The following is a 288,358-nucleotide window of genomic DNA, read 5'->3' as shown; positions in this document are numbered from 1 at the left end:
AAAGTCCCGGCACCGGTAAATGAGGGCAGTGCCAGCCACGTGCAAACAGCGGCTGAAATTAAACAGTGGGTACAAAACTGAGATCCCAGCGGGTCTCTGGTCACTGATTCTTGTCCACCTTCATGAAGGCAGCGCCTAGAATCACGTCCAAAGGAATGCACCGCAGACCTTGCTTTGTAGGTTTAAACAAAGGCCTCGGGTTCCCTTGGGGCGTTGCCAGTGGGATTGTTTAATGCGTGTGTTTTGCTCGTTTCTGCTGTTAGAACCCTCTATCCCTGAAATGACCCCCTTTCCACTGCTGTGTTTGCCGTCAAAAGCTCTTTTATTCTCTGCATCGTTTCTACTTAAATGAAAAGTGCATCACCCTGATTTTATAATTTCCCATGTTTCCTGTAAGTGTGTCAGTCACTCAGCGTGTAAGTATTAATGGCTTCTAATTCAGCTTCTGTTTTCGCAGTGGGGGCTGGGGGGTAAAGGGGGGGTCTATTCCCACGATGATCCCAGCTGTGTTATTATAAGTCTAGGGGAGAGAAATGCTCTTTAGTGCTTTTACCAAACGCACAGCCCCAGTGTCAGTGGTATTGTATTACACAGGACAGCGCGTCTGACACGATGTGTGATCTTGGGAAGGCGCCGAGTGCACCTCCATCTACTCACAGTGAAAGCTGTTTTCTGTCCCTTTACGCTGCTCTCCATCTACCTCTCTAGAAGGGAGATAGAAATATCCATCCAGCAGGTGACAGCAAATGACCAGACAGACACTCGGACAAGTCGGTGGAGACCCAGCTAGAGAGAGCGGAGGACTCAATGACAGACAGACAGATGAGAGCCGCAGAGCGCCTAGAAGGACAAATAAACAAAGACTTCTAAACCGCTCCTTATCCATCTGTCTGTCCAGACCTCGAGAGTCTGTGTGTATGTCGCTGTCGAGACACATTGTCTTCTAATCAATGGCTCTATTCACTTGTCTATCAGTTCATATCCTTTTCTCTAACTCTGATGTTCTACTTATGAAACCATGGATTATTCCCTCCACTCATCTGTTTATTTCGTTTGTCAAATAAAAGTCCGTTCCCCTCTCCCTTTCCAGACAGGTGTCCATCTACAAAAGTAATGACCACAAATACCCAACTCACCTTAGATAAATAAATATAATCCTCAGACACAGGTACAACTCAAAAGATTCACTTGTTGAGTCGCCTGTGATTGGACCTGGTCTTGTGGTGCCTCGAGGCCTCTGGGTGTTGTTTGAGCAGCCAAACCCTGGGATGGGCGTCCGTGTCCAATCACAAACTCGCGCTTTTAACACAAGGAATTTACACTGTGGATATTTTTCAAACAAGAATATATCAAATTGCAGGGTCTGTAACAAGCACCATGTTCGGCACTAAAAAGCTGCTTTTTATTATCTTGGCTATGGTACCTCGGAAGAGCTCCCTAACCCCAGGGCTCACCACGTGGTGTACCCATGATATTCACACTGGGGACAGTATGCCTGTGAAGAACAAGATTTACAGACTATCTGACAAGGTGAGAGCTAGCATAAACAAGCATTTGCAATGCAATGGTTCTCGCATTTGCCAGAGTTAGAGCTTTTCGCATTTTAAATCATAACTGGACTTTTCTTGCCACATAAACTGAAAAGTAAAACAGTTTCACATATGCGAGCCAATGGCCGCCCTGAGTGTGAAGCAGACACACAAAAGGAAACAAAAATTTGATTGTAATGAAACATATCTGCAAAAGAGCAATAATCCATGCAACCGGCAAAAGTGCAATTATCCACGTAATATGGTGGATGTCATACAAATCAATCAATTACTGCCCAGCAAGATTGTGCTGCCTACGGAATAAAAAGAAAAAGTAGTCCAGAAACCATACAGAAAACATTGAGCATCGAATGTTTTCAGTAGTTGATCGGTGCGCTTGAGGAGGGCTAAACACCGGAAAAGGCATGAAGTGTGCATGCCTTCCACTAATGAAATCAAGAAAATTTTAAAAGGCAAGCCTACGAACCAACCAAACTGTTGGGTATGACGGGTGTGGTTAAAAGCTCACAGAGAGATTACACCAGGGACAAAGCGATTTGCGCGCTCGACCCTAAAAAGGGTCAAACTTAGCCTTTTTCTACAGCAGGAATACAATGACTTTATGAGAGGTTCCCAAACTGAGCCCAGCTTTAATGAGGCATTAATGATATATCATATTGAACATAAGGAAAATCACCTAGTTTTGAAATTAATTTAATAGGAAATGAGATCCATTGTGCATCCAGATTTACACTCTTTCATCAATGACAGAAATGAAGAGGTGCTTGCAGTTCAAATGTAGGCATTTTTTTCTTCTGCGTGTAAAGGATATATCAATCATAGTTTTTTGTGGGAACGGAGCTAGCGATTGAAGGTCTAATTTTTACGAATTTGGTTATGCTACTAATCGCCTAATTCTTGCCAAAAGGTACCAAACTGAAGAGAAGGAGGAACCTTACAGGAAAGTCATTTAATATTTGTATATACATTTTTTTGAGTATTAGGTGTTGTTAAGATTCTGTTGGAAAAATAGATTTTTGTGACTTATTTTACTGCTCTTCCTAATAGGACATTTTATTACAATGATTGTAAGATTGCCACCATAGGCTCTGTGTTTTCTAATACTTTCATGAAGGATCAGAGTTCATCATCGAACTAGGGCGGAGATATACCTAAAAATGCTGAAATGTAGAGTACAGAAGCGGTAGATTATTAAGAGAATTGCTTATTGATTGTATTTCTTATTTGAGATTGACACCTCTCCTTTTGTGATGGAAACCTGGCACACAGTGTTAATACCCTACTCTCACGACCTTAAACCTACAAAAACCATGTTAAGGAAAGTTTAAAGTGGGAATCAATGGCGAATCATATCTTACAAATGGCCCACACCTAAACTATTCCTCTGGTGCCTGCTATCTTGCCATCAACAGCCTGGCACCCACCAATGGCAGTATACATTTCATCAATGACCCTAGGCCCCGGCGTCCCCAATCAGTCTCCCACTACTCTGAAAGCCCCCCTAACAGACAAACAACCACAAATACATTTCAAATTTCAATTACACCTTTCGTTCATTCTTTGACAAAATGTTCTCATAATAAAATACAAATATTACGATTTGGTGTTTTCCGTGCATGGCTACCACAACTGGAAGACGGTGCATCCCCTCACATTTTAGCAAGACATCTGATGTACAGAGTAGCCCGAGAAACACCTACTTCAGAACAGGAGTCTTTTGGAATGCTTCCAGTACCACCAGAGGCATCTCAGATAATATGATAGACCAGAAGTCTACATCTTGTTAGGGCTGAAAAGAGGCGTGCCCGCCACCCTCTTTTACATTTTACCATGAGAAAATAGCTGGCAGTTTACGCACCATCTCCCCTTAAAAAAGTGTCAATTAAATCAGTGCAAAAATAGGGTTCTGTGTGCACCCGTATTGCTGCCAACTGGACCGACATCACATGTAACATGTAACACCAGCCCTGACATTTTAGCCAACCACTTGCAGGATTCTGGAACTTCCATTACAGCTTGTAAATGCGAGGGCTCAAGCAAGCAAATGCTGTTTGCAGGACAGAACTGGCTGAAGGTGTTGCATGACATACACCCACCTGACAGTTGTGCATCAACAGGATGAAGTAAACATTCCTGAAGCGGTCTATGTGGATGCAGGCTGGCAACATTCACAATAAGTAATACATACATCGCATGCCCTGACCTCACAAAATGTGACCAATGAGAGACCGCCTACCTGCTTCTGACCTGGAAGTCAGAGACACAACACAGGGGTTGAAATGAATAATACAGACTGAGAGGAGGAAGTAGTGGTGAGGACATGACAGGTTACTTCTTTCCATCATACGCTATCAGCCAATCCCATCAAAGTGCCCGAGTGCAGTACTCACCAGCGGACAGAACTCCATCACCAGCAGGTAGGGGTCACTTCGGCACACTGCGCCAGCCACTGCAACAAGTTGGGGTGCTGGAGTGCCCTGCGGAGAGTAAGGGACAGTCAGAATTTGCATTATTCAACAGAATCTCAGTACAAACGGGACTTCCCTTTGGAGTGACTTCAGAGGTGCTATGAACCTTCAATTCAGTGGAAGTGATTTTGGAAACCTTGGAAAGAGGAAGACTAGTTTGACCAGGCCGGTTCTGTAAATTGTATGGGGGTCTCTGCTGCATACTGCACCAGACCAGGTTCAAAACACACACACACACGCTGTTAAGTTGTGGGACAGTGGTCACTTGACAGTTATAGTGAGATGCCGCATCACACAAGGGTGGCAATGTAAGGCATTGTTTAGTGTGCCAAGGTGAACTACCACAGGTGATGGGGAACCGTGTTTATTTTTAAAGGCTAAGAAAATAACACACTGAAGTGTGATAGAGCGTTCCGACCATATACTTTTACCTGTGTTTGGACGCTCTTAGGTCGACGAATCTTTTGACCAAGTGGGGCTCTCCTTACCCGAGAGAGAAAGTCAGTTTGATCCAACCTCTAATCATCAATATCGAACATAAGCAATACCATGGTCAACATAACACTTCACAATTAATCCAGAATACATTTCGGCGAAACCATGACCTTTCGGTCATGAATAACCACACCAAATTATGCAAAGTTAGTGAATTTATTTCCCTATATTAACAAAGCTAGCACAATATAAATGTGTCTCAACACCAAATGATATATGTAAATGAACATTAATAACTGTCCATATCGGCGGTAAAGATGCAATCTATGCAGCATTTGGATAATAATGCCTTCTATAATGGCAACACAAACTACTAAAACAATAATCTGTAACGAACTAATTGCATACATTAGTCAGCATAACAAGGTCTCAAATCGCATCGTGCATCAAATGAATCCTCATCTAACCTCAAATTAGCATCAGCATGTGGGGCTTCATGCAAAACAATTTAGCAACATTAATTTGGAAAACTCCCAACTAGGGCTCTTATCAAAAATCAGCAGTTGGTTACCTAAAAAAGAAAACACAATGCAATTGTACATTTTCCTTTCATATTTACCAAAATCAATCAGCATTCAAGGAAGTCTTCGTCTCGCAGGTACCGGATACGATCAGCATGGGACGGGGCAAAGGGGTAGGGTGGACGGGGCAATTGCCTCACAGCGGCAAGATAAACTACTACTTCATGCAAAGGGGCAAATCAAAGTTAAAGTCTCTAGGGCCAGAATTATTTAAAGTCTCTTTCTCTCGATTAGAGAAAACATCAGAGTCTCGTTCAAAATGGCGTCGCGGCAAGATGGGCCATAATATCTGCTGCAAAATGGCTGAATGTCTGTAATGGCTGTAATGGCTGCTTCCTCTTGGTGCACCTGGGTTTTATAGACAACAGTTCAAATCCAGTAGGGTCTTCCTTTGGAGGGTTCATAGGTTAGCTTCAAATTGTCCAATCAAAAACAACAGTTCTCAAGCTTTTACTTAAGCATACATTATCCTTGGAGTCGGGAACGTAAGTTGCAACATATTTTACCAATTAACTCACTTTCAGAGCGTCCATTGTCTGCACCTGCAGATTGACCTTGGAGCAACGAAAAAGATGCCAGGCTGGCACGAAACCTTAAAGATAAGCATGTGAACCGATCTCACTGGAAAAGTACAGCTTCAAGCAAGAATACACGTTTATTAGCACAGTGGAAAAATACGAGCATCTAGACCGTGAGACAAGCAACTAGGCCGAAGCCTCCACTAAAGTTATGCTAAGCTAAAACATTTTCAAACAAGCAAATCATAGCACACGTTTACGATTATGTCAGATTCATACAATTCTAATACATCACGTTATATAAAGCACGCTTATAAATGTTGGCAAACTACTCTGAGGGCACATTTTGTCCCCGTACAATCTTTATTAGTTCGGTTAAAGTCACACTTGATTATTGCAGTACTACGTTTATGCGCTAATAAATGTAAAACCTTCATTTCTGCGTCATCAATCCCTCCTCTAATGACTATCAGTCATCACACAAAACCATTCCCACAAATTTTATTCCATTAAAATTCTGTCAGTTCTCTCTGCCTTTTAGTTCACCTTGTTTTTGCTTTGTATTCTTCTGCCATTCTTTTCATCATTTTCTCTTCTTTTCTTCTCTTAATTCTTTCCATGATCATTATTATTCCTCTCTTTATTCCCCAAATCCCAAAGATGCAAATTAGCACTATTAGAATTCCCTGTACTATTTTTAGTAATATTCCATTCCAAATTCCCCCTAGCCAACTTCCCACTGACGCAATTCCCTTTCCAACCTTCTCCCAAACTCCTGGTTCTTTCAATTCCTTCAAGTCTGCACTCTCTTTTGTTAGATTTGCAAGCATTGTTTTAATCTTCACACTGTTGTCAGGAATATAAGTGCAACAGTGACGCGCACCTAGCATTTTGCAAACGCCGCCATCCTTTGCTAAAAGAATGTCTAAAGCAAGCCTATTTTGAAGAGTCATAGCTCTTTCCGCTGCAAGTTCAGCATCCATCAGGATTATAGCACCTGAAAACTTTGTCAACATGTTATCCACTATAGTAGACAACTTTCTTATTTTGATGGAATTCAACACAACTCCCAATGAAGGAATCATGGCTCCAAATATATCTCCTACCACAGCAGCTGCGGTCTCTCTTTTCTGGATACGATGAGATCCAGACGTCTTTGGAATCACCGATAGGTCATCCAGTTGATAAACCTTTGGGAATACTATACCCAAATAACATCTCCCCCACCATCCCTTTGGAAGACGATAATAGGCATTATACCCACAAATGTAATATACACCTGGTATGACAGGGTCAAGTCCGTTCAGCATGAATGTCCATTTGGCCTTAAAGATAAACGTGTGTTTACATTCACTCGCACCTACAAAAATATTATCATAATAAGACTCACCACGATATATACAAAATTTCCCTACATGCCAAGCATCTAAAGCTATTTTCCCTTGTGTTCTTATTGCGGCAAAAGCATAATTATCTACTGAAGTCCTCTTATGTAGCTCCTTTTCTAATTTCGCATTCATTTGTGCCCTTCTATCATCTGTGCGATCTAAAAAGCTTATTTCTACTGCAGAGAGCGAGCAAGTAAGATTTTCCCTATGAGCGTGAGCCGTTTCAAAAGGTAGCATTGGCTCGAAAAATTCCCTCATTATTTTAGCATCCCAATCTTTAGCAATCTGGCTTAGCTGCGCTATTATAGGAACATATGCAAAGGTAACATCATAATTTGAATAAAAATACTGTATATTAGTTTGACCATAAAATCTAGAAGTTACTATACTACATGTAATCCCATATGTAAGAGGCATGTGATGATAAGTCACCCCTTCCGTTACCGATGTCGGTATTTGTGTACACACGTAACAATCTTTCGCATCCATAGTCTCCACATATTCTGTTAGCAAGCGATAGAAAACATTATATGAAAGTTCTTTCTTCTCATGCAAGTGTCTCTCATCTAATTCTAGTCTTTTCAATGCAGTTAGTTCAGTGACAGTAACAGGAGCAAAAGTAGAAGCATCAATTTTCTCATTCTCACCCTTACCATGCATTCCAAGCACTATTGCCATTATTATTATTATACATGCAGTTATCAAGCCTATACACGCATATTTACAACATTTCACTCTACTGTTTTGTAAAGCGTACCTAGTCATGATCTGTATAGAATCAGAGAGCTAGAAGCACTTATAAAGGAAACGATGTAGCAATCAGTTACAAAGCTGAACGAGCGCAATGTTCACACAGTTTTCTTCAGGAGGCCAGTCACTTATCGGTTAGCAGCAAAGTCTCAATTCGGTTTTAAGAGTCAATCAGGTTATCAAAGTCTTATCCGGTTAACAAATGTCTCATCCGATTTAGCAATGTCTCAGCAATGTCTCAGCTGGTTGTATCACGTTAGATTATAGCAAGCAATGTCATTTATCAGCTTTTCAATCAACAGTGTCCATAAAACTTTTCTTTTCTATTGGTATCTCTTCTTCTTCGTTCTCGAGGCTAAGAGATACAAATTCGTCAGTCCAATCGTCATTGACTACATATGCCCATTCTGGACCGGAATACCTCCTGTTTGGTATTCTTTTCCTTTTCAATTTTGCATCTCTCTTTAATTCTACCTCACTGGTACTTTCCTCTTTGGTCAAGTCCTTTTCTTCACTTGATGTTGGCACCACGACAGACACTTCCTTTCTTTTCTCTTTTACTTTTGGCCCTTCACTGTCATTCGGCTTCTCTCTAGTTCTCAGTTTTGCTGGTGATATGCTCGGTCTTTTCTTTGCACTGTGTCCACTCGATGGACCTGCGCTCTCTTTTGAAGAAGATTGAACAATTTCTCTTTGTTTTTCCTTGTCCCCCTCTTCTGGGGAATCAGCCACGCTTTCCTTTTCTTTTTCTGTACCGTCTGCTTCTGGGAAAGCCCTCCCCTGATCAGGCTCTCCTGCTTTTTCACCTCTCTCTGTATCGTCTGTTTCTGGGAAAGCCCTCCTCTTATCAGGCTCTCCTGCTTTTTCACCTCTTTCGAGCCCCTTTTCACCGTTACTTTCTTCAGGCTCTGTGTCACTTTCAGCTGCTTCAGGCTCTTTGTTACCTTCAGCTGCTCCGTCGCTGTCCGAGGTTTCTCCTTGGTCCTCCCCAAGTGAGTCGGTGGCTTTGTCCTCAGAGAATGTTTCTCTCTCCTCTGTTTCTGTCTGTTCGCTTCCAGTTTTATTTTGCTCTGTCTCAGCGCTCGGCACTTTGTTATCAGGTACTGGCAGTTTCAGCGCTTCAACTTCCTCATCTGTGGGACACAACACTTTCTTTGTGTGACTGGCGTGAATCCAGTTGGGAACTCCCGCACACTTCACAGCGGTAGTTGTTGTCAGGATCACTTGGAAAGGGCCTTTCCAACGGGGTTCCAGACACGACTTCCTCACGTGCTTCTTTATCACGACCCAGTCACCTGCTTTCAGTGTGTGTCCTGGACCTTGGATCGGTGGCAAGGTGGTTGCTTCCACCTGGTGAGAGAAAGAGCGAACCACGTCAGCCAGACCTTTGCAGTAGTCTAACACCATATCATCTGTAATATTCAAAAGCGCGTTTGCGGGAACTGCAGGAAGTCTCATGGCCCTGCCCATAAGGATCTCGTGCGGGGACAATCCAGTCTTTCTGTCAGGGGTGTTTCTCATTGACATTAACACCAAAGGCAATGCGTCAGGCCATTTCAAATTTGTCGATGCACATATTTTCGCCATTCTCGATTTCAGTGTACCATTCATTTGTTCCACCAGTCCTGAGGCTTCAGGGCGATAGCTGCAATGCAGTTTCTGCTCAATGTCCAGCGCTGCGCAAAGTAACTTTATCACCTCGTTATTGAAGTGACTTCCCCTATCTGATTCTAAAGAGATCGGGAATCCAAAACGTGGTATCAACTCCCTCAACAATAGTTTTGCAACTGTAAGGCTGTCATTCCTACGTGTGGGGTATGCTTCAATCCAGTGACTAAAAATGCACACAATCACCAACACATACTTCAAACCTCCATGCACAGGCATCTCAATGAAGTCCATCTGCATTCGACTGAACGGGCCTGCCGCTCTGCCAATGTGTCCCATGTTCACAACTGTTCCCTTTCCTGGGTTCATCTGCTGACAAGTGACACAACGGTGGCAGACTGCTTCTGCAACTTGTCGGAATCGGGGGTTAAACCAATCAGTTTTGAACAATCTTATCATGGCATCTCTCCCTAGGTGAGCTTGCCCATGATAGAACCGCGCTAGCTGTGATAAGAAACTATTTGGTAAGACAAATTTTCCCTCATTTGAAACCCATAGCTCATCTGGTCTTTTTATACATTGTGCCTTAATCCAGGAAACCCTTTCCTCCTCCTTAACACTATTCTGTAATGCTTTTAGTTCATCCATTGTATCTACAACCTTCAGAGCAAATGCTTCAGCTGGTTCAAGCTCTGGCTCACTTATTGAATTCCATTCATCTTTGAGCAATATACAGTTCAAGGCGCAAAATCTTGCGACTTGATCCGCATATGCATTTCCCAGAGAAACGTAGTCCTGTCCTTTCGTATGAGCACTACACTTTACCACTGCAATTTCTGCTGGCATTTGAATGGCATGTAACAATTCCCTTATTCTCTCCCCGTTTTTCACTGGGGACCCTGAAGAAGTCAGGAAACCTCTCTGTGACCATAGTTGCCCAAAGTCGTGCACAATCCCAAACCCGTACTGACTATCAGTGTAAATGGTAACCTTCATCAATGTGAACAGTTGGCATGCTCTTGTAAGGGCTACAAGCTCTGCTACTTGTGCGGAATAGACTCCTTGAAGCCAAGACGCTTCCAAGACACCTGCTACAGTACATACAGCATATCCTGCTTTCAATACTCCCAATGCATCTCTTAAACATGACCCATCAACAAAAACAATTTGGTCATTTTCATCAAGCTTAGTATTCTTGATGTCAGGTCGAGGTTTTGTGCAAAATTCAGTCACCTGAAGACAGTCGTGCTCGACGTCTTCAGCGTTCTCTATTTCAGCATTTTCACCGGGCAGCAAGGTTGCTGGATTCAACGTAGTGCACCTTTTCAGCTGCACATTCGGTGAGCCCAGAATTATTGTTTCATACCTCGTGAGTCTTGCTCCAGTCATGTGTTGTGTTCGGGAGCGGGTCAAAAGTATCTCAACTGAGTGAGGGACCATGACTGTTACTGGGTGTCCCATCACTATTCCTTCACTCTGAGTGAGGCTGATACCAACTGCTGCTACGGCGCGCAAACACCCTGGCAGTGCTGCTGCGACCGGATCCAAAGTAGCTGAAAAATACGCTACTGGTCTGTTTATGCCACCATGGGCTTGGGTCAAGACAGACAGGGAACATGCATCACGTTCATGACAAAACAATGTGAAAGGCTTCGTGTAGTCAGGCATACCTAAAGCTGGAGCCCTGCACATGCACTCCTTTAATTCAATAAAAGCATCCATCTCATCTCCTTTCAGCTCAATCGCATCCAATGCATCCTTCTGGGTCAGTTTCAGTAAAGGCTTTGCTAGAGCTGAGAAGTTGGGGATCCACTGGCGACAGTAGCTCACCATTCCCAAAAACTTCCTCACCTCCCTCCTCGTCTTAGGTGGACTCATTTGAAGTACACTTGTTATTCTTTCCTTCATTATTCTCCGTGACCCTTTCTCTATTTGATGACCCAAATATTTCACTTTCTTCTGACAGAACTGCAATTTCGAAGGAGACACTTTGTGTCCATTCCTTCCCAAATGGTTCAGTAAAGCAATGGTGTCAGCTGTGCAGTCGCTTTCTGTCCTAGATGCGACCAGTAAGTCATCAATGTACTGTACCAGGGTTGACTCGAATGGCAATTCTAACGCTTCCAAGTCTTTCTTTAGAATCTGATTGAAGATTGACGGTGACTCAGAAAACCCTTGAGGAATTCGACACCAACTGTAAACTCTGTCTAAGAATTTGAAACAGAAAAGAAATTGGCTATCCTCATGAAGAGGCACCGAAAAGAATGCTTGTGACAAATCAATGACTGAGAACCACTCGGCCTCGCAAGGAATTTGAAACATTATCACAGCTGGATTCGGTACTACGGGGCAGCATTTAACTACGATGTCATTTATTTTTCTCAAGTCCTGTACAATTCGGACCTTTCCACTCGGCTTTATTAGTCCCATTATTGGTGAATTACATGGACTGCTCAACACTTCTTTCAGTACTCCCTGTTTTACAAATTTGTCAATTAGTTGGGCGACTTTCATGAGGGTGTCTTGTGCCATGTGGTATGGTGGGGTCTGGGGAAAGGTTGCATTGGGTTTTACGGTCACTTTCACTGGTTCCACTCCTTTCACCAATCCCACCTCCTTTCCTGTCATATCCCACACTTCTTTTCCGACTGTTTCCCGTAACTCAGCTGGAATATCCTCTTCAGTTATCATCGGAAAAAGGTTAATCAGAGGATATTCTTCATTGACAGTTTCCATCTCGTCCCCTTCTACGCTGTCCTCTTCTTCCCCATCACTGCTCGTTTGAATTTTAATTCCATCGTTCGAACACATAATCGAACATCCCAATTTGCACAATAGGTCTCTCCCTAGCAGTGCTATCGGGCTTGTGTCACATACCACAAAACTGTGTAACCCTTGATAGTTACCAATTCTGACTGTTACCGGATCTGTTATTGGGTTCGTCAAGTGCCTGTTTGCTACTCCCACTACTTGAACTGTTCTCCCTGAGAGGGGCAAATTTGGTACTTCAATGCTCCTAACAGTTGAACGTGTGGCTCCTGTATCAACCAAGAATGAGACACAATGACCCATTACTCTTCCCTCCACATACGGACCCTTTTGATCAACTTCCAAGGATGCTGCAAGCACACAATCTCCCTCCTCTTCTGAACCTTCACTCTCCCATACATTGTTTATTCCATTCTCACTGTGTAATGGGAACTGTTGTACTGTGCCATTTGTATTCATCACCTGACCTGAGACCTGTGGAGGAACCATCACTTGCTGCTGATTCATTGGTGCCAAGGGTATTTGCATTGGCTGATTAGGTACCATGGGAAACTGCTGTTGCATTGGCTGCATTTGCGTCATCTGCATACGGGACATCTGCATCTGCTGCGGCTGCATGGGCTGTAATCCTTGCAGCTGATTCACGGTCTGAAAATTTGTGTTTGGACCTCTCATTTTCGGTCCCCTCATTGTCTGAAATGCATTGACATCATTGTTTTGCTGACCAACACCTGCACCTTCCTGCACCACCATTGGACACTCGCGTTTCCAATGTCCGACGATTCCGCACACGTGACACGGCATCACCTTTTTCATTTCCTGCACACCATTCGGAATCACAACAGTGTTCAAATCCGGACCATTATTCCCAAAGCCTCCTCTGCCTCTGCCTCTCGCCTGTGGCTGAAACACCATGTTTCCCTGCGGCTGCGGCTGCGGCTGCTGTATCTGCTGTGAGAAACCTTGCAACCCTTGCAAACCTGTCTGAGCTGCCTTGAGCTGCATCACCATCACTTTCTCTTTCAACTTTTTCTGTTTCACTTCAATTTCGTCGCTACAGTATTTCGCATACGTCAACACCTCATCAATCGGCTTCGACTGCCAACAAATCAAATGCGTCTTTATCATCTGACTTATCTCTGGTCTCAGCCCTTCCACAAATCTAAACACAAAATGAAGCATGTCCTTCGCCTCTATTGTTTCCGTGCCACTGTAGTTCTTGAACGCCTTCAACAACCTCTCATAGTAACCATGAATCGACTCTTTAGCCTCTTGGGCAGTTCGATCAATCTTCTGCCAATCCACATTTTTCGCGGCAACCTTCGTCTTCAAATGCTCAATCACCTTATAGTACAAGCTCATCACCATAGGTGATGGTGCACCCGTATCCCTGTCTCTCTCTGGTTCACTTGTCGGCCAACCTACAGCCCTTTTGCAGTCTTCCCACAAATCTGCCGGAACCACAATCTCAAAGAGGGTGTTCAGGTCTTCCCAAAGACATTTTGCAAGCTTCACGAACCTATCAGTCTGTTGATACCATTCAATCGGTTTCTCTCTCAGTTTGGGAAAATCATCCGTAAAGGACTGAATGTCGCTCCTGTGCCACGGTACATGTATCAATTTTCCCCCTGCTGTTTCCCTCATTGGTAACATAGCTATTGCATCACTACTCTGTGGCCTTTTCTCGTTGTGCTCTGGGACATTGTCTTTCTTCTTTTCCTTTTTCCTCGCCCATCTGCTCTCCCATTTGTCTAAGCACCTCCACACTTGTGCACTCTGCAGTAATTCTCTAAGGTGCGTTTTCATGCCTGCTGACCTCATGTGTTCAAAGTCTGTGGTCCCGAAATCCAATCTATAGCTCCTGCTCAAGTGTTTTGTCTTGTCTATCTCAACCCCGTTTTTGTCAGCTATTTCTTGCAACCTCCTATGTACCTTGTTCACTTCTCTCGTAATCCTGGGACATAAATACCTCAGCTCTTCTTCCGAGTAGGACTCTAACCTATTCAAACCCATAGTCCCTTCCACCAATTCTTCTGCTTCCATGCCCAACCTGACCCTATTCAGATAGCCTTCTCCCTTCCCGCTGGCTGAGCTTTGTGTGGAATTCAGACTGTTGAACCACTGTGTCAGCTGTTGCGCATTCAACCCCATCAGTGTAGCATTCACATCGACTGCCATTGATGGTTGTGGCAACTTCTCAGTGTTCGATGACAGCGGTATCATCAGTGGGGGACTCGACCTCACCACTGTTGACTGAGCACATATGGGACTAAACTCCATCAAGGACCCAGATCCAGTTGGCTGAGCCACTATCGGAGTTGTCTCTGGAGTGTTTTCTATGTACCTTCTTTCCATCCCATTCTGCACCACTGATCCTTGACCGCTCATACCTGATTTAGGCTGAACGTACAAAGGTACCGGTGGACCTACAGTAATAGGTAGGGATATCGCATCTGGGTTCTGCCCATTTCCCAGATTCTGAGGCATGTTCATTCCCACACCATGGGTCATCATTGCCGGCATGCCCGTCTGACTCCCTGTCATCTGAGCATGTGCGATTTCCCCTTGCATCTGCTTTTGAGGCATCAAAAGCTGTGTTGATTCAGCTTGTGCCAATGTTGTGTTGCGACCATCCTGTACTCCCATTACGGTTGGATCTAGAATCATTCCCGTACCGTTGTCACTGCTGTAGTACCTTGGGACCTGCGGCTGATAACTTTCTGCTGGTTTCAACACAGGCACATCTGGATATATTCTCCTAATCTGCGGTATCTGCGGGGTGAACAGTAAACTCGGGTCCTTAGATCCCGATGGCGTTTCTGAATTCGAAGTTTCATTATTCTGTACCGGTGCCGGAGGGGCAGAACTGGTACTTGGACCTTGTTCATTTTCTGCATAAGGTGGTGGACGGTCGTTCAGCAACTGAGTGATGAACTCCTCATCCTCTGATTCGTCTTCTCTATCTTTGGAACACCTCCCGTTTGTCTTACAGGTAGCTTTCTTGCCTGTCTCCTTTTCTTCCTCAACAATTGCTGGAAACATTTTTATCCCCTGCAATACATCTGACCTCCACACCTTCTGTGCATTATCCCACCTAGCGTCCGCTAGTGTCTTTTCTACTTTTCTTATCCTGGTCTCGAACTTCTTTTGCTGTTGCTGTCTAGCCATTAGTTCCCAAATCGCTAGAGCCTCAAACTGTGCTGGCCTTGGAGGTACCTTCATGTCGTACATCGCGAATCTCAAATTCTCTAGGATCCTTATATTGAATGTCCCATGGATCGGGAACGCTACGCTCCCATGTTTCTCTGTCAGTTTGTGCCATTGCTTTAGCCAAAGACACGGAGCTACCCCCTTTTTCTCCATCACAATGTAAGCTGGTGTACCTTCGGGTGGCGTCTCCTCTCCTACGCTCGCTTTAATGTAAGACTCCCCCTTCATCGCACTCTTTAATGCTTTAAAAAATTTCATTTTCTCGTGTTTATTTCACAAAGTTTGTAATCAATAGGTGACTTTAATTCCCGGAATACTCTTCGCTTGCCTTTCCCCTTCCAATCGAGCCCCACGGACTGCGTCCAATCCGTGCGCGACCCTTCTCTGCAACCAACCTATCCCAGCGCGGCTCCTAGTGACGTCACACTCACACACACTGCGGCTGACAAAGCCTCGCGGTTTGTCCTCCTTCACTCAGCTCCTCTCGTAACAACTTGGCATGTATCGCGAGCAACCAAATAATAATAAAACAGATCTGTCGGTTTACTACAGGAAGGGTAACACAATCGCTTCAGGACCTTAGGGATTTTTCACTAGCCTCGGCAGTTATTCCATCTTTCTCGGTCCCCACTTTCGCAAGCAAATCTGACCCGCAGACTCTGCTCTCAACTTGTCAATGATCTATTCTAGTGCACTTAGAATTTGTCAAAGCCCGAAGTCGAAATTTCTTTCACTCCCTTAACACACGTACCGACTTGTTGACCACGCCCGATCAACCTACTAAACCGACCAGACCACAACATAAAACAAGTGTCTCATACACTTTTCAACATACTCTGGAGTCTCTTGACCTCGCAGGGCCCGTCTCAACAACAACAACCACGTGGACCTTTTTCCTGCACAAAGCGCCACACGCACATGAAGTTCGACGACTTCCCTACTCTCACACTCGGAGTCGCACCTCCGCTATTCTCTAAGAAGTTCGACGACTTCCCTACTTCTACACTCGGAGTCGCACCTCCGCTATTCTCTAAAATCCTCGCAACCTTTTCACACAATCTGCGGCAATAAGCTGTGCAAGCGCAAAACCCTAACTTCACTCATACCGTCACTAGTACCACCAACGCCGATTCCACATCTCCCTTCTCTCCATTCGCAAGCTCCGAGATCCCGGGAAAGTCGCGGGGGACTTAGCCCATCATCATTCTCTCAATCTGTTTTACCCAAGAAAAATCTAATTCAACCTCTCAAACGGGGTCCCAAAGGACGAAACCGTTAACTCAACACCATATACTTCTCGAGTAGGGGTCCCAAAGGGCGAAACCGTCCTCTGCTACCATCTACTGATAGAGCGTTCCGACCATATACTTTTACCTGTGTTTGGACGCTCTTAGGTCGACAAATCTTTTGACCAAGTGGGGCTCTCCTTACCCGAGAGAGAAAGTCAGTTTGATCCAACCTCTAATCATCAATATCGAACATAAGCAATACCATGGTCAACATAACACTTCACAATTAATCCAGAATACATTTCGGCGAAACCATGACCTTTCGGTCATGAATAACCACACCAAATTATGCAAAGTTAGTGAATTTATTTCCCTATATTAACAAAGCTAGCACAATATAAATGTGTCTCAACACCAAATGATATATGTAAATGAACATTAATAACTGTCCATATCGGCGGAAAAGATGCAATCTATGCAGCATTTGGATAATAATGCCTTCTATAATGGCAACACAAACTACTAAAACAATAATCTGTAACAAACTAATTGCATACATTAGTCAGCATAACAAGGTCTCAAATCGCATCGTGCATCAAATGAATCCTCATCTAACCTCAAATTAGCATCAGCATGTGGGGCTTCATGCAAAACAATTTAGCAACATTAATTTGGAAAACTCCTAACTAGGGCTCTTATCAAAAATCAGCAGTTGGTTACCTAAAAAAGAAAACACAATGCAATTGTACATTTTCCTTTCATATTTACCAAAATCAATCAGCATTCAAGGAAGTCTTCGTCTCGCAGGTACCGGATACGATCAGCATGGGACGGGGCAAAGGGGTAGGGTGGACGGGGCAATTGCCTCACAGCGGCAAGATAAACTACTACTTCATGCAAAGGGGCAAATCAAAGTTAAAGTCTCTAGGGCCAGAATTATTTAAAGTCTCTTTCTCTCGATTAGAGAAAACATCAGAGTCTCGTTCAAAATGGCGTCGCGGCAAGATGGGCCATAATATCTGCTGCAAAATGGCTGAATGTCTGTAATGGCTGTAATGGCTGCTTCCTCTTGGTGCACCTGGGTTTTATAGACAACAGTTCAAATCCAGTAGGGTCTTCCATTGGAGGGTTCATAGGTTAGCTTCAAATTGTCCAATCAAAAACAACAGTTCTCAAGCTTTTACTTAAGCATACATTATCCTTGGAGTCGGGAACGTAAGTTGCAACATATTTTACCAATTAACTCACTTTCAGAGCGTCCATTGTCTGCACCTGCAGATTGACCTTGGAGCAACGAAAAAGATGCCAGGCTGGCACGAAACCTTAAAGATAAGCATGTGAACCGATCTCACTGGAAAAGTACAGCTTCAAGCAAGAATACACGTTTATTAGCACAGTGGAAAAATACGAGCATCTAGACCGTGAGACAAGCAACTAGGCCGAAGCCTCCACTAAAGTTATGCTAAGCTAAAACATTTTCAAACAAGCAAATCATAGCACACGTTTACGATTATGTCAGATTCATACAATTCTAATACATCACGTTATATAAAGCACGCTTATAAATGTTGGCAAACTACTCTGAGGGCACATTTTGTCCCCGTACAATCTTTATTAGTTCGGTTAAAGTCACACTTGATTATTGCAGTACTACGTTTATGCGCTAATAAATGTAAAACCTTCATTTCTGCGTCATCAAGTGCTAAGGCACTTTGTATTTCCTCTACCTAAAGAACCACATAGCAGTGAGGAGCACAGAGTTGCTTATTGTGCAAGGGCGTACTCAGAAACCCTGGTGAGGGGGCAGAGCAGTGTTGGCAGCGCCAGTGCATAGGGCACATGCGCTCATACGAATGCGCCCTTTGCCTCGCCCTGCCTACCGCTCCTGGAAGGTAAAGCGTTCATGGACAAGGCAGGCATGATATATACTTTTAAGGCAGAATATCTTGGCTGATTGCCCCAGTCTGGGCTCGTTTATACTGGTGAGTGGTGAGACATACCGTGCCAGGACAGGCACACAGATACACTGTTAGGAGATTCAACAGAGCACTGTTCATGGTGCCATGGGCAACCGAGAAGGTAAATAAATACCAAAGATAGGGTGGGACAAGGTGCATTGCGCCAGACCAGGATCAAATAGGCATTGCACATCTAGGGCACTGCTTGGCGTGAAGGGTTGCGCATGCCAGGGCGATGCCTACCTGTATGGCTGCATCTCCTCCAGGAACTGCATCTGCGCTTGGACCTTCAGCTCCTTCACCACCACTTGTGCTGCTGAGCCCAGAGTTCACCTCTCCGAGAAGCACCTAGAAAACAGCAGGCACCTGTGGGCGCACTCGCACAACGCAGAGCTCCCCGAAGCCCCTCGCCCACCTTCGATCCGCATCTTAAGCGATTTAATACAAACATGAACCCAAGCACAGGGACTGCTTAGCAAAACTTGGAGCCGTGAAGCATTCAGTAAGTAGCACACATGTGAGAGGGCAAGGCCCCTGCTTACCCTCACAGAGAAAGGCACATTTCGTGTACAACCTCTGGCCATACTAAGATCAAGCGTGCACAGACACTTTCAGCAAAGCTTCAGGCGATCACCCCAGAGAATGAGGAACCTTGGCACATCTGGCCCAGGGTTAACCTTCCGCGCTGGCATCGGCACTCGGCATCAAGCACACCCGTGTGGAAGAACTTCACTACTGCGTTAACATCAGCACCAAACCTCATCGGTGACGTGTCGATTCCAAGCATTAACTGATTTCTGATGAAACAACTTTTTCGCTCCTCTCCAAGGAATAGCTTCAAAAAGATGTTCTCCCAGCCGTTATTTTTCTTGCTGTCACCAACTCTCTTAGCTAAGGCCCAAGAAGAAACACATAGCATCCCCTCACACCCACGGTGGCTTTTTTAGCAGAATCCCAGAACGCATTTATACTAGAATGCATCACTCATAACTGTAGTAAAGTAATAAACACATTCATCAGGTCCTTCAGCGTGTATACCAGATCTCTGTCTGCCTGGGGGGTGTTACCGGATACCCGTTGCCTGGTACAAGGAGGCACGCACTGGTGAGCAACCATGGAGAGGGGAGACAGAAAAAGAGGGTGGAAGCTGGATATGTGCAAGCATTCATTCAGGATGAGAGTATATACTGTTCTGAATGAAACAATTGAACCCGTTACTGCTGCGTCAGCTATTAATGTAATTCGCCGCGTTACTAAAAGAGGGAAACTGACTTCTGGCATTTATAAATCGTGAACAACTCTACTGAGGATAATTTCTCAAACTCTCCAAAGACCTTGGGCAACCGGTGCTTTTTGGTATGAAATGCTGAGCTGAAATTACAACACTTCAGTTGATTTGGGATTAAACTTCACACAGAAAAATTCTTCCAGAAAACACTGGACTCGGCGACACTTTCAAATGGGGTCTGTCGGTGAGAAGCATCCGGCGCTGGGCTTCCAAGCACCGTGACAGTGACCCGACACATTGCTTTTATGAATGCGAGGGCGTCTTCACGTCACAGGAGTCCATGAGAGAATCCTACTCATTTTGAGAACCAACGTGAATATTTCCCAACAAATAAGTACATCAGCCTATTACGATGGACAAGGCAGTGAAAAGCCCACACTAGCAATGCATTAATGACTCCAAGCCGTAGGGTGACCACCCGTCCGTAAATTTCACGGACTGTCCGTAATTTCGCCCTGCTGTCCGTTGTCCGTGATGAAAGCTTTAACGGACGGCATTTGTCCGTAATTTTAGCCTTTCACCTAAAGTGCAAGGGAGGCAGGGCGAAATTACGGGCAGAGGAGTTTCCCCAGCTGGGCTGGAAGGCAGGGGGTCTCCTGTGCTGGGAGGGAGGGGCAGACAGATAAGAAAAGCCCTTCTTGCCAGGGGGTCTCCTTCCCTAAAGACATGCAAATGTGCCCAACTGGTAAATCTGCAAATACAAAGGGGCTTGAAAACCTGCATTGACTTTACTAAAAGGAGTCACTTGAAGTTTTCTGGTGGCAAAGATATTTCTTTTAGAGAGGTATTGTAATGGTGTTCCAAAGTGAGCTGTGGGGTGTGTGGTTTTAATGGAGTGTTATAATTTTTTTTAGTACTAGGTATAAACTGTATATTATTCAAATCTGTATTTGAGAAGCACTTTTTTTTAATTTAACCGAAATGTATTTGCGCATTTTGTTGCAACCTTTATTATGATGTAATTGTATTTTTCACAGTTCTTTCAGGTACCTCGTTACCTCATAGTAGTAACAAACATTGGCAAAGCCAATAGGTCTCATCTACGAAAGAGTTATTGGCTTTGCTAATGTGTTTTAGCCATTAGCAATGTTGTACACCAGAGTAGCTGCTGTTCAGCATGGCTTAAAGTTAGTGGCATAGTTGTGTGGAGTGGAGTAGAGTGGCATAGGAGCAGTGGTGTAGAGCCCAGTGGTGCAAAGTACAGTGCAGTGGAGTACAGTGCAGTTGTTTAGAGTGTGTTAGCGTAGAGTGCAGTGGTTTAGAGTGCAGTGGCATGGAGTGGCGTGGGACAGAGTAGAGTGGCATAGAGTACAGTGGAGTAGAGTGGCATACAATGGAGTAGCAGAGAGAGCAGTAGTGTAGAGTGGTGCAGTGGCATAGATTGCAGAGTAGACTGACGTTGCAGGGAGTGCAGTGGCATAGTGTTGAGTGGTGCAGAGTAGAGCAAAGTGCTGTAGAGTGGAGTGATGCAGAGTAGAGTGGCATAGAGTGCAGTGGCATAGAATGCAGTAGTACATAGTACATTGGTGTATAGTACAGTGGTGGAGAGTGGAACGCTGCAGAGTAGAGTGTCAGTGCAGTGATGTAGAGTGGAGTAGAGTGGCACAGAGAGCAGTGGTGTAGAGTATAGTGGTACAGAGTAGAGGGCAGTGGCGTACAGTGCAGTTGTTTAGAGTACATTGGCGCAGAGTGCAGTGGCATAGAGTGGCATGGGGTAGAGTTACATAGAGTGCAGTGGAGTAGAGTGGCATACAATAGAGTAGCACAGAGTGCAGTAATGCAGAGTGGTGCAGTGTCAGAGTGCAGAGTAGACTCATGTGGCATAGAGTGCAGTGGTGTAGAGTGGTGCAGAGTGGAGTATTGTAGAGTGGTGTAGAGTAGATTATGGTGCCTAGAGTGCAGTGGCATAGAGTAGAGTGGTGTAGAGTGCAGAGTTGCAGAGTAGAGTGTCAGTGCAGTGGTGCAAGGCAAGAGAAAGCTGTGCATGATAACCCTGAATGGTGAGCCGTAGAATGGTCAGTAGGAAACAATGAGCAGTGCATTAAGCCTTTCTTAAAAGTCTTTACTGGTAAACCCCATCTCATGCAGGGAGGTGGGCAGAAAGCCAGCGAGCCACCCATTGGACCTGTGCAGCTGAATAATAGCATTCTAAGTCCAGAAGACCTAATCCACCCGCAGTCACAGTTAGCTTTAGAGTGGAAAGAGCTCCTGATGGCGCTGCAGTGACCAAATCAGATGTGTGGCCTGTCTGAAGAAGGAATGAAGGACGAGCAGAGGAAGGTTTGCAAAATAATACTATCATTGGGGTAGCACACCATCTTCACTTGTGCCACATGGCCTCTACAGAAAGCAGAAGAGAAGACCAAAAAGCAAACTGGGCTTGGAGAGACTGTTCGCTCTGCCTAGATTTTCTTCCTGGAAATCAGTGTAAGAATGGTAGATATTAATCATTAGGTATCAAAAGGTAACTGGTTCCCAGTTCATTTTGAGATCTAAATGTATATAAAGGCACAAACAGTGCCATATGTCAAAGAAACACTAATTACATTTTAAAATTTGTAAATTGTATTTGTGCAATTTACATCCCAAATATTTTGAAGATTCTATGTGTACTTGACACTTAAGGGGTTATTACAACTTTGGAGGAGGTGTTAATCCGTCCCAAAAGTGACGGTAAAGTGATGGATATACCACCAGCCGTATTACGAGTCCATTATATCCTATGGAACTGGTAATACGGTTGGTGGTATATCCGTCACTTTACTGTCACTTTTGGGACGGATTAACACCTCCTCCAAAGTTGTAATAACCCTCTTAGGGATAACCCAGATCTCTAGTTTGGCTTTTGCTCAATTTCAAAACCATATAAAGACATGGACAAAGCGGGCAATTGGCTTGCACAACCTTGCAAGGGGTCTGGCCCCTGCTCACCCTTCAAAGCACTAACAGCGGACCATTGCACCAGAAGAGTTTGCCAAGGTGGATGGGTGTTGCTTGTTCAATCACTTGACAGTGCCCCTTCTGTTTCGCTCCTGTGTGCAGAGACAACTCCCCAGGTTCCCAATACCTTCGAATAGTCTTGGTGGACCCATCTTGTCTGATTTTAGGAATTGTCCCACCTTGTACTTCTCTTCCTTATTTACCCAGTTCTTGGCAACAACCCTTTGAATTACTTGCCGTGGATCTCCCATTTTCTCTCGATTTTATCCTCCTCTTTTATTATCTTTGATTGGTAGTCCGGGCTCCCATTTCTGAGATAAATGTAGAGTCCCAGACATACTCTCTAGTGCTGTGAGACCACAGACAAGTTATGGGTACATCACATCCTGACATTAGGTGTGAGACTGTCGCCCACACCATCTGCCCTGCCTCGTTAAGTTGAAAGTCCATGGGCGGTTGGGGTAAGCCAGATGTTTTTGTTCAATTTGTTTAAACTAACATAAGGTTAAGTACCTTAATGTTTCCCAAACTGTTTGCCAGGGGTTTTAAAATCTTCAGAAACATAATCAAAATTTTGCTGTTACTTTCTCTTCAGGAAAGATCGGGTAGATTTGGGTAGGGGTGATGGCCTTGCCGCAGTGCTGAAGGGCATTAATTTACTACTGAAGAAGGACGTAATGTGACACCTGAATGTAGCATACCAGGAGGCAATCACAAAAAGACCACAATGAATAAATAGTGCTATGTTAAAAAAGAGTAAATAAATGCACTGACAACATAGTGAGGCATGGCCTCTCTTAGGTGTGTCTGTAAAACTGACATTTGTTCTTGAATTTTTGTCCTGAATTTTGACCCTTTGTCATGAATTTTTGTCCTGAATTTTGACCCTTTGTCCTGAATTTTTTACAGTCCTGTCCAGAATTTGCCTCAATGCCAGGTGGATAACATATGGAAGAGAAACACGCCTTCACACGTGGATGAATGGATTGCTGCCGTGTTTTCAGTCAGCGGCTGAGACTCTGATAAAAAAAAGTTTTGATCACATTTTGTATAGCTTACGACGAGATTTGCTTAAGGTATAAGGTGGGCAATTCCTTAGCTGCTGTATGGAAAGCTCGGGGGCTGACAAAATAGATTTTATAATAGTGGTAACATTCTCAGACACAAGCATTTGCAATGCAACGGGTCTCGCGTTTGCTCATGTTAGAGCTGATCGCGTTGTAAACTCCTAACCCGACTTTTCATCTATCTGCAAAAGTGCTTTTATGTACGTAACCCGAAAAAGTGAAATTAACTGTGTAAAGCGCTCGACTTCTGCCAAGCGAAATCACGCTAGGAAAATAGAGAAAAAGTAGTCCAGGAGCTAGACAGAAAAAAGCGAGCCTCGCATGTTTTCAGTACTTGGTTGCTGCGCTCGAGGAGGGCTCACCACTGGAAAAGGCATGACGTGTGCATGCCTTCGACTAATGAAAGCAAGCAGATTTTATTAGGCAAGCCCATGAACCAATGAAAAACACTGACGTGACGTCGACAGGGCTCCGAGCCCTTTTCTAATAATTAAAGTGTCTCGCTGTGAAACGCATGCGCGAGCGCATGCAACGCAGGCTTGACCCTAAAAAGGAACTCTACAAAATGCTGAAGCTGGGGTAATTGTCATTTCAAGTAGCCGTTGATCAAGCCCAGTGGTGCTGGTCCCCAAGGTTACCATCCAGGTACGATCCCTGAACTCTGATTCTGTGTGGATTACCATGGGCTCAACTCAGTCATTCAGGCTGATGCTCACCCAATCCTCCGAGCTGATGAGCTCCTTGATTGGTTAGGGACTGCTAAATTCCTCATCATGTTTGATTCCACACCTTCGTACTGGCAGATCGCCTTAACTGAGGGAGGCAAAGAGAGGTCTGAGTTTTCTACCACAGAATGCCACTTTCAGTTTCAGGTGATGTCCTTATGGCTGACGAACTCTCCTGATGCCTTCCAGAGGTTGGTCAACCAGGTTCTGGCTGAGTTGGAAAACATGAGTGCTACAAATCTAGACAACATTGCGGTCTTCAGTTCTAACTGGGGTAACTACCTGTGCCACCTTGGAGAAGTGCGTCAGGCTCTGTAGTGAGCATAATACAGGCCTGACTTTAAAGGCCAGTAATTTCCAGATAAGGCAGAGTTCTGTGGGGGCAAGGTACAGCTGCTCCAGGTCATAATTCTATCCATTCTAGCTTTGGGAATCCTCCAAGACCCAACCAGAGGTAACGTCCTTCCTGGGCCTCACCAGATAATACAGGACATTTGTCAAGGGGCAGGCACCATTGTTACTCCCTTGACAGAGCTGACTTCTAGGAAGCAGGCCAGGATAGTGATCTGGACTGTGCCGTGCTGTAACGCTTTTGACACCCAGAAAATGTCATGTACTTGGCACCGGTGCACAAGGTCCCTGACTTTTCCCAAGAATTCACTGTGCATACAGATGCATCAGAGCATGGAATAGGGGTTGTGCTTTCTTCCCAGCTCTATTATTAACTAGTTTGGCCATGCTTTTTGTGACCCACAATATTTTTGTTTCAATATTTTAGTTGCACACCACAGAAACATCATCAATAGTTATAAGTAAACTGAGGACCTGATTTAGATGTTGGTGGTCACGGTCCCGCCGTCGATTTTTCGACTGGAAACCCACCCGCACTGTTTAGATTTCAGCGGGAGCATAGGCATAAGACCACAGACGGTCCGCCGTCACTGCTATGAATCTTCTCCCATGTCGACGGCGCCATAGGCAAAAGCGGCTGGTGGCGGGACTCCAGACCCTTTTAGTGCCAAGTCAATCACTATGTGCAGTCCTGCTGATGCAAATGTGGCGGCTAAACCTCAACACCTGAGTTGACGGATTGGCAGCTATGTAAACACAAAACTCACCTTTTGAACGCTTTCTCCGTATATTGTCGCCATAAACCCACTGCTTTCAGTCCTCCTGTTGCTCCTCAGCCATGTCCAAGATTGAAATCAACTCTGTTGTCACCGGAACAGAAGGTAAGTCACGGGCATTCCTGTTACACTCTGAGGTATAGCGGCATAGTAACACTCTGTAGGAAGTTGGCTCTGTATATAGTATCTCAAAGTGAGAGATAGTGTGCACAGGAGTTCTGCAAGAGGCTTGACAGAGGCAATAATAGATAATACTAATGCTCTGTTTGTGGTAGTATGGTCGAGCAGTTAGGCTTATCAGAGGCTAGTGTTAAGCATTTGTTGTACACACAAAGGCAATAAATGAGAACACACACTCAGTGACAACTCCAGGCCAATAGGTTTTTAGATAGAAAAATATTATTTTCTTAATTTATTTTAGAACCACAAGAGTCAATTGCAGGTAAGTACATTAAATGTAAGGTACTTTGCATAGGTAAAGATATAACTTTGAACTAAAACAGTAATTGTTAGAAATGGGGTCTTTGGTTGACAGTCAGGTTACCCCCTGTTCAAGCAAGGACCCTCACTCTAGTCAGGGTAAAAGAGAATCACCCTCAGCTAACCCCTGCTTTACCCCCTTGGTAGCTTGGCAGAGCAGTAGGCTTAACTTCAGAGCGCTAGGTGTAAAGTATTTGTACCAAGACACACAGTAACTTAATGAAAACACTACAAAATGACACAACACCGGTTTAGAAAAATAGGAAATATTTATCTAAACAAAACAAGACCAAAACGACAAAAATCCGACATACACAAGTCAAGTTATGAATTTTTAGAGATTAAACTCACAAATAGCGCTTAGAAACAAAAATGCTTCGAGGAGATGTTAACACGGCGTTGTGACGGAGTCGTTCCCAACAAGCCGACACCAGCGGCGCCGGACACGGAGTCGTGTAGACCCCCAAGTACAGTACCTTTGGTGAAGAGTGAAAACAAGCCGATGCGCGAAGTCGGGAATCGCGGCGTCTGTGCGAAACGTTGAATCCGTGCACTTCGAGCGGCGTCGGTCACGACGTGGTGCGGCGACTTCCACGGAGTCGCGGACTTCAGCGGGTCTACTGCACCGTCGGGCCTGCGAAGAGCGTTGCGTTCCAGCGAAGGTCACGGCGTCAGGTGCAGGCGGCGTTACCGGATTCAGCAGCGGCGTCGGTCCGGAGTCGTCCGAAGTCGATTTCTTTGGATTCCACCAGCTTTCCTTTCAAGAGCCCAGGGACTGGATAGGGCACCACTTGTCGGGGCAGGAGTCTCTCCAGAGACTCCAGGTGCTGGCAGAGAGAAGTCTTTGCTGTCCCTGAGACTTCAAACAACAGGAGGCAAGCTCTAACTCAAGCCCTTGGAGATTTCTTCACAAGATGGAAGGCACACAAAGTCCAGTCTTTGCCCTCTTACTCTGGCAGAAGCAGCACTGCAGGAAAGCTCCACAAAGCACAGTCACAGGCAGGGCAGACCTTCTTCCTCAGCTATCAGCTCTTCTCCAGGCAGAGGTTCCTCTTGGTTCCAGAAGTGTTTCTAAAGTCTGTAGATTTGGGTGCCCTTCTTATACCCATTTTAGTATTTGAAGTCACCTTTCTTCAAAGGGGACTCACACCTACTTGTGAAATCATGCCTTGCCCAGGCAAGGCATCAGACACACAGCAGGGGGTTGGAGCCGGCATTGTCAGAGGCAGGCACAGTCCTTTCAGATGAGAGTGACCACTCCACCCCTCCCTCCTAGCAGAGATGGCTAATCAGGAAATGCAGGTTACACCCCAGCCCCCTTTGTGTCACTGTCGAGTGCGAGGTGAAAAACAACCCAACTGTCAAACTGACCCAGACAGGGAATCCACAAACAAGGCAGAGTCACAAAATGGTTTAAGCAAGAAAATGCTCACTTTCTAAAAGTGGCATTTTCAAACGCACAATCTCAAAATCAACTTTACTAAAAGATGTATTTTTAAATTGTGAGTTCAGGGACCCCAAACTCCACATGTCCATCTACTCTCTAGGGGAATCTACGCTTTAATCATATTTAAAGGTAGCCCCCATATTATCCTATGAGAGAGACAGTCCTTGCAACAGTGAAAAACGAATTTAACAATATTTCACTGTTAGAACATATAAACCACATTACTATATGTCCTACCTTAACCATACACTGCACCCTGTCCTTGGGGCTACCTAGGGTCTACCTTAGGGGTGCTTAACATGTAAGAAAAGGGAAGGTTTAGGCCTGGCAAGTGGGTACACTTGCCAAGTCGAATTTACAGAGTAAAAATACACACACAGACACTGCAGTGGCAGGTGTGAGACATGATTACAGGGTTACTTGTGTGGGTGGCACAACCAGTGCTGCAGACCCACTAGTAACATTTGATTTACAGGCCCTGGGCACCTCTAGTGCACTTTACTAGGGACTTAACAGTAAAACAAATATGCCAATCATGGAGAACCAATTATGTACACATTTTAAACAGGAGCACTTGCACTTTAGCACTGGTTAGCAGTGGTAAAGTGCCCAGAGTAACAAAAACAATAAAATCAGAGTCCAGCACCCATCAACAACCTGGGGAACAGAGGCAAAAAGTTAAGGGAGACCACGCCAAGGATGAAAAGTCTAACACGTGTCCCCCCCAGCTAAAAGTGGGGAGCAACTACCCAACCTCATGGGAGTTCTCATCACTAAGGCGGAAGAACCTGGACAGACCATCAGCATTGGCGTGCTCTGTACCAGGACGATGTTCCACCGTAAAGTCCATCCCCTGTAGGGAAATGGACCACCTCAACAGTTTTGGATTCTCACCCCTCATCTGCATTAACCATCTGAGGGGCCTGTGGTCGGTCTGAACTCGGAAGTGAGCCCCAAACAAGTAGGGTCTTAGCTTCTTCAGTGCCCAGACCACAGCAAACGCTTTGCGTTCTATGGCACTCCACCTACGTTCCCTGGGTAGTAACCTCCTGCTAATGAAGGCTACGGGTTGATCTAGGCCCTCTTCATTAAGCTGTGAGAGTACTGCTCCAATACCATGCTCTGAGGCGTCTGTTTGCACAACAAACTCCTTGGAGTAGTCAGGTGCCTGCAGCACAGGTGCTGTGCACATGGCAGCGTTCAGGGCATCAAAAGCGTTCTGGCAAGCCTCTGTCCAGATCACTTTCTTGGGTTGCTTCTTAGAAGTCAACTCCGTTAAGGGGGTAACAATGGTACCATATCCCTTAACAAACCTCCTGTAATATCCTGTGAGACCTAAAAAGGCTTTCACTTCAGTCTGGGTCTTGGGAGGCTCCCAAGCCAGAATCGTGTCAATCTTAGGCTGTAGGGGTGCCACCTGGCCACTCCCCACCTGGTGTCCTAAGTACACCACAGAACCCTGCCCTATTTGGCACTTGCTCGCCTTAATAGTGAGGCCTGCCTTCTGCAGGGCCTCTAACACTCTCCACAGCAATGTCATCCAGGTAGGCAGCACTGAACTCATCCACTCCTGTCAACACCTGGTTGACCAACCTCTGAAAGGTGGCAGGGGCATTCTTCATCCCAAAGGGCATCACATTGAAGTGTAAGTGCCCATCTGGGGTAGAGAATGCTGACCTCTCCTTTGCCCCCTCAGTTAAGGCAATCTGCCAGTACCCAGATGTTAAATCAAACGTACTGAGGTACTTGGCAGCTCCTAACCGATCAATGAGCTCATCAGCTCGGGGGATGGGGTGTGCGTCAGTCTTGCTGACCGCATTGAGACCCCGGTAGTCCACACAGAACCTAAGTTCTGGAGTGGCACCAGGAGCAGCAGCCTTTGGGACCAAGACCACTGGGCTGGCCCAAGGACTGCTGGAGTGCTCAATAACCCCTAGGATTAACATTTTGGAGACTTCCTCCTTAATGCAAGCCCTGACCCTGTCAGTCACCCTGTAAACCTTATGTTTAACAGGTGTACTGTCCCCAGTGTCCACATCATGTGTGCACAGGTGTGTGACTCCTGGGATCAGGGAAAACAGCGAGGCGAACTGTCCCAGCACGTGGCGACAGTCCCTCTGCTGTTCCTCAGTCAGGGAGGGGGAGAGGATCACTCCCTCCACAGACCCATCTTTCTCTCCTGCAGACAGGAGGTCAGGAAGAGGCTCACTCTCTTCCTCCACCCCGTCATCTGTCGCGAGGAGCATGGATAGCTCAGTTCGCTCAAAGTGTGGTTTGAGGCGGTTGACATGTAGGACCCTCAAAGGGTTTCTGGGGGATTGCAAGTCTACCAGATAGGTGACCTCGCTCTTTCTTTCCACCACCTCAAAAGGCCCAGTCCACTTATCTTGGAGAGCCCTAGGCTCCACTGGTGCCATGACCCACACTTTTTGTCCAGGCTGAAACTCAACCAGAGTGGCATTCTGGTCGTACCACCGTTTCATATCCTCCTGGCTTGCTTCCAGGTTCTCCTGAGCGAGACTCCTGAAGCGGGCAGTCTGGTTTCTTAGTGCCAGCATGTAGCTAAATACATCCTGGGGTGGTTTACTAGGAGCTTTCTCCAAAGCCTCCTTCACCAGACTGAGCGGTCCCCTCACAGGGTGGCCATAGATGAGCTCAAAGGGGCTAAAGCCAAGTCCCTTTTGAGGCACCTCCCTGTAAGCGAACAGAAGGCATGGCAAGAGAACGTCCCACTTACGCCTCAAGGGCTCTGACAGGCCCTGAATCATGCCTTTCAAGGTGCGGTTGAATCTCTCAACCAGACCATTACTTTGGGGGTGGTAAGGGGTGGTGAACTTGTAGGTTACCCCACACACCTTCCACAAAGACTTCATATAAGTGGATATGAAGTTTGTACCTCTATCAGATACCACCTCCTTGGGGAACCCTATGCGGGTAAAACCCCCCATCAAGGCACGTCCCACCACAGGGGCAGTGACCGTCCTTAGAGGAATGGCTTCTGGGTACCATGTGGCATGGTCCACCAAGACCAGGATGAACCTGTTGCCCATGGCTGTCTTGGGATCCAGAGGCCCCACAATGTCAATTCCTACCCTTTCAAAGGGAGTGCTGACTACAGGTAAAGGTTGGAGGGGAGCTTTGCATTTCCCCCCACTCTTGCCACTTGCCTGACAAGTCTGACAAGACCTACAATAAGCAGCTGACTGCTTGTGCATCAAGGGCCAGTAAAAGTGGGAGACAAGCCTCTTATAGGTCTTGTCCTGCCCTAGATGTCCTGCCAAAGGCACATCATGAGCCAAACCCAGTAGGAAGGCCCTGAAGCACTGGGGTACCACCAGCATACGAGCTGACACAGGCTCAGGAACCTTAGGCTCACTGTACAGGAGGCCATCCTCCCAATAAATCAGGTGAGTACCTGGCGCCTCGCCAGCCGCCTGGGCTGCAGCCTGCTGCCGCAGCCCCTCAAGAGTAGGGCACTCCTTCTGCGCTGTGCAGAATGCTTCCCTGGTGGGTCCCCCTTCCTGCTGCCACTGCGACAGCTCAGGGATCTCCCCCAGTTCAGCCACCTGTTCCCCTGTAGGCTCAGGGGCATCACCCTCAGGCTCTGCCTCCTCCCGGACCGTGGGAACTTCTGGGGCTGGTTTCCCATGCCCCCTGCCCTTCCTCTTCTTGGCGGTCCCCTGGGCCACTGTTTCAGGCTTCAGGGGCTCTTGACTACCCTGATTGGCTGCCATAGACCGGGTGGATACGCATACCCACCCAGGCAGACCCAACATCTCTAAGTGAGACCTGTGTTCCACCTCCTTCCAAGGGGAATCCTCCAGGTCGTTACCTAGCAAACAATCAACAGGCATGGTTGGACGCACAGCTACTTTCCAGTAACCTGAGACCCCCCCCCCCCATTCAAAGGGAACCTGCGCCACTCTGCAGAGGCGCTCAGAGTTGTCTACCGCAACTACTTGGTGAAGTACCCGGGGATCAATCTGCTCTTCAGACACCAGGTGACTCCTCACTGTAGTCACACTGGCTCCTGTGTCTCTCAGAGCCTCCACCCTCTGTCCATTGATGGTCACCCATTGCCTGTACTTCTTAGTGTTATCAGGCACTAGGTTTCTCTGGACCATCTCACTGTCCCCTTGTGAGACAAGGGTCATTTCTGCTGGTTCCCACCCACCTGAAACCAACTCCTCCCCAAGCGCTACACTGGCCAAACCCTGGGACGGTGCACCAGTGGGTGCCGGTGTACTTTTGGGGCATTTGGGGTCCCCCCTCACATGACCCACCCGGTCCCATGCATAGCACTTACGTGGGGGACCACCTGCCACTGGCTTCCCTTTGGACAACCATGGCTTCTTTTCACTGGGGGGTTGGGAATCCTTACCCTGGGAATCAGTTTGGGGCCCTTTAGAGAACTCCCCCTGTTTGCCCTTACCCCCCCTTTCTTCTGAGAGGGACCCTGCCCACCCTTGGCGTGGTCTCCCCCATACTTCTTTTGGACCCTGGTGCTCTCCTAGCGGTCCGCTTCCTGTGCAAGCTTCCTGGGGTCAGTCAGCTTGCTGTCAATGAGGTGCTGGCGCAGCTCTGGAAAACATAAACTGTACAAGTGCTCCCAAGCAATTAAATTGTAAAGCCCCTCATACGTGTTTACCTTACTGCCCTTCACCCAACCATCCAGTGACCTGCAAAAAGAATCAACACATTCCAACCATGTTTGGGATTCCTTTCTCTTGTAGGATCTAAACTTCTCCTTGTACTGCTCAGGGGTGAGACCATACCTGGTGAGTAAGGCCTCCTTCATGACAGGGTAGGTGAGATCCTGAGCATCCCCTAAGGCTGTCAGTGTGTCCCTCCCCTCTGTCTCAAAATGCTTCCACAGGGCTGCCCCCCAATGAGCTTCAGGGACCAGGTTCATGTGGAGAGCTGACTCATAACCCTTGAACCACAAGTAGATATCATCGTCCCTCTTATAATCCCTCACAAGGTCTTTTGGGATGTGTACCCTTCTCTCAGGCTGCACTGTAGGATTGCTGCCACCATCCCTACTGGGCTGACTCCTCTGATCTATCTCTTTTAAACTGAGCTCATGAGCCATTGCTAACTTCCTTTCCTCAATTGCCAGCCTTCTCTGTTCCATCTCTAGACTGAGCTTTTTCAGCTCCAATTGGCACTCCCTCTCTGCCTGTCTGTCCTGTAACTCTCCAGGTGTCAGACCCTTGGAGGATACACTGCTACTTGCCCTAGAGACTCTTTCCCTGGGAATAACAGGTCCCCCCACTATACCATTATGTACTGATTGCTCTCCCTCCTCATTCTCATCCTCCTCCTCATCCTCAGTGTGCCCTCCAGTGCTTCTGGTTGTCACCCAGGCCCTCAGCGCCTTTTTCAGCTCATCTTTCTTGGAAGAGCTCTTAATGGGACAACCAAAATGTTTACAAAACTGCTTTAGCTGAGCCTTGTTATAACTATCCAATTGCTTCAGGTCAAAAACAGCTTCAACTGATGCATCTCCAAGTAGAGACATGATAAAAGGTTAAAAGAGTGCAAAGTTCCAAATGCAGAAAAGCAAGTTCTCAAATGAAGTTCCAGAAAAGTCAAGCACCGGATCAGTGAAAAAAGAAACTGAATGCAGAGCAAAAACAGTCCAAATAGAAAAAAACAAAAATCACAAGACTAGTAATATGTGGTCACGTAGTGGTCTGAACTCAAACAGTAGTGTCCACTTAATTACTGTATGTCAAGCACAAATACAAGTCCAAATCCCAACTGCTGATCACCAATGTTAGAAATGGGGTCTTTGGTTGACAGTCAGGTTACCCCCTGTTCAAGCAAGGACCCTCACTCTAGTCAGGGTAAAAGAGAATCACCCTCAGCTAACCCCTGCTTTACCCCCTTGGTAGCTTGGCAGAGCAGTAGGCTTAACTTCAGAGCGCTAGGTGTAAAGTATTTGTACCAACACACACAGTAACTTAATGAAATCACTACAAAATGACACAACACTGGTTTAGAAAAAAAGGAAATATTTATCTAAACAAAACAAGACCAAAACGACAAAAATCTGACATACACAAGTCAAGTTATGAATTTTTAGAGATTAAACTCACAAATAGCGCTTAGAAACAAAAATGCTTCGAGGAGATGTTAACACAGCGTTGTGACGGAGTCGTTCCCAACAAGCCGACACCAGCGGCGCCGGACACGGAGTCGTGTAGACCCCCAAGTACAATACCTTTGGTGAAGAGTGAAAACAAGCCGATGCGCGAAGTCGGGAATTGCGGCGTCTGTGTGAAACATTGAATCCGTGCACTTCGAGCGGCGTCGGTCACGACGTGGTGCGGCGACTTCCACAGAGTCGCGGACTTCAGCGGGGCTACTGCGCGTAGGGCCTGCGAAGAGCGTCGCGTTCCAGCGAAGGTCACGGCGTCAGGTGCAGGCGGCGTTACCGGATTCAGCAGCGGCGTCGGTCCGGAGTCGTCCGAAGTCGATTTCCTTGGATTCCACCAGCTTTCCTTTCAAGGGCCCAGGGACTGGATAGGGCACCACTTGTCGGGGCAGGAGTCTCTCCAGAGACTCCAGGTGCTGGCAGAGAGAAGTCTTTGCTGTCCCTGAGACTTCAAACAACAGGAGGCAAGCTCTAACTCAAGCCCTTGGAGATTTCTTCACAAGATGGAAGGCACACAAAGTCCAGTCTTTGCCCTCTTACTCTGGCAGAAGCAGCACTGCAGGAAAGCTCCACAAAGCACAGTCACAGGCAGGGCAGACCTTCTTCCTCAGCTATCAGCTCTTCTCCAGGCAGAGGTTCCTCTTGGTTCCAGAAGTGTTTCTAAAGTCTGTAGATTTGGGTGCCCTTCTTATACCCATTTAAGTCTTTGAAGTCACCTTTCTTCAAAGGGGACTCACACCTACTTGTGAAATCCTGCCTTGCCCAGGCAAGGCATCAGACACACAGCAGGGGGTTGGAGCCGGCATTGTCAGAGGCAGGCAAAGTCCTTTCAGATGAGAGTGACCACTCCACCCCTCCCTCCTAGCAGAGATGGCTAATCAGGAAATGCAGGTTACACCCCAGCCCCCTTTGTGTCACTGTCTAGTGCAAGGTGAAAAACAACCCAACTGTCAAACTGACCCAGACAGGGAATCCACAAACAAGGCAGAGTCACAAAATGGTTTAAGCAAGAAAATGCTCACTTTCTAAAAGTGGCATTTTCAAACGCACAATCTCAAAATCAACTTTACTAAAAGATGTATTTTTAAATTGTGAGTTCAGGGACCCCAAACTCCACATGTCCATCTACTCTCTAGTGGAATCTACGCTTTAATCATATTTAAAGGTAGCCCCCATATTATCCTATGAGAGAGACAGTCCTTGCAACAGTGAAAAACAAATTTAACAATATTTCACTGTCAGGACATATAAACCACATTACTATATGTCCTACCTTAACCAGACACTGCACCCTGCCCTTGGGGCTACCTAGGGCCTACCTTAGGGGTGCCTTACATGTAAGAAAAGGGAAGGTTTAGGCCTGGCAAGTGGGTACACTTGCCAAGTCGAATTTACAGAGTAAAAATACACACACAGACACTGCAGTGGCAGGTGTGAGACATGATTACAGGATTACTTGTGTGGGTGGCACAACCAGTGCTGCAGGCCCACTAGTAACATTTGATTTACAGGCCCTGGGCACCTCTAGTGCACTTTACTAGGGACTTAACAGTAAAACAAATATGCCAATCATGGAGAAGCAATTACGTACACATTTTAAACAGGAGCACTTGCACTTTAGCACTGGTTAGCAGTGGTAAAGTGCCCAGAGTAACAAAAACAATAAAATCAGAGTCCAGCACCCATCAACAACCTGGGGAACAGAGGCAAAAAGTTAAGGGAGACCACGCCAAGGATGAAAAGTCTAACAGTAATGTACACAGTTTTGCATAAAATGGCAATAAGCTATTTTAAAAGTGGACACTGCAAAATTCAACAGTTCCTGGGGGAGGTAAGTACTAGTTTGTTTTTGAGGTAAGTAAAGCACTTACAAGTTCAGTCTCCGGGGCATAGGCAGCCCACCGTTGGGGGTTCAGGTTAACCCCAAACACCAGCACCAGCAACACAGGGCCAGTCGGGTGCAGAGGTCAAAGAGGGGCACAAATAACATAGACACCTATGGAGACTACGGGTGCTCGGGTTCCAGTCTGCTGGCAGGTAAGTACCTGCACCCTCGGGGAGCAGACCAGGGGTTTTTGTAGAGCACTGGGGGTCCCAAACAGACACACAAAATACACCTTCAGCGGCACAGGGGCGGCCGGGTACAGTGTGCAAACAAGGTGTTGGGTTTTGTATTGAAATCAATAGAGGGACTCAGGGGTCACTCTGACGATGCAGGCAGGGCACAGGGGGGCTTCTCGGGTCAGCCACCAACTGGGCAAAGGTGAGGGCTGCTTGCTGGTCACTGCTGCACCAGTAGTTGGTTCTTACCGGGCCTGGGGGCTGCAGGTGCAGTGCTTCTTCCAGGCGTCGGGTTTCTTTTTTACTGGGCAGTCGCGTCAGGGGGGTCCTCTGGATTTCCTCTGCAGGCATTGTCGTGGGGGTGCAGGGAGGTTGCCTCAGGGTGGACACATCGTAGTAGTCACCTGGGGGTCCTGTCTGCGGCGTTGGTTTCTCTGGACACAGGCTAGGGGCATTTGGTGCAAAGTGTTGGGGACTCACGCTTCTGGAGTGAGGTGAGAGTCCCTTTAAAGATGGTTTCTTCTTGTTGCTTTAGGCAGGGCCGCTGTCCACAGGAGTTTCTTGGTCCTTTGGAATTGCAGGACAGTCCTCTGAGTCAGCAGAGGTCGCTGGGCCTGCAGGATGAATTGCTGGTGCAGGTTCTTTGAATCAGGAGACAGGCGGGTAGGGCTGGGGCCAAAGCAGTTGTCGTCTTCCTTCTTCTCTGTGGGGTTTTCAGGTCAGCAGTCCTTCTTCTTGTTAGGTCCTCAGGAATCTGATTTCCTGGGTTCAGGGTCGCCCTTTAATACTAAATTTAGGGGTGTGTTAGAGCTGGAGAGCAGTAGCCAATGGCTACTATCCCTGAGGGTGCACCCTCCTTGTGCCTCCTCCCTTTGGGGAGTGGGGCATATCCCTATTTCTATTGAGCTAAATCCTCCAAAACAAGATGGAGGGGGTCACTTCAGCTCTGGTCACCTTAGGGGTGGACCTGGCTGAGGGGTGACTCCTCCTTGTTTTACTCATTATCTTCCCTGGACTTGCCACCAAAAGTAGGGGCTTGTCCGGGAGGCAGGAATCTCCACTAGGTGGTGTGCCCTGGGGCATTGTAACAGGAAGCCTGAGCCTTCGAGGCTGACTGCTAGGTGTTACAGTTCCTGCAGGGGGAGGTGTGAACCACCTACACCCAGTGTAGGCTTTGTTTCTGGCCTCAGAGTTCACAAAGGCTCCCACCCCAGGGGGACAGAAACTCGCCTCTCAGTGGCAGGCTGGCACAGACCAGTCAGTCCTGCACTGAAGGATTGGGTAAAATACAGGGGCCATCTCTAAGATGCCCTCCGTGTGCAATTTTTAATAAATCCAACACTGGCATCAGTGTGGGTTTATTATTCTGAGAAGTTTGACACCAAACTTCCCAGTGTTCAGTGTAGCCATTATGGAACTGTGGAGTTTGTTTTGACAAACTCCCAGACCATATACTTAATATGGCCACACTGTACTTGCAATGTCTAAGTATGGACTTAGCTGCATGAGCAATATGCCCCTACAGTGTCTATGCCCTCACCTGTGGTATAGTGCACCCTGCCTTAGGGCTTTAAGGCCTGCTACAGGGGTGACTTATCTATGCCACAGGCAGTGTTTTGTGGGCATGGCACCCTGAGGGGGATGCCATGTCGACTTTGCCTTTTTCTCCCCACCAACACACACCTGATTTATACTTTTTTAGAGCCGCATATGCGGCATTTTTTTACGCAAAAGCGGCGCAAACTTACAAATTATAATTGAGTTTTGTAAGTTTGCACCGCTTTTGCGTCAAAAAATGGCGCAAATGTGGCACTAAAAAAGTATAAATCAGGCTCACAATCTGCAATGGCAGTGTGAATGTATTAGGTGAGGAGTCCCTTAGGGTGGCATAACACAGGCTGCAGCCCTTAGGGGCCTTCCCTGGTCACAGAGCCCTTGGTACCACCTTTTACAAGGGACTTATCTGGGTACCAGGGGTGTGCCAATTCTGTAAACAATGGTACATTTTTAGTGAAAGAACACTGGTGCTGGGGCCTGGTTAGCAGGGTCCCAGCACACTTCTCAGTCAAGTCAGCATCAATATCAGGCAAAAAGTGGGGGGTAACTATAACAAGAAGCCATTTTCCTACACACTTGACTTGTGCATGGCTCAACAATTTGTGTAAAGATCACCATACTGTTGCACAGTGCTGAAGTGTGTAATGTTGAAGCCTGAAAATGTATCAGAACAGGCCTCGAGATATAAGTAGCACACACAAATTTTGCACGCACTGCCTAAATGGCAAGGGATACCTACACAAAAGGTCTCAACAATCACAAATAGAAATGTGTCCTTAAAGGTGGGTGCAAGAGTGTACCCATTGTTTGAAATGGCCTCTCTGCAAGGTCACCCCCAAACCTTTTGTCTATCTCCTCCTCTTTTTCTGACCTCATTTTTGTTGACTTTAGGACTCTGGACACTTTACCACTGCTAACCAGTGCTAAAGTGCATATGCTCTCACCCTAAAAACAAGGTAACATTGACTCATACTCAATTGGCATATTTAATTTACTTGTAAGTCCCTGGTAAACTGCACTACCTGTGCCTAGGGCATGTAAATTAAATGCTACTAGGGGCTTACAGCACTGATTGTGCCACCCACATAAGTAGCCACTTAACAATGTCTCAGGGCTGCCATTGCAAGGCCTGTATGTGCAGTTTCACTGCCACTTCTACTTGGCATTTAAAAGTACTTGCCAAGCCTTAAACTCCCCCTTTTCTACATATAATTCACCCCAAAGGTAGGCCCTAGGTAACCCATAGGGCAGGGTGCTATGAAGGAAAAGGACATGTACATGTGTGGTTTATATGTCTTGGTAGGGGAAAACTCCTAAATTCGTTTTCCACTACTATGAGGTCTGCTCATTTCATAGGATAGCATTAGGGCTACCCTCATATACTATTTGAGTGGTAGATTCTTATCTGAAAGGGGTAACCAGGTCATATTTAGTATCGCCAGAATGGTAATAGAAAATCCTGCTTATTGGTAAGGTTGGATTTAATATTACTAATCTATAAATACCTTACAGCATGTCTCCAATACACATCTGGGCTGGGCTGGGCTGGTTGACAGCTCCCTTGTGCATTCCCCCCAGGCAACCACAAACACAGGATACTCAGTGACACCTGCACTGCTCTGCATACTGAATGGGGCTTCCTGTGCTGGAAGGGTGGAGAGGCCTGACACGTACATTTTAAAGGCTATTGGCTTGCCCTCACACAATGGACTGCCAAACCCTCTGGGACCCTGGCAGACAGGATTGTACTGAAAGGGGAACTTGTGCACTTCAGAACCACTCTTTGAAGTCTCCCCTACTTCAGAGTCATCTTTGGGTATAACAACTGGGTCTCTGACCCCACCAACTCAGACACTTCTGGACCTGGACCTGCAACCTGTCAAGAAGAACTCCCTGGCTGCCCAAAGGAATCACCTGGACTGTTTTGCTGTGAAGGACTGCTGCCTTGCTGGTCCCTGACTTTGCGGAGAAGTGCTCTCCAAGGGCTTGGATTGAGCTTGCCTCCTGTTTCTGAAGTCTTAGGGCCAAAAAGACTTCACCTCTTCAAGGAAACTACTTGTGCACTGAAAATCGACAAACAGCCTGCTGGAAACGATGCACAGCCTGCCCTGCGATGAAAAAATCACTGCACAGCTGAACCGGAACAATGACGCCCGCTTTCCTGAAAGAAGATCGAAGCAGTGCTTGGGTTGAGACCAGAAATTCGATGCACAGCCCTACTGTATTGATGCACAGCTGAACCGGAATGACAGAGCCCGACTTCCTGAGCGAAGAATCAACGCAGTGCCAGCTGTGCAACAGAAAATTAGATGCATCGCCTGTGACTTCTTCCCACACACCCAGGATTTCCACACATTGTCCCTCACCGTCAAAAGACTCCAGCATCTCAGTGAGGAACCAAGACTGCATGACGGAAATTGTGGAAAGAACCAACGCATCGTATCTGCTGTGCCGGAAAATCCGATGCACGCCTTAATTTTCCATGGATCTCCTCCTCTACGTTCTTCGTGCATGATCATTTTGACACGAACCAGGTACTTTGTGCACACAAGAGACAAGTGTTGATTTCTAAGATTCAAGACTCTTTTTGATCTTGCAAAAGTGATATTTCAATTTGTGCTTATTTAGTCTTCATCGTTTTGACCTTAATTTAACCAGATAAATATCATATATTTTTCTAAACCTGTGTGGTGTATTTTGTGGTGTTTTCATTGTGCTAATGTATGATTTATTGCACAAATACTTTGCACATTGCCTTCTGAGTTAAGCCAGACCCTGACTAGGATTGTGGTCCCTGTTTGGACAAGGGTGTATACCTCTGCCAAATAGAGACCCCATTTATAACAAGTATCAACTGAAACAGTATCCCCAATTCAAACCAAACAATTGCATGATATGGTAGCAATTACACTACATTATGCTACAGGTGAATGTACACAGAACGTAACACAACATTTACTGGTGACCTGCAAACATGTCAGAGATGTATGAAGGTCACATGTCCTCTTGGTGTGTGCAATATATCACAAACATAGGATCACATTCAACTGTAAAGTGTGAGATCATCTGTGTAATACATGTGTGCATATTATTGACACCTCATGTCAAAATAAACAGTGCATTCTCCACTCACCAAAACAGAAACATATAATTTTGGTGTAAGTATCCAGTAACATCAATGCTTGAACCAAAGTTAATATGTCCATCACAAATGTACAACACTAAACATACAAGTGTCACAAATGAGAGTAAGTGCATAGCTCACACATATGCAGAAATAACATCATCAGCCAACAATTAGTAACAGTTGAATAATAAAGCCAGGATAAAGGTACTCTCAAAATAAAAGACTTTATATAATGATGAGTTTACTCACTCAATAATAAATATCATAACTCCATCATAATTAGAACAGTAATGTCTCAGCCCATGTGGGCCACAATGGCTTTCAGGCCCGTCATTTGCCTACTAAATTCACTTCCAGAGTAAATCTTCTCTGGAAGGGGCATCTATGGGGCAGAGAACAGGCACCTCAATGATGTCACTGGGGGGCACGGTCCTTGGTTTTGGGAGGGGTGGCTTTTGTAGGGATTCGTAAGAGGTCAGGGCCATGGCAAAAGTAGGCTTTTCCTATGAAAATGGCTAGGGTGTTCGGTAGAGACTTGGGTTTGGGAGGTAGAGGGAGTGACTGTGTCTGTTGTGCATGTGCCTGTTGAAGGTGTGGGTGATTGAAGGACTGTTATATGTGTTTTTGCATTTTACCGATTTTTGGGTGGGTGAGTGTGGGTGTTTATGTTGAGTATGAGTGTGTAGATGTGTCTGTTATGACAGTTGTGTTTGTTGCTGTGGTGTCTGTGGGTGCACTGGTGCATGCATGTGTGGTGGTGGGTGTGATGACTGATGGTGTGACTGTGGTTGTGGTGAGTGTGGTGTCTGCATGTGTGTTTCTATGCTTATGTTTCTTGATGTTTTGTGTTGGGATGTGCAGCTCATGGTTGTTGTTGTGGGTGAGTGCATATGTTTGTATGTGCTTTGTAACGGGCTGGGTTGAGGGATTTGGGATGGGAAAAGGGGTGGGAGTCTGGGCATGAGGTTGGGTGGGTGGGAGGCTGCGAGCAATGAGGAGGCCAGACCATGGAATGACCACTGTCGGCCAGACAGTGCACCATGGCTGCCATCCCGATAAGCCAGCATCTGGGTGTTCTGTCCAGCCAGCTCCTGAATGGCATTCAATAGAGCAGTCTGGCCTACAGCGATCGTACTTAAACGATCAACTGCCTTCTCAGTGAGCGCAGCCTGGGACACTGGGGCAGGGGCAGAGGTACCTGCAGCAAAGGTGATGCTGCCCCTGTTAGGGGCTGCTACGACCAAGTTGGGGAGGTGGCAGGAGTGACGGTGGGGATTGGAATGCAGTGGGTGTACAAAGACACAGGTGTCACAGACTCCCCAGGGTCCATCCCCACTAGGAACCGGTCTTCATTGGAGGCCTCCGAGGAAGATGCCAGTCCCCTCACCCCGCCCTATGCCACTTGGTCCCTCAGTGTCTGTGGTGTCCACTCCTGATCCCCAGTGGCCAGCCTCATCCCCACTGATGTGGCCACTGTCATCTTTCCCTCGCACAGTTGCTGAAAAAAACGATACAACAGTTGTAGTGTGTCTGTGACATACAATTGGACATCAATGTGCATCACACAACATTTGCAACAAGTTCAGTTACACCCCACCTCAGCTCCTATATCTTGTATGCCTTTGTCGCTTATACACTTATTTTCACTCCATAACAAAGGGTTACAACAGCATGAGTAAACACATTGGCCTGGCTACATCTTTGACCCACTGCAGAACAGAGCTAAAATTGGTTCCCTTCTAAATCTAAGATTTTTGGATGGAAATTGTCTGCCCAACTGGGGCACCATGACATCTATGTGATGTTACCTTCCACCTGCAAATGTCCCTTTCAGTATCACATTGTTCCTCAAACATCAATTTCTACTCTGGGCAGGACTAAGGACACAAAAATGTTGTCTGTATGACACACAACTTTCTCACCAATGTCAACACATTTCTGTCTGTTGCTTACAATACAGTTTGGCATAGAAATTCATGTTAAAAATCACAGACTGGCTTACATTCACATTTGTGAAGGACTAAGGACTCAAGTCCACTAGCTACTGTCCACATAAAATATTGTGTCAGATAAAGAATGATGCCACTGTACAAAGAATATCAAAACGTTCTCACACTATCATAGCACAGACTTAGCAATGTCAAGTCTGGTATATCAGCTGCTTCATAATTGTTTAGTTTGCCACAGTCAGCAGAAATGAAGCCTACATTCACTACACACATTTGTGACATATCATCACATGTAACCCAATCATGACCTGGGGCATGTTTTGGGAAACTGTCGCTCATGTCATTATGAAAATGCTGGCAATCCCATTGTTTGGATACAGCCATGTATCTGCCCACAGCAGTAATTGCCCTGTGAGGAGGAATCTAGTGGCATGCTACAGCACAAAGCAATACACCACGCACAGCATCAGACACAGTCTGATCAACTTACATCTCCAGAGATCATAATGGGTTCAGGATGTGTGTCTTCTTCAAAGTTGATGGCCTACAACATAGCCGGAAAGTAAAGAGGTTAAACCACAACAATATCAACAGACAATGACTTACCCCCATGTTGCTGTTGTTGGGAACTCTACAGCCCATCAAGCTCAGGGAAGCTGCGGCAAGGATGCAAGCCAAGGGGGGGTGGGGTCAGGGTGTGGCACACCCACCTGGATCGATGGGAGGACTGCCTGACTTGGCTCTTGGCTGATTTTCTGGTAGCCTGATGCTCACGCTCCCACCTCTTCCAGCAGTGCAGGCTATTGCTCTTGTGGACCCCCACAGTCCACATCGTCTTGGCGATGGCCTTCCAGATTTCTTGCCTCTGATGGATCGTTGACCTGTATAGATGACATAAAAGAACAGGAAACGACAATTCATCGTCACTGTTGGGCAGTACCACTGTGACATTACATTTTATAAACTCACATGTACATTTACAAAACAGTTACTAAATTTTTTTCTATAAAACTGTCAAAGGCAGAGAAGGAATACAGATTTCAAGGGATCTCATGTGCACCGTCAATCCTTGCTAGCTTATCATGCTACTGAATCAGGTCTATCACATCATCTTGGCCAGAACTATGCAACCAATCCTGTTGTGAGAGCCACCCCTGATCACCCACAATCATTGTGAGCTACTGAAGGCCAAACCATCTCTACAATCCTTGCACATAATCATACACACAACTACAATGGCTTCCTGCCTAAACTCCCAAGAGTCAGAACCCATGGTCTACATACCCCTGGCCTGCATCACGTACAGTGACTGAGGAAAATATATGAGTGCTACTATGTGTCAATGAGAGCAATTTGTAGGTTGTTTGAACAAGTGTGATTTCTTATGGAACAGTCTGGGATGGATGATGGTGAGCCAGTGTCATCTGAACTTACTGCACCTAAAAGGAGTTTAACTATATGTGGCTCCATGACAGGTGTAAACCATACAGAGCAAACTGATACACAATCTGTGCTGGAATCCCATGTGACAGGACAGCATCAGACAACTCTAGACCCTCTACATTTTTCACTCAACATCCCTGTTATTTCAACATTGACTGTATGTTGTCAGTCCTACTACTGGTACACTGTCTACTGGCCACTGGTAGTCAGTGGCCTGCAGTTTATGTGATGAAATGGGATTTATGTGTTTCATGGACACATATTACAGCTTCTACTGTCAAGTGACTTAACATTGCTGTGCACAGACATTTCAGACATTGGTCACAAGAATCTGTCCCAGCTACATCATTCTGTCAACTCCAGACACAACAACACCAACATTATTAAAAAGGAACCAAATAGCCTGTGAATCGTAATGGAAAAGGTTACTCAGTCAGACATTCCCCAATTAGACATGTGCCTCTTCCTCTGGGGTCCCTGGCCAGCTCCTCAGGGGAGAAGGCAGGGGACCTGTCACCTGCGTTGCCCGGCATCCTGGTCTCAGAGGTTGATAACATCAGCAACAAATGAGGAGGTCTTGATGGCTGCAGCGTTAGGAGGCAAGTGAGTTTTTGTTTTCAAAATGCTGCATGAAAGTACACAGTGGACATGATCCGTGATGGAGATGGACACAGACAATGGCTTTCGTGCCTAGCCGCCACACAGGTTAGCCTATGGCAGGGCCCCTCATGGAGTTTACCGCACACTACGCAGTCAACTTCCGCTGACAGCTAATTGGTAGCCAATGTTCTGATGACAAGGTCAGGCAGCCACCATTTAAGGGTATGAAGCTGCAGATTTCACAAATATTTTTGTGTCACTAACACTTAAAATGGAGGGCAGTGCATTTCTAATGACACTTTTCTTGGCAAGATATGACATGATAAAATGTGAACCGTGAGTGTGTTTGACAACGATAGTGCAGCGGGGGAAGTACTACCTCTTTTTGATGTTTTTTGAAAAAAAATGTTTACAAAAAAATAGTTGCAAGTAATACAGTTCAAATGTATTAGTTTCACATGATGACCAAAACATCCTAAATATGTTTTTGTTTAAAGAGCTTAGTGGACCAAATATTTGATGTCAATGACATGTATTACCAAATGACATTTCGACTGTGTAGGAAAGTGCCACTGTTGGCATGGGTACCCCCCACTTTTTGGCTAGTGTTGATGCCAACTGTGACTGAAAGTGTGCTTTGATCCTGCTAACCAGGCCCCATCACTAGTGTTCTTTTAAAAAATCCTTATCTTTGTTTCCACAATTGGCACTCCCTTGGCACAAAGTTAAGTTCCTTGTAAAAGGTGCCCATGGTACCTCCACAAATCATAGTCAGAGAGCCTGGTTCTTCCACAGGGGAGTCCAGCTCCTCTGGGAACATTGAGGGCAGCCTCAATGAAGAGGACATCCTTTTAGCATACATGGCCAAAATTTTAGCTTTGGAGCAGCATTCCTGGCTATAGAAAGGGAGAGAACAGAAATGGGCTTATGTAGGAAAGTACCATCTTGTCTGGCATGTTACCCCCATTTTTACATGTATGTCAGTTTGTTTTTGCCTGTCTCACTGGGATCCTGCTAGCCAGGACCCCAGTGCTCATAATTTGTGGCCTGAGGGTGTAACCCTGTGGAGTGACTAACTGTGTCCCTGAGGCTCTGCTAATCAGAACCTCAGTGCTTATGCTCTCGCTGCCTTTAAATTGGTCACTGTAGGCTAGTGACCACTTTTACCAATTTCAATCGGCACACTGGAACACCCTTATAATTCCCTAGTATATGGTTCCTAGGTGCCCAGGGTATTGGGGTTCCAGGAGATCCCTATGGGCTGCAGCATTTCTTTTGCCACCCATAGGGAGCTCATACAAATCTTTACACAGACTGCCATTGCAACCTGACTTAAATAACGCACGTTATTTCACAGCCATTTTACACTGCACTTAAGTAACTTATAAGTCACCTATATGTCTATATGGTGCAAAGTTACTAAGTGTGAGGGCACCCTGGCACTAGCCAAGGTGCCCCCACATAGTTCAGGGCAATTTCCCCGGACATTGTGAGTGGGGGGACACCATTACACACGTTCACTACATATAGGTCAATACCTATATGTAGCTTCACAATGGTAACTCCGAATATGGCCATGTAACATGTCTAAGATCATGGCATTGTCCCCTCATGCCAAATCTAGTATTTGGGGTGCCAATCCTATGCATCCCCGGGTCTCCACTATGGTATGGTAGGCAGGTAACACTGCTGCCAACCCACAGACAGGGTTCTGCCCTCCTGGGGTCTAGACAGCCCAGTCCCAGGAAGGCAGAACAAAGAAGTTCCCCTGAGAGAGGGTGTTACACCCTCTCCCTTTGGAAATAGGTGTTAAGGGCTGGGGAGGAGTAACCTCCCCCAGCCTCTGGAAATGCTTTGAAGGACCCAGATGGTGCCCTCCTTGCATAAGCCAGTCTACACCGGTTCAGGGAACCCCCAATCCCTACTCTGGTGCAAAACTGGACAAAGGAAAGGGGAGTGACCACTCCCCTGTCCATCACCACCCCAGGGGTGATGCCCAGAGCTCCTCCAGTGTGTCCCAGACCTCTGCCATCTTGAATCCAGAGGTGTGAGGGCATAATGGAGGCCTCTGAGTGGCCAGTGCCAGCAGGTGACGTCAGAGACCCCTCCTGATAGGTGATTACCTGACTAGGTGGCAAATCCTCCTCTGAGGGCTATTTAGGGTATCTCCTGTGGGCTTTTCCTCAGATAACAGCTTGCAAGAATTCACCAGAGTTCCTCTGCACCTCTCTCTTTGACTTCTGCCAAGGATCGACTGCTGACTGCTCCAGGACGCCTGCAAAACTGCAACAAAGTAGCAAGAAGACTACCAGCGATATTGTAGGGCCTAATCCTGCCGGCTTTCTCGAATGTTTCCTGGTGGTGCATGCTTTGGGGGCTGCCTGCCTTCATCCTGCACTGGAAGCCATGAAGAAATCCCCTGTGGGTTGACGGAGTCTTCCCCCTGCTTCAGCAAGGACCAAACTTCAGCTTCCCCAGTCCTCTGGGTCCCCTCTCATCGTGAGGAGCGTGGCCCCTGGAACACAGGTGGTGGACCCAAGGGAGCCCACTACAAAAGAGGGTCCCACGAATCTGGTGGTCAACTCAGCGAGTTGAGCAATGCAGGACGGAGTGCTGGGGACCTGGGCTTGGCTGTGCACGAAGGATTCCTTGCAAGAGTGCCCAGAAACCCTAGCAGCTGCAGTTCATGCAGTACACAGGATTACTGTCTGGAGAGGGGAGGCAAGGACTTACCTCCTCCAAATTTAGACAGATGAACCACTGAACAGTCTGGGTCACTTGAGTCCACTACATGTGTTCCAGGGGCCACGCTCCCCACGATGAGAGGTGCAGGATGAAGGCATTGAAATAGACACTTCAATTTTCAGAAACAGTTCCTGGGGGGGAAGAAAAAAGACAGATCATTTTACAGGTAAGTACAACACCTACAGTTCCAGTCTCTGGGGGTTAGGAACTGCACAGGTTGGGGTTCAAGTTAACATCAAACACACACCACCGGCAGCACAGGGCCGGCCAGGTGCAGAGGTCAAAGTGTAGCAGATTTAACATGGGTTCCTATGGAGACGGGGCACTTGGAATCAGATCTGCAGGCAGGAAAGTACCCGGGTCTTCGGAGAGAGACCTGGGTGGGTTTAGAGGAGCACTGGGGGACCACAAGTAGGCACAAAACACTGGGGCAGCCGGGTGCAGGGTGCAAACAAGGAGTCGGGTTTCCAATAGTTCTTTATTAGGGGACCACAGAGGTCCCTCAGATGCTGCAGGCAAGGTCTTCCTGGGCAAACCACAGGCTGTACAGTGAGGAGGCCCGCCTGCTGAATGTTGCCACACAAGAGGTCGGGTTCTCCAAGGTCTGGGGGCTGCGGGTGCAGTGGTCTTTTAGGCGGTGGTTATCTTCATCCGGAGCTTTTGTGGTCAGGAGTGTCCTTGGGATTTCCTCTGCAGGCGTCGCCGTGGAGGACTGGAGAGGTCAACCCAGGGTGAATACTTGCTCAGAATCGCCTGGGGATCCTCTCTGGCTGGTTGGGCCACCTGGACACGCACCTCCGGCATTGAGTGCAGAGTGGTCAGGACTCGCATTCAGAGTGGTGATGGAATCCTGGGTTGTGGTTTCTTCTTTGACAGGGCCGCTGTCCACAGGAGTTCTTATTACTTTCAAGTGCAGGGCAGTCCTCTGGAGCTTGGTAGAGGTCGCTGGTCCCGCTGGATGTGTCGCTGTTCTTTTACAGGTTCTCTGAAGCAGGAGACAGGACAATAGGGCTGGGGCCAAATACGTTTTCATCTTCCTTCTTCTCTGCTGGGGGTTTCAGCTAAGTAGTCCCTCTTCTACTTGTCAGGTCACCAGGAATCTGAGGACTTGGGTTCAGGGGAGTCCTTAAATCCTGGATATAGGGGGTTTGCAGTTGTCCGAGGGCAGTTGCCAATGGCTACTGTTCCTGTGGGTGGCTACACCCTTCTTGTGTCCACTCCCTTTGGGGAATAGGGTGCAATCTCAACCCTATTGGTCCCCGTCCTCCAGCTCAAGATGGAGGATTCTGCAAGGGGGGGTCACCTCAGCTCTGGACACCTTAAGGTTGATCCTAGCTGGGGTGGTCATTCGTTCCTGGTTATCCTAATTTTCACACTGGACTTGCCACCAAAAGTGGGGCTTTGTCCAGGGGGGCGAGCATCCCCACTAGCTGGAGTGCCCTGAGTCACTGTAAGACGAGGCCTGAGCCTTTGAGGCTCACTGCTAGGTGTTACAGTTCCTGCAGGTGGGAGGTGTGAAGCACCTCCACCCAGTTCAGGCTTTGTGGCTGGTCCCAGAGAGCACAAAGACTCTCACCCCAAGGGGTCAGAAACTTGCCTCTCAGTGGCAGGCTTGCACAGACCAGTCAGTCCTGCACTGAAGGATTGGGTAAAATACAGGGGGCATATCTAAGATGCCCACTGTGTTCATTTTTTTAATAAATCCAGCACTGGCATCAGTGTGGGTTTATAATTCTGAGAAGTTTGATACCAAACTTCCCAGTGTTCAGTGTAGCCATTATGGAACTGTGGAGTTCGTTTTGACAAATCCCAGACCATATACTTAATATGGCTACCCTGCACTTACAAAGTCTAAGGTTTGGCTTAGACACTGTAGGTGCATAGTGCTCATGCAACTATGCCCTCACCTGTGGTATAGTGCACCCTGCCTTAGGGCTGTAGGCCTGCTAGAGGGGTGACTTACCTATGCCACAGGCTGTGGTGTGTGGACATGGCACCCTGAAGGGAGTGTCATGTCGACTTAGTCATTTTCTCCCCAGCAGCGCACACAGGCTGTGAGGCAGTGTGCTTGTGCAGCGTGAGGGGTCCCCAGGGTGGCATAATACATGCTGCAGCCCTTAGAGACCTTCCCTGGCCACAGGGCCCTTGGTACCAACGGTACCAGTTACAAGGGACTTATCTGTGCGCCAGGGCTGTGCTAATTGTGAGAACAAAGGTACAGTTTAGGTAAAGAACACTGGTGCTGGGACCTGGTTAGCAGGATCCCAGCACACTTTCAGTCATAACTAGCATCAACAAAAGGCAAACAGTTAGGGGGTAATCATACCAAGGGAGGCATTTCCCTACACCAGGGGTGTGCCAATTGTGAAAACAATGGTACATTCTTAGTGAAAGAACAATGGTGCTGGGGCCCAGCATACACTCAGTCAAGTTAGTATCAATATCAGGCATAAATGTGGGGGGGAGGTAACTGAAACAAGGAGCCATTTTCCTACAGTTACCCTCATTTTCTGTCTGTTGTCAGTGTGCTTGACTATGTCTACTGGGATCCTGCTAATGAGTACCCCAGTAGTTTTGCTCTCTCCTGTAAAATGTACCTTTTACTTCCCACAATTGGCATACTGATCCACACATGTAGTTCCCTAGCATATGGTTCCCAGGCACCAAGGGTATTGGTGTTCCAGGGGATCCCTATGGGCTGCAGCAATTATTCTGCCACCCATAGGGAGCCCATGCAAAGGGTTCCGCAGGCCTGCCATTGCAGGCTGCGTGAAAAGGGTGCATGCACCCGGTTTCACTACAGGTCACTGCACCAGGTCACTGTAAGTCACCCCTATGATAGGCCTCCTCAGCCCAGAGGGAAGGGTGCAGGTACCTGAGTGTGAGGGAACCCCTCAGACAGGTTTCTGCCCCATGGCTGCTCGATCTGTTCAAGCACAAGAAGCAGAACAACAGATTTCCTTTGGGAGAGGGAGGTAACACCCTCTCCCTTTGGAAATATGTGTGTCTGGCTCGGGAGGGGTAGTCTCCCCAAGCCACTGGTTTGCTTTGAAGGGCATATTTGGTGCCCTTCATGCATAAACCAGTCCACACCGGTTCAGGGCCCCCAGTCCCTGCTCTGGCGCGAAACTGGACAATGGGGTGGTAATTACCTGGTTAGGTGACCAGTCCTCCTTTCGGGGCTATTTAGGGTCTCTCTCTTGGGTGGGTCCTCAGATTCAGTTTGCAAGATTCCAGCAGGACTCCTCTGCAACCTTCGCTTCGACTTCTGGCCTCGTGAACTGCAACTGGAACCTCCAGGACCTGACAAGCTCCCTCAAAGAAGAAAGACCTCTTCTGCAATATTGTTTCCAGGGCTCCTGCCAGCTTTGCAACATTTCCCCCGCCGTGCATCCTCAGAAGACAGCAACTCCTCAGCCTCCACAAGAAGAAGAAGGAATCTCCCTTGTAGTGAAGTAGTCACTTCCCTGGAACCGCAGGAACCTACAGCAAGTGATGACTGGCTGCGTGGATCTCCCCTCATCTTGAGCTGCGTGGATCTTGCATCACGGGGGTGGTCTGGAGTAGTACTCTTGGTCATCTCTGCCAGCTGTCCAACTTTGGTGGAGGTAAGCCTTTGCCTTCCCACACAGGAGAGTGTCCCCATGCACCACGTGTATTGCATCTGCAAGGCTTGTTTGCATCTCTTCTAAGGGATCTTTGGGCAACATGTAGCACCAGCCCCAGCACTCCTTCCTGCAAAGCACAGCCTCCTGCGTGGTTCTCCGGCAGCGTGGGATCCTCTTTCGTAGTGCTGCATGAGCCTCTTCTGCGACTCCTGTGTCCCCATCCTGTGGGACTCCTGTGAGTGCTGCCTCTGCTCCTGTGAACTCTGCAATGCTGAGGGTCCCCTGTGACTCCCCCTCTTGGGTTGAGTCCTCCTGGGCCTTGCTGGCCCCTGGCAGCACTACTTTTCCACTAATCACAAGTTTGCCTTGTTGGTGGAATTCCTGCACCGACACCCATCTGCAATCTGTACTCCAGCGTGGGACATCAGCTGCATCCATCAGGAACTCTTCTCCAGCTTCAGGGCTGCAGTGCTGACCTGTTCTTCATCACTGTTGACCAACTCCTGAAAGTACAGCTGGGTGGCTAGTAGCTCCATCTCCTCCTGGACTCCAATGTGACTCTTGGACTTGGTCCCCTCTCTCCACAGGTCTTCTGTCTTTCAGAATTCACCGCTGGTTTTCTTACAGTCTTCTCTAGGTGTTTTCTTTTCTTCTTTTCATCCTTTTAGGTAGTTTGGGGAAAATCCAGTGATTTACTCCTGCTTTCCTGGTCACTGTGGGGAACTGTGTTACTTACCTTTGTGGTTTTCTAGTACTCCCAGCTCCCCTCTACACAGTCCACTTACCTAGGTGGGGATGCTGTGTTCTCATTCCATTCTTTCAGTACATTGTTTGTGTTCCCCCTAGGGTCACTATTGGTTATTTCTATTTGCACTGTTTTCTAACCTTTTCTATGCCTATTTCTGATTACTAGTGTACATATTTAGGCCCTCAATACAACCCTGGCGGTCAAAGACCGCCAGGGCTGTTTCGTTGGTTGCACCGCCAACAGGCTAGCAGTACAGTCCTTGGTATTACGACCGCGGCAGAAGCGCCGCGGTCGCACCGCCGGGACCGGCGGTTTACTGGCACATTGGTCCTGGCGGTTATAATCCTCCAGGGATTACGAGTCCCCGTCCCGCCGGCCTTTTCATGACGGTAGGAACCGCCATGAAAAGGCTGGCGGAAAGGGGAGTTGCGGGCCCCCTGCCACAGCCCCATGAAGCTTTTCACTGTCTGCATAGCAGACAGTAAAAAGCGCAACCGGTGCAACTGTACCCGTTGCACCGGCGCAACATTGCCGGCTTAATTTGGAGCCGGCTCCCGTGTTGCGGCTGACATCACCGCCGGCCCAGCGGGGATCTCGTAATGGCCACTGCAGGAGTGCAGCCGCATTGGCGGACGCACGGCGGTTACAAATTTGCAGGTGGCGGTTGCTGCCTGCCAATGTTGTAATGAGGGCCTTAGTGTAGTAATTTGTGGTATTGTGTTCCAAAAATAAAGTACCATTATTTTTGTACAACTGAGGTTTTTTCTTTCATGTGTGTAAATGCAGTGTGGCTACAGTGGTATTGCATAACTCATAGATTAATATAAACTTTACACTTGTATAGCACACTACTCACCCATTAGGGTCTCAAGGCGCTGTACGCATACTGCTGTGGAACCCCTCCTGGCTTTTTCTGTGAGGCACCCACTCCTGGGCAACCCCAAGGTGAAGCCAGGCATCTAAGCGCTGTTAAAGACGTTGTGGAGATTCAGCAAGCTATTGCCCAGAGTTACAGAGTGGGACCCATTAATTAGATTAGGCATGGAGGCGAGAATTTCCTGGTCCAAGGGAATTGAGCCCTGGTCTTGGGCCAGATCTCTGCATCAGGGTCTGCCGCTCAAACCATTGTGCCACACCTCTCCACAGATATGCCTTGGCTGCTCTTCCACAGCTGCCTCTGGAGAGCCTGCCTTCTAGACGCTGTCTACACTTCACTAAGAGGGGATACCTGGACCTGGCATAAGGTGTAAGTACCTTGGGTGCCCACCACACACCAGGTCAGATTCCTACAGTCTGCATATCAGACTTATACATCTCAAGTGTGTGTGCCCTCTTCCCTTCATTCTACGGAACAGCAATATACCTATGCACATTGCTCAACTTGTACCAGAAAGGGCCTGGCTTGCTGATAATTACAACATGACTTGTGATCTTTTGCCTGACTCCTAGATCTGATAGAGACTTCTAGTTGCATATTCCTTACCTTAGAATTTTTCCCAGGTGTCAAACTGGATCAGGAACATTTTCTTCGAGCAATACTCTTGCGCGTCGTTGGTGGCGTTGGTGGACTCCAGGGGCGTCATTGCCATCGTAGTCACCGTGATGATGTTGGGAGTAGTGTAGGAGGCTGGCCTGACTTGTAGTGGGTACCAGAGGTACTTACACCTTGTGCCAGGCCCAGTTATCCCTTATTAGTGTAAAAGAGGCGTTTCTAGAAGCTAAGGCTGATAGAAGGTAGTTATGGCAAAGCAGGTTAGGCTGAACTAGGAGACATGTAAAGCTCCTACTATACCACTGGTGTCATATGCACAATATCATAAGAAAACACAATACACAGATATACTAAAAATAAAGGTACTTTATTTTTATGGCAATATGCCAAAAGTATCTCAGTGAGTACCCTCAGTATGAGGATGCCAAATATACACAAGATATATGTACACAATACCAAAATTATGCAGTAATAGCAAAAGGAAGTAATGCAAGCAGTGTAAAGTAACAATAGATTGCAATAGGAGCACATAGGTATAGGGGCAACACAAACCATATACTCCAAAAGTGGAATGCGAACCACGAATGCACCCCAAACCTCTGTGAGCTTGTAGAGGGTCGCTGGGACTGTAAGAAAACAGTGAGGGTTAGAAAAATAGCCCACCCCAAGACCCTGTAAGGTAGGTGTAAAGTGCACCTACAACCCCCAGAGAGCACAGAAGTCATGAAAGGGGGATTCTGCAAGGAAAACCAACACCAGCAATGCAACAACAGTGGATTTCCAGACCTGAGTACCTGTAAGACAAGGGGACCAAGTCCAAGAGTCGCGACAGTGTCGAGAGTGGGCAAGAGCCCAGGAAATGCCAGCTGAGGGTGCAAGGAAGCTGCCACCGGATGGAAGAAGCTTGGTGTTTTGCAAGAACGAAGAGGACTAGGAACTTTCCCTGTGGAGGATGGATGTCCCACGTTGTGAAGAAGCTTGCAGAGGTGTTCCCACGCAGAAAGACTGCAAACAAGCCTTGCTAGCTGCAAGGGTCGCGGTTAGGGTTTTTGGATGCTGCTGTGGCCCAGGAGGGACCAGGATGTCGCCACTTGGATGAGGAGACAGAGGAGGCACCCAGCAAGTCAGGGAGCCTTCACAGAAGCAGGCAGCACCCGCAGAAGTACTGGAACAGGCACTTAGAAGAGGAGTGAACCGGAGTCCATGCGAAGTCACAAAAGGGAGTCCCACGATGCCGGAGGACAACTCAGAAGGTTGTGCACTGCAGGTTAGAGTGTCGGGGACCCGGGCTTGGCTGTGCATGAAGGAAATCCTGGAAGAGTGCACAGGAGCCTGAGCAGCTGCAAATAATGCGGTACCCAACAATGCAGTCTTGCGTGGGGAGGCAAGGACTTACCTCCACCAAACTTGGACTGAAGAGTCACTGGATTGTGGGAGTCACATGGACAGTGTTGCTGAGTTCCAGGGACCACGCTCGTCGTGCTGAGAGGTGACCCAGAGGACCGGTGATGCAGTCTTTTGTTGCCTGCGGTTGCAGGGGGAAGATTCCGTCGACCCACAGGAGATTTCTTCAGAGCTCCTGGTGCAGAAAGGAGGCAGGCTATCCCCAGAGCATGCACCACCTGGAAACAGTTGAGAAAGCCGGCACGATGAGCGATAAAAGATTGCTAGTAGTCGTCTTTGCTACTTTGTTGCGGTTTTGCAGGCGTCCTGAGCAGTCACCGGTCGATCCTTTGGCAGAAGGTGAAGAGGGAGATGCAGAGGAACTCTGGTGAGCTCTTGCATTCGGTATCTGAAGAATTCCCCAAAGCAGAGACCCTAAATAGCCAGAAAAGGAGGTTTGGTTACCTAGGAAGGAGGATTGGCTACTAAGAGAGGTAAGAGCCTATCAGAAGGAGTCTCTGACGTCACCTGCTGGCACTGGCCACTCAGAGCAGTCCAGTGTGCCAGCAACACCTCTGAATCCAAGATGGCAGAGGTCTGGGGCACACTGGAGGAGCTCTGGGCACCTCCCAGGGGAGGTGCAGGTCAGGGGAGTGGTCACTCCCATTTCCTTTGTCCAGTTTCGTGCCAGAGCAAGGCTGGGGGATCCCTGAACCGGTGTGGACTGGCTTATGCAGAGATGGGCACCATCTGTGCCCATCAAAGCATTTCCAGAGGCTGGGGGAGGCTACTCCTCCCCAGCCTTCACACCTATTTCCAAAGGGAGAGGGTGTTACACCCACTCTCAGAGGAAGCCCTTTGTTCTGCCTTCCTGGGCCAGGGCTGCCTGGACCCCAGGAGGGCAGAAACCTGTCTGAGGGGTTGGCAGCAGCAGCAGCTGCAGTGGAGACCCCGGAAAGGCAGTTTGGCAGTACCCGGGTTCTGTGCTAGAGACCCGGGGGATCATGGAATTGTCTCCCCAATGCCAGAATGGTATTGGGGTGACAATTCCATGATCCTTTAGACATGTTACATGGCCATGTTCGGAGTTACTATTGTGACGCTATACATAGGTAGTGAATAGTGCACGCGTGTAATGGTGTCTCTGCACTCACAAAGTCAGGGGAACTTGCCCTGAACAATGTGGGGGTACCTTGGCTAGTGCCAGGGTGCCCACACACTAAGTAACTTTGCACCCTACCTTCACCAGGTGAAGGTTAGACATATAGGTGACTTATAAGTTACTTCAGTGCAGTGGTAAATGGCTGTGAAATAACGTGGACGTTATTTCACTCAGGCTGCACTGGCAGGCCTGTGTAAGAATTGTCAGAGCTCCCGATGGGTGGCAAAAGAAATGTTGCAGCCCATAGGGATCTCCTGGAACCCCAATACCCTGGGTGCCTCTGTACCATATACTAGGGAATTATAAGGGTGTTCCAGTATGCCAATGTGAATTGGTGAAATTGGTCACTAGCCTGTTAATGACAATTTGGAAAGCAGAGAGAGCATAACCACTGAGGTTCTGGTTAGCAGAGCCTCAGTGAGACAGTTGGTCATCACACAGGGAACACATACAGGGTACATACGTATGAGCACTGGGGACCTGCCTGGCAGGGTCCCAGTGACACATAAACTAAAACAACATATATACAGTGAAATATGGGGGTAACATGCCAGGCAAGATGGTACTTTCCTACAAGTAGTAAACAGATGCAGTGACATCAGTTCATTTCTTTCCGCACCATACGCTGATGTGGAGAAAGCTACTCTAGTAATTTTTTGACTTCTACGACCTTTTCGTCGTGCTCCGAGTGCCGGGCCATGCACCCGAAGACCTTGAGGGAGCGGTCCCTCAAACTCATGGCGGTCCAACGTTCAACTCCGCATCGGTCCCGGTCTCGCTCGATAGGAAGGTCTTGAGACCATTTGTGGAGCCACCACCACTTGTCGTTCTCTAAGTATGCAGGTCAAGGTAAGAAGAAGAAGTTGAAGAAATCTCGTCATCCTTCGACTTCACCCCGTCGCTCAGCTGATGTGATGCAGGAGGAGCGCCGATGGGCTGGGCCTCCGTCTTTGGAGCCTGCTTTTGGGTCCGCTCTGAGTTTCTAGGAGCCGGAGTGAGCCCTGCCCAATTAAGGGAATACTTTGAGGCCATGCACTTCATTTTTGGGCAGTACTACCCCGCTATGGTGCCCAAGCGGTTCAGTTGGAGGGCCTTCTGGTCCAGCCACCAAGGTCCCTTCTGGATCGGCTCCCGGATCCGTACCAACGCTAGTCGTACCATCAAGACCTTCAAGACCTTCTGCAGTTCCGGTTCGACTGTCGACGCTCCCAACGTCGGTGGTACCCACTATCAATGTTGACCCAATCTTGATCCCCGACGGCTCGGAGTCAGAACAGCATCGGTCAACGCTGCCTCCTTATTCGATAAGCGCCTATTCACCCCAGGTTGGATTCTGACCCTTTTTCTTATGAGTATGAATATGGGGAAGGATTGGAGGGGTCCCTGGACCCTTATGAATACCATGATGATCAAAACTTGGACTGGACAAAGGAGTTGGGCAAAGCCAATGGTCTGGATACCTCTCCAGACGTTGGCATGCTGTCTCCTCCTATAGTGGCTACGGCAGAGGGAGCTACTTATTTCATGGTGGTCAGTAGGGTGGCTGAGGTCACCGGCCTTAAGCTGCCTACTGTTCAGGTCAGGTCTAATCTCCTGATGAAGGTGCTTCAAACAGGGGCTTCCACCTCTGAGCCTCTCATTCCATTCAGTGAAGCCCTCACTGATGTCATTTTGGGTGCTTGGTCCAGACCTAAGACAGGGGCTCCTGTGACCAGGACAATCGCACGCAGCCATTGGCATGCCCAGAACATCCCTAAATTCCTGTCCCAACACCCCACGCCTGAGAACCTTGTTATCCAGGCATTTTTATCCTCTGGCGCATTCCCTTTTGCACCCCCGAATAGGGAATCAAAAAGACTGAACCATTGTGGGAAAGAGATGTTTTCTTCCTCCAGTCTAGCGCTGCGGTCAGTGGACACAGCATGCCTTTTGGGCCATTATGCTCACTGCTCTGTGGGATACGGTTGTGCAAGGCTTACCGCAGATACAGGAGGAGGCCTGTGCTATTATATCCCAAGTTGCTACCAATGGAAGAGACGCCGCAAAGTTCACTATCCGATGTGGGCTTGTCACGACCAAGTCACTGGGTATATCGGTTGCGATGACAGTGGCCTTGAGGCGCTACACCTGGTTGAGAACATATGGTTCCTCAGGGGATGTCCAACAGACCCTTATGTACATGCCCTTTGATGGCACCCATCTTTTCGGAGACAAGACTGACTCTGCGCTTCAGAGGTTCAAGGACTCCCCTTTCAACTGCCCCTCGTCCCCAACAGTCCACCTTTCGCCCCTTTCGTGGCCACAGAAGGGGATCCCTGTCACTTCCCTTTCCCAGGCACCATGCCACACTTGTGGTTCTGTCCATGCATGACTGGGGATGCGGAATCCCAACTGGCCGTGGGACTGGGAAGCAGAAGTCTGCCCAGTCTACCCCTGCCCCTGCTGCAGCCTCCAAACTCTCCTAGTCTGCCCCCTGCAGGAAGGTAGCCTCTTTCTAGCCTTGTTACCCCCACTTTTGGCCTGTTTGTGAGTATATGTCAGGGTGTTTTTACTGTCTCACTGGGATCCTGCTAGCCAGGGCCCCAGTGGTCATAGTGGAAACCCTATTTGTCAGTGCGTTTGATATGTGTCACTGGGACCATGCTAGCCAGGACCCCAGTGCTCATAGTTTATGGCCTACATGTGTTTCCTGTGTGGTGCCTAACTGTGTCACTGAGGCTCTGCTAACCAGAACCTCAGTGCTTATGCTCTCTCTGCTTTTAAAATTGTCACTGCAGGCTAGTGACTAATTTGTCTAATTATCATTGGCACACTGGAACACCCTTATAGTTCCCTAGTATATGGTACCTAGGTACCCAGGGTATTGGGGTTCCAGGAGATCCCTATGGGCTGCAGCATTTCTTTTACCACCCATAAGGAGCTCAGACAATTCTTACACAGGACTGTCACTGCAGCCTGAGTGAAATAACGTCCACGTTATTTCACAGCCATTTTACACTGCACTTAAGTAACTTATAAGTTACCTATATGTCTAACCCTCACTTAGTGAAGGTTAGGTGCAGAGTTACTTAGGGTGAGGGCACCCTGGCACTAGCCAAGGTGTCCCCACATTGTTCAGGACAAATTCCCCGGACTTTGTGAGTGCGGGGACACCATTACACGTGTGAACTACATACAGGTCAATACCTATGTGTACCGTCACAATGGTAACTCCGAACATGGCCATGTAACATGCCTAGGATCATGGAATTGTCACCCCAATACCATTCTGGTATTTGGGGGACAATTCCATGCATCCCCGGGGCCCCAGCATTGAGCCTGGATGCTGCCAAACTAGCTCTCTGGGGTTTTCTCTGCAGCTACCGCTGCTGCCAACCCTCAGACAGGTTTCTGCCCACCGGGGCCTGGGCAGCCCAGTCCCAGGAAGGCAGAACAAAGGATTTCCTCTGAGATAGGGTGTTACACCCTCCCACTTTGGAAATAGGTGTTAAGGGCTGGGGAGGAGTAGCCTCCCCCAGCCTCTGGAAATACTTTGAAGGGCACAGATGGTTCCCTCCTTGCATAAGGCAATCTACACCGGTTCAGGGAGCCCCCAGCCCTTGCTCTGGTGCGAAACTGGACAAAGGAAAGGGGAGTGACCACTCCCCTGTCCATCAACATCCCAGGGGTGGTGCCCAGAGCTCCTCCAGTGTGTCCCAGACCTCTGCCGTCTTGAATGCAGAGGTGTGAGGGCACAATGGAGACCTCTGAATGGCCAGTGCCAGCAAGTGACGTCAGAAACCCCTCCTGATAGGCTCTTACCTGGTTAGGTAGCCAATCTTCCTCTGAGGGCTATTTAGGGTCTCTCCTGTGTATGTAAGATACAGGGCACCATGGCACAGGGTAGGGGGCAATAGCGTCATTTTTATTTACTCTATTGATGTACTCTGCAGGAGTAGCGCCAAAACATTGGCGCTGCTCCTGAAGAGTTTATGATGACCCCTTATAAATAGTGGGAGCTCTCTTTTAACGCCTGCTCTGAGCAGGTGTTTGAAGGGCTGTGAAAAATGATGCAAGGCAATCCGATAGATTTCCTTGCGCCATTTTTTCGCCCCCTAATAGGGGGAACACCCCTTTTGCATACATTATGCCTGGCACAGGCATAATGCAGCACAAAGGGTTACAAAGTGGCGCAATGCATGCATTGCGCCGCTTTGTAAATATGGTGCCTAGATTTTGGCCTGGTTAGGGCACATAAGCATAAAAAGAATGACGCTAATGTATCACTAGGGGTTTATAAATATGCCCCAGATTGCATATCTGTTGATCATGGAACAGACACCCACTTGGATGGACAAATCTTTCCAAAGACAACTTGTACTCCGATAGCATGGAAGTTCAGAAGATTGTATCTGACCTGTCTTTTGTGTGATGCTGCCATCAAGGCAGTATGTACCACTTGAGTTGCTTAAACTACATGTGTATGTCAAGCCCCAGCATAATGTTCTCTCTTCATATTCGCTAAATCTTCAATTTGTGAACAGTGTAGGTAGCCGTTGATGTGTTTCATCATAGAACCTTTTGTGAGCACACCCCGGAATGGTGAATGTGTCATTGTACTAGATATTGTTACACTGTCCTGCACTGGTCATGTGGCCTCAGATGTTGTCACTGTCATGATATAGTCTATTTGTGTGATTGATCAAGGATTGCTGTTGTCAGGATGTCTGGCTACAACTGAGGTCATGCATCAGTGATAGTTTGCCTATTTAATTTGTCCCCATTGCATATTCCTTTCCCTCTATGGTACCAAGGTAGTGGAGCATTTAACCTTGAATGGCACAGATACTGGGGTTAGGAGTGATTTTTGTAACTCAAACTCCATTTCTAGAAGGACCTGTTTCTGACAGCTGTATGTTACATATACATTCTCAGTAGAGTCTGTTTACTTTAAATACATTTGTTGATGCTTTTACTCTGTGTAATTGCAAAATTGTTTCCTAAATGGATGTTCTATAGTTTTCCCAGCATAATGGTGGAAGATGGACAGGACAAAGGAAATGCCACAATTAATCAAAAAAGAGTCTTGTTCTCTGTGTCCGTTAGATTTATTATGATAAAAAAGTGTGAGGTGAAATACAATAGAATGAATTAAACAAAAAAGAGTCCACCATGGTGGATGGAAACATGGTAGCAGAGCCAAATACAGTTTGAAGTTCAATGTCCAAAATACTACTGTCCTCTGTAAAGTAAATGTGTCCGTGAAACAGTCCAGAGAGTGAATGGTAGGCACCCAAGGAGGAAATTAGGTTTGGTGTCTCTTGAAGGTGGTGGTGTTGGTCTTGCCATCCTCTGCTGCTGGTCCAGATGACCATCCTCTCCAGGGAGGAGGGGTGCACAGGTGCAGGGGCTAGGCTGTCATCTTGTGGCATGGCCTCCCTGACTGTGGCAGGCCAGATGTTGAGGGACCACAGACAGGGGCAGATGGACTGGGAAGAGCCCTGTGCATAATGTGATAAATATCATACATCACCCCAGCCAAGGAGTACAAATTGAAATTGATGTTCTGCATCTCCGCACTGTTCTCCCTCTGCACCTGCTTAATGTCCTGGGGTTCATTTAGGACCTAGCCTATCACGTCTTGGGACTGTTGGACTGATCACAAGACTTGGTCAAGGGCGGTAAGTCTAACCAAAACCCCAGTGGCACCCCTTGGCTAGCCCACAGATTCCCTCCAACCCCTACCCCAACTAGCCTGTGTCCTTGAAGTGTGCCCCATTTCACTGGGTCCTGGCAGACTTATCTGCTGAGTTGTTGTTGGGTCAACAGTACCCAGGACTTAGGAGCACAAGACTGGTTTGCTGGTTCTTGGTGCATAGGAAGTGGAGGTGTCCTCACTCTGAGGTCTTGTTGCAGCTGTGGTGGGAGGTATAGCTGTAGGCTGGGTATGACTCACTGGAGCTGTGTGTAGGAAAGTACCATCTTGCCTGGCATGTTGCCCCCATTTTTACTGGTATGTATGTTTGTTTTTGCCTGTGTCACTGGGATCCTGCTAGCCAGGACCCCAGTGCTCATAGTTTGTGGCCTATATGTGTTCCCTGTGTGGTGCCTAACTGTATCACTGGGGCTCTGCTAACCAGAACCTCAGTGTCTATGCTTTTTCTGCTTTTAACATTGTCACTGCAGGCTTGTGACTAATTTTACCAATTCTTATTGGCACACTGGAACACCCTTATAATCTCCTAGTACAGTATATGGTACCTAGGTACCCAGGGTATTGGGGTTCAGGAGATCCCTATGGGCTTCAGCATTTCTTTTGCCACCCATAGGGAGCTCTGACAATTCCTACATAGGACTGCCACTGCAGCCTGAGTGAAATAACGTCCATGTTATTTCACAGCCATTTTACACTGCACTTAAGTAACTTATAAGTCACCTATATGTCTAAACCGCACTTAGTGAAGGTTAGGTGCAAAGTTACTTAGTGTGAGGGCACCATAGCACTAGCCAAGGTGCCCCCCACACCGTTCAGGGCAAATTCCCCAGACTTTGTGAGTGCCGGAATAGCATTACATGCGTGAACTACATATATGTCAATACCTATATGTAGTGTCACAATTGTAACTCCAAACATGGCCATGTAACATGTCTAGGATCATGGAATTGTCACCCCAATACCATTCTGGTATTGGGGGGACAATTCCATGCATCCCCAGGGCTCTACAATAGAGCCCAGGTACTGCCAAACTAACTCTCTGGGGTTTTCTCTGCAGCTACTGCTGCTGCCAACCCTCAGACAGGTTTCTGCCCCCCTAGAGTCTGGGCAGCCTAGTCCCAGGAAGGCAGAACAAAGTATTTCCTCTGAGAGAGGGTGTTACACCCTCTCCCTTTGGAAATAGGTGTTAAGGCCCTGAGAGGAGTAGCCTCTCCTGGCCTTTGGAAATGCTTTGAAGGGCACAGATGGTGCCCTCCTTGCATAAGCCAGTCTACACCGGTTCAGGGATTCCCCCCAGCCCTGCTCTGGCGCGAACCTGGACAAAGGAAAGGGGAGTGACCACTCCCCTGACCAGCACCTCCCAAGGGGAGGTGCCCAGAGCTCCTCCAGTATGTCCCAGACCTCTGCCATCTTGGATGCAGAGGTGTGAGGGCACAATGGAGACTTTTGAGTGGCCAGTGCCAGCAGGTGACGTCAGAGACCCCTCCTGATAGGTGCTTACTTCTCTCTGTAGCCAATCCTCCTCTGAGGGCTATTTAGCGTCTTTCCTGTGGGTTTCTCATCAGATAACGAATGCAAGGGCTCACCAGAGTTCCTCTGCACTTCTCTCTTCAACTTTTGCCAAGGATCGACCGCTGACTGCTCCAAGACGCCTGCAAAACTGCAACAAAGTAGCAAGAAGACTACCAGCAACATTGTAGTGCCTCATCCTGCCGGCTTTCTCAACTGCTTTCTGGTGGTGCATGCTCTGAGGGCTGTCTGCCTTCACCCTGCACTGGAAGCCAAGAACGGCACCATACTTCTGCATCACCGGCCCTCTGGGTCCCCTCTCATCTTGACGAGCGTGGCCCCTGGAACACAGGAGCTGGATCCAAGTGTCCCCGACAGTCCAGTGGCCCTTCTGTACAAATTTGGTGGAGGTAAGTCCTTGCCTCCCCACGCCAGACAGTAATCCTGTGTACTACGAAAACTGCAGCTGCTAGGGCTTCTGTGCGCTTTTGCAAGAGTTCCTTCACACACAGCATAGCCCAGGTCCCCAGCACTTCGTCCTGCATTGCCCAACTCCATGAGTTGGACTCTGACTTTGTGGGACCCTCTTTTGTTGTGCTGAGACGACTGCCATGCTCAGATCTTCTGATCGCCTGTTCAGGTGCTTCTGCAGGTGCTCCCTGCTTCTGTGTGCTCCCTCTCTCTTGCTGGGCGGCGCTCTCTCTCTTGCTGGGCACCCCCTCTGTCTCCTCCTCCAAGGGGCGACCTCCTGGTCCTTCCTGGGCACTGGCAGCACCCAAAATCCTTAATTGTGACTCTTGCAGCTAGCAAGGCTTGTTTGCGTTTTTTCTGCGTGGAAACAACTCTGCATCCTCCAGCACGCCGTGGGACATCTTCTGACTAAAGGAGAAGTTCCTGGCACCTTTCATTGTTGCAGACTCTTTGGCTTCTTCCAGCCAGAGGCAGCCCTTTTTCACCTTCATCCGGGGTTTAGTGGGCTCCTGCCCCCATTGGACACTTGCGTGACTCTTGGACTTGGTCCCCTTCCTTTGCAGGTCTTCAGGTCCAGGAATCCGTCTTCAGTGCTTTGCAGTCAGTTGTTTTCTTTGCAGAATCCCCTATCTCGACTTTACTGTCTTTCTGGGGTAGTAGAGTAACTTTACTCCTACTTTTCAGTGTCTTGGGGTGGGGTATCTTGGACACCCTTAGCGATCCTCTACACAGTACACTAGGCCTGGGGTCCATTTGTGGTTTGCATTCCACTTTTGGAGTATATGTTTTGTGTTGCCCCTAGGCCTATTGTCTCCTACTGCATTCTATTGTGTTCTACAGTGTTTGCACTACTTTTCTAACTGTTCACTTTGGTTTGTGTGTGTATATTTTGTGAATATTACTTACCTCGTAAGGGAGTATACCCTCTGAGATATCTTTGGCATATTGACACTAAAATAAAGTACCTTTATTTTTAGTAACTCTGAGTATTGTGTTTCTTATGATATAGTGCTAAGTATGTCTCCTAGTTCAGCCTAAGCTGCTCTGCTATAGCTGCCTGTAACAAAGGTACGAAGGTAAGACAGGAATCAAATCGCAGGGCTAACGTGGATGAGTTTATTGTAGAAAATTAGTCAGTTCTTTTGAAGAAGAAGCATCCCGACCTCCGCTTCCCTCTGCAACCATCTCTCTCTCCCTCGCATTCACGCTCCAGGTTCCAACTCACGCTCCCACATTCTCTCACTACCATTCTCACGCTCACACATTCTCAGAACCCGAATATGGAATATAACACTTCTCCCTTCCTTAACACAAAACAACAGAGAAAACATAAATATTTGAAAAAAAAACTCATTATAACAAACTATAAACTTTTGGAAAACATATTCTTTACAACATGTCAAAGTCTTTGAGATGTGAAGGAGGTTTGACAGTTACAACATGTCATAGTCTCTGAGATGTGAAGGAGGTTTGACAGATCTGTTAGATCTTCTCACATCTGGCCTACTTGACAACTCTTTAGTGGTATCCTTCCCACTACTTGAGTCTGAGTCCTGTGTGGAATCTTCTTTCTATGGAAAACATCTTTACACACGGAATTGGGGTCTCCTCTAAATTTGACGATTCTATTCAAATTCCAAATTCTGTTATCATCTGTTTTCACAGCATTAGTAAATAGTTTCACAACCTTCATGGGACCAGAGAGCTTCTTTTTCATCAGCGGATTCTTGCAAGAACCCAATCATGAACATTAACTACGGTATTCTTCACAGCATGGATCCTATCGAAATTAAATTTACTTTTCACCCTCTTCGCACACTCCTTGAACATCCAATCATCATTCACCACCACCCTACCTCTACCATCAAGTAGACCATTAACCCAACTCGGTTCCAATTCAGAGTTTCCACGCCTACCTCGAAATAGGGCAAAAGGTGTCTCCCCGTAGACGTGTGAGGGGTATGTCTATAGATATAGAACTTTTTTAATACTTCTTCCTTCAAGTTCAACTGGTTGTTTTTAGCAACGGAGATGGTTTCTTTGAGGACCCAATTAAATCGTTCCACCATACCATTACCCTCAGGATGGTACAGGGCACAGAGTTTGTGTTTGATACCACACCTTTGCAAAAAATCATTCATTTCCCTAGAAACTAACTGTATCCCATTGTCAGTGAGAATGGTAATAGGTATGCCTTCTTGAATTATTAACTTCTTGATAAATGTAATGACTTTGTTAGTTTCGATACTTCCAGTAAAACTTACCTCAGGCCACCTTGAAAACATATCAATAACCACAATCACATATTCAGCCATCCCACCATTATGAATGGGTCCTAAGATATCCAGTGCAATGTCCTGCCACGGACCTCTCAGTGTTTCCTTAGTGATCATGGGTTGAACCCGAGGTTTTAAAGCCTTCTCACTCACTGCACACTAGACAATCTCTGACAACCCTTTCAGCCTGAATGTCCATCCCTGGCCACCAATAGGAAGAACGCAACCTCTCTTTAGTTTTTGAGATGCCCATGTAACTATCATCAGCCTGATTTAATAACTGACTCCTCACATTTCAAGGAGGAACCAACTTTGTACCTCTCATCAACAGTCCATCCACACATATCAATTCATTCCTTATATTCCAAAATTCTGCACTCCCCCAACTACTTTGTTTTTTAGTTTTCCAACTACCTTGTAACAACTTGATGACTTCTTGTAATACAACATCTCTCAAGGTTTCTTCATGCCACTTGGCTTCGGGGATTATTTCAAAATTCACTTCACACACTCGATCAAAGCATTCTGTATCATCACAATCCAAACCCTCACTCTCATTATTCCTACCTTCTGTAGAAACTAATCTAGATAAGACATCAGCCGACAGATTATGAGAGCCAGGAACATATTCTACTACAAAATCGTACTCCTGTAATCCAACAATCCACTTAGTGATCCTACTCGATACAGAATCAATTCCCTTAGAATAGAAAACCTAACATAAAGGCTTGTGATCAGTTCGCACAACAAAAGAACCTCCCCACAAAAACCTTTTTAGCTTCTCAATCGCCCAAAAGACCGCAAGCGCTTCCCTCTCGATCACAGAGCATTTATTCTCAGCACCTCTAAGACTCCTTAAAATAAAAGCAATTGTGTTTTTCGGCTCTAAACCACCTTGTTGTAGAACTGCTCCCAACCCTTTACTACTGGCATCAGTCGTCAAAATAGAACGCACGTTAGGATCGACATTTCTGAGGGCGGGCGCCATCGCTAGAGACTCCTTAAGAGCACAAAACTCCCTCTCACACACATCATCCCAACTATAATCAGCTCCCTTTTTTAGCAGTCTTCTCATGTTAAAACACGAACTGGCAAAATTCCTGACAAATTTATTGTAAAATTCGTCCATACCAAGGAATCGCACTAATTCTTCTGGGAGACGACAGACACCGAATGGAGTCAACCAGTTCTTTCTTGGGTAAAACAACCCCACCAGATATAGTATGCCCTAAATAGTCAATGGCATTCACCCCAAACTTGCAATTCTCAGCCTTTATAGTTAATCCACATTCTGTTATTTTTTTAGGACCTCTCTGAGTCTCGTCATGTGTTCTTTGGTATCCTTGCCATATACCAGTATGTCATCTTGATACACACACACTCCACATAATCCTTTCAAAACATGCTCCATCAACCTTTGAAATACGGAAAACGGCAGAAATCAGCCCAAAAGGTAATCATACAAATCTGAAGGTGCCATTCGGAGTAATAAAGGCCATGTAGTTCCTACATGATTCCTCTAGTTCAACTTGGTGATAAGCCGACGTGAGATCAATTGTAGAAAAAAACTTAGCTCCTGAGACAGTAGACAGCAACTTGGAAATGTTAGGGAGAGGATACCTATCCACAACAACACACTTGTTGAGCTTGCGGAGATCCACGCAAAGCCTAATCTGTCCATTAGTTTTCCTTGCAATAACAATGGGAGACAACCATTCTGTGCCCTCCACTTCTTCGATTATTTCTTGTTCCTTTAGCTTCATCAGTTTAGTTTGAAGATCATCCCTTATAGAAAAAGGTACACTCCGAACCTTGCTGCAAAAAGGAACGGAACCAGGAAGCTATTTACTTTTGTGTGAATAACCTCAAATGCACCCTATCTTATGTCTTATATCTTAGACTCGATGAAGAGCAGAAATGAAATCAGAGTTTATTCCTGTGTTGTTTACTTCTTTAATACATGGCTCTTCCCTAAGAATGATGGGAGGAGAACTATTGGGGTCCAGCATCACCCCCAAATCTCTTTGATGCCGCCAACTAATTATGCTATCTCTTTTTTTTAAAACATAAATCTTGCCAGTAGCAAAGCGCTGACTATATTCATTTAAACCTAGGAAGTAGCCATGTAGTTCTATGGGTTCTCCGCCATAAGCGCATGGTCTGATGTCAGGCTTGGATAATTTAACCTTCTCCTTGAGGTGTTCTTGAAAAAATTGATTGGATATTATTGTGATTTTGGCGCCAGAGTAAAAAAGCATTAAGGTCTTTGCCCCTTCTACCCATACATAATCCACAGGACCCTCAACTTTGCAGTCGGAGATTTGTAAAACAATTTGACCACACTGAAAGTCACCAACCACCTGAGTCTCATCACTGTGATTAGCAGTGGAGTTGACTGACTTTTTAAACTTTCGTTGGTTGCATACCGCAGAGAAATGTCTCTTCTTCTTGCAGTACGAGCAATAGCTTTTAGAAGCAGGACACGACTAATCATTGGCAAGATGTCCTTCTTTACCACATCTAAAGCATCTCTTCTTGTTGGCTGAACTTTGAGAGGAGTTATTAAGTCTGTCTTTGACCACTACAGACACCTCCTTGGACTCTTGTTTCTTCAGGACCTCAACACACTTTAAGGAGTGTTCAATTCTTTTTGCAAGGAGAATGACCTCATCTAAATGTGGGTCATCTAACAACCATAGCTCATCACGTACTTTGTCAATTCTGCATCCTAGCATGAATTGATCAAGAATTTGTTCATCTAAGGTAGAGCAAAGCTTGCATGAGGAGGCTAAACGTCTCAAATCGGTGAAGTGGTTCTCAACTGTTTCTCCTTCAATTTGTAACCTTCTACCGAAATAGTACCTCTCCAAGATGGTGCTTCTTTTTGGTAAATAATGTAAGTCAAATGTTTTAATACAAATTTCATACTTGTTAAGAGCAATGGAGTCCGTGTCAGGAATATCAGGGAGATGGTCAAAAACCTCTTGACCTTCCATACCTAGGCAGTGAAGTAGTAAAGCAGTCCTCCTTTCAGTACTTAGTGAAGTACCACAAACTCTAGCGTACCTTTTGAATACTTTTTCCACTTGCACCATTTGATTGGAGGATCTCCAGGAGTGAAGAGTAAAAAGGGAGGAGCAGCAACATTCTGTATTTTTCAGAGTTAAAAATTATTGTAACTAATTTATGATGGGAAAGAAAGAGAAGAAAAATAAATAAATATGTGCAGCAGTGATATAGTGCTATGATGCAGTAAAATGCTGCGTGTCTGACGCAAAGGATGACCTTTTGCCAGGCACAGAGTTTGTGGTTGTAAGTATTGTATACGTTGAACAAAAAAAATAATTCAAATTGAACTGGCTAGAGTGTCAATTCTGCGTGCCAGTCGCAGTTGAAGAGGCAACAAAATAACGGTGGACGCTGAAATTAAACTGGCTGGCTTGCATGTCAAGCGCAGATGAAGTGTTGTGATAAGAAAGGCTGCCGTAGATCAGCATGTAAAAATACAAAACCGTCTTAGCAACGAAAGATGCTGAAACCGTAGAGACTGAAATAACATGGCATCAGAGTGTAGTTCTCTTGGTAACAGGCTGGGCCGCCGCGTTGAAATCCACAAGTGAAGTTACAGAAAGCTGCTCGGTTGTCCTGGCAACCGAAGGCACGAGAGCGCCACCAGCGCTCGAGGCGGAAGCAGGAACGGGAGGACGGATGAACGAAAAAAACAAAATATATGCTCAGAGAGGCTGGAGAAAATAGGAATAATATGCAACTCACAGTTACATTGATCGAGTCCAGCAGAAAGTCCGTTTTTTTTTGCTGATAATTTCTGTCAGGATGCTTCCCGAAATGCGCGTGGGAAAGCCCTTCGTCGCCAGTGTAACAAAGGTACGAAGGTAAGACAGGAATCAAATCGCAGGGCTAACGTGGATGAGTTTATTGTAGAAAATTAGTCAGTTCTTTCGAAGAAGAAGCATCCCGACCTCCGCCTACCTCTGCAACCGTCTCTCTCTCTCTCCCTGGCATTCACGCTCCAGGTTCCACCTCACGCTCCCACATTCTCTCGCTACCATTCTCATGCTCACACATTCTCGGAACCCGAATATGGAATATAACACTACCTCTATCAGCCTAAGCTGCTAGAACACCTCTAATCTACTAATAAGAGATAACTGGACCTGGCACAAGCTGTAAGTACGACAAGGTACCCACTATAAGCCAGGCCAGCCTCCTACACTGTATGGCCAGACAGACCAGATGGACCAGCTTGCTCCTCATCATTCAGACTTGCATCATTGGAGTCCTCACTGAAGGCTTGCTCCTGGGCTAGAGTGAAGGTGTCTTGGCTGGCAGACGGTTCACTGGGCCGGATGGTGAAGGATACAGAGAATACAGAGGATATGTGATTAAAACATAATTTGTGCATTTCATTTGTCTTTGTCTACAAAAGGGCCAACCTAAAGCCTAGAAAGAGATAGACTGTCTGATTAGGCTTTTGTGTTATTTTCATTGTTTCATCCATACAGACTGATTTACACAGATGACAACTCCAGTGCTGATCTTGTAGAGATGTCCTGAAATGCCAAAGTGTTCTTTTAGATTGTTAGGTTACATGTGACAGACATTGAACCCAAAACAGTGGTGAGTAGATTGGAGTACTGGATTGTTCCAAGGCCTAGCAAGCTGCAAAATATTGGATACAAAATGGTTCATAATGCACATGATAATGTAATTGGTCATCACATGGACAATGAATATTTATTTGGGTGTGGCTACTAATTTTGTTCAGCATGCCACAACACATGTTTGGATATCTTGGATTCAACAGACAATGAATAACAGAAGCATATTGTAGGAAACTGGCACTTGTTGCAGTTCCCACCCCCCACTCACTTTTTGCCTGATATTGGTGCTGACTTGACTGAGAGAGTGCTGGGATCCAGCTAACCAGACCCCAGCACCAGTGTTCTTTCACAAAAAATGTACCATTGTTTCCACAATTGGCACACCTCTGGCACACAGATAAGTCCTTTGTAAAAGGTACCAGTGGTACCAAGGGCCCTGTGACCAGGGAGGGTCCCCAAGGGCTGCAGCATGTGTTGTGCCACCCTGATGGACCCCTCACCTAACACATGCACACTACAATTGCAGATTGTGTGTGTTGGTGGGGAGGAAAAGTCAAAGTCGACATGGCATCCCCCTCAGGGCGCCATGCCCACAAAACACTGCCTGTGGCATAGGTGAGTCACCCGTCTAGCAGGCCTTCCATCCCTAAGGCCGGGTGCACTAAATCACAGGTGCGGACATAGCTGCAGGAGCAATATGCCCCTACAGTGTCTAAGTCCATTCTTAGACATTGTAAGTGCAGTGTGGCCATATTATGTGTATGGTCTGGGAGTTTGTCATTACGAACTCCACAGTTCCATAATGACTTCACTGAATACTGGGAAGTTTTGTATCAAACTCCTCAGCACAATAAACCCACATTAAAGTCAGTGCTGGATTTATTCTAAAATGCACACAGAGGTCATCTTAGAGATGCCTCAGGGATTTCACCCAATCCTCTAGTGTTGGACTGACTTGTCTGTGCCAGCCTGCCACTAGTAGACAAGTTTCTGACCCCATGGGGTGAGGGCCTTTGTGCTCTCTGAGGCCAGAAACAAAGCCTGCTCTGGGTGGAGGTGCTTCACACCTCTCCCCGGCAGGAACTGTGCCACCTGGTGGTGTGCCTCAAATACTCAGGCCTTGTGTTACAGTGCCCCAGGGCACTCCAGCTAGTGGAGATGCCCACCCCCCGGACAAAGCCCCACTTTTGACAGCCAGTCCAGCATTAAACTTAAGAAAAACAAGGAGGAGTGACCACTTCAGCTGGAACCACCACTAAGTTGTCCAGAGCTGAAGTGACCCCCCTCCCTGCAGAATCATCCATCTTGGTTTGGAGGACAGGAACCAATAAGGTTAGGAATGTGCCCCCCTCCCCAAAGGGAGTGGACACAAGTAGGGTGTAGCCACCCTCAGGGACAATAGCCATTGGCTACTGCCCCTTGGCACCTAAAACACCCCTAAATCTAGGATTTAAGGGCCTCCCTGAACCCAGCTCACCAGATTCTTGGCTACCTGACAAGAAGAAGAAGGACTGCTTAGCTAAAACCCCCAGCAGAGAACAAGGAAGACAACAACTGATTTGGCCCCAGCCCTACCGGACTGTCTCCTTCTTCAAAGAACCCTCAAAAGAACAGCGATGCATCCAGCGGGACCAGTAACCTCTGCCAAGCTCCAGAGGACTGTCCTGCACCCAAAAGGACCAAGAACTCCTGTGGACAGAGGCCCTGTCCAAGAAGAAATCAACAACTAAGGACTCCCAACCCACGACCCATGTCCAGGTGGTCCAACCAGCTAGAGAGGATTCCCAGGCAATTCCGAGCAAGTGCCCACCCCAGGTTGACCTCTCTACCTCTCTACAGCGACGCCTGAAGAGGGAATCCCAAGGACCCCACGACCGCGAAAGTTCCAGACGAAGATATCCGTTGACTAACAACCCACTGCACTTGCAGCCCCCAGGCCTTGGAGAAACCATCACCCAATGCAGCAATGTTCAGCAGGCGCCCCTCCTCTCTGTCCAGCCGGTGGTGTGCCCAAGACAACCCCCTGGAACTCGCCTGCAGCCTGATAGTGTCCTCAGGGGTCCCCTCACAGAGAATCATTGGCGACCCAACATCTTGTTTGCACCCTGCACCTGGCCGCCCCAGTGCCGCTGAGGGTGTATGTTTGGTGACTACTTGTGGCCCCCCCAGTGCTCCTCTAAACCCCACCAGGTCTGCCCTCTGAAGTCGGGGGACTCACCTGGGAGCCCATGTTAATTTTGCCTCCACTTTGACCTCAGCACCCTGCCGGCCCTGTGTTGCTGGTGGTGGGTGTTTGGGGTTCACTTGAACCCCCAACTTGTGGACTTCCTAACCCCCGGAGAAGTGTTAGTGTTGTACTTACATGTAAAACGATCCCACTTTTCTTATCCCCAGGAACTGTTTCTGAAAATTGCAGTGTCCATTTTTAGAACAGATTATTGCCAATATTTCAAAAACTGTATAACTTATTAATTTCAAACAAAGTACTGTTGATACATGTACAAAATATGAATCTATTGATGTACTTAGCTGCAACTGGAATTCTGTGGTTCTAAAATAAATTAAGAAAATATATTTTTGCTATATAAAAACCATTGATTGATCTGGAGTAAAATCATTGAGTGTTTGTTTCTTCTATTGTCTGTGTGTGTACAACAAATGCTTTGCACTCCCCTCTGATAAGCCTAGCTGCTCGACCATACTACTACAAAAGAGAACATTAGTATTATCTACTTTAGCCTCTGTTAAGCCTCTGGGGAACCCATGGACTCTGTGCACACTATGGCCCTCATTACGACCCTGGCAGTGGGTGATAAAGTGGCGGTAATACTGCCAACAGGCTGGCGGTAAGTACCGCCAAATTGTGACCATGGCAGTGATATCGCTGATAGACAGCCAATGTACCACACCAACTGCCAGGACGAAAACAACAACCACCACGTCGGTAGCCGCCAACAGCCAGGCCGAAGTCGAACTTCCGCCCATCATATTTTGACCCTGCAAACCGCCACATTTCCGGGGTGGTACCAACGCCAACAAAAGCCTGGTGGAAACAGAGCACAGAAGTGAAAGGACTCACCATTGGAGACACAGGGAAGAACCACACCGCCATGGAACCCAAACTGCAAGTCTTCCCGATGATCTTCTACGTAATGCTCCACCTGGAACACCAACGCCGACTAAGATGACTATGGTGAGTACAGCCGCCTAGCACACAATGGAGGCTGGGAGGAAAATGAGAGTGATACACACACACACACCATTCACATACACACTGTACACACAACCAGCTGCACTGCAAAAAGAATTTGACACCGAACGTCGACAGAATAATGCAAGAACAAAAAAGGAATTGACGAAAGTGATTGTAATCAGTTCAACATCAAAATTAATAATCCGATTTGGCAATGAAACAGATATGTACACATGTATAAAAAAGGGACACTGCCCAGTCCAAAATTCAAAGGGCCCACTTGGCCACAGGGCACAGTCGAAGGTCCAACTCAATTCCTGACCACACCCGGATAGAACACTGCAGAGGCATCAGTTTGCAAATAGGCAGGCACCTCTTGTGGAGGAGGGGGCACCTCAGCTGGATACGGGAACAAGCCCACTTGTTCTGGAGGGGGCCAAATGCCCATCTCTCTTTGTCCTGGGGAGTGCAAGGCCTCAGTCTCTCAGGTGGGTCTCTTGCCCACTAGTTCTGGAGGGGGCAACATGCCCATTGCTCTTTGTCCTGGGGACTGCATGGCCACAGTCTCTCAGGTGGGTGTCTTGCCCACTGGTTCTGGAGGGGGCAGAATGCACATTGCTTTTTGTCCTGGGGAGTGAAAGGCCAAAGTCTCTCAAGTGGGTATCTTGCCCACTGGTTCTGGAGGGGGCAACATGCCCATTGCTCTTTATCCTGGGGAGTGCAAGGCCACAGTCTCTCGAGTGGGTGTCTTACTGGTTCCGGAGGGGGCAACATGCCCATTGCTCTTTGTCCTGGAGAGTGCAAGGCCACAGTCTCTCAGGTGGGTGTCTTGCCCACTAGTTCTGGAAGGGTCAATATGCCCATTGCTCTTTGTCCTGGGGAGTGCAAGGCCACAGTCTCTCAAGTGGGTAACTTGCCCACTGGTTCTGGAAGATGCAGCCCACACAGTAGCCCCTAGAGGGTGGACTACATGGCGTCCGCCGGCGGTGATGGCTGTATGCTGGTGGTGGTTGGGGGAGGCTCCTGGGCAGCCTTGCACTCACTGATGGCTGCATGCTGGTGGTGGTTGGGGGAGGCTCCTGGGCAGCCCCTTCACTCACTGATGGCTGCACATCCACAGTTGGTGGTGGGGGCCCCATGACAGCTGGTGGTGGTGGCGGTGTTTGCCTGACAGCTTCTGCTGAAGTAGAGTGCCTCTTGTCCTCCTGGTCATGGGTTGGGGATCACTTACCCTTCCTGGCAGTGGTTGATGGGTTCTTCGCCTCTCTGCCTGGTAGTGCAGGCTCCTTCCCCTTCCTCACAGCTTGTGCAGGCTCCTTCCCCTTCTACACAGCTGGTGCAGGCTACTCCCCCTTCCTCACAGCTGGTGCTGAACTCTTCCCTTTCATCCCAGGGGGTGCAGGCTCCTTACCCTTCCTCACAGCTGGTGCCGGACTCTTCCCTTTCATCCCAGGTGGTGCTGGCTCCTTCCCCTTCAGTGTTGTTGGTCTGGTATCCCTACCGCCATGAGTAGGTGGTGCTACCACTGTCCCCACGGACTGTTTGGCTGAGGTGCTGGGCTGTGTCCTTGGTACCCTGCCCATACGTGCAGGACGGGGGGGGGTTAGGGAAGAGGTCAATCTGGGAAAGGAAAAGCTTTTTAGGGACGTTGCGGCGGAGGAGGGAGGAGTAATGGGAGTGGAGGATGGGGGAGTGGTTGTTGGAGGAGTATGTCTGCTGGATTAGTGTGCTGTTGCATGGGCTGTATGCTGTTGTGAGGTGGATGGCTGTTGGGTGTCTGAGTGCTTGCGTCTGTGTCCTTTAGGGGAAGGACAGACACAGTGGGTAGGACACATGGGAAGCATGCATGGATGTTGTGGAGGTGCCTGCCAGTGAGGTGCGTGTTCTGCTTGGTGTGGTGATGATGCTGGTAGTGGCTATTGATGTAGTGCATGCAGGTGTGAGTGTGGACATAACTGGGTGGGAGGTGGAAAAGGAGGAGGAGGGGGAGACAGGGGAGGCAGTGGATGTTGTTGTGTCTGCAACTGTATGGTGTTTGTGTGAGTGCCTGTGGGATGAAATGTTGTGCTTGTGTTTGCCTGTGCCACTCTTGTGTGTTGTCTTGTCTGCATGCTCGTCTGCCTTTGTGCTTGGGATGGGTTGGGGTTGAGGAGAATGGGACTGGGAAGTGGAAGTTGGAGGGGGACGATTGAAACAGGGACAATGGCTGCCATCAGAGAGGAGGCCAGAGCCTGAATCGATCTCTGTTGGGCCTCAAATCCACCATGAATGCCCTCCAGGATTGCATTGCCTTGCTGCATCTGGGCTGCCAGCCCCTGGATGGCATTCACAATGGTTGATTGCCCTACAGAGATGGATCTCAGGAGGTCAATAGCCTCCTCCTCTGTCGCCTCCGCTCCTCCACCAGATTATGCTAATGCACATAAGGACAGGATGACAAAACAAGAAAGGGGGGGGAGAGAAAAAGGATACACTGGGTCAATGACTGCACCAACACCACCGTTGGTGCAGCACCCTCGCAAACAGGGAACAGGCCTACACACCACCAGAGAAATGGCTAGTCACCAAGGCATGAGGAGGGGCACCCACCGCCAACTGCAGCACACCTGGGACCCACGCAGCCCTGCCTAGAAGTGAATACTAACAAGCTAGGATACCTGTATTTTCCATTCAACCCTTAGCCTCCACAGGATCTACACTGCTATGTCTGGCCTGGCCTTAGGGGCACCCACTAACACACAACCACTACCCGGATACCACCCTACCAGCCATAAGCAGTAATGATAGCCACTGTCACCACCTTGTGGCTGCTGTGATGCCCTCATGCGCCCATCCAGCTCAGGATAGGTCACCGTCAGTATGCGGGCCATCATGGGGGTCAGGGTCCGACGGGCACCCCTTCCTCGTTGGGAGGCCATCCCCGGCTGGGCCTCTGTGTTATTCCGTGCCCAGCGTCTCAGGTCCTCACACCATTTCCGACAGTGGGTGCTCCGTCTGCCATCGACCCCAGGATCCGCACGTCCTTGGCGATGGCACACCATATTCCCTTCTTTTAATGGGCGCTGACCTGCAGAGGCAATGCAGACAGGAGAACACCAATTGACAAACAGTTCAGCCTGTCACACAAATGGCCCACCATGCCCGTTTCCATCACTTTTGACACATACATAGCCCAGCGCACAACATGTACACTGCCAAGAGGAAATCCACCACCCCCTTACACGATCCCTTCACACACAACTCCATGCATTCATGCCACATGCATCATACCCACAGTGTACTCACCTGTTGGTCTGGAGGCCCATACAGCTGCTGAGACTGAGGTAGGACTCCATCCACCAGTCACTCCAGCTCCTCCAAAGTGAAGGCTGGGGCCTTTTCCCCGGGTCACACGGACCATGATTGGTTCAAGACACAGGTTACAGCAGCACATGCAGTGTAGGTCCTCTCCTATGGAAGGTCAGGAAACAAGTGAGGAATGTGAAATAAAATGGCGGTCACATCCGCGCGGGTGCAGTCCGTCACCACCGGCGTAGATCCTCATTGGCCACTGTACCCCATAGGGCCCAATATAAACCAATGAGGAATTGCATGGCGGATCACGACCGCCTACCGCCACGGCGAACAACGTTGGCGGCGTTACCTCACTTCCACCTGTCAATCCTTTTCAAGGGGGGTGAACAGGCCTATCGATAATTTCTGAGTCACAGGATAAATAGGCACATACTTTTAAATTACACTGTCCCAAAACATGATTGCACGATGTGGACTGCTGTTGTGGTATAGTTGTTCAAATTGTGACAGCCTACTCACTGTTGTATCCTTTAGATACCTACCGCTGCGGATGAATAGGAGATGGAGACATACCCCTGTGTGCAGACCCCTCCCTGGTGGACTTGGCTACACTGGAGGACAGGCACATAATACTCACCTTTAGACTGGACAGGCCACAATGACAGAGCTGTGTGCCCAGTTGGAACCTGACCTGATCTCAGCTATCCGTCATCCGAGTGGGATTCCCCCCTCTTGTGCAAGTTCTATCAGTGCTCCATTTCCTGGCAACTGGTTCTTTCCAAGTGACAGTGGGCTTGGCAGCAGGAATGTTGTCGGAAAGTACCACCTTCCTTGGCATGTTACCCCCATTTTTACCTGTATGTCAGTATGTTTTTACCTGTCTCACTGGGATCCTGCTGGTCAGGACCCAGTGCTCATAGTTTATGGCCTAATGTGTGTGTCGGTATAGTGCTTGACTGTGTCTCTGAGGTTCTGTTAACCAGAACCTCAGTGCTTACGCTTTCTCTGATTTTAAATTTGTCACTATAGGCTAGTGACTTCATTTGCCAATTTCAATTGGCACACTGGACCCCCCTTATAAGTCCCTTGTATATGGTACCTAGGTGGCCAGGGCATTGGGGTTCCAGGAGATCCATATGGGCTGCAGCATTTCTTTTTCCACCCATAGGGAGCTCAGACAAACCATTCCACAGGCCTTCCATTGCAGCCTGCATGAAATAAGTCATGTTATTTCACAGCCATTTTCACTGCACTTAAGTGACTTATAAGTCACCTATATGTCTAACCTTCACTTGCTGAAGGTTAGATGCAAAGTTACTATGTGTGAGAGCACCCTTGCACTAAAAAAGGTGCCCCACATAATTCAGGGCCATTTCCCAGGACTTTGTGAGTGCGGGGACACCATTACACGTGTGCACTACGTATAGGTCAATACCTATATGCAGCTTCACAATGGTAACTTCAAATATGGCCATGTAACATTTCAAAGATCATGGAATTGTCCCCCCATTCCAAAGATGGTATTAGGGAGCCAATTCCATGCATCCTGGGGGCTCCACCATGGACCCCCAGTACTGCCAAACCAGCTCTCTCAGGCTTGCACTGCAGCTTCAGCTGCTGCCACCTCACCTACAGGGTTCTGCCCTCCTGTGGTCTGAGCAGCTTAGTACCAGGTAGGCAGAACTAAGCATTTCCTCTGAGAGCAGGGTGTTACATCCTCTCCCTTTGGAAATAGGTGTTACAGGCTGAGGAGGGGTAGCCTCCCTCAGCCTCTGGAAATGCTTCGAAGGGCACAGATGATGCCCTCCTTGCAAAAGCCAATCTACACCGGTTTGGGGAACCCTTGTCCCCTGCTCTGGCATGAAACTGGACAAAGGAAAGGGGAGTGACCACTCCCCTGTCCATCACCACCCTAGCGGTGGTGCCCAGAGCTCCTCCAGTGTGTCCCAGACTTCAGCCATCTTGCTTTGTAAGGTGTGGGGGCACTCTGGAGGGCTCTGAGTGGCCAGTGCCAGCAGGTGACATCAGAAATCCCTCCTGATAGGTCCTTACCAGATAAGGTAGTCAATCCCCCCTCTCAGGGCTATTTAGGGTCTCTCCTGTGGGTTCTCTTCAGATTCTGCTTGCAAGTTTCCTTCAGGAATCCTCTGCAACTACTACTTCATCCTCTGACCTCGGATCAACCACAACCTGCTCCAGGAACCGCTGTAACAGCAACAAACTATCCACAAGGGATACTTTTCTTCTGCAACTTCAGCTCCAGCCGGCAACTGCAACATTTTCCATGGTGTGCACACTCTGAGGACTCCTTGGCTTCATCCTGCACCAGAATATGTATATATTGTGTATTATACTTACCTCCAGAAGGAGTATTGCCTCTAAGATATTTTGGTACTGTGTCACCAAATAAACTACCTTTATTTTTGGTAACACTGAGTATTGTCTTTACTTGTGTATAAGTACTGTGTAACTACAAATGGTATTGCATGGGCTTTGCATGTCTCCTAGTTCAGCCTAAGCTGCTCTGCAATAACTACCTCTATCAGCCTAAGCTGCTAAAACACTACTACTTCACTAGTAAGGGATAACTGGACCTGGTATAAGGTGTAAGTACCCAAGGTACCCACTATAAACCAGGCCAACCTCCTACAAATGTCACAGCCAATGTTCTCAATAGTGCTGGCAAGAGTGTTGTCTGCCCTGATAAAACACTTGTGCAGCTACATTGCTTTCCCCCAGGTGGAGGATTTGACCACTTGCAAGGCCGGGTTTTATGCAATGGGACATATTCTCAATATAATTGGGGCGATTGACGGAACACATATTTCGTTTGCCCCCCCTGGCAAAATAAACAGGTGTACAGGAATCATAGGACTTTCCACTCCATGAATGTGCAGATGGTGTGCCTGGGGGACCAGTACATCTCCCATGTCAATGCTAAGTATCCTGGGTCGGTGCATGATGCCTTTGTCCTAAAGAAATAGCAGCATCCCAAATGTGATGTCCCAACTACGGAGGCACAGGGTGTGGATAATAGGTGAACCTTGGTCCCCACCCAGTCTATGTTGGTGTAGGCCTATGCTGTTGGCTAAATGGGATAGTGTGTGGCTAAATGTTGTCCCTCAATATTTGCAGGTGACTCTGGTTACCCAAACGTATTGTGGCTGCTGACCCCTGTGAGGAATGCCAGGACAATGGCAGAAGAACGTTATAATGAGGCACATGGGCGAACCAGAAAGATAATTGAGAGGACTTTCGGCCTCCTGAAGGCCAGGTTCAGGGGCCTCCATCTGACAGTTGGATCTCTTTGCTACTCACCCAAGAAGGCCTGCTAGATATTAGTGGCATGCTGCATGTTGCACAACCTGGCCCTCAGACGCCATGTACTTTTTCTGCAGGAGGAGGAGACTGGAGATGCCCCTGTGGCAGCAGTGGACCCTGAGGAAAGTGAGGATGAGGAGGAAGAGGATGAGGATGTGGACAACATTAGTGTTACGTCAGTACTTCCAATGACACACAGGTGAGACAGTGCAACTTCACATTTCTATGACTATAGGTGTATTCTTTGTGGCATTGGCATGTTGGCATTACCCACTGCTTTCCCCTACTTACTGTTACCTATGGATATTCATTTTTCAGATGTTGGTGATATGTCAATAATGTCCTGATGTGATCACAACAGCCAGCAACAGGTCATTAATTCTATGCTCACACATGTACAGTTCATTTGCAATGGTTGTTGCTGTTTCAATCATTACAAATTTGCAATACATGAAACACTAGTAGTCGAGTTTTTATCCAAGGATGTTTATTGTTGTACTAAAATATAGAGGGGAAAGTCAATGGGATGGGGTGATGATGGAGGAATGTACAGGGTATTGTTCCAGTTTGTTTGTGGCACAGGAGCAGTGTCCATGGGGACATAGGAAGGGGAGTAATGGCAGTTCAAGGTGGACAAGGTGACTGAGTGGGACACAAGGGGGACAATCACAAGAGTCTCATTTCCTGGCAGTGATCTTGGCAAGTATCTCTGGGTTCATCTTGGTCCCAGGGAACGTTTGTGGGGTGGTTCACCTTCTGTAGAGGGAGGGATTCTGGTGGCCTGTGGGCCCAGTGGCGCGGCCTCCTGGCCACTAGCAGCAGTGGAAGCGGAGGGCTGTTCAGATGACTGGCTAGTGGTAGGGGTGTGCTGTTGCCTTCCTGATGATGTTGGCCATGTCTGCCAGCACCCCTGCTATGGAGATCAGGGTGTGGTTGATGGCCTGCAAGTACTCCCTGATCCCCTGATACTGTCCCTCCAGCAGCCGCCTGTTTTCCTGCACGTTGTCTAGGATCTGGCCCATCGTGTCCTGGGAATGTTGGTAGGCTCCCAGGATCTCTATGAGTGCCTCCTGGAGAGTCGGTTCCCTGGGCCTGTCGTCCCCCTGGCGCACAGCAGTCCTCCCAGTGTCCTTGTTGACCTGTGCCTCTGTCCCCTGAACGGTGTGCCCACTGGCCCCAGGTCCCTGATTGTCTTGTGGACGAGGTGTGGCCTGGGGTCCCTATACAGGTGGGCACACTGCTGATTGACGTGTTCTGGGACAGAGGCGTACGTACTCTGGATGAGTGCTGTGGTGTTGGTTTCTGATGGGGGAGGCTCTGTGGTGGTCTGTGAGTGCCCTTGGGTGACTGGCTGTCCAGTGGTCCCTGATGGGCCAGGTAGGTCGTCAGATCCAAAAGTCCAGAGTTACTGTCATCACTGGGGACCTCTTCTGTTGGGGGACTGGATTGTGGTGGCACCTCCTCTCCACTGACATTGGCTGAGGTATCTGTGGGGATGTAAATGATGTATTATGCTTCAAGTGTATGACATTTGTAATTCTGTAGCTTCCCGTCTATGGTTGGTGTTAACCTGCCAGCTTTTGCTTTTGTATTTTGGTGTATTGTGAGATTGTTAGTTTTCCTATGCTGTGCATGCTTTAGTGATGAGTGTCTATGCAGGGCTGGGAGGGGTGCCAATGCATTGGTACAGCATACAGGGCCTGGCATTGGGATTTGTGAAATGTGTTGGTGGAGTGTGTGGGATGTGGTGGAGTGATGGGAGTGAGGGTGTGTGATGGCATGCAGGTATGGGGGTGATAATTGTTAAATGTTGACTTACCAGTGTCCAGTCCTCCGGCAACTCCAGCAAGCCCCTCAGGATGTAGTATTGCCAGTACCAGCTCCTCCCATGCTGTGAGCTGTGGGGGAGTAGGTGGGGCCCACCGCTAGTCCTCTGTTTGGCGAGCTGGTGTCTTGCTGCTATGGAACGTACCTTCGCCCGTAAGTCGTTCCACCTCTTTCTGATGTCGTCCCTTGTTCTTGGGTGCTGTTCCACGGCGTTGACCCTGTCCACGATTCTTCGCCATAGCACCATCTTCCTTGCTATAGATATCTGCTGTACCTGTGCTCCAAAGAGCCGTGGCTCTACCTGACAATTTCCTCCACCATGGCCCTCAACTCCTCAGTGAAATGGGGGTGCATTTGTGGTGCCATGGGTGTTGTGTGATGTGTGTTGGTGAGGGTGTGTTGGGTAATGTGGTGGGGTGTGTGATGTGGAGTGTGTGAGGGGTGTATGGGTGTCAGTGGTGTGTGTGTCTAGTTGTCCCTGTGCTCTTCTCCTAGTGGCAATTGTTGTACCACAGTTTGATGAAATTGTTGTTTCAAAAGGTTTGGTAGAAATTGATGAGCGTAGTTTGGAAGTAAGCAAGGCTTATCGGAAAATTGGGTTTTGGGAATTTTTTTTTTTTTCAATTATGCTAATTGGAGAAATGATGTGCCCCTAAGTCCCAAATGACTTTCCCCGAATCTCGGAGCCTGCTGAAGTGAGTTGGGTATGTTCTCGGCGTTCTAGTGATAGTATGAATGAAGTAGGGGTTTGCGCTTGCACAGCTTATGCATACCGCAGGTGAATTGTGAAGTCTGTGAGAATTTTAGGCCAGGTAATGTTTTAGTAGGAGTGTGCGTACTCTGCAGTATGAGAGTAGGGAAGTCGGCAAACTTCATGTGAGTGTGGCGCTTTGTGCTCAAAATTGTCCACGTGGTTGTTGGTGATGTACGGACCCTACACGGTCTAAGACTCCGGAATATATTGATAAGTGTATGAGACACTTGGTTTATGTTGTAATTTGCACGGTTTAATAGGTCAATCGGGCGTGGTGGACGAGTCAAGTTTGAGTCAATGTGAGCGAATGAAAACTTCGATGGAGATTTGGTGAGTTCTAAAGTGCACTAGAAGGACCCATTGACAAGTCGAGAGTAAAATTTGCGGGTCAAATTTTGCTTGCAAATCCAGGATCTGAGAAGGAGAGAGTAGCGGCTGAGGCTAAGCAAAATCTCTGTAAAGTTCTGAAGCAATTGTGTTACCCTTTTCCTGTAGTAAACCGGCAAATTTGAGTTTTGTTGGTGCTCGCAATATACTGCATTAGTTTTGTGTGAGGGAGAGTGAGGAAGACAAGCCACAAGACTTTGTCAGCCGCAGTGTGTGTGAGCGTGACGTCATTGGAGCTGTGCTGGGATAGGTCGGTTAGTGAGAAGAGTCGCGCACGGAATGGCAGCCGTCCATGAGAGACTGGTTGAGAAGGTAAGCGAAGAGAGTTCTGGGAATTAAAGTCACTTCCTGATTTGATTGTAAACAAAATAAAAGACACAAAAATGAAGTTTTCAAGGCTTTAAAAAGCGCTTTGAGGGGAGATACATATATTACTGCGAGTGTAGGAGAGGTTACACCGCCAGAGGATACACCGGCTTATGCCTTAATGGAGGAGAGGGGAGTCGCGCCATGTGTTTGGTTAAAGCAATGGTGCAAAGAAACAGAGAAAGAAGGGTGCTTGGCGTTTCTGGAGCACAAAAAGTTCAATATAAGGATTTTGGAAAATTTGCAGAGGGTGTTAAATGAGCTAAAGCCACCTCTGAGGCTATCACAGTTTGAGGCGTTAGCAATCTGGGAACTGATGGCAATACAACAGCAACAACAGAAATTTGAGAGGAAAATGAGGAAAGTAGAAAATACACTAGCGGAGGTTAGGTGGGATAGTGCACAGAGAGTCTGGAAAAGAGAAACAATAGATGGAGTTAGGATGTTTCCAGCAATAGCTCAAGAAAATGAAAACAAAGGGGTAAAAGCCACTCGTAAGACTGACAAGAGTTATTCTAAAAACAAAGAGGCTAAGAAGCACTGGTCAGAGATGGATGACTCAGACGACAATGAGTTCCTAAATCAGTTACTGAATGACCGACCACCGCCATATGCAATAGATGACAAGAGACCGAGTACTAGTACAGGCCCTGTAAGGTCAACTCAGAACAAGGTGACAGTAAATCCGGTACAGGTTAGGCCTGTCTCCACACCGGTCCTGGTGCAGAGTAATATTAGTATGCCCACTGCTCCAGAGATGCAACCTCAGTTACAGCCACCACAGGTCCAGAGGCTTTACCCTGATGTCCCGATTTTAGAGACTACCACGAATTTGATGGTGCCGTCAGATTCAACATATACAAGACCAAAGCTGATACAGACTGAGCCAACTCCACCTTTACTGCCCCACGCACAGCAACAAATGGTTCTGAATTACACTTCAGTCGCAGGACCGCAGTCAGCCATGAATATGGGAGTTGATGCTCCACAGGTTTTGGGAAGAAGGCAGCCGCCAGCTGCCATATCCTTGCCCATTAAAGTTGGTCCGCCGGTACCATTGTATGTGCAAACTAAACCTAGTGTATGTGATCAAGGAATAATGACCCAAGAAAAGACAAGAGGAGGGTTTGTAGGGAGCTCTCAAGGGGTGGCTCCAGTGGAACCGACATTCGAAAGGTGTAGGTCTTTATTAGACTTCAGTCCGATTGGGGCTCATCTAGATGCTCTGAGACAATCAGGTTTGGGACTGCTGACTCCGCAGATCTCGAGTACAAACATACTGCAAACACCGATAGTGCAGGCTGGGAATATCTCCTTGCACGGTTTAACTGCTCAACAATTGAACGATTGGTTAGACAAGTTAAGTTCACCACAGACTACTCCTGCAGAAGCAGGAAGGTCAGAAGGAGAGGCATACCTGAATTTTGTGAGGTTGGGCATGGAGGCAGATAAACTAATTGAAGGGAGCATTGGAGTAAACAGGCTAGAATCATACACAGAGGCAGAATTGAGGTATTTGTGTCCAAAGATAACCAAAGAAGTCAGTAGGGTGCACCAGAGGTTGGCAAATTTGGCAGACAAATATGGAATGGACTTAGACAATGCCTAACTTCTGAACGGGAGTTACAGTTTGAGCCTAAGGATTTTGAACATATGAGATCTACTGGGATGAAGGCACACCTTACAGAAATACTGCAGAGTGCACAGGTTTGGGGAGCCTTAGAGAAATGGGAAGGCAGGTGGGTGAAGAAAAGAGACAAGAGGAAAAGTGACATAGAGCAGCCAGCAAAGGCCTCACAGGATGTGGGTGCAGTAAAGATGTTACCGATGAGAGAGACGGCTGGAAGGGTTCTTGTCCATGTGCCGCGGACCAGAGGTGACATCCTGTCATTTACAAATGACTTTCCGAGGCTAAGGGAGAAACCAATAGAGTGGTATCAGCAGATGGATAGGTTTGCGAAGCTTGCGAAATGTCTCTGGGAGGACCTGAATACTCTCTTTGAGATCATAGTTCCGGCCGATTTGTGGCTTTAGTGCAAGAGGAGTGTGGATTGGCCGACGGCGGAACCAGCAACGGATAGAGTCACAGGAGCACCGTCTCCTGAGATGATGAGATACTACTATAAGGTGATTGAGTTCTTGAAGCAGAGAGTTTCGCCGCAGAATGTTGATCGGCAAAAGATTGACCGGACAGCACAGGAGCCGAAAGAGTCGATACATGCCTATTATGAGAGGTTGTTGAAAGCATTCAAGAACTACAGCGGTACAGAGGTTGTTGAAGCGAAGGACATGAATCACCTTGTGTTCAGATTTGTTGAAGGGTTGAGACTGGAGATTAGTCAGATGATTAAGAATCACTTGATTTGCTGGCAAGCGAAGCCGATTGACGATGTGATGTAGTATGCAAAGTACTTTAGTGACGAGATTGAGTTGAAGCAGAGAAAGTTGAAGGAGTAAACAATGGTGATGCAAATTAAGGCAGCACAGTCAGGGATGCAGGGAGGTTTTCTACAACAGATGGTGCAATAGCCGCAAGGAAACTGGATGTTTCAGGAGCAAGTGAGAGGCAGAGGTCGCTGAGGTTTGTGAACAGAAGCACAGACTTGAATACCATAGTGGTTCAAAATGATGTGTAGGGGATGAAGAAGATGTTACCTTGTCATGCTTGCGGGTGTGATGGACATTGGAAGCAGGAGTGTCCGATGATGGTGTAGGAGGGTGTTGTTCAACAAAGCAATGATGTCAGTGCATTTGAAAACGTGAAGGGACCAAGGTTGAGAGGTCCTAATCCAAACTTTCAGAATAATATGATGCAGATGCAGGGTCTTCAACCCATGCAACAAGTGCAGATGATACAGCCGATTCAGATGCAGCAAATGCAACAGCGGGTTCCCATGGTACCTAGACAGCAAATGCGAATTGCCCTTAGCGCCAATGGAACAGCAACAGGTGATGCTTCCTCAACAGGTCACAGGTCAAAGAATAAGTCAAAGTAACGCAGTGCAACAGTTCCCATTACATGGTGAGAATGGAATAAACGATGAATGGTCGGATGAGAGTTCAGATAGTGAGGAGTGCAGGCTTGCAGCGTCCCTAGAAGTAGATCAGGTAGGGCCCTATGTTCAGGGGGAGGTAATGGGTCACAAGGTTTCATTCTTGGTTGACACAGGAGCTACACGCTCTGCAGTCAGAAGTGCAGAGGTTCCGAAATTGCCCCTTTCGGTACGTACAGTCAAGGTAGTAGGAGTGGCGAATCAGCTCTTGACTAACCCGATCACAGATCCGGTTCAGGTTGAGCTTGGCACTTTCCAGGGGTTGCATAGGTTTGTAGTTTGCTATTCGAGTCCCGTGTCCCTACTGGGAAGAGACTCACTGTGCAAGACAAGGTGTTCGATCACCTGTTCGAATTAAGGGACTGAGGTTCAGACAAACAGTGACGATGAAGGAGATGAGGAGCAGGTTTCAGAGCCTGAAACGGAGACCACAGATGAGGAGTATCCTCTGATTAACTTCTTCCCAATGTTCACAGTGACTGATCCACCAGCAGACTTGCAGGGGACAGTACAAGAGAAGGTGTGGGACTTGACAGGGAAGGAAGTAGGACTGATAAAAGGAGTCGAGCCAGTTAAAGTCAGTGTGAAGCCAAATGCTGTGTTACCCCAGTTACCGCAGTACCATATGGCGCAAGATGTCCTTATAAAGGTCGTGCAGTTGATCACAGAATTTGTGAAACATGGAGTCTTGAAAGAAGTGATGAGCAGTCCGTGTAACTCACCAATAATGGGGTTGAGAAAGCCTTGTGGGAAAGTTTGAATTGTCCAAGACTTGAGAAAGATTAACGACATAGTAGTGAAATGTTGCCCAGTGGTGCCAAATCCAGCTGTGATCATGTTCCAGGTTCCATGTGAGGCAGAGTGGTTCACAGTGGTTGATTTGTCCCAAGCGTTCTTTTCTGTGCCTCTTCATGAGGACAGCCAATTTCTTTTCAGTTTCAAATTCCTGGATAAGGTTTACAATTGGTGTTGAATTCCTCAAGGGTTTTCGGAATCATCTTCAATCAGATACTGAAGAAGGATTTGGAGTCAATGGAATTGCCTTTTCAATCGACTCTGGTACAGTACATTGATGACCTGTTGATCGCATCCAGAACGAGGGATGAGTGCAAGTATGATTCAATTGCCTTAATGAACCATTTGGGAAAGAACAGACACAAGGTGTCCCCAAAGAAGTTGCAATATTGTCAGAAAGAGGTGAAATACTTAGGTCATCAAATTGAGAAATGGTCGAGGAAGTTATCCAGGGAGAAGGTGACTGCCCTGTTGCAGATGAATCCCCCAACGACACAGAGAGATGTTAGGATGTTTCTGGGAATGGTGGGCTACTGTCGACAGTGGATCCCGAATTTCTCAGTCATATCCAATCCATTGGTGAGACTGACAGTTAAGGATGGGCCGGATGTCATAGTACTGTCAGAGAAAGAAATGAAGGCATTCACTGAGTTAAGGGAGAGCATGTGCAAGGCTCTAGCTTTAGGTATGCCTGACTACACAAAGCCTTTTGTTCTGTTTTGTCATGAACGTGATGCATGTTCTTTGTCTGTCCTGACACAGGTCCATAGAGGTGTAAACCGACCAGTAGCATATTTTTCAGCTTCTTTGGACCCAGTTGCAGCAGCCTTACCAGGTTGTCTGCGTGCAGTAGCAGCAGTTGGTCAAAGCCTCACACAGTGTGAAGGCATAGTGATGGGACATCCTTTAACAGTTATGGTCCCTCACTCAGTTGAGATCTTGTTAACCCATACCAAAATGCAGCACATGATAAATGCAAGACTGACAAAATATGAAACGATTATATTGGGGTCACCAAATGTAACAATGAAAAAATGTATCATGTTGAACCTGGCAACTTTGCTTCCAAATGAAAGCACAGAAGTTGAAGATGTTGAAGATGTAGAACATGATTGTCTTGTAACAGAAATGTGCACCAAACCGAGGCCCGATATTAAAGCTACCCAATTGGAAGAAAATGACAAAATTATCTTTGTCGATGGCTCATGCTTAAGAGGCTCAGTAGGAGTACTGTGAGCAGGATACGCTCTATGTACGATCTCTGGTATCCTGGAAGCGTCTTGGCTTGAGAGAGTATATTCTGCTCAAGTGGCTGAATTGGTTGCCCTTAATTGAGCTTGCCATGCCGCTGCCCAGTTGAGAGTGACTATCTAGAGTGATAGCAGATACGGATTCGGAATTGTCCATGATTTTGGCCAACTGTGGTCACATAGGGGTTTCCTGACCTCTTCTGGTTCTCCAGTGAAAAATGGTGAAAGAATTATGGAGTTATTGCACGCGATTCAGTTAACTCATGAAATTGCCGTGGTGAAATGCAGTGCTCATTTGAAATCACAAGACTTTGGGGGTTATTCTAACTTTGGAGGAGGTGTTAATCCGTCCCAAAAGTGACGGGAAAGTGACGGATTTACCACCAGCCGTATTACGAGTCCATTATATCCTATGGAACTCGTAATACGGCTGGTGGTATATCCGTCACTTTACCGTCACTTTTGGGACGGATTAACACTCCTCCAAAGTTAGAATAACCCCCCTTGTGTCTATGGGAAATGGATATGCGGATCAGCTCGCATGGTTTTGCGCATTGAACTGTATATCGTTTAAAGATCAGTGGGAATTGTTACCTGAAACAGAAAATGAGACATTCACAGGTTATGCATTAAGGGTGATTGACACGTTAGAAGAACTGAGATTATTGCAGGGACGTGCCAGCAAAGATGAGAAGCGTTCTTGGGTTAGGATGCAATGTGTACAAAGACCAGATGGCTTGTGGGTCTCAGATGAAGGAAAAATGGTTTTGCTGAACAGTCTCCTGTCACAGCTTGCAAGGTTTTACCATGGTGAAGCACACATTGGGAGGGATGCCATGATCAGGTTGTTCAAAATTGGCTGGTTTAACCCGAAGTTCAGACAAGCTGCAGAAGTAATTTGTCACAGGTGTATCATCTGTCAACAGATGAATGCGGGGAAAGGGACAGTGGTGAATTTGAGCCACATCGGGAGAGCAGGAGGTCCATTTAGCAGAATGCAATTGGAAATTGGATTTTATTGAGATGCCCGTGTGTGGTTGGATGAGATATGTGTTGATGATTGTGTGTATCTTTAGTCACTGGATTGAAGCATACCCTACAAGTAGGAATGACAGTCTCACAGTAGCGAAGCCACGTTTCGGGTTTCCGATCTCTTTATAATCAGATTGGGGAAGTCACTTCAACAATGAGATGGTTAAGATATAGTGTACAGCATTGAACATTGAACAGAAGTTGCACTGTAGTTATAGCCCTGAAGCATCAGGACTAGTGGAGCAGATGAATGGTACCCTGAAGTCGAGAATGGCAAAAATGTGTGCAGCCACAAATTTGAAATGGCCTGATCCGTTGCCCTGGGTGCTAATGTCAATGAGAAATACGCCCAACAAGAAAACAGGACCATCTCCTCATGAAATTCTCATGGGCCGAGCTATGAGACTGCCTGCAGTGCCTGCAAATGCTCTTGTGAATATCAAGGATGATATGGTGTTGGACTACTGCAAGGGTATGGCTGACGTGGTCCGCTCTTTCTCTCACCAGATGGAAGCTACCACCCTGCCGCCGATAAATGATCCAGGGCACAATCTGAGGGCTGGTGATTGGGTTGTCATCACGAACCACGTAAGGAAGTTGTGTTTGGAGCCACGTTGGAAGGGGCCAGATCAAGTAATACTAACTACTACTGTTGTGAAGTGTGCGGGAATTCCGAACTGGATCCATGTCAGTCACACAAAAAAGGTGACGTGTTCAACTGATGAGGAAGTTGAGTTGCTGAACGTACCAACAGCAGAAAAGGAAGTCTAGGGCCCGGAGAGTGATCGAAGGGGAACTGAGACAGAAGGAGAGCCTGTTGAGGACGGCCTAGTCACTCCAGTAAGAGTCGAAGGAGAAGAGACCCAGAGGGGTGACGGTGAGCCTATCTCAACTGAGGCACCAGGAGGGCCAAGTCAGAAGGAGGTTCTCCCAGAAGCAGACGAATATGGAAATGAGCTAGAGCCCCTGACAGACCACGAAGGCGAAGGAGTTGAGGCGGAAGAGAGTCAGAGTGTCCAGACTCCTCCTGAGCAAATTGCAGGTCCATAAAGAGAAAACACCATAGAGTCAGAGGAAGATGAAGGGTTGCCCCAGGAAAGATCAAAGGCCAGAGAGACGCTGAAAGGAGATAAGTGGCTGGAATTGCAAGTGAAGAAAGTGGTCGTCGAAGATGCAATAGAGGAAGAGGTTGATACGACAGGGAGAGAAGATCTGAGTGAAGGAGAATTGCAAGGCGATCGCAAATTAAAAAGAAAGAGAGTAGCGAACAGAAGGTACGCAGGTCCTGAATGGGCGTACGCAATGTCAGCTGAATGGCAGCAAGAGTTCTCAGCGTTTTGCTCTGATCGAGAAGTCCCAGGTCAGTACTTTGGCACCTGAGTTTGGCCAAAGAGACTGCGAAGGCATGAAAATTGAACTAAGAAAGAGAAATTGAGAAAAGAGACTTGTAACTTCCCGGATGTGACACTGTTAACCTGAATTGACTTTTGAAAACGGATTTTGACAAGCTGCTACCCTGTATTGACAAGGATCCTGGGAGTGAAATTGAGAGCTGTAAATAACTGCTGAAGAAAACGTTCGCTTGCTTTAACTTTGCTGAAGAAAAAATATATAATAATACGTTTCAACCATCCTCTGTTGGTTGTTGTTTGAACTAATCGTCCTTCACTTTCTGATTCTTTACAGATCATGGCTAACATTAGAGGTGATAATAGGGGAAGTAGGTATTGTCAATATTTGGGTTTTGGTTTGGGTGTCGTGTATGTGATATTCATTATCGTTGTGATTGTGGGTATGCCATTAGTGGGTAAGAGTGGAACCAACAATGCTACAATTCCTGAGGCAGCCAATGCACTAACAGCTTGGGAGAGGTTTGAGCAGGATACAAAATATTTGCATGAGGGGACTAACGCAAAAGGGGAACTATCAACTAATGTTTTCTATCGTTTGCTGAGTGAGTATGTTGACACAATGGATACAAAGGATTTTTATGTGTGTACATAGGTTCCTGTTTCGGTACAAGAAGGGGTTACCTATCACAAGCTGCTGTTGACATATGGGATAAGTTGTAGTCTGTTACTAACAAGATTCTCTAACCAAGAAGAGATTCAATATTTTTACACCAATCACGACCTTGTGTTTTCTTATGTGGCTATCATAGAGGATTTGAGTAGTATAGCTAAATACTATAGCACAAAGTTAGTTAAGGGATTCTGTGAGGTGACACTAACAATTAGTACCTCCTATGCACACCGCAATAATTTGACATGTTTGCTTACACCTAAAGAGAAAAGCTTTTTAGATCACAAGGAAGATTGAAGACGGGCATTGAAAGGCAAATTAGAAAAAGGATTCCAGCAGTGAGCTTTTGCTAGTAGTGAGAGTTACAGTGCGGTTAGGGAACAGGGGAAGTTAGCTTTAGATGCACTGCACGTAGGCAAGCTTTGCATATCTAGACCAAAGTCATATTATGACAATGTGTTTGTGGGAGTGAGTGAATGTAATCATGTGTTTTTGCTTCAGGGTAAGTGGACGTTCATGTTAAATGGACAGGATCCAGCGATCCCTGGGGTCTATTATATATGTGGACTTAATGCTTATTACCGTCTTTCAAAGGGATGGTATGGGACAAGTTATTTGGGGATAGTTTTCCCAAAGATATATCAACTAGAGGACTTGAAAAGGTTTCCGAAATTGTCTGAATTACATCGTACTAGACAAAAGAGGGAGACTGCTGCTGGTGTAGTAGGAGACATATTTGGGGCAATAATTCATTCAGTGGGAGTTATCTTAAACTCCATAAAGATTCGAAAGTTGTATACTATTGTGGATAACATGCTGATAAATTTCACAGGGGCTATACTCCTGATGGATACTGAACTTGCTGCGGAGAGGGCTATGACTCTTCAAAACAGGCTTGCTTTCCACATTCTTTTAGCGACAAATGGCAGAGTCTGTAAGATGCTTAATGAGCGCCATGTGCTTACATACCTGACAATAGTAATGAGATTAGAAGTATGCTTACTAACTTAACTAGGGATAGTACAGATTTGAAGGAACTGAAAGAACCAGGTGTTTGGGAAAAGGTTGGAAAAGGACTTGCTTCAGTGGGGAGTTGGTTTAGTAGTATATGGCATGGAATATTGGCGAAAATAATACAGGGAATATTAATTGTTATTGCTTGCTTATTTGGATTATGGCTGTCATGTAAAATTAGTAAAAGAATTAAATTGAAAATGTCGAAAAATAATAAGAGGAGGGAAGAAAAACAAAGGGAAAAATAGTTACGACGAAATCACAGGGGGAAGATTGAGAGAGGAAATTGAGATGAAGGAATTCTAGAAGGTAAAATGTAAGGAGAAAGGTTTGTGTGATGACAAGAGTCATCAGAGGAGGGATTGTTGGAATGTGATCTTTAAAATTAATATTAACATGAGAGGCTTGCAATATATTCTGTAATGATGCTGCATGGAAAATGTGTTAACGTAGGAAATAATGCACACGTTTGAAATGTGCCCACGGGGAGTGGGCACCAATGTATGCAGTGACTTATTAATGATGAATTAATAATGTACTAAAGTATGGTTTTGTATTAGCATATTATGGTTATAGTCATGTATTGGGGTTTTACTAAATTAATCACTAGGGCCTTAGTTAGTGAAGGTCTGGACCTAGCTGCCTGGTCTCATGTTAAATTCTGTTTTTCTATCGTGCAATGTGCTGTTTTCCCGAAGGACACAAAGCTGTACTTTTCCAGAAGCTAGAGATATGTGTGTAGCCGTAGTAAATTCGTTCTCATGGGACCCGACTTGCTCAAGGAGACATTCTTGCTGAATGCAACAGTGTAATTTGCAACAGGTACAAGGCTGTCTAGACTAGGAGAAGACAATGGGACTACTGACTGGAGCATAAAGTCGAACTTTCTTACCTGACATTCCTATCGATGAAGACGTCAACAACGTGAGACAATCAACTGCATGAGAACTGTGTTTTGTGGAAAATTCTAGTGAGGTGCGTGGAGAATTATTGGACAGAGATAATGATGCACCAAAATTGATCCAATGAGGAATTAAGGGCTCGTTCGACAGTTTTGATATAACAGCGTGACCCGAGGAGAAATCAGCCATTCTTCTTCACAAATCCTTGCCATTATGAGCCATTATTAGATTTTACTGGACATTCCACCAAGCTATATTTTTGCCATTAATCTTTGAGACTTTGTAGTTTATTCTTCTGACATCTTAACCATCCTCTATTAAATCCTTACCTGATACTTACTTCTCCTCCTTATGAGGGAAGTGCTTATTCTTAGCAATGCCATACTGAGACTTTGCCCTGTCCTATTCTTGCTGATGCTGAATCGACAGATATCCTGAGGACGAAGACTGATGCTGATTGCTGATTCGTTGGAGGGGCAACTATCTGATGCAAATTGTAATTGTCTGTTTGCCTTTTCTTTCTAGGTAACAACTGCTCTTTTGATAGTAGCCATAGTTAGATGTTTTCCACATTTGTGTTTGTTAAATTGTTTTGCATGAAGCCCAACATGCTGATGCTAATTCTAGGTTAGTTGAGGTGCTTACTAAAATCTGACGCAAATAGACAAATGACTGAGTTCTTGCTTTGTTGAATCTTGTACTCTGAGAATTTGCCAAACTGCTTCTTATTAATGATGTGTTAGTGCTTAATGAATATTCTCTATGCGTTGATTAACTGTGTTCAAAATGTGTGTCTGAAGAGTTACTAATGAGATTGATTGCTAATGAGATTAACAAAGACAATATTAGATTGTAACAAATAGGGAAATAAATATTCTAATCCTTAACTAAATTGATGTGGTTATTCATGACTGAAAGGTCACGGTATGTTCACTTATCGATTCTTATTGAATGTCATTGATTAACTTGTTGATTAGGTATTACAAATATTGCTTGACTTATTATCATATTGATTGTGATGTTAAAAGATATCTCGCTACGGGTAGTCTCTGAACGTGGTCAAAAGGTTCATCGGCCTAGGCGTGTCTCCTTGTAAGTTTACTCATCAAGGTCCTGACACTCTAACAGTAGTGTGTCAGTTACACCTGTTTGTGCGACATAAATTGCGTAAATGTGTTGGGGGTTTTCAGCACTCTTATCTTACTTTTTTCTATTTATTAAATAGGAGCATTTTAAGTGTGTGCAAGACGTGCTTGTTATGCAGTGCACATTCACTCGGGAGCAGGGCCGGCTTTTGGGCAGTTCGAGCGGTGTGGCCACCCCAGCCATTGACCTCAGGGAGGTGCTGTGTTTAGCAATAACTTCCAAAACTTGCGAGTTAAAAGCACCTGCTGAAAAGTTCCTTGTACGTCCAGCCTTCAGGAAACAATTAAAATGTCAAGATACCTCTAGTGATTAATGTTCCTGCTAGGGAGAGAAATGGGAGAGTTTTGCCTAGCAGCAGCTTTGGCTCATCATGAAGTAGCATAGAGGGTTAATATGCCTGCTGCACAAAACAGAACTATGGGGCATATTTAAGAAAAGTGGCGCTGCACACGCCACTTTTCTTGCACCCCTTAGCGTCCCCCTAATGTGTGTGTCATATTTAAAATACGGTGCACCATGGCAGTAGTTAGGGGACTAATGTCAGAATTTCTTATGCTAGTCCGGCGCTTTGCAGGACTAGCATCAAAATTTTTACGGTAATCCTGCAACGCACCCAGAGGTCCGTTGCAACCAATGGAAGCCTCCTTTTAATGGCAGGTGTTAAAAGTGCTGGAAAAAAATGACGCAAAGAATTCTGACAGATTTCTTTGCATCATTTTTTTGACCCCCCTAATGGGGGATGCCCCCTTTGCATACATTATGCCTGGTGCATGTATAATGTAGCGCAAAGGGTTACAAAGTATGCATGCATTGCACCACTTAGTAAATATGGCATAGTGCTTTTGGCCTTCTAACGCCACATTAGCGTAAAAATATGACACTAATGTGGAGTTAGATTGGCACAAGGGGCTCTTAAATATGCCAATATGGGGCATATTTGAAAAAAGTGGCACTGCACACAGTGCTGCGCCACTTTTTTTGTGCCCCTTAGCGCACCCCTAAAGCCACCATGTGTGCGTTGTATTTAAAATATGGCACACCATGGCGGTAGTTTGGGAACTCGCGCCAGAATTTTTGACACTAGTCAGCCACTTTGCAGGATTAGCATAAAAAATGTTGATGCTAATCCTGCAAAGCACCCAAAGGCCCATTGCAACCAACAGAAGCCTCCTTTTGACGCCTACTCTGAGCAGGCGTTAAAAGTGCTGGAAAAAAATTACGCAAACTATTCTGTCAGATTTCTTTGCACCATTTTTTTGGCCCCCCCTAATGGGGGGAATGCCACCTTTGCATACATTAAGCCTTAAGCCTGACGCAGGTATACTGTAGTGCAAATATGGCACAGAGTTTTTGACCTTCTAACGCCACATTAGCCTAAAGAAATGACACTAATGTGGTGTTAGAATGGCGCTAGGGGCTCTTAAATATGCCACTATACTTTATGTGGATAGTTGAGTGGATTAGTAAAGCCAGCCTTTACAAGTGCTTTAAAACGCATTAATGTATGTGAAAGGCGAACTACGGAGAGATGAGGGGTACATTTGCTGGGTGGTGGTGAGTGAAACCGAGGAGGAGGTCTTCGGGTCGGGGGCCAAAATAAACTGTCGTAAGGGTGCCACCATTCCTAAAGCCCACCCTGCCAGAGCAAATATTCTTTTGCGAATCAAGTGCATAGAGTCCGTCTTTGAACCGCACAGACACAAACCGCCTTCTCTGCAGCGCCTTCTCTGCACAGCGCACATCTGCTGCCTCCTAATGTAAGGTCCACAATTGACAAAGCCCCAAATAAAATCAAGATCTGAGTAAAAATACTTACGGTTGTTCTCCAGTTCATAGACGTTCTATTAAAAAAAAAAAAAAAAAAATTGGTCATCGTAACAAGCGGAAATCCTAAGGTTATATTTCAAGAGATGCCATGCTGAGATACATATCTGTGTAACTGTCCCTTCTGAGGTTCACGTAAACCAGCAGTTATTCTATAACACTTCTCACAGCTGTACCTGCACACACCTCTGTATAACACTGTTACTGGGGCTGTCACCTGTACTTGCACACACCTCTGTATAACACTGTTACTGGGACTGTCACTTGTACCCACACAGCTCTATATAGCACTGTTACTGGGACTGTCACCTGTACCCCCACAGCTCTATATAACACTGGTACTGGGGGTCTCACCTGTACCCACACAGCTCTATATAACACTGTTACTGGGACTGTCACCTGTACCCACACAGCTCTATATAACACTGTTACTGGGACTGTCACTTGTACCCACACAGCTCTATATAACACTGGTACTGGGGGTCTCACCTGTACCCACACAGCTCTATATAACACTGTTACTGGGGCTCTCACCTGTACCCACACAGCTCTGTATAACACAGTTACTGGGGCTCTCACCTGTACCCACACAGCTCTGTATAACACTGTTACTGGAGCTCTCACCTGTACCTGCGCACACCTCTGCATAACACTGTTACTGAGGCTGTCACCTGTACCCACACAGCTCTATATAACACTGTTACTGGGACTGTCACCTGTACCTGCGCACACCTCTGTATAATACTGTTACTGGGACTGTCAACTGTACCCAAACAGCTCTATATAACACTGTTACTGGGACTGTCACCTGTACCTGCGCACACCTCTGTATAACACTGTTACTGGGACTGTCACCTGTACCCACACAGCTCTATTTAACACTGTTACTGGGGGTCTCACCTGTACCCACACAGCTCTATATAACAATGGGGTCTCACCTGTACCCACACAGATCTATATAACACTGCTACTGGGGCTCTCACCTGTACCTGCACACGGCTCTATATAACACTGTTACTGGGACTGTCACCTGTACCCACACAACTCTATATAACACTATTACTGGGATTGTCACCTGTACCCACACAGTTCTATATGACACTCTTACTGAGGGTCTCACCTGTACCCACACAGCTCTATATAACACTGCTACTGGGGCTCTCACCTGTACCTGCGCACAGCTCTATATAACACTGTTACTGCGGCTCTCACCTGTACCTGCACACATCTCTATATAACACTATTACTGGGACTGTCACCTGTACCTGTGCACAACTATGTATAAGACTGTTACTGGGGCTGTCACCTGTACCCACACAGCTCTATAAAACACTGTTACTGGGGGTCTCACCTGTACCCACACAGCTCTATATAACACTGATACTGGGGCTCTCACGTATACCTGCGCACACCTCTGTATAACACTGTTACTGGGATTGTCACCTGTACCCATACAGCTCTATAGAACACTGTTACTGGGGCTCTCACCTGTACCTGCACACAGCGCTATATATCACTATTCCTGGGGCTGTGACCTGTACCTGCGCACAGCTCGGTATAACACTGTTACTGGGGCTGTCACCTGTACCTGCACACACCTCTGTATAACACTGTTACTGGGGCTGTCACCTGTACCTGCACACACCTCTGTATAACACTGTTACTGGGGCTGTCACCTGTACCTGCACACACCTCTTTATAACACTGTTACTGGGGCTGTCACCTGTACCTCCGCACAGCTCTATATAACTCTGTTACTGGGGCTCTCACCTGTACCTGCGCACAGCTCTATAAAACACTGTTACTGGGGCTGTGACCTGTACCTGCGCACAGCTCAGTATAACACTATTACTGGGGCTGTCACCTGTACCTGCACACACCTCTGTATAACACTGTTACTGGGGCTGTCACCTGTACCTGCACAAACCTCTTTATAACACTGTTACTGGGGCTGTCACCTGTACCTGCGCACAGCTCTATATAACGCTGTTACTGGGGCTCTCACCTGTACCTGTGCACAGCTCTATAAAACACTGTTACTGGGGCTGTCACCTGTACCTGCACACAGCTTACCTGTGCACAGCTCTATATATCACTGTTACTGGGGCTGTCACCTGTACATCACACAGCTCTATATAACACTGTTACTGGGGCTGTCACCTGTACCCACACAGCTCTATATATCACTGTTACTGGGGCTGTAACCTGTACCTGCGCACAGCTCTATATATCACTGTTACTGGGGCTGTCACCTGTACCTGCACACAGCTCTATATAACACAGTTACTTCGACTCTTGCCTGGACATTCCCACAGCTCTGTTTAAGACTGGTGGAAGGGGTCTCACCTGCACAGGTAAGCTCCAGCAGGTGCTCAGCAGACACACTGCGACCAGGGCCCACGCTCTTCTGTCCATCTTCGGGTTCTGGGCAGTGCTCAGGTCACCAGCTGACAATGTTTCTTCCGTCAGGTCCATGCTCTGTTGACCCCAGACCGAACCCTCATATACCACTGAGAGGATGAACATCCTCCAATCAGCTGTCAGGAAGAAGGATGACACGAGCTTCTGAGCAGATCACAAGGTGTGTCTGCCCCTGAAGTGATGCTCAGTGATGCCCAGCTATTAAAAAGCAGCTTTCAAGTGTGGCAAATTGGTTTGGTTACACATCCTTTCTCCTTCATATATTCTTGTTTGAAAAACCACACGCTGCCTGTTCCTCCTGTAATTAGGGCGAGGCTCTGATTGGACACAGGTGCCACTACCAGGGTTCGACCTTTCAAATATCAAGTAAAGTCCTGCAGGTGCCAAATACCCGGGACAGAATAAATCACAGGTGACACAAGTACATCTGGGCAGCTCTTCCTGGACCGGGAGATTAGATTTTATTTCTACAAAGGTTGATATTCTTGACAGTTTCTGTGAATTGACAAGCGATGGATGAATGAATGGATGGATGTCTGCCTTTTGTCTAGTTATCACTATGCTCGATCTCCTAATTCCCTTACTTCATGATTAGCGACATGAGTGTCCCGCAGACTAGTATCACCTTTGATTTAAAGCTCCCTGCACGAGCACCAGTTGAGTGTTTCTTGCTCATCGCTGTAGCCAAACCATCCAACTGTGGTCAGTTATTAAAGCGCACAATGAACTGCATGTCTTCATTTCATGGACCACGTGGTACTTCCTGTAGCCAAGAGCGCTGTGCGCCCTGAGGTCTTCTGACGCACGTTCATGCGCTATACACTAGCTATGGACACCAGCAGGGGTGCTCCCTGGTTAGTAGAATTTGTTATTGTCTGCACTACCGTTGTTATCATTCCTATCCTTACTCTATTAAAGTGACATATAGACAGACGGGCAGGCAGACAGATAGATAGATAGATAGATAGATAGATAGATAGATAGATAGATAGATAGATAGATAGATAGATAGATAGATAGATAGATAGATAGATAGATAGATAGATTTGGCCAGTAGTCGGCCTTAACAGCCAAATGGCGACTAGGAGACACCATACTCCCACCATACTCCCTACTCACATTACACCAGGCAAAACCAGGAAAATGTGGGTTTGGAAAAGTGCTTTAAATGAGCTAAATTATGAGGAGATTGATGCTCAAACATTGATTCCCCAGGTATGCATCCCTCTCCGGGGGTAAACGCACACAGTGGTGTACTAATACCGTAGACTGTAATTATCAAATCCCTCGGAGAGTCAAACTGCGTATTATAGCACCAAAGGCCAGATGCACCAACACTGGGGATAACTTTTCCAAATTGTGATTTTTTTTACACGCAATTAAAAAATTGCTTTTCTTAATGTATCAAAAATCTTATTTTTAAAATCACGATGCCTGGAGGGGTTGCAAACAGATGTCCTTTATGAATATTATTGAGGTAGGTCGCAATTTGGGTTCCACTAGGAATCCCAGCAATCACAGGGGAGGTGGCCTATTGCGGTCGGTGGGCTATCATATCTGTGTCTGCTTTTCAATAAAGCCGGAATTTGGTCCAAAAACATTAATACTTCCCTTCAGATTCAGTATTTGGAAGGGATCCCAAAACACGCCTCTCTCAAGTACTGAAACGCAACCAGAAATTGCAATTTCTAATGTGTACCTGAACGGCAATTTGTGCCTTGAACATATCTAAAAGCATCTTTTGCAATCGGAAATGGCCCAATCTGGCAGTTTGTGACCGCAAAAATGCTTTGTACATATGGCCCTAGATTATCAGCAGACGTCCTTGTGAATACTATAGTGTCTAAAGATAAGCATGACCCTGTCTGACAGGCCCTGTGCAAGACGGTATGCTAATATACAACTGTCTGAAGAGCCAATCAATATGTGGGGCGAGAGGACCAGCAGCCAACAGTGTATAATGCCCCAAAGACCGCTCGCCTTGTCTGTGGCAAGAAGGAGGATATAGAGATGGACAACCTACAAGTAAAGTGGCTCTACCTCAATCAAGGCCCTGCTCTGCTGAAGCAAAATAATTGATGTCTCAAGGTAAGTCTTGCTTTCTGCCGCCCATAGCAGAAGACTTTAGACACTCTGGGCTGATTCACAAAGGTAAACTTACACTTTTGTGTAAGTTTACGTTCAATTTGGAGTTCACAAACTCTGGCCCATATTTATATTTTTTTTGCGCCGCTTTTGCGTCATTTTGTTACACAAAAGCAGCGCAAACTTACAAAATATATTTAGATTTTGTACGTTTGTGAAGCTTTTGCGTCAAAAAATGATGCAAATGCAGCGCAGTATAAACATGGGCCTCTGTTCTAATAGTAAGTTTATGACTGTGGAGGCTCTGCAGTCTGGCTGGCAAATTCCACAATTAAAAAGATATGTATGAGGTATCTTTGTATGTGCAGAGTCCTCCGCCCCAACTGCGGAGTCTCCACAGTTGTAAACTCACTATTAAATCAGTGTTTGTGAATTCCAAAACAAATATAAACATTAACAAAAGTTTAAGTTTACCTTTGTGAATCAGGCCTTGTGTGTCTTAAATGTAGTGTAAAGCAGGGGACTGCTAAAAGGGGAGTCCTGGGGCCTTTGTGAAAAACACAAAAAGAAAGCTGGTCAAACAAGAGGAGCCACGTGGCTTCCAGAGCAAAGGAGATTGTAGGGACCCGAGAAAGTCCCAGAGTAACTAAGGAAACAGGGACCTCTGTAGCTGACAGGGATGCTGAGGCTGCGGTCACTCTAGAGAGATTGAGACCTTCATTTACAAGTTCTTCGCACCACCACTGTGTATTATTATTTTTTTTTATGCTGTGGTAGCGCTAGCAGTGTCCTACACTGCTCCATATTTACAGACTGACGTATTGGGCCCAATGTAAAGTCCTGCATCACATTATACCTGCACCAAGTATAATGTATGAAGGGTAGGCATTTCCACAGGAAAAGCCACACAAAACTGACACAGTGAAATTTGCAGCATTTCACTGCATCATTCTGTGACTTCACTGCTTCAAAATGTTACTCCCTGCTCAGAACAGGCGTAAAATTGACGCAGGGATTTTTCCTATGGGAGACTCCTCGCATTGCTGGATCTGCATCAGTTTAACAGTGCTCTCCAGCAATGCGTGAGTTTAGCACCAACAGATAAGTCAGAATTTCTGATGCATTTGTGAAAACATGTGCCACAGAGCTCTGTGTTGTAAATACAGCACATCCATGGTGTTAGGGGATGTACAGGACGCACAAAAAATCGGACACATCGATGATGATGCGTCAGATTCTTGTAACTGAAGCCCAGAGCGTGGGAGGAGGGAATGTTGAGTTAACAGGGTTTTATTGGATCCATGGGGAGACGACTGCAATAACTCCAAGAGAGCTTACCTAGGACTACATGGGGCTCTAAAGGGAGCAAGGCGTTAGGTACTCTAGTACAGCAGTGTCTCAGAGTCACAAGGGACAGAGGACTTCTCTATAGCCTCCACTCGCATCATCCCGGGCCCATGGCAACACCGCTGCATACCCTACAGGATCTCCCAAAGCTGTTATAACTGCTCATCAGAACTCTCCATCAGGCTCAGGCTAGTGGGCATGAAGATCACCTGGTCTGTGAGGCGGCAAGCAAGTGGGTATGAAGATCACCTGGTCTGTGAGGTAGACATGAAGATCATCTGGACTGTGAGGCAGCAGTCAGATGGTCATGAAGATCATCTGGTCTGTGAGGTGGCACTCAGGTGGGCATGAAGATCACCAGGTCTATGAGACGTTCCTCAGGTGGCACTTCATGAGGCCAGCTTTGGTCCTGTGATCTTGAATAAATGGTGCAGGGTTCTGGTACCCCTGCCTCTGGACAGTGCCCTCCTTTGCATCCTGAAAGTGTTCCACCTGAAGGCCTACAGCAGCCCCGACTCATACACCATTCCCAAAGCTCCTCATTTAACAGCACCCAGTTCATGGGTGAAGGGGGGAGCAGTGCTACAGTGTGCACTTTTCATCTTTCACCAACTATAGAATTATTGGTTTCTGTACTTGTGTTCTAATTTCTGTACCATTTATCGTCTATGGTGGGCATCTTTTCCCTCCTTGTCTCATTGACTCCTTATTCTGCCGTGACATGCCTTGTCACAATTCCCTTGTGGTGCCACCTGTGCTCCTGACTACTGCTTTGTACAATGTCTCCTGGAGGCCGGCTTTGCTGCTTTGTCTCCTGACCTGGCTGTTCATGCTTTAAACATTACAGTTCTGAAAAGAGGATGAGTGGACATTCAACACAGTGCCAGTGGTACCTTCAACATTAGTCTGGACAACCCTACAATGCTAGACAAATTATCAACCAAGTCTCTGGAGACCACCTCAGTACAAAGCTAAACTAGGTCCACACTGAGAGATATGCCCGTGGCTTCTTTTCCCAGCATTCCATGATGTTGTATTGGAGGGGGTTTAGGGGGTGCGCAAGGTATTTTAAGGGGTGCACAATGCATAAAATTGACAGGCTTGACAAGGCTTAGGCACTATTTTAGCTATCACCCACTGTGAAACGCCATGACATGCGATATGTGGTAGCCATTTTTGAGTTACTGACAATGACAAAGCAGTGCCTGACCCATGTATAATAAACCAGGGTCAGACAACCGTACAGTGCTGTCTTCTCTTCTATGTCATGCTTTCTAATCGGCGCAGTTTTTAGAGCGTGTTCCTGTCTTGTCCATGAACAGACATGCTACAGTGGTAGACTGTGAAAGTAATCCCCCCATGTAAGATGGCCGTCGCATTGCTACGTTGCCAGGTTTAATAACAATGCAAGTAAGTGTTCCTTGAGCGATTGTCAATAGTCTATATGTGCATTAAACATGAATACAAATCGGGATAAATATCAAAGAAAGGGAACAAAATACCGAACGGCAGATTTATCAAAGGTTTTGCATCACCCTTGAGCCAAACAAGGGGACACAGGGCGATGCAAAACCTAGAATGAGATTTACCAAGTGTGTGGCTTGGTAAACCTGGAGTAATGCAAGGCGGCACACCTTGCTGCCTTGCCTTACTTTGCCTCAGGGAGACATTCCATGGTTGGAACGCGGGTGTTCCCACCCCTTAAGCCATGGATTTTAGCGCATTCACTGATTTTCCATGAGTAGTAGACCTAGGAATATGTGAAAATGCTACGCCTTCCCAGGGGAGACGTAATGAGGAAAAATACTTTTATTTCTCCTCGTTGTTCCTCTTTCTACATGTGCTGCATTCTGCATTTTGCAACACACTTAGAAAGAGACAAAAATCCCAAATGGATTGTTTTTGTGCAAGTATCTGCCCGTTTTCTGTACAAAAGCAATTCAGTTCATGGTGCAAGGGTGCCTGCATTGGTGCTAGGCAGCGCATAGTGTGCCAGTGCAGGGAGAGGACAGGAATGTGCCATATAATGTTTAATATGGATGTTGGAAAATGGGTTACTGATAGGGCAGGTAGGTACCTACACCTAGCAACAAGCCACAAACCTCCACAAAAGTACAGTTAGGTCTCAGTAAATTAATCCCAGCTCTACCCTTGGTAGCTTGGCATCGAGCGTCAAGGCTTAACTTAGGAGACAAAGTGTAAAGCATTCAAATATCACAAAACAGTAATTAAATAAAACACAGGAAACAGTTTAAAAATCCAAAACCAATTTATAAAAATAGCTTATATTTTTATCTTTAAAATGACACAAAAACGATTAAAATCGGTTCAGGGGAACCGGAGATATGAATTTTTAAAGTATTATTATTTTCTAGCGCATAGAAACAAAAAGCGCCAATCGGGTCATCTGGTTGCACCAGGACCGGGACCAAGTCAAACTTTCAGGCCGACCGCGATGGAGCCCTGCACGGATACAGGTCGCGGGAAGCCTTGGTTAAAAAGTTACCTTCTGACTTAGTCTTTATTTTGAAGTTTTTCTTCACCGGGACGAACCTGCCAGTTGGATCCGACCTCCTGGAGCCCTTGTCCGGATACGCGAAGTCGGTTTCCTCGGTGGTGATTTCTACCTTCGGAATTAGTCGTTTTTTCGAGATGAAAATCCTTCGACCGGGGTAAACCTGGATCTTGATCCGACGTCCGTGGAGCCCTTCTCGGATACGATGGCTGGAAGGTCCCGGTCAACTTTTTACGTTCGGACTTAGTCTTTTTTTCGGATGTTTTTCTTGACCGGGACGAACCACGAAGTCAGGCCGGGTCGCGGTTGAGGCAAGCCGGCTAGAATTTCCGCGTCGAGTCGGTCACTTTATGGAGCTTTTTTCTAAAATTTCTCCAATCTTTTCCAAACTTCTGGGGCTTCACCCAGATGTTCTTTTAAGGTTCTTTTGGGGTCCACAGCTCACCCCAAGGGTCCAGAAGTTCTGTGATGGTCCTTGGGAAGTGCGGACTTCAACTCCCAGAGTGCACCTGGCGCAAACTCCTTTTTGGCCACTGGGCAGTGGTCAGCTGGTCACTTTTTCAGGAGTTGGTGCAGGGGACTCTGGTTAGCAATTTTTCACCTGTAGCAAACAGGGAGTCCCTCCTTGAACCAGTGGAAGCCAGGCAAAGTCCTTCTTGTGGTGAAGCCCAAGTGTGCAGCTGGTGCAGTCTTTCTGAGTGCAGGGTCCAGGTGCAGGCCAGGGGTCCAGCAGGGCAGTCCTTCTTCTCCTTGTAGTTCTTTCTTCTTGAAATTTGGTGGGGATCTGAGGCGTGGGTGCAGGTCTGCCAGTTTTATCCTTGCTCCTGGGTGAAAAGCAGGGGGGCCCTGGTCCTCCAATCAGGGACAGGGTCGTCCCCCTGTGATGACCACTTCCTGGGAAGTGTGGCAAAAATCCATCCCAGAAGGCAATAGTCTCTAAAAATCCAAAATGGATGAATCTGATTTTTGGAGGAGAGATCTGGCTGAGCCCACCCACTGGTGTGGCTAAAAATCATAAACACACCCCTCCCTGCCCTCTCCTAATCTAATCAAGGGGGCACCTAGCTGTCTGGGGTTGCAGGATGTGGGGGTGTTGCTGGGTGCTCCAGATGTCCTTCTCTGCCTTTGAAGACCAGTTTGGCAGCCCTCCCCCTTCCTGCTTCCCCATCTGCTGAGGGGAGATTCTCTCCCCCAAGCACATTCCTTTGTGTGAAGTCAGGCCACTTCACACCTCATTAAAGTAGCCTGGCAGAAGCTGCTGCAGGCTGGCCAATCAGAGCACAGCAGCAAAAACAATGCAGAGCTGAAATTGGCAACTTTTTAGGTAAAGTCTAAACTTTTTACCTGCACTAGTTATATTAAATCCAACAACTGGAAGTTGTGGGATTTATTATAACAATCAATTTGATACCAAATTCTTGGTATGTAACATTTAAGGAGACTTTAAAATTTAAAATAAAGTCTGCCCATTCTAGCCTATGAAGGCCATTTACTTCAATGAGGGAAAAACGAATTTGGCTGTTTTTACCTCACCAGGGCTTATAAATCTATTTTTATAAAGTCCCTGCTTATAGTTACATGGCACCCAGCCCTAGGGGCACATAGGGCACACCTTAGGGGTGACTTATATGTAAAAATAAGGTAGTTTAAGACTTTGGAAGTACCTTTAATTCCAAAGTCGAATTTGCATATAACTTTAATTTAAAAGCAGCCAGCAAGGCAGGCTTGCTTTTAAAATGACACTGGGCACCTCAGCAATGCACCTAGGTGTGCACCACCTATGCTGTGGTCCCTAAACCTACATGCCCTACCATATACTAGGGACTTATAGGTAGGTTAACTTGGCCAATTATAATTAGCCTAATTTGCATATCCATTTTACACAGAGCACAGGCCCTGGGACTGGTTAGCAGTACCCAGGGCACCATCAGAGTCAGGAAAACACCAGCATAAAGTGGAAAATGGGGGCAAAAAGTTAGGGGGCCTCTGCAATCAGCCCCAGTTTCTCACACAACCCCCCCCCAGCCCACACGCCCAGGAGACTCAGCCCAACCCTGGGAGAGTCTTCCTGGCTTGTTAGGCGAGGAAGACAGTGAAGAAAACTGGCTGTCCCTTTTGCAGGGCCTACTCTGCCTTATATCCTCCTGTCAGGGTCACTCCCTCTGGGTAGTGAAGCCATCCCAACAGTAAAAGGACCCAACCCAAACTGAAACTTCCCTCTAGGGGGTTCTTCCTCCTCTCTCTCTGCCAACTTGGGTAGTGAGGTGCCCACCTCCCCTACTCCTAACTTTGCTAGGGCAAGACCTAGCTTACCCAAAGAGGTCACCCAACACTTGAGCAACCCCACCATGACCAATAGGGTCAGGGGGCCTACTTTGCTATTGGCCTTGGGGTCTGCCTCCCAGGCCAAGTACAGTGCTGCCAGGAAGGCTAGCACCCAGCAGAGGCTACTGACAGCTGTCAGTACCCAGAACCACACCCTAAGCTCTCCACTGACAGGTGGCTGAGCTGCTTTAGGGGCATCTTTGGGGTCCTGGCACCCCTCTTGCTGTCTAGAGTGGGGGGCTACCACCTCTTGTGGCAGACACCCTCCTTCCACTCTCCCTTCTGTCAGTGCAGGGGCAACACCTTGCATCTGGACAGCTGCCTGACTACTCAGGACTTCCTTGGGGTCAGGTGAGGCCTCACCAGTGCCAACTCTGGGCTCCCCCCCTACTGGGGCAGAAGGCCTTTGGCTCCCTGGAACTCTCTTTAAGAGTGGCCTACCCTTCCTTTTCTTCTTTCCTTTTCTTGGGGACCCCTGTCTCCTAACTGTAGGGACTGACTCCCCAGGACTTTGGGTTGGGGGGGCGCCCTGGGCGACCACCCCATCTGTGACCAGACTCACCTCTGGGAGGTCATTGCCCAGGATACAATCTAGGGGAAGGTCAGCACTGACTACCACCCTAATCCAGTCAAGGATACCCTCCCTCTCTAGGGGCACTATGGCTACAGGTTTGGAGGTGACCTCCCCTGTGGCTATCCTGACTTTCTTTGTTTTTCCTGGGACATACATGTCTGGGGTCACTAACCGGTCACTCACTACAGTGTGACTGGCACAGGTGTCTCTCAGGCCAGTGGTAGGGATCCCATTCACTTGAATGTGGTGGAAGTGCCTACTCCCACCCTCAGGGATCACCAGCTTACCATCTGGTCCTGTCTCCCAGCACAATGCTAGGAGGACTTCATCATCTGAGGAATCCTCCTCTATGGCTACACTGGACAGCCCAGTGCTAACCACTTTCTTTGGACAGGCTGCATCTCCTCTGAAGTGACCTGTCTGCTGACAGTCAAAGCAAGCCCTACTGTCCAAGAGCTTTTTTAACCCTGGGTCTCCCTGTCTCTGCATGTCAGATTGGGAGTGGGATTTACTCTCCTCCTTCTTAGGGTTCTGGGGTACAGAGGGAGTCTCTGTGGTGGGCTTGCCACCTCCCTCCTTAGGTTTTTGGGGACCTGTCCCCCCCTTCTTGGAGTCTCCCCCCTGGGACTTGACAACCACCCTGGTTCTCAACCACTCATCAGCTGCCTCCCCTAGCTCTCTAGGGTTGGTCAGCTTAGAGTCCACTAGATGCTGGCGTAACCTTTCTTGGATACAATTGGTCAAGATGTGCTCTCTCATGATCAGATTGTATAACCCCTCATAAGTATTTACTTTGTTGCCAATAATCCAGCCCTCTAGTGCCTTTAGTGAGGTGTCCACAAAGTCAACCCAAGACTGGGTACTGACCTTCTGGGTGTCCCTGAACTTCATTCTATATTGCTCTGGGGTCAGACCAAACTTCTTGACTAAGCACCTCTTCATACTGGGGTATGAATCTGCATCCTCCCCACTCATGGTTAGGAGCCTATCCCTCCCAGAGTTGGGAACTAACTCCCAAAGGAGTGAACCCCAGTACTGAGGCTTGACTTTCCTCATCTGGAGGGCCCTCTCAAAGGCCCCCAGCCACTTATCAATGTCATCCCCCTCTACATAGGCAGGAACCACCCCTTTGGGTAATCTGGGGGCAAAACCCCCACCCAGGGACACCTCAGTTTCTTTCTCGCTGCTTCCATCTTTTTTTTCTTTGCTTGCCCACTTCTTTTTTTCTAGGCAAGCTTATCTGCCTCCAAAGCTATATAGGCTAGCTGGGCTTCCAGCTCTCTCTCCCTGATGGATGGGTTCTCTCCTCCTGAAAGGACCCTCTTCCTATCACTAGCTTTGGGTCTGCCCCTAGTGACTGTGTCCAGTGAGAACCGTTCCTCCTCTTCCTCACTTGGGGTCTGATGCCTTTCCTCCCCTGAGTGGTTAGAGTTAGCATCATCCTCTTTTGGTTCCTCCTCTGGAGCTTCCTCTGTCTCTACCTCTTGGGCCTCAGCCCATGCTGTCAGGGATTTAATCAGGATTTCCTTCCTGAGATTAGTGGTTGCAGGCAACCCCCTCTCAATACACAACCCCCTAAGCTGGACTACTGTCAGTGTGGGTAGGCTAGCCAGATCAAGCTCCATGGTTCCCTAGTTTTGTGTCAACAAAAACTTTTTGCAAAAATTGGAAACAAGAATTTAGAAAAATTACAAAAATTCAATAATTGAAATTAATCCAAATTAATTTAAAAAAAAAAAATAAATTAAAAATTAAAAACAATTTTTGCACTAGGACAATTTAAAGGATTTTTAATTTGTTTTATCTAAAACTGTAACGTGATATTGAACACAAGTACAGGATCCCGTCGCTGCTTCCAATTATGTTGGAAAATGGGTTACTGATAGGGCAGGTAGGTACCTACACCTAGCAACAAGCCACAAACCTCCACAAAAGTACAGTTAGGTCTCAGTAAATTAATCCCAGCTCTACCCTTGGTAGCTTGGCATCGAGCGTCAAGGCTTAACTTAGGAGACAAAGTGTAAAGCATTCAAATATCACAAAACAGTAATTAAATAAAACACAGGAAACAGTTTAAAAATCCAAAACCAATTTATAAAAATAGCTTATATTTTTATCTTTAAAATGACACAAAAACGATTAAAATCGGTTCAGGGGAACCGGAGATATGAATTTTTAAAGTATTATTATTTTCTAGCGCATAGAAACAAAAAGCGCCAATCGGGTCATCTGGTTGCACCAGGACCGGGACCAAGTCAAACTTTCAGGCCGACCGCGATGGAGCCCTGCTCGGATACAGGTCGCGGGAAGCCTCGGTTAAAAAGTTACCTTCTGACTTAGTCTTTATTTTGAAGTTTTTCTTCACCGGGACGAACCTGCCAGTTGGATCCGACCTCCTGGAGCCCTTGTCCGGATACGCGAAGTCGGTTTCCTCGGTGGTGATTTCTACCTTCGGAATTAGTCGTTTTTTCGAGATGAAAATCCTTCGACCGGGGTAAACCTGGATCTTGATCCGACGTCCGTGGAGCCCTTCTCGGATACGATGGCTGGAAGGTCCCGGTCAACTTTTTACGTTCGGACTTAGTCTTTTTTTCGGATGTTTTTCTTGACCGGGACGAACCACGAAGTCAGGCCGGGTCGCGGTTGAGGCAAGCCGGCTAGAATTTCCGCGTCGAGTCGGTCACTTTATGGAGCTTTTTTCTAAAATTTCTCCAATCTTTTCCAAACTTCTGGGGCTTCACCCAGATGTTCTTTTAAGGTTCTTTTGGGGTCCACAGCTCACCCCAAGGGTCCAGAAGTTCTGTGATGGTCCTTGGGAAGTGCGGACTTCAACTCCCAGAGTGCACCTGGCGCAAACTCCTTTTTGGCCACTGGGCAGTGGTCAGCTGGTCACTTTTTCAGGAGTTGGTGCAGGGGACTCTGGTTAGCAATTTTTCACCTGTAGCAAACAGGGAGTCCCTCCTTGAACCAGTGGAAGCCAGGCAAAGTCCTTCTTGTGGTGAAGCCCAAGTGTGCAGCTGGTGCAGTCTTTCTGAGTGCAGGGTCCAGGTGCAGGCCAGGGGTCCAGCAGGGCAGTCCTTCTTCTCCTTGTAGTTCTTTCTTCTTGAAATTTGGTGGGGATCTGAGGCGTGGGTGCAGGTCTGCCAGTTTTATCCTTGCTCCTGGGTGAAAAGCAGGGGGGCCCTGGTCCTCCAATCAGGGACAGGGTCGTCCCCCTGTGATGACCACTTCCTGGGAAGTGTGGCAAAAATCCATCCCAGAAGGCAATAGTCTCTAAAAATCCAAAATGGATGAATCTGATTTTTGGAGGAGAGATCTGGCTGAGCCCACCCACTGGTGTGGCTAAAAATCATAAACACACCCCTCCCTGCCCTCTCCTAATCTAATCAAGGGGGCACCTAGCTGTCTGGGGTTGCAGGATGTGGGGGTGTTGCTGGGTGCTCCAGATGTCCTTCTCTGCCTTTGAAGACCAGTTTGGCAGCCCTCCCCCTTCCTGCTTCCCCATCTGCTGAGGGGAGATTCTCTCCCCCAAGCACATTCCTTTGTGTGAAGTCAGGCCACTTCACACCTCATTAAAGTAGCCTGGCAGAAGCTGCTGCAGGCTGGCCAATCAGAGCACAGCAGCAAAAACAATGCAGAGCTGAAATTGGCAACTTTTTAGGTAAAGTCTAAACTTTTTACCTGCACTAGTTATATTAAATCCAACAACTGGAAGTTGTGGGATTTATTATAACAATCAATTTGATACCAAATTCTTGGTATGTAACATTTAAGGAGACTTTAAAATTTAAAATAAAGTCTGCCCATTCTAGCCTATGAAGGCCATTTACTTCAATGAGGGAAAAACGAATTTGGCTGTTTTTACCTCACCAGGGCTTATAAATCTATTTTTATAAAGTCCCTGCTTATAGTTACATGGCACCCAGCCCTAGGGGCACATAGGGCACACCTTAGGGGTGACTTATATGTAAAAATAAGGTAGTTTAAGACTTTGGAAGTACCTTTAATTCCAAAGTCGAATTTGCATATAACTTTAATTTAAAAGCAGCCAGCAAGGCAGGCTTGCTTTTAAAATGACACTGGGCACCTCAGCAATGCACCTAGGTGTGCACCACCTATGCTGTGGTCCCTAAACCTACATGCCCTACCATATACTAGGGACTTATAGGTAGGTTAACTTGGCCAATTATAATTAGCCTAATTTGCATATCCATTTTACACAGAGCACAGGCCCTGGGACTGGTTAGCAGTACCCAGGGCACCATCAGAGTCAGGAAAACACCAGCATAAAGTGGAAAATGGGGGCAAAAAGTTAGGGGGCCTCTGCAATCAGCCCCAGTTTCTCACAATGGAGCATCAAGTAACGCAGCACAATGCAGCGCAGCAAGGTGTCCTGCTGAGCTGGGTGACATTTTGATGAATCTGCCCCTAAAGCCAAGTATTTCTAATTAGTATACAAATATGTGTATTCCTAATTCAGTATCATAACCCTATCTGAACCCAAACAAAATATAAATCCTTATGTACAAAGCACAAAAGACACAAAATTTACCTTGACAAAAACACTATAAGACAACAGAGGGAGATATCTCATCGAGAGGACACAAGAGAGGGCAGATCTCTTAAGATCCTTCCTCAAAGAAGCCCAGAGGAGTATTCACCCCACCTGATCAAACCCTTCGATGGTGTCATATATGGATGTTTTGGGCCCATTTTAGTAGTATGCCAGGGCCATCTTCAGGACCAGGTGAAGATCACATCTAATTTAATGAAGGGTACTGTTACAAACAGAAAAACAAAGAAACACGTTTAAGGTTTATGAACATGGCGGTGTGGCCCGCCATGCCGGCAGGAACTTCCGCCAGCCGGCATGGCGGGCCCCACTGCCACATAATGAACCGATGGATGGCTGCCATAGGCGGCCCTGACTCACCGCCAGGCTGCCTCCGTCAGGCAGCCTGGCGGCGGTCAGCATTATAATCTGACAGGGACCATCCTTTCCCTGAAAGGCTGGTGGAAGGGGTGCCCCGGGGCACCCCTGAGGGCCCCTGCACTGCCCATGCACTTGCACTGCCCCATCACTCAGGTCACTGCCCGATTTACGGGCAGTGATCTGTGCGACAGGTGCAGCTGCACCCGCCGCAGAGAGGCATTGGCGCAGTCAATGTCCTGGCCAGGCCTTACTCAGGTTTTCAAGAGTTCAAATTAGTTTTCAAAAAATAGATTATGACAGATAGCTTCTCTGTATTCCCAATGTTCTTCAATACAAGTCTGTGAGAAAACAGTAAGGGTGTCCAAAATACCCAACCCCAAGACCCTGAAAAGTAGGAGTAAAGTTACCCTACTACCCCAGAAAGACACAATAGTCGTGATAGGGGATTCTGCAAGAACCACAAGCACCAGCAAAACACTGAAGACGGATTCCTGGACCTGAGGACCTGTAAAGGAAGGGGACCAAGTCCAAGAGTCACGAAAGTGTCTAGGGGGGGCAGGTGCCCACTAAACCCCAGATGAAGGTGCAAAAGGGCTGCTTCCGGGTGGAAGGAGCCAAAGATTCTGCAACAACGAAAAGGGTTAGGAACTTCTCCTTTGGGTGGAAGATGTCCCACAACGTGCTGGGTGTTGCAGAAGTGTTTCCAGGCAGAAATACTGCAAACAAGCCTTGCTAGCTGCAAGAGTCACGGTTGAGGATTTTGGGTGCTGCTGGGTACCAGGAAGGACCAGGATGTCGCCCCTTACAGGAAGAGACGGGGGGCGCTCAGCAACTCAGATAGCCCCCGCAGAAGCAGGCAGCACCCGCAGAAGTACCGGAACAGGCACTTAGAAGATCTGTGAACTCAGAGTCATAATAGGAGGGTACCACGACGTTGGAGTCCACCTCAGCGAGTTGGGCAATGCAGGACAGAGTGCTGAGGACCCAGGCTAGGCTGTGCACAAAGGAATCCTTAGAGAAGTGCACAGAAGCCGGAGCAGCTGCAAATCACGCATTACACAGGTTTGCTGTCTGGTGTGGGGAGGCAAGGACTTACCTCCACCAAATTTGGACAGAAGGGCCACTGGACTGTGGGAGACACTTGGACCCAGCTCCTGTGTTCCAGGGACCACGCTTGTCAGGATGAAAGGGGACCCAGAGGACCAGTGATGCAGATGTTTGGTGCCTGTGTTGGCAGGGGGAAGATTCCGTCGACCCACTGGAGATTTCTTCTTGGCTTCCAGTGCACGGTGAAGGCAGACAGCCCTCAGAGCATGCACCACCAGGAAACAGTTGAGAAAGCCATCAGGATGAGGCGCTACAATGTTGCTGGTGGTTGTCTTGCTACTTTCTTGCAGTTTTGCAGGCCTCCTGGAGCAGTCAGCGGTCGATCCTTGGCAGTAGTCGAAGAGGGAAGTGTAGAGGAACTCTGGTGAGCTCTTGCATTCATTATCTGAGGAATAGCCCAGAGGAGGGACCCTAAATAGCCAGAAAAGGAGGTTTGGCTGCTAAGAAAGGAGGCTTGGCTACTGAAAGAGGTAAGCACCTATCAGGAGGGGTCTCTGACGTCACCTGCTGGCACTGGCCACTCAGAGCAGTCCATTGTGCCCCAACACCTCTGAATCCAAAATGGCAGAGGTCTGGGACACACTGGAGGAGCTCTGGGCACCTCCCCTGGGAGGTACTGGTCAGAGGAATGGTCACTCCCCTTTCTGTTGTCCAGTTTCGCGCCAGAGCAGGGCTAGGGGATCCCTGAACTGGTGTAGACTGGCTTATGCAGAGATGGGCACCATCTGTGCCCATCAAAGCATTTCCAGAGGCTGGGGGAGGCTACTCATCCCCCGCCCTTCACACCTATTTCCAAAGGGAGAGGGTGTAACACCCTCTCTCAGAGGAAATCCTTTGTTCTGCCTTCCTGGGCCTGGGCTGCCCAGACCCCAGTGGGGCAGAAACCTGTCTGAGGGGTTGGCAGCAGCAGCTGCAGTGGAAACCCCGGAAAGGCAGCTTGGCAGTACCCGGGTTCTGTGCTAGAGACCCGGGGGATCATGGGGAATGGTATTAGGGTGAAAATTCCCTGATCTTAGACATGTTACATGGCCATGTTTGGAGTTATTATTGTGACGCTACACATAGGTAGTGACCTATGTGTAGTGCACGCATGTAATGGTGTCCCCGCACTCACAAAGTCCGGGAAATTTGCCCTGAACAATGTGGGGGCACCTTGGCTAGTGCCAGGGTGCCCACACACTAAGGGGCATATTTATACTCCGTTTGTGCCGAATTTGCGTCGTTTTTTTCGACGCAAATTCGACGCAAAACTAACTCCATATTTATACTTTGGCGTTAGACGCGTCTAGCGCCAAAGTTCATGGAGTTAGCGTCATTTTTTGGCGTGAACACCTTCCTTGCGTTAATGAGATGCAAGGTAGGCGTTCCCGTCTTAAAAAATTACTCCCAGGCATGTGCGTGGTATTTATACTCCCGGGCAAAAATGACGCCCGGGAGTGGGCGGGGCAAAAAACCCCGCATTTGCGCCTCTTTTTAACGCCTGGGTCAGGGCAGGCGTTAAGGGACCTGTGGGCTCAGAATGAGCCCAGAGGTGCCCTCCCCTGCCCCCAGGGACACCCCCTGCCACCCTTGCCCACCCCAGGAGGACACCCAAGGATGGAGGGACCCATCCCAGGAAAGAAAAGGTAAGTTGTGGTAAGTATTTTTTGTAATTTTTTTTTGTGGCATAGGGGGGCCTGATTTGTGCCCCCCTACATGCCACTATGCCCAATGACCATGCCCAGGGGACATAAGTCACCTGGGCATGGCCATTGGGCAAGGGGGCATGACTCCTGTCTTTGCTAAGACAGGAGTCATGTTAATGGCGTCTGGGCGCCCAAAAAAAATGGCGCAAATCGGGTTAAGACGATTTTTTTGCCTCAGCCTGACTTGCCCCATTTTGGGACGCCCAAACGCCATTTTTCCCTACGCCGGCGCTGCCTGGTGTACGTCGGTTTTTTTCACGCACACCTGGCAGCGCCGGTCGGCTAACGCCGGCTAACGCCATTCAATAAATACGGCGCCCGCATGGTGCTTCAGAATGGCGTTAGCCGGCGCTAATTTTTTGGGCGCAAAACTGCGTTAGCGCAGTTTTGCGTCAAAAAGTATAAATATGGCCCTATGTAACTTGGCACCTAACCTTCACCAAGTGAGGGTTAGACATATAGGTGACTTAGAAGTTACTTATGTGCAGTGAAAAATGGCTGTGATATAACGTGGACGTTATTTCACTCAGGCTGCAGTGGCAGTCCTGTGTAAGAATTGTCTGAGCTCCCTATGGGTGGCAAAAGAAATGCTGCAGCCCATAGGGATCTCCTGGAACCCCAATACCCTGGGTACCTAGGTACCATATACAAGGGAATTATAAGGGTGTTCCAGTGTGCCAATGAGAATTGGTCAAATTAGTCACTAGCCTGCAGTTACAATTTTAAAAGCAGAGAGAGCATAAACACTGAGGTTCTGGTTAGCAGAGCTTCAGTGATACAGTTAGGCACCACAGAGGGAACACATATAGGCCACAAACTTATGAGCACTGGGGTCCTGGCTAGCAGGATCCTAGTGACACATATCAAACACACTGACAACATAGGGTTTTCACTATGAGCAGTGAGCCCTGGCTAGCAGGATCCCAGTGAGACAGTAAAAACACCCTGACATACACTCACAAACAGGCCAAAAGTGAGGGTAACAAGGCTAGAAAGAGGCTACCTTCCTACAGCTTGCCTTTTAAAATTCAGTTGTAATAGTTGGTAAAACCTTTAAGTTTGTCCCTCCTTTGGGCGGTTTTCTTACCGCCTTGGGTAGCGACCCTGCACATGGATAATTGCGCTTTTCCCAATATGTCTAAATGTGAGAGAACTTCTTTTTCCTTTTGTGTGTCTCCTTTGCGCTCACGCTCATGGCGGCCGCGATGCTTTGAATCGGCTTGCTTATGTCAACTGTTTTATTTTTCATTTTTTTGAGAAAGCAAGCAGCTCCCTCCTGCTTGCTTTGCTAAGTTCAGTTCACCAGGTTTAAGTAAAGAGAAGAAGGGGGTCTTTCTTCTTTCTAAGACATTCCAAAACGATTCAGAGTGAATCGACACAGCTAACGCCCAAGCAACTAAGGCCCATATTTATACTTTTTTCGTGCCGCATTTCCGTAAAAAAATGATGCAAATGCGGCACACAAAAAGTATAAATGTGGGTCTAATTATCTACAGTCCTTACAGTGGCTATAGTTACCATGTCACTAATAAACAAGAATGTGTTTTTGACTTATGATGAATTTTAGAGTAGCAAGTGGTAATACGCATGAACAAATGACAATGCTATGTTCTTGTTGAATTCGTTTTCTGTATGTATATTAAATTGACAAGTTTATAGACTGCTTGTTATACTCCATGGCATCTGAATAAGACAATAATGCATTAAGTCACAGCTTCTTGGTCCACGTTTGTTGTAAACATCAAATTGAAATGGAAAATAAAAAAGTTGTAAAAAGCAATAAAGTATAGATTTTAAGGAACTGCACTATGACAGTACTAGAGGCAAAGATGCATAAAATAAAATAGCTATAAAAATGTGCAAGTTTTAGGCCATACATTTTAACATAAGTCTAGTCAACTTGCACGCAGCACACTGCTGCCAATACTCTTTCCTCAGACACAAGCAATCTTAAAAAATCACCATGTGGGTTTTCCCAAAAGATATTCTTGCCAAGTTGCTGAACAGATTTATCACCAAAATGATGGCCAAAGGGATCCTCAGTAGTCTGCCTGTAGAAAATACAGGACGTTCTAGATACCACCCACAAGTACTGACCTTAATCACCAGAATATTTCTTCACAAGCACAGAAGGCGTTTCAACCCAAACAAATGAATGAGCTCTGGGTTACTTTTTACCTTCCCAACTTTCATTTTATGAGCTCTGGGTTAACTTTCTTCAGCCCCAACCTTCATTGCATGAGCCCTGGGCTACTTTTCACCAGTTTCAACTTTCACTTTCATTTACTGTTCTTTCGAAGTTATTACACTTTTATTTTCAGATAGAGAACTACTGTACCCATGACTGTCTTTCAGTCGTGCTACGTTTTTAGGCCGAGCATAACAGCGCGCAAGCCCTGCTTTTCCGACATCTTGGTATCCATGTGGGCTTTTAACCCCGCCCACTTCACCCCCATCACTTTTACTCGTTCATGGGCTTGCCTTAAAAAAATCCTTTCTTATCATTGGTAAATGCTTTATGTTTGTCCCTCCTTGGGGCGGTTTTGATACCGCCTTGGGGACCGAACCTGTTTCTTGGATAATTGCACGATTGCCGATATGTTTGACTGCTATCAGACTTCTTTTTCATTTTGTCTCTCCTGTGGGCTCACGGCGGCCGTGGCACTTTGAATTGGCTCCCTTATGTCAACTGTTTTACTTTTCATTCATCCTTTTGTGTGTCTCCTTCGTGCTCACGCTCATGGCAGCCGTGGTGTTTTGATTCGGCTCGCTTAAGTCAACTGTTTAACTTTTTATTTTTCCTTTTGTGTGTCTCCTTCGCGCTCACGCTCATGGCAGCCGTGGTGTTTTGAATAGGCCCGCTTAAGTCAACTGTTTAACTTTTTATTTTTCCTTTTGTGTGTCTCCTTCGCGCTCACGCTCATGGCAGCCGTGGCGCTTTGAATCGGCTCGCTTATTTATACATGTTGACAGTTTTATGTAGTATGACCCGGGTTGCTGAGTGACAGTGCCTTCCATATGAAAAATATTGCGTTACCTAAATATCTGTCTTACTCAGGTTTTCCAGGTCTGCCTACGCCTACAGTCACTTACCCTGTACGTATCGTTATTTGCACTAGTTTAGTGTTTTTGTTGTGTATTCTCATTAGATAATCAGCGTGGCGGTCCTGCAGTCCACACATCATTGCTGATTTACATAAGTTCAGCATTCACACATTTGTCCATGCACTCATTCACTCACTAATGCTATAATCAATGCACTCATCGACCAACCTACCACTGATTCATGCTCACATTTATCCTGCCACACATACAAACTCTCCAACAACTAGAGAACCACTTGCATTAGAAAAGGCAAGACCCATTGGCTTTCCAGTACTTGTTTTGTATTTGGTCAGTCCGCCCATAGCTAGAAGTGCGTAGACTATGCTGGGTATGTGGCTATGCGCATAGATTTTACAATAGCTAGCGTTCAGTGAAGAACCTCGCAGGATAAATGCCAAGTAATGCACTGAGTTCCACAGCAGTCTGCCTTTATTTGTTTTTAGGTCGAGCGCGCAAGCGCTCTGACCTGCTGTAATCTATCTATGGGCTTTTAACCACGCCCATCGCACACCAATCACTATCACTTGTTCATGGGCTTGTCTTTCAAAAATCCTTTGTTATCATTGGTAAATGCTTTACCTTTTTCCCTCCTTGGGGCAGTTTGGTTACCGCCTTGGACAGCAACCCAGTTACATGGATAATTCCATGTTTGCCGATATATTTGACTGCAAAGACTTATTTTTCCTTTTGTGTCTCTCCTTGGCGGTCATGCTCATGGTGGCCATGGCGATTGGGATCGGTTCGCTTATGGTCACTGTTTTACTTTTCATTTTCAATTTATGTGGCAAGAAACGTCCAGTTAGGAATTTACAACGCTAATAACTCTAACTTGGACAAACACGAAACCCCTTGCATTGCAAATGCTTGTTCTCTTCTTCCATCTTTCCCGTATGTGTCTTTTGCTCACAGCAAATGCTTGAGACAGAAAAATAAGTGCCAGCTCTAAAAAATAAGTGGTGGTGCCCGCACGGGAGTGGCTCAAATTAAGCACTGGACGAGTCAAAACTGACACTATACAAAACCACAATCTCTCTCCAGCAGGTACATTAATCACCAGCGTCATCTTGGCAGTTTTATTGTTGCCTGAAAACTGTTGGATATACAAGGAGCTCTGCAGTACTTTTAAAACTGATGCACTGCTACAAATCCGCCCCCCTCTCGGGTACAACAGCGCCCCCCACCCTTTCAGCCTCCTAGGGAAACACCGGAAGAGCAAGCTATTCTTTTATTTAGGACTTTTATGTCTTCCTTGATTTCTTCCTCTCTTTTAGCTTTTGTCTCTCTTCCTCCTGGTCTATGTGTGACCATTAACAATAAGTCCTGGCACCGATAAGTGAGTGGCAGACGGTGCTCTTATGGGCACAACTACAGTTGTTTATCAATGCAACGTGCATTAAAGTGACTGATGCCTGCCACCCAAGCCATTCTTATAGCAATGGGGCCCTGAAATAGTTTGAATTGCCACCCTTGTATGAGTGTGATGGTTGGTAGCTGTGTTTATACTGTTATCGAGGCAATGGGTGGTGCGAGTGGCAGTGGCGTTCTGAGAGGGCCCTGGCACTTCTTTTCTTACAAATTAAGCACTGGTGTCAGGGCAGCAACATGCAACCAGCGACTGACATTATGCATTGGGTATAAAACTGAGATCCCAGCGGGTCTCTGGTCACTGATTCTTGTCCACCTTCATGAAGGCAGCGCCTAGAATCACGTCCAAAGGAATGCAGCGCAGACCTTGCTTTGTAGGTTGAAACAAAGGCCTCGGGTTCCCTTGGGGCGTTGCCAGTGGGATTGTTTAATGCGTGTGTTTTGCTCGTTTCTGCTGTTAGAACCCTCTATTCCTGAAATGACCCCCTTTCCCCTGGTGTGTTTGCCGTCAAAAGCTCTTTTATTCTCTGCATCGTTTCCACTTAAATGAAAAGTGCATCACCCTGATTTTATAATTTCCCACGTTTCCTAAAAGTGTGTCAGTCACTCAGATGGTAAGTATTAATGGCTTTTATTTCTGCTTCAGTTTGAGGTGTCTATTTCCAGGATGATCCCAGCTGTGCTTGGGTCTGGGGTGAGAAATGCTATTTAGTGCTTTTACCAAACGCACAACCCCAGTGTCAGTGGTATTGTATTACACAGGACAGCGCGTCTGACACGATGTGTGATCTTGGGAAGGCGCCGAATGCACCTCCATCTACTCACAGTGAAAGCTGTTTTCTGTCCCTTTACGCTGCTCTCCATCTACCTCTCTAGAAGGGAGATAGAAATATCCATCCAGCAGGTGACAGCAAATGACCAGACAGACACTCGGACAAGTCGGTGGAGACCCAGCTAGAGAAAGCGGAGGACTCAGTGAGAGACAGACAGACAGATGAGAGCCGCAGAGCGCCTAGAAGGACAAATAAACAAAGACTTCTAAACCGCTCCTTATCCATCTCTCTGTCTGTCCAGACCTCTAGAGTCTGTGTGTATGTCGCTGTCGAGAAAAATTGTCTTCTTATCAATGGCTCTATTCACTTGTCTATCAGTTCACATCCTTTTCTCTAACTCCGATGCTCTACTTATGAAATCATGGATTCATCCCTCCACTCATCTGTTTATTTCGTTTGTCCGTCTGTCCGTCCCAACCATCCGTTCCCCTCTCCATTTCCAGACACCTAACAGGTGTCCATCTACAAAAGTAATGACTACACATGTTCAACTTACTTTGGATAAACAAATCTAATCCTCAGACACGGGTACAGCGCAATAGATGCTCTGGTTGTCACCTGTGATTGGTTCTGGTCCTGTGGTGCCTCGAGGTCTTTCTGTCTTGGTTGAGGAGCCAAACCCTGGGATGGGCGTCCGTGTCCAATCACAAGCTCGCCCTTTTTACAGAAGGAGTTTGCAGTGTCGGTATTTTTCAAACAAGAATATATTACATTGCAGGGTCTGTAACAAACACCATGTGCCACACTAAACCCTGCTTACCATCATCTTGGCTGTGATACCTCGGAAGAGCTCTTTAGCACCAGGGTTCACCACATGGTGTACTCATAATATTGGCACTGGGGCAGGGCCGAATTAAGACCTTTAGAGCCCCTAAGCAATTGATGCCCCCATATATATCTAATTCAAAATATAAACAATAATAAACCGTAAAATAAAATTGTATTTTTCGAAATGAAACAAAACTTACAGTAAGGTGGAAAATAATGTTTATTTTTGTATACTTCCACTTTATTTATAACTGAAAAGGTTTCTCCTACTGTTTCTAGTTGCAAAGTCTTTCAGAGCCTCAAATCCTCAATCCTCAAAACGAATCTTCCGTAACACATCTGCTGTTATACTTAGTAGTGATAAGGGATCTAGACGGCCTTGTTGCATAGTTGTTCTTTTGGGATTTTCAAAATACTTCAACTGAGAAAATGTAAGCTCAGCTGAGCAATGTGTGACCATTAATGTTAAAAATGTACAAAATCAAATGTCTACATTTGGAAAACCATGCTCAATATTGTCTTCTACAATTATTTTATAAAGTTCTGCATGAATTAATCTTGTTTTTACATTTTGTGTTACGATGAACTTATGACGTAGATATGAGTGAAACTGCTGAAGCTCAGCTGAGAAATTAGTGTCCAAGTCCTCTTGGTAAGCATCAGTCAGCTTTTGACAACACTGAAAATACCCTTCAATTTCAGTAGATGATGAAATTACATTATCTAGCACATTACTAAAAAAATTAAATTACACTGCTATTTCTTTGTATATCTCGCCTCTTCCACTCATCTCAGTATCAAGTTTGTCAACAATTATGTAAAAGGTGGTGCTACAAAATGTATTACTGGCACTCGGATATACTTCTGGTGCAGCATCACTATCACTGGGTAGCTTTCTCTGATACATTTGCGAGTTTGAGCTGTTTTGTAATCAACATCTGGTAACATTTCCTTTGTAGCTGCTTCATATCTTTCATATTCATCTTGTGGAACGCACAGGTGGTCAGCTATTGATCCATACAGATCTGCACGTTTTTAAGTTCAATCCTCTCATTCTGTAGAGCTTGACATACTCTATGAATATTTTGCATAATCGCATTCCAAAAATTCAACATAAAAACAAATTCTAGCTCTTGCATCTTATTTGCAATATTATTTGCTTCTCCTCCAGTGTCTCTCTTTTGTGACTGGTCTTCAGCTATACATTCTAATGCTTCTAAAATTTTAAGGAAAGATTCAAAATTGCTGCTTTTGCCATAGCATGTGCCTCCCATCTGGTATCAGAGAGGGATTTTAAGACTCTTCAATTTCCAATGCAACCTTTAAGAATTTTCCACTCGCTGGTTGAGGCTGAAAAAAATGTAGAGGGCAAGTGCTCTGTAGAGAAGAGATTAACCGCCTCTTGACAGCAGTAAACAGCACTTCGACATACCAGATTTAGTGAATGAGCTGCACAGGGCACATATATTGCAAACTTGTTTGTTTCTAAATTTTGTTGCTGCTCCCTTTATGATCCCCAGACATGTTAGCAGAACCTGTGGGAGAAGGGGACCAAGTCCAAGAAGCACTGAAGAGTCCAGGGAGAACAGGAGCCCCTGCTAACCTGGATGAAGGTGAAGGTGGAGAACCACCGGTGAAGAAGAACAGTCAGTACTGCACCCAAGAAGATGGATGCGGGTTCCTAGTTGGTCCAGATGATGTCCCACGACAGATGGATGATTGTAGTCTGGTTTGCGTCGCTTGATTCTGCCAACAAGCCTTGGTACACAAAAAACTTGCAGTTAGCGGAAAATGGTGCTACCCAGGACCAGGTAGGATCTGGTGGCCTCTACCCAGGAAGGGGAGACAGAGGGGGATCCCAGCTACTCAGAGAGCCCTCAGACGACCAGGCAGCATGCAAAGGAGTCCCACAGCACAGGGACAAAGGAGGTGCAAAAGGAGGGCCACGCAGCACTACACAAAGGATTCCCACGTCTCTGGAGAACCACGCCGTAGGCTGTGCGTCGCAGGATAGAGTGCTGGGGGCTGGAGCTGTATGGTGCACGAAGAACTTCATGGAAGGATGCTAGCAAGCCTTGGCAACTGCAACACACACGGTGCAAGGGGGTACTAGCTTGCATGGGGAGGCAAGCTCTTACCTCCACCAAAGTTGGACAGTATCACGTCAGGACCCGTGATGCTGGATTCACACACTTCTTCAAAAGAGGGGACCCAAGCCACCGGTCGTCACTGCAGAGGGGTGCCTGCTGAAGCAGGGAAGTGATTCCTTCACTTCAATGGAGATTTCTTCATTCTTCTGGTGCAGGTTGAAGACAGGCAGTCCTCAGTTGATGCACGACCTGGAAACAGTTGCAGTGTCTGGCAGGAGCTGAAGTTACAATGTTGCAGAAGTCGTCTTCTTTGTTGCAGTTTGTAGAGTTCCTGAAGGGTTCATATGCAGTTTCGTTGGTAGAAGATGAAATAAAAGATGCAGAGGATTCCTGCTGAAGTCTTGCAATCCGAATCTGAGGAAACATCCAGAGGAGAGACCCTTATTAGGTTAGCTACACAGGTAAGCACCTATCAGGGGAGGGCTCAGATGTCACCTGCTGGCACTGGCCACTCAGATGCTTCCCGAGTGCCCCACCACCTTGGAATCTAAGATGGCAAAACTAAGAGACACTCTGGAGGAGCTCTGGGCACCACCACTGGCGTGGTGATGGACAAGGGTGTGGTCAGCCCCCTTTCCTTTGTCCAGTTTCACGCCAGAGCAGGGACTGGGAGTCCTTGAACTGGTGTAGTCTGGATTATGCAAGCAGAGCACCATCTCTGTCCTTCAAAGCATTTTCAGAGGCTCTCGGAGGCTACCCCTCCCATGCCTGCAACACCTATTTCCAAAGGGAAAGGGTGTAACACCCCTCTCCCAAAGGAAATGCTTTCTTCTGCCTTCCTGGGCTTGAACTGCTTGAGCAATAGGAGGGCAGAAACCTGTCTGTGAGTTGGCAGCAGCTGGGGCTGCCTGGAAAACCTCAGAAGGCTGGTATGGCAGTAATGGAGGTCCACTGTGGAGCCCCCAGAGTGCATGGAATTATACTACCAATGTTAGAATCAGCATTGGGGTATACTTCTAAGATGTTAGACACCTGACATGGCTATATTCTGAGTTACCATTGTGAAGCTGGGCATAGGTATTGACCTATGCCCAGTGCATGCGTAAAATGGCGTACCCGCACTCAAGAAGTCCAGGAAAATGGTCCTGGATGACGTGGAGCAACTCTGCTAGTGCAGGGGTGCCCTCACACACAGGTACTTTGCACCTAGCCTTCAGGGTTGGAAGGCCTGACTTATAAGTGACCTATAAGTGATCTGGTGCAGTGTGAATGGCAGTGAAATGGTGCATGCACCATTTCACGCAGGCTGCAATGGCAGTCCTACAGAAGCCTTTGCATAGGCTTCCTTTGGGTGACAAAAGTAATGCTGCAGCCCATAGGGCCCTGGGTACCTAGGTACAATATACTAGGGACTTATAAGGGGGCACAGTATGCCAATTATGAGTGGAAAACTGCGTTAGCAACCTGAATCAACATTTGCAGTAGAAGTATCAGTAGGATTTACAGGCAACGTTAGATCAAAGTCGTATTTGTGTCCACTTCTGGTGATGGAGATTGGTTTTGATCCAGAATCGGTATATCATGTTGTGGAACATGTTTTGAGAATTTTCGCTTTTGTGGACCACTTAACTGAAAAGGTTTCATCTTAAGCGTTGGGGTCTCTATAATACAGAAATAAAAAGAATATTTTGTTTGTATATTATGTGGCAATCAACAAACTAAGTTACACATATCACAGGCAGAACCATACAAACAATTTAATTACTAGCTTACAGCTGAATCTTGTGCTTTCTTGCTTTAATTATTATAGATGGATTTTGTCTCAGCATTTGTAAATTGAAAAGTGGAGTTGCTGGGAGCACAGTATAAATGAGTAGCGGCAGCAAGCCTTGAACCCGCGTAGTAGAGTGTCCATATCATTGCCGTGGATGGAGGCGGCCTTGTGTCACATCACGTGATGAAATAAATTGAATCACTACCGCCACCACCACGTGAGAAAAAAAACATGCTGTCAAAGTTGGAAGAAGAAATAGAAAAAAATCAGGAATCAACTTACTTACAAAGTTACAATGTTAGCACTGTGTTGTTGGCATGCCTCTTGTCGGATGCTGAGTGAGCTACTAATGCTGCTGCATTCACTCTTAGTGGATGACGGTATGGGACAGCCAACATTACCAAGACAAGAATGATCACATGTGCCTCAATGTACCGTGCAGCAGTTACCAGAGTCTAACTTTGTTGTATTCCCAAGAGTAAGGTATATCATTAACCTCTATTCCTATTTTATTATTATTTTTATTATTGTATATACATATGTACGTAATTTTTTCATTTATTGTGGGAGCCCCTTTTTGTGGAACCTTTGCACCATTTGCAGTTTTGCACCATATGGTCCATAATAAATGCGGCAACTGAAAATGTCTGTGGTGCCAGACTTTTCTTGGTGATCTAAGCACGTTCTTATTTTGCTTAATGGTTAATCCAGCCTTGCCCTACTAGATTTAGTGCATGGGCTGCACAGGGCACATATACAGCAAACTTGATTGTTTTAAATTCTTTTTCCTGCATCCCCTTATAACGCCAAGGTATGTTAGAAGTGCTGTCGAAAGATTGACCCCTACATTTTGAAAAGTTTAGCTTACAAACTTTACGCAAGTAGTGTACCACCTGATATGCCATTTTCTTTTTGTTTCCAGACAGGTTAAAAATCGTTCAAGCCTGTCCATCTTTTAAGTAACCAAGTACAACACTTAACTGATCGATATATGATAGATCTGGTGTTGAATCAACTGACAAACTAAAATAACCAGAAGATTTTACTTTATCAACAATGAAGGCATGGACCTTTTGAGCCACTAATTGAATGAGTTCCTCACAGGTGGGTTTGGACAGGTAAGAAGAATTTCCTTTGCCAGAATGTCCATATTTTCAATGTGACTTGCTAAAAATGGATCAAACTAGCTAATAAGCTCAACCAACCCTAAAAAAATCCCACTCTGCCATGATCCAGGTCTATTTCCTGTTCCTCAAAAAGCCAAACCACGTTCAGCTAACATACGAATAACCGCTATGACATGCTTCGCCTCAAGACATATTCCCATTATTCACACTTTTCCTGAATTTGTTTTTCCAACTGTTGTCCGTACCATGCACCTTGTCTGCGAGTTAAGTATGTTATCATAGAGTCATAGTGAGTTGTGCCTTTTTCATGGTGATCAGTTACAATAGTATTTCACAAGTCACTGAATCGTTCTCTTATAACAAAAAGTGAGACATTTTTAGGAGCAAACAGTTTACAAACAAAACATTGAAGTGATTCTGTTGGTGGTGATACAATTACCTCTCTTGTATTTCTCACCATTGGCTTTTGTACCCAAAAAAGTTTTTGTGAACAGTATATTGCAGGATTGTCACTACTTTATTGTCAAATGGCCCTTTGTGGTGGTGACAGTCACTGGGTCCCCAAGGAATCCAACTAGCCACATCATCGGCAGCAAAAACCAAGCCACAAACCTGGATCGTTTGCTATACTTTCTTTATATTTTGCAGACTAAATAATTTCACCACCATCTCTATGGCCTGCTAAACTTTCATTTTCAGCGATTATTTCAACCCTAGAATATCTTGTAAAGCAACTTGAATCAACATTTGCTGTAGAGATATCAGAGGAATTTACATGCAAAGTGAGATCATTAATGAGACGTGCTAGATCAACCTGCTTGTGACACCTCTGTGATTCCAACGCCATTGGATTTTGATTTTGAAGTGATCAAAGTTGTATTTGTGTCCACTTCTGAAGACGGAGAATGATTTTGATCCAGAATCGGTATATCATGTTGTGGAACCTATGTGAGGAAATCAGTCAGCTTTGCAGAGTTGGACACTAAGGCCCATATTTACGAAAGTTTGTACCGCCTTTGCCAAAAAAATGTAAATGCAAAACTAGTGCAAACAAATCACCACATTTATATTTTGACGCTAGAACTCTCTAGCATCAAAATATCTGAGTTAGTGTCATTTTTAAGGAGCACCAACCCACCTTGCACCGTTTTGCGACAATGATATGCAAAGTAGGCGTTCCCTTCCATAAAATAACACTAGCTCTCTAGCACCATATTTACTGCCCCACACTATAACGACATAAAGGAAGGAATCAGTCTTAAAAATTACATAAAGCTCAAATTTGCGATAAATTTTAATCATCTGCCTCACACCCCACCACGTATGCTTCCCCAACACCCAGCAACTGCAGCAGGAGACCAAGCAAGGTTTCTACCTAATTGCTGGCTTCCCGCATGTTCTAGGTGCAATGGACTGTACCCATGTCTAACTTGTGCCACCTGCTTCAATGGAACTCATCTACAGGAATTGCAAACACACCCATTTGATAAATGTGCAGGCCATTGTGGATCACCATGGGGTCTTCACAAACATCCTAGCCAAATATCCCGGTAGCGTCCATGATGCTTACATATTCTAGCATTCCACCATCAACAAGCGGTTCCAGGATGGGCAATATGGCAGTGGCTTACTCGTAGGTAAGCTATCATACCAACCAGTACCCAGACAACACACCAACCCTGTAGGACAAACAAAACATACACCACACTAAACACACATGGGCAGGGGAACACAGATGTACAGACAACAACACACATGCAACATGCCACAATACACCACATTCATTGCACATCACACACACATACACACATATATACATAATGCAGCCACAATCTGACTGGCACACCACGTGAAGGACAGATGGAGCTATGTCCCCTTTGCGTACAGAAACTGGGCCCAAACCACTACAAGTGTCCACTGGTTGACAACTAAATACAGATCCCACACACATTACACCAAACAATGAATAGCTCAGCTATGTGAATGGCATAGGCCATATCAATGTAAAGAAAGTCACACATAGGCACAGCCCCACATTTCTTATAGTGTACACATATCACCTACCTGACATACCTGTCGTGAATACCTTCACCTGTCTTCTGCATTGTGCCTCACACATAGGAATACAACATCACCAGCTATGAAAGACCATGGGGCAGATAAATAAGATGTGATGCTGCACCTAGTCCAATGCTGTAGGAAAGTACCATCTTGCCTGGCATGTTACCCCCATTTTTTCACTGTATATATGTTGTTTTAGTTGTATGTGTCACTGGGACCCTGTCACCCAGGGCCCCAGTGCTCATAAGTGTGCCTGAATGTGTTACCTGTGTAGTGACTAACTGTCTCACTGAGGCTCTGCTAATCAGAACCTCAGTGGTTATGCTCTCTCATTTCTTTCAAATTGTCACTAACAGGCTAGTGACCAATTTTACCAATTTACATTGGCTTACTAGAACACCCTTATAATTCCCTAGTATATGGTACTAAGGTACCCAGGGTATTGGGGTTCCAGGAGATCCCTATGGGCTGCAGCATTTCTTTTGCCACCCATAGTGAGCTCTGACAATTCTTACACAGGCCTGCCACTGCAGCCTGAGTGAAATAACGTCCACGTTATTTCACAGCCATTTTACACTGCACTTAAGTAACTTATAAGTCACCTATATGTCTAACCTTTACCTGGTAAAGGTTAGGTGCAAAGTTACTTAGTGTGAGGGCACCCTGGCACTAGCCAAGGTGCCCCCACATTGTTCAGGGCCAATTCCCCGGACTTTGTGAGTGCGAGGACACCATTACACGCGTGCACTACATATAGGTCACTACCTATATGTAGCTTCACAATGGTAACTCCGAATATGGCCATGTAACATGTCTATGATCATGGAATTGCCCCCTCTATGCCATCCTGGCATAGTTGGCACAATCCCATGATCCCAGTGGTCTGTAGCACAGACCCTGGTACTGCCAAACTGCCTTTCCTGGGGTTTCACTGCAGCTGCTGCTGCTGCCAACCCCTCAGACAGGTTTCTGCCCTCCTGGGGTCAAGCCAGGCTTGTCCCAGGATGGCAGAACAAAGGACTTCCTCTGAGAGAGGGTGTTACACCCTCTCCCTTTGGAAAATGGTGTGAAGGCAGGGGAGGAGTAGCCTCCCCCAGCCTCTGGAAATGCTTTCTTGGGCACAGATGTGCCCATTTCTGCATAAGCCAGTCTACACCGGTTCAGGGACCCCTTAGCCCTGCTCTGGCGCGAAACTGGACAAAGGAAAGGGGAGTGACCACTCCCCTGACCTGCACCTCCCCTGGGAGGTGTCCAGAGCTCCTCCAGTGTGCTCCAGACCTCTGCCATCTTGGAAACAGAGGTGCTGCTGGCACACTGGACTGCTCTGAGTGGCCAGTGCCACCAGGTGACGTCAGAGACTCCTTCTGATAGGCTCCTTCAGGTGTTGCTAGCCTATCCTCTCTCCTAGGTAACCAAACCCTCTTTTCTGGCTATTTAGGGTCTCTGTCTCTGGGGAAACTTTAGATAACGAATGCAAGAGCTCATCCGAGTTCCTCTGCATCTCTCTCTTCACCTTCTGCCAAGGAATCGACTGCTGACCGCGCTGGAAGCCTGCAAAACTGCAACATAGTAGCAAAGACGACTACTGCAACTCTGTAACGCTGATCCTGCCGCCTTCTCGATTGTTTTCCAGGTGGTGCATGCTGTGGGGGTAGTCTGCCTCCTCTCTGCACTAGAAGCCCCGAAGAAATCCCCCGTGGGTCGACGGAATCGTCCCCCTGCAACCGCAGGCACCAAAGAACTGCATCACCAGTCCCCTGGGTCTCCTCTCAGCACGACGAGCGAGGTCCCTTGAATCCAGCAACTCTGTCCAAGTGACTCCCACAGTCCAGTGACTCTTCAGTCCAAGTTTGGTGGAGGTAAGTCCTTGCCTCCCCACGCCAGACTGCATTGCTGGGAACCGCGACTTTTGCAGCTACTCCGGCCTCCGTGCACTTCCGGCGGAAATCCTTTGTACACAGTCCAGCCTGGGTCCACAGCACTCTAACCTGCATTGCACGACCTCCTAAGTTGTTCTCCGGTGACGTGGGACTCCTTTGTGCGACTTCGGGTGAGCACCATTTCACGCATCGTCGTAGTGCCTGTTTCTGGCACTTCTGCGGGTGCTGCCTGCTTCTGAGAGGGCTCCTTGTCTTGCTCGACGTCCCCTCTGTCTCCTGACGCAATTTGCGACATCCTGGTCCCTCCTGGGCCACAGCACCATCCAAAAACCCTTACCGCACGATTTGCACCTAGCAAGGCTTGTTGGCGGTCTTTCGGCGGGAAAACACTTCTGCACGACTCTCAACGGCGTGAGAAATCCGTCCTCCAAAGGGGAAGTCTCTAGCCCTTGTCGTTCCTGCAGAAACCTAAGCTTCTACTGTCCAGTAGCAGCTTCTTTGCACCCACAGCTGGCATTTCCTGGGCATCTGCCCATCTCCGACTTGCTTGTGACTTTTGGACTTGGTCCCCTTGTTCCACAGGTACCCTCGACTGGAAATCCATTGTTGTGCATTGCTGGTTTGTGTCTTTCCTGCAGAATTCCCCTATCACGACTTCTATGTCCTTTGGGGAATTTTAGTGCACTTTGCACTCACTTTTCAGGGTCTTGGGGTGGGCTATTTTTCTAACCCTAACTATTTTCTAATAGTCCCAGTGACCCTCCTCAAGGTCACATAGGTTTGGGGTCCATTCGTGGTTCGCATTCCACTTTTGGAGTATATGGTTTGTGTTGCCCCTATCCCTATGTGTCCCCATTGCATCCTATTGTAACTATACATTGTTTGCACTGTTTTCTAAGACTATACTGCATATTTTTGGTATTGTGTACATATATCTTGTGTATATTTCCTATCCTCTCACTGAGGGTACACTCTGAGATACTTTGGCATATTGTCATAAAAATAAAGTACCTTTATTTTTAGTATACCTGTGTATTGTGTTTTCTTATGATATTGTGCATATGACACTAAGTGGTACTGTAGGAGCTTCACTCGTCTCCTAGTTCAGCCTAAGCAGCTCTGCTAAGCTAGCATTATCTATCAGCCTATGCTGCTAGACACCCTATACACTAATAAGGGATAACTGGGCCTGGTGCAAGGTGTAAGTACCCCTTGGTGCTCACTACAAGCCAGTCCAGCCTCCTACATTGGTTGTGCAGCGGTGGGATAAGTGCTTTGAGACTACTTACCACTCTTGTCATTGTACTTTTCATAAGAGAAAAATATACAAAACAAGTTCAGTGTGTGTACACATAGCTAAAAAGTTTTGCATTTCCTCTTTTCACTCTTTTCTAAGTGCTGAAAAGTACTTCTAAACTTTCTAAAAAGTTCTTAAAAGTTTAAAAAGTTTTTTCTGTCTTTCTAAAAGTTCTGAAAACGTTTTATTTCTCCACTTTTTCTATCACTTTAACTCTCTCTAAAAATGTCTGGCACAGGCCAAAATGTTGATCTGTCCAAACTTGCATATGATCACCTTAGCTGGAAAGGAGCAAGGAGTCTCTGCATAGAGAGAGGTTTGAGTGTAGGGAAGAATCCTTCCTTGGAATTGTTACTTAACATGCTTAGAGAACAAGATAAGGCCAAAAGGGCCCCATCTGTTGAAAAAGCAGCTAACGGTTCCCAATCTGATCCAGGGACACCCCTAGGAAAAGATTCAGGAAAGAAACTTCAGAGCCTGCCCATTACTAGACAGTCTAGCATAGTTGGTACTGATGTTGAGTCACACCATACAGATAGTGTTGTCTCACATCATAGCAAGAGCATTCATTCTCACCACAGTAGAACTGATGTTTCTGTTAACCAAGCTGTTAGGGTGCCCTCTGTAAGGGACAGGTCTCCTTCTGTTCATTCTCATCATACTTCTGTGTCTAGGAATGTCCCTCCCACCAACCCCGATGACAGAATGTTAGAAAGGGAACTCAATACGTTGAGGGTGGAACAAACCAGACTGAAGCTTAAAAAGCAACAGCTGGATTTGGATAGACAGTCCTTAGAACTAGAAAAGGAAAGACAGAAGATGGGTTTAGAAACCCATGGTGGCAGCAGCAGTATTCCCCATAGTCATCCTGCAAAAGAGCATGATTCCAGGAATCTGCACAAGATAGTTCCCCCTTATAAGGAGGGGGATGACATTAACAAGTGGTTTGCTGCACTTGAGAGGGCCTTTGCTGTACAGGATGTCCCTCAAAGGCAGTGGGCTGCTATCCTATGGCTATCATTTAGTGGAAAAGGTACGGATAGGCTCCTTACTGTGAAAGAAAATGAAGCTAATGATTACAAAGTTCTTAAGAATGCACTCCTGGATGGTTATGGCTTAACCACTGAACAATACAGGATAAAGTTCAGAGAGACCAAAAAGGAGTCTTCACAAGACTGGGTTGATTTCATTGACCATTCAGTGAAGGCCTTGGAGGGGTGGTTACATGGCAGTAAAGTTACTGATTATGACAGCCTGTATAACTTGATCCTGAGAGAGCATATTCTTAATAATTGTGTGTCTGATTTGTTGCACCAATACTTGGTGGACTCTGATCTGACCTCTCCCCAAGAATTGGGAAAGAAGGCAGACAAATGGGTCAGAACAAGGGTGAACAGAAAAGTTCATACAGGGGGTGACAAAGATGGCAACAAGAAGAAGGATGGTAAGCCTTTTGACAAGGGTGGGGACAAATTTAAAAATGAGTCTTCATCAGGCCCACAAAAACACTCTGGTGGGGGTGGTGGGCCCAAATCCTCTTCTAATCAAAACAAGGAAAAGAAACCATGGTGCTATTTATGTAAAATAAAAGGCCATTGGACAACAGATCCCAGTTGTCCAAAGAAAAGCACCAAGAATCCTACCACTACAACCCCTACTGCTACACCTAGTGTCCCTACTAATAGCAGTGGTGGTGGGAGCAAACCTACTAATAGCCAATCCAAGGGAGTAGCTGGGCTCACTTTTGGTAACTTAGTTGGGGTTGGCCTTGTTAGGGAGACCACAGAGGCCGTGTTAGTCTCTGAGGGGGCTATTGATTTAGCCACCTTAGTTGCTTGTCCCCTTAATATGGATAAGTACAAGCAGCTACCCCTAATAAATGGTGTTGAGGTTCAGGCCTACAGGGACACTGATGCCAGTGTGACTATGGTCATAGAGAAACTGGTCCACCCTGAACAACACCTACTTGGTCACCAGTACCAAGTAACCGATGCTCACAACAACACACTTAGCCACCCCATGGCTGTTGTAAATCTCAACTGGGGGGGGGGTTACTGGTCCAAAGAAAGTTGTGGTAGCCACAGATTTACCTGTAGACTGTCTACTAGGAAATGATTTGGAGACATCAGCTTGGTCAGATGTGGAGTTGGAGGCCCATGCAGCAATGCTGGGCATCCCAGGGCATATTTTTGCTTTAACCAGGGCTCAGGCCAAAAAGCAAAAAGGACAGGGAAGCTTGGATCCTGGAACAATGGACCAAGTGCTCCCTAAAGCTAGGGCTAGTAGAAATAAAGCACTTCCTACTATCCCTCCCTCTACAGTGGATTCTACTTCTGAGGAAGAAGAATTTCCACCCTGTGCAGAACCTACACCAGTGGAGCTGGAAGCAGACACTGCTGAGCTTTTGGGTGAAAGGGGGGCCTGCCAAGGAGGAGCTGAGTGTGGCACAGCAAACCTGTCCCACACTAGAGGGTCTAAGACAGCAAGCTGTCAAACAGGCTAATGGGGATGTCAGCGACTCTCACAGAGTTTACTGGGAGGACAACCTCTTGTACACTGAAGCAAGGGATCCTAAACCTGGAACTGCCAGGAGGTTAGTGATTCCTCAGGAGTACAGAAAGTTCCTCCTAACTCTAGCCCACGACATTCCCCTAGCTGGACATCTGGGACAAATGAAAACTTGGGACAGGCTTGTTCCCTTGTTTCATTGGCCTAGAATGTCTGAGGACACAAAGGAATTTTGTAAGTCCTGTGAAACCTGTCAAGCCAGTGTCAAGACAGGTGGCTCTCCAAAGGCACCCCTTATTCCACTGCCTGTGGTTGGGGTTCCATTTGAAAGGGTAGGGGTTGACATAGTTGGCCCCCTTGACCCTCCTACTGCTTCAGGCAATAGGTTTATCTTGGTGGTAGTGGGCCATGCCACAAGATATCCTGAAGCAATTCCTCTAAGGACCACTACAGCACCTGCAGTGGCAAAGGCCCTCCTGGGAATATTTTCCAGGGTGGGCTTCCCAAAGGAAGTAGTATCAGACAGGGGAAGCAATTTCATGTCTGCATACTTAAAGGCCATGTGGAAGGAGTGTGGTGTGACTTACAAGTTCACTACACCCTATCATCCACAAACAAATGGACTGGTGGAGAGATTTAACAAAACTCTCAAAGGCATGATTATGGGACTCCCTGAAAAACTCCACAGGAGATGGGATATCCTGTTACCATGCCTCCTTTTTGCCTACAGGGAGGTACCCCAAAAAGGAACCCTTTGAACTCCTCTTTGGACACCCTGTTAGGGGTCCACTAACACTTGTCAAGGAGGGTTGGGAACAACCTTTAAAAGCTCCAAAACAAGATATTGTGGATTATGTACTTGGCCTCAGATCAAGGATGGCTGAGTATATGAAAAAGGCCAGTAAAAACCTTCAGGCCAGCCAAGAGCTCCAAAAGCAATGGCATGACCAGAAGGCTGTTTTGGTTCAGTACAAACCAGGGCAGAAAGTGTGGGTCTTGGAGCCTGTGGCCCCAAGAGCACTCCAAGATAAATGGAGTGGACCCCACACAATTGTTGAGAAAAAGGGTGAAGTCACCTATTTAGTTGACTTAGGCACTGCCAGGAGTCCCCTTAGGGTGCTTCATGTCAACCGCCTGAAACACTACTATGACAGGGCTGATCTCACCCTGCTCATGGCAACTGATGAAGGACAGGAAGAAGACAGTGATCCTCTACCTGATCTCTTCTCTTCCACAGAACAAGATGCTCTTGTGGAAGGTGTAGTTTTGGCTGATTGTCTTACTGCTGAGCAGAAAGACCATTGCATAAACCTCCTGGGTCAGTTTTCTGAACTCTTCTCTACTGTGCCAGGTACCACTTCTTGGTGTGAGCACACTATAGATACTGGAGACAGCTTGCCTGTCAAAAGTAAGATCTATAGGCAGCCTGACCATGTCAGGGACTGCATAAAGCAAGAGGTGCAGAAAATGTTAGAACTGGGAGTGGTTGAGCACTCTGAAAGTCCATGGGCTTCTCCTGTGGTACTTGTACCAAAACCCCATTCCAAAGATGGAAGGAAGGAAATGTGGTTTTGTGTAGACTACAGAGGTCTCAACCAGGTAACCAAAACTGATGCTCACCCTATACCCAGAGCAGATGAGCTCATAGATACACTGGCATCTGCCAAGTATCTAAGCACTTTTGATTTGACTGCAGGGTATTGGCAGATCAAATTATCAGAAGAGGCTAAACCTAAAACTGCATTTTCAACCATTGGAGGACATTACCAGTTCACTGTAATGCCTTTTGGATTGAAAAATGCACCTGCCACTTTTCAGAGGTTGGTGAACACAGTCCTGCAAGGGCTGGAAGCTTTCAGTGCAGCATATTTGGACGATATATCTGTCTTTAGCTCCAGCTGGGATGATCACCTGGTCCACCTATAGAAAGTTTTAGAGGCCCTGCAAAAGGCAGGCCTCACTATCAAGGCTTCAAAGTGCCAGATAGGGCAGGGTAAGGTGGTTTATCTGGGACACCTTGTTGGTGGGGAACAGATTGCACCACTTCAGGGGAAAATCCAAACAATTATTGATTGGGTTCCCCCTACCACTCAGACTCAGGTGAGAGCCTTCCTAGGCCTCACTGGGTATTACAGGAGGTTCATTAAGAACTATGGCTCCATTGCAGCCCCTCTTAATGACCTCACATCCAAGAAAATGCCTAAAAAGGTATTATGGACAGCAAACTGTCAGAAAGCTTTTGAGGAGCTGAAGCAGGCCATGTGCTCTGCACCTGTCCTGAAAAGCTCTTGTTACTCTAAAATATTCTATGTCCAAACTGATGCATCTGAATTAGGACTAGGGGCAGTCCTATCACAACTTAATTCTGAGGGCCAGGATCAACCTGTTGCTTTTATTAGTAGGAGGTTGACCCCTAGAGAAAAGCGTTGGTCTGCCATTGAGAGGGAGGCCTTTGCTGTGGTCTGGGCACTGAAGAAGTTGAGGCCATACCTCTTTGGCACTCACTTCATTGTTCAGACAGACCACAAACCTCTACTTTGGCTAAAACAAATGAAAGGTGAAAATCCTAAATTGTTGAGATGGTCCATATCCCTACAGGGAATGGACTATACAGTGGAACATAGACCTGGGAGTAGCCACTCCAATGCAGATGGACTCTCCAGATATTTCCACTTAGACAATGAAGACTCATCAGGTCATGGCTAGTCTTATTGTCCTTCGTTTGGGGGGGGTTGTGTAGGAAAGTACCATCTTGCCTGGCATGTTACCTCCATTTTTTCACTGTATTTATGTTGTTTTAGTTGTATGTGTCACTGGCACCCTGTCACCCAGGGCCCCAGTGCTCATAAGTGTGCCTGAATGTGTTACCTGTGTAGTGACTAACTGTCTCACTGAGGCTCTGCTAATCAGAACCTCAGTGGTTATGCTCTCTCATTTCTTTCAAATTGTCACTAACAGGCTAGTGACCAATTTTACCAATTTACATTGGCTTACTGGAACACCCTTATAATTCCCTAGTATATGGTACTAAGGTACCCAGGGTATTGGGGTTCCAGGAGATCCCTATGGGCTGCAGCATTTCTTTTGCCACCCATAGGGAGCTCTGACAATTCTTACACAGGCCTGCCACTGCAGCCTGAGTGAAATAACGTCCACGTTATTTCACAGCCATTTTACACTGCACTTAAGTAACTTATAAGTCACCTATATGTCTAACCTTTACCTGGTAAAGGTTAGGTGCAAAGTTACTTAGTGTGAGGGCACCCTGGCACTAGCCAAGGTGCCCCCACATTGTTCAGGGCCAATTCCCCGGACTTTGTGAGTGCGGGGACACCATTACACGCGTGCACTACATATAGGTCACTACCTATATGTAGCTTCACAATGGTAACTCCGAATATGGCCATGTAACATGTCTATGATCATGGAATTGCCCCCTCTATGCCATCCTGGCATAGTTGGCACAATCCCATGATCCCAGTGGTCTGTAGCACAGACCCTGGTACTGCCAAACTGCCTTTCCTGGGGTTTCACTGCAGCTGCTGCTGCTGCCAACCCCTCAGACAGGTTTCTGCCCTCCTGGGGTCCAGCCAGGCTTGTCCCAGGATGGCAGAACAAAGGACTTCCTCTGAGAGAGGGTGTTACACCCTCTCCCTTTGGAAAATGGTGTGAAGGCAGGGGAGGAGTAGCCTCCCCCAGCCTCTGGAAATGCTTTCATGGGCACATTTGGTGCCCATTTCTGCATAAGCCAGTCTACACCGGTTCAGGGACCTCTTAGCCCTGCTCTGGCGCGAAACTGGACAAAGGAAAGGGGAGTGACCACTCCCCTGACCTGCACCTCCCCTGGGAGGTGTCCAGAGCTCCTCCAGTGTGCTCCAGACCTTTGCCATCTTGGAAACAGAGGTGCTGCTGGCACACTGGACTGCTCTGAGTGGCCAGTGCCACCAGGTGACGTCAGAGACTCCTTCTGATAGGCTCCTTCAGGTGTTGCTAGCCTATCCTCTCTCCTAGGTAGCCAAACCCTCTTTTCTGGCTATTTAGGGTCTCTGTCTCTGGGGAAACTTTAGATAACGAATGCAAGAGCTCATCCGAGTTCCTCTGCATCTCTCTCTTCACCTACTGCCAAGGAATCGACTGCTGACCGCCCTGGAAGCCTGCAAAACTGCAACATAGTAGCAAAGACGACTACTGCAACTCTGTAACGCTAATCCTGCCACCTTCTCAACTGTTTTCCTGGTGGTGCATGCTGTGGGGGTAGTCTGCCTCCTCTCTGCACTAGAAGCCCCGAAGAAATCTCCTGTGGGTCGACGGAATCGTCCCCCTGCAACCGCAGGCACCAAAGAACTGCATCACCGGTCCCCTGGGTCTCCTCTCAGCATGACGAGCGAGGTCCCTTGAATCCAGCAACTCTGTCCAAGTGACTCCCACAGTCCAGTGACTCTTCAGTCCAAGTTTGGTGGAGGTAAGTCCTTGCCTCCCCACGCCAGACTGCATTGCTGGGAACCGTGACTTTTGCAGCTACTCCGGCCTCCGTGCACTTCCGGCGGAAATCCTTTGTGCACAGTCCAGCCTGGGTCGACGGCACTCTAACCTGCATTGCATGACCTCCTAAGTTGTTCTCCGGCGACGTGGGACTCCTTTGTGCGACTTCGGGTGAGCACCATTTCACACATTCTCGTAGTGCCTGTTTCTGGCACTTCTGCGGGTGCTGCCTGCTGCTGAGAGGCCTTCTTGTCTTGCTCGATGTCCCCTCTGTCTCCTGACGCAATTTGCGACATCCTGGTCCCTCCTGGGCCACAGCAGCATCCAAAAACCCTTACCGCACGATTTGCAGCTAGCAAGGCTTGTTGGTGGTCTTTCGGCGGGAAAACACTTCTGCACGACTTTCCACGGCGTGAGGGATCCGTCCTCCAAAGGGGAAGTATCTAGCCCTTGTCGTTCCTGCAGAAACCTAAGCTTCTACTGTCTTGTAGCAGCTTCTTTGCACCCACAGCTGGCATTTCCTGGGCATCTGCCCATCTCCGACTTGCTTGTGACTTTTGGACTTGGTCCCCTTGTTCCACAGGTACCCTCGACTGGAAATCCATCGTTGTGCATTGCTGGTTTGTGTCTTTCCTGCAGAATTCCCCTATCACGACTTCTATGTTCTTTGGGGAACTTTAGTGCACTTTGCACTCACTTTTCAGGGTCTTGGGGTGGGCTATTTTTCTAACCCTAACTATTTTCTAATAGTCCCAGTGACCCTCTACAAGGTCACATAGGTTTGGGGTCCATTCGTGGTTCGCATTCCACTTTTGGAGTATATGGTTTGTGTTGCCCCTATCCCTATGTGTCCCCATTGCATCCTATTGTAACTATACATTGTTTGCACTGTTTTCTAAGACTATACTGCATATTTTTGGTATTGTGTACATATATCTTGTGTATATTTCCTATCATCTCACTGAGGGTACACTCTGAGATACTTTGGCATATTGTCATAAAAATAAAGTACCTTTATTTTTAGTATACCTGTGTATTGTGTTTTCTTATGATATTGTGCATATGACACTAAGTGGTACTGTAGGAGCTTCACTCGTCTCCTAGTTCAGCCTAAGCTGCTCTGCTAAGCTACCATTATCTATCAGCCTATGCTTCTAGACACCCTATACACTAATAAGGGATAACTGGGCCTGGTGCAAGGTGTAAGTACCCCTTGGTGCTCACTACAAGCCAGTCCAGCCTCCTACATTGGTTGTGCAGCGGTGGGATAAGTGCTTTGACACTACTTACCACTCTTGTCATTATACTTTTCATAAGAGAAAAATATACAAAACAAGTTCAGTGTGTGTACACATAGCTAAAAAGTTTTGCATTTCCTCTTTTCACTCTAAGTGCTGAAAAGTACTTCTAAACTTTCTAAAAAGTTCTTAAAAGTTTAAAAAGTTTTTTCTGTCTTTCTAAAAGTTCTGAAAACGTTTTTTTTCCCCACTTTTTCTATCACTTTAACTCTCTCTAAAAATGTCTGGCACAGGCCAAAATGTTGATCTGTCCAAACTTGCATATGATCACCTTAGCTGGAAAGGAGCAAGAAGTCTCTGCATAGAGAGAGGTTTGAGTGTAGGGAAGAATCCTTCCTTGGAATTGTTACTTAACATGCTTAGAGAACAAGATAAGGCCAAAAGGGCCCCATCTGTTGAAAAAGCAGCTAATGGTTCCCAATCTGATCCAGGGACACCCCTAGGAAAAGATTCAGGAAAGAAACTTCAGAGCCTGCCCATTACTAGACAGTCTAGCATAGTTGGTACTGATGTTGAGTCACACCATACAGATAGTGTTGTCTCACATCATAGCAAGAGCATTCATTCTCACCACAGTAGAACTGATGTTTCTGTTAACCAAGCTGTTAGGTGGCCCTCTGTAAGGGACAGGTCTCCTTCTGTTCATTCTCATCATACTTCTGTGTCTAGGAATGTCCCTCCCACCAACCCTGATGACAGAATGTTAGAAAGGGAACTCAATAAGTTGAGGGTGGAACAAACCAGACTGAAGCTTAAAAAGCAACAGCTGGATTTGGATAGACAGTCTTTAGAACTAGAAAAGGAAAGACAGAAGATGGGTTTAGAAACCCATGGTGGCAGCAGCAGTATTCCCCATAGTCATCCTGCAAAAGAGCATGATTCCCGGAATCTGCACAAGATAGTTCCCCCTTATAAGGAGGGGGATGACATTAACAAGTGGTTTGCTGCACTTGAGAGGGCCTGTGCTGTACAGGATGTCCCTCAAAGGCAGTGGGCTGCTATCCTATGGCTATCATTTAGTGGAAAAGGTAGGGATAGGCTCCTTACTGTGAAAGAAAATGAAGCTAATGATTACAAAGTTCTTAAGAATGCACTCCTGGATGGTTATGGCTTAACCACTGAACAATACAGGATAAAGTTCAGAGAGACCAAAAAGGAGTCTTCACAAGACTGGGTTGATTTCATTGACCATTCAGTGAAGGCCTTGGAAGGGTGGTTACATGGCAGTAAAGTTACTGATTATGACAGCCTGTATAACTTGATCCTGAGAGAGCATATTCTTAATAATTGTGTGTCTGATTTGTTGCACGAATACTTGGTGGACTCTGATCTGACCTCTCCCCAAGAATTGGGAAAGAAGGCAGACAAATGGGTCAGAACAAGGGTGAACAAAAAAGTTCATACAGGGGGTGACAAAGATGGCAACAAGAAGAAGGATGGTAAGTCTTCTGACAAGGGTGGGGACAAATTTAAAAATGAGTCTTCATCAGGCCCACAAAAACACTCTGGTGGGGGTGGTGGGCCCAAATCCTCTTCTAATCAAAACAAGGAAAAGAAACCATGGTGCTATTTATGTAAAATAAAAGGCCATTGGACAACAGATCCCAGTTGTCCAAAGAAAAGCGCCAAGCCTCCTACCACTACAACCCCTACTGCTACACCTAGTGTCCCTACTAATAGCAGTGGTGGTGGGAGCAAACCTACTAATAGCCAATCCAAAGGAGTAGCTGGGCTCACTTTTGGTAACTTAGTTGGGGTTGGTCTTGTTAGGGAGACCACAGAGGCTGTGTTAGTCTCTGAGGGGGCTATTGATTTAGCCACCTTAGTTGCTTGTCCCCTTAATATGGATAAGTACAAGCAGCTACCCCTAAAAAATGGTGTTGAGGTTCAGGCCTACAGGGACACTGGTGCCAGTGTGACTATGGTCATAGAGAAACTGGTCCACCCTGAACAACACCTACTTGGTCACCAGTACCAAGTAACCGATGCTCACAACAACACACTTAGCCACCCCATGGCTGTTGTAAATCTCAACTGGGGGGGGGGGTTACTGGTCCAAAGAAAGTTGTGGTAGCCACAGATTTACCTGTAGACTGTCTACTAGGAAATGATTTGGAGACATCAGCTTGGTCAGATGTGGAGTTGGAGGCCCATGCAGCAATGCTGGGCATCCCAGGGCATATTTTTGCTTTAACCAGGGCTCAGGCCAAAAAGCAAAAAGGACAGGGAAGCTTGGATCCTGGAACAATGGACCAAGTGCTCCCTAAAGCTAGGGCTAGTAGAAATAAAGCACTTCCTACTATCCCTCCCTCTACAGTGGATTCTACTTCTGAAGAAGAAGAATGTCCACCCTGTGCAGAACCTACACCAGAGGAGCTGGAAGCAGACACTGCTGAGCTTTTGGGTGAAGGGGGGCCTGCCAAGGAGGAGCTGAGTGTGGCACAGCAAACCTGTCCCACACTAGAGGGTCTAAGACAGCAAGCTGTCAAACAGGCTAATGGGGATGTCAGCGACTCTCACAGAGTTTACTGGGTGGACAACCTCTTGTACACTGAAGCAAGGGATCCTAAACCTGGAACTGCCAGGAGGTTAGTGATTCCTCAGGAGTACAGAAAGTTCCTCCTAACTCTAGCCCACGACATTCCCCTAGCTGGACATCTGGGACAAATGAAAACTTGGGACAGGCTTGTTCCCTTGTTTCATTGGCCTAGAATGTCTGAGGACACAAGGGAATTTTGTAAGTCCTGTGAAACCTGTCAAGCCAGTGGCAAGACAGGTGGCACTCCAAAGGCACCCCTTATTCCACTGCCTGTGGTTGGGGGTCCCTTTGAAAGGGTAGGGGTTGACATAGTTGGCCCCCTTGACCCTCCGACTGCTTCAGGCAATAGGTTTATCTTGGTGGTAGTGGACCATGCCACAAGATATCCTGAAGCAATTCCTCTAAGGACCACTACAGCACCTGCAGTGGCAAAGGCCCTCCTGGGAATATTTTCCAGGGTGGGCTTCCCAAAGGAAGTAGTATCAGACAGGGGAAGCAATTTCATGTCTGCATACTTAAAGGCCATGTGGAAGGAGTGTGGTGTGACTTACAAGTTCACTACACCCTATCATCCACAAACAAATGGACTGGTGGAGAGATTTAACAAAACTCTCAAAGGCATGATTATGGGACTCCCTGAAAAACTCAGCAGGAGATGGGATATCCTGTTACCATACCTCCTTTTTGCCTACAGGGAGGTACCCCAAAAAGGAGTGGGCTTCAGCCCCTTTGAACTCCTCTTTGGACACCCTGTTAGGGGTCCACTAACACTTGTCAAGGAGGGTTGGGAACAACCTTTAAAAGCTCCAAAACAAGATATTGTTGATTATGTACTTGGCCTCAGATCAAGGATGGCTGAGTATATGAAAAAGGCCATTAAAAACCTTCAGGCCAGCCAAGAGCTCCAAAAGCAATGGCATGACCAGAAGGCTGTTTTGGTTCAGTACAAACCAGGGCAGAAAGTGTGGGTCTTGGAGCCTGTGGCCCCAAGAGCACTCCAAGATAAATGGAGTGGACCCCACACAATTGTTGAGAAAAAGGGTGAAGTCACCTATTTAGTTGACTTAGGCACTGCAAGGAGTCCCCTTAGTGTGCTTCATGTCAACCGCCTGAAACCCTACTATGACAGGGCTGATCTCACCCTGCTCATGGCAACTGATGAAGGACAGGAAGAAGACAGTGATCCTCTACCTGATCTCTTCTCTTCCACAGAACAAGATGCTCTTGTGGAAGGTGTAGTTTTGGCTGATTGTCTTACTGCTGAGCAGAAAGACCATTGCATAAACCTCCTGGGTCAGTTTTCTGAACTCTTCTCTACTGTGCCAGGTACCACTTCTTGGTGTGAGCACACTATAGATACTGGAGACAGCTTGCCTGTCAAAAGTAAGATCTATAGGCAGCCTGACCATGTCAGGGACTGCATAAAGCAAGAGGTGCAGAAAATGTTAGAACTGGGAGTGGTTGAGCACTCTGAAAGTCCATGGGCTTCTCCTGTGGTACTTGTACCAAAACCCCATTCCAAAGATGGAAAGAAGGAAATGTGGTTTTGTGTAGACTACAGAGGTCTCAACCAGGTAACCAAAACTGATGCTCACCCTATACCCAGGGCAGATGAGCTCATAGATACACTGGCATCTGCCAAGTATCTAAGCACTTTTGATTTGACTGCAGGGTATTGGCAGATCAAATTATCAGAAGAGGCTAAACCTAAAACTGCATTTTCAACCATTGGAGGACATTACCAGTTCACTGTAATGCCTTTTGGATTGAAAAATGCACCTGCCACTTTTCAGAGGTTGGTGAACACAGTCCTGCAAGGGCTGGAAGCTTTCAGTGCAGCATATTTGGACGATATAGCTGTCTTTAGCTCCAGCTGGGATGATCACCTGGTCCACCTATAGAAAGTTTTAGAGGCCCTGCAAAAGGCAGGCCTCACTATCAAGGCTTCAAAGTGCCAGATAGGGCAGGATAAGGTGGTTTATCTGGGACACCTTGTTGGTGGGGAACAGATTGCACCACTTCAGGGGAAAATCCAAACAATTATTGATTGGGTTCCCCCTACCACTCAGACTCAGGTGAGAGCCTTCCTAGGCCTCACTGGGTATTACAGGAGGTTCATTAAGAACTATGGCTCCATTGCAGCCCCTCTTAATGACCTCACATCCAAGAAAATGCCTAAAAAGGTATTATGGACAGCAAACTGTCAGAAAGCTTTTGAGGAGCTGAAGCAGGCCATGTGCTCTGCACCTGTCCTGAAAAGCCCTTGTTACTCTAAAATATTCTATGTCCAAACTGATGCATCTGAATTAGGAGTAGGGGCAGTCCTATCAAACTTAATTCTGAGGGCCAGGATCAACCTGTTGCTTTTATTAGTAGGAGGTTGACCCCTAGAGAAAAGCGTTGGTCTGCCATTGAGAGGGAGGCCTTTGCTGTGGTCTGGGCACTGAAGAAGTTGAGGCCATACCTCTTTGGCACTCACTTCATTGTTCAGACAGACCACAAACCTCTACTTTGGCTAAAACAAATGAAATGTGAAAATCCTAAATTGTTGAGATGGTCCATATCCCTAATGGACTATACAGTGGAACATAGACCTGGGAGTAGCCACTCCAATGCAGATGGACTCTCCAGATATTTCCACTTAGACAATGAAGACTCATCAGGTCATGGCTAGTCTTATTGTCCTTCGTTTGGGGGGGGTTGTGTAGGAAAGTACCATCTTGCCTGGCATGTTACCCCCATTTTTTCACTGTATTTATGTTGTTTTAGTTGTATGTGTCACTGGGACCCTGTCACCCAGGGCCCCAGTGCTCATAAGTGTGCCTGAATGTGTTACCTGTGTAGTGACTAACTGTCTCACTGAGGCTCTGCTAATCAGAACCTCAGTGGTTATGCTCTCTCATTTCTTTCAAATTGTCACTAACAGGCTAGTGACCAATCTTACCAATTTACATTGGCTTACTGGAACACCCTTATAATTCCCTAGTATATGGTACTAAGGTACCCAGGGTATTGGGGTTCCAGGAGATCCCTATGGGCTGCAGCATATCTTTTGCCACCCATAGGGAGCTCTGACAATTCTTACACAGGCCTGCCACTGCAGCCTGAGTGAAATAACGTCCACGTTATTTCACAGCCATTTTACACTGCACTTAAGTAACTTATAAGTCACCTATATGTCTAACCTTTACCTGGTAAAGGTTAGGTGCAAAGTTACTTAGTGTGAGGGCACCCTGGCACTAGCCAAGGTGCCCCCACATTTTTCAGGGCCAATTCCCCGGACTTTGTGAGTGCGGGGACACCATTACACGCGTGCACTACATATAGGTCACTACCTATATGTAGCTTCACAATGGTAACTCCGAATATGGCCATGTAACATGTTTATGATCATGGAATTGCCCCCTCTATGCCATCCTGGCATAGTTGGCACAATCCCATTATCCCAGTGGTCTGTAGCACAGACCCTGGTACTGCCAAACTGCCTTTCCTGGGGTTTCACTGCAGCTGCTGCCAACCCCTCAGACAGGTTTCTGCCCTCCCGGGGTCAAGCCAGGCTTGTCCCATGATGGCAGAACAAAGGACTTCCTCTGAGAGAGGGTGTTACACCCTCTCCCTTTGGAAAATGGTGTGAAGGCAGGGGAGGAGTAGCCTCCCCCAGCCTCTGGAAATGCTTTCATGGGCACATTTGGTGCCCATTTCTGCATAAGCCAGTCTACACCGGTTCAGGGACCCCTTAGCCCTGCTCTGGCGCGAAACTGGACAAAGGAAAGGGGAGTGACCACTCCCCTGACCTGCACCTTCCCTGGGAGGTGTCCAGAGCTCCTCCAGTGTGCTCCAGACCTTTGCCATCTTGGAAACAGAGGTGCTGCTGGCACACTGGACTGCTCTGAGTGGCAAGTGCCACCAGGTGACGTCAGAGACTCCTTCTGATAGGCTCCTTCAGGTGTTGCTAGCCTATCCTCTCTCCTAGGTAGCCAAACCCTCTTTTCTGGCTATTTAGGGTCTCTGTCTCTGGGGAAACTTTAGATAACGAATGCAAGAGCTCATCCGAGTTCCTCTGCATCTCTCTCTTCACCTTCTGCCAAGGAATCGACTGCTGACCGCGCTGGAAGCCTGCAAAACTGCAACATAGTAGCAAAGATGACTACTGCAACTCTGTAACGCTGATCCTGCCGCCTTCTCGACTGTTTTCCTGGTGGTGCATGCTGTGGGGGTAGTCTGCCTCCTCTCTGCACTAGAAGCCCCGAAGAAATCTCCCGTGGGTCGACGGAATCGTCCCCCTGCAACCGCAGGCACCAAAGAACTGCATCACCGGTCCCCTGGGTCTCCTCTCAGCACGACGAGCGAGGTCCCTTGAATCCAGCAACTCTGTCCAAGTGACTCCCACAGTCCAGTGACTCTTCAGTCCAAGTTTGGTGGAGGTAAGTCCTTGCCTCCCCACGCCAGACTGCATTGCTGGGAACCATGACTTTTGCAGCTACTCCGGCCTCCGTGCACTTCCGGCGGAAATCCTTTGTGCACAGTCCAGCCTGGGTCGACGGCACTCTAAACTGCATTGCATGACCTCCTAAGTTGTTCTCCGGCGACGTGGGACTCCTTTGTGCAACATCGGGTGAGCACCGTTTCACGCATTCTCGTAGTGCCTGTTTCTGACACTTCTGCGGGTGGTGCCTGCTGCTGAGAGGGCTCCTTGTCTTGCTCGATGTCCCCTCTGTCTCCTGACGCAATTTGCGACATCCTGGTCCCTCCTGGGCCACAGCAGCATCCAAAAACCCTTACCGCACGATTTGCAGCTAGCAAGGCTTGTTGGTGGTCTTTCGGCGGGAAAACACTTCTGCACGACTCTCCACGGCGTGTGGGATCCGTCCTCCAAAGTGGAAGTCTCTAGCCCTTGTCGTTCCTGCAGAAACCTAAGCTTCTACTGTCCAGTAGCAGCTTCTTTGCACCCACAGCTGGCATTTCCTGGGCATCTGCCCATCTCCGACTTGCTTGTGACTTTTGGACTTGGTCCCCTTGTTCCACAGGTACCCTCGACTGGAAATCCATCGTTGTGCATTGCTGGTTTGTGTCTTTCCTGCAGAATTCCCCTATCACGACTTCTATGTCCTTTGGGGAACTTTAGTGCACTTTGCACTCACTTTTCAGGGTCTTGGGGTGGGCTATTTTTCTAACCCTAACTATTTTCTAATAGTCCCAGTGACCCTCTACAAGGTCACATAGGTTTGGGGTCCATTCGTGGTTCGCTTTTCACTTTTGGAGTATATGGTTTGTGTTGCCCCTATCCCTATGTGTCCCCATTGCATCCTATTGTAACTATACATTGTTTGCACTGTTTTCTAAGACTATACTGCATATTTTTGGTATTGTGTACATATATCTTGTGTATATTTCCTATCCTCTCACTGAGGGTACACTCTGAGATACTTTGGCATATTGTCATAAAAATAAAGTACCTTTATTTTTAGTATACCTGTGTATTGTGTTTTCTTATGATATTGTGCATATGACACTAAGTGGTACTGTAGGAGCTTCACTCGTCTCCTAGTTCAGCCTAAGCTGCTCTGCTAAGCTACCATTATCTATCAGCCTATGCTGCTAGACACCCTATACACTAATAAGGGATAACTGGGCCTGGTGCAAGGTGTAAGTACCCCTTGGTGCTCACTACAAGCCAGTCCAGCCTCCTACATTGGTTGTGCAGCGGTGGGATAAGTGCTTTGAGACTACTTACCACTCTTGTCATTATACTTTTCATAAGAGAAAAATATACAAAACAAGTTCAGTGTGTGTACACATAGCTAAAAAGTTTTGCATTTCCTCTTTTCACTCTTTTCTAAGTGCTGAAAAGTACTTCTAAACTTTCTAAAAAGTTCTTAAAAGTTTAAAAAGTTTTTTCTGTCTTTCTAAAAGTTCTGAAAACGTTTTTTTTCCCCACTTTTTCTATCACTTTAACTCTCTCTAAAAATGTCTGGCACAGGCCAAAATGTTGATCTGTCCAAACTTGCATATGATCACCTTAGCTGGAAAGGAGCAAGAAGTCTCTGCATAGAGAGAGGTTTGAGTGTAGGGAAGAATCCTTCCTTGGAATTGTTACTTAACATGCTTAGAGAACAAGATAAGGCCAAAAGGGCCCCATCTGTTGAAAAAGCAGCTAATGGTTCCCAATCTGATCCAGGGACACCCCTAGGAAAAGATTCAGGAAAGAAACTTCAGAGCCTGCCCATTACTAGACAGTCTAGCATACTTGGTACTGATGTTGAGTCACACCATACAGATAGTGTTGTCTCACATCATAGCAAGAGCATTCATTCTCACCACAGTAGAACTGATGTTTCTGTTAACCAAGCTGTTAGGGGGCCCTCTGTAAGGGACAGGTCTCCTTCTGTTCATTCTCATCATACTTCTGTGTCTAGGAATGTCCCTCCCACCAACCCTGATGACAGAATGTTAGAAAGGGAACTCAATAAGTTGAGGGTGGAACAAACCAGACTGAAGCTTAAAAAGCAACAGCTGGATTTGGATAGACAGTCTTTAGAACTAGAAAAGGAAAGACAGAAGATGGGTTTAGAAACCCATGGTGGCAGCAGCAGTATTCCCCATAGTTATCCTGCAAAGGAGCATGATTCCCGGAATCTGCACAAGATAGTTCCCCCTTATAAGGAGGGGGATGACATTAACAAGTGGTTTGCTGCACTTGAGAGGGCCTGTGCTGTACAGGATGTCCCTCAAAGGCAGTGGGCTGCTATCCTATGGCTATCGTTTAGTGGAAAAGGTAGGGATAGGCTCCTTACTGTGAAAGAAAATGAAGATAATGATTACAAAGTTCTTAAGAATGCACTCCTGGATGGTTATGGCTTAACCACTGAACAATACAGGATAAAGTTCAGAGAGACCAAAAAGGAGTCTTCACAAGACTGGGTTGATTTCATTGACCATTCAGTGAAGGCCTTGGAAGGGTGGTTACATGGCAGTAAAGTTACTGATTATGACAGCCTGTATAACTTGATCCTGAGAGAGCATATTCTTAATAATTGTGTGTCTGATTTGTTGCACCAATACTTGGTGGACTCTGATCTGACCTCTCCCCAAGAACTGGGAAAGAAGGCAGACAAATGGGTCAGAACAAGGGTGAACAGAAAAGTTCATACAGGGGGTGACAAAGATGGCAACAAGAAGAAGGATGGTAAGTCTTCTGACAAGGGTGGGGACAAATTTAAAAATGAGTCTTCATCATGCCCACAAAAACACTCTGGTGGGGGTGGTGGGCCCAAATCCTCTTCTAATCAAAACAAGGAAAAGAAACCATGGTGCTATTTATGTAAAATAAAAGGCCATTGGACAACAGATCCCAGTTGTCCAAAGAAAAGCACCAAGTCTTCTACCACTACAACCCCTACTGCTACACCTAGTGTCCCTACTAATAGCAGTGGTGGTGGGAGCAAACCTACTAATAGCCAATCCAAGGGAGTAGCTGGGCTCACTTTTGGTAACTTACTTGAGGTTGGTCTTGTTAGGGAGACCACAGAGGCTGTGTTAGTCTCTGAGGGGGCTATTGATTTAGCCACCTTAGTTGCTTGTCCCCTTAATATGGATAAGTACAAGCAGCTACCCCTAATAAATGGTGTTGAGGTTCAGGCCTACAGGGACACTGGTGCCAGTGTGACTATGGTCATAGACAAACTGGTCCACCCTGAACAACACCTACTTGGTCACCAGTACCAAGTAACTGATGCTCACAACAACACACTTAGCCACCCCATGGCTGTTGTAAATCTCAACTGGGGGGGGGGTTACTGGTCCAAAGAAAGTTGTGGTAGCCACAGATTTACCTGTAGACTGTCTACTAGGAAATGATTTGGAGATATCAGCTTGGTCAGATGTGGAGTTGGAGGCCCATGCAGCAATGCTGGGCATCCCAGGGCATATTTTTGCTTTAACCAGGGCTCAGGCCAAAAAGCAAAAAGGACAGGGAAGCTTGGATCCTGGAACAATGGACCAAGTGCTCCCTAAAGCTAGGGCTAGTAGAAATAAAGCACTTCCTACTATCCCTCCCTCTACAGTGGATTCTACTTCTGAGGAAGAAGAATTTCCACCCTGTGCAGAACCTACACCAGAGGAGCTGGAAGCAGACACTGCTGAGCTTTTGGGTGAAGGGGGGCCTGCCAAGGAGGAGCTGAGTGTGGCACAGCAAACCTGTCCCACACTAGAGGGTCTAAGACAGCAAGCTGTCAAACAGGCTAATGGGGATGTCAGTGACTCTCACAGAGTTTACTGGGAGGACAACCTCTTGTACACTGAAGCAAGGGATCCTAAACCTGGAACTGCCAGGAGGTTAGTGATTCCTCAGGAGTACAGAAAGTTCCTCCTAACTCTAGCCCACGACATTCCCCTAGCTGGACATCTGGGACAAATGAAAACTTGGGACAGGCTTGTTCCCTTGTTTCATTGGTCTAGAATGTCTGAGGACACAAAGGAATTTTGTAAGTCCTGTGAAACCTGTCAAGCCAGTGGCAAGACAGGTGGCACTCCAAAGGCACCCCTTATTCCACTGCCTGTGGTTGGGGTTCCCTTTGAAAGGGTAGGGGTTGACATAGTTGGCCCCCTTGACCCTCCTACTGCTTCAGGCAATAGGTTTATCTTGGTGGTAGTGGACCATGCCACAAGATATCCTGAAGCAATTCCTCTAAGGACCACTACAGCACCTGCAGTGGCAAAGGCCCTCCTGGGAATATTTTCCAGGGTGGGCTTCCCAAAGGAAGTAGTATCAGACAGGGGAAGCAATTTCATGTCTGCATACTTAAAGGCCATGTGGAAGGAGTGTTGTGTGACTTACAAGTTCACTACACCCTATCATCCACAAACAAATGGACTGGTGGAGAGATTTAACAAAACTCTCAAAGGCATGATTATGGGACTCCCTGAAAAACTCCGCAGGAGATGGGATATCCTGTTACCATGCCTCCTTTTTGCCTACAGGGAGGTACCCCAAAAAGGAGTGGGCTTCAGCCTCTTTGAACTCCTCTTTGGACACCCTGTTAGGGGTCCACTAACACTTGTCAAGGAGGGTTGGGAACAACCTTTAAAAGCTCCAAAACAAGATATTGTGGATTATGTACTTGGCCTCAGATCAAGGATGGCTGAGTATATGAAAAAGGCCAGTAAAAACCTTCAGGCCAGCCAAGAGCTCCAAAAGCAATGGCATGACCAGAAGGCTGTTTTGGTTCAGTACAAACTAGGGCAGAAAGTGTGGGTCTTGGAGCCTGTGGCCCCAAGAGCACTCCAAGATAAATGGAGTGGACCCCACACAATTGTTGAGAGAAAGGGTGAAGTCACCTATTTAGTTGACTTAGGCACTGCCAGGAGTCCACTTAGGGTGCTTCATGTCAACCGCCTGAAACCCTACTATGACAGGGCTGATCTCACCCTGCTCATGGCAACTGATGAAGGACAGGAAGAAGACAGTGATCCTCTATCTGATCTCTTCTCTTCCACAGAACAAGATGCTCTTGTGGAAGGTGTAGTTTTGGCTGATTGTCTTACTGCTGAGCAGAAAGACCATTGCATAAACCTCCTGGGTCAGTTTTCTGAACTCTTCTCTACTGTGCCAGGTACCACTTCTTGGTGTGAGCACACTATAGATACTGGAGACAGCTTGCCTGTCAAAAGTAAGATCTATAGGCAGCCTGACCATGTCAGGGACTGCATAAAGCAAGAGGTGCAGAAAATGTTAGAACTGGGAGTGGTTGAGCACTCTGAAAGTCCATGGGCTTCTCCTGTGGTACTTGTACCAAAACCCCATTCCAAAGATGGAAAGAAGGAAATGCGGTTTTGTGTAGACTACAAAGGTCTCAACCAGGTAACCAAAACTGATGCTCACCCTATACCCAGGGCAGATGAGCTCATAGATACACTGGCATCTGCCAAGTATCTAAGCACTTTTGATTTGACTGCAGGGTATTGGCAGATCAAATTATCAGAAGAGGCTAAACCTAAAACTGCATTTTCAACCATTGGAGGACATTACCAGTTCACTGTAATGCCTTTTGGATTGAAAAATGCACCTGCCACTTTTCAGAGGTTGGTGAACACAGTCCTGCAAGGGCTGGAAGCTTTCAGTGCAGCATATTTGGACGATATAGCTGTCTTTAGCTCCAGCTGGGATGATCACCTGGTAAACCTATAGAAAGTTTTAGAGGCCCTGCAAAAGGCAGGCCTCACTATCAAGGCTTCAAAGTGCCAGATAGGGCAGGGTAAGGTGGTTTATCTGGGACACCTTGTTGGTGGGGATCAGATTGCACCACTTCAGGGGAAAATCCAAACAATTATTGATTGGGTTCCCCCTACCACTCAGACTCAGGTGAGAGCCTTCCTAGGCCTCACTGGGTATTACAGGAGGTTCATTAAGAACTATGGCTCCATTGCAGCCCCTCTTAATGACCTCACATCCAAGAAAATGCCTAAAAAGGTATTATGGACAGCAAACTGTCAGAAAGCTTTTGAGGAGCTGAAGCAGGCCATGTGCTCTGCACCTGTCCTGAAAAGCCCTTGTTACTCTAAAATATTCTATGTCCAAACTAATGCATCTGAATTAGGAGTAGGGGCAGTCCTATCACAACTTAATTCTGAGGGCCAGGATCAACCTGTTGCTTTTATTAGTAGGAGGTTGACCCCTAGAGAAAAGAGTTGGTCTGCCATTGAGAGGGAGGCCTTTGCTGTGGTCTGGGCACTGAAGAAGTTGAGGCCATACCTCTTTGGCACTCACTTCATTGTTCAGACAGACCACAAACCTCTACTTTGGCTAAAACAAATGAAAGGTGAAAATCCTAAATTGTTGAGATGGTCCATATCCCTACAGGGAATGGACTATACAGTGGAACATAGACCTGGGAGTAGCCACTCCAATGCAGATGGACTCTCCAGATATTTCCACTTAGACAATGAAGACTCATCAGGTCATGGCTAGTCTTATTGTCCTTCGTTTGGGGGGGTTGTGTAGGAAAGTACCATCTTGCCTGGCATGTTACCCCCATTTTTTCACTGTATATATGTTGTTTTAGTTGTATGTGTCACTGGGACCCTGTCACCCAGGGCCCCAGTGCTCATAAGTGTGCCTGAATGTGTTACCTGTGTAGTGACTAACTGTCTCACTGAGGCTCTGCTAATCAGAACCTCAGTGGTTATGCTCTCTCATTTCTTTCAAATTGTCACTAACAGGCTAGTGACCAACTTTACCAATTTACATTGGCTTACTGGAACACCCTTATAATTCCCTAGTATATGGTACTGAGGTACCCAGGGTATTGGGGTTCCAGGAGATCCCTATGGGCTGCAGCATTTCTTTTGCCACCCATAGGGAGCTCTGACAATTCTTACACAGGCCTGCCACTGCAGCCTGAGTGAAATAACCTCCACGTTATTTCACAGCCATTTTACACTGCACTTAAGTAACTTATAAGTCACCTATATGTCTAACCTTTACCTGGTAAAGGTTAGGTGCAAAGTTACTTAGTGTGAGGGCACCCTGGCACTAGCCAAGGTGCCCCCACATTGTTCAGGGCCAATTCCCCGGACTTTGTGAGTGCGGGGACACCATTACACGCGTGCACTACATATAGGTCACTACCTATATGTAGCTTCACAATGGTAACTCCGAATATGGCCATGTAACATGTCTATGATCATGGAATTGCCCCCTCTATGCCATCCTGGCATAGTTGGCACAATCCCATGATCCCAGTGGTCTGTAGCACAGACCCTGGTACTGCCAAACTGCCTTTCCTGGGGTTTCACTGCAGCTGCTGCTGCTCCCAACCCCTCAGACAGGTTTCTGCCTTCCTGGGGTCAAGCCAGGCTTGTCCCAGGATGGCAGAACAAAGGACTTCCTCTGAGAGAGGGTGTTACACCCTCTCCCTTTGGAAAATGGTGTGAAGGCAGGGGAGGAGTAGCCTCCCCCAGCCTCTGGAAATGCTTTCATGGGCACATTTGGTGCCCATTTCTGCATAAGCCAGTCTACACCGGTTCAGGGACCCCTTAGCCCTGCTCTGGCGCGAAACTGGACAAAGGAAAGGGGAGTGACCACTCCCCTGACCTGCACCTCCCCTGGGAGGTGTCCAGAGCTCCTCCAGTGTGCTCCAGACCTCTTCCATCTTGGAAACAGAGGTGCTGCTGGCACACTGGACTGCTCTGAGTGGCCAGTGCCACCAGGTGACGTCAGAGACTCCTTCTGATAGGCTCCTTCAGGTGTTGCTAGCCTATCCTCTCTCCTAGGTAGCCAATGTAGGAGGCTGGACTGGCTTGTAGTGAGTACCAAGGGGTACTTGCACCTTGCACCAGGCCCAGCTATCCCTTATTAGTGTATAGGGTGTCTAGCAGCTTAGGCTGATAGATAATGGTAGCTTAGCAGAGCAGCTTAGGCTGAACTAGGAGACGTGTGAAGCTACTACAGTACCACAAGTGTCACTTGCACAATATCTTAAGAAAACACAATACACAGTTATACTAAAAATAAAGGTACTTTATTTTTATGACAATATGCCAAAGTATCTTAGAGTGTACCCTCAGTGAGAGGATAGGAAATATACACAAGATATATATACACAATAGCAAAAATATGCAGTATAGTCTTAGAAAACAGTGCAAACAATGTATAGTTACAATAGGATGCAATGGGGAAACATAGGGATAGGGGCAACACAAACCATATACTCCAAAAGTGGAATGCGAACCACGAATGGACCCCAAACCTATGTGACCTTGTAGAGGGTCGCTGGGACTATTAGAAAATAGTGAGAGTTAGAAAGATAACCCTCCCCAAGACCCTGAAAAGTGAGTGCAAAGTGCACTACAGTTCCCCTAAGGACAAAGAAGTCGTGTTAGAGGAATAATGCAGGAAAGACACAAACCAGCAATGCAACAACTGTGGATTTCCAATCTAGGGTATCTGTGGAACAAGGGGACCAAGTCCAAAAGTCACAAGCAAGTCGGAGATGGGCAAATGCCCAGGAAATGCCAGCTGCGGATGCAAAGAAGCTTCTACTGGACAGAAGAAGCTGAGGTTTCTGCAGGAACGAAAAGGGCTAGAGACTTCCCCTTTGGTGGACCAATCCAACTCGCCGTGGAAAGTCGTGCAGAAGTCTTTTCCCGCCGAAAGAACGCCAACAAGCCTTGCTAGCTGCAAATCGTGCGGTTAGCGTTTTTGGACACTGCTGAGGCCCAGGAGGGACCAGGAGGTCGCAAATTGGACCAGCAAAGAGAGGGGATGTCGGGAAAGACAAAGAGCCCTCTCTGAAGCCGGTAGCACCCGGAGAAGTGCCAGAAACAGGCACTACAAGGATGCGTGAAACGGTGCTCGCTGAAGTTGCACAAAGGAGTCCCACGTCGCCGGAGACCAACTTAGAAAGTCGTGCAATGCAGGTTAGAGTGCCGTGGACCCAGCAGGCTTGGCTGTGCACAAAGGATTTCCGCCGGAAGTGCACAGGGGCCGGAGTAGCTGCAAAGTCGCGGTTCCCAGCAATGCAGCCCAGCGAGGTGAGGCAAGGACTTACCTCCACCAAACTTGGACTGAAGAGTCACTGGACTGTGGTGGTCACTTGGACAGAGTCGCTGGATTCGAGGGACCTCGCTCGTCGTGCTGAGAGGAGACCCAAGGGTCCGGTAATGCAGCTTTTTGGTGCCTGCGGTTGCAAGGGGAAGATTCCGTCGACCCACGGGAGATTTCTTCGGAGCTTCTGGTGCAGAGAGGAGGCAGACTACCCCCACAGCATGCGCAAGCAGGAAAACAGTTGAGAAGGCGGCAGGATCAGCGTTACAGAGTTGCAGTAGTCGTCTTTGCTACTATGTTGCAGGTTTGCAGGCTTCCAGCGCGGTCAGCAGTCGATTCCTTATCAGAAGGTGAAGAGAGAGATGCAGAGGAATTCGGCTGAGCTCATGCATTCGTTATCTGAAGTTTCCCCAGAGACAGAGACCCTAAATAGCCAGAAAAGAGGGTTTGGCTACCTAGGAGAGAGGATAGGCTAGCAACACCTGAAGGAGCCTATCACAAGGAGTCTCTGACGTCACCTGGTGGCACTGGCCACTCAGAGCAGTCCAGTGTGCCAGCAGCACCTCTGTTTCCAAGATGGCAGAGGTCTGGAGCACACTGGAGGAGCTCTGGACACCTCCCAGGGGAGGTGCAGGTCAGGGGAGTGGTCACTCCCCTTTCCTTTGTCCAGTTTCGCACCAGAGCAGGGGCTAAGGGGTCCCTGAACCGGTGTAGACTGGCTTATCCAGAATTGGGCACATCTGTGCCCAACAAAGCATTTCCAGAGGCTGGGGGAGGCTACTCCTCCCCTGCCTTCACACCATTTTCCAAAGGGAGAGGGTGTAACACCCTCTCTCAGAGGAAGTTCTTTGTTCTGCCATCCTGGGCCAGGCCTGGCTGGACCCCAGGAGGGCAGATTCCTGTCTGAGGGGTTGGCAGCAGCAGCAGCTGCAGTGAAACCCCAGGAAGGGCAGTTTGGAAGTACCAGGGTCTGTGCTACAGACCACTAGGATCATGGGATTGTGCCAACTATGCCAGGATGGCATAGAGGGGGCAATTCCATGATCATAGACATGTTACATGGCCATACTCGGCGTTACCACTGTGAAGCTACATATAGGTAGTGACCTATATGTAGTGCACGCGTGTAATGGTGTCCCGCACTCACAAAGTTCAGGGAATTGGCTCTGAACAATGTGGGGGCACCTTGGCTAGTACCAGGGTGCCCTCACACTAAGTAACTTTGCAACTAACCTTTACCAGGTAAAGGTTAGACATATAGGTGACTTATAAGTTACTTAAGTGCAGTGTAAAATGGCTGTGAAATAACTTGGACGTTATTTCACTCAGGCTGCAGTGGCAGGCCTGTGTAAGAATTGTCAGAGCTCCCTATGGGTGGCAAAAGAAATGCTGCAGCCCATAGGGATCTCCTGGAACCCCAATACCCTGGGTACCTCAGTACCATATACTAGGGAATTATAAGGGTGTTCCAGTAAGCCAATGTAAATTGGTAAAATTGGTCACTAGCCTGTTAGTGACAATTTGAAAGAAATGAGAGAGCATAACCACTGAGGTTCTGGTTAGCAGAGCCTCAGTGAGACAGTTAGGCACCACACAGGGAACACATACATATAGGCCACAAACTTATGAGCACTGGGGTCCTGACTAGCAGGGTCCCAGTGACACATAACAAACATACTGAAAACATAGGGTTTTCACTATGAGCACTGAGCCCTGGCTAGCAGGATCCCAGTGAGACAGTGAAAACACCCTGACATACACTCACAAACAGGCCAAAAGTGGGGGTAACAAGGCTAGAAAGAGGCTACTTTCTCACACAACCCCCCCCCAAACGAAGGACAATAAGGCTAACCTTGGCCAGTTAAGACTTTATTGTCTAAGTGGTGATAAGTAGAGAGTAGCTCTGCAATAGACTGGTTACTCCCTTTATCATCCACTATATGGTTACTTCCCTGTGGGGATGTAAACCACCCTGTTTGAAGTTTTTTAGCTAAGCAACAATGTGAAGATGTATTTTCAGAGTTTCTATCAGTAAGTTTTAGTTTAGAACAGTGGGAATTATCCACTGAACCTATTTGTAATGATGGAAATGCCAGACAGGGATGCTGTCTCAGTAAAGCCATGGCTGGGCAAAAACTTTGTCCATATTGCTGGAAGAGAGAACAGGGATGCTGTTTCTCTTGAGTTGGAGCAGGGCAGGGATGCTGTCCTATGAGCTCCACACTAGGGCAGGGATACTGTCCTAAGTGTTGTGAGGCAGTGCAGGGTTTCTGCACTAAAGTTTCTCTGGGAGGGTTGGAGGGATGCTCCATGTTAACTAAAATGGTGCTCTTTTTGTCACCAATGTTAGTTATCCCACAGAGAGGTACTTCTACCTCAGGGAGTACAGCTTTGCCAGCTGATGATTCCCTTGGAACAGGTGCCACCCCAGGAGAGGTTTCTCCCACCACAGGAATGGTATCCTGAATGGCAGGGTGGTTAGGGGATACCGTGATACCCTTTTTACCTGTTGATGGAGAGGGATCTTGAGTTTTCAGGCCTTCTCTCCTTTGCTTTTTCATTTCAGTAGAAATGAGAGGGAACAATTCCTCTGGGATGCCCAGCATGGCTGCATGGGCATAAAACTCTACATCAGCCCAACCTGAGGCCTCTAGGTCATTACCTAAGAGACAGTCTACAGGTAAGCTAGGTGATACCACCACCTGCTTAGGGCCAGTAACTCCACCCCAACTAAACTGAATTATAGCTAAGGGAAGAAACTTAGTGGAGTTATGGACATCAATAATCTTATACTGTTGTCCAATGATGTGTTGATCAGGGTGCACTAGGTTTTCAGTCACCAAAGTGATACTGGCACCTGTGTCCCTGTAGGCCAAGGCCTCAACACCATTTATTGAAACTGTCTGCTTGTACTTATCCATTGTAAGGGGACAAGCAGCCAGTGTGGCAAGGCCAATGCCACTAGGTGTGACAGAAACTGTCTTGGGACTGACTACCCCAGTTTCTATGATGGACCCATAAGTGAATCCAACTACACCCTTTGCTTGACTGTTGCCAGCAGTCCCACCACTAGTACCACTACTGCTAGGGGCACTAGAGCTTGATGTATTAGTGGTGGTAGGCTCAGGGGGTTTACCTGGACAGGACTTATCCCCTGGCCTATGGCCTCTGTTTTTACACACAAAGCACCAAGGCTTTTTAATGTGTGTGGGTTGAGAAGAAGAGGAAGAATTTGTTTTATCCCCACTCTCTGAAGAGTGTTTAAGATTTGAAGTGGGATCTTTGGTTTTACCCTTATCCCCATGCTTATCTTGAGATTTTTCACCATCTTTCTTCTTATTGCCATCTTTGTCACCCCCTGTATGAACTTTTCTGTTCACCCTTGTTCTGACCCATTTGTCTGCCTTCTTTCCCAATTCTTGGGGAGAGGTCAGATCAGAGTCTACCAGGTACTGGTGCAACAAATCAGACACACAATTATTAAGAATATGCTCTCTCAGGATCAAGTTATACAGGCTGTCATAATCAGTAACTTTACTGCCATGTAACCACCCCTCCAAGGCCTTCACTGAATGGTCAATGAAATCAACCCAGTCTTGTGAAGACTCCTTTTTGGTCTCTCTGAACTTTATCCTGTATTGTTCAGTGGTTAAGCCATAACCATCCAGGAGTGCATTCTTAAGAACTGTAAAATTATTGGCATCACTTTCTTTCACAGTAAGGAGTCTATCCCTACCCTTTCCACTAAATGATAGCCATAGGATAGCAGCCCACTGCCTTTGAGGGACATCCTGTACAACACAGGCCCTCTCAAGTGCAGCAAACCACTTGTTAATGTCATCCCCCTCCTTATAAGGGGGAACTATCTTATGCAGGATGACTATGGGGAATACTGCTGCTGCCACCATGGGTTTCTAAACCCAACTTCTGTCTTTCCTTCTCTAATTCTAAAGACTGTCTATCCAAATCCAGCTGTTGCTTTTTAAGCTTCAGTCTGGTTTGTTCCACTCTCAATCTATTGAGCTCCCTTTCTAACAATCTGTCATCAGGGTGGGTGGGAGGGACATGCCTTGAAACAGAAGTATGGTGAGAATGGACAGAAGGAGACCTGTCCCTTACAGAAGCCACCCTAACAGCTTGGCTAACAGAAACATCACTACCAGTATGGTGAGAATAAATGCTTTTGCTATGATGTGAGACAACACTATTTATATGGTGTGGCTCATCATCATTACCAACTATGCTAGACTGTCTAGTAATGGGCAGGATAGGAAGTTTCTTTCCTGAATCTTTTCCTGGGGGAGTCCCTGGATCTGATTGAGAACCATTAGCTACTTTTTCTACAGATTGGGCACTTATGGCCTTATCCTGTACTCTAAGCATGTTAATTAACAGTTCTAAGGAAGGATTCTTCCCTACACTCAAACCTCTCTCTATGCAGAGATTCCTTGCTCCTTTCCAGCTAAGGTGATCATATGCAAGTTTGGACAGATCAACATTTTGGCCTGTGCCAGACATTTTTTAGAGAGAGTTAAAGTGATAGTAAAAGATAAAAAGTTTGTCAGAGCTTTTAGAAAGACAGAGAAAAAAACTTTTTAAACTTTTTAGAACTTTTTAGAAAGTTAGAAGTACTTTTCAGCACTTAGAAAAGAGTGAAAAGAGGAAATGCAAAACTTTTTGGCTATGTGTATATACACTGACCTTGTTTTGTATATTTTTCTCTTATGAAAAGTACAATGACAAGAGTGGTAAGTAGTCTCAAAGCACTTATCCCACCGCTGCACAACCAATGTAGGAGGCTGTTCTGGCTTGTAGTGAGTACCAAGGGGTACTTGCACCTTGCACCAGGCCCAGTTATCCCTTATTAGTGTATAGGGTGTCTAGCAGCTTAGGCTGATAGATAATGGTAGCTTAGCAGAGCAGCTTAGGCTGAACTAGGAGACGTGTGAAGCTACTACAGTACCACAAGTGTCACTTGCACAATATCATAAGAAAACACAATACACAGTTATACTAAAAATAAAGGTACTTTATTTTTATGACAATATGCCAAAGTATCTTAGAGTGTACCCTCAGTGAGAGGATAGGAAATATACACAAGATATATATACACAATAGCAAAAATATGCAGTATAGTCTTAGAAAACAGTGCAAACAATGTATAGTTACAATAGGATGCAATGGGGAAACATAGGGATAGGGGCAACACAAACCATATACTCCAAAAGTGGAATGCGAACCACGAATGGACCCCAAACCTATGTGACCTTGTAGAGGGTCGCTGGGACTATTAGAAAATAGTGAGAGTTAGAAAGATAACCCTCCCCAAGACCCTGAAAAGTGAGTGCAAAGTGCACTACAGTTCCCCTAAGGACAAAGAAGTCGTGTTAGAGGAATAATGCAGGAAAGACACAAACCAGCAATGCAACAACTGTGGATTTCCAATCTAGGGTACCTGTGGAACAAGGGGACCAAGTCCAAAAGTCACAAGCAAGTCGGAGATGGGCAAATGCCCAGGAAATGCCAGCTGTGGGTGCAAAGAAGCTTCTACTGGACAAAAGAAGCTGAGGTTTCTGCAGGAACGAAAAGGGCTAGAGACTTTCCCTTTGGTGGAAGGATCCTGCTTGCCGTGGAGAGTTGTGCAGAAGTGTTTTCCCGCCGAAAGAACGCCAACAAGCCTTGATAGCTGCAAATCGTGCGGTTAGCGTTTTTGGATGCTGCTGAGGTCCAGGAGGGACCAGGAGGTCGCAAATTGGACCAGCAGAGAGAGGGGACGTCGAGCAAGACAAGGAGCCCTCTCTAAAGCCGGTAGCACCCAGAAAAGTGCCAGAAACAGGCACTACGAGGATGCGTGAAACGGTGCTCACCGAAGTAGCACAAAGGAGTCCCACGTAGCCGGAGACCAACTTAGAAAGTCGTGCAATGCAGGTTAGAGTGCCGTGGACCCAGGCTTGGCTGTGCACAAAGGATTTCCGCCAGAAGTGCACAGGGGCCGGAGTAGCTGCAAAGTCGCGGTTCCCAGCAATGCAGCCCAGCAAGGTGAGGCAAGGACTTACCTCCACCAAACTTGGACTGAAGAGTCACTGGACTGTGGGGGTCACTTGGACAGAGTCGCTGGATTCGAGGGACCTCGCTCGTCGTGCTGAGAGGAGACCCAAGGGACCGGTAATGCAGCTTTTTGGTGCCTGCGGTTGCAGGGGGAAGATTCCGTCGACCCACAGGAGATTTCTTCGGAGCTTCTGGTGCAGAGAGGAGGCAGACTACCCCCACAGCATGTGCAAGCAGGAAAACAGTCGAGAAGGCGGCAGGATCAGCGTTACAGAGTTGCAGTAGTCGTCTTTGCTACTATGTTGCAGGTTTGCAGGCTTCCAGCGCGGTCAGCAGTCGATTCCTTATCAGAAGGTGAAGAGAGAGATGCAGAGGAACTCGGCTGAGCTCATGCATTCGTTATCTGAAGTTTCCCCAGAGACAGAGACCCTAAATAGCCAGAAAAGAGGGTTTGGCTACCTAGGAGAGAGGATAGGCTAGCAACACCTGAAGGAGCCTATCACAAGGAGTCTCTGACGTCACCTGGTGGCACTGGCCACTCAGAGCAGTCCAGTGTGCCAGCAGCACCTCTGTTTCCAAGATGGCAGAGGTCTGGAGTACACTGGAGGAGCTCTGGACACCTCCCAGGGGAGGTGCAGGTCAGGGGAGTGGTCACTCCCCTTTCCTTTGTCCAGTTTCGCGCCAGAGCAGGGGCTAAGGGGTCCCTGAACCGGTATAGACTGGCTTATGCAGAATTGGGCACATCTGTGCCCAACAAAGCATTTCCAGAGGCTGGGGGAGGCTACTCCTCCCCTGCCTTCACACCATTTTCCAAAGGGAGAGGGTGTAACACCCTCTCTCAGAGGAAGTTCTTTGTTCTGCCATCCTGGGCCAGGCCTGGCTGGACCCCAGGAGGGCAGATGCCTGTCTGAGGGGTTGGCAGCAGCAGCAGCTGCAGTGAAACCCCAGGAAGGGCAGTTTGGCAGTACCAGGGTCTGTGCTACAGACCACTGGGATCATGGGATTGTGCCAACTATGCCAGGATGGCATAGAGGGGGCAATTCCATGATCATAGACATGTTACATGGCCATATTCGGAGTTACCATTGTGAAGCTACATATAGGTAGTGACCTATATGTAGTGCACGCGTGTAATGGTGTCCCCGCACTCACAAAGTTCAGGGAATTGGCTCTGAACAATGTGGGGGCACCTTGGCTAGTGCCAGGGTGCCCTCACACTAAGTAACTTTGCACCTAACCTTTACCAGGTAAAGGTTAGACATATAGGTGACTTATAAGTTACTTAAGTGCAGTGTAAAATGGCTGTGAAATAACTTGGACGTTATTTCACTCAGGCTGCAGTGGCAGGCCTGTGTAAGAATTGTCAGAGCTCCCTATGGGTGGCAAAAGAAATGCTGCAGCCCATAGGGATCTCCTGGAACCCCAATACCCTGGGTACCTCAGTACCATATACTAGGGAATTATAAGGGTGTTCCAGTAAGCCAATGTAAATTGGTAAAATTGGTCACTAGCCTGTTAGTGACAATTTGAAAGAAATGAGAGAGCATAACCACTGAGGTTCTGGTTAGCAGAGCCTCAGTGAGACAGTTAGGCACCACACAGGGAACACATACATATAGGCCACAAACTTATGAGCACTGGGGTCCTGACTAGCAGGGTCCCAGTGACACATAACAAACATACTGAAAACATAGGGTTTTCACTATGAGCACTGGGCCCTGGCTAGCAGGATCCCAGTGAGACAGTGAAAACACCCTGACATACACTCACAAACAGGCCAAAAGTGGGGGTAACAAGGCTAGAAAGAGGCTACTTTCTCACAGCCAAACCCTCTTTTCTGGCTATTTAGGGTCTCTGTCTCTGGGGAAACTTTAGATAACAAATGCAAGAGCTCATCCGAGTTCCTCTGCATCTCTCTCTTCACCTTCTGCCAAGGAATCGACTGCTGACCGCGCTGGAAGCCTGCAAAACTGCAACATAGTAGCAAAGACGACTACTGCAACTCAGTAATGCTGATCCTGCCACCTTCTCGACTGTTTTCCTGGTGGTGCATGCTGTGGGGGTAGTCTGCCTCCTCTCTGCACTAGAAGCCCCAAAGAAATCTCCCGTGGGTCGACGGAATCGTCCCCCTGCAACCGCAGGCACCAAAGAACTGCATCACCGGTCCCCTGGGTCTCCTCTCAGCACGACGAGCGAGGTCCCTTGAATCCAGCAACTCTGTCCAAGTGACTCCCACAGTCCAATGACTCTTCAGTCCAAGTTTGGTGGAGGTAAGTCCTTGCCTCCCCACGCCAGACTGCATTGTTGGGAACCGCGACTTTTGCAGCTACTCCGGGCTCCGTGCACTTCCGGCGGAAATCCTTTGTGCACAGTCCAGCCTGGGTCCACGGCACTCTAACCTGCATTGCACGACCTCCTAAGTTGTTCTCCGGTGACGTGGGACTCCTTTGTGCGACTTCGGGTGAGCACCATTTCACGCATCCTCGTAGTGCCTGTTTCTGGCACTTCTGCAGGTGCTGCCTGCTGCTGAGAGGGCTCCTTGTCTTGCTCGACGTCCCCTCTCTCTCCTGACGCAATTTGCGACATCCTGGTCCCTCCTGGGCGACAGCAGCATCCAAAAACCCTTACTGCACGATTTGCAGCTAGCAAGGCTTGTTGGTGGTCTTTCGGCAGGAAAACACTTCTGCACGACTCTCCACGGCGTGACGGATCGGTCCTCCAAAGGGGAAGTCTCTAGCCCTTGTCATTCCTGCAGAAACTTAAGCTTCTACTGTCCAGTAGCAGCTTCTTTGCACCCACAGCTGGCATTTCCTGGGCATCTGCCCATCTCCGACTTGCTTGTGACTTTTGGACTTGGTCCTCTTGTTCCACAGGTACCCTCGACTGAAAAATCCATTGTTGTGCATTGCTGGTTTGTGTCTTTCCTGCAGAATTCCCCTATCACGACTTCTATGTCCTTTGGGGAACTTTAGTGCACTTTGCACTCACTTTTCAGGGTCTTGGGGTGGGCTATTTTTCTAACCCTAACTATTTTCTAATAGTCCCAGTGACCCTCTACAAGGTCACATAGGTTTGGGGTCCATTCGTGGTTCGCATTCCACTTTTGGAGTATATGGTTTGTGTTGCCCCTATCCCTATGTGTCCCCATTGCATCCTATTGTAACTATACATTGTTTGCACTGTTTTCTAAGACTATACTGCATATTTTTGGTATTGTGTACATATATCTTGGGTATATTTCCTATCCTCTCACTGAGGGTACACTCTAAGATACTTTGGCATATTGCCATAAAAATAAAGTACCTTTATTTTTAGTATACCTGTGTATTGTGTTTTCTTATGATATTGTGCATATGACACTAAGTGGTACTGTTGGAGCTTCACTCGTCTCCTAGTTCAGCCTAAGCTGCTCTGCTAAGCTACCATTATCTATCAGCCTATGCTGCTAGACACCCTATACACTAATAAGGGATAACTGGGCCTGGTGCAAGGTGTAAGTACCCCTTGGTGCTCACTACAAGCCAGTCCAGCCTCCTACATTGGTTTTGCAGCGGTGGGATAAGTGCTTTGAGACTACTTACCACTCTTGTCATTGTACTTTTCATAAGAGAAAAATATACAAAACAAGTTCAGTGTGTGTACACATAGCTAAAAAGTTTTGCATTTCCTCTTTTCACTCTTTTCTAAGTGCTGAAAAGTACTTCTAAACTTTCTAAAAAGTTCTTAAAAGTTTAAAAAGTTTTTTCTATCTTTCTAAAAGTTCTGAAAACTTTTTTTTTTTTTCACTTTTTCTATCACTTTAACTCTCTCTAAAAATGTCTGGCACAGGCCAAAATGTTGATCTGTCTAAACTTGCATATGATCACCTTAGCTGGAAAGGAGCAAGGAGTCTCTGCATAGAGAGAGGTTTGAGTGTAGGGAAGAATCCTTCCTTGGAATTGTTACTTAACATGCTTAGAGAACAAGATAAGGCCAAAAGGGCCCCATCTGTTGAAAAAGCAGCTAATGGTTCCCAATCTGATCCAGGGACACCCCTAGGAAAAGATTCAGGTAAGAAACTTCAGAGCCTGCCCATTACTAGACAGTCTAGCATAGTTGGTACTGATGTTGAGTCACACCATACAGATAGTGTTGTCTCACATCATAGCAAGAGCATTCATTCTCACCACAGTAGAACTGATGTTTCTGTTAACCAAGCTGTTAGGGTGCCCTCTGTAAGGGACAGGTCTCCTTCTGTTCATTCTCTTCATACTTCTGTGTCTAGGAATGTCCCTCCCACCAACCCTGATGACAGAATGTTAGAAAGGGAACTCAATAAGTTGAGGGTGGAACAAACCAGACTGAAGCTTAAAAAGCAACAGCTGGATTTGGATAGACAGTCCTTAGAACTAGAAAAGGAAAGACAGAAGATGGGTTTAGAAACCCATGATGGCAGCAGCAGTATTCCCCATAGTCATCCTGCAAAAGAGCATGATTCCAGGAATCTGCACAAGATAGTTCCCCCTTATAAGGAGGGGGATGACATTAACAAGTGGTTTGCTGCACTTGAGAGGGCCTGTGCTGTACAGGATGTCCCTCAAAGGCAGTGGGCTGCTATCCTATGGCTATCATTTAGTGGAAAAGGTAGGGATAGGCTCCTTACTGTGAAAGAAAATGAAGCTAATGATTACAAAGTTCTTAAGAATGCACTCCTGGATGGTTATGGCTTAACCACTGAACAATACAGGATAAAGTTCAGAGAGACCAAAAAGGAGTCTTCACAAGACTGGGTTAATTTCATTGAGCATTCAGTGAAGGCCTTGGAGGGGTGGTTACATGGCAGTAAAGTTACTGATTATGACAGCCTGTATAACTTGATCCTGAGAGAGCATATTCTTAATAATTGTGTGTCTGATTTGTTGCACCAATACTTGGTGGACTCTGATCTGACCTCTCCCCAAAAATTGGGAAAGAAGGCAGACAAATGGGTCAGAACAAGGGTGAACAGAAAAGTTCATACAGCGGGTGACAAAGATGGCAACAAGAAGAAGGATGGTAAGTCTTCTGACAAGGGTGGGGACACATTTAAAAATGAGTCTTCATCAGGCCCACAAAAACACTCTGGTGGGGGTGGTGGGCCCAAATCCTCTTCTAATCAAAACAAGGAAAAGAAACCATGGTGCTATTTATGTAAAATAAAAGGCCATTGGACAACAGATCCCAGTTGTCCAAAGAAAAGCACCAAGCCTCCTACCACTACAACCCCTACTGCTACACCTAGTGTCCCTACTAATAGCAGTGGTGGTGGGAGCAAACCTACTAATAGCCAATCCAAGGGAGTAGCTGGGCTCACTTTTGGTAACTTAGTTGGGGTTGGTCTTGTTAGGGAGACCACAGAGGCTGTGTTAGTCTCTGAGAGGGCTATTGATTTAGCCACCTTAGTTGCTTGTCCCCTTAATATGGATAAGTACAAGCAGCTACCCCTAATAAATGGTGTTGAGGTTCAGGCCTACAGGGACACTGGTGCCAGTGTGACTATGGTCATAGAGAAACTGGTACATAGAGAAACTGAACAACACCTACTTGGTCACCAGTACCAAGTAACCGATGCTCACAACGACACACTTAGCCACCCCATGGCTGTTGTAAATCTCAAATGGGGGGGGGGGGTTACTGGTCCAAAGAAAGTTGTGGTAGCCACAGATTTACCTGTAGACTGTCTACTAGGAAATGATTTGGAGACATCAGCTTGGTCAGATGTGGAGTTGGAGGCCCATGCAGCAATGCTGGGCATCCCAGGGCATATTTTTGCTTGAACCAGGGCTCAGGCCAAGAAGCAAAAAGGACAGGGAAGCTTGGATCCTGGAACAATGGACCAAGTGCTCCCTAAAGCTAGGGCTAGTAGAAATAAAGCACTTCCTACTATCCCTCCCCCTACAATGGATTCTACTTCTGAGGAAGAAGAATTTCCACCCTGTGCAAAACCTACACCAGAGGAGCTGGAAGCAGACACTGCTGAGCTTTTGGGTGAAGGGGGGCCTGCCAAGGAGGAGCTGAGTGTGGCACAGCAAACCTGTCCCACACTAGAGGGTCTAAGACAGCAAGCTGTCAAACAGGCTAATGGGGATGTCAGTGACTCTCACAGAGTTTACTGGGAGGACAACCTCTTGTACACTGAAGCAAGGGATCCTAAACCTGGAACTGCCAGGAGGTTAGTGATTCCTCAGGAGTACAGAAAGTCCCTCCTAACTCTAGCCCACGACATTCCCCTAGCTGGACATCTGGGACAAATGAAAACTTGGGACAGGCTTGTTCCCTTGTTTCATTGGCCTAGAATGTCTGAGGACACAAAGGAATTTTGTAAGTCCTGTGAAACCTGTCAAGCCAGTGGCAAGACAGGTGGCACTCCAAAGGCACCCCTTATTCCACTGCCTGTGGTTGGGGTTCCCTTTGAAAGGTTAGGGGTTGACATAGTTGGCCCCCTTGACCCTCCTACTGCTTCAGGCAATAGGTTTATCTTGGTGGTAGTGGACCATGCCACAAGATATCCTGAAGCAATTCCTCTAAGGACCACTACAGCACCTGCAGTGGCAAAGGCCCTCCTGGGAATATTTTCCAGGGTGGGCTTCCCAAAGGAAGTAGTATCAGACAGGGGAAGCAATTTCATGTCTGCATACTTAAAGGCCATGTGGAAGGAGTGTGGTGTGACTTACAAGTTCACTACACCCTATCATCCATAAACAAACGGACTGGTGGAGAGATTTAACAAAACTCTCAAAGGCATGATTATGGGACTCCCTGAAAAACTCCGCAGGAGATGGGATATCCTGTTACCATGCCTCCTTTTTGCCTACAGGGAGGTACCCCAAAAGGGAGTGGGCTTCAGCCCCTTTGAACTCCTCTTTGGACACCCTGTTAGGGGTCCACTAACACTTGTCAAGGAGGGTTGGGAACAACCTTTAAAAGCTCCAAAACAAGATATTGTGGATTATGTACCTCAGATCAAGGATGGCTGAGTATATGAAAAAGGCCAGTAAAAACCTTCAGGCCAGCCAAGAGCTCCAAAAGCAATGGCATGACCAGAAGGCTGTTTTGGTTCAGTACAAACCAGGGCAGAAAGTGTGGGTCTTGGAGCCTGTGGCCCCAAGAGCACTCCAAGATAAATGGAGTGGACCCCACACAATTGTTGAGAAAAAGGGTGAAGTCACCTATTTAGTTGACTTAGGCACTGCCAGGAGTCCACTTACGGTGCTTCATGTCAACCGCCTGAAACCCTACTATGACAGGGCTGATCTCACCCTGCTCATGGCAACTGATGAAGGACAGGAAGAAGACAGTGATCCTCTACCTGATCTCTTCTCTTCCACAGAACAAGATGCTCTTGTGGAAGGTGTAGTTTTGGCTGATTGTCTTACTGCTGAGCAGAAAGACCATTGCATAAACCTCCTGGGTCAGTTTTCTGAACTCTTCTCTACTGTGCCAGGTACCACTTATTGGTGTGAGCACACTATAGATACTGGAGACAGCTTGCCTGTCAAAAGTAAGATCTATAGGCAGCCTGACCATGTCAGGGACTGCATTAAGCAAGAGGTGCAGAAAATGTTAGAACTGGGAGTGGTTGAGCACTCTGAAAGTCCATGGGCTTCTCCTGTGGTACTTGTACCAAAACCCCATTCCAAAGATGGAAAGAAGGAAATGTGGTTTTGTGTAGACTACAGAGATCTCAACCAGGTAACCAAAACTGATGCTCACCCTATACCCAGGGCAGATGAGCTCATAGATACACTGGCATCTGCCAAGTATCTAAGCACTTTTGATTTGACTGCAGGGTATTGGCAGATCAAATTATCAGAAGAGGCTAAACCTAAAACTGCATTTTCAACCATTGGAGGACATTACCAGTTTACTGTAATGCCTTTTGGATTGAAAAATGCACCTGCCACTTTTCAGAGGTTGGTGAACACAGTCCTGCAAGGGCTGGAAGCTTTCAGTGCAGCATATTTGGACGATATAGATGTCTTTAGCTCCAGCTGGGATGATCACCTGGTCCACCTATAGAAAGTTTTAGAGGCCCTGCAAAAGGCAGGCCTCACTATCAAGGCTTCAAAGTGCCAGATAGGGCAGGGTAAGGTGGTTTATCTGGGACACCTTGTTGGTGGGGAACAGATTGCACCATTTCAGGGGAAAATCCAAACAATTATTGATTGGGTTCTCCCTACCACTCAGACTCAGGTGAGAGCCTTCCTAGGCCTCACTGGGTATTACAGGAGGTTCATTAAGAACTATGGCTCCATTGCAGCCCCTCTTAATGACCTCACATCCAAGAAAATGCCTAAAAAGGTATTATGGACAGCAAACTGTCAGAAAGCTTTTGAGGAGCTGAAGCTGAACGTCCACGTTATTATATCAGCCATTTTACACTGCACTTAAGTAACTTATAAGTCACCTATATGTCTAACCTTTACCTGGTAAAGGTTAGGTGCAAAGTTACTTAGTGTGAGGGCACCCTGGCACTAGCCAAGGTGCCCCCACATTGTTCAGGGCCAATTCCCCGGACTTTGTGAGTGCGGGGACACCATTACACGTGTGCACTACATATAGGTCACTACCTATATGTAGCTTCACAATGGTAACTCCGAATATGGCCATGTAACATGTCTATGATCATGGAATTGCCCCCTCTATGCCATCCTGGCATAGTTGGCACAATCCCATGATCCCAGTGGTCTGTAGCACAGACCCAGGTACTGCCAAACTGCCTTTCCTGGGGTTTCACTGTAGCTGCTGTTGCTGCCAACCCCTCAGACAGGTTTCTGCCCTCCTGGGGTCAAGCCAGGCTTGTCCCAGGATGGCAGAACAAAGGACTTCCTCTGAGAGAGGGTGTTACACCCTCTCCCTTTGGAAAATGGTGTGAAGGCAGGGGAGGAGTAGCTTCCCCCAGCCTCTGGAAATGCTTTCATGGGCACATTTGGTGCCCATTTCTGCATAAGCCAGTCTACACCGGTTCAGGGACCCCTTAGCCCTGCTCTGGCGTGAAACTGGACAAAGGAAAGGGGAGTGACCACTCCCCTGACCTGCACCTCCCCTGGGAGGTGTCCAGAGCTCCTCCAGTGTGCTCCAGACCTCTGCCATCTTGGAAACAGAGGTGCTGCTGGCACACTGGACTGCTCTGAGTGGCCAGTGCCACCAGGTGACGTCAGAGACTCCTTCTGATAGGCTCCTTCAGGTGTTGCTAGCCTATCCTCTCTCCTAGGTAGCCAAACCCTCTTTTCTGGCTATTTAGGGTCTCTGTCTCTGGGGAAACTTTAGATAACGAATGCAAGAGCTCATCCGAGTTCCTCTGCATCTCTCTCTTCACCTTCTGCCAAGGAATCGACTGCTGACCGCGTTGGAAGCCTGCAAAACTGCAACATAGTAGCAAAGACGACTACTGCAACTCTGTAACGCTGATCCTGCCGCCTTCTCGACTGTTTTCCTGGTGGTGCATGCTGTGGGGGTAGTCTGCCTCCTCTCTGCACTAGAAGCCCCGAAGAAATCTCCCGTGGGTCGACGGAATCGTCCCCCTGCAACCGCAGGCACCAAAGAACTGCATCACCGGTCCCCTGGGTCTCCTCTCAGCATGACGAGCGAGGTCCCTTGAATCCAGCAACTCTGTCCAAGTGACTCCCACAGTCCAGTGACTCTTCAGTCCAAGTTTGGTGGAGGTAAGTCCTTGCCTCCCCACGCCAGACTGCATTGCTGGGAACCGTGACTTTTGCAGCTACTCCGGCCTCCATGCACTTCCGGCGGAAATCCTTTGTGCACAGTCCAGCCTGGGTCCACGGCACTCTAACCTGCATCGCACGACCTCCTAAGTTGTTCTTCGGCGACGTGGGACTCCTTTGTGCGACTTCGGGTGACACCATTTCACGCATCCTTGTAGTGCCTGTTTCTGGCACTTCTGCGGGTGCTGCCTGCTGCTGAGAGGGCTCTTTGTCTTGCTCGACGTCCCCTCTGTCTCCTGACGCAAATTGCGACATCCTGGTCCCTCCTGGGCCACAGCAGCATCCAAAAGCCCTTACCACATGATTTGCAGCTAGCAAGGCTTGTTGGCGGTCTTTCGGCGGGAAAACACTTCTGCTCGACTCTCCACGGCGTGAGGGATCCGTCTTCCAAAAGGGAAGTCTCTAGCCCTTGTCGTTCCTGAAGAAACCTAAGCTTCTACTGTCCAGTAGCAGCTTCTTTGCACCCACAGCTGGCATTTCCTGGGCATCTGCCCATCTCCGACTTGCTTGTGACTTTTGGACTTGGTCCCCTTGTTCCACAGGTACCCTCGACTGGAAATCCATCGTTGTGCATTGCTGGTTTGTGTCTTTCCTGCAGAATTCCCCTATCACGACTTCTATGTCCTTTGGGGAACTTTAGTGCACTTTGCACTCACTTTTCAGGGTCTTGGGGTGGGCTATTTTTCTAACCCTAACTATTTTCTAATAGTCCCAGCGACCCTCTACAAGGTCACATAGGTTTGGGGTCCATTCGTGGTTCGCATTCCACTTTTGGAGTATATGGTTTGTGTTGCCCCCTTCCCTATGTGTCCCCTTTGCATCCTATTGTAACTATACATTGTTTGCACTGTTTTCTAAGACTATACTGCATATTTTTGGTATTGTGTACATATACCTTGTGTATATCTCCTATCCTCTCACTGAGGGTACACTCTGAGATACTTTGGCATATTGTCATAAAAATAAAGTACCTTTATTTTTAGTATACCTGTGTATTGTGTTTTCTTATGATATTGTGCATATGACACTAAGTGGTACTGTGGGAGCTTCACTCGTCTCCTAGTTCAGCCTAAGCTGCTCTGCTAAGCTACCATTATCTATCAGCCTATGCTGCTAGACACCCTATACACTAATAAGGGATAACTGGGCCTGGTGCAAGGTGTAAGTACCCCTTGGTGCTCACTACAAGCCAGTCCAGCCTCCTACAAATGCCACTTCACATGCTCCCACTAGCAACCCATAACGCCACTATGTGCGCACTCTATAGAAGTAACGGCCCACCATTGCACACAGTAGGTGCAATACTGAAAAGTTAAAGTGGATGACATAGTAGGACTCTGTAGGTCTATTGAGAACATACCTGACCTTTCATGCACTATACATAGGTACCCATTCAAAAATATGGCGTGCACCATCCGAACACCCACACTGTGCATGTGCTGAAAGTGAAAGTGAGAAATCATGTATAGATCCTTTGTGATTCCATTTTGCTACTCCTCCAATTGTGTGACTCACACCCTTGTACACTTGATGGCTGGCACAGCCACCATCTGCCACAAAGGGTCAAAAAGAGTCGCTCTGCATGTGTAGTGTCACATGGTAACATGGAGGCTTTGTAGGGCTACCATGGTGTCAATACAAATGGCACTATTGTGGTGCAAGGAGGTGGTAGATCCCATCAACAATAGGACACAGCCTCAAATGTGGACAACAGAACATATGTTTGGCATGGTTAAACTGTCAGTTTGGATTAGTTTGACAATCACCAGGTCGCTGGTGTGAGAAAGTAGCCTCTTTCTAGCCTTGTTACCCCCACTTTGGGCCTGTTTGTGAGTGTATGTCAGGGTGTTTTCACTGTCTCACTGGGATCCTGCTAGCCAGGGCCCGGTGCTCATAGTGAAAACCCTATGTTTTCAGTATGTTTGTTATGTGTCACTGGGACCCTGCTAGTCAGGACCCCAGTGCTCATAAGTTTGTGGCCTATATGTATGTGTTCCCTGTGTGGTGCCTAACTGTCTCACTGAGGCTCTGCTAATCAGAACCTCAGTGGTTATGCTCTCTCATTTCTTTCAAATTGTCACTAACAGGCTAGTGACCAATTTTACCAATTTACATTGGCTGACTGGAACACCCTTATAATTCCCTAGTATATGGTACTGAGGTACCCAGGGTATTGGGGTTCCAGGAGATCCCTATGGGCTGCAGCATTTCTTTTGCCACCCATAGGGAGCTCTGACAATTCTTACACAGGCCTGCCACTGCAGCCTGAGTGAAATAACGTCCACGTTATTTCACAGCCATTTTACACTGCACTTAAGTAACTTATAAGTCACCTATATGTCTAACCTTTACCTGGTAAAGGTTAGGTGCAAAGTTACTTAGTGTGAGGGCACCCTGGCACTAGCCAAGGTGCCCCCACATTGTTCAGGGCCAATTCCCCGGACTTTGTGAGTGCGGGGACACCATTACACGCGTGCACTACATATAGGTCACTACCTATATGTAGCTTCACAATGGTAACTCCGAATATGGCCATGTAACATGTCTATGATCATGGAATTGCCCCCTCTATGCCATCCTGGCATAGTTGGCACAATCCCATGATCCCAGTGGTCTGTAGCACAGACCCTGGTACTGCCAAACTGCCTTTCCTGGGGTTTCACTGCAGCTGCTGTTGCTGCCAACCCCTCAGACAGGTTTCTGCCCTCCTGGGGTCAAGCCAGGCTTGTCCCAGGATGGCAGAACAAAGGACTTCCTCTGAGAGAGGGTGTTACACCCTCTCCCTTTGGAAAATGGTGTGAAGGCAGGGGAGGAGTAGCCTCCCCCAGCCTCTGGAAATGCTTTCTTGGGCACAGATGTGCCCAATTCTGCATAAGCCAGTCTACACCGGTTCAGGGGACCCCTTAGCCCTGCTCTGGCGCGAAACTGGACAAAGGAAAGGGGAGTGACCACTCCCCTGACCTGCACCTCCCCTGGGAGGTGTCCAGAGCTCCTCCAGTGTGCTCCAGACCTCTGCCATGTTGGAAACAGAGGTGCTGCTGGCACACTGGACTGCTCTGAGTGGCCAGTGCCACCAGATGACGTCAGAGACTCCTTCTGATAGGCTCCTTCAGGTGTTAGTAGCCTATCCTCTCTCCTAAGTAGCCAAACCCTCTTTTCTGGCTATTTAGGGTCTCTGTCTCTGGGGAAACTTTAGATAACGAATGCATGAGCTCATCCGAGTTCCTCTGCATCTCTCTCTTCACCTTCTGCCAAGGAATCGACTGCTGACCGCGCTGGAAGCCTGCAAACCTGCAACATAGTAGCAAAGACGACTGCTGCAACTCTGTAACGCTGATCCTGCCGCCTTCTCGACTGTTTTCCTGGTGGTGCATGCTGTGGGGGTAGTCTGCCTCCTCTCTGCACTAGAAGCTCCGAAGAAATCTCCCGTGGGTCGACGGAATCTTCCCCCTGCAACCGCAGGCACCAAAAAGCTGCATTACCGGTCCCTTGGGTCTCCTCTCAGCACGACGAGCGAGGTCCCTCGAATCCAGCAACTCTGTCCAAGTGACTCCCACAGTCCAGTGACTCTTCAGTCCAAGTTTGGTGGAGGTAAGTCCTTGCCTCACCTCGCTAGACTGCATTACTGGGAACCGCGACTTTTGCAGCTACTGCGGCCCCTGTGCACTTCCGGCGAAAATCCTTTGTGCACAGCCAAGTCTGGGTCCACGGCACTCTAACCTGCATTGCACGACTTTCTAAGTCTGTATCCGGCGACGTGGGACTCCTTTGTGTAACTTCGGGTGAGCACCGTTTCACGCATCCTCGTAGTGCCTGTTTCTGGCACTTCTCTGGGTGCTACCTGCTGCTAAGAGGGCTCCTTGTCTTGACCGACATCCCCTCTACCTCCTGGTCCAATTTGCGACCTCCTGGTCCCTTCTGGGCCACAGCAGCATCCAAAAACGCTAACCGCACGAATTGCAGCTAGCAAGGCTTGTTGGCGTTCTTTCGGCGAGAAAACAATTCTGCACGACTCTCCACGGCGAGAGGGATACGTCCACCAAAGGGGAAGTCTCTAGCCCTTTTTGTTCCTGCAGAAACCTCAGCTTCTTCTGTCCAGTAGAAGCTTCTTTGCACCCACAGCTGGCATTTCCTGGGCATATGCCCATCTCCGACTTGCTTGTGACTTTTGGACTTGGTCCCCTTGTTCCACAGGTACCCTAGATTGGAAATCCATCGTTGTTGCATTGTTGGTTTGTGTCTTTCCTGCATTATTCCTCTATCACGACTTCTTTGTCCTCAGGGGAACTTTAGTGCACTTTGCACTCACTTTTCAGGGTCTTGGGGAGGGTTATTTTTCTAACTCTCACTATTTTCTAATAGTCCCAGCGACCCTCTACAGCAGTGGTTCCCAAACATTTTCGACCCACGGCTCCCTTGATCTATTGGCCACTGGCTGCGGCTCCCCATTATGTTACTTTTTGTTGGCGGGTGGGGGATGTAAGCCTGGCCTAGGGAGTACATCCATTTTTCTCCCTGAAAAGAATTGGGATGACGCCAATGAAGGTATTGTAATTCTATATATAACTGTAAAAAATAAAAATGTAACAGTAGTTTAATTACAGCATGCATAGGGTTTTTTAGTAAGGGGAAAATATTGGTTGAAGGTAACCCTAGTAAAATGGGCAGGTCTCATTTTTATGTAGTTATAACATAACTGTTTAAATATTGTGAAATGTAGAATCCCTTTAGTTGTGTTTAACCACCAGAGGGCGCTCAAGGACAAAATTAAAAAAGAGCTGCTACAACTGAGTAGTTTTATTTTGTACGAACTGGCCCAAGGGCTATAAATAGCTCAGTGGTTCCCAAACTGTGTGCGGCGCCCCTGGCTAGTTTTGATGGCGCACCAGCGAGCCGCGGCGCACAGATTGGGAACCACTGCTCTACAGGGTCACATAGGTTTGGGGTCCATTCGTGGTTCGCATTCCACTTTTGGAGTATATGGTTTGTGTTGCCCCTATCCCTATGTGTCCCCATTGCATCCTATTGTAACTATACATTGTTTGCACTGTTTTCTAAGACTATACTGCATATTTTTGCTATTGTGTATATATATCTTGTGTATATTTCCTATCCTCTCACTGAGGGTACACTCTAAGATACTTTGGCATATTGTCATAAAAATAAAGTACCTTTATTTTTAGTATAACTGTGTATTGTGTTTTCTTATGATATTGTGCAAGTGACACTTCTGGTACTGTAGTAGCTTCACACGTCTCCTAGTTCAGCCTAAGCTGCTCTGCTAAGCTACCATTATCTATCAGCCTAAGCTGCTAGACACCCTATACACTAATAAGGGATAACTGGGCCTGGTGCAAGGTGCAAGTACCCCTTGGTACTCACTACAAGCCAGTCCAGCCTCCTACATTGGTTGTGCAGCGGTGGGATAAGTGCTTTGAGACTACTTACCACTCTTGTCATTGTACTTTTCATAAGAGAAAAATATACAAAACAAGTTCAGTGTATATACACATAGCCAAAAAGTTTTGCATTTCCTCTTTTCACTCTTTTCTAAGTGCTGAAAAGTACTTCTAAACTTTCTAAAAAGTTCTAAAAAGTTTAAAACGTTTTTTTCTGTCTTTCTAAAAGCTCTGACAAACTTTTTTCTCTTTTTCTATCACTTTAACTCTCTCTAAAAATGTCTGGCACAGGCCAAAATGTTGATCTGTCCAAACTTGCATATGATCACCTTAGCTGGAAAGGAGCAAGGAGTCTCTGCATAGAGAGAGGTTTGAGTGTTGCGAAGAATCCTTCCTTGGAATTGTTACTTAACATGCTTAGAGAACAGGATAAGGCTAGAAGTGCCCCATCTGTTGAAAAAGTAGCTAATGGTTCCCAATCTGATCCAGGGACTCCCCCAGGAAAAGATTCAGGAAAGAAACTTCAAAGCCTGCCCATTACTAGACAGTCTAGCATAGTTGGTACTGAGGTTGAGTCACACCATACAGATAGTGTTGTCTCACATCATAGAAAGAGCATTCATTCTCATCACAGTAGAAATGATGTTTCTGTTAGCCAAGCTGTTAGGGTGTTCTCTGTAAGGGACAGGTCTCCTTCTGTCCATTCTCACCATACTTCTGTTTCAAGGCATGTCCCTCCCACCCACCCTGATGACAGATTGTTAGAAAGGGAGCTCAATAGATTGAGAGTGGAACAAACCAGACTGAAGCTCAAGAAGCAACAGCTGGATTTGGATAGACAGACTTTAGAAGTAGAGAAGGAGAGACAGAAACTGGGTTTAGAAACCCATGGTGGCAGCAGCAGTATTCCCCATAGTCATCCTGCAAAAGAGCATGATTCCAGGAATCTGCATGAGATAGTTCCCCCTTATAAGGAGGGGGATGACATTAACAAGTGGTTTGCTGCACTTGAGAGGGCCTGTGTTGTACAGGATGTCCCTCAAAGGCAGTGGGCTGCTATCCTATGGCTATCATTTAGTGGAAAAGGTAGGGATAGGCTCCTTACTGGGAAAGAAAGTGATGCAAATAATTTTACAGTTCTTAAGAATGCACTCCTGGATGGTTATGGCTTAACCACTGAACAGTACAGGATAAAGTTCAGAGAGACCAAAAAGGAGTCTTCACAAGACTGGGTTGATTTCATTGACCATTCAGTGAAGGCCTTGGAGGGGTGGTTACATGGCAGTAAAGTTACTGATTATGACAGCCTGTATAACTTGATCCTGAGAGAGCATATTCTTAATAATTGTGTGTCTGATTTGTTGCACCAGTACTTGGTGGACTCTGATCTGACCTCTCCCCAAGAATTGAGAAAGAAGGCAGACAAATGGGTCAGAACAAGGGTGAACAGAAAAGTTCATACAGGGGGTGACAAAGAGAACAACAAGAAGAAAGATGGTGAAAAATCTCAAGATAAGCATGGGGATAAGGGTAAAACCAAAGATCCCACTTCAAATCTTAAACACTCTTCAGGGGGTGGGGATAAAACAAATTCTTCTTCTTCTCAACCTACACAATTTAAAAAGCCTTGGTGCTTTGTGTGTAAAAACAGAGGCCATAGGCCAGGGGATAAGTCCTGTCCAGGTAAACCCCCTGAGCCTACCACCACTAATACATCAAGCTCTAGTGCCCCTAGCAGTAGCGGTACTAGTGGTGGGACTGCTGGCAACAGTCAAGTTAAGGGTGTAGTTGGGTTCACTTATGGGTCCATAATAGAAACTGGGGTAGTCAGTCCCAAGACAGTTTCTGTCACACCTAGTGGCATTGGCCTTGCCACACTGGCTGCTTGTCCCCGTACAATGGATAAGTACAGGCAGACAGTTGCAATAAATGGTGTTGAGGCCTTGGCCTACAGGGACACAGGAGCCAGTATCACTTTGGTGACTGAAAACCTAGTGCACCCTGATCAACACATCATTGGACAACAGTATAAGATTATTGATGTCCATAACTCCACTAAGTTTCTTCCCTTAGCTATAATTCAGTTTAGTTGGGGTGGAGTTACTGGCCCTAAGCAGGTGGTGGTATCACCTAGCTTACCTGTAGACTGTCTCTTAGGTAATGACCTAGAGGCCTCAGGTTGGGCTGATGTAGAGTTTTATGCCCATGCAGCCATGCTGGGCATCACAGAGGAATTGTTCCCTCTCATTTCTACTGAAATGAAAAAGCAAAGGAGAGAAGGCCTGAAAACTCAGGATCCCTCTCCAACAACAGGTAAAAGGGGTATCACAGTATCCCCTAACCACCCTACCATTCAGGATACCATTCCTGTGGTGGGAGAAACCTCTCCTGGGGTGGCACCTGTTCCAAGGGAATCATCAGTTGGCAAAACTGTACTCCCTGAGGTAGAAGTACCTCTCTGTGGGATAACTAACATACTAACATTGGTGAGAAAAAGAGCACCATTTTAGTTAACATGGAGTATCCCTCCAACCCTCCCAGAGAAACTTTAGTGCAGAAACCCTGCACTGCCTCACAACACTTAGGACAGCATCCCTGCCCTAGTGTGGAGCTCATAGGACAGCATCCCTGCCCTGCTTCAACTCAAGAGAAACCGCATCCCTGTTCTCTCTTCCAGCCATATGGACAATGTTTTTGCCCAGCCATGGCTTTTCTGAGACAGCATCCCTGTCTGGCATTTCCATCATTACAAATAGGTTCAGTGGATAATTCCCACTGCTCTAAACTAAAACTTACTGATAGAAACTCTGAAAATATATCTTCACATTGTTACTTAGCTAAAAAACTTCAAACAGGGTGGTTTACATCCCCACAGGGAAGTAACCATATAGTGGATGATAAAGGGAGTAACCAGTCTATTGCAGAGCTACTCTCTACTTATCACCACTTAGACAATAAAGTCTCAACTGGCCAAGGTTAGCCTTATTGTCCTTCGTTTGGTGGGGGTTGTGTGAGAAAGTAGCCTCTTTCTAGCCTTGTTACCCCCACTTTGGGCCTGTTTGTGAGTGTATGTCAGGGTGTTTTCACTGTCTCACTGGGATCCTGCTAGCCAGGGCCCGGTGCTCATAGTGAAAACCCTATGTTTTCAGTATGTTTGTTATGTGTCACTGGGACCCTGCTAGTCAGGACCCCAGTGCTCATAGGTTTGTGGCCTATATGTATGTGTTCCCTGTGTGGTGCCTAACTGTCTCACTGAGGCTCTGCTAATCAGAACCTCAGTGGTTATGCTCTCTCATTTCTTTCAAATTGTCACTAACAGGCTAGTGACCAATTTTACCAATTTACATTGGCTTACTGGAACACCGTTATAATTCCCTAGTATATGGTACTGAGGTACCCAGGGTATTGGGGTTCCAGGAGATCCCTATGGGCTGCAGCATTTCTTTTGCCACCCATAGGGAGCTCTGACAATTCTTACAGAGGCCTGCCACTGCAGCCTGAGTGAAATAACGTCCACGTTATTTCACAGCCATTTTACACTGCACTTAAGTAACTTATAAGTCACCTATATGTCTAACCTTTACCTGGTAAAGGTTAGGTGCAAAGTTACTTAGTGTGAGGGCACCCTGACACTTGCCAAGGTGCCCCCACATTGTTCAGGGCCAATTCCCCGGACTTTGTGAGTGCGGGGACACCATTACACGCGTGCACTACATATAGGTCACTACCTATATGTAGCTTCACAATGGTAACTCCGAATATGGCCATGTAACATGTCTATGATCATGGAATTGCCCCCTCTATGCCATCCTGGCATAGTTGGCACAGTCCCATGATCCCAGTGGTCTGTAGCACAGACCCTGGTACTGCCAAACTGCCTTTCCTGGGGTTTCACTGCAGCTACTGCTGCCAACCCCTAAGACAGGTTTCTGCCCCCCTGGGGTCAAGCCAGGCTTGTCCCAGGATGGCAGAACAAAGGACTTCCTCTGAGAGAGGGTGTTACACCCTCTCCCTTTGGAAAATGGTGTGAAGGCAGGGGAGGAGTAGCCTCCCCAAGCCTCTGGAAATGCTTTCTTGGGCACAGATGTGCCCAATTCTGCATAAGCCAGTCTACACTGGTTCAGGGGACCGCTTTGCCCTGCTCTGGCGCGAAACTGGACAAAGGAAAGGGGAGTGACCAATCCCCTGATATGCACCTCCCCTGGGAGGTGTCCAGAGCTCCTCCAGTGTGCTCCAGACCTCTGCCATCTTGGAAACAGAGGTGCTGCTGGCACACTGGACTGCTCTGAGTGGCCAGTGCCACCAGGTGATGTCAGAGACTCCTTCTGATAGGCTCCTTCAGGTGTTAGTAGCCTATCCTCTCTCCTAAGTAGCCAAACCCTCTTTTCTGGCTATTTAGGGTCTCTGTCTCTGGGGAAACTTTAGATAACGAATGCAAGAGCTCATCCGAGTTCCTCTGCATCTCTCTCTTCACCTTCTGCCAAGGAATCGACTGCTGACCGCGCTGGAAGCCTGCAAACCTGCAACATAGTAGCAAAGACGACTACTGCAACTCTGTAACGCTGATCCTGCCGCCTTCTCGACTGTTTTCCTGGTGGTGCATGCTGTGGGGGTAGTCTGCCTCCTCTCTGCACTAGAAGCTCCGAAGAAATCTCCCGTGGGTCGACGGAATCTTCCCCCTGCAACCGCAGGCACCAAAAAGCTGCATTACCGGTCCCTTGGGTCTCCTCTCAGCATGACGAGCGAGGTCCCTCGAATCCAGCAACTCTGTCCAAGTGACTCCCACAGTCCAGTGACTCTTCAGTCCAAGTTTGGTGGAGGTAAGTCCTTGCCTCACCTCGCTAGACTGCATTGCTGGGAACCGCAACTTTTGCAGCTACTCCGGCCCCTGTGCACTTCCGGCAGAAATCCTTTGTGCACAGCCAAGCCTGGGTCCACGGCAGTCTAACATGCATTGCACGACTTTCTAAGTTGGTCTCCGGCGACGTGGGACTCCTTTGTGTAATTTCGGGTGAGCACCGTTTCACGCATCCTTGTAGTGCCTGTTTCTGGCACTTCTCTGGGTGCTACCTGCTGCTAAGAGGGCTCTTTGTCTTGCTCGACGTCCCCTCTACCTCCTGGTCCAATTTGCGACCTCCTGATCCCTCCTGGGCCACAGCAGCATCCAAAAATGTTAACCGCACGAATTGCAGCTAGCAAGGCTTGTTGGCGTTCTTTCGGCGGGAAAACACTTTTGCACGACTCTCCACGGCGAGAGGGATCCGTCCACCAAAGGGGAAGTCTCTAGCCCTTTTCGTTCCTGCAGAAACCTCAGCTTCTTCTGTCCAGTAGAAGCTTCTTCGCACCCACAGCTGGCATTTCCTGGGCATATGCCCATCTCCGACTTGCTTGTGACTTTTGGACTTGGTCCCCTTGTTCCACAGGTACCCTAGATTGGAAATCCATCGTTGTTGCATTGTTGGTTTGTGTCTTTCCTGCATTATTCCTCTATCACGACTTCTTTGTCCTTAGGGGAACTTTAGTGCACATTGCACTCACTTTTCAGGGTCTTGGGGAGGGTTATTTTTCTAACTCTCACTATTTTCTAATAGTCCCAGCGACCCTCTACAGGGTCACATAGGTTTGGGGTCCATTCGTGGTTCGCATTCCACTTTTGGAGTATATGGTTTGTGTTGCCCCTATCCCTATGTGTCCCCATTGCATCCTATTGTAACTACACATTGTTTGCACTGTTTTCTAAGACTATACTGCATATTTTTGCTATTGTGTATATATATCTTGTGTATATTTCCTATCCTCTCACTGAGGGTACACTCTAAGATACTTTGGCATATTGTCATAAAAATAAAGTACCTTTATTTTTAGTATAACTGTGTATTGTGTTTTCTTATGATATTGTGCAAGTGACACTTGTGGTACTGTAGTAGCTTCACACGTCTCCTAGTTCAGCCTAAGCTGCTCTGCTAAGCTACCATTATCTATCAGCCTAAGCTGCTAGACACCCTATACACTAATAAGGGATAACTGGGCCTGGTGCAAGGTGCAAGTACCCCTTGGTACTCACTACAAGCCAGTCCAGCCTCCTACACCTGGGCCACAACCCACAATAGTAAAGTCATCAACACATACCAATGGAACCATACTTCAAAACAGGAACACACACAATACCAGAAGCAAGTTGGAGTCACCACTTCACCTAAAACTAACATCTGCCATGGAACATACAAAACCACAAATATGCATTACCAACACATATTCCCTCATTTCTTTGCACCCGACAAAGGTTGCCATGGGTGATGACTCCTTTTGGCACCCCGACAACGGTGGAAGAGCAGACATACAATGAAGGGCACAGAAGGACACAAAGGGGCATATTTATACTCTGTTTGCGCCGAATGTGCGTCAATAATTTTGACGTGCATTCAGCGCAAACCATGCACCATATTTAAACTTTGACGCCCGCGAATGCCAAAATTCCGCTGTGTGCATCATTTTATGGATGCGTGAATCCTGCCTTGTGTTAATGACATGCAAGGTAGGCGTTACTGTCCAAAAAATGACTTAAACACCCGTGTGCCTTTTTTATCCAATCGTGCAAAAATCCCACACGTCCGGGAGGAGGAGGCGGAAAATGACGCACAGCCCAAATTGCATCAAAAAATAACGCCTGGGTCAGGGCAGGGGTTAAAATGGGGGAAACACACCTGTACTTAATGAAAACACACAGAAGCAACAGCAGAGCTCCTAAAGGAAGACATGGAGGTGCTTTTCATCCAGCATGCACGCAGACGCAGAGCACAGGACCAACAACAGCAGCTACCACAACACCAGCAGGGACCCCAAAGGCAACGCAGAAGGCAGGAGGGGATATTCTGCACCAGGACAACCTTTCTGGGACTCCACCAACAAGACATCATCCAGAGGTACAGGCTCACTGGCAAGCCATTCAGCAGCTGCTGCTCAACATTGAGGCACAGTTGGCACCCAGCTTGCAGACACCCAACACCATTCCACCAAAAACCAAGCTGCTAGATGCACTCCACATGTTAGCAAGTGGCTCCGTTCAAACCACTGGTGCCCTGGTTGCTGGGATCTCACAGCCCTCTTTCTCCGCCTTCCTTCCAAAGGTACTGGATGCTATCATCTCCCTCACATCCCGCCACATCAGCTTCCCCAACACACAGCAGAAGCAGCAGGAGACAAAACAGGAGTTTTACCAAATTAATGGCTTCCCACACATGCCTGGTGCCATTGACTCCACACATGTACGTCTTGTGTCACCTGCTGCAACCGAACATCTATACCGCAACAGGAAGCACACACACTCCATCAATGTGCAGGCCATTGTCGATCACCGGGATTTGATCACCAACATTGTGGCAAAGTATCCTGGGAGTGTGCATGATTCATTCGTCTTCCGTCACTGCACCATCAATCAACACTTCCAGGATGGACGATATGGAAATGGCCTACTTGTTGGTAAGTACAGAAACCCAGTTATATACACACATCACAGCAACCCTCTAGGACACACAACACATACACTACGACATCGACACGTGGCCAAGAAGACAATGAGGTTGTGTCACCGCTAGGCATGTTTGATATCCTCACCCAATAAGATACACACATATGGACAAATGACAGTATGAAATAACAACAGATGCCACTCCACAGACACAAGGGGACAATTTAAAACAACACAATGACAATGACATGGCCTCAACTGGCAGTACAATTTGGAAGATTAATCTTTCAATATCCCATCAATAACACTCAATCAAACACCCTTCCAACCAATAAGTACTCTGTAAGAGGTGAGTAATGTGTAATGCTGCAGGTCAAACACCATGACGCACATAACATGATAATGACTACAATGAAGGTGACATGGAATCATTGAGGCAGTACAAATATCTCACATCACTCCTGCTCTCACATTGCCCAGTACCAATAAGCAAGTGGAGTGTGCGAAGAACACATATTGATGGGACAATATTGAAAGTGCACATTCCTACACATCCGCATTGAGATAAATTCACACACACACAACCGATGTACAGGCATACGGACCTTCTGACACTCAAAATGACAACCTCACAACCACGTTAGCCATCTGAACTAGAACATGTTTAGTAGTATAAGTGCATGTTACAACCTGAGTCGAATTGGCAAGGGCAGAGAAATAGGTCTGCAGTGAACTTGTCACACATATGAAATTAGTGCATAGTCAATTGTCAACACGTCAGTGCTGACAACTTACGGAGATGTGTTGTACATTGTCACCTAGCCAAATCTAAGGGTCTCACTGATGTTTAAATAATTCTATTGCATATGTGAAATTGGATGGAATGTCCAGGGTATATAGATGCAACCGTGTTACCACCACTGTGGAATTGATTCTGTGTATGGAAGTAGCATCACACCCCCAGTTAAGACACAGGGACACCTCTTTCACATGACATAATGCAAGGGAGTACACACTGTACTGCAACTGTACAAAAATACTGCTGACATCCGGTCAATCAGCCAAACACCCGTTCAGATAAGGAAACAACCCAATGCTGATGGTACATCCTAGAAGCTTCGGATTCCACACAATAACACAAACACAGATGAGTCACAGACAACACAAGAGAACAACTGCCATGCAAAGTGATAATTATGGTGCAAGCTACATCAACATGTTCTCACTCATTTTCTCTTTCAGCTGATCAGGGGGTATGGGATCCAGCCATGGATCATGACCTCATTTGCAAACCCAAGCACTGCAGCAGAGCATGCCTATAATGAGGCACATAGGAGGACACGCACCATAGTCGAGAGGACCTTTGGCATCCTGAAGTCAAGATTCAGGTGCCTCGACATCACCGGAGGCAGCCTCCTATACTCACATGAAATGGTGTGCAAAATAATTTTGACCTGTGCCATCCTGCACAACATATGTGTAAGGAGGAACATTCCCCTATATGAACCTGACCCACAAATGCCTTAACAGGAGGATGCTGTCCATCAACATGAGGGGGACCATCCAAACACAGCTGCAGGATTGCGTCGGAGACAACATATTGTCCAAAATGTCTTTTAGCTCTACTCATCCATCACCACTGTCTTACCATATGTCAACAAACACCTATTCTAATCACTATATCATGGTCTGGATGATCATCTTTGCAACTATCAGAGTGTAGCCTCATGGAGCAGATTAGGATACAGAAACATCCACAGCAAATTTGATGCATATGAATGTACACTCAAATTCACACATACTGTAAATTACATATATCCTGTACATTTCACATTTGAAGGGCAATAGCAGAGGACCACAGCTATTTCACACATACATATTGGCAACATGTGTCATCGCAGCATATGGCACACAACTAAGACACCATCAGTCAATAAGGGAAAAAACTGCCTCATACATGAGGCAGTGGATGTGCTATTGCATTGGTGACAAGAAGGTATGACCAGACCCTTGACAGCAGTAAGTGTTCCATCACCTATCTTTGCAAGGACTATGTGTGACAAGATTTACATATAAGCAGCAAATTGATAGCACAAGTGCCCCAGGTATGACTAGAATTGCTCACAAGACATCCCCTGCACATAGCAGCCCATGTCCTAAGTCCTGCCACACCCATGTTCCCTGTCTCACCCCACCCTTCTTCAGAGGTCCCTGGAAAGGGAATATGTGTACCCAGATAATCCCTCCTCTACACACACCCAGACTCACAATGTGAATCCAGTGTGCTTCCCTCTTTTGTATGGTATGCCATAGTCATTGTACTTCTGTCTGCATGGACTTCTGGTTAAATAATGCACTGCTTTGTAGTCTGTAGGACCTGAAATCACCTTTACATTGCTTCCCATGTGAAATGTACTGTTGGCCCTTTGAACTTGATTCTCACCCACAGGACTTGTGAGAGACTGAAGCTGCACACACCTGTGAACACCTCCATGCAGACCAGCCATTTGAACATGCACTGCCCTTGCAGCTGCTCGGAACAGCATAGAAGCTGCCATTTTATCTATAACACTGTTATGTGTTGCCGTATAAATCAGCTGTGTAACACAGCCCTTGGGTTATTGTGTTACGTTCCAACACACAGGAGAAACACAGTTTTCTTTTTCCACAGTGTTGTCCCACCTTTGACCAGTCTCAGTCTGCTCACTGTGTATTTGCCTTGTTAAATGTTTGGATCCTGATTGACCCTGAATCCTGTTAGCCTGACTGGTTCCTGTCTTTGCGTTACCTTAAAGATTACCTGTGGCTGCATTTGTATCATAGTTGCTTTCCCAGCCCTCACTTTCCTCCTGGGGTATTGTGTCAGGTGGGTCTACAATGCATACTCAAATATATTGTATAGCATAATCAGTTTACTTATCGTACCATGGGGTGGAACGTTTCTCCAAATAGCCTAATCATGGCCCATCCCTTGTCTGGGTTTCATGTATGCATGAGTGACAAATAGTGACAGTGTACCATGGCTGTATGCATGGATTGGGTATGGTTCCTCGAGCACAACAAACAATGTCAGATAATGTGCATGAAATGTCAACACATGGTCGGACCCTGACAGTCCATACGCTGATTCACATTGCCCCCCACATATTGACGGGGCTTGCGTGGTGAATAGCTGTGAGATTAATCAGCACAGAGGCACTGATGTTCCCTGATGCAGTGGGAATTTTAGAGGCCAAACTGTGTACAAATGTTGTGAGAAAACCTGCCGGTTTAAGAATCCTGATCCATTAAATTTGTCAGCACACCAAGGTTGCCCTGTTGTCGGTCTCATAACACGTCTGCAGTGCCATAGCTGGACTATCCCCATGTGTGTTCTCAATTCCTCATTGGCTTTCCTTCTATTGATCTGTGGAGGATACTTTGTACTTATCCTTGGAGTTTGCGCCTGTTCCCAATATCCACCTCTTGGCAGCTCCAAACTCTACTAGCCGTTATAGCACAGAGTTAAAGAATGGCCAAGTGGGGGATGGGGTTTTAGGTTGGGAACAGTGAGGAAGGAGACCTGTGGAAGTAAAAGTTAAGAACACAATAGCCAGATTATTCACATTGACTTTCATAAGCTTTGTTCATAATATCTGTATACTGATAACATGAATGATCAAGAGCTTTCCTATATCATGACCTTATTAACTCTGAGTACCTGGAAAATAAATAAGGATTATGCAAGTTTTCATACGAGAGTTTTTGTAGAATTCAGTCTTCTGCTCTGAAACTTGAAGTGACTTGAGTTATTTCTTTGAATAGAAATTACTTCATATCAGTGACCAATAAACACATTAGTTTTTCAGGAATAAACTGCGTTAGACTCATGAATGATACTGTAAGGACACACTATAACAGTAATCAATGAACACATTGTTTTTCAGGAATAAACTGTGATAAGCTCATGAATGAGACTGCAAGAATACACTCTGTCTAGGCTTTCAAGATTCAATTGCTTATAAATTATTCTACACTTTAAATATCAAACTGTGCATCAAGATTTCAATGTCCAGAAATGATCGAGCTAACTGCCAATCTGAAACACAAGAGTTAAATGCCAAGAATGACCCATGCACTCTATCATTAATTCAATCATCAGGATTTAAATGTCAAAATACGATTGCGCACTCTGCCGATCTGAGTTGCAAGTTTTTAATTGCCAAAAATGAATCGCGCACACTGATGCTGATTCGACCATCAAAGTTCAAATGTCAAAATGTGATCGAACACACTGCCGATCTGAACTACAAGCGTTAAATGCCAAGAATGAATTGTGCACACCGCTGCCAATTCAACCATCAAGTTTTAAATGCCAGGATGTGATCGCGTACACTGCCGATCCGAACTGCAAGAGTTAAATGCCAAGAATGAATCGTGCACACTGCTGCCGATTCAACCATCAAGGTTTAAATGCCAGGATATGATCGCGCACACTGCTGATCTGAACTGCAAGAGTTAAATGCCAAGAATGAATCATTCACACTGCTACCGATTCAACCATCAAGGGTTAAATGCCAAAATACGATCGCGCACACTGCCGATTCGAACTGCAAGAGTTAAATAACAAGAATGAATCATGCACACTGTTGCCGATCCAACCATCTAGGTTTAAATGCCAAGGTGCGATCGCGCACACTGCTGATCCGAACTGCAAGAGTTAAATGCCAAGAAAACCATTGCATACGCGATTTAACCAAAAGGCCAAAAACTTGAGTATTTCTGAAAACGGAGTCGGGGGCCTAAACTGACCTCCGCCTTACCGCCCTGCTTGAAGATCACCAAGGAAATGAAGACAGGGCCTGGAAATCCTAGGAAGGCCTTCGGAACAGGAGCTCAGGAAAATGCTGCTGCTCTGCACCGGGACCTCTGAATAGTGAGCTTATGTTCCAAAAAACCTAGGAAGTGCACACAGCAGTTGTTGCTATGTGTATGACAAACACATTTCCTCTCTCATTTCCACACTGAATAGCATCTGAGGGTTGGATACATTGACTCCACATGAATGCAAGCAGATTTTCAAAAATGAGTCTTGTGATGTTCATCCAGTGGGACAACTACAATAGTAAGAGCCAAATCACACACATTGACCCATAGGCATTGAGTTACTGTATAGAGTTGGGTCACCTTGCTATCCTCTCTTGACGCAAAACATGCCCAAACTGGGTAATACCTAATTGTATTATACACGTTTTGCCATCTATTGTGTCAGTGCAGAGTGCAAATCCGGTACAACAAGTAGAGGATCATGGTCCGCAGTAGTATGATCAGTCACATGTGCCCATACACCAGAATGCACAATGTTAGTGCAATCAGCCTATCTCTGTAATGTCACACCTGTCATGTACTATTACAAATGAGAAATTACCCAAACCCAGTTAAAGACAGAAATTTTTACGCATACGTGTCAAAAAAGATGCACATGCATAAACAAATGACGCATATGCGTCAAAGTATGACGCACATTGCCATGAGACATCTATTGGCCCTGAGCGGTAATTCCCACACTCTACCCCCTGAAATTCTTCAAAATATGGATGCAGGGTTATTTCTGAGCATGTGCGTAAAAAATAAAATGATGCACAGACTGTAAGCGTCATAATATTTTGGTGCATAACAATAAAAACGCACCGCTTTTGAGGCAGGAAGTGATGCAATAGGATATCCTGTTTACAGAATTGGTACAGTGGGTGTACTTTCACTTTCACTTTGCAGTCTGTGATATTTCCTGATGGTGTGGCTGTGTTTTGACTTGTCTCTCTGTACATTTTGTGAATTTGTCTCCAGTGTGGTCTTTAAATTGTCTTTTTTTGTTTCATAAGTGTCTGTGGTATCCTGTGTTAGCGTTTTTTTGGTCATTTCTGGTGTCAACATTTTTCTTTGTAGTGTTGTGGGTAGTGTTAAATTGGGCATAGTTGGGCTGTGTTCTGTTAGTTTTTTTGCATTTCCCTGTCCTACTTTCTCTCTATTCTCCCCTGTACCCCTTTATTCCCTTTTTTTGGTGCAAGCATGTTGGGTAGGCCTCGTATTGGCAGGATGGGAGAGGAGGAGCTGGGTGGCTTTATTTGGCTGGTGTGCCACTTCCTGCCGTTAATGATTGAAGCAGGTGGTCATGTGATACAGGGCTATCACATAGAGGCAAGGAGGCTCCGGTGGGCAAAGGTCCTGTACCATCTACAGCGAATCTACAACACACGGCGCAATGACCACCAGCTGAAACACCGTTGGACTGACCTGGTTGCACGGGAGCAAGACCTGCTGGACCACCAGGGGATTGTGATTGGTGGCCCTGTTAGTGAGTACAAATCAGAGTAATGTGCACATTTAAATGCTCTGTAGTGACAGTATCTGATTTGTTCATATGCTGCAGGCAATGTTTTTGAACATGTGGAATGCAAGTTAAACATACTGGCCCATATTTCTACTTTATTAGCACCGCATTTGCGTCATTTTTTTAAGCAAAAGTGGCGCAAACTTACAAAATACAATAGCATTTTGTAAGTTTGTGCTGCTTTTGTGTCAAAAAGCAGCACAAATGCGGTGCAACAAATGTATAAATATGGGCCATAGTTGCCTGTGAGATATACAATAATTCCTAAACATTACCGTCATTTGTTGACACAACAGCTAGACTAACTTACAAAACACAACTGGAGCCTGTAAATTAGTGCTGCCTTCACGTCAATTGATCATGCTAATGTGGCTCTAACATATGTTTCATGCATGGTCTGTGAGTGTATCAGGAAACACATGTTTTAAATCCAGATTTTTACAGGAAATATAGTGTTCCTCAATGTTTTGTGATACATGTCTGAACTGGATCCTGACACATACGTAACAAGTTATAGCTGACCTCAGGTAACATCTTAAACTGATATTTGGACTTTGTAGTCCCACATTTAAATTAGGGATGGATGCCAAAAGATATGCACACGGGTTTATATGTCTATGGTTGGTGCAACTTACCATAGCTGTGGCACATCAAATGAAGAAAATGATACAAATTGAGGGCTAACAACTGTCCCTGGCCCTCTGTACATTGCACCTGTGTGTTTTAAATTGGTGTTAGTCACAATAGCTGGGTGACTGGTGTTGCAGTCCTCCCGGAAAGTGGCTTGGCATGTCTCTCATGGATACACATGATGAGGGTAATACACTCCATGAATTAGTCTGCTAACTAATGAAGGAGCATGTTTGCCACCACTTGATAGTTAGGGCCACTGCATGTGTGCAGATATGTGTGTATCACTCACTGGAGTCCCGGGGCCTGTACATGTTTGCAGTGGTATGTAGGATGCAGTATCATCATGTCTGAGAGGCTTGACTTTCTGAGTTAATATTACACATAGTATTTGTATTTGGAAGTGTTGTACAGTGCGCAGACATTGAGCACATTTCTCCACTCCATATCTTACAGGTGGACCTGCACCCTACACTATCGGAGAGGTAGCTCGATTTGCGGACCCAGACATTTCCAGTAAGTGTTGATATTTCTGTTCTGTGTTGTGTTTGCTGATGATGTGTGATTGACTCCTGTGTGTTAGACACATAGCAAGGTGTGATGCGCTGGTTAATGATAGGATATGTTCCTTGAGTGGAGTATCATTTTTCCCCATCTTTGAGTTTTCCAATCATTAGCGTATTGTCATAATTTGTGATTTTAGGTCAGTCCTGTAGGAACAGCCATGTGAATAGGGATGAGTTATGGGGATAAAACTTAGGGGCATATCTACACTCTGTTTGCGACGAATATGTGTAAAAAAGTTTGACGCACATTCAGCTCAAACCGTGCACCATATTTAAACTTTGACGCCCGAACCCACGGATTTCAAAATTCCTCCGTGTGAGTCATTTTTTGTATGCGGGGAACTGCCTTGCGTTAATGACATGCAAGGTAGGCGTTCCCGCCCAAAAAATGACTTTGAGACCTGTGGCCTTATTTATACTCCTTCGTCATTTTGACGCACAGCCTGATGTGCGCCGTTTTTTAACGCCTGGGTCATGGCAGGCGTAAAGGGACCTGTGGGCTCACTTCCATGGTCTCTGACCATGGAAGGAGTCCAGAGGTGCCCTTCCCTGCCCCCAGGAATAGCCCCTGCCACCCTCGCCCACCCCTGGAGGACACCCATGGATGGGGGGACCCATCCCAGGTAAGTAGAGGTAAGCTGAAGTAACTATTTTTTTATATTTTTTTTAAGTGGCATGGGGGGCCTAATTTGGGTCCCCCTCCATGCCACTGTGCCCAGTGGCCATGCCCAGGGGACAGCAGTCCCCTGGGCATGGCCATTGGGCAAGGGGGCATGACTCCTGTCTTTGCTAAGACAGGAGTCATTTCAATGGGGGGGGTGCGTCATAAAATGGCGCAAGTCCGGTTTGAGGCATGCTTTTTGCCTCAAACCTGACTTGCACCATTTTTTTATGCACAACCCCCATTTTCCCTTACGCCGGCGCTGCCTGGTTTGAGTCTTTTTTTTTTACTCTGACCAGTCCGCAGCGCCAGCTAACGCCATTTCTTAAATAAGGTGCCCGCATAGTGCGTGGGAATGGCATTAGCTGGCTGTAAAAATGTTGACGCAAACCAGCGCCAGCGCTGGTTTGCGTAAAAAAGTATAAATATGGACCTTAAATTCATCAAATGTAGCAGAGGACCATATTAGTGATTTAGTCAGCAAGTCAGACACTGATTCTCCCAGAATAGGGATTCCAAAGTCTTACCCACAGACTTCAGCTTCCCTATTCACTAATGAACATGTTTGACTGTATGTTTGACTTCCTAGCAGCATGTAGCTGCGCATGTTGTGCTACGAGTATGAGGCACTTGAGTACAATGACCTAGGTGTGTATGCAGCTCATGGCCAGATGTGTGCTTGCATCTATCTGCTTGTTGTAAGTCATGAGCTACTGGTAGGAAATGATGTTGACAATGGTCTGCATTTCCAAACATAAGTGTAGATGGGATTGCCCAAGGTTTGGGTGTATCCTAGTTGGACTTCCTCCTTACCTGTGGTGGGCTGCCCAAACCCATGTACAGCTGTCCAAAGTTTCCTGGGTGTCCTTGTTGTTTTAAAGTATTTGTTGCTTGTCCACCCCCCCCCAGCACAGGCGTAGGGTTGTGAATAGTGTACCTAGGACTAATGATCCAAGTTTAGTACACAGACATGTAAATCTGTAAGTCACTTGTCCAAACCTAGGGTACCCAACCATGATTAGCAACTGCATTCTATCCTGGCAATTCCATTTACAACTCGCAGATCTTGTGGCCCTTGATTGTCATCAAGAACACAGTAATTCATTGGCCTGTCAGTGGTGGAGGACTTGCAGCATTATTTTTACCTGACAAATGGCTGAACAATGATGCCAAAGTCATTCAAGTTGTTACCCATCTTTTAGAGTTTTGCTGTGCTGTTTGATGGTAGGACATGTGTAGGCTGCCTTGGCATGTACTTCCTCAGGGACAATCAGTGATCTGTATGATGATATGGCCTGTTTCTGGTACATTAGATGGATTGTCTGATTTACGTCTGGAGCCATATCACACAATGAAGTAACTAATGTTTGGTTTTATATTTGTTTTAACAACTGCCAATATGAATCCCATCCAGATTTGGGAGTTTCAGCGCAGGGCGATGCGTTACCGCCACATTCTGGATGTGGAGTCGGGGTTCTGCAACATGGCAAGGCGTTATCGCCATCAAAGAGCCTCCAGAGTGTGGAGGGCATTTGCCCAAGGGGGCCCTTCCTTGTCCACCACAGCCACCACCACCAGCACCACCACTACCACCCAGGTGGCACCAACATCAGCAGGCACCTTTGCTGGACGGTCAACATCCACAGCTCCAGGACCTGTCACAGCACCACCTGCACCTCCTCCTACAGACTTGGCACTGACAAGGGCACATACTTCCTCCACTGGCGCCCCGATCACCCCTGCTGCAGTCATAGACCCAGCAGCTTTTCTACAGATGCAACGGAACTTGGACCGTATGTTGCGGAAAATGACCAGGCTGCAGCAGGAGGTGGCACAAGTAAATCGGAGGGTGCGTGCCATCAAAAAGACCCTGTGGAGGGCCAACTTGTAGACATTATAATCAGCCATGATTCCCTCCCCTCCCTCCTCTTTCCTGGTTCTTTTAATTAGAGGGTTTAGGGGGCTTAGTGTTAGGTTAGTATAGGCTGTTAGTTTAGTTAGTAGTAGTGGGTGGGGGGCTGGGGGTATGATCCTTTTTATATCTGTTTTTTAGTATGTGTGTGGACGATGTTGGGGTTTTGGTGTTTAAAAAAAAATATATATATATATAAATAAATACAAAAAAATATATATTTGTTTAGTATAAGATAGTATGTGTTTAGGTTAGTATATGTTGTCCTCCATGTGTCCCGTCTTATAAAGGGGGTGGGGAGTTGATGTTCAGATCGTTTTGTTAAATGTGATAAGTAAGTTTAGCTTAGGTTAGTTAGGGCCAGTTGTGGGTAATGTGTAGTTAGAATAGTTTAGGTTAGGTAAGGTGTTTTAGCTTCTGTTTTTACTGTTTAATAAATATTTAGGTAACCCTTTACAGTATTTATTAAATGCTTGTAGATCAGGCCCTTGGCATGAGTGAGCAGTGTCTCTTTTTTATTAGCTTTTATGTCCCATGCTGCAACCAAATCCCAACTGAGCTGTTACATTGGCAGCTACACCAAACCTACTTAGCTAAGATTCTGCCATCCATTGACCCACCACTCACGGTTACTATAGATCCCAAAGTGTGGTTAATTTGTGATGTATGTTTTCAATGTCACATACTTTGCTACCTGATTTGTTATTGAGGACACTGTGTTAAGTCTGCCTGCAACCTGATGTCCAAGCAAATCCTTATAAGGTGAGTGGTAGTATGCTCTCATGTAGTATGGTATACATAACTCAGACCTATCATTTGTTACAATGTTCAGCCCAGTGACTTATTTGTACGGAAACTCATACACATACGTTCATGCTGTATGGTGTGTGTTAGGTAAAAATTGGGGCAAATGTCATGTACGTAAGTTTTGGCTTGAATTAAAAAGTGAAGGCACTATTTTCTGGCTTAGACATCTCTTGAGGAAGCGTTATTCTGTCCAACACAGCATTATGGTGTATAGTTTCTATTTTGCTCATGAAATAACCCTCAGGAAGGGCAGATGATGGTACAATCCAGACCACTGTGCATAGTTATCAGCCAACATTCGTTCAGGTCAGGTGTATTGACAATCAATAATCATTGACCTGAGGTAAACATCACTGATGGCCATCACGTTTGATGTGTCACATTACACAGAGACAAAGTTGTTGTGTAAGTGCTATTTATTTGAAATTGCTGTAGTGCTAAATGTACATTGTCCATGATTGTGAGTCCATTTGTGTGACATCTTCCATTGTGATCCTACCCAAGTGCAAAAGGACATGTCATTGGACATGCTGGGGTGAAGTGTCAGACAGTGCAGAGGGACAGGATTTGCCAATGAGGTAGTGAGAGACAGTCACAGGGCAGGGTGACAAGATAAACAGTGGGCTGAAGAACAGAACAGTGCTTGAGTACAGTTGTTGCAAGACTGGCATGTTACAAAGCACAGGACCTTGGTAATAGGTGGCCATGTGGCAGGGACTAGTGCTTCCGGGTACTCTTACGGGTAAAGGTGATCTGTTCCACGTCTTCATCTTCTGATGTGTGTGTTGTCTCCTCTGCCCTTGGTGGTTGTGGTTGTCAAGGGGCAAAACACACCTCAGTGTTTGAAGACGTGGAATCAGACATCCTGGTAGCTGCCAACTTTGGGGCTATTAAGGGCAATACTGCAGCAAGGAGGAGCTGCTGGTTCTTAAGAATAGCAGCCACATCACTGTGGTAGGCAGCCAGGTCAGCCCTGAGGGGTTCAATATTGCATTTCTGCATGCGTTGACATGATTGTTGTTGTAGGTGTTGGGTCAACTCTATTACAGCTGTGCTGATTTCCTTCAACCTTTTTTCAAGTTCCTGCAAGATTGTTGTTCGCCCTTGCATGGCTGCTGCCTGTTCTTCAGTTGACATCATGCACGAACGCACCCCCTCTAGGCTGGCTGCCATAGTTTGCATCCCCACCCGCACCTCCTTGGCCAGCTCCCACTGTACTCCAACTACAGTTCGCTCAAAGCTGTTGCCAGGGTCGCCAGAGTCCTCAGCTGTGTTGGAGCTGGCAGGTCATACAATTGGGGTGGGTCCTCTGTGATGGCTGCTAGTTCTGTGCTCCTCCTTGTGACTGATGGTGGGGCCTGGAGGGTTCCAAGGACATCTTGGAGGGTCTGCTGGCTGATGTTTGTCAGCTCGTCATCTATGTCATCAGGGTAGTCCTGGACAGGCATATCCGCAGGAGAGCCATCGTCCTCTGCAATGAGATATGTAACAATTAGTGGGTCTGTGTTGTGGCATTTGTAATGTGACATGCCTGTCTTCTGATTATTTTCACATTGTAATCTTGGTTCCTGTTCATGGTTCTTTCACATTAGCATTCTCCCAGGCCTATGCCCCACCTGCATGTCACATGTGTTGTGGTCAGTTTGTGGACTTGTCAGCATCACATCCTCTAGGTGTTGGTTCTGGCCAAATTGTGAATTGCCACCTTCTTGTCCTACTCAAACCGCCGTCTACTTCCATTCTCATGGTGAGGCCTTTCACTGGCTGTGGGTGCTCTGATGTCACTAGCACCACACTTAACATTCTGGAACTGCCCCAGTCTCCGATCTTTCACATCCACCTATATGTTGCTGAGATCTGGCATATACTATGTATAGCATTGGTATGGCACGATACGGATGTCAGCATTGGTGGTGTGTACTGCTGATGTTGGGATATCTGTGCTACATTGGATTGCACAGATTGTCCTAGCAGTGTTCCATTTCCTCCTCTGACTGTGCGGGTGTATTTCTGCAACCAGTTACATGTGTCCTCCCCCTCAATGCTGTTGTCTGAGCAGTATGACATCTGGGATGTTGCATTGTGACCCAGGCACAGGGTGGACCCTGACATATGAGGCATGGGTATGACATTAGTGCTGTGTACCTCCTAATGTTTATGACAATGGCTGATGTTTGTAGCAACTATGGACATTCACATTTGACAGGATTGGGACATTTGTATTGATTTCAGGGGAGTGATAACGTTGTCATCCTGAACCCTCTAATTTGGGTCTGTTTGATCCATGGAGACGTTACTGACATTAGCTACTTGACCTGCACACACAGCAGAGGTGGTAATGGCAACTGTTGTCAATGTTATATTCCACTTGCAGATATGGCCAGAGGTTGTTAATTGGGCCCTAGTTCATGTAGGGAGAATACTGGGTGACGTGTGATGGGCTGCCAGTTTTACGTTGTACCCTACCCTCCTGGCCTGGCTTTACCTTTCTAACATCCTAGGCATGGCAGCATACCCCCATGCAAAGGTGGTTGGTGTAGTGTAGTACTGTGCCCCAGGTTTCCTCTGTACAACCCATGCCCCTGTGCCATGCCCCTTTACCCATGCCACTCCCTGAATATCATAACTTACATGCATTATGTAGTAGGTATGTCCACCCCGCCTACAGTTAACATTTGTGCATTTTAATTCCCCATGCGACTTACCCTGCATGTCTGTTGTCTCTTGGTACTGTGCACTGTCCCGTCCTTGAATCTCTGTGACGATCTCCTCAGGGATGACGGCAGCCATATCTCCTCCATGTGGTCCAGGGCATCCTGCGGTGCTGGACTCCCACCTCCAGTCTGCAGTGCTGCCTTCCTGTTCCTGGCCATCTTTTCCTTTGTCCTGCGCTTGCAGTCATGCCAGCATTTCTTGCACTCGATGACTGTTCTCCGTACTTCTGCCACACTGTTGATCTTGTCAACAATTTGTTGCCATATTGCCTCTCTCCTACTAATTGGCAACTTTGAGGTGACAAAAAGTTGGTGCTGGTGTTCTGTCACCTCTTTCATCAGAATTTCCTGCTCCTCTGCACTGAAGCAACACTTTCTTTTCTTCTTCTCCCTGTCCTGGGCCTTGTGTCCTGGCTGGCTCCTGGTCTGTTGTCTTCTTCTTGGGGTCTGTGCAAGCATCTGGGATCCATTTTGGCTCTCCTTGGCACACTTTGCTGTGTTTGCGCCGCTTTTTGACGCTATTGCATAAAAAAACAGCGCATATCCAGTTTGCGACGTCGTAAACCGGCTCACAGTCATTTTCGCTGTGTTAACGTTGTTTTTCTTTACGATGTGACGCATTGGTTTGAGTAAAAAAAAATGACTCACACCTGTGGTTTGCACCGCCATGCGTCAAAGTATAAATTTGACGCTCGCACGGCGCGAAGAAATGGCGTTAGCCTGCAGTAATTTTTACGCAAAACTGCATTGGTGCAGTTTTGCATCAAAAAGTATAAATATGGGCCAAAATATGGTGGAGAGGACATTTGGGCTCCTGAAGTCAACATTCAGGTGCCTTACTCTGACAGGAGGAAGCATGTTGTCTGCACCACTGCTGATACCTGTATGTGGAATCTTGCATAACATATGTATATGGACCAATGATCCCTGTATGAACTGGTAGGTGTCCCCAATGAGGAGGAGGATGTGGTGCAGCACACATGGTGGGGGAACAAGAAAAAACGCTACTGCTTGAGTTCGCAGGGGACAACAAATTGTCCAGAACTTCTACACCTAGACACTGTACAAATAATATAACTTTGTCACCAATAAATAATTTTGCACCAGAATGTATATGGTCTACTCATCCTCCACTACATATAACATTGGAATTGAAATCTGCTGTCTTGACACATGCATGCAGCTAATCCGGATGTACATGTGAAGATTGATGTACGGGTGTATGGCCTAGATAGGAAATGGTTTGCAATTACCTACAATGGTTGCGATGTGTCAGCAAGGTTACCCAGTATAGTCTGTATGATACCATAACACACCACAGATGAAAACACTAACTCTCATTGACACTCACATGTATGACCAAGAGACAGTTACAAAACAGTGACAAAATTCCCTCACCTGTCTTGGTCTCCAACATACCACTCAGGTGTGGGATGTGCAAGCATGTCTAGCAATGTCCAAACATGTCACAGACCCATTCTAAAATCTATGTCTGAAGAAGGAGACAGATATGTTGCATGTGGCCAAAAAATAATACAGCGCTGAGGTGATTTCACTCACTAACAAGATACACTCATGGTGAAAGTGACATGTGGAATGCTGAATGAAGTGCAAACACATGTACACCAAAAGATATGGAAGGACAGCTGAGAGAATCCCACAGATACTTGGAGATACAACACGGGGAGGTCACTTGGACACTAATAGGCCCTCATTACAACATCGGCGGTAAAAGCTGCTTACCGCCATGCAGAATACCGCCACAGCTATTATGACACACATCTCGGAATCGGCCGATATTCAGACACCCAAATAACTCCCCCACAACAAAGGTCAGTGTTAAACTGTTGAAAACAATTCCTCCACCATCACGCTAACAGAAACACGCCCATGCTATCACGACACACGAATCCACGCGGCGGTCTTTCAACTGCGGTATTCCATTGGCGGTACACACCGCTGCGCTCAAAATACACACACATCTCCAAAACACCGCCACATTGGACAATTCCAAATACACACACCTGACACACATACAAACACCACTCCCACACACCCAATTCAATATAAAACACACACCCACATCACCCACAAACCCCTACGACCATAATTCACGAACGATGGCCAGAGATACAGAGAGCACAGCAATTGAAAACCCCACCACACAGAGGCACACAACACCATCACCCATACAACATTCCATGCACAAAACACCACACACCACTACACATCACCACACACATCAACACTTACACCACCCCACACATCACCCACACCACCCCATGTCACACCAAAGACACCCCCAGTTTTCTGAGGAGGAGCTCAGGGTCATGGTGGAGGAAATCCTACAGGTAGAGCCACAGCTATTTGGCTCATAGGTGCAGTACACCTCCATAGCCAGGTAGATGGAGCTATGGCGCAGAATCGTGGACTGGGTCAACGCTGTGGGACAGCATCCAAGAAATCGGGAGGACATCAGGAAGAGGTGGAACGACCTACGGGGTAAGGTGCATCCTGTGGTCTCCAGGCACAACATCGCAGTACAGCGGACTGGCGACGGACCCCCACCTCATCCTCCACAACTAACAACATGGGAGGAGCAAGTCTTGACCATCATGCATCCAGAGGGCCTCGGAGGAGTCGGTGGAGGAATGGACACTGGTAAGTCAAATCTTAACTATCATATCCCCCACCCTACCTGCATGCTATCACACACCCCCACCCTCACACCCTCCCCTATCACCCCAAATCCTCACTAATGTACTAATAACACAAACCACTCATCCCAACACCAAGCCCTGCATGACACAACTAAGCATGGTCACCCCTCACCAAAGCATGCTCACTGCACATACCCAGAACAACCCCCTAACCATCATCACACAAACCCACACACAGGAATGCTTGTACTGGGGTACACGTACACCCACCCATTGCACACCATTACACACACACACACACATGGAATAATCATGCTTCCATATCCCTGCAGGACCACAAAGGAACGTCACCACACCAGAGGGTCCAGACATCTCCACTCCACCCACAGAAGAGGCCCACAGTGACGACAGCAGCTCTGCCCTACTGGATCTTGATGACCAGCCCGGACCATCGTGGGCCTCGGGACAGTCGGTTCCCCTTGCACAGGCACAGCCCAACACTGACCTTCCACCCTCTGGTAACACCAGCACAGCACCCACCCAGCGGGCCCAATCCTCCGTACCCAGGACACGTCAATCAGCGGTGTGTCCACCACTACAGGGAACCCAGGATAACCCACCACCCCAACAACAACAGGGACCTGGGGGCAGTAGTAGTGGGCACACGGTCCAGGGGACGGAGGCACAGGAACACAGGGGAACTGGGAGGGCTGCTGTGCGACAGGGAGTGGACAGGCCAAGGGAACCCACTCTCCACAAGGCCCTATCCTCCATCATAGGAGAAAACCACCACTCCCAGGAGATGATGGCGACAGTCCTGGCCAAGTTTCAGGAGACCCAGCGCCTGCAGGAGGAACAGTATTTGGGCTTCAGGGAGGAACTCAGAAACATCAGCTCCGCCCTGGGCACCATCGTAGGGGTGCTGAAGGACATACAAAACACCATGCGGGACACCATGGCATTCCAAGGGGCCCCTGACACTAGCATGGATGATGAACTGCCCACCACCTCGGCCGGCGCTAGTGGACAGGACGCCCGCCACAGGACCACCACACCAGCACCCCACCCCCTGCATACGGACAACCACCACGCAAGCGGTCCCTGAGATCCAGGAACTGGACAGAGCAAGATGGCAAGACCCCCGCCAGGAAATGAGACCACCCTGATTGTCATCCCACTTTCTCACTTTGTTACCCTGTCCATACTTTAACTGCCCCAGCTCCACTTCCTATGCCCATATGGGCAGTGCACCTGTGTGACCAATAGACTGGACTCTGCCATGGACATGCCTCCACCGTCCCCCATCACCATTTTACAACCCCCCTCCATTTTTGAGCACTTAAATAAACACCCTTGAACCACAAAACAATCTGGAGTCAGTCTGTGATTTGGTAAATTTGTATTATCAATGACAGTGTCAAAATGTGTTTTCTATTGTAAAGCCAACATACCTATGTCACACATCACAAGTCCTTGAAGGATGCAAGCAGATGACAAACGTTGGTAACCACACCTGTGAAACCGTAATGGAAAGGTACAACTCAGTGACCAAATAGTGCTGTGGAATGACAGACATGATAGAGGTTGAAGTGTGAAAGTGAATGTAATGGTAAGAAAGAAATGTTCTCACCTGTGTGTCACTGGAAATATTGCTGTATGACTGACTCCCTGTTGTTTATGTCTTCTTCCTCAGCTTCCTCCTCATCACTGTCCACAGGCTCCACAGGCTCCACAGCTGCCACAATACCGCCATCTGGACCATCCTCCTGCAGAAAAGGCACCTGGCGTTGCAAAGCAAGATTGTGAAGCATTGAGCAGGCGATGATGATCTGGCACACCTTCCTTGGTGAGTAGAATAGGGAACCACCTGTCATATGGAGGCACCTGAACCTGGCCTTAAGGAGGCCGAAGGTGCGTTCGATCACCCTCCTAGTCCGCCCAGGGGCCTCATTGTAGCGTTCCTCTGCCCAGGTCCTGGGAATCCTCACTGGGGTCAATAGCCAGGACAGGTTGGGGTAACCAGAGTCCCCTAATAGCCACACACGGTGCCTCTGGAGTTGACCCATCACATACGGGATCCTGCTATTCCGCAGGATGTAGGTATCATGCACAGAGCCAGGGAACATAGCATTTACCTGGGAGATATACTGGTCTGCCAAACATACCATCTGTACATTCATTGAATGATAACTCTTCTGGTTCCTGTACACCTGTTCACTCCTGTGGGGGGGGACCAGAGCTACATGGGTGCCATCAGTAGCACCTATGACATTGGGGATATGTCCAAGGGCATAGAAGTCACCTTTAACTGTAGCCAAATCCTCCACCTGAGGGAAAATGATGTAGCTCCTTACGTGTTTCAGCAGGGCAGACAACACTCTGGACAACACGTTGGAAAACATAGGCTGGGACATCCCTGATGCCATGGCCACTGTTGTCTGAAAAGATCCACTTGCAAGGAAATGGAGCACTGACAGCACCTGCACGTCAGGGGGGATTCCAGTGGGATGGCGGATTGGTGACATCAGGTCTGGCTCCAACTGGGTACATAGTTCCTGGATGGTGTCACGGTCAAACCTGTAGGTGATGATTAAATGTCGCTCCTCCATTGTCAACAGGTCCACCAGCGGTCGGTACACCGGAGGATTCCGCCATCTTCTCACATGTCCAAGCTGACGGTGCCTAGGAAGGACAACAGCGACCACAGAGTCAACAAATTTCCAGGTATGTACCCACAGATACACAGTACACGACACGAAACACAAAACTCTTCCTGTGTGTGTGTTGAGTGTAGGCCTAGGTATGTGTGACGCAGTAGTAAATGAAGCCATGTGGGCCCCTGAAATGGCGGCTGCCTGACCTCTAAAGTGGGACAATGGGATGTGAGGTATGTGCGCTGACGTTGTACACCGTCGCGGTAGGCAGTCGTAGACCGCGGCGCAATGCTGCATTGGTTAACATTGGACCCTATGGGTCCCAGGAGCCAATGATGAAGTGCGCCGGCGGTGATGATATGCACCGCCGCGGACGTCACCGCCGCGGACTTGACCGCCATTTTCTATCTGTTCAATCACTCGATACCTGATCTTCGGCAGGAGAGGACCTACACTGCAAGTGCTGCTGTGACCTCGGTCTGGAAGAGACAATGGCTGCTGCGTCTGGGGAAAGGGCCCCTGCCTTCCCTGCTCATGAGTTGGAGAAGCTCGTGGACGGGGTCCTCCCCCAGTACACGCTACTCTACGGTCCTCCAGACCAACAGGTAAGTACACAGGGAGCACGTTGTATGGGCTATGCCTGGGTGGAGAGGGCTGGTTGTAAGAAGGAAGGGGGCAGAGTTCAGGGAACATGAAGGACTGTGAATGCATGTGCCACATGGCAAGGGTAGGGATGGGGGCCACTCACATCGACGGGGCAGTTGGTAATAACTTCTCTTCTTCCCCTGTGCATGTCATGTAGGTCAGCGCCCACCAGAAGAAGGACATTTGGCATGCCATCGCCAAGGACGTCCGGACCCTGGGAGTCCACCAGAGACGGGGCACCCACTGCCGGAAAAGATGGGAGGACTTTCGCCGCTGGAGCAAGAAGACGGCGGAGGCTCAGCTGGGGATGGCCTCCCAACGTGGGTGGGATGCCCGTCGCACCGTGAACCCCCTGATGTGCAGGATCCTGGCGGTGGACTACCTGGAGTTGGATGGTCGCTTGAAGGCATCACAGCAGACACAAGGCGGTGAGTACACTCTCATTCTGGGGAATTTGCGCGCAGTGGAGTGGTCTGGGTGGGGGAGGAGGGCTTTGGGTTTCCCTAGGCCAGGGCGACTTACGTAGGCTAGGCCCCTCTGTAATGCAGGCCATGTGCCACTCCACCCCACCTCAGTAGAGGGCCAAGTACAGGTATACATGCCCGGTGGCATCCATGTGTGCAGATGTCCACCATAGCCATGTAGGCCAGATCCCAGGAATTGCATCTGTAGTGGCCAAGAGCAGGGCGTAGTGCAGAGGGCTGCTGTGTCTGTATTGTCCGCCAACGGTAGCGGTAAGCCATGCACTCAACCTGTCTTTCTTCTGTCGCCCCCCCCCCCCTTTTTCTGCTCTCCCTGTTCTTTTGTGCATCAGCATCATCAGGCGGAGGTACAGTGGCACCGGAGCACGAGGGAGCTGCATCCCACATGGCCATGGAGGGCCACACCACAGACTCTGAATACACCAGTGGGATGGAGGGCGAGGGGAGCTTCCTGTCGGGCACAGGATCACCAACCAGCGACACAGACTCGTCCGCCGATTGGAGCTCCCTTGTGGTGGCGGCACCATCTGTGCCCCCCACTTCTACATGTACAGCCGCCACCTCCCCTACCAGCACCACCCTCCCAGCAGCCCCTCAGCGTTCGCCACGTGCCCGCTCACCCAGGAGGGTGGGCATTACCTTCGCCCCAGGCACCTCAGGCACCTCAGGCCCTGCCCCTGTCACCCCAGCTGTCCTCAGTGAGGAGGCCATTGACCTCCTCAGGTCACTCACTGTTGGGCAGTCTACCATTGTGAATGCCATCTAGGGTGTAGAAAGGGAGTTGCAACACACTAATGCATTCCTGGAGGGCATTCATTCTGGTCAGGCTGCCCATCATCGCACCCTGCAATCTCTGGCCTCAGCACTGATGGCAGCCATTGTCCCTGTGTCTAGCCTCCCCCCTCCAACTTCCTCCACCCAGACCCAATCCCCTGTACCCCAGCCTATCCCAAGCACACTATCAAACAAGCATGCATACACCTCAACACACACAAGTAGCTCAGGCAAACATAGGCACCACACAACCCACAGGCACTCACGCAAGCATCACCCACATACAGACACAGCAACATCCACTGCCTCCACTGTGTCCCCCTCCTCGTCGTCTCCCTCCTCCCTCCCAGTGTCGTCTACACTCTCACCTGCATGCACTACATCTACAGGCACTAGGACTCGCACCAGAACACCCAGCACCACACCCCGCTCACCTGCACTCACTACCCCCACTACCATTTACACGTCCCCTGTGTCCACTCCCAGTGTGTCTGTGATGCCCCCGCCCAAAGTACACAAACGCGGGCACCCACACACCCAACATCCATCCACCTCACGACAGCCTCCAGTACCTGCACCTGCACCCAAAACACCTAAAGTTACACCTCCTACAACCACCTCCTCTTCCTCCACTCCCAGACCCCCTCCAGCTACCCATCCCAGTCTTCGTCAGCAACTCTTTCTCAGCAACGTTGACCTCTTTGCTACCACCCCCACCCCTCCAATTCATAAGTCCTGTAGTAGCATCTCAGCCAGAAAAACACCAGGACCTGTGGTGCGTGTTCAAGGTGTGTGGAGTGCACCGGCCACCAGGGAAGCCAGTGTGACACGGGGCCAAAGCACTGCCAGTCCACCCCCTGTGAAGCACCTCAAGTTGGAAAGTGGCCGACGGGACAGGGTGAAGACTCCTGGCGGCAAAACTGCTCACAAGGGTCCCAGGGGGATTGCAGAGTCAGCTGTGACTCCTCCAAAGGTGGTGAGGGGCCAGAAGAAGTCTGGTAAGAGCAGCACGGCGGAGAAGGGCGCCATCCTCCCCAGCGGCCAGGACGCCACCGCCAGCACCGTCGTCACTGGTCAGGAGACCACCGACGTAGTCAGTGCCCAGGAGGGCAGCAGTATCGTCACTGGTCAGGAGACCACCGCCGGAGTCAGTGCCCAGGAGGGCCCTGGCAGCCACAGCCCCGCTGGGCAATGAGGGAGCGTCATGCCACACACCAATGCACAGGTCAGAGACCGCCATGGCAAAGCACCGCTGCTCAAGGAAAAGACAACCATGGTGAAGACCGCTGAACAGGGCAAAGCACCGCCATGGCAAAGCACCGCTGAACAGGGCAAAGCACCGCTGAACAGGTCAGAGACCGCCATGGCAAAGCACCGCTGAACAGGGCAAAGCACCGCTGAACAGGTCAGGGACCGCCATGGCAAAGCACAGCTGAACAGGGCAAAGCACCGCTGAACAAGGAAAACACCATTCCCCCTCCAGAACAAGTGGACACATGCATCCACTCCGTCTGTCCTTAACAGGATGAAGCACTCTGGGCACCATTCCCCCTCCAGAACCAGTGGACACATGCATCCACTCCGTCTGTCCTTAACAGGATGAAGCACTCTGGGCACCAGTCCCACTCCAGAACCAGTGGAGACATGCATCCGCTCTGTCTGTCCTTAACAGGATGAAGCACTCTGGGCACCAGTCCCCCTCCAGAACCAGTGGAGACTGTTATCCACTTGAGAGACTGTGGTTTTGCACTCCCCAGGATGTAACAGTGGGCAAACCACCCACTGTAGAGACTTGAGAGACTGTGGCTCTGCACTCCCCAGGATGTAACAGTGGGCAAACCACCCACTGTAGAGACTTGAGAGACTGTGGCTTTGCACTCCCAGGATGTAACAGTGGGCAAACCACCCACTGAAGAGACTTGAGAGACTGTGGCTTTGCACTCCCCAGGATGTAACAGTGGGCAAACCAACCACTGTAGAGACTTGAGAGACTGTGGCTTTCACTTCCCAGGATAAAGCAGTGGGCAAACCACCCACTGTAGAGACTTGAGAGACTGTGGCTTTGCACTCCCCCGGATAAAGCAGTGGGCAAACCACCCACTGGAGTGACTTGAGAGACTGTGGCTTTGCACTCCCCAGGATACATCAATTGGCATGGAGCCCCGTCGTGGATCTGGCGTGGTGCTGTAATTCGGCTGAGGTGCCCCCCCTTCCCTTCCCCCTGAGGTGCCTGTTGTATTTCTATCTGATGCCCCTGCAGTGTTCTCTCCGTTTGTGGACAGGTATCTAGTGTGGGCCTTGCACATGCATTTTTGGACCAGTGGTGCACGGACATTGATATGTGCATACCTGCACTACTTCTCGTAATGTATATAATTTTGAATGTGTATATATATCTGTATATATTTGGAACTGTATTTTGATACATTACAATGTTTGGACTGATTTCCTTTTGTCTTTGCATTCTTCCGGGGGGGTTGTGGGTTGTTACTGTGATGTTTGGAAATGCATTGGTGTGTGTGTAGTAATGTGCGAGGGTGGGGTGGTGGTGTTGTGTGTGTGTCCCCCTGACTTTTGCCTCCCCCCTCCCCTATGTCGTTGGTGCAGTACTCACCGTTGTCTTCGGCGCCGCCGTTGCTGCTGTTCGTAGATGAGCAGGAAGACAAGGGCAGGGAGTATTTGTAATTCCGGCTCCATGGTGTCCTCCTTCCTCGTGGAGTGTGTTGAGGTGAGCGTTTTCTCCATTGCAAAAGCTGTTTCCGTCGTGTTTTTATCCACGGTGAATCCGCCCCGGAAAAGGCAGTAGATTGGCGGGTTGTGATACTGTGGGCGGTACATTGTCTTCCGCCTGTCTGTTGGTGGTGACCGCCGCGCTGCTTGTCTCTACCGCCGTGGTGGGCGGTGTGTTAAAGTGGCTGTCTATGTTGGCGGTTTCCGCCACGGTCATAATTCCCTTTTTTTGTCCGCCGGCCTGTTTGCGGTATTACCGCACCTTTAACACCGTCCGCCAGGGTTTTAATGACCCCCGGATAAAGTATTAGAAAGTAGCCTCTTTCTAGCATGGTTACCCCCACTTTTGGCCTGTTCGTAAGTGTGTGTCAGTGTGTTTTTACTGTGTCACTGTGCTCATAGATAAAAACCTACATGTCAGTGTGTTTTGCCTGTCTCACTGGGATCCTGCTAGCCAGGACCCCAGTGCTCATAGTTTGTGGCCTAAGATGTGTGTTGTCAGTAGTGCTTAACTGTGTCACTGAGGCTCTGCTAATCAGAACCTCAGTGCTTATGCTCTCTCTGCTTTTAAAGTTATCACTATAAGCTAGTGACTTCATTTACTAATTTCAATTGGCACACTGGACCCCCCTTATAAGTCCCTAGAATATGGTACCCAGGTACCCAGTGCATTGGGGTTCCAGGAGATCCTCATGGGCTGCAGCATTTCTTTTGCCACCCATAAGGAGCTCAGACAAACCCTTTCACAAGACTGCCACTGCAGCCTGCGTGAAATAGTGCACACATTATTTAACAGCCATTTTCACTGCACTTAAGTAACTTATCAGCCACCTATCTGTCTAACCTTCACTTAATGAAGGTTAGGTGCAAAGTTACTAAGTGGAAGGGCACCCTTGCACTAGCAAAGGTGCTTCCACATAGTTCAGGGCCAATTCCTGGAATGTTGTGAGTGCAGGGACGCCATTACAAGTGTTTACTACATATAAGTCAATACCTATATGTAGCTTCACATTGGTAACTCCGAATATGGCCATGTAAGGTGTCTAAGATCATGGAATTGTCCCCCCTTTCCAAATCTGGTATTGGGGAGACAATTCCATACAGCCAAACCAGCTCTCTGAGGCTTGCAAAGCAGCTACAGCTGCTTCCCCCTCACAGACAGGGTTCTGCCCTCCTAGGGTCTGAGCAGCTCAGTCCCAGGAAGTCGGAACAAAGCATTTCCTTTGGGAGCAGGGTGTTACACCCTCTCCCCTTGGAAATAGGTGTTATAGGCTGGGGAGGGGTAGCCTCCCCCAGCCTCTGGAAATGTTTTGAAGGGCACAGATGGTGCCCTCCTTGCATAAGCCAGTCTACACCGGTCCAGGTACTCCTTGTCCCTGCTCTGGCGCAAAACTGGACAAAGGAAAGGGGCGTTGTAGGAGGCTGGCCTGGCTTGTAGTGGGTACCAAGGGGTACTTACACTCTGTACCAGGTCCAGTTATCCCTTATTGGTGTAGAAGAGGTGTTTCTAGCAGCTTAGGCTGATAGAAGGTAGATATAGCAGAGCAGCTTAGGCTGAACTAGGAGACATGCAAAGCTCCTACTATACCACTGGTGTCATATGTACAATATCATAAGAAAACACAATAAACAGATATACTAAAAATAAAGGTACTTTATTTGTATGACAATATGCCAAAAGTATCTCAGTGAGTACCCTCAGTATGAGGATGCCAAATATACACAAGATATATGTACACAATACCAAAAATATGCAGTAATAGAAAAAGGAAGTAATGCAAGCAATGTAAAGTTACAGTAGATTGCAATAGGAGCACATAGGTATAGGGGCAACACAAACCATATACTCCAAAAGTGGAATGCGAACCACAAATGGACCCCAAACCTATGTGAGCTTGTAGAGGGTCGCTGGGACTGTAAGAAAACAGTGAGGGTTAGAAAAATAGCCCACCCCAAGACCCTGAAAAGTAGGTGTAAAGTGCACCTATATTCCCCAGAGAGCACAGAAGTCGTGATAGGGGAATTCTGCAAGGAAGACCAACACCAGCATTGCAACCAAAGTGGATTTCCAGACGAGAGTACCTGTGGAGCAAGGGGACCAAGTCCAAGAGTCGCGACACAGTCTAGATTGGGCAGATGCCCAAGAAATGCCAGCTGAGGGTGCAAAGAAGCTGCAACCAGATGGTAGAAGCTGTGGATTCTGCAAGAACGAAGAGGGCTAGAAACTTCCCCTTTCGAGGATGGATGTCCCACGTCGTGAAGAAGCTTGCAGAGGTGTTCCAACGCAGAAAGACCGCAAACAAGCCTTGCTAGCTGCAAGGGTCGCGGTTAGGGTTTTTGGATGCTGCTGTGGCCCAGGAGGGACCAGGATGTCGCCACTTGGATGAGGAGACAGACGGGGTGCCCAGGAAGTCAGGGAGCCCTCACAGAATCAGGCAGCACCCACAGAAGTGTTGGAACAGGCACTACAATGAGGAGTGAACCGGAGCTCACCCGAAGACACAAAAGGGAGTCCCACGACGCCAGAGGACAACTCAGGAGGTTGTGCACTGCAGGTTAGAGTGTCGGGGACCCAGGCTTGGCTGTGCATGAAGGAAATACTGGAAAAGTGCACAGGAGCCGGAGCAGCTGCAAATCACGCAGTACCCAGCAATGGAGTCTAGCGTGGAGAGGCAAGGACTTACCTCCACCAAACTTGGACTGAAGAGTCACTGGACTATGGGAGTCACTTGGACAGAGTTGCTGAGTTCCAGGGACCACGCTCGTCGTGCTGAGAGGGGACCCAGAGGACCGTTGATGCAGTCTTTTGTTGCCTGCGGTTGTAGGGGGAAGATTCTGTCGACCCACAGGAGATTTCTTTCAGAGCTCCTAGTGCAGAGAGGAGGCAGGCTACCCCCAGAGCATGCACCACCAGGAAAACAGTCGAGAAGGTGGCAGGATCAGCGATACAAGGTTGCAGTAGTCGTCTTTGCTACTTTGTTGCGGTTTTGCAGGCGTCCTGAGCAGTCAGCAGTCGACCCTTTGGCAGAAGGTGAAGAGAGAGATGCAGAGGAACTCGGATGAGCACTTGCATTCTTTATCTAAAGAATTCCCCAAAGCAGAGACCCTTAATAGCCAGAAAAGGAGGTTTGGCTACCTAGGAAGGAGGATAGGCTAGCAACACAGGTAAGAGCCTATCAGGAGGAGTCTCTGACGTCACCTGCTGGCACTGGCCACTCAGAGCAGTCCAGTGTGCCAGCAGCACCTCTGTTTCCAACATGGCAGAGGTCTGGAGCACACTGGAGGAGCTCTGGGCACCTCCCCTGGGAGGTGCAGGTCAGGGGAGTGGTCACTCCCCTTTCCTTTGTCCAGTTTTGCACCAGAGCAGGGCTGGGGGATCCCTGAACCGGTGTAGACTGGCTTACGCAGAGATGGGCACCATCTGTGCCCATCAAAGCATTTCTAGAGGCTGGGGGAGGCTACTCCTCCCCAGCCCTGACACCTTTTTCCAAAGGGAGATGGTGTAACACTCTCTCTCTGAGGAAGTCCTTTGTTCTGCCTTCCTGAGCCAAACCTGGCTGGACCCCAGGAGGGCAGAAACCTGTCTGAGGGGTTGGAAGCAGCAGCAGCTGCAGTGAAACCCCGGGAAAGGTAGTTTGGCAGTACCCGGGTCTGTGCTAGAGACTCGGGGGATCATGGAATTGTGACAATTCCATGATCTTAGACATGTTACATGGCCATGTTCGGAGTTACCATTGTGACGCTGTACATAGGTAGTGACCTATGTCCATTGCACGCGTGTAATGGTGTCCCCGCACTCACAAAGTCCGGGGAATTTGCCCTGAACGATGTGGGGGCACCTTGGCTAGTGCCAGGGTGCCCACACACTAAGTAACTTAGCACCCAACCTTTACCAGGTAAAGGTTAGACATATAGGTAACTTATAAGTTACTTAAGTGCAGTGGTAAATGGCTGTGAAATAACATGGACGTTATTTCACTCAGGCTGCAGTGGCAGGCCTGTGCAAGAATTGCCAGAGCTCCCTATGGGTGGCAAAAGAAATGCTGCAGCCCATAGGGATCTCCTGGAACTCCAATACCCTGGGTACCTTAGTACCATATACTAGGGAATTATAAGGGTGTTCCAGTAAGCCAATGTGAATTGGTGAAATTGGTCATTAGCCTGTTAGTGACAATTTGGAAAGGAGAGAGAGCACCACCACTGAAGTTCTGGTTAGCAGAGCCTCAGTGAGACAGTTAGTCATCAAACAGGGAACACATATAGGGCACACTTATGAGCACTGGGGCCCTGTCTGGCAGGGTCCCAGTGACACATACACTAAAACAACATATATACAGTGAAATATGGGGGTAACATGCCAGGCAAGATGGTACTCTCCTACAGGAGTGACCACTCCCCTGTCTATCAGCACCTTAGGGGTGGTGCCCAGAGCTCCTCCGGTGTGTCCCAGACTTCAGCAATCTTGCTTTGCAAGGTGTGGAGGCACTCTGGAGAACTCTGAGTGGCCAGTGCCAGCAGGTGATGTCAGAGACCCCTCCTGATAGGTCCATCCCAGATAAGGTAGCCAATCCCCCTCTCTGGGCTATTTAGGGTCTCTCCTGTGGGTTCTCTTCAGATTCTACTTACAACTTTCCAGCAGGAATCATCTGCAACTACTACTTCATCCTCCAACCTCGGATCAACTGCAGCCTGCTCCAGGAACCGCTGTAACAGCAACAAAGTATTCACAAGGGATACCTTTCCTCTGCAACTTCAGCTCCAGGCAGCAACTGCAACAGTTTCCACTGGGTGCACGCTCCGAGGACTCCCCGTCTTCACCCTGCACCAGAAGGACCTCAGAAATCTCCTGTGGCGTGACGGAGTCACTCCCCTGCTGAAGCAGGCACCTTCTAAGTCGATGACTGGTTCTCTTGATTTCCTCTCCCAGCGACGAGTGTGCTCCTGGGAACACAGAGGGTGGACCCCATCAACACAGACTGTCCTGTGGTCCTACTGTCCCAATTTGGAGGAGGTAAGACTTTGCCTTCCCCCAGAATGATGGTACCACTGAGCACCACGTCTTCTTCACCTCCTGTGGCCTCTGTGCACTATATGCAAAATTCCTTTGTGCACAACCTGGCCCATGTCCTCAGCACTCTATCCTACGAAGCTCAACTCCCTGAGTTGATCTCCGGTGGCGTAGGACCTTCCTTTGTAGTGCTGGACGAACCGCATTTTGCACCTCCTCTCTCCCCGTGTCCTGGGACTCCCATGGGTGCTATCTGGTGCTCTGAGGGCTCCCTCAAGTGCTGAGATACTCCTCTTCCTCCTCACACAGAGTTGGGGCCCCCAGGTCCCTCCTGGGTCCAGATAGCACCTACTTGAAACAAAATGTGACTTTGCTGGAACCAAGGCTTGTTGGAGGAATCCAGCGCCAAAACTTGCCTTCATCCAACTTCACGATATGGCACATCCTTTGTATCGTGAAGGAACCTGCTGGCATCTTCCTAGGGTGCATTTCTGCAGTCTTCATCCAACTGGGGACTCTTCTTTTGCACCCTCTTCTGGGCTGGCAGGGGCTTCTGTCCTTCCTGGAACTTCTTTTAACTTCTGGACTTCGTCTCCTTCCTTTGCAGGTCTTCAGGTCCAGGAATCCACCCTTTGTTGTTTGCAGACTTGGTTGGTTCTTGCAATAACTCTAATCACGACTTGTAGTGTGTCCTAAGGAAACTTTCAGTACTTTACTCCTGCTTTTCTGGGCTCTGGGGTGGGGTAATTTACTTACCTTTACTGTATACTTACTCTCCCAGCGATTCTGCACACACTACACTTGTCTAGGGGGGTATTTGTGATTCGCATTCCACTTTCTTAGTATATGGTTTGTGTTGCCCCTAGACCTATTTTCTCCCATTGCATTCTATAGTATTTCCTATTGTTTGCACTATCCTATGTCTAATTACTTGCCTTATTTTGGTGTTTAGTGTATATATTGTGTATAATACTTACCTCCAGAAGGAGTATTGCCTCTAAGATATTTTTAGTACTGTGTCACCCAAATAAACTACCTTTATTTTTGGCAACACTGAGCATTGTCTCTACTTGTGTATAAGTACTGTGTGACTACAAGTGCTGTTGCAGGAGCTTTGCATGTCTCCGAGTTCAGCCTAAGCTGCTCTGCTATAGCTACCTCTATCAGCCTAAGCTGCTAGAGCACTACTACATTTCACTAATAAGGGATAACTGGACCGGGTGTAATGTGTAACTACCCAAGGTGCCCACTACAAACCAGGCCAGCCTTCTACAACAAGTGCTTTGGCAGGTGTACTGCCATGTGTGTTTGGAAATCATGTAATCTCACAAAGCCTGGAAACGGAGGGGAAACTATCATGTAGTCAGTAGTAAAAGATGTGTACATCTCCAACTTACACAAGTAGCACGTTGCATCCTGTCCATGAATGATCGGAAAATGTTGTAGTAGAAGATGTGTACAAAGTGTAAGCAACCTAAAGAATACCAGTAATGTAAGACCTAATCTATTCCAAACAAGAAATGCCGTAAATGATGGAGAAGGTACACACATAGGCCAATACTGACTGTGCAACATAACAATGTCACCATGCGCATTGGCAAGTATCTAATATACTTTTGTGTAACACTGTTAAACCTGCTGAGTTAAGCAGAAATCATCTATTCTCTATCCACAGAGCCTTCTGGACTCCCAAACAATTGTCCAGGCTGTGACAAGACAACGTGGTGAGGTGTAAGAAGTGTGGTTCTGCATCAGCTGATGATTTACATATGTTTATTGACTGCCCTTTACTTCGTATGTTTTGGCAAGAGGTGGGGGATGCAGTTAATGACATTCTTCCCTCAAGCACAAAGGTAAGACCGTCGATTGTGATGTTCTGCTGCTCAGATGAGATACGGAAGATCGTTTAGAGATGGAGCTAAACTGTTGTTTTATATGATGAGGAAGATTTGTAGGAAATGGATCAGTCCTATCCCCCCCTACTTTCATTGAATGGAAAAATTATCTAATTTACGATTATAAGTTTGACTGTTATAAAGTTTGTAAGAGGACCAGATTTTGGAATCCGTTGAACCATTGGTTGGGAAGTGGGGAGGTATTAATAGATAAGAGGTGATCCTATGATTATATCCTTCCCTCTGCTTTCTGCACTAGAGTTTTGGATGGAAGGTCTGTCCCGGACAGGCGTGACGAGGTCAGGGTTCGGAGGAGTGCATGTGGGTGAGAACATTTGCTGTCCCTCCCTCCCTCTGATTCCCCCCACACACTTTGCTGTGTTTGCGCCGCTTTTTGACACTATTGCATAAAAAAAGGCGCATATCCAGTTTGCGACGTCGTAAACTGCCTCACAGTCATTTTCGCCGTGTTAACGTTGTTTTTCTTTACGACATGACGCATTGGTTTGAGTAAAAAAAAAGACTCACACCTGTGGTTTGCACCGCTGTGCGTCAAAGTATAAATTTGATGCCTGCACAGCGCAAAGAAATGGCGTTAGCCGGCAGTAATTTTGATGCAAAACTGCGTTGGTGCAGTTTTGCATCAAAAAGTATAAATATGGGCCAAAATGTGGTGGAGCGGACATTTGGGCTTCTGAAGTCAACGTTCAGGTGCCTTACCCTGACAGGAGGAAGCCTGTTGTCTGCACCACTGCTGATACTTGTATGTGGAATCTTGCATAACATATGTATATGGACCAATGATCCCTGGATGAACTGGTAGGTGTCCCCAATGAGGAGGAGGATGTCAATGGTGCAGCACACATGGTGGGGGAACAAGAAAAAACGCTGCTTCTTGAGTTCGCAGGGAACAACAAATTGTCCAGAACTTCTACACCTAGACACTGTACAAATAATATAACTTTGTAATTATCACCAATCAATAATTCTGCACCAGAATGTGTATGGTCTACTCATCCTCCACTACATATAACATTGGAATTGAAATCTGCTGTCTTGACACATGCATGCAGCTAATCCGGATGTACATGTGAAGATTGATGTACGGGTGTATGGCCTAGATAGGAAATGGTTTGCAATTACCCACAATGGTTGCGATGTGTCAGCAAGGTTACCCAGTATAGTCTGTATGATACCATAACACACCACATATGAAAACACTAACTCTCATTGACACTCACATGTCTGACCAAGAGAAAGTTACAAAACAGTGACAAAATTCCCTCACCTGTCTTGGTCTCCAACATGCCACTCATGTGTGGGATGTGCAAGCATGTCTAGCAATGTCCAAACATGCCACAGAGCCATTCTAAAATGTATGTCTGAAGAAGGAGACAGATATGATGCATGTGGCCAAAAAATAATACAGCGCTGAGGGGATTTCACTCACTAACAAGATACACTCATGGTGACAGTGATATGTGGAATGCTGAATGAAGTGCAAACACATGTACACCAAAGGATCTGGAAGGACAGCTGAGAGAATCCCACAGATACTTGGAGATACAACACGGGGAGGTCACTTGGACAATAATAAAGTATTAGAAAGTAGCCTCTTTCTAGCATGGTTACTCCCACTTTTGGCCTGTTCGTAAGTGTGTGTCAGTGTGTTTTTACTGTGTCACTGTGCTCATAGATAAAAACTTAAATGTCAGTGTGTTTTACCTCTCTCACTGGGATCCTGCTAGCCAGGACCCCAGTGCTCATAGTTTGTGGCCTAAGATGTGTGTTGTCAGTAGTGCTTAACTGTGTCACTGAGGCTCTGCTAATCAGAACCTCAGTGCTTATGCTCTCTCTGCTTTTAAAGTTATCACTATAGGCTAGTGACTTCATTTACTAATTTCAATTGGCACACTGGACCCCCCTTATAAGTCCCTAGAATATGGTACCCAGGTACCCAGTGCATTGGGGTTCGATGAGATCCTCATGGGCTGCAGCATTTCTTTTGCCAACCATAAGGAGATCAGACAAACCCTTTCACAAGACTGCCACTGCAGCCTGCGTGAAATAGTGCACACATTATTTCACAGCCATTTTCACTGCATTTAAGTAACTTATCAGCCACCTATATGTCTAACCTTCACTTAATGATGGCCAGGTGCAAAGTTACTAAGTGTAAGGGCACCCTTGCACTAGCAAAGGTGCCTCCACATAGTTCAGGGCCAATTCCTGGAACGTTCTGAGTGCAGGGACGCCATTACACGTGTGTACTACATATAAGTCAATACCTATATGTAGCTTCACAATGGTAACTCCGAATATGGCCATGTAAGGTGTCTAAGATCATGGAATTGTCCCCCTTTTCCAAATCTGGTATTGGGGAGACAATTCCATACAGCCAAACTAGCTCTCTGAGGCTTGCAAAGCAGCTACAGCTGCTTCCCCCTCACAGACAGGGTTCTGCCCTCCTAGGGTCTGAGCAGCTCAGTCCCAGGAAGTCGGAACCAAGCATTTCCTTTGGGAGCAGGGTGTTACACCCTCTCCCCTTGGAAATAGGTGTTACAGGCTGGGGAGGGGTAGCCTCCCCCAGCCTCTGGAAATTCTTTGAAGGGCACAGATGGTGCCCTCCTTGCATAAGCCAGTCTACACCGGTTCAGGGACTCCTTGCCCTGCTCTGGCGCAAAACTGGACAAGGGAAAGGACAGTGACCACACCCCTGTCTATCAGCACCCTAGGGGTGGTGCCCAGAGCTCCTCCAGTGTGTCCTAGACTGCAGCCATCTTGCTTTGCAAGGTGTGGGGGCACTCTGGAGAACTCTGAGTGGCCAGTGCCAGCAGGTGATGTCAGAGACACCTCCTGATAGGTCCATACCAGATAAGGTAGCTAATCCCCCCCTCTGGGCTATTTTCGTGTCTCTCCTGTGGGTTCTCTTCAGATTCTACTTACAAGTTTCCAGCAGGAATCATCTGCAACTACTACTTCATCCTCCAACCTCGGATCAACTGCAGCCTGCTCCAGGAACCGCTGTAACAGCAACAAAGTATTCACAAGGGATACCTTTCCTCTGCAACTTCAGCTCCAGGCAGCAACTGCAACAGTTTCCACGGGGTGCACGCTCTGAGGACTCCACCTCTTCACCCTGCACCAGAAGGACCTCAGAAATCTCCTGTGGCGTGACGGAGTCACTCCACTGCTGAAGCAGGCACCTTCTAAGTCGATGACTGGTTCTCTTGATCTCCTCTCCCAGCGACGAGCGTGCTCCTGGGAACACAGAGGGTGGACCCCATCAACACAGACTGTCCTGTGGTCCACTGTCCCAATTTGGAGGAGGTAAGACTTTGCCTTCCCCCAGAACGATGGTACCACTGAGCACCACGTCTGCTTCACCTCCTGTGGCCTCTGTGCACTATATGCAAAATTCCTTTGTGCACAGCCTGGCCCATGTCCCCAGCACTCTATCCTACGAAGCTCAACTTGCTGAGTTGATCTCCGGTGGCGTAGGACCTTCCTTTGTAGTGCTGCACTAACCGCATTTTGCACCTCCTCTGTCCCCGTGTCCTGGGACTCCCATGGGTGCTATCTGGTGCTCTGAGGGCTCCCTCAAGTGCTGAGATACTCCTCTTCCTCCTCACACAGAGTTGGGGCCCCCAGGTCCCTCCTGGGTCCAGATAGCACCTACTTGAAACAAAACGTGACTTTGCCGGAACCATGGCTTGTTGGAGGAATCCAGCGCCAAAACTCGCCTGCATCCAACTTCACGATATGGAACATCCTTTGTATCGTGAAGGAACCCGCTGGCATCTTCCTAGGGTGCATTTCTGCAGTCTTCATCCAACTAGGGACTCTTCTTTTGCACCCTCTTCTGGGCTGGCAGGGGCTTCTGTCCTTCCTGGAACTTCTTTCAACTTCTGGACTTCGTCTCCTTCCTTTGCAGGTCTTCAGGTCCAGGAATCCACCCTTTGTTGTTTGCAGACTTGGTTGGTTCTTACAATTACTCTAATCACGACTTGTAGTGTGTCCTAAGGAAACTTTCAGTACTTTACTCCTGCTTTTCTGTGCTCTGGGGTGGGGTAATTTACTTACCTTTACTGTATACTTACTCTCCCAGCGATTCTGCACACACTACACTTGTCTAGGGGGGAATTTGTGATTTGCATTCCTTTTTCTTAGTATATTGTTTGTGTTGCCCCTAGACCTATTTTCTCCCATTGCATTCTATAGCATTTCCTATTGTTTGCACTATCCTATGTCTAATTACTTGCCTTATTTTGGTGTTTAGTGTATATATTGTGTATAATACTTACCTCCAGAAGGAGTATTGACTCTAAGATATTTTTGGTACTGTGTCACCCAAATAAACTACCTTTATTTTTGGCAACACTGAGCATTGTCTTTACTTGTGTATAAGTACTGTGTGACTACAAGTGGTGTTGCAGGAGCTTTGCATGTCTCCTAGTTCAGCCTAAGCTTCTCTGCTATAGCTACCTCTATCAGCTACTACTACATTTCACTAATAAGGGATAACTGGACCGGGTGTAATGTGTAACTACCCAAGGCGCCCACTACAAACCAGGCCAGCCTTCTACAACAAGTGCTTTGGCAGGTGTACTGCCATGTGTGTGTGAAAATCATGTAATCTCACAAAGCCTGGAAACGGAAGGGAAACTATCATGTAGTCAGTAGTAAAAGATGTGTACATCTCCAACTTACACAAGTAGCACGTTGCATCCTGTCCATGAATGATCGGAAAATGTTGTAGTAGAAGATGTGTACAAAGTGTAAGCAACCTAAAGAATACCAGTAATGTAGGACCTAATCTATTCCAAACAAGAAATGCCGTAAATGATGGAGAAGGTACACACATAGGCCAATACTGACTGCAACATAACAATGTCACCATGCGCATTGGCAAGTATCTACTATACTTTTGTGTAACACTGTTAAACCTGCTACGTTAAGCAGAAATCATCTATTCTCTATCCACAGAGCCTTCTGGACTCCCAAACAATTGTCCAGACTGAGACAAGACAACGTGGTGAGGTGTAAGAAGTGTGGTTCTGCATCAGCTGATGATTTACATATGTTTATTGACTGCCCTTTACTTCGTACGTTTTGGCAAGAGGTGGGGGATGCAGTTAATTACATTCTTCCCTCAAGCACAAAAGTAAGACCGTCGATTGTGATGTTCTGCTGCTCAGATGAGATACGGAAGATCGTTTAGAGATGGAGCTAAACTGTTGTTTTATATGATGAGGAAGATTTGTAGGAAATGGATCAGTCCTGTCCCCCCTACTTTCATTGAATGGAAAAATTATCTAATTTACGATTATAAGTTTGACTGTTATAAAGTTTGTAAGAGGACCAGATTTTGGAATCCGTTGAAGCATTGGTTGGGAAGTGGGGAGGTATTAATAGATAAGAGGTGATCCTATGATTATATCCTTCCCTCTGCTTTCTGCACTAGAGTTTTGGATGGAAGGTCTGTCCCGGACAGGGGTGACAAGGTCAGGGTTCAGAGGAGTGCAGGTGGGTGAGAACCTCTGCTGTCCCTCCCCCCCCCTTACTCCCCCACTACTGGTCATGTGAGGGAAATTTGGAAGATATATTAGGATCAAAAAAAAAAAAAAACAATGTTGGCATGTGATCACCCAACATATGTTCAGACAGGATGGCTAGGTCAGTACATAACCCACTTATGTTTGCAATACAATAGCAGCGTTGTAGTTGCCCATCGCTTACTATTCTGTCAGAAGGTAGTGACAGATGACATCATCTATCTCCTGGATCATGAAAAATTACACATTATACTAGAGCTACAGGCACTAACCAAGCTGCAAATGGAAATGATTAAGAATGTATTACCTTCTCTGTCAGACCATGCCAAATGTTGAAACATGTCCTACATGTACAAGTAGCCAGTCCTCCGTATGTGATAGGGCAGGCCTGACATCAGGTACCTCAAAGGAAAATAAATATCCTAGGTGTTAGAGATGGGGTATTTGATTAGCAGTCAGGTTACCCCCGGTCGAAGCAAGGACCCTCACTCTAGTCAGGTTAAGTCACACACAATCCAAATTATCCTATGCCCACCCTTTGGTAACTTGGCACTGAGCAGTCAGGCTTAACTTAGAAGGCAATGTGTAAAGTATTTGTGCAATAAATCATGCAATAACACAGTAGAACACCACAAAAATACACCACACAGTGTTTAGAAATATATGTAATATTTATCTGGTAAGATGCAGGTCAAAATGATCAAGATGCAATAAGTATACGTTGAAATATCACTGTAAAAATGATATTAAGTTTTTAAAAAGCAACACTTGTCTCTTGCAAGCACAAAGTACCTGGTTTGCGTTCAAATTCTCTACAAGGGACCGCAGAGGAGGAGATGCGTGGAAAACAGGAAGGTGTGTGTTGATTTTTCTGGCGCACACAGACAATGCGTCATTGAGTTTTAACGCAGGGGCTTTGCGTCAATTTCCGGTGCGTAGACTGGGATCCTCTTCGGGTTGCAGTGTTTTCAGATGCCCCGGGGATGATGCGTCGAAATCCTGGGCGTGCAGGGCAAAGTCACAGAGGCTGCATCGATCCGGTGGGTGATGCATGGAAATTTCTACTGCACGGCAGGCGCTGCGTCAATTCCTCTCAGGAAGATGGGCTGCGTCATTCCACCTCGGCTTTGCGTAGATCAAGTGGGCCGTGCATCTAATTTCCGGTTGCAAGGCTGGCGCTGCGTAGATCTTCTCCTTGCAAAGTCAGGCCGCATCATTCCAGTTTGGCTTGCAGTGATATTCTCACTGCGATGCAGGCTGTGCATCGTTTCTTGCAGGCTGTGCATCGCTTCCCGCCGCACAAGGAGTTCGTTTGCAGGAATGAAGTCTTTTTGGTCCTGAGACTTCAGGTAACAGGAGGCAAGCTCCATCCAAACCCTTGGAGAGCACTTCTCAGCACAGCCAAAGAGCAGCAAGGCAGCAGGGCAACAGCAAGGCAGCAGTCCTTCTCAGAAAAGCTGTCTAGGTGAGTCCTTTGGACAGCCAGGCAGTTCTTGGCAGGCTGCAGGTTCTGGTTCAGGGTTTCTTCTCCAGGAAGTGTCTGAGTTGGTAGGAGAGACCCTGCTTAAATACCCAAATGTGCCTTTGAAGTGGGGGAGACTTCAAAGAGTGGTTTAGAAGTGCACAAGGTCCCCTTTCAGTTCTATCCTGTTTGCCAGGGTCCCAGTAGGATGTGTGGCAGTCCTTTGAGTGAGGGCAGCTACTGTCCTTTGACATGCAAGTTTCAGGCCCTCCACCCCCCAGCCCAGGAAGACCCATTCAATATGCAGATGTATGCAAGTGTGACAGAGCATACCGTGTTTGGGGTTGTATAAGTGAACGCACAAGGGAGATGTCAACTAAAAGATTGTAAGGCACAGAAGGATTTAAGTGCAGTGAAATTCTCACTTTCTAAAGTGGCATTTCTAAAATAGTAATGTTAAATCCAACTTTACCAGTCAGCAGGATTTTGTACTACCATTCTAGCCATACTAAATATGACCTTGTTACTCCTTTCAGATCAGGAGCTACCACTCAAACAGTATATGAGGGTAGCCCTAATAGCCCTAATGTTAGCCTATGAGAAGAGCAGGCCTCACAGCAGTGTACTCGAGTTTTACACCGCCAGGACATGTAAACTACACAGGTACACAGACTTTTGTCTACACAGGTACACAGACTTTTGTCCACACAGCACCCTGCCCTAGGGTTTACCTAGGGCCTACCTTAGGGGTGACCTATATGTAGAAAAAGAGGAGTTTTAGGCTTGGCAAGTACTTTTAAATGCCAAGTCGAATTGGCAGTGAAACCACACACACAGGCCTTGCAGTGGCAGGCGTGAGACAAGGTTAAGGAGCTACTTAAGTGGGTGACACAATCAGTGCTGCAGGCCCACTAGTAGCATTTATTCTACAGGCCCTGGGCACATATAGTGTACTTTACTAGGGACTAATAAGTAAATTGAATAAGCCAATGGGGTATTAATCAATGTCACCATGTCTTAAGGGAGACAGCATATGCACTTTACCACTGGTTAGCAGTGGTAAAGTGTGCAGAGTCTTAAAACCAGCAAAAACAGTGTCCAAAAGTGGAGGGATGCGGGCAAAAAGTTAGGGGTGACCACCCTAAGGCTGTCAGGTCTAACACCAGGCCATCTGACCACAAATGTACATGTGTCAGTCGGCAGGGGCCGCCGCATTGCTCTGCTGAAGAGCTATTATGAGGAGGCTAGATCCCTGCCCAATTCCCACTAAGCCCAATGCTGAGCCTACATTGACTCTTGACCCAGTCTGGGGCCTGATGCATGCACACAGTGGACTGAGCAGGGTTGAACACTGTAAAGCTGTGTCAAAACTTGAGACCTCTGTCTATGTGGGCATAAATAGTCCCACAGTACAAATTATCACTAGGCTGCCGTCATTGCCTGACTGCAAAAAAGCTACACAGTTGTATGCCATTGTATGTGACAGTCATAACAAGCATGATGTGGCTGATTGTAAGTACCTTGTTTGTAGCATGCACACATATGTCTGATATCTCAACACACTTGTACCACTCAAATGGCACACACCTTGTACTGTATGTTGGAGTCTGCATTAAAGACAACTTTCAACTAATGAAAATGCATTTGTATCATATGATCATTGACAGACTTAAATGATCCTCAAATGTGTTCCAACATACGGAAACATAGGTGGGACTGATATGACTACAAAGCCATTTAACCAAGTGGAACATGTGTCCATGCAGAAAGGTAGATATGTCAGGTTTCATATTCCATGAACACACTACTGTGGTACATTTTACATATATGACACTACACGTCTTCCATCCCACACGGTACATACCAGCCTTCATTGGCACATGTAAGTACACCATCTCCTGCATCATAGATGCTTGGGGATCTATATGTCACACGTGTAGCAGAGCATCATGAAGCCTGAACCTTACAACACACCTCAGTGTCGACACAGGTGCACTCACATTGCCAGGTGTAATGTCAAATCAACCCAGCCGTTGTCCACTGCATCCTCAGAGTGCAATTTCTCATGGGTATCACATGCATTATCACGTATTGGACATAGTCCATTATATCTACTGTGTAGGAAAGTAGCCTCTTTTTAGCATGGTTACCCCACTTTCTGCCTGATGTCAGTGTGTTTTTGACTGTGATCACTGGGATCCTGCTAACCAGGAACCCAGTGACTGTGTTCTCTTCCCCTAATTCAGTTGTTCATGGTTTCTACATTCCACAGTTGACATACTGGTGCCCTCATGTAAGTCCCTAGTATATGGTACCCAGGCCATTGGGTCACCAGGGGTCCCCCATGGGATGTAGTATGTATTATGCCACCCATGGGAGCCCATGCAAAACCTCTCTGCAGGCCAGACATTGCATCCTGCGTGAAAGGGTGCATGCGCACTTTTCACTACAGGTCACTGCACCAGGTCACTGTAAGTCACTCCTATGGTAGGCCCTCCTAGCCTAGAGGGCAGGGTGCAAGTATTTGTGTGTGTGGGCACCCCTGCATGAGCAGAGGTGCTCCCACGAACTCCAGCTCCATTTTCATGGAATTCGTGAGTGCGGGGACACCATTTTGCGGGTGTACTGGACATAGGTCACTACTTATGTCCAGCTACATAACGGTAACTCCGAACCTATGCATGTTTGGTATCAAACATGTCAGAATCATACCCCAATACTGTTGCCAGTATTGGTTGTATGATTCCATGCACTCTGGGAGCTCCTTAGAGTACTCCCAGAATTGCTCCTACCAGCTTTCTGGGGTTTTCCAGGCAGCCCAAGCTGCTGCCACCCCTCAGACAGGTTTCTGCCCTTCTGCTGCTTGTTCAGCTCAAGCCCAGGAAGGCAGAACAAAGGGGGGTAACACCCTCTCCCTTTGGAAATAAGTGTTATGTGGCTTGGGAGGGGTAGCCTCCCCAAGCCACTGATAGGCTTTGAACGGCACATTTGGATCCCTCCTTGCATAAACTAATCTGCACCAGTTCAGTGACCTCCAGTCCCTGCTCGTGCGCGAAAGGACAATGGAAAGAGGAGTGGCCACTCCCCTGTCCATCACCACCCCACGGAAGGTGCCCAGAGCTCCTCCAGAGGGTCCCTTGATTCTGCCATCTTGAATCCAAGGTGGGCAGAGGCCTCTGGGAGCATCTGAGTGGCAGGTCAAGCAGGTGACGTCAGAGCCCCACATCAGAACCCCACTGATAGGTGGTCACCAGCCCCCTTCCAGAGCTATTTAGGGTCTCCCTCTTGGGTGGGTCTTCAGATTCAGCTTGCAAGATTCCAGCAGGACTCATGTGCAATCTCTACTGTGACTTCTACTCAATGGAATCGCGTCTGGACCCTCCAGGAACCGGCAGTATGCATCCACTACAAGACTCTGCTTGCAACATTGTTCCCATGCCTTCTTCCAGCTTCTGCAACATTTCCCCAACTCTGCATCATCTGAGGGCAGCAAGTCTCCAGTCTGCACAAGAAGGAAGAAGGAACCTCTCTTGGAGTGAAGGAGTCACTCCCCTTCATCAACAGGCACCGACAGCAACAACGACCGGCTCATGGATCTCCTCTCCTCCTGAGCTGCATTGATCCTGCTTCATGGATGGTGGTCTGGAGTGGTCCCTTTGGTACTCTCTGCAAGCTATCCAACTTTGCCTCCCACACAGGACAGTACCCATGCGCACTGCATCTCTTGCAGGTACCAAGGCTTGTTGGCCTCTCCTCCAAGGGATATTCAGGCTCTGTGTAGCCCCATCCTCCAGCACTCTTCACTGCCACGCACAGCCCTCAGCGTGCTTCTCCTGCGGCGTGGAACCCTTCTTTAGTTGCGATGCGTGGACTCCTGGTTCCTCTTCCAGTGGGTCTTCTGTGGGGACTGCCTTTTTTTCTGTGGACTCTCTGCCTCACTGAGAGTCCTCTGATTCTCCCCCCTGTAGGTTGAGTCCTTCTCGACCTTTCTGGTCCCCAGCAGTTCCACTTTTCTTCTACCACGACTGTTGCCTTTGCCAAGGCCTGTTTGTGGCTTTCCCACACCACAGACAGACTGCAATCTTCCACTTGGTGTGGGAAGCTGACTGCACTCTCCAGGAACTCTTCACCGACTCCAGGGCTGCTTTGCTGACTGTCTTCGTTCTACTGTCGACCAACTCCTACAACCACAGAAGGGTGGGTAGAGGCTCCTGTCACCATCGGACACTTCTGAGACTTCTGGACTTGGTCCCCTTCTTTTTCAGGTCTTCCTCTTCAAAAATCCACCACTGGTTTCTTACACTATTGTCTGGGTGTTGCATTATCTTCTTTTTAGTCCTTTTGGGTGGTTTGGGGAAAATTCAGTAATTTACTCCTTTCTTCCTGGTCGCTGGTGGGGTACTGTGGTACTTACCTTTGGGGTTTCCTAGTTCCCCCAGCTCCCCGTACAAGTTCCACTTATCTAGGTGGGGGTCCTCTATTTGCATTCGTTTTCTTTAGTATATGGTGTGGGCTCCCCCTAGGGTCACTAATGTCTATTGCTATTTGCCCTGTTTTCTACTGCTGTATATGCCTATTTCTGTTTACTAGTGTACATATCAAGGGGCAGATTTATGGAAAGTGGCACTGCACCGAGTGCAGAACCACTCTTCCTGCGCCCCACAGCACCCCCTACCGCCAAAATGTCTGCGTCGTATTTAAAATACGGCACACCATGGTACAGGGTAGGGGGCAAAAGCGTCATCATTCATATATTGAAAATTGGCACTACTCGTGCAGAGTACATAGGGCCCCAGTCTAAAGAATGGAAGGCCCCTTTTAACACCTGCTCTTGAGTAAAAATTGGTGTAAGGAAATCTTATAGATTTCCTTATGCCATTTTTCCGGCTCCCCTTACAGGGGAACGCCCCTTTTACATACATTGTGCCTGACGCAGGCATAATGTAGCGCAAAGGGTTACGGGGTGGCGCAATGCATGCATTGTGCCACCCTGTAAATAAGGCGCGGGGATTTCGGCCTTGGTGGACCACATTAACATCAAAAACAATTACGGAAATGTGGTGCAAGGTGGCGATAGGGCACTCTAAATATGCCCCCTAGTGTGTTACTTACCTCCTATTGGAGGGTTGCCTCTAGCACCTTTTGGTAATTGTGTCACTAAAATAAAGTACCTTTATTTTTGTAACACTGAGTATTTTCTTTCATGTGTGTAAGTGATGTGTGACTACAGTGGTATTGTATGAGCTTTGCATTTCTCCTAGATAAGCCTTGGCTGCTTATCCACAGCTACCTCGAGAGAACCTGGCTTCTAGACACTGCCTACACTACACTAACAGGTAATACCTGGATCTGGTATAAGGTGTAAGTACCATAGGTACCCACCACACACCAGGCCAGCTTCCTGCTTAATGTGTTGTATTTATATGTACATTTGGAAATCAGACATTACAATGTGGTAGACCCACATATATCTGTTAGATCACATATGTATACTCCTACACACATGTGGTAACATGTATGTGTAGCAACACATGCACATATGCAAACGGTATCAGTCATCGCATGCATCACACACACATATACAAACAATGGTAACACATACCAATGCTACTGTTAAGAAATGTTTGAACATGCACACACAATCAGCCATATGATATTTACTACATACATGCATAGCCCCTGTGACATGGTATGTGAATCTGGGTGACCTGTCAGCCTTTCCAACAAAGTCCAAGCATTCCTGTTATGCGTCAAAAATACTGACGCATACGGCAATATTCAATACTCTATGCTAAAAATATGACGCCTGGACCCTGCGTGTCAATCTCAAATCCACAGCACTTGTCAGACTTCATTAGAAGGAATACCACGCATGGCTGTCATGCATCAAAAATTTCACCGTAACTGTCAATACTTCTAACTTTGCTAAGGAAAAAATTACGCCTGGCACCTGCGCGGCAATCGTAAGTCTTGAGACCTTGTCAGCCTCAAAGGGGAAAAATCTACACATGACTGTCTTGCTTTAAAAAAAAGACACAGAAAATGTGACGCACAGGCCCAGGAAGTGATGAAACAGGAATTCCTGGTTGCATACATGGTACAGTGCATTCACTTTCACTTCACAGTTTTTTGTCTGTGACTGTGTGAGGGTGTGTGGAGCTTGTGCTGGGAGCCTCCTAAGACCCAGACTGAGGTGAGAGCCTTTTTAGGTCTCACAGGTTACTATAAGAGGTTTGTCAAAAAGGTATGGCACTATTGTTGCTCCCTTGACTGAGTTAACCTCCAAGAAGCAACCCAAAAAAGTGATCTGGACTGAGGTGCCAGACAGCTTTTGATGCGTTGAAGGTAGCCATGTGCACGGCACCTGTGCTGAAGGCACCTGACTTCTCTAAAGAATTTGTATTGCAAACCGATGCTTCAGACACTGGGAGCAGTGTTGTCACAGCTAAAAGAAGAGGGCTTAGACCAGCCTGTAGCCTTCATCAGTAGGAGGTTACTTCCCCAGGAACGTAGGTGGAGTGCAATTGAGCTTGAAGCTTTTGCTGTGGTCTGGACATTGAAGAAGCTAAGACCGTACTTGTTTGAGACTCACTTCCGGGTTCAGACAGACCACAGGCCCCTCAGATGGCTAATGCAGATGAGGGGTGAGAACCCAAAACTGTTGAGGTGGTCTATCTCCCTACAGGAAATGGAATAGAACATGCCAGTGCAGATGGTCTGTCCAGATTCTTCTGCCTTAGTGATGAGAACTCCCATGAGGTTGGGTAGGTGTCCCCACTTTCAGCTGGGAGACACATGTTAGACCTGGAATTCTTGGCGTGGACTTCCCTGACTTTTGTGCCTCTGCTTCCCATGTTTTGACTGTAGGCTGGACTCTGTTTTTGCTGTGTTTGGTACTCAGGGCACATTACAACTGCTGACCAGTGCTAAAGTGCAAGTGCTCCCTGTGTAAAATGCATGTGTAAATGGCTTTTCCATGGTTGACACATCTGATTTACTAGTAAGCCCTTAGTAACGTGTACCAGAGGTGCCCATTGCCTGTAAATCAAATGCTACTAGTGGGCCTGCAGCACTGATTGTGCCACCCACTTGAGTAGCCCTGTAAACATGGCTCAGACCTGCCATTGCAGTGTCTTGGTGTGCAGTTGTAAACTGCCAATTCGACCTGGCATGTGTACCTACTTGCCATGCTCAAACCCAGGGGTGGCTCCTCCATTAGGGTGGAGGAGCGTCGCCCCCACCAGCAGCAGAGGCTGCAAACCTTTAAAAATATAACTACAATAAACTGCGTTTATTATAGTTTTATTTTTAAAGGGGACGGGCCATGGGATGACAAGCACCGAAGGGAGTGCACGGAGCACTCCCCTCAGTGCGCATGTATGTTTGGCCAGCTGTCTCGGGCTGGCCAAACACACATGCGTACAAGGGCTCTCTCTAACGCGGCACTGTGTAGCCGAGTTGGAGAGAGCAGTCCCAGGCTCCCAGTCTCCCATTTTTGTTGTTTTGTCTGACTGCTTCTGCCAAGCTAACAAGGGGGTGAGCAGGGGTTATCTAAGTGTGTATCTCCATTACCCTGACTAGAGTGAGGATCCCTGCTTAAAAGAGTGTAAACTGACTGCCAACCAAAGACCCCATTTCTAATAATTTGCAGTTTCCACATACTGCATAATGTCTGGGAAAGGGAGGGCAACCAAGATGGTAGCTGATGAACTGGGAGGGTTCATTTGGTTGGTGCAGCATTACCTTCCGATGATGCTAGTTCTGGGTGACCACGTAATCCAGGGCTACCCTAGAGAGGCACAAAAGCTGCAGTGGGGCAAGGTGCTCCACCACCTGCGCAGAATATTTGGAGTAGTGCACACTGACCACCAGTTGAAGCACCATTGGGCTGACCTGGTAGCACGGGAGTAGGATCTACTGGATCACCTGGGGATACAAATTGGTGAACCAGTTGGTAAGTGTAGGAGGCTGGCCTGGTGTGTGGTGGGTACCTGTGGAACGTATGCCTTATATAAGGTCCAGGTATCCCTTATTAGTGTAGTGTAGTCAGTGTCTAGAAGCCAGGCTTGCTAGAGGTAGCTGTGGATGAGAAGCCAAGGCTTATCTAGGATACATGCAAAGTGCAGGCAATACCACTGTATTCACAATTAGGGTCTGATTCATACTTTTTTAGCGCCGCATTTGCGTAATTTTTTTGACGCAAAAGCGCCCCAAACTTACAAAATATAATTGTATTTTGTAAGTTTGCTCCGCTTTTGCGTCAAAAAATTACGCAAATGGGGTGCTAAAAAAAGTTTAAATCAGGCCCTCAGTACTTACACACATGAAAGAAAACACTCAGTGTTACAAAAATAAAGGTACTTTATTTTGGTGAAACAAATATCAAAAATACCATAGAGGCTATACTCCCTTAGGAGGTAAGTAATGCAAAAATTATGTACACTAATATGCAGAAATAGGCATAACAGCAGTTAGAAAACAGGCAAAATTGTGAAAATCACCAAAGAGAGAAATAGCCCTATGGGGAGCACAAAGCATATACTAAACAAGCATTTGCAATGCAACGGGTCTCGCGTTTGCTCATTTTAGAGCTGATAGCGTTGAAACTCCCAACCCGACTTTTCACCTATCGGGCAAAAGTGCATTTATATACGTAACCGAAAAAGTGCAATTAACTATGTAAAGCGCTCGACTTCTGCCAAGCAAGATCGCGCTCGTAAATTAGAGAAAAAGAAGTCCACGAGCCCGATGGAAAACAGCAAGCCTCGCATGTTTTCTGTACTTGGTCGCTGCGCTCGAGGAGGGCTAGCCACCGGAAAAGGCATGCCGTATGCGTGCCTTCGACTAATGAAAGCAAGCAGATTTTATTAGGCAAGCCCACAAACCAATAAAAAACACTGACGTGATGTTGACAGGGCTCCGAGCCCTTTTCTAAACACTAAAGAGTCTTGCTGTGATACGCATGCGCGAGCGCATGCAACGCAGGCTCGGCCCTAAAAAATAGAATGTGAAAGTTGGTCCCCCACCTAAGTAAGTGAAGTGTGTAGGGGGGAGCTGGGAGTACTAGGAAAGCCCAAAAGTAAGTACCACAACCCACCCCAGTGACGAGGAAAGCAGGAGTAAATCACTGTAAATTCCCCAGAACAGCCACTTAGAAGAAAAGAATAATGCAAAACCCAGAAGAGACTGCAAGACACCAACAGTGGATTCCTGGACAAAAGGACACGTGGAAGAACAGGACCAAGTCCAAGAAACACAGCAGAGTCCAAGAAGGACAGGAGCCCCTACCCACAAGACTGAAGATGCAAGGGGTGAGTCGACTGTGAAGAAGGAGAGTCAGCACTGCACCCATGAAGACGAAGTTGAGTTCCTGATAGATGCAGGTGATGTCCCACACTGGAAGGAGGGTTACGATTGGGTTTGCATCATCGGATTCCGCCAGCAAGCATTGGCACACGCATAACTCGTGGTTAGCGGAAAGTGGATTGCCGGGGACCAGGAAGGCCCAGGTGGAATCTACCAAGGAGCGGAAGCCAGAGGGAGCTCTCAGCAACACAGAGAGCCCACAGAACCACAGGCAGCATCCAAAGGAGTCCCAAAGGATGGGTACACGAAAGTCGAGGAAGAGGCCCATGCAGCACTATGAAAAAGGCTCTCATACGGCCAGAGGACTACTCAGGGAGCTGTGCAACTCAGGATAGAGTGCTGGGGTCTGGAGCTTTAAGATGCCTGAAGATTTCATAAAAAGATGCCAACAAACTTTGGCAGCTGCAAAGGATGCTTTGCACGGGGGTACTGTCCTACGTGTGCAGGCAAGGGCTTACCTCTACCCAAGTTGGACAGCTGGAAGAGAGGAATGCCAGGACCACTTCAGTCCACCACCTGTGATGCAAGATCCACGCAGCTCAGCAGGAGAGGGGTTCCACGCAGCCGGTTGTCATTGCAGATGGTGCCTGCAGAAGCAGGGGAGTGACTCCTTCATACCAAGGGAGATTCCTTCTTCCTTCTGATGCAGGCTGAAGACGGGCTGTCCTCAGAGGATGCACAATGAGGGAAATGTGGCAGTTGCTGGAAGGAGCCGTGAATACAATGTTGCAGAAGGTGTCTTGCTTCTTTGTTGCAGCTTGTCGTGTCCTGGTGTGTCCATATGCAGTTTCTTTGGTCTGACGTCGAAGTGGAGGTTGCAGAGGAACCTGCTGAAGTCTTGCAACCCGAATCACAGGGAGCTCCCAAGAGAGAGACCCTAAAAAGCCCTGAAAGGGGGATTGGTCACCTAGCTGGCTGACCACCTATCAGGAGGGGGCTCTGACGTCATCTGCTGGCACTGGCAGCTCAGATGCTCCCAGAGTTCCCTGCCAAGATGGCAAAACCAAAGGACCCTCTGGAGGAGCTCTGATCACCACCCCAGGGGTGGTGATTGACAGGGGAGTGGTCACTCCCCTTTCCTTTATCCAGTATCGTGCCAGAGCAGGGACTGAGGTCCCCGAACCAATGTAGACTGGTTTATGCAGGGAGAGCACCAAATGTGCCCTTCAAAGCATGCCAGTGGCTTGGGGCTGTTACCCCTCCCAAGCCTGTAACACCTATTTCCAAAGGGAGCGGGTGTCAGACCACTCTCCCAAAGGAAATCCTTTGTTCTGCCATCCTGAGCTTGAGCTTCTTAAGCAACAGGAGGGCAGAAAACTGTCTGGGAGGTGGTAGCAGCTTGGGCTGCCTAGAAACCCTCAGAAGGCTGTAATGGCAATACTCGGTGTCCTCTAAGGAGCTCCCAGAGTGCATAGAATCATACAAACAATGCATGCAAGAGCATTGGGGTATGATTCCAACATGTTTGATACCAAACATGTCGATGTTCGGAGTTACCATTATGTAGCTGGACATAGGTATTGACCTATGTCCAGTACATGCATAAAATGGCATCCTCGCGCTCACGAAGTCCGGGAAAATGGGCCTGGAGTTTGTGGTGGTACCTCTGCTAGTGCAGGGGTGTCCTCACACACAGGTACTTTGCACCCTGCCCTCTGGGCTAGAAGGCCTGCCATAGGAGTGACTTATAAGTGACCTGGTGCAGTAAAAAGTGGCAGTGAAAGGGTGCTTGTCTCTTAAGGGCGGTCAGGGGACAATCTTTAGAGTGTGGCATTACATGTGTAAGATTAGTTTAGAATAGGATAAATAGGTATAGGTGTTAGTTAAGTTAGTTTAGGTTAGTTTAGTGTAGGATAGTGTTTAGGATAGATTTTGAAATGATATTAATATGTTTCAATACATCCTGCTAGTATTAGACTATTATCTCTCCATGTTGATTGAATGTCTGGGTGTTCTCATGTGTGCACTAGCCAAATAGGAGGAATGGCTTAGGGTATGCTTTATGTCTATATTTTCATGGATGACCATGTGCATCTCCTAGGACCAAGGAGCTATCAGATTGGCTGATAAATTACATCAGCTACTCAAAACATTTGTCATCCACAGTTCCTGCCATTCACATTGTGTATGTATACGGTATCTTGGACAGGTAAGTATGGAACGTCAACTGTCATTGCTGGGGTCTGGTAGCATTATTGGTGGAAAGTGTGACACATATGACATTAGCCATATTTGGGTCTGTATCCTGCCACACTGACAGCTGCCCATCACTGATAAGATTAGCCTTTTCTGAACCACACATATTAGTTGTACTGGTGCTCTTACCTGGGTAAATTACCATAGACTTGGTTAAGTCCATACATGCCATGTGTTAACTTACGTGAATATCTGTTGAATACATGCATTTAAGACTCTATGGCCCTCATTACAACCCTGGCGGTAAAAGCTGCTTACTGCCATGCAGACGGCCACCAACATACCGTGACCGCGGCGGGAATCCGCCACGGGTATTATGACCCACAGAAATCCACCACTATACAGACACCCACATCCTCAGGCAGTAACAGCAGCTCAGATTGTGACAGCAACTCCTCCGGGGACACACGACAGCGGCATGGACGACGTGGTCAACGTCGTGGCAGATGGAACTATCATCCCTTGCAACCCCCTTACCCCCCATATTTCAACCAACAATGGGGTTGGCCCAACCAGTATGGTCCCCCACCACAATATCAAGCACCCTTTCTGCAGCACCCTGCCCAATGGTCCTACTCCAACGCCCCACCTCCTTTTTTAGACAGAGGTCAGGGAAGGGGAAAAGGGAAGAGAAAAGAAGTGCATTGGCGCCCAAAAGAGGATACCATGGAAAACCCAGCATACAGGGAGGCCACCCCAGGGACGAGCAAGACACAGCTAAACTAAACGCAGATAAAACAACCAATATCATTAACTTAAGCCAACGACCATTAAATCAAGCCGAAACTCGAGCTTTAAGTAAAGGTTTAAATTTTGTACCGACCCCACAAGTCGACTTGTTTAAAACCAGAACAGAATTAGCGGGCTTGTTCCTCAAGATTTGCTTAAAAACCTTTTTCCTTGGTAAGGAATACGAGACCCCTGAGCAAAACACAGGACTGCGACCGAAGTCGACCTTTTGTCCCACAGCAGGTCAAATGCCCCCTGAGGTGCTGGCATTCGAGAAGTCAGTGTCTCTCAAGATCAATGGGCTCACTGAGACTTCTAACAAAATATTCCATAACATGAGCAAGGAGGAGAAAGAGGCACTCAAGAACCTCACAGCCCACCCGAACATTATTATAAAACCAGCGGACAAGGGTGGGGCAACGGTGATTCTCCCACACAAAATGTATAAAGATGAATGTGAGCGTCTTCTGAGTAACACCAAACATTACAAATGGTGGGCCCGTGACCCTACATCAGATATCCAAGAAGAAATTGCCTTCCTAGTGACAAAAGGTACGGAGAATAACTGGCTCACAGAACACGAGGCATCCTTTCTAATACAAGCTAATCCTAGAATCCTGTACTTCTATATCTTAGCAAAAGTACACAAAGAAAAGATTCCACCCCCCGGGAGACCTATAGTATCTGGTATAGGCTCAGTGCTAGAGCCCTTGTCCAAGTTTGTTGATTTTTTCCTACAACCATTGGTTAAAAGAATCCCGACTTATCTCAAGGACACAACTCATGTCCTACTGATACTGGAATCCTTACCCTTTGACAAGACAAAAGAACTCCTGATCACCCTAGACGTGGAATCATTATATACAAACATCCCTCAAGAAGCCACTCTGGAAGTGATAAGCAACCTCCTAGAAGCAGATATGGATGAATCCCAAACCCCCCCGAGTTTCATGCTGGACCTAGCACACTTGGCTCTCACTAGAAACCTCTTCAAATTTGAAGAAAGTTTCTTCCTACAGACACAAGGGACATCTATGGGCAGCACCTTTGCCCCGAGCTTGGCGTGCTTGTATGTCGACAATTTTGAGAAACTTGTGGTTCTCAATGATGACAACCCCTACAGAGACCAGATAAAACTCTGGAAACGATACATTGATGATGTACTGCTGATATGGACTGGCAGTAAAGAAGAGGCTCTTGCCTTCGCTGTCTGGCTCAACGGGGCCAACCTCTTCCTTACCTTTACCATGAGCATTGGGAACAATAAACTACCGTTCCTTGACCTACTCATCTACGAACACAATGGTGGTCTGTCCACAGAAGTGTACTACAAACCTACGGACTGCAACAACCTGCTACAATACCAGAGCTTCCACCCAAGAGCTCTGAGAGATAACCTTCCAGTCGGCCAGTTCTTGCGTCTGAGACGGAACTGTTCTTCTGCGGCTGACTACAAAAAACACGCTGAGAAGCTAACCAATAAGTTACAGACGAGGGACTACCCCCCACACTTGATCAGGAGAGCCCTTAAGAGAGCGCGCAACAATAACAGGGATCAGTTGCTGCAACCACGAACATCCAAACCAGACCCTGAGAAAATTGTGTGTGTTACCACGTTTAACCCTTTATCCAACACAATTCAGAAAATCATAAGAGACAATTGGAAGATCCTCACATCAGGGGGTTTACCCTTTGAACTGCCATTACATGCGTATAAAAGGGAAACTAACATACGCGATATCGTGGTCCATACAAGACCTAAAGATAAGCTTCGCACAACACAGACTACTCTTTGGCATACCGCACCTTCCACAGGCCACTATCCATGTGGTAATTGCAGTGTGTGCTGCCTGACACGTAGATCAACTTCCGTCAACCTTGACCTAAAAACACCTTGGGTTCAAAAATCGCTTACAAATTGTAACAGTAAGAACGTGATCTACCTTATCAAATGCCCTTGGCCACTCAAGTATGTGGGTATGACCACCAGAAAGGTCAGCACCAGAATCTGTGAGCATAGAAGTACGATTCGGTGCAAACGCGACGCAATGAAACTCACTAGCCATTTCATGTGAAAAAATCACTCTCCAGACGATATGTCATGGACGATTTTTGAACAATTTCCACCCACAACCCCCAACGTGCCAAATAAACTGTTCAGGGCTGAACAACGTTGGGTTTGGAGGCTACACACCGATACGGTGGGTCTAAATGATGAGATACCCTGGTTTTCTCTCTCTCATTAGACCTTTTACTTGACTTATATACTTCTTCTTAACTTACTTATTCACTCATCCCTCTGCTCCCCCCTCTCTCCTCCCCTTCTGCACATAGCTTTTCCTTTTCCGGTTTGTTCCCCCTCCCTAGAATATTAATTTCCCTTACCCGCTTCGAGTTTTGCTCCCCTCCCCCTTCCCCATCTTTGATCTTCTTTGTCCCCTTTGGTCTCCCTCCCCTTCTCTCTTTTTCCTCCCCCCCCTTTTTTGTTTTGCCTCCCTTTCTCTCTCTTTTCTTCTCTCCCCTTCTCTTTCTTTTTTCCCCTTTTTTTGCCCACCTTCTCTACATTGCTTCTTGCCCGCTTTTGTTTCTCTTTTCCTTTCTTATTCCCCTTCTTTGTGTTCCCTCCCCCCCTTCTTGTTTTCCCCTTCATGTTTTCCCCCCTTCCTTTTTTTTTTTGTGAGTCCCTCCCCTCCTCTTTCTCTAGATCCCCCCCTTTTGCCCCATAGACGTTCACCTATTGGGGACTCTCCCCTGCAACACGTGCCGGGTACTACCATCCCCGGCAGCACCCACGGGGACCGCGTCCCATTTTGACGCGGTCCCGCACGAGGACGCTGTCTCTTGGTTACGTCGTCCGCCGGGAGAACTACTTCTCCCGGCGTCACCTGCGGGGCCTGCGCCCAGTATGACGCTGTCCCGTGCGAGGGCGCCGACTCTTGGTTACGTCGGCCGCCGGGAGAACTTCTTCTCCCGTCGTCCTCCGCGGGGGCCGCGCCCAGCATGACGCTGTCCCCCGCAACGGCACTCCGTCTCTGCCATTCCGGCCTCCCAGGGCACTACGCCCCCGGAGCACACCGGCGTTGTTCTTCCGGGCAGTCGTTTACGCTTCGTTTGCACAACGTTGGAGCATTGTGTCATTGGACATACCCACTTCCGCCCGCTATGTCCAATCATAGCCTGGACCACAGGCCGCGACGGTGAGCACCCACACCTGTATCCCAATTTACAGCAATCTAGGGCACTACATCAACCCGTCTCACGCAGGCCACTTTACTCAAGCGGTCCTGTGAGAGGTCGGTTTAGGCGCACAGAGAGCGCCCACCTTTGATGCAGTGAGTGAGCTGGCCACCATTGGACATACAGATAAGAATTTTCTTCCCTCCTCCTTCCCCTTTTTTCCCCTTTCCCTTTTTTTCCCCAACTATTCTCCATTGCTACACTTTCTTCTTTTATCTATATCATTTTTAACCTTCTTTGTTACCCCACCTCTACCCTTTTTCCTCCCCTTCTTACCCTTCACTCTTTTCATTACCAGCCCCCACTTTTACTTCTACTTATTCTTCTTGTCTATGTCACTGCCCTTTTTGTAGGGCCTGGACCTTACTCAGTCTCTATTTTTCCAGGGCACTACCCTCGCTGGTCTAGGGGTCTTCTCTTTTCTTGTTTCTCTCCTTCCTTTTTCTCTTTTCTTTTTGCTTTCTCCTTTATTTCTTCTCACGTAGCATCTCCCTTTTCCTCCTTCCCTTACCTCAGAGTCTGACTATAAGGGGACGCTCCCTCTCCTGGACACTGGAGGCTATTAGCCTCTTGTGATAGGGTAAGATACTCTCCCCGTCTTTGTTGTCCATCACGCCAAAACGTGTTATATAATTTTTTATGTGAAATATACCTTACGCACCCAGTATTGCTGCGTCGTGCATGCTTCCTTTCACGTGTGTTGTGGATTGCCGTGTATTGCTGTGCCACTTTGTCACCCCTAGTACCGGACTGATTTGTCTTACTTCCTTTAGGTACTCCCCAGGTATTTCCTCGGCAAGGTAGGCCCTCCGCCCTTCTGGGTGTCACTAGTTTCTACTTAATCGTTACCACCTATATATTGCTTACCAAACATGTACAGCAGGGATCCTGCGCCCTGATGAATGCCCCGAGACCTTCCATAGCTCTATTTTGAGGGCAGAAACATGTCGGCCTTTTCATTTTAGATAGGAGACCCAGTGAGTCATTGCTCTCACCTTGGCGTCCCAGTCCTCTTTTTTATCACATCAAACAGAACCTCCCATTAAAATACTTACATAGGTATCTGTTTAGGTGTTTTTATTTCCTAGTCTAGCTGGATCCCGTTCCAGAATCAGAATTGATTCATGCACTCCCTCCTGTTCCTTTAACAGTGAGGTTGAGTCCGCCCAGGTGGCATTGTCCTACCTGGGTGGGGCTAGGTGGTCATATGATGAAGCAGGACACCATTGAGTGTGTGAGACCACCTAGTCCGTAAAGGAAATTCCCCTCCCACCCCATATACTTCAGTCCACCCCTTTCCTGCCTCGAGTTCAGGTCCACGAGGGGCACAGTACTACAAATGATGCACTACTGATTTGCCCCTGACACAAGAATCCCGTACTCCCAAATTGTACCCACACAAGTCCGCCAGCCCAAAGGTCAGTGATAAACTGGCGATAGTAAAACTCACACCGTTACGCCAACAGGAATACCCCCACAGTATCACGACCCACGAATCACTGCAGCGGTCTTTCAACTGCGGTAAACTATTGGCGGTACACACCACCGCACTCAAAATACACACATACTTACAAAACTACACCACATTGGACAATTCCAAATACACACACCTGACTCACATACACACACCACACCCACAACACTATAAAACACACACCCACGTTACTCACAGCCCTTTACGACCCAAAAAAAATTTGGGAACAGAGAGAGACACAAGCCAGTTGCACCCACTCAATCTGAGCCACAGAACACCAGCGCCCATACGCCATCCACGCAACTCACAGCACACACCACAACACAGCACCCCACTGCTCATCCCACAAATCCATGGCACCCCAAAGACACCCCAGGTTCTCTGAGGAGGAGCTAAGGGCCATGGTGGAGGAAATCATCTGGGTAGAGCCACAGCTATGCGGATCACAGGTGCAGCGGACATCCATTGCAAGGAAGATGGAGGTATGGTCAACGCCGTGGGACAGCACCCCAGAACAAGGGAAGACATCAGGAAGAGGTGGAACGACCTATGGGGGAAGGTGCATTCCGTGGTGTCAAGACACGAAATAGCAGTACAGAGAACTGGCGGTGGACCCCCACCTCCTCCCCCACAACTAACAACATGGGAGGAGCAAGTCTTGGCAAAAATGCATCCTGAGGGCCTCTCAGGAGTAGCAGGAGGACTGGACTCTGGTAAGTCAAATCTTTACTATTATATCCCCCACCCTACCTGCATGCCATCACAAACTCCTACCCCCAGCAACATCACTCCACCAACTCACATATACCCCACTAACACAACCCACCCATCCCAATACCAAGCACTGCATGCACCCCCAATGCATGGACACCCATCACAGACCTGCATTGACACCCATCACCCAGCATGCCCAATAGAGACACTCACCCAGCCTTAAAATCACCACTCACACAAGTCCAAGGCGACAGGGAACTCACATACATAGAGAGAAACACAGCCATGCACAAGATGGCACACGCAGATACATTGACATATATTTTTCTCCCAACAGGACCCCTACCCAACGTCACCGGAGAGGAGGTGCCAACCACATCTAGCCTCCCCCCCAGAAGAGGCCCACAGTGACGACAGCAGCTCTGCACGCCTGGATCACGGTGACCAACCGGGCCCATCTGGGACCTCCAGACAGTCGGTTACCCTGCCACAGTCCCAAACCACCACTGAGCCTCCCCTCTCAGGAAACACAACCACAGCACCTACCCAGTGGGCCCATGCCACTGTCCCCAGGACACGTCAATCAGCAGTGTGTCCACCACTACAGGGACCCCATGCAACCCCACAAACACGGGACAATCAGGGACCTGGGGTCAGTGGCAGTGGGCACACCGTTCAGGGAACAGAGGCACAGGACAACAGGGAAGCTGGGAGGACTGCTGTGCGACAGGGGGAGGACAGGCCCAGGGAACCGACCCTCCACGAGGCACTCTCAAACATCATGGGAGCATACCACCATTCCCAGGAGACCATGGGCCAGGTACTGGCCAAGTTACAGGAGACCCAGCGGCTGCAGGAGGGACAGTACCTGGGGATCAGGGAGGACCTAACAAAAATATTCACCATCCTGGTCACCATTGCAGGGGTGCTGGCTGACATGGGCAAGACCATGAGGGAGGCAGTGTAACAACAACAGGCGCCTGACACTAGCCAAATCGAGGAACAGCCTTCCACCTCCGACAGCACCAGTGGACAGAAGGCCCCGCCACAGGAACAACAGGCCACCAGCACCCCACCCCCCTGCAGAAGGAGAACCACCCCTCAAACGGTCCCTGCGATCCAGGCAGAAGACTGAGAACATTGCCAAGACCCCCACCAGGAAATAAGACCCTCCTGATTGTCACCCTTCCGTCCCACCATATCACCCTGTCCCCCTTGAACTGACATTGCTCCACTTCCTATGTCCCCTTGGACAATGTACCTGTGATACTAATAGACTGGACTGTAACTGGACATTCCGCCACCATCACCCCAGCCCCTTGCACATACCCCCATACTTATTAGCACAAAAATAAACACCCTTGAAACAAATACCATATTGAAGTCAGTGTCATGAATCGATAAATGTATTAGTACAACATTTTTAAAGCAGTGCAATGTATATGAACAGTGAAATGTACTACAGGATGACAATCCAAAAAGGGAGCACCCTGTCTTACATTTCAGCTCGAATAGCCCCAAAGCATCATGATAAATGCAGTCATTAGAATGAATTTCTGGCTTTCGGCCGTCATCAGCGGAGAGCAAAGTGTGGCAGACAGGGTTGCTTGAAAGGCCGCCTAAATGTTTTTTCAGGTTTTTGTACCACTCAGTAGGCACACAGGTGCTTCACCACAGCTCGTCAGCTCAAAGGCTCACGGGAGCCATTAAATACACAATCCAAAAAGGGAGCACCCTGTCTTACATTTCAGCTCGAATAGCCCCAAAGCATCATGATAAATGCAGTCATTAGAATGAATTCGAATAATATTTCAAAAAGTCTTTCACCATAAATGGGTGCAGCAAGTGCTGTAACGTTGTAGAAAGTTTTTCACCATAAGTTGGTGTGGCGAATGCCGTATCTCCGGACACGTGTTTCTGGCTTTCGGCCGTCATCAGCGGAGAGCAAAGTGTGGCAGACGGGGTTGCTTGAAATGCCGCCTAAACGTTTTCTCAGGTTTTTGTACCACTCAGTAGGCGCACAGGTGCTTCATCAGAGATCGTCAGCTCAAAGGCTCACGGGAGCCGTTAAATACACAATTCAAAAAGGGAGCACCCTGTCCTACATTTCAGCTCGAATAGCCCCAAAGCATCATGATCAATGCAGTCATTAGAATGAATTTGAATAATATTTCAAAAAGTCTTTCACCATAAATGGGTGCAGCAAGTGCTGTAACGTTGTAGAAAGTTTTTCACCATAAGGATGGCCTTTGGTGGGCAGCAGTACATATAGCAGGAGCCAGAATGGGGCACACAGATCTGATAATAGAGAATCCAAAGGGTACAGTCAGTGTCCATAGAAAGAGGGTAAGAGGCTGCCATGTACAATGTCCAAAGCATTACTGAAAAGTAAAGTTGAGTTACAGTCTCATACCTGGTTGTCACTGGAAGTACTGCTGTATTATGTTAGTTCTGTTGTCCACATCTTCTTCATCTGCCTCCTCGTCCTCACTGTCCACAGGCTCCACCTCTGCCACAAGACCATCTCCAGGCTCATCCTCATGCAGGAAAGGCACCTGACGTCTCAAGGCCAGGTTGTGCAACATACAGCATGCCACGATGATCTGGCACACTTTCTTGGGTGAGTAGTACAAGGATCTACCAGTCAGATGAATGCACCAGAACCTGGCCTTCAGGAAGCTGAAGGTTCTCTCAATAATCCTCCTTGTACGCCCATGTGCCTCATTGTAACGTTCCTCTGCCCTTGTCCTGGGATTCCTCACTGGGGTCAGTAGCCATGAGAGGTTGGGGTAACCAGAGTCACCTGTAAATATCGAGGGACAACTGTTAGACACACACTAACCCTTAGGGACAACCTCATACCTGTTAGCTACACCAGGTGCCTCTGGAGTTGGCCCATCACATAAGGGATGCTGCTATTCCTCAAGATATAGGCGTCATGCACAGAGCCAGGATTTTTGGCATTCACATGGGAGATGGACTGGTCCGCCAAACACACCATCTGCACATTCATCGAGGGATAGCTTTTTCTATTCCTGTAAACCTGTTCATTTCTCCTGGGGGGAAAAATGCCACATGTGTACCATCACTGGCACCAATGATGTTGGGGATATGTTCCAGGGCATAGAAGTCAGCTTTCACTGTGGCCAAATTCTCCACCTGGGAGAATACAATGTAGCTGCGCATGTGTTTCAGCAGGGCAGACAACACTCTGGTCAACACGTTAGAGAACATTGGCTGAGACATTCCTGATGCCATGGCCACTGTAGTTGGAAATGAACCACTTGCCAGGAAATGAAGCACTGACTGAACCTGCACAAGAAGGGGTATTCCTGTGGGCTGGCAGATAGCTGACATCAGGTCTGGCTCCAATTGGGCACACAGCTCTTGAATTGTGGCATGATCAAGTCTGTATGTGATGGTAATGTGTCTGCCCTCCATTGTCAACAGCTCCACCAGGGGTCTGTACACCAGAGGATGCTGCCATCTCATCATCTGCCTCAGCAGTTGTAGCCTACGGAGGAGAACGGTGAGCAGAAGGTCATATTTCCACACAGAATGCACAACTGTTGCTGAAGTTAGGTCACAGAAGCAGTTAAGTCGAGAGTCAGTTGATGGGCCAATGTCTGCTGTGAGGCAGTTCGGTGCCATGCCATGTGCCCCCCTGAAATGGTGGCTGCCTGACATGTGAGGAAGGACAAGTGAAAATGAGGTAAGTGCGCTGGCGTTGTGTGCCGTCGCAGTAGGCGGCCGCTGACCGTCGCGCAACTTTGCATTGGTTATCATTGGGCCCTATGGGTTCCAGGAGCCAATGGCGATGTACGCCGGCGGTGAAGGTACGCACCGCTGCGGACATGACTGCCATTTTCTAACTACTCACTCACTTGCTAGCTGACCATCAACAGGAGAGGACATACATTGCAAGTGCTGCTGTGACCTGAGTCTGGAAGTGACAATGGCTACAGTGTATGGGGAAAGGGTCCCTGCCTTCACTGTGGAGGAGTTGGAGAAACTGGTGGATGGGGTCCTACCTCAGTACACGTTACTCTACGGTCCTCCAGACACACAGGTGAGCACACTGAGAGCATGATATGTGGGCAATGCATGTTTTGAGTGGTGTGGATATAAGCCACATGTTGGGGGTGCTGAGGGGTCCTGGCCTGAGTGCTGCATGAGAGATGGTCATTGTATGTGCGTCAGGGCATGGGTGGGAACTGGAGGGCAATGAGTATGCCGGTCCGGATGGGTGAGTAATTTCCTTTTCTCCTGTCTTTTCCCTCTAGGTCAGCTCCCACCAGAAAAAGGCGTGCCATCGCCAAGGAGGTGCGGACCCTGGGGGTCTATCAGAGCCAGAGCACCCACTGCTGCAAGAGATGGGAGGACTTGTGCCGCTGAACCAAGAAAACGGCGGAGGCCCAGCTGGGGCTGGTCTCCCAACGTGGAAGGGGAGCCCGTCGCACCATGACCTCCCTGATGTTCCGCATCCTGGCGGTGGCCTATGCGGAGTTGGATGGGTGCTTGAGGGCAAAACAGCAGCCACAAGGGGGTGAGTACAGATTCTGATTCCTGACTTTGCACACTTTAGGACATAGCTGGGTGAGGTATGTGGGCTGTGGGTGACCCTAGGCCAGGGTGATCATGGCAGGGTAGGTCCCTTGTGTGCAGGATCTGAAGCACTCCAAACCCAATGGTGTAAGTGGGCATATACTACTGGGCAGCATCCTTTGGGTGTCAGGTGTGCAGATGCTGGCGTTAGCCATTGTACCCCATGGGCTTGTGACTACCTTAGTGACTGGTTAGGCATGGCCTAGTGCATAGGGCTGATCCATGTGTGTTGTGTACGCCAACGGTAGTGTTGTTGTTGACATTGACCAAGTGTATCCTCTGTCTCTCCCCCCCTTTTTGTTTTGTCACCCTGTCCTTGGGTGCATTAGCATCATCTGGCGGAGGAGCAGAGGCACCGGCGACAGAGGGAGCTGCATCCCACATGGCCCATGAGGGCGAATCCACTGAGGGTGAAGGCACCAGTGGGACGGAGGGCGAAGGGAGCACCACAATGGGGACAGGAGGGAAGACCATTGACAGCGACTCCTCCTCCAATGGAAGCTCTCTGGCGGACACCTCTGTGCCCACCCCAAAAACAGGTACAGATGCCACCCCCATCTACCAGCACCGCCCTCCCAGCAGCCCCTCAGCATGTTTCCCTTGCCCGCTCACCCAGAAGGGTCGGCATCTCCTTCGCCCCAGGAACCTCAGGTCCTCCCCCTGTCAGCCCTGCTGCCCTCATTGAGGAGGCTATTGACCTCCTGAGATCCCTCACTGTTGGCCAGTCAACCATTCTGAATGCCATCCAGGGTGTCAAGAGGCATTTGCAACAAACAAATGCATACCTGGAGGGCATTCACTCTGGCATGGCAGCCCAACAGAGAGCCTTTGAGGCACTGGCCTCAGCACTGATGGCAGCCATTGTCCATGTGTCTAGCGTCCCTCCTCCAACTTCCAATACCCAGTCCCAATCCCCTCAACCTCAGCCTATCCCAAGCACACCTTCAGACCAGCATTCACCCAAATCAACACACAAAAGTGGCTCAGGCAAACAGAAGCACCACACCTCATCTCACAGGCACTCACACAAGCACGATGCCCATGCAGACACAGCAACATCCACTGCCTCCACTGTGTCCCCCTCCTCCTCTTCGTCCACCCTCTCCCAGTCTCATCTCCACTCACACCTGCATGCACTACATCCTCATCCACTACCTCCATCACCAGCACGCCCATCACAACACAGCCCTTACGAGCAGTCACCACCCCCACAACCATGCACATGTCCCCTGTGTCCTCTCCGAGTGTGTCTGTGACCCCTCATCCCAAAGTACATAAACGCAAGCACCCACCCACCCAACAGTCATCCACCTCACAACAGCACCCAGCCCATGCACCTTCACCCAAACTCAGCAGAAAGACACCTCCTACAACCACTCCAACTTCCTCCACTCTCAAACCCTCTCCATCTTCCCATCCCAGTTTTCCTTGCAAACTTTGACCTCTTCCCTATGCCTTCCCCCCACCCGTCCTTCCCCTCGGGCCAGGGTGTCAAGATCCCAGGCCAGCACCTCAGCCACCAAGTCGGCGTCCACGGTGGTACCTGCAAGTCCCAGGGGATCAAAGGGGGCACCTGCCAGGGCTGCCAGTGTGCCAGCGACCCCTGCAAAGGACCAACCTATTCCGCCATCTGCCAAGGTGAAGCGGGTGCCAGCAAGCAGCACGGCCAAAAAGCACGACCCACCCAGCAAGGCCTCCTCCAAAACTGCATCTGCCAGTGCCAAGGTCCCAGCAACATCTGGCAAGGTGGGGAAGGGCAAGAAAACCCAAGGCAAAGCGCTTCAGGCCTCGGACCCTCCAGGTGAGGGACTGGTGCCCACCATAAGTACTGACAGCCCAGCAACTGGAAGGTACTGCCGCAGGCACCGCCACCTGCACCGCCACCACCATCTGCCCCGCCACATGCACCGCCACCTGCACCGCCGTTGCCACAACAACAGTCAGCAGCATCATCCCCAGTGGGCAGCCGTCCGAGGCTGCAGGAGACGGCCTGGTGTCTCCCTCCACTGCTACCAGTACCTGCACCACGGCCTGCACCGGCAGCATCTCCGCTGCAGACACCGCCGCAAGCACCACCCCCTGCGCCGCCATCTGCACCGCCACATGCCCAGCCAGTGCCACTAAATCCGTCATCAGCAGCATCCCTAGTGGGCAGCCGTCCGGGGATGCAGGAGGCAGCCTGGACCCTACACCCACCACTTGAAGCACCACCACCAGCACCGGCACTACCAGCAGTTTGCAGCCTAAGTCACCGCAGGATGGAGTGTGGCTCTGCCTCCATGGAGTATCATGCTACCTGTTCCCAGCACATCTCGTGCCTCAGAAACCCAGGTGAGGGAATGGAAACTGCCACACCCCAGGTGCAGCATCACTGGGCACAAGGCCCCCTCCAGAACCAGTGGAGATATACATCCACTATCACTTTTCTTGGCAGGATCTAGCAGACTGGGCATAAGGCCCCCTCCAGAACCAGTGGTGATACGCATCCACTATCACTCTCCTTGGCAGGATGAAGCAGACTAGGCACAAGGCCCCCTCCAGAACCAGTGGAAATATGCATCCATTATCACTTTCCTTGGCAGGATGAGGCACACTGGGCACTAAGCCCCCTCTAGAACCAGTGGAACATGTCACCCACTAGAGAGACTGTGTCTTTGCACTCCCCAGGACCGAGCAGTGGGCAAACCACCCACTTGAGAGACTTGAGAGACTGTGGCTTTGCACTCCCCAGGACCAAGCAGTGGGCATGTTGCCCCCTCGAGGAGCAGTGGCATAGTACCATCTTCCGGCTGACGTCCCCCCTCCCCTTCCCCCGTGGTGCCTGTGTGGTTTCGACCTGATGCCCCTGCAGTGTTCTCTCCATTTTGAGGCAGGATTTGAGTGTGGGCTTCGCCCATGTTTGTTTGCCCACTGGGCCACGGACATTTGCAAAGTACAGTGTACGGCCTTCTGTATATATTGTAAATATTTGTATATACTGTTGTTTACAATCGTTAACTTTATCTGCATATTTGTAAAGATCTCTATTTGCACTCAAATCCTTTTGTCCTTGTGTTCTTCCAGGGTGTAAATGTCATGTTGTTGCATGTTTTTGTGTGTATGGTGTTGGGGGTGAGGCTGGGGGTGGGGGTGGAGATGTTGCGTGTGTGTGTGTGTCACTCTCTTTTTCCTCCCTCCCTCCCCTGTGTGCTAGGTGCAGTACTCACCGTGGTTGTCGCCACCGCCTTCTTTGATATTCCTGGTGTATTAGCAAATACACCAGCATCGGCAGGACCTGTAGTTCGGGCTCCATGGCGTCCTGGTTCTTCGTTGAGTGTCGAAAGGTGAGTGGTTCCCCTTCTGTGTACTGTTTTCGCAATGCTTTTGATGGCGTTGGTACGGCCCCGGAAAAGTTGGCGGATTGGCCTCTCATAATATAGTTGGTGATACATTGTCTTCCGCCTGTCTGTTGACGGTGACTGCCGCAGTGTTTGTTGCTACTGCCATGGCGGTCGGAGTGTTAAAGTGGATGTCTGTGTTGGCGGTTTCCGCTGTGGTCGTGATCCCATTTTGTTTACTTCTGGCCTGTTGGCTTTAACACTGACCGCCAGGGTTGTAATGAGGGCCTGTATGTTGGTTGCAGCCGACAAAACCATCATTCACCTTTTTCACGTTAGGATCCTAGAGTGTGGCTTTGTGTCTGACGGTAATTCACACATGTAATTATGCTCTATTCTCATTGACATAGCTTCACACAATGAATACATTTAGCTGAGCTGATGGATCACAGTAAATGTTGAAATGTTACATGTGAACAAGGTGATTTATTCACAGGTGGAAGTGTATTTTCCAATGCAATACAATGTCTAGTTCTCCCACCACATGAGAGACATTTGTTGTACAACCAGAGTCCAGGGGGGAGGGACATGTTACGAGAGAGGGTTAGGAGAAGTGTGCATTAGTGAGGAGGTGTCCAAATTGCCAATAGGTAAGATTTGAGACAATGACAGTACATAGCAGACAAGTCAACAGTGGTTGAGTAAAGAGGGCACACTGCCTGCTGTCACAACAGTGGCATGATTTTAAGCACAGAACTAAGGAGATACTGTCCATGTGGCACAGACTGGTGCTACTGGGTGGTTTTCCTTGTGAATGTTGTTCCTTCTACATCTTCATCCTCTGATGTGTGTGGTGCCTCATGTGCAATGGGTGGTGCTGTTGTCGAGGTTGAGGGAGCCACACACACATCAGGGGATAGACTTGGAGTCAAAGGTCCTGGCAGCTGCCACTTGTGGGAACACATAAGGCAACACTGCAGCAAGGAGGAACTGCTGATTTCTCAACACCTCAGCAACATTAAGGTGGTAGGCCGCCATGTTTCCCTGAAGGAGGCCACTTCCTGCTGTATGGATTCCAGGATATTCTGTATAGCCCCCAGTCTGTTGTCTATTATGCTGCTGCCACTTTGGGAGGACCATTGTTGAAGCTACATAGCACAGGTAGGTCCATTGCGTACAGTGCTTGTGTTGCATTCTCATCTGCCTGTAGCAGGCCCCACACATGTGCTAATTGGAAGGGACAGTGCAACATTATGGATTGTCTGCCCCATTAGTTTGTACCTCCCTACATTTGGGACATTCCTTGCATACAGCATATCTGCCACAGACTTAGGTTGGTGGAAGGATGTAGAGTGTGCATCAATGCATGCTTTTTGAGACTTTGCTGATGTGGCACAATGGGAATGTGTAGCTTGGATCTTCATGGGCAACTATTTGTATGATGGTACAGTTGCCTTAGGGGCTAATGACATTGTGCTGGTAGTGCAACTTTAATGCCACTTGTGCCAGTTCTTGTGCATGTGGAATGTCCCATTAAGCAGTACATCAACCATTCACACAACACATTCAGGCCCTCATTACAACCCTGGCGGTCGGTGTTAAAGAAAATGGGATCACGACAGTGGCGGAAACCGCCAACATGGACAGCCACTTAAACACTCCGACCGCCACGGCGGTAGAAACAAACAGTGCGGCGGACACTGCCAACAGACAGGCGAGAGACAATGTACTACCCACCCTATCACAACACGCCTATCCGCAACCTTTTCCGTGGTGGAACCAACACAAATAAAAACACGGTGGAAACAGTACACAGAAGGGAAAACACTCACCTCTCCACACCCCACGAGGAACCAGGACATCATGAAGCCCAAATTGCAGATGCTGCCGGCGATGGTCTTCCTGCTCCTCTATCAGGAGCTCCAACGATGGCGGCGACAACCACAGCGAGTACTGCACCTACAACACAGGGGAGGGGTGAGGGAAAAGAGAGTGACACACACACGCAACACGCAACACCCCCACCCCCACCCACAACACCATACACACAAACACATGCTGCAACATTACATATACACCCCCCCCAACCCCCTGGAAGAATGCAAGGACAAAAGGAAATTATTTGAACGAATGTAATAATGTGAAATATCATTATCAAACTGCAAAATCCAGTATATACAATTATGTGCACCAATTAAACAAGTCCGGATAGTGCACCAATCAGTGTCAGTGGACCACTGGGCCCAAAATGCATGGGCGAGGCCCACACTAGATACCTGACTCCAAACGGAGAGAACACTGGAGGGGCATCCCATAGAAAATATACAGGCACCTTAGGGGGAGGGGGGGCACCTCAGCCTGATGAACGCACGACGTCACTGCTCCACGAGGGGGCTCCATGCCCACAGGTTGGTCCTGGGGAGTGCAAAGCCACAGTCTCTCAAGTCTTTCCAGTGGGTGCTTTGCCCACTGCTGTATCCTGGGGAGTGCAAAGCCACAGTCTCTCAAGTCTTTCCAGTAGGTGGGTTGCCCACTGCTTTATCCTGGGGAGTGCAAAGCCACAGTCTCTCAAGTCTTTCCAGTGGGTGGTTTGACCACTGCTTTATCCTGGGGAGTGCAAAGCCACAGTCTCCCAAGTCTTTCCTGTGGGTGGGTTGCCCACTGATTTATCCTGGGGAGTGCAAAGCCACAGTCTCCACTGGTTCTGGAGGGGGCATGGTGCCCAGAGGGCTTCATTCTGCCAAGGACTGAGGTAGTGGATGTGATACTCCACTGGTTCTGGAGGGGGCATGGTGCTCAGAGTGCTCCATGGGCAGTGTGGCCGGAACAATACACTCGCCTGGGTGTGTGTGCCACGAGATTGCCGAGGTACAGGTAGCATGATACACCATGGAGGCAGAGACATACCCCACACTGCTGCGGCTTTGCATTCCATATGCAGGTGACAACTGTGATGACAGTGATGCTTCATGGAAGCTGCCCTGGGTCCTGGAACTCACCACCAGCCTCGGACGGCTCACCACTGGGGATGGTAGCCATGTCAGCGGTGATGCCACTGTCTGAGAACGTCGCGGGGGCCGTTGGCAGGGCTTGCGGCGGTGTCAGTCACGGCAGTGCTTGCGGCGGGGTCTGTGGCGGCGGTGCTGGCTGCGGGGTCTGTGGCGGAGGTGCTGGCTGCGGCGTCTGTGGCGGCGGTGCTGGTGGCAGGGTCTGTGGCGGTGGTGCTGGCGGCAGGGTCTGTGGCGGCGGTGCTGGCTGCGGGGTCTGTGGCGGCAGTGCTGGCAGCGGGGTCTGTGGCAGTGCCGGTTGCAGCGGGGTCTGTGGCGGTGCAGGTGGTGGTGTTCTCCGCCATACAGGTTGCCATCGATGTGGGCAGAAGGTGTGACACTGGTCCCTCAGTCGGTGCCACCATGCCCTCTCCTGACCTGCCCTTCAGTTTTTGGCCCTTCCCCACCTTTGATGGTGGCACAGCTGTCTTGCCACTATCCCCTTTCATTTTCCCTGACCCCTTGGTGGCTGGTGTTTTCGGCTTCTCCCTCTGGGATGTGAGCACCTTTTTCACCTTGGCAGGTGGCGGAATGTCCTTGCTCTGTGGCACACTTGCAGCCCTGATGGTTGGCGCACTCCATGACCCCGCAGTTGCTGACACCACTGTACCTGGGGATGTGGTGGCTGAGGTGCCGGGCTGGGACCTGGAAAGCCTGGTCCTAGGGGAAGGACGGGGGGGAGGTGTAGGGAAGAGGTCAATGTTAGCCAGGAAAAGCTTTTTAGACACACTGGGACGGGTACATGGAGGGGGTTTGGGAGTGGAAGTAGAGGTAGTGGTTGTAAGAGGTGTACGTCTGCTGAATTTGGGTGAAGGTGCATTGGTTGGAGGCTGTTGTGAGGTGGATGGCTGTTGGGTGGGTGTGTGCCTGTGTTTGTCTACTTAGGGAGGAGGGCTCACAGACACACTGGGAGAGGACACTGGGGATGTGTGAATGGTAGTGGGTGTGGTGACTGCATGTGAGCGGTGTTTGGTGATGGGCGTGCTGGTGATGGAGGTAGTGGCTAAGGATGTAGTGCATGCAGGTGTGAGTGGAGATGAGACTGGGAGGGAGATGTGGAGGAGGGGGACACAGTGGAGGCAGTGGATGTTGGTATGTGTGCATGGATATGATGCTTCTGTGAGTGCCTGTGAGATGTGTGGTGCTTATGTTTGCCTGAGCCACTCTTGTGTGTTGATGAGTGTGCATGCTGGTCTGATGGTGTGCTTGGGATAGGCTGAGGTACAGGGGATTGGGTCTGGGTGGAGGAAGTTGGAGGGGGGAGGCTGGACACAGGGACAATGGCTGCCATCAGTGCTGAGGCCAGAGCCTGAAATGCTCTATGTTGGGCTGCCTGGCCAGAATGAATGCCCTCCAGGTATGCATTTGTTTGTTGCAAATGCCTCTCAACACCCTGGATGGCATTCAGAATGGTAGACTGCCCAACATTGAGGGATCTCAGGAGGTCAATAGCCTCCTCACTGAGGGCAGCAGGGCCGACTGGGACAGGGCCTGAGGTGCCTGGGGTGAAGGAGATGCCCACCCTCCTGGGTGAGCGGGCATGGGACACACGCTGAGGGGCTGCTGGGAGGGCGGTGCTGGTGGGGGGGTAGCGGCTGTACCTGTTGATGCGGTGGGCACAGAGGTGCCCGCCACCGCAAGGGAGCTCCTATCAGAGGAAGAGTCGCTGTCGCTGGTCTCTGCTCCTGTCCCAGCTGTGGAGCTCCCCTCGCCCTCTGTCCCACTGGTGGCTTCAGACTCCGTTGTTTCACCCTCCAGGGCCAAGTGGGATGCAGCTCTCTCCTCTCCTGCTCCTGTGCCAATGCTCCTCTGTTTGATGATGCTATTGCCCACAAAAACAGGGGGACCACAAAAAGTGGGGGGAGACACGAGAAAGACACGTTCAGTGCATGCAACACCATTACCGTTGGTGGACACAACAGACCTCTGCACTTTGCCATGCACTTATAGTTCCTAGATTATTCACATGCCCATGGGGTACAAGGCCTAAGCCCGATTGCTGTACACCTGGAAGTCACAGGAGCCTGACTAGGTGTAGATGGCACTAACCACTAGTGGGGTTGGGGTGCCACAGAGCCTGCCTCACAAGGGACCTTGCCTACCAAGATCGCCCTGGCCTAGGGGAACCCACTGCCCACCTCCCCCATCCAGACACCTCGTAATGCGCGCAGAGTCAGCTGAATGAGAGTGTACTCACCCCCTTGTGGCTGCTGTGATGCCCTCAAGCTCCCATCCAACTCAGGATACGCCACCGGCAGGATCTGGAACATCAGGGGGGTCATGGTGCGACAGGCACCCCTCCCACGTTGGGAGGCCATCCCCAGCTGGGCCTCCGCTGTCTTCTTGCTCCAGCAGTGCAGGGCCCCCCATCTTTTACGGCAGTGGGTGCTCCGTCTGTGGTGGACCCCCAGGGTCCGGATGTCCTTGGCGATGGCATGCCTAATAGCCTTCTTCTGGTGGGCGCTGACCTAGTGGAATAGTACAGGGGGAAAGGAAAATCATTACCTGTCCGGACTGTCATACTTATTGACCCACGTTCCCACCCTTGCCCTGACGCACATACACTCACCGTCCACACATGCAGGCCTCAGCCCCTCCATTTATCTGCCATCCACACCATTCCAAACAGGCATTGCCCATGCAGCATGCTCACAGTGTACTCACCTGTTTTCTGGAGGACCTTACAGTTGTGTGTACTGGGGGAGGACCCCATCTACTAGTTTTTCCAACTCCTCCGAAGTGAAGGCAGGGGCCCTTTCTCCAGACACATGAGCCATAGTCGCTTCCAGACACAGGTCACAGCAGCACTTGCAGTGTAGGTCCTCTCCTGTTGAAGGTCTGGTATCAAGTGAGTGAACAGACAGAAAATGGCGGTCATGTCTGCGGCGGTGTATACCGTCACCACCGGCGTACATCGTCATTGGCTCCTCGGACCCATAGGGTCTCATGTTAACCAATGCTGGATTGCGCCGCGGTCTTTGACCGCCCACCGCAACAGTGTGCAACGCCAGCGCAGTTACCTCATATCCCCTTGTCCCACCTTACAGGTCAGGCAGCCGCCATTTCGAGGGGCCACATGGCATTAATATTAACTGCGTCACACCAATGTAGGCCTTGAATACACACAGTTACAGGCACATTGCGGATTGATAAATGTGTGCAAATGACATTTTGTGATAACTCAGTGTTCTCTGCTTGCTGTTCTCCTCCATAGGGCACGTCTGCTGGGGCAAGTGATAAGATGGCAGCATCCTCCAATGTACAGACCACTGGTGGACCTGTCGACAATGGAAGAGAGACACATAATAGTCACCTACAGACTTGATCGTGCAACAATCCATGAACTGTGTGCCCTGTTGGAGCCAGTCCTGATGTCAGCTATCCGCCTTCCCAGAGAAATCCCCCCTCTAGTGCAGGTCCTGTCAAGTGGTTCCTTTCAAACAACAGTGGCCTTTGCATCAGGGATGTCCCAGCCAATGTTCTCTAACGTGTTGTCTAGAGTGTTGTCTGCCCTGCTGAAACACATGCGCAGCTACATCATGTTCCCTCAGGTGGAGGATTTGCCCACAGTGAAACGTGACTTCTATGCCCTGGGACATAGCCCCAACATCATAGGTGCCATTGATGGGACACATGTTGCCTTGGTACCCCCACAGGAGTGAACAGGTGTACAGAAACCGTAAGAGCTACCAATCTATGAATGTGCAGATGGTGTGTTTGGCAGACCAGTACATCTCCCATGTGAATGCCAAATTTCCTGGCTCAGTGCATGTCGCTTACATTTTGAGGAATAGCAGCATCCCTTATGTGATGGGGCAACTCCAGAGGCACCGTGTGTGGCTAATAGGTGAGGACAATGACCCTATACAGTGTCAACAGGTATCTGGGGATGGGGTTGTCCCTACGGGTTAGTGTGTGTCTAACAGTTGTCCCTCCATATTTGCAGGTGACTCTGGTTATCCCAACCTGTCATGGCTACTGACCCCACTGACAAATCCCAGGATAAGGGCAGAGGAATGCTACAATGAGGCACATGGGCTAACTAGGAGGGTGACTGAACGCACCACCGGCCTCCTGAAGGCCAGATTCCAGTGCCTCCATATGACAGGTGGTTCTCTCTACTACTCACCAAAGAAGGTGTGCCAGATCATCGTGGCCTGCTGTATGCTGCACAACCTGGCTTTGCAACGCCAGGTGCCTTTTCTGCAGGAGGATGGGCCAGCTGGTGGTCTTGTGGCAGCTGTGGAGCCTGTGGACAGTGAAGAAGAGGAGGCAGAAGAAGAGGATATCGACAACAGGAACAACATAATCATGCAATACTTCCAGTGAGACACAGGTAAAAAGATGTCACTGCCTCCCATATCTCATACTATTATTGGAGCTAGCATAAGTCTGTCATTTTCACTCAATGTATGGACCCTGACTTGTCACTTTGCCTTTCCATTTGACAGATGTGGGTCCCACTTTGTGCCCTCTGCTATATTTCCCCTGGCCTACAGCTGTGTTACATCGGTATGTGCACAAGTAAATTGACATTGCTATATTCCATGGTTATTGCAATTACACGTTTGTGAAAGCACAGACTGACTCAAGATTGTTTTGTAATTGAAGTGTGTTTATTTCTGTGCAAATAAGTGGAGGGGGTTGTAAAATGGGCAGGGGGATGGTGGAGAAATGTCCATGGCAAAGTCCAGTCTATTTGTTTCACAGGTGCATTGTCCAAAGGGGCACAGGAAGTGGAGCAATGGCAGTTTAAGGATGGACAGGGTGACAAAGTGGGACAGAAGGGTGACATTCAGGGGGGTCTCATTTCCTGGCGGGGGTCTTGGCAATGTTCTCTGTCTTTTTTCTGGATCTCAGGGACTGTTTGCGGGGTGGTTCTCCAACTGCAGGGGGTGGGATGCTGGTGTCGTGTTCCTGTGGCGGTAAAATTAGCACTTGTATAGCGCACTACTCACCCGTTAGGGTCTCAAGGCGCTGTACTCATACCGCTATGGAACCCCTCCTGGCTTTTCCCTGTGAGGCGCCCACTCCTGAGCACCCCCAGGGTGAAGCCAGGCATCCAAGCGCTGTTGGGGCCGTTGTGGAGATTAAGCAAGCTATTGCCCAGAGTTGCAGAGTGGGACCCATGAATTAGATTAGGCACCGAGGCGAGAATTATCTGGTCAAGGGGAAGTCAAGGGGACAGGTGCCTCCTGTCCACTAGCGCCGGCGGAGGGGGAGGGCTGTTCATCATCCAGGCTAGTGTCAGGGGCCCCTTGTTGTGCCACAGTGTCCCTCCTGGTGTTGACAAGGTCTTGCAGCACCCCTGCAATGGTGACATGGGGTGTTGTTTATGGACTTCAGGTCCTCCCTGATCCCCAGATAGTGTTCCTCCTGCAGCCGCTAGGTCTCCTGAAACTTGTCCAGTACCGTTGCCATCGTCTCCTGGGAATGATGGTAAGCTCCCATGATGTTGGAGAGGGCCTCGTGGAGAGTGGGTTCCCTGGGCCTGTCCTCCCCCTGTCACACAGCAGTCCTCCCAGCTTCCCTGTTTTCCTGAGCCTCTGTCCCCTGAACCGTGTGCCACTGCCCCCAGGTCCCTGATTTTCTTGGGTTGGTGGGTTTGCCTGAGTTCCCTGTAGTGGTGGACACACTGCTGATTGACGTGTCCTGGGGACAGAGGGATGGGCCCTCTGGGTGGGTGCTGTGCTGCTGTTTCCTGAGGGGGGAGGCTCTGTGGTGGCTTGTCAGGGGAACCGACTGTCCCGAGGTCCCTGATGGGCCGGGCTGGTCATCTTGATCCAGTTGTGCAGAGCTGCTGTCATCACTGTGAGTCTCTTCTGTGGGGGGACTGGATATGTCTGGTACCTCCTGTCCGGTGATGTTGGGTGGGGTCCTGCAGGGTTGTAAAGGCATGATTATTGCATGTGTGTGTGCCATCGTGTGCAATGGGTGAGTGACCCTGTACTCCAGTGCTTGCATTCTTGTCTTGGTCCTTGTGTAATATTTGGTTTGGGGTCTGTGTGGGTATCTGTAGTGGACATGCTTTGGTGATGGGTGTCCATGCTTTGGTGTTGCATGAAGGGCTTGGTATTGGGATGGGTGGGTTGTGATAGTGGGGCATATGTGAGGTGTTGAAGTGATGGGGGTGAGGGTGAGGGTAAGGGTGGGAGTATGTGATGGCATACAGGTGGGGGGAGATGAGGTAGTAAATATTTGACTTACCAGAGTCCAGTCCTCCTGCTACTCCTGCGAGGCCCTCAGGATGCAGTATTGCCAAGACCTGCCCCTCCCATGTTGTTAGTTGTAAGGGAGGAGGTAGGGGTCCACCGCCAGTCCTCTGTACATCAATCTGGTGTCTGGAGACCACAGAATGCACCTTCCCCCATAGGTCGTTCCACCTCTTCTTGATGTCATCCTGTGTTTTTGGATGCTGTCCCACTGCGTTGACCCTGTTGACAATTCTGTGCCATAGCTCCATCTTCCTTGCAATGGAGGTGTGCTGCACCAGTGATCTGAATAGCTGTGGCTCTACCCGGACGATTTCCTCCACCATGACCCTGAGCTCCTCCTCAGAGAACTTGGGGTGTCGTTGAGGTGCCATGATGTGGTGTGGGTGTTGTGTGAGGTGGTGTGTGTTGTGATGTGTGAGGAGATGTGTTGGTGTGTGTTGTTTGAGGTGCGTGGATGTTGTGTAAGTGATGGTGTTGTGAGTCTGTGGATGCTGGTGTTGTTTATGGTGGTGTCTCTCTCTGGCGTGGTTTCAGAAATCTGGTAGTAAGGGTCTGTGGGTGATGTGGGTGTGTGCTTTATATTGGATTGGGTGTGTGGGTGTGGTGTGTGTATGTGTGTCAGGTGTGTGTATTTCGATTTGTCCAATGTGGTTGTGTTTTGTAAGTGTGTGTGTATTTTAAGCAGGGGGGTGTGTACCGCCAATGGATTACCGCAGTTGAAAGACCGCCGCATTGTTTCGAGGGTTGTGATAGTATGGGCGTATTCCTGTTGGCGTGACGGTGGAGGTTTTGTTATCGCCAGTTTATCACTGACCTTTGGTGTGGCAGACTTGTGTGGGTGTCTGGATTATGGCGGACTCCGAGCTGTGGGTCGTAATAGCTGTAGCCGAATTCTGCGGCCGCAGCGGTATGTTGGCGGTCTTCTGCACGGGCGGTAAGCAGCATTGACTGCCAGGGTTGTAATGAGGGCCTCAGTCTTCATAGATGGTGAGATTGCTGCTACTTGTACAGCTGCACAAATGATGTTCACAGACATGCCCCATGTGTTATATGAGTTAATTTTTGTGGCCATTCCCAAATGGCGCATGGAGGTGTGAGAGTTGATGTTGGTCCACCCTGTGCGGTTTGTATTCCACATATTGCACACTTAAGGCCTGATTATTTCTCAAGTGGCACAGCTCAGTGCAGCAGCAGTATGTATTGCACGGCGTTGTGCCAGTTTTGAAACGCAGGGATGCGCCATTTTTACTGGAATACGGCACAACCCTGCAATTCCCCCTGTGCCTGCGCAGATACGTTGTCCCTGCACCAACACATGCATTGTTGTACCATGATGAAGGGATGCCTGCGTTGAGGGGATAGATTGTTTATGTGCAGGGAAGTGTCACTTCCTGCACATGTTCAAGCTATTATGGCAAGGTGGAATTTCAATGTATACTGCAGGACTCAGCACACTTATCATTTTTGAAATGACATAAGGAGGAAGGAAAGCATTTTGTCTTGTTACACCATCCTGACACCACCCTAGGGTGGTATTGACTTCAGTACCAGCCTTTGATGAACATCGTGTTGGATCTGGGGCAATGACAATATGCAATGGGTGTTGTTGTGGCACAGCCACACTAACTGCACGTCCCCTCCAGGCAATGTGCTGCATATTTTCATGGTGGTGTAAAGCCATAGTAAGTGGCTTATGTCCACATTGTGTATATGTCTGAGTGCATTATGCAACCAGAGTGTCACTACAAGTGTTGCTTGGGTGGCTATGGGGCATTTTGATTCAGGGCCTATGTGCCCCAGTGCACCCCTTTAACATGCATTGAGTGTGTCCTATGTGCCTCCCCTTTCTGCCATTTGTGAGATTCCAGATAGTTCCCCCCTGCAACTTACCCTGCATTTGTGGTAGATCTTGGTAGTCTGCGCTGTCCTGCCCTGCGATTCCAGTGACCAGCTCCTCTGGGATGACTACTGCGACTATCTCCTCCAGCATATCTAGGTCCTCTTGTGGTGCAGGACTTTCCCCTCCAGTCTGCAGTGCAGCCTTTTGGTTCCTGGCAAGTTTCTCCTTAGCCTGCACTTGCAATTGTGCAAGCGCTTCTTGAAATCGGTGACAGTCCTCCTCACCTCTGCCATGCTGTTGACTTTGACTACTATTGCTGCCATATGCCTCTCTCCTACCTATGGCAATTTGGAGGTGACAAAGAGCTGGTGTTGGTGCTTCGTCACGTCTGTGACCAAGATGTCATGCTCCTTCTCACTAAATCGACACTTCCGCTTCCTCTTCTCCTTCTCCTGGGACTTTGTTGGACCCTCCTGGCTGGTACTTGGCTGATTGGGATTCCCCTAGGGTCTCTCCTGGCCTGCACTCTCCATCTTGTCTTCCCAAATGTTTATTTCTTGCTTGCGCATTTTTTAATGCCAATGCAGTTAAACATGGCGCTAACCCATTCTGCGTCAAAAAACATGCTGCAAAACGGTCTAGCGTCACTTTTGCAGTTTTAGTGTCATTTTTAGGGTCAAGCCTGCGTCGCATGCGCTTGCGCATGCGTTTCACTTGTGAGGCACTTTAGGAATTAGAAAAGAGCTCGGAGCCCCGTTGAAGTCACATCAGTTGTCTTTCATTGGTTCATGGGCTTGCCTGTTAAAATCTGCTTGCTTTCATTCGTGGAAGGCACGTATACGTCATGCCTTTTCCGGTGGTTAGCCCTCCTCAAGCACAACGACCAAGTACTGGAAACATGCGAGGCTCGCTATTTCCCATCTGGTTTGTGGACTACTTTCTATCTTTTGTTTGCAGCGCGATCTCACTTGGCAGAAGTTGAGAGCTTTGCATAACATCGACACTGTTACAGTTCACTCGTAATGAAACCTATTGGCAAAAGTGCTGTTAAAGTTAAAGTTAATTGCACTTTTGCCGATAGGTTTCATTACGAGTGAACTGTAGCAACACGATCGCGCTGTTTTTTTTAAATGTTTGCCAGTGGTGGATTTAGTATCTGTTACTCTGTAATAATTTAAAATATCCAAATTGCACAATTTAAAACTATTCCCTAGGAGAATTGAGCAAAGGAGCTGAACTTAATTCATTGTCTCGGTTTGTATTCATTTTGTTTAACTCCTCGCGGTGGGAGGTGGCCGCGCACTGACAGGAAAAAGGTATTTTGCAGCATTTGGACTAGTACTGTTGAAAAGTGACATTATTTACGTTGGCGTGGCCAGAAAGCAAAACTCGGGGATACAATATTAAACGTATAAAACGCTCACAAATTGTTTGCTTCCTAAATCAGTGCATTTAATCTGCCTTTGGCAGGCTGGGGGGAAGTGTTGTGGCACAGAAAGGGCCCGGTCTCTTGATCTGGTACCTGTGGGATATGACTAATACAAAAACAGACCTGTTTATTTTGTGGGACGCCTTGCGTTGAGCACACGGTCCCATCTGCCGCCTCGAACAATGCCATACGGTGATGGCGGCGCTGTTAGCAGCTGAGCCATCCGTTGCGAGCCACGTTTTTACAGGAAAAAAAACCACAGACGGAAAGAAACTTTCACTGGGCCTGGAAGAGAGAGGCACCCCAACGCACTGATGCATCGGTTTCCTGGCATAACTGAAGCCACATGTGACTTTATGGGAACCATCTGTGACTTTGATAAAAGATTACACCACAAGTAGAGCTGGAATAAGGGGAGTGCGGGACTGTGCTGCTTTCTGTCAAACTAGAAGCCGCACGTTCTCAAATGCTTCCTGATAAAAGATATAAGAATATGCTGGTATCAAACAGCGCGTGCATTCGCGGTTTATCAGAGAGGACCACCTCGGCGTGTTTATAACAAACCAGCATCTAACACTGACGCTAAATTCGCGTTTCGTTGTGTGGAATTAAAAAATGGCAGCTTTTTTCAATGGTCTCATAAATTGGTCTGCGACATCCTGGCAGGAGGTACATTATGAAAAAATTCACAATAAGCAGCTGTCTCAGAAGACAGTAAATCCTGGGCTTAGTGCTGACAGGAATTGAGAACCATTATCATTTATCTTTATAGAGAATGCTGGACACCCCGTTCTTGGGGGTCCCCCACAACGCTGATCCAGTTGTGGTTTGTGGTTTTCTTGAGGGTTCTAAGGTATATGGACTTTTGCCGATAGGTTTCATTACATATTAACTGTAGCAGCGTGATTGCGCTGTTTATTTCTTTCAATTTGGAAAGAAAAATCCGGTTGGGAGTTTACAGCTGCTAATAGCTGTAACTCGGAGAAATGCGAGACCCTAGTGCATTGCAAATGCTTGTTTCTTATGGCATGTCTAAATGGTTAGAGTCATTTTTCTTGGCCCTGAGCATTGCTTTGCGCCATTTTTGGTCATTTATGAAATATGCCGTGCTGATGGCGCTAGGGAATGATGGTAGCTTGCGTTAAAATCTTTGATGCACAACTAGCGCATTAATTTCTGGGCTTAAATCCAAAGTGTTTTTTGACAGTCTTGTTTCTTTTTTGACAGTTTTTGCTTTTCTCCAGCGCTTAAATGGAAACGTTTCATCTTGGTTCTTGGGGTCTGTAAAATAGAGAAATAAAAATAATATTTTGTTTGTATATTATATCGCAATCAACAACACAATTACATGTATAAGAGGCAGAACCATACGAACAATTTAACTACTAGCTTACAGCTGAATCTTGTGCTTTTGTGCTTTAATTAAATAGACAGATTTGGGCTAAAAATTTGTAAACTGAAAAGTGGAGTTTCTGGGAGCACAGTATAAATTGGTTGTGTCAGTGGGATTTGAACCCATGTAGTAGCGTGCCCATGCCATCGCTGTGGATGCAGACTGCCATGTGTCACGTCACTTGAAGAAATAAACTTAGGGCCAGATGTAGGAAGCCTTTTGCATGTCGCAAACTGCGAAAAACGCAGTTTGCGACATGCAAAAGGCCTAACGCGATGCACATCCTCAAATTGCGAGTCGGTACCAACTCGCAATTTGAGGATGCGACTCGCAAATAGGAAGGGGTGTTCCCTTCCTATTTGCGACCGCATCGCCATGCTGAGTTGCTTTGTGACCGTGAATGCGGTCGCAAACCAACTCGCAGTTACCATCCACTTGAAGTGGGTGGTAACGTATTCGCAAACGGGAAGGGGTCCCCAATGGACCACTGCCTACTCTGAAAAAATGAAACCAAATGGTTTCATTATTTTTTTGAAATGCAACTCGTTTTCCTTTAAGGAAAACGGGCTGCAATTAAAAAAAGCAATTAAAAAAAGCAGTCACAGACATGGAGGTCTGCTGTCTCCAGCAGGCCACCATCCCTGTGAGTGCAGGGACTCGCTATGGGGTCGCAATTTGCGACCCACCTCATTAATATTCATGAGGTGGGTCTTTGCGACCCCATAGCGAGTCGCAGAAGGTGTCTGAGACACCTTTCTGCATACAGATTTGCGAGTTGCAATTTGCGAGTCGGTATGACTCGCAATTTGCAAGTCGCAATTTTTTTTCTGCTACATTTGGCCCTTAGTCACTACCACCACCACCATGTGAGACAAAAAAAAAACACTCACGCTGTCAAAATTGAAAGGAGAAATAGAAAAAAACTGTGAATCAGCTTAGTTACAAAGTTAGAATGTTAGCACTGTGTTGTTGGCACACCGCAAGCAGGATGATGAGTGAGCTACTAACGCCGCTGCACTCACTCTTAGTGAACGACTGAATGAGACAGCCGACATGACCAAGATAAGAATGATCATGTGAGCCTCAGTGAGCGTTGAGGCAGTTACCAGATTCTAATTTTGTTGCATTTCCAAGATGGATGTATACCATTATTGTCTATTATTACTATTTTATCATTATTTTTTATTATTGTGTATATATATATATATATATATATATATATATATATATATATATATACATTTGTGTGTGTATTTTTTTCATTTATTGTGGGAGCCCCTTGTTGTGGACCCTGGTTCAGCTTCACCATTTGCAGTCTTGCACCAAATAGTCCATGGTAAATCCAGCATTGGAAAAATTCTGTGGTGCCCCCACTTCCCTTGATGCTCTAAGCATGTGCTAATTTTGCTTAATAGTTAATCCAGCCTTGCAATCATGATGGAAAATGTGCCCTTCAAATGGAGAGCAGCCATTGTTTGACAAAACATGTTGACACCAGTGCCTCAGGGTTTGTAGATTTACTCACCAAATTTTATAAAAATCAAAGAAAGATTCTCCCATGTTATTGCGTAATGTTAACATTTCCAGTCCAACATGAAAAATAGATTTATAAAGAAAACAAGAAGGGAATATTTCAAGAAAAGAGTATTTGAGACAGGAGGGTGGGAAGTGGCCCATATGTGACATTCCAGGTATTTCCAGGTATTTGCGGGGGGGGGTAGAAAGGTGGGGAAATGGTTTGGGGGGCTCCTATTGAAGTAAAAGGCATGACAGGGATAGATCTTCATTACAATACTGATAATAGTTTCCTTTAGTTTCACATAGATTCCATATTTTAGGCCTCGTCATAGAAACAGATACGGACTGAGGACTGTAGATACCAAGACAGTAATTAAAAAATAGGTAGGATAATGGACCCTCATTGTACATTATGGGGGTCATTACAACCCTGGCGGACGGTGTAAAAGGTGGGGTAATACCGCAAACAGGCCGGCAGAAAAAAAAAGGAATTACGACCCTGGCGGTAACCACCAACAAAGACAGCCACTTTAACACATCGCCCGCCACGGCGGTACAGACAAACAGCGTGGTGGTCACCGCCAACAGACAGGTGGGAGACAAAGTACCGCCCACACTATTACAACACACCAATCCGCCACCTTTTCCGGGGCGGATTCACCGTGGATAACAACACAGCGGAAACAGCCTTTGCTATGGGAAAACGCTCACCTCAACACACTCCACGAGGAACGACGACTCCATGGAGCCGGAACTCCAAATACTACCTGCCCTTGTCTTTCTGCTCCTGTACGAACAACAGCGACGTAGGCGCAGAACATACCGGTGAGTACTGCATCTACGACACAGGGGATGGGGGAGGCAAAAGTTAGGGGGACACCCTCCAAACACCCCCACCCTCGCATATTACAACATACACACCAATGCAGTCACAAAAAGAACAGTAACAACCCACAATCCCCCCGGAAGAATGCAAAGACAAAGCGAGATCCGTTCAAATATTGTAATGTGCCAATATACATGTCATATAAAAATATACTGAATCATATCTCGAAATCTGTCATATTTATATATACAATACAAGAAGTAGTGCAGATATGTACACAACAATGTCCGTGCACCAACAGTCCAAAAATGCATGGGCGAGGCCCACAATAGATACCTGACCAAAATCCGAGAGAACACTGCTGGGGCATCAGATTGAAACACTACAGGCACCTCAGGGGGAAGGGAAGGGGGGGCACCTCAGCCACATGACTGCAAAGCCAGATCCACAACGGGGCTCCATGCCCATTGATGTATCCTGGGGAGTGCAAAGCCACAGTCTCTCAAGTCTCTACAGTGGGTGGCTTGCCCACTGTGCCATCCTGGGGAGTGCAAAGCCACAGTCTCTCAAGTCTCTACAGTGGGTGGGTTGCCCACTGTTCCATCCTGGGGAGTGCAAAGCCACAGTCTCTCAAGTCTCTACAGTGGGTGGGTTGACCACTATTCAATCCTGGGGAGGGCAAAGCCACAGTCTCTCAAGTATTTACAGTGGGTGGGTTGCCCACTGGACCATCCTGGGGAGTGCAAAGCCACAGTCTCTCAAGTATTTACAGTGGGTGGGTTGCCCACTGGACCATCCTGGGGAGTGCAAAGCCACATTGACGCAAGTAGATGCAGTTCTCAACTGGTACTGGGTGGGACTGGTGGCCAGACTGGATGAGTCTCCCCGTGAAAGTTCCTGTCCTGTCACTGTCCCAGCTGCACATGGGAGAAGGATGCCTGATGTGGCGGCATATTCATACCCACACGGTGTTTGCCCTGATCAGCGGTCTTCACCATGGCGGTCTTGGCCTTGTTCAGCGGTGCTTTGCCATGGCTGGCTATGGACTGTTCAGCGGTCTTCACCATGGCGGTCTTGGCCTTGTTCAGCGGTGCTTTGCCATGGCTGGCTATGGACTGTTCAGCGGTCTTCACCATAGCGGTCTTGGCCTTGTTTATCGGTGCTTTGCCATGGCTGGCTATGGACTGTTCAGCGGTCTTCACCATGGCGGTCTTGGCCTTGTTCAGCGGTGCTTTGCCATGGCTGGCTATGGACTGTTCAGCGGTAGCATGAGATGGCGGTTCAGATACTGACATTGGTGTGTGGCATGACGAACTCCACACTGGACATTGGGGTGTGGCATGACGAACTCTACACTGGACATTGGGGTGTGGCATGACGAACTCCACACTGGACATTGGGGTGTGGCATGACGTTCCATCATCGCCCAGCGGGGCTGTGGGATCCTGGTCCCTCCTGGGCACTGACTCCGGCGGTGGTCTCCTGACCAGTAACGATACTTGGGCCCTCCTGGGCACTGACTCTGGCGGTGGTCTCCTGACCAGTAACGATACTCGGGCCCTCCTGGGCACTGACTCTGGCGGTGGTCTCCTGACCAGTAACAGTACTCGGGCCCTCCTGGGCACTGACTCTGGCGGTGGTCTCCTGACCAGTAACGGCACTCGGGCCCTCTTGGGCACTGACTCTGGCGGTGGTCTCCTGACCAGTAACAGTACTCGGGCCCTCCTGGGCACTGACTCTGGCGGTGGTCTCCTGACCAGTAACGATACTCGGGCCCTCCTGGGCACTGACTCTGGCGGTGGTCTCCTGACCAGTAACGATACTCGGGCCCTCCTGGGCAATGACTCTGGCGGTGGTCTCCTGACCAGTAACGACGGTGCTGGCGGTTGTGTCTGGACAGCCGGAAATGATGGCGCACTTCTCCGCCGTGACACTCACAACAGGCTGGGCAGACTTCCTCGGAACCTTCCCCACCGTCTTTGGAGTTACAGCTGACTCACCAATCGCCTTGGATCCCATTTCACTTGTTGTCCCACCAGGAGTCTTGACACGGTCCCGTCATCCACTCTTCAATTTCGGTGCCTTTACAGGGGGTGGGCTGACAGTGCCTTGGCTCCGGGTCCTACTGCCTGCCCTGGTGGACGGTGCACTCCAAAAACCTGGAACACGCACCACTGGTACTGGAGGCTTTTTGGCTGAGGCGCTACGACGGGACTGATGAACTGGAGGGGGGGCAAACAGGTCAATTTGACAGAGGGACAGTTTCTGACGGACACTGGGATGGGTAGTTGGAGGGGGTCTGGGAGTGGAGGTAGAGGAGGTGGTTGTAGGAGGTGTAACTTTAGGTGTTTTGGGTGCAGGTGCAGGTACTGGAGGCTGTCGTGAGGTGGATGGATGTTGGGTGAGTGATTGCCGGCGTTTGTGTACTTTGGGAGGGGGCGTCACAGACACACTGGGAGAGGACACAGAGGATGTGTAAATGGTAGTGGAGGTGGTGAGTGCAGGTGAGCATCTTGTGGTGCTGGGTGTCCTGGTGCGAGTCCTAGTGCCTGTAGATGTGGTGCTTGCAGGTGTGTGTGTAGACGAGACTGGGAGGGAGGAGGGAGAAGAGGAGGAGGGGGACGCAGTGGAGACAGTGGATGTTGCTGTGTCTGTATGGGTGTGATGCTTGTGTGAGTGCCTGTGGTGTGTGTGGTGCCTATGTTTGCTTGAGCTACTTGTGTGTGTTGACTTGTGTACCTGCTGGTCTGTAGGTGTGCTTGGGATGGGCTGGGGTACAGGGGATTGGGTCTGGGTGGAGGAGGTTGGAGGGGGGAGGCTGGACACAGGGACAATGGCTGCCATCAGTGCTGAAGCCAGAGATTGCAGGGTTCGCTGAAGGACAGCCTGACCAGAATGAATGCCTTCCAGGAATGCATTACCGTGTTTCAACTCTCGTTCTACACCCTGGATGGCATTCACAATGGTAGACTGCCCAACAGTGAGTGACCTGAGGAGGTCAATGGCCTCCTCACTGAGGGCAGCAGGGGTGACTGGGGCAGGGCCTGAGGTGCCTGGGGCGAAGGTGATGCCCACCCTCCTGGGTGAGCGGGCACGGGACACACGCTGAGGGGCTGCTGGGAGGGCGGTGCTGGTAGGGGAGGTGGCGGCTGTACCTGTAGAAGTGGGGCGCACAGATGGTGCCGCCACCACAGGGGAGCTCCCATCGGCGGACGAGTCCGTGTCGCTGGATGGTGATCTGGTGGCCGACGTGAAGCTCCCCTCGCCCTCCGTCCAACTGGTGAATTCAGAGTCTGTGGTGTGGCCCTCCATGGCCATGTGGGATGCAGCTCCCTCGTGCTCCGGTGCCACTGTACCTCCGCCTGTTGATGCTGATGTACAAAAGGACAGGGAGAGCAGGAAAAGGGGGGAGACAGAAGAAAGAGAGTTTTAGTGCATGGCATACCGCTACCGTTGGCGGACAAGACAGACGCAGCAGCCCCATGCATTACGCCGTGCTCCTGACCTCTGCACATGCTATTTCTGGGAAATAGCCTACATGGCAATGGTAGTAATCTGCCCACATGGATGGCAAAGGGGCAACTATACCTCAACTTCCCTTTGTTTTGAGCTGGGGTAGAGATGCCACATGGCCTACATAACGGAGGGGCCTTGCCTACCTAACTCGCCCTGGCCTAGGGACACCCACAACCCACCACCCCCACCCAGACACCTCCACTGCACGCAAAGTCCATATGATGAGGTAGTACTCACCCCTTTGTGTCTGCTGTGATGTCCTTAAGTGCCCATCCAACTCCGGGTAGGCCACCGCCAGGATCCGGAACATCAGGGGGCTCATGGTGCGACGGGCACCCCTCCCACGTTGGGAGGCCATCCCCAGCTGAGCCTCCGCCGTCTTCTTGCTGCAGCGGCGAATGTCCTCCCATCTCTTACGGCAGTGGGTGCCCCGTCTCTGGTGGGCCCCCAGGGTCCGGACTTCCTTGGCGATGGCACGCCAAATGTCCCTCTTCTGGTGGGCGCTGACCTACATGACATGCACAAGGAAAGAGGACAGTCATTACCTACTGCACCGTCGTTGTGATTGGCCCCCTCCCAACTCTATCCCTGTGGCCCATTCATCCCCATGCATAACTGTTCTATGTACTCTGCCCCCTTCCCTCATCCACACAGCCCTCTCCACCCAAGCCTAGCCCATCCAACGTGCTCCCTGTGTACTAACCTGTTGGTCTGGAGGACCGTAGAGTAGCGTGTACTGGGGGAGGACCCCATCCACAAGTTTCTCCAACTCCTGTGCAGTGAATGCAGGGGCCCTTTCCCCAGACGCAGCAGCCATCGTCGCTTCCAGACCGAGGTCACAGCAGCACTAGCAGTGTAGGTCCTCTCCTGTCGAAGGTCAGGTATCTAGTGATTGAAGAGATAGAAAATGGTGGTGACGTCCGCGGCGGTGACGTCCGCGGCGGTGCGCATCATCACTGGCGGTGCACCTGTTCATTGGCTCCTGGGACCCATAGGGTCCAAAGTTAACCAATGCAGCATTGCGCCGCGCTCTACGACCGCCTACCGCGACGGTGTCCAACGCCAGCGCAGTTACCCCACAATCCCATTGTCCCAGTTTAGAGGTCAGGCAGCTGCCATTTCAGGGGCCCACATGGCTTCAATTACTACTGCGTCACACATACCGAGACCTACACTCAAAACTTTTCCCGGATGGGTTAATTGTCTGTTGTAGTCTTGTGTGTGGCTGTGGGTACATACCTGGAGGAATGGTGACAGTTTCTTCGCTGTTGTCCTTCTTAGGCACCGTCAGTTGGGACATATTGGAAGATGGCGGAATCCGCCGGTGTACCGACCGCTGGTGGACCTGTTGACAATGGAAGAGCGACATGTCATCGTGACCTACCGGTTTGACCGTGCCACAATCCAAGAACTATGTACCCAGTTGGAGCCAGACCTGATGTCACCAATCCGCCATCCGACTGGAATCCCCCCTGACGTGCAGGTGCTGTCAGTGCTGTATTTCCTTGCAAGTGGGTCTTTTCAGACAACAGTGGCCATGGCATCAGGGATGTCCCAGCCTATGTTTTCCAACGTCTTGTCCAGAGTGTTGTCTGCCCTGCTGAAACACGTAAGGAGATACATCATTTTCCCTGAGGTGGAGGATTTGCCTACAGTGAAAGGTGATTTCTATGCCCTTGGACATATCCCCAACGTCATAGGTGCCATTGATGGGACCCATGTAGCTCTGGTCCCCCCCGCAGGAATGAACAGGTGTACAGGAACAGGAAGAGTTATCATTCTATGAATGTACAGATGGTCTGTTTGGCAGACCAGTACATCTCGCAGGTAAATGCTATGTTCCCTGGCTCTGTGCATGACGCCTACATCCTGCGGAATAGCAGCATCCCTGATATGATGGGTCAACTCCAGAGGCACCGTGCATGGCTATTGGGGGACTCTTGTTACCCCAACCTTTCCTGGCTATTGACCCCAGTGAGGAATCCCAGGACCAGGGCAGAGGAACGGTACAATGATGCCCATGGGCGGACTAGGAGGGTAATCGAACGCACCTTCGGCCTTCTTAAGGCCAGGTTCAGGTGCCTCCATATGACTGGTGGATCCCTATTCTACTCACCGAAGAAGGTGTGCAACATCATCATCGCCTGCTCCATACTCCATAACTTGGCATTGCGACGCCAGGTGCCTTTTCTGCAGGAGGATGATCCAGATGACGGTGTTGTTGCAGCGGGGGAGCCTGTGGAGCCTGTGGACAGTGATGAGGAGGAAGCTGATGAAGATGAAAATGACAACAGGGAGTCAGTCATACAGCAATATTTTCAGTGAGACACAGGTGAGTAAATTTTCAAGTTTCACATATTATTAACTTTCACACGTCTACCTCTATCCTGTACCTACATTTCTCTCCCTATTTGTTAACTGAGTTGTCCCCTTCCATTTCAGTTTCACTATTGTGGTAACCTACGTGTCAACAGCTTGCACCCTTGAAAGACTTGTGATGTGTGACATTGGTATGTTGGCCTTCCAATGGGTGACCTTTTTTTAACACTGTAATTGACAATACAAAGTTCACAATCATTGACTGACTCCAGTTTTATTAGTGTTTCAAGGGTGTTTATTTAAGTGCATAACAATGAAGGGGGGTTGTGAAATGGGGATGGGTGATGGTGGAGGAATGTCCATGGCAGAGTCCAGTCTATTAGTCTCACAGGTACATTGCACATCTGGCCATTGGAAGTGGAGCTGGGGCAGTTCCGATTTGGACAGGGTAACAAAGTGGGACAGTGGGAGGACGATCAATGTGGTCTTATTTCCTGGCGGGGGTCTTGCCATCTTGCTCTGTCCTGTTCCTGGATCTCAGGGCCCGCTTGCGTGGTGGTGGTCCGTCTGCAGGGGATGGGGTGCTGGTGTGTTGGTCCTGTGGCGGGGCGTCCTGTCCACTAGCGCCGGCCGAGGTGGTGGGCAGTTCATCGTCCATGCTAGTGTCAGGGGCCCCTTGGAATGCCGTGGTGTCCCGCATGGTGTTTTGTATGTCCTTCAGCACCCCTACGATGGTGCCCAGGGCGGAGCTGATGTTTCTGAGTTCCTCCCTGAAGCCCAAATACTGTTCCTCCTGCAGGCGCTGGGTCTCCTGAAACTTGGCCAGGACTGTCGCCATCGTCTCCTGGGAGTGGTGGTTTGCTCCTATGATGGAGGATAGGGCCTTGTGGAGAGTGGGTTCCCTTGGCCTGTCCACCCCCTGTCGCACAGCAGCCCTCCCAGTTCCCCTGTGTTCCTGTGCCTCCGTCCCCTGGACCGTGTGCCCACTACCACTGCCCCCAGGTCCCTGTTGTTGTTGGGGTGGTGGGTTATCCTGGGTTCCCTGTAGTGGTAGACACACCGCTGATTGACGTGTCCTGGGTACGGAGGATTGGGCCCGCTGGGTGGGTGCTGTGCTGGTGTTACCAGAGGGTGGAAGGTCAGTGTTGGGCTGTGCCTGTGCAAGGGGAACCGACTGTCCCGAGGCCCAAGATGGTCCGGGCTGGTCATCAAGATCCAGTAGGGCAGAGCTGCTGTCGTCACTGTGGGCCTCTTCTGTGGGTGGAGTGGAGATGTCTGGACCCTCTGGTGTGGTGACGTTCCTTAGTGGTCCTGCAGGGATATGGAAGCATGATTATTGCATGTGTGTGTGTGTGTAATGGTGTGCAATGGGTGGGTGTGCGTGTACCCCAGTGCAAGCATTCCTGTGTGGGGGCTTGTGTGATGATGGTTGGGGGAGTGTTATGGGTATGTGCAGTGGACATGCTTTAGTGATGGGTATCCATGCTTAGTTAGGTCATGCAGGTTTTGGGGTTGGGATGGGTGGTTGGTGTCATGGGTAGATAGGTGAGGATTTGGAGTGATAGGGGAGGGTGTGAGGGTGGGGGTGTGTGATAGCATGCAGGTAGGGTGGGGGATATGATAGTTGAAATTTGACTTACCAGTGTCCGTTCCTCCAACGACTCCTGCGGCCGCGGCGGTGTATTGGCAGTCTTCTGCACGGCGGTAAGCGCCTTATACCGCCAAGGTCGTAATGACCACCTATATGTGTTCTGCAATCAATAAAGGAGTTCTGTGGCCATTTAAAGGCCGGAGGCTGCAGGGGCGAGAGTCTTCATAAGGGCATCCGTGAGAGGGTGTGACAACTTTTTAAAAGCACACCGGGAGGCATTGACTTAATATAATAAGTGAACGGTGAGGATCCGCGCGCAAGCCGACGACCAAGATGGCCGCCTGATAACGGAGCTCTGTGCCTCATCGGACAAATCTCTACCGCCGGAGCCGTTTTTTTTCTTCTTTTTAATGTCATTCCTCTGAAAACAACCATGGGATGTTTTGGTGAGCATTTTCATCGTTTTTTGGGCTGGCTAGAATATTTCCTGACTCTTTAATTAAGTTTTCTTATTTCTCCTCATGAATGCGGCCATTTTGACTAGCTTTGCTCACCATTACATTATACTTTTTTTCTGAATGTTTGACTTTCTTTTTTGCGCAAGCCTGTTTTTTTTTTTTTTTTTTGCTGTTTCGCTAACATATTTTTGGAGTTCCTGTGTCACTTGCGTCCTTATTGAAGGTTTTTTATTTTTATATGGGCAAACTGAAGAAAATAAAAGCTCTGTCGCATCAGTCCTCCTCGGCTGACAAACTTTCGCACTTTTTTCAATTGGACACTTCTGCTGCAGCGTCTTCTTCTTCCATCTCAAAGATGTCTTCCTCATCTTCTTCTTCGCCTAAAGTTCCTCAGAATTTTCTGCATCCGCTCCTAAGAGGGTCAAACAGGACCCACCTTCACCAGTAAAATCTCCCTCGCCGATCTCTCTTGAACTTGTGCTTGATGAAATACGTGCATTGCGTCCTTTTATTGAAGAAACTAATTCTCGGATACAAAATCTTGATTCTAAGTGGTCTCAAACGGAAGTGAGAGTCTCTGCTTTGGAACAAAGAGTCAGCAACGTGCAGGATGAAACACATAAAAATATTAGTTTGGCGAAAGAAGTGGGAACCTTGAAGACTCTTACGGAAGATTTGGAAAACAGAAATAGGCGCAATAATCTTCGCCTTTATGGATTACCGGAGGGTCTTGAGGGGAGTGACCCACTTTCATTTTTCACCTCATTCTTTCCACAGTTGGTGGATCTACCATCTTCTACAGTATTAAACATCCAAAGAGCGCACCGCATTGGTCATCGTTCTCCGCATTCCTCCACATCTAAACCAAGAGGCGTGATTATTTTCTTTCTTGAATTTACTGACTTATCGAGAATTCTTAACGCAGCGCAAACCAAAAAACACATTTCTTGGCAGGGAAGTAAAATCTTCATTTCACAGGATGTGTCCAAAGCTACAGCAGACAGGAGGAAAGAGTATTTGGATCTTCGTCCACAGCTTTGTGACTTGGGAGCTCGTTTTGGATTATTCCATCCATGTTTGTTCAAAGTGACATTTCAAAACAAGACCACTTCATTTACCTCTCCTGCAGTTCTTCGTGATTTTCTACGAATACACTCTACAAATTCTATGGAAACAGCTGGTCCTTCTACACGTTGACTATATACGTTTCTTAATTATTATGCCCTTTCACTATTATTGCGATAGAATTGATGGTCCTTTATATGCAGTTTATACAGTATACTATATTGACGTGACTATAGACCCTTTTTTGTTAATGTATTGTTTTCTTTTCACAGGTTCCTGGTGTTCTATAATCATTATTTTTGCTCGTAACCTTTGTCCGTTGATGTGTTCCGTTCCCTTGCTGTGCCGTCTTCAGTCTATGTTGTCACCACCCCTCCCCTATTGTTCATTCATCTCAGGTATGTTTTTGCAGTCGTCCTTATTTGACATGTACTGTCTCTTCTTTTTTTCTTGACTACTTTCCATCCTTTTTCCTGCTGTTTTCCCTTTACTCTTCTCTCCTTTTGTTTTTTTCTGTTTTCTTTTCCCTTATATGTATTTTCAGTTATTTATGGTACAAGGCCTTTCGTATACATATATGGTTATGTGACGTAAATTCAGGGTTGTTTCTTGGAATGTCAAAGATTTTATTAATCCAATCAAAACGCAGAGAATTTTATCCCACTTATCTAAATATAATCCAGACTTGGTTCTTCTACAGGAGACCCATTTGACGGACTCTGAAGCTATGAAACTTAAAAAAGGCTGGGTGGGCAATGTTTTTACTTCACCTTCGTCTACAAAGAAAAATGGTGTAATTGTGCTTTGCCATAAAAAATTATCTGTTAATGTTATTTCACAAGACTCGGATTCTGATGGTAGGTGGCTCTTTGTGAGGCTTAGTATTAATGGGATTACAATGACTATTGGTAATCTTTATTGTCCAAATAATTCAGATTATCATTTCTGGCCCACCATCACTAAACAATGTTTGCATTGTAAAGATGATTTTCTTCTTATTGGAGGGCATTGCAATCAAATTCTTGATCACTTTATAGTTAGGCAATCTGTAATTAAATTTTCTCCCCATAAAATGCATAAACAATTTAAGGCATTTTTCTCACAATGTAATTTAATTGACTCATGGAGAACTTGCAATCCTGATAATAGGGATTTTTCGTTTTATTCTCCACCACATGGCTCCTTATCTAGACTTGACCATATTTTTGTTTCTAAATCATTATCCCAAAATCTTATTAACTCCTCCATTGAACCTATTGCAATATCTGATCATGCCCCAGTCATTACAGATTTTGACTTGCTCCCGGTGCATCCCAGGTCCAATAGGTGGCGATTTAATAATTCTTTATTACTTGACTCTAAATTTCCCACATCCTTTGTTGCCTTTGCGGACAAATTGTTTTGATTTAATGAAGATTCTCACGTTTCTCCACAATTGTTATGGGATTCGTCTAAGGCTGTGGCTCGTGGTCATATAATACATTTTGTCTCTGATAAAAAAAAATCTTTCAATGCCCAGCATCAAGCACTACTTCTCAAAATTAAACGCTTAGAACATCAGTACTATTCTTACTCCTCCAATTTTAATATCCAAGAACTTATTCAGGCAAAACTGCAATTTAACAAAATCTCAACGGATAATGCTTCCTCTTTTCTTCTACGTAGTAGTGCTCGTTATTATGGAGGTCGGAATAGAGCGGGGAAGCTTCTGGCTAATTATTTAAAAGTTCGAAAGCAACGCCATAATGTGAAGTCTATAGTTTCAGATACTGGTGAGTTCCTTTTTAAGGATGAAGATATTTTAGCTGAATTTATTAATTATTACCAGATACTTTATACTCCTGAGTCAGTCCCGACCCCCTTACAGATTGATGATTATTTAAAAAATATTCCAAACCCTAATAGGACACTGATTGATGTTACTTCACTATTTCGTTAGAAATATTTATAGCCCTTCAATCTCTAAAAAAAGGGAAAATCCCTGGTCCGGATGGATTCACAGTGGAATTTTTTTTACATTTTTCTGACCTGTTACTTCCTAAACTTTTTCAACTTTTCCAATACTTCATATATTCTGGTTTTACAAGGGGCACATTTCAGGAAGCTTCGATTTGCCTAATTCCAAAGGACGTTAAGGATCATACTTTTTGTAAAAATTTTAGACCAATCTCTCTTCTTAATACAGATTATAAAAATGTTGCTCCATTATTAGCCCTACGTCTTGATACCCTTTTACTTGCGATGATAAGTAAGGAACAAACGGGTTTTGTCAAAGGTAGACTTGCTTCTGACAATTCTAGAACATTCTTTAATGTACTCAGCAAGGCTCCCGCTCTGTCGTATTCTCAAGCCGCAATTTCCATAGATGCTGAGACAGCATTCGACCGGTTAGATTGGTCTTTTCTATTAAAAGCTTTAGCCTGGCATGGTTTAGGGCCTCATTTCATTTCATTTATCTCTTTGCTTTATCAATCTCCAATGGCATCGATATCAGTAAATGGAAAATTGCCTAGATATTTTGTATTACGCCGAGGTGTACGTCAAGGGTGTCCGCTCCCTCCACTCCTATTTATTCTAGCACTCGAGCCCTTTCTATCCAGTATTAGAAATTACATTAAAATTGAAGGTTTCCAGTATGGCGAGAAACATTTAAAATTAACGGCATATGCAGATGATACACTTTTATATATCTCAAACCCTGAACTCTCGATTCCGTCTCTACTTTGTGAAATTGAGGGTTTTTCCTTGATTTCAGGTTATAAGATAAATTTGGATAAAACTGAAATCCTCCCTTTAACAAAATTTTGTTTTAAAGCATTGTTTGATATCACTGGCTTTCACTGGAATTCTTCCAAGATTAAATATTTAGGTATTTGGTTCACTTCATCCATTAAAAAGTCCATTGAAGTAAATATTTCAGAGGCTTTAGAGAAAGTTGATAGATCGATTCTGTCTTGGAATCCCTTATTTTTATCTTGGTGGGGTCGTCTTGATTCCATTAAAATGATGATTTCTCCTAACATATTATATATCCTATCCATGATTCCGCTTCCTTTACCTGGTACCTTTTTTACACAATTGGACTCCAAATTGTCTAAATTCCTCTGGAACAATAAGAAATCTAGATTTTCTCTTAGTCATCTTTGCCATTCTAAACAGGAGGGAGGAGTCAATTTTCCTGATTTTAGATTGTATCACAAATCCTTTTGTTTGCGCCAAGCTTCTAGGTGGGTCTCCCTGTCAGACTCTAGGTTTACTCCATTATGGTTGGATATTGAGTGTTCTTTTCTTTTGCCTTTTCCCCCTAGTGAGGTGGTATCCTTTTCCTATAATATTTCACTTATCTCCTCTCTGCTTCCTAAACATACTTGCTCTCTTCTGTGTTCTCACTATTTACTTCCTTCGGTTTCTCATTCCTCTTTTTTGAATTCCCCTATTTGGCATAATTGTCTTATCACTATTAATAAAAAAAACTTAATTTGGGTCAAGGATTTATTCTCCAATAATACTCCACTTTCTTTTTCACAATTCCAACTTCTATTTCATTGTCCCAATTAATTTATGCCTAAATATCTTCTTCTTATTAATATTATTCTTGATGTACTTTTTTCCTTGCCTTCCCCTTCTTCTTCTTCTTCGGAATTACCCCTTTTCTTTGTCTTCCTTTCTTATCTCATATCCTAAGGCATCAAATATCTATAAACTTTTTCAGTCTCCTGTTTTGACACTTCCTAAATCTAAAATTGAATCTCAATGGGAATTGGATTTGGGATGTACCTGGACTGTTTCCTTATGGAATAAGGTGTGGCATTGATCTTATAAAATATCCAGATCAGCTTCTACCACACATTCACTTTTCTTTCTTTATCACAGACTTTATTTTACCCTTTCTACTATAGCAACATTTTCTGTAACCTCCACTCCAAGTTGCTGGTCCTGCAATAGCCCAAATGGAGATCTTATGCATATCCTTTTTGAATGTCCTCATACTGTCTCTTTTTGGAGAAAAGTTTGGTGTCAGCTTACCTGCATTTTCCATTTGCAATCCCAATTATCTCCGCTGGTGCTTTTTTAGGTAGTCTCTCTGCTGACATTGTTTCAGATGATGATAATTTAAAATTGTTGGATCTCATGCTAGCTTTGGCCTTTCAACAAATTACTCTCAATTGGAAACATTCATCCAATATTTCCTATACAGCTTGGTGGAATAATGTTTGTCACTACCATAGATTAAATATTGCTTTTACCTCTATATGCTGCCCTTTCATAAATAGAGATTTGTACTGGTTACCTTTGACTGATTATCTTAAAGCTGTTGCTTGTAATTCCACTCATTGTACATTATCTGAGAATTTTAAGCCACCATGACTTCTTTATTTTCTCTGTTCTTGAGTGAATTTTAACTTAGCTTACATTTATGCTTTTTTTAATATTACTTTCTTATATTTAACTGTTGAAGTTCCTATGCATTTTTCACATTGTAAATGGTCTTGTCCCATTTTCCTTGTTGCATCCCCTTTTTTTATATACTTTAAAATGTTAAACAGCTTTTACAACTCGTTTTAAAATTATATCATTATCATTATGATAGATATCTTGTATTGTTAGTATGTAACCCATACGTATTTTGATATTAATAAAGCTGATTTACCTTAAAAAAAATAAGTGAACAGTGAGCGTTATAGCCTACTTGTAGGGCTTGTTTCCTTGATATACACCGCTGGCCTTGGGGAGTATATCTTAAATGGAGTTTACACATGCCAGTGCATAATTTGAGGTGTGGTTGGCGGTGGGGCCCATTTATTGGTCTTTTCCTACGCAATACGTTGAAATGTGCTGACGTCAGACGTTATAGCTCCAGCGAGCACAGAGCAGCGGAAACGCCGTCCAACAGAGCAGCACTACGTCTCGCCCATCCACTAGCATGCCTGCTCTAGGTTGTAGGTGAGAAACGATCATCAAACCAGCATAATTTCTCAGCCTCCCGAATAATACAAAAGACAGTGTAAGAGGCTCATAAATCCCATAATAAACAAACCGTCAAAGGCTCCTCATCGACACAGATTGAACAAGTCGATTCCACCTTCAGACTGCCCACTAAGTCCCAACAAGCAGCCAGTGACCTGAGAGAAGAGGTGTTGCCCAGAGGACCGAACATTGCTAATGAAGCCAACGCCAAACTCTCACTTCAAGTTGTGACTGGTCTTACACCCATAGGCAGTCATCATCTGACAACCAACTTAATTTGTGACCAGAGCACAAGAGAGGGAACCTGCCCAGAAAACTGCCCAGCAACTAATGAAGCTAACTTGGCAGTCACTGAGTGCAACCACCTAGAACAACTACTACTTTATGTGGTGCTAATGGTACCTAAAAACCACTCCTGAACAATCTATAGAGAAGACCAGATGGCTAACCAGCAGCCTAATTATTCATCACTTGGCCCCTTCTTAACTACAGCAACGATGCAAGATCCATTCCTCAGGTTACCGTAAAACAGCAATCTCTCATAGATCTTAGCTCGTTGCCTAAAAAGCGATCAACGTTGAAGGCTGTCTTTCTCCCCAAAAAAACCTGCAACCTCATCTTTACACCAAAATGCAAATCAAGGGGGACAATTCACATAACATAGGAAATTCCTTCTGTAGGGCACATTAAGTCACCCGACATCTACTCGGTCACCTTTCTAAGGGCCTGATTACAACTTTGGAGGAGGTGTTAATCCGTCCCAAAAGTGACGGTAAAGTGACGGATATACCACCAGCCGTATTACGAGTCCATTATATCCTATGGAAATCGTAATACGGCTGGTGGTATATCCGTCACATTTGGGACGGATTAACACCTCCTCCAAAGTTGTAATCAGGCCCTGAGCTCCTTAAACCCCACCTGGGAAGAAGCCACAGTCATCACTTGGGCAACTGGTCTGCTCATGCAACAGGTGTGGACGGAGAAGCAGGCACTTGCTAAATGTGGTATTGCTGCCTCCCGTGAGGTAGTTGAAGCTTACCCCAAATTTTTTATGCCTCATAGCCCCCCTTCAGTTCATCCAGGAAAACGGAGCAAGCAAGAACAAACTAGGGGGTAGAAGCCAACAAGCAAACCCAGCCAACATCAGTTTTCAGAGGGGCTCAGAGCCACTCGGTCTCAATGATATGTGGCCAAGACACCAACACAAATAGATACATCAAGGTTGATCACCATAAAGTCAACTTCACCATGCCACAGTTGATTGGGCTAGGCTTTGTGGTGCCCTGCATCAGATTCAGATTGGCTCTGGATATACTGATAGAGTAACCATCTTGCCAATTGGTCCTCAAAGGAAAGTCTTTGAATTAGTGCCTGGAACATAGAGGGACTAACTACCAAAAGCAAAGATGACCACTTATCAGCTTACATTAAAACCTTCCACTTGGCAATCTTCGCAGAAACTTGGTCCTTAGAGACTGTAAACTTGTGGCATTCTTGGGTTTCAGCAAACTGGCAGTCAAAGCTCACATGCTGGCCCCACTTGCCAGGCTTCTTGTCATCTATGCAGCAGTGGAACTCAACTCAAAAATAGAAAAGATCAACATCGACCATCCTAATTTGCAAGCTGTAAGACTCTTGGAATGGTTGCCAATGAGGGCTCTTCCCCTGTTGATTATAAACATTTATATCCATCCCTCACTTGTTAATGTTAAGAAGCAAGAAACAATTGACATTCTATTGACCTTCATTACAGTTCAAACTACTGTAAACCCAGCTCCGCTAATTCTAATGACCAGCAACTTTAACATAACCGCAGGTTACAACACAAGACCAAATAGTAGAAATTCTCAATCAACACATACCTTTATTTCAACAATTTACGCAGAGAAAGGATGCCAAGGGGTGACTATTTGTAAATGATGTGGAGAACATTGGTCTCAGAGCCTTGAAAGGTCGCCTTAACCCAGATATTCCTACTTAGCAAACCTATCACTCGGCAAACTCTAACTCAGTTATTGATTACACCTTGGTTTCTCTTAATCTATTCCATATGGTTACTCACTACGAACTGGGAAACCGGCTGGTAAAACAACCGTCGGCCACAAAGGATCCGGCCACTCACATTGTTCAAATGTATGACCAGGCCCAGACGGACATCGGCATAATTTCCACCACCAAATACAGAAGGCTTTACTGGTCAAGGGGATTCATTGACAGGGTGGAATGTAAAACCACGAACAAATGGGAGTTAGTATGCAACGTGTCTCGCGTTTGCTCATGTTAGAGCTGATCGCGTTCTAAACTCCTAACCCGACTTTTCATCTATCGGCAAAAGTGTTTTTATGTACGTAACCCGAAAAAATGAAATTAACTGTGTAAAGCGCTCTATTTCTTCCAAGCGAAATCGCGCTAGGAAAATAGAGAAAAAGTAGTCCACGATCTGACAGAAAACGCATGTTTTCTGTACTTGGTCGCTGCGCTGGAGGAGGGCTAGCCACCGGAAAAGGCATGACGTATGCATGCCTTCGACTAATGAAAGCAAGCAGATTTTACTAGGCAAGCCCACGAACCAATCAAACTCACTGAAATGACTTCGACAGGGCTCCGAGCCCTTTTCTAATAAAGCGTCTCGCTGTGATACGCATGTGCGAGCGCATGCAACGCAGGCTCGACCCTAAAAAGAAGCTGAACCATGCTCTGTGGTTACTTTGAAATAGTTCAAATCTGACATAACGGAGTGTGCAGCCATAATAGTAACTTACTGACATGTGTTCAATCTTCCTCACCATGCCTCTCCAGCTCAAATTCGTCTTGATTTTGGCTTCCGGGAACATAACAAAAGCAGTCTGGGTGCTTATCTGAAATTTTGTTATAAGCTAAAAAGGGAGCCCAGACCCACTTTAAGCAGTATTGTGTGGAAGGCCATAAGTGATCAAAGAAACTCCAAAGGTCATGGTTACTCTAACCTGGCTCTCGCCACTTGTACGGCAGAGGAACTTTGGCCCTCGACCCTTTCACAACCAGCTAAAGCATTTTACTAGTCGCAACCAGTTCGAAGGGCCATTTGCTTCGTACATCTGGCCCAGGGTGTATTCTCTTTGAAATGAGCCTGCAGCTGAGCTGAACCAATGTAGACATATTGTTCCGTTATTTTGTCTGCACATTTGTGGTGTCTCTTCATTCCACTATTCATGGAGATGGGAGAAAGGGTATTTGTATTCACAAACACACACACAAATGAGAATCACATGGAAATGCATGCACAAACAGCGTTACAAACAGGTAGGCACTTTTTTAAGGGTTTGGTACAGACATCCCCAGTTTGCTGTGTTGCAGCGCCACCTAGAGGTCAGTAGAAAGACTACAGAAGAAGTGTGGAAGATACGGCATTAATCTTGACATGCATAGAAGCCTAACGTAAACATGCATTATGAATGCTGATAGGTGCCACTTGTATGTAAAGCAGAGTTTATAAGGCGTGGGCAATGTAGGCAATTGCCCAGGGCCCCAACTTCCAAGTTCCCCCGGGAAAGTGAACTTTCTATCTGAACCCTGTCTGGTCTGGTTATCTATACCGTTCTTCCTCCCCTTACTTTTGAATCTGTCTCTCTGGCCAGTATCTTCTTAAGGATTTTTTTTACCCCAAGCAAGATATATTTCAACAGAGTTTAACATATAATTTAATACTGTTGCCATCATGTGGGATAGAATTAGGAAGACATTGGTAATGAAAATCAAATTTGTTTCTGAAAAGGGCCCCACAGTATGGTGTGTCCGGGCCCCACATAAGATGACTGTAGGAAAGTGCCCTTGTTAGCATGATTACCCCCACCCCCCACTTTTTGCCTCATATTGCTGCCTACTTTAACTGAGAGTGTGCTGGGATCCTGCTAACCAGGCCCCAGCACCAGTGTTCTTTCCCAAAATCTGTACATTTGTTTCCACAATTGGCACACCCATGGCACACAGTTAAGTCCCTTGTAAAAGGTACCCCTGGCACCAAGGGCCCTGTGGCCAGGGAAGGTCCCCAAGGGGTGTAGCATGTATTATGTTACCCTGGGGGAACTCTCACCAAGCACATGCACACTGCCCCTGGAGCTTGTGTGTGCTCGTGGGTAGAAAAAGGCCAAGTCGACATGACACCTCTCTCAGAGTGCCATGCCCTCAAACCACTGTCTGTGGCATAGGTAAGTCACCCCTCTAGCAGGTCTTACAGCCCTAAGACAGGGTGCACTATACCACAGGTGAGGACATAGTTGCCTGAGTAATATGCCCCTTCAGTGTCTAAGGGCCAGGTGTAGCAAAGGTTTTTTCCCATTTGTGTCAATGGGAACATGTGTTCGTACATATGGCCCTAAGTTCTTAGACATTGTAAGTGCAATGTAGCCATATTGAGTATATGGTCTGGGAGTCTGTTTTTACGAACCCCATAGCCCCACAATGCCTCCACTGAATACTGAGAAGTTTGACATCAAAATTTGCAGCACAATAAACCCACACTGATGCCAGCGTGGGATTTATTGAAAAATGCACCCAGAGGGCATCTCAGAGATGCTCCCTGTATGTTAGCCAAACTTGCTAGTGCAGGACTGACCAGTCTGTGCAAGCCTGCCACTTTCAGACAACTTTCTGACCACATGGGGTGAGCGCCTTTGTGCTCTTTGTGGTCAGAAACAAAGCCTGTCCAGGGTGGAGGTACTTCACACCTCCCTCCTGCATGAACTGTGACACCTGGGGGTGAGCCTGAAAGGCTCAGGCCTCATGTTACAGTGCCCCAGAGCACTCCAGCTAGTGGAGTTGCCTGTCCCCCGGACAAAGCCTCCCTTTTGGCGGCAAGTTCAGCAAGAAAATTAGGGAAAACAGGAAGGAGTGACCACCCCAGCTAGGACCACCTCTAAGGTGCCCAGAGCTGAGTTGAGGCCCTCCCTGCAGAATGCTGAATCTTAGTTTGGAGGACAGGGTCCAATAGGGTTAGTTTTGTGTCTCCCTCCCCAAAGAGAGTGGACACAAAAAGGGTGTAGCCACCCTAACGGACAGGAGCCAATGACTACTGCCTATGACCCATGTTAGGCCCCTAAATCTAAAATTTAAAGGCTCCCCTGAACCCAGGTCCTCAGATTCCTGGTGACCTCACAAGGAAGAAGAAGGACTGCAAAGTTGAACCCCCCAGCAGAGAAGAAGGAAGATGCAAACTGACTTGGCCCCAGCCTTGCCAGCCTCTCTCCTGCTTCGGAGAACCTGCAACAAGAAAGCAATGCATCCTGCGGGACCAGTGCCTTCTGCAAAGCTCCAGAGGACTGTCCTGCATCACTAAGGACCAGGAACTCCCATGGACAGGGGCCCTGTCTAAGAAAGAATTACAACCAAGGACTTCAGAACCTCCCTAGATCCGCGAGTCCTGACCACTCTGCACCCGACTCTCACGGCCCTTGTTGAGTTGGCCCAACTGCTAGAGAGTATCCCCAGGTGATTCCAAGCAAGTGCCCAACGTAGGTTGACCTCTCCTGCCCCTCACGACCACACCTGCAGTGTGAATCCAAAGGACCCCCCCTGACGAGAAAGCTCCAGGCGAAGATATGCAAAGCCTAAAGGTACACTGCATCCGCAGCACCCAGGTCTGGGAGAACCCGACCACCAGTGCAGCAACATTCAGCAGGAGGCCCTCCTACTGTGGTTTTCCCGAACCAACCCCTTGGACCCAGCTTCTAAATGACCCCCCCCGGGGGCCCCTCACAGGAAAGCATTGGGAACCTGACACTCTGTTTGAACCCTGAACCCGGCCGTCCCTGTGCAGCTGAGGGAGTGTTTTTGGTGCCTACTTGTGCCCGCCTCTGTGCTCCTCTAAACCCCCAGGTCTTCCCCCAGAAGACGCTGGTACTTACCTGCCAGCAGATCTGAAACTGAGTGCCCCAGTCTCCATAAGAGTCTATGTTAAATTTGCCTCAACTTTGACCTCTGCACCCAGCCAAACCTGTGTTGTTGGTGGTGGGAGTTTGGGGTTAACTTGAAACCCAACCTGTGGACTTCCTAACTCTCGGAGACTAGAACTGTAAGTCAAATACTTATCTGTAAATTGTACTAACTTTCCTTCCCCTCAGGAACTGTTTCTGAAAATTTCACTGTCAACTTTTAAAACAGATCATTGCCATTTATTCTTAAACTGTACAACTAACAGATTCCAAACAAAGTAATATTGATTCATATGTGAAATACCTATTTATCAATGTACTTACCTGCAACCTGAATCATGTGTTACTAGAAATAAAGTAAGAAAATATATTTTTTCTATATAAAAACCGTTGGTCTAGAGTTAAGTCATTGTGTGTGCTTCTTCTATTGTCTGCGTGTGTACAACAAATGCTTTGCACTACCCTCTGATTTATCTAACTGCTCGACCACACTACCACAAAATAGAGCATTAGTATTGTCTTCTTTAGCCTCTGTTAAGCCTCGGGGGTACCCCTGGATTCTGTGCACACTATATCTCACTTTGATGTAGTGGATACGGAGCCAGATTCTTACAATGACTCTGATGTAAGGGTAAGCAAGACTGATTGCCATTGCCAATGCTTTTTAACACGTCAGAGGACTGCCCGTCTGCTTACGTCTTTAATCAATAATATTATTTTGGAAATATACGAAGGAAGTTCAACAACGTGCTTAGATATAGTACTTTCAAGAAAACAACTCTTCCCTGCTCATGAAAGAAGCATCTGAATAAAAGAGGTAGAGAAGTTGAGAGGAGCAGAGGATACTCTTCCTACTGGCCTTTCAGAAAAAAGCCCCGGCTACACTGGGTTATTTTAAAATCAGTGGTCGATTGGATGAATGTAGGTACTTACAGCTTAACTCAGAGATGACTGAAATGAGTAAAGGATGAGGAGTAAAAGATGAGGAATGAGGAAATTATGTTGAAGGGTGAGGAATAACAAGTCTGGGATGCAGAATGAGAAGAAACATGTGAGGGATGAAGATTAAGGAGTGAGAATTGAAGTACAAGATGAAGCAAGACATTAGGGTGAGGAGTGAGGGATCGGAGTGAGCGATGAGGAGGAAGGATTAGGGAAGTGGTTGAACACTGAGGGATGAGGAGTGAAGATAAGTGAACGAGGGATGGGGTTGCCAACTGATCGTTATTTCACTGCCATCACTGGAAATTTAACTTTTCTGACTGGTACCCTTAATAAAACATACCAGCAAACACATGGCCATTATTTTTTCTTGGTCTCTCCATGGTGTTAAAGCAGTACTTTCTGTACTAGCCTCCCCTCGTTGTTGCAGGAGGGTGACCAGTTTATGACCTGCTAACAGCATTAAGTCAAATGTGCTCATTCCACCTCATTAATATTGACTTAATTTGTAAGGAAATGCCTCCTTTTGCATGATTACCCCCACGTTTGGACTGATGCTGCCGATTTTTCAACTCAGAAGGTGAACCGAGGCCTGCTAACCAGACCTCAGTGCCAATGCTCTGACCCTTAAAAGGTGAATGTCTAATTGGTTCACCCACATTTGACAAAGGTAAAATGACTTATTATGTCCTTGTTATTTGGTACCATGGGGACCCAGGCCTACAAGGTGAAGTGTCTCTCATAGACTGCAGCACTTATTGTTGTGACCACAAGTGTGACAAAGCAAAAGCATGGCTTCCAGGTGATGTCGCTGGCTGACAGATCAGTTACCACACAGCTAACTAGCCACTGCCATTTAAAGTAATGGCAAACCCCAAACCTTCCTTTTTAATATGTGTAAGTCACTCCTAAGGCAAGCCCACTGAGCCCTAGAGGTGGGGTACTTTATTTTAAAGAGTTGGACATGTGTTCTCTAACTTTTACATGTCCGACAGTAAAAACACTGCATTGGAATTTAAATTTTACTGTGCAAAAGCTAGATGCCTCATTGATAAGTATTGGGTTTCAAGCTGACAACTCAGCAGTGTTAACTTCTGAATAAGGCTACTAAATGTGATACTTCAAGGTATCAGAAGAATTGTTGCATTAAATCCAATTTGATGCTGAAGTCAAATTTAATGTAACTTTTGCACAAATGGCAATGTCAGAAAGTTGCACTTTTGTTGCCCAAAGTTCTCCAGTGACCATGTAAAGTTGTTGGCCAAGAGACAGCCACAGGTTGTAGCCCCACACAGTCGCACCTCTGGGACAAGAGACTGAGACTTGACCTTTGAAATTTGCACCTAAGCCTGTTGGACCCGGGAGAGTTGTCTGAGTACAGTTTGGTCGCCCAACAAGGAAGTTACTGATAGTTAAAGGGAAAGGCTGGTTTCATTGTGATCGTAGAGCAGTAGGCCAGTAGCAACTGTTTTTTTTAGCTGGACTTCACCCTAACATCAAGGGGACTTGATCCCTGTGGCCAAAGTAGTCCTCCCATGTTCCTGGACTGAGGGGGGCCCCAGGAAGTTCCCCATCATTGACTCAGTATCTGGGCATCTTCAGCATTCTGTATCCAATGCATCAGAACCCCTCCATTAAAGTCTATGGAGGTTTGCCCATAGAGCCTGGAACTGGACTGGAGAGTGCTTTGACTGAGAGGTAACTGTTCTAATGTGACATTGTTGGTCCCTGCGACTGGCTCCCTGTCAGATTTGGTTGCCCTGAGAGTGCCAAAGCAGTTGTTTACAACTTTTTAAAGGTTTGTCTGATAACGTGCCCATTACAATGATTTCTTGAGCTGAGTAAAAAGCTGTGATTTATTGTTCCTTTGAAAATTCATATCCCCTGAACCTTTCAGTGTATTTTTAATGCTCAGGTGTCTATTTAAAGATAAAAGTACAACCTGTGTTTAAACATCAATGTTGGATTTTTGAGTTACTTTTTCGCTTAACTCTTTTGGTATGTCTTAATGCTTAACACTTGTTGCTTTGACAAAGCCCCACTGCCCAGAGCCACAGCTACCCAGGAATAAACTAAGGCTTTTCAAACCAACCACTGGACCCAATTTGGATTTTCTTTATTACATAGTGAGGTTGCACAACCACATAATTTATTGAACCCAATCCCATCATAGGTTTGCGAGCTGTGAGATTCATTTATGCTAAATATGAATTGAGTCTGCGTTATCCAGTTTCTCTGCAGGCCAGGTACACATTACCAGACAGAAACTGTGCTTTAAACACTGTCCCACAACTTGTTGGTTTCTAGAGATGCTTATTTAGCTATCCTGTCCAATCACTAAACAAACCCTTCAACACACTAGCAACAGCACAGTTATGGAATCTAGCTGAGAGGTGCAAATGCAAAACAGAGAAGTTAGAAGCAACGAGTAAGTAGGTTTGCCCATTTGCCACAATTCATAACAGTATTCATAACTGAACACACAGGCAAGTCTGGTATGTTGCATTTGCACAATATATTGCCCTGATGCTCTGATTCTGAGTGGATTGGAGGGAAACTGCAAATTATCACACTGGATAAAATCCGAATCCCTGGGGTTCGGAATTTATCAGGTATGATTGATTGCACATATTCTAGGTTTTTAGGGAATAACGTGCACATTTTGGTACAGACCACACCAAAATCCGCATGTACCAATAAATCCTGTGCACTTTGCCACTCCTAAATGCCAGCAGGTTTGACCTGCTGAAATTTAACAAAAGACCTGGTAGTTAATGGGTGCAGCAAGGTCCACACAACTCAGAACTCTGACCCTTGTGTAGGTTTCGGAAAAATCCAGCATACTTCAAACAAGGGCCTAAGTCTGTTTCCTGTTGGATGTTGAAGTGGTCAACATTAAAAGACGAAAAATGGTTATTTGTCGATATAAAATTCCCTGAGCTTTGCTCTCCCTTCTGATTTCTGAGAGAGCAGAGTATAGTTTCTTAGACTAAATTCAACAATTCTGCAAGGTGCAATGACAGCTGAAATGTGTGAGATGCAATGGAAGGAACAGCAACGAGGAATATGAGTCTAGATGGGCCTGGGAAGAGCAGTGAATTGATGGTGTCTGCCACCACTGGGATGCACACGAAAAAATCGGGAGGAAGGCTGCCAGGGACAGGTAGAAATGGAGTATATAAAGATGCAAAACCCATATAAATCTCAAGAAATTATGAGCTAAAAAAACAGTTCAGAGATCAAGAACTAACAAAACAAAACAGGGTGCGTGTATGTTTGAGAGAGAACACAGAGGTGCTTACCTGATCCGTCCCTCCTATAAGAAGTCCTCGATGTCTTTGCAATGAACACTTAGAGGCCAGAGACCCTGACTGTAAGATGGGCACACTTTAATGAGGGTCCTTGTGACCGGCCCTTGATCCAGCTGTATCTGGGTAGAACTGGGCTTCTACAAGTGCCTCATGGGCCCCTGCGGGCACTGCTGATTGAAAAAATATGTGCTAAAGCTGC

The sequence above is a fragment of the Pleurodeles waltl genome, chromosome 3_1 (assembly GCF_031143425.1).
Source record: "Pleurodeles waltl isolate 20211129_DDA chromosome 3_1, aPleWal1.hap1.20221129, whole genome shotgun sequence".
NCBI lineage: Eukaryota > Metazoa > Chordata > Amphibia > Caudata > Salamandridae > Pleurodeles > Pleurodeles waltl.
This window is presented reverse-complemented; position numbering follows the sequence as displayed.